The following is a 288,358-nucleotide window of genomic DNA, read 5'->3' as shown; positions in this document are numbered from 1 at the left end:
AATTGACCACAGGTAGATATTTTTACATAGATACCTACCCATTCTTTTCCTGAGGTTTGCCTGCTGGTTCTAATTGTGAATACCTGTGTGGTCAAGAAATGCAAAAAGGCTTGAAATCACTTCCAGATGATGTATCAAAGAAGAAAATGATAATATGGTATCTGTGTTGATTTAAGTGTAATACATAAATCAGATTTTCAGGGTTTTTAGCTAAACCAGCATTGCGAACAAGATATATGAAAGGTGCAGGAAGCAGCAGAACTTAAAATTACAACCTTTCACTGATTCCTGTAGACAGTTGGAATATTTACAGAGATCAGGGAGTATACATCAGTGCAGAATCTGTGACATTTATTCCACAAATAAATTTTGCATACTTGCTGACCTGCTAATGGATTTGTTGGAGCATTGTGGTTGTATTTCAGATGGGGAGCTAGATTGAAGGATAAGACTGGTCAGTTCAATCCTTCAGACAAGTTGACTGTTTGTTACTATCTAATTACATTTTTATGACAATTTTCAAATGAATTATCTAGGGATTTTTCTAAGTAAAGCTTAGAAGCACAGAGAGCCACAATGTTCCCTTTTGACTATATTGCCACTTTGATTTTAATTGTTTCAGCTAACTTGATTATGAGGCTCTGAAGTTTATTGTGAAGATTCTGTAAAAGAAAATAGAATCCACATTCACAATTATCCTTTATCTTTATGCTCCCAGTTCAGTTTGCATCAGTGAACTAATTGGAAATATTGTGACAGTTATGTGATCAGATGCAATTTTATGTTGAGCATGATAGTCTAGCCACAGCAAACTAGTTTTATGTAACAAAATATTTTGTGCTATTTCACAGAGTAAAGTTAAAACTAAGCAGAGAAGGGTGGTCAGAAGAATGAGCAAATATTAGATCAAAGCTTTAAGGTGAATATTCAAGTAGCGATTTTATTGAAAGCAAGGACACTATAATTGAGGTACTGATTAAAAGAGGAAAGAAAGTTATAACTTTCAGACCAAACAATAGCTTTGCATAAAATATTAGAACCAGCTTGGTTCAGATCTGAAGGATGTCTCCTCCAACAGTGGAGGATTTGCTAAACACCCCAGCTGTGGGTCATCTTAAATTACAGAAATGATAACTGTGAGGCACTGATTGAATTCTCTGAGGACATGACAAAGTACATTAATAAAAGTGGAGTGATAGATGTGATGTATATGGATTTTAGTAAGGTGGTTGAAAAGGATCACATTGTAGATCCTTTCAGAAAGTCTAGAGACATGGCATCCAAGGAATCCTAGTTGTGTGAATGAAAAACTGGCTTGCCCATAGAAAGCAGAGGGTGGAATTAGATGGAGGGCATTCTGCCCGGAGATCAGTGAACAGTGGTGTTCCACAGGGACCTGTTCCAGGAACGCTGATCTTTGTGAATTTAATAATTGACTTGAATGAGGAAGTGGAGAGTTGGGTTAGTAGGTTTGCAGATAAAATGAGGATTTGTGGAGTTGTGTATAGTATTTGGAATTAAATTACAACAAGACTTTGGTGGGATCCAGAGCTGGGCTGAGAAATGGCAGATAGAGAAAAACCAGAAAAAAATTGAAGTGATTCAGTTTTGAAGATTTAACTTAAAGGCAGATACAGGGTTAATGGCAGAATTCCATGTCCATAGCCCCTAGTGAATAGCACTGTTATGCAGTCTTGGAGTTTCAGTTGCTGTTTCTATAATTTGTATTACCCCCTCTTGATAATTGGATAACCATCACACACACTTTGTACCAGCAATCCTTGGATGGAAATGATGCATTTTCGCTATAAAGACAGATGTTATGGATGCAATGGGAGGTGAGGACCTCGATACAATAGCTATCACTAAAGAGGTGGTTTTGAACGAACTTGTGGGCCTGAAGATAGAAAGTTCCCCTGTCATGATGGAATGCATCCCAGGGTACTGAAAGAAATGGTAGACCATAATAGAGTCTTTGGTGATAATTTACATAAATTCCCTGGACTGGACGGGTTCCAACAGGTTGGAAGCTGGCGAATGAAACACCACTGTTCAAAAATGTAGGCAAAAGATAGGTAACTATAGGCCAGTTAGTTTAACACCTGTAGTTGGGAAAATGCTTGAAGCTATCATTAAAGATGAAATAGAAAGGCATCTGGAAAGAAATGGATCCATCAGGCAGATGCAGCATGATTTCAACAAAGGCAGGTCCTGCTTGCCAAACTTACTGGAGTTCTTTGAGGATATAACAAGCACAGTGGATAGAGGGGAACAGATGGGTGCTATTTACTTGAATTTCCAGGAGGCATTCAATAAGCTGCCACATAAAAGACTTATCCATTAGATAAGAATGCATAGAGATGGGGCCTGAATAGAGGATTGGTTAACTAATAGAAAGCAGAGAGTTGGAATACATTGGGATTTACTCTGGTTGGCAATCATTGGTGTGCTGCAGGGGTTGGTGCTGGGCCTACAACTGTTCACGATTTACATTAAAGGTCTGGAAGAGGGAACTGAGTGTAATATATCTAAGTTTGCTGATGATACTAAATTGAGGGGAAAAGCAAATTTGCAAAAGCTACAGAGAGTCTGCAGAGAGATATAGCTAGGTTAAGTGAGTGGGCAAGTGTCTGGCAGATGGAGTACAATATAGGTAAATGCTAGGTCATTCACTTTGGAAGAAAAAAAAAGAAGATTATTATTCAACTGGTAAAAGAAAAATTGCAGCATGCTGCTGTGCAGAGGAACTTGGGAATACGTGCATGAACCACAAAAGGCTGGTTTACAGGTGCTGGAGGCTATCAAGAAGGCAAATGGAATGTTGACCTTCACTGCTAGAGGGATTGAACTTAAGAGCAGGGAGGTATGTTCCAACCTTACAGAGTACTGGTGAGGCTGCATCTGGAGTACTATGTGCAGTTCTGATCTCCTAACTTGAGGAGGGATGTCTTGGCTTTGGAGGTGGTGCAGGGGAATTTCATCAGGTTGATTCCAGAGATGGGGTGGGGGGTGGTTAGACTATGAGGAGAGATTAAGTTGCCTGGGGCTGTGCACACAGGAATTCAGAAGAATGAGAGGAGATCTTATAAAAATTTATAAATTGTGAAATGGATAGACAAGATAGGGCAAAAAAGTTGTTTCCGCTGATAGGTGAGACTAGAACCAGGGGACATAGCCTCAAGATTTGAGGGAGTAGATTTAGGATGGAGATAAAAAGGAACTGCTTTTCCCAGAGGGTGGTGAACCTGTGGAATTCTTTGCCTAATGAAGCAGTATAGGCTACCTTAAGAAATAATTTTAAGACAAGGTTGGATAGATTTTTGCCTAGTAAGGAAATTAAGGCATATGGGGAAAAGGCAGGAAAGGTGGAGATGAGTCCATGGTCAGATCAGCCATGATCTTATTGAATGGCGGAACAGGCTCGATGGGCCAGATGGCCTACTCCTGCTCCTACTGCTTATGTTCTTGTGTTCTCATGTTTCTATGTTTTGATGTATATATAACAAATAAAGCTAATCTTACTGATTTTTTTTTTATCTTCTGTCTACAACAACTCATTTCCCTCATGTTATATGTGCTATTATTAGTCCTGTGCTCTTTTGCTTTGTTCATCCTTGAAGTAAAAGAAATAACATGGGGCTTTTAATCAGTCAGATTATCTCAAATATTTTAAGGTAGTGAAGAAATCTTCAAGATATAGTCAATGTTAATGGAAGGGATAGCAATGCAGCAGTCATTTATTACACAGAGTTTTTTACTTTGAAACGAAAATATCACAAATATATTCTTGACCAAACATCATATTAAAGATTCTCACCTTTGAGTCCGTGTTTATGAGTTCAAGTGAAATATGCATTCTGATGCTACAATAAAATAGAGGATTCACACTCACTTACTTAACGCAGGTCTTCACTGGAATACAAAAGAATATTCTTAGAACAGCTCTTTGGACTGAATTTTATAGGAAAATATCTGCACTCAATTGACAAACCACCCGAACAATGGGTTAGACCTGGTGTGGAAATAACATCTCCATTCACTTGTATGGAAGTGAGCAGAGGCAAGATGGAAAATCAAATTTTAGTTTAATTTTTTTGAATTCTAGTTATTTAAGTGCTTACGATGTTTTAGCTGCTTTATGTGGATTCATATTCTTGTCTTTTGTAATCTTAAATGATTTTGAAAATTTTTCATAGCCTGAATATTTCAAATAGTCTTAGATATCTCATTCAGCCATATTCTACTTCCGCTACCATTGACAGCCAATTTAGTCAAGTGTCAAATATTTCTTCATCTATTTTGTCGATAAGTTGTTTATTAACAACAAACCATCATAGTAGATGCACACACAGTCCTCCCATAGCAATGGGCCTTGATAAGAAGGATTGGACAGCTTGTAAGCACAAAGGCTGTTTTTGTTGATCAGCAGCAACTACAGAAAGTCACTGCTGACATAATGTAGCTTAATTGATTTATTTTCATTAATTTCCATTTACTTATATAATTTTCAATAATTCTACCTCAAAATAATTCAAGCAACATCATTTTCATCTCAACTTAGATTTTGTTGATTTATTAACACTTTTCAATATGTTTGATATGCTCACAGGAAAATGAAACACAGGGTTGTATATGGTGACATACATGTACTTTGATAATAAAATTTACTGTGAACTTTGAGTTTTGAACTTTGGCATACATTTTTCTTCACCATTTTTAAAAATATCTTATTTTTATAGTACATTTTTCTATTTTTTAGGTCTCCACATACAGTTATAGAATCTTACAGTGTAAAAAAACAGACGTTTCATGCACATCCACTCCAATCTTTGCACTCATCTATACTAATCCTCTCACACATACTAAGTCCTTGATCCTCTATGCTTTGGAAATTTAAGTGCTTGACTAGATACTTACTAAATGTTGTGAGAGCAAACATATTTACATTGTATATGTTAAATTAATAATCAGAACATTGCATTTCTCCTTAGTCTTAGGTCTTCCACCATTGCAGATTTACTGATAAATTAGTCCTTCAAACAGAACATTTACTGATCCACCTATTAAAGTGTTACATCAAGAAGTGCTCCATTTGAAAATTTCACGGCATTTGATGAAATTTTAAAAAAATAATAATGGACCTGATTTTTAGCTGCCATCTGCCTTTCCTACTGTCTGTATATTGAATCACGTTGTTCCTACCATTCTGCTCCATAGTCTTACATTGGGAGGCAGGGTACAAATGGTAACATTGGCTCTCTTCCAATACTAGGAGGTGACTGTCTGGTTTTGATGAACAGCAATTTCCTTCCCATCAATCCACTGGCCATCCAACGTTTAAATTCAAGAGCTGTGTGTGTCATTGACTTGTCAGAACTTTAAAAAATATTTGAAAAATAAAGAAAAGTTGGGAACGTCAGGAACATTAGGAATGTTTATGTGCAGAGGGATATTGGGGTACAAGTTCATATTTCCTTGAAAATCATGCAGCAGGGTAGTTTAGACCAACTTTGGTAATGCTTGCCAAAATCATGCAGCAGAATTACAGCACTTTTCCACGGTTAACCTAGCAGATGTAAGGATGCACTTCTAAATCTAAAAGCCAGTAAGTTTGTAGAATTTTGCACTGCCTTGTCAAACTCCATGAGAGTGACAAGCCGGCAGTGCAGAAACCCCGAGCATTTGCTATGTATAAAACTGCACCACTATCTCTACTTTGCCTCATAATGACATTATCTACTTGCAAATCCATCATTGAATGGCAGAATATTTGTCCCAACAAGAATAGGGAATACTCTAAACTGCAGGTATCATCTGAAAAAAGAGTAAAGATGGAAATATTGTCAAGGGCAAATAGAGAGACCTTATCAGCTCTTTTTTCCCTCTGCTTAGCTTATTATAAAATGAAGCTAAGATAAGCTCGTAATTAGTGGTTTTACTTTCTGTGATACCTTTCCATTGCTTGTTAATTTTTCCATTAATTTAATGATGTTTAAAAATTATGAACTTATGCTTACCATCAGATCATATAATTCTCTAATATGAAATTAGTTTTTTTTTATCTGAGATGCAAATTCTCTATTTTGTTTCCTCCATAGTTTTATATTCTTGAAAAGGAAACCAGTACTTATCTGCAGGCTATAAATATATAATTGTTTTGCTGATGGTTTATTTCAAAACCTAATGTCTCCTCATTGCAAAACATGTTCTCTAGCCTAGTGGGCACCTACATTCCATTTAACAAATGGAAGATTAAAAAAATAATGTAAGATCTAAATGAAAACTGTTGCTTTAGATTTACCAGTTAATGAGAAGCTGCTCTTTCCTGCTTAGTGAAATGCAATGTTATATGTGGTCAGCAGTATTGTACAGATGTGAACACTAGACCTTGTCAAGTGCAAATGATAAAAAAAAAGATTGAGAGCAATTGAGATGTGTGATTGAAAATTAGATGTACAAGCAGAAAGATTAATGAGACTGTCCCTGAAACAGAACAGAACAGAAATGATGTGGTTTATTGTGATTGGAAAAATATTTGACAGTGTGCACCTTATTAAGGAATCACAAGGACAACAGTTTGTTCAGTTACTGTCCAGAAAAGTTAATAGTGACTATTCAAGAAACTGATGAAAAAAGGAACTTGAACAATTGATGTGATGACAAAGGATCAGAGCAATACTGTAGACAAGCCATCTGTGCAGAACATCAAAAGTGCTGAGCGCATTGAAAAAGCATGAACATAGAAATGCTTTTCCTAATTTATTATCTATCACCATACATATATTAGCTCAGATGATAACATTGTTGCTGGTCAGTTGGAACATTTCAGAGTCAAATGCAAAGATCTGAGCCTAATTTCAAAGCACTTGGAGAAGCACAATTTGAGTAAGTTTACCCAACATGGCTTTGTGAAGAACAGCTCGTGCCTCACGATCTTGATTGAATTTTTCAAGGAACCGACAAAACAAATTGAGGAAAGTAGAGCAATGGATGTGATGCTTATGGATTTTAGTAAGGCTCCTCATGGTAGGCCCATTCAGAAACTCGGGAGTTGAAGTATTTTTGTGCTAGCAAACAATGATTCCTCAAGTGACAACTTTCAGACAGGAAATCTAATTATTTCACTTTTTCTGTACCTTCTGCTTGTTCCTTTGGTCTTGCTTGTCTTATGGCAACTGTTGCAGCCTGTGATGAAGAGTATCAAACTTGATCACAGGATCCAGCGCACTACTGTGTCCTGAGAGTTGTCTAGTGGAGATCAGAAATGGCGGCCGAAAAGGTCCAAGGACACAAGCTGACTCGTGGAAAAGACCAGAGATGAGGCGTGGGGTCATGAATGACTCAGTCTTGAAGCAGTGAAGTAGATTGAAGCATTGAGGTGAATGTGGAGGGGGTCAGTGATAGCTTCCAATAGATATGGTATAGAGACGGATTGGCACAATCGGACTGGGGTCAGCAGTTACCCTTCATGGAAAGATTGAGTTTGTATAGCTGTTCTCATATGTTGTATAGATGTTTCTGATATTCTGAGATTTATATGATTATTGGATGGTACTTCATGTTGGTTTCCTTCAGTTTTTCAGTGTTTTCTTTCTTGAGAACGATTGGCCCGTGGGTGATCTGTTAATTTTTGTGCATAAGAGGGAGTGGGGGTTTGGTGCTATTGACGGTGTTCTTTTCTGTAAGTAAGCGGTCGGAGGTTGTTATATGCAGAGGGCCATTGATTATTATTCTGGCTGTTTATTGCTGTGAGTTTTGTTTCTTTTCATTTTCATATGGGGGGGAGTTGATTTATTTTCTTTCATCAACATCTTCCTGTATTTAGTGGCTATCTGGAATAGACAAATCTCAGAGTTATATTCTACATGCATACTTTGACAATAAAATGAACCTTTGAGGCATAGGATACAGTATTGACTTACCACAGAGAGCTGAGGGTGGTAGTAGATGAAGTGTATTCTATCTGAATGACTGTGGCTGGAGATATTTTGCAGAGAATCATTATAGAACTCTTTCACTCTCTTAGTGATTTTTATAATAAGCCATAGGAGCAGAATTAGGACATTTGACCCATCGAGCATGCTCTGCTATTTCATCATGGCTGATCTACTTCCCTCTCAGCCCAGTTCTCTTACCTTCACCCCATAACCTTTCATGCCATGACTAAACAAGAAGTAATCAACCTCTGACTTAAATGTACCCAATGACTTGGCCTCCTCAACTGCCTGTGGCGATGAATTCAACAGATTTACCATCCTCTGGATAAAGAAAGTCCTTCTAATCTCTGTTCTCAAAGGAAGACCCTCTATTCTGAGGCTGTGAGCTCTGGTCCTAGACTTCCCCAGCAGACCACACATCCTTTCCACATACACTCCATTGAGGCCTTTCAACTTTTGATTAGCTGCAATGAGAATCCCCCTCGATCTTCTGGATTCCAGTGAGTTCATGCTGAGAGCCATCAAAAACTACTTATATGATAAGCCTTTCAATCCTAGAATCATTTTCATGAACTTCCTTTGAACCCTCTTCTGAAGTCAACACATCCTTTCTTAGATAAGGAGCCAAAAATGGCTCACAACACTAACCAGTGCCTCAGTGTTACATCCTTCCTTTCATATTATAATCCTCCCAAAATGAAAACAAACATCACATTTGTCTTCCTTACCACTGACTGAACCTGCAAATTAACATTTAGGGAATTCTGCACAAGGACTTCCAAGTCCCTTTGCACCTCAGAGTTTTGAATTTTCTGCCCATTTAGAAAATAGTCTACACTTTTATTTCTTCTAACAAAGTGCATGATCATAATCTTCCCAACAGTGTATTCCATCTGCCACTTCTTTGCCCATTCTTCCAATCTGTGTAAGTCCTTCTGCAGCCTCCCTGTTTCCTCAGAACTAACTACCCCTCCACCTATCTTTATATCATCCACAAACTTGCCCACAAATCTATCAATTCTCTCATCCAAATCATTGGCATGTAACACAAAAAGAAATGGCCTCAACACCAGCCTCCATGGAATACCCACCACTGGTCACCAACAGCCAACCAGAAAATGCTCCTTTTATTCCCACTCTTTGTCTCCTGTCAATCAGCCAATGCTCTAACAGTTCTAATATCCTTCCTGTGATACCAAGGGATCTTAATTTGTTAAACAGCCTCATGTGTGGCACATTGTCAAAGGCTTTCAGAAAATTCAAGTGCATAACATCCACTGATTCTCCTTTGCCTATCTAGCTTGTTATTTTTCAAACAATCCCAACAGATTTGCCAGGCAAGATTTTCCCTTAAGGAAACCATGCTGACTTCAGCTTATTTTATCATGTGACTCCAAGTACCCTGAAACCACATCCTTAACAATCAAAGCCAATATCTTCCCAACCACAGAGGTCAGTCTAACTGGACTATAATTTCCTTTCTTCTGTTTAAGTTCCTTTTTTGAAGATTGCAGTGACATTTGTAATTTTCCAGACCTCCCAACCATGCCAGAAACCATCAATTCTTGAAAGGTCATTACTAATGCCACCAATCTCTTCAGCCATCTCTTGCAGAACCCTGGCGTGTAGACTCTCTGATCCAGGTGATTCATCTATCTTCAGACCTTTCAATTTCCCAATCTCCTTCTCCCTAGTAGTGGCAATTTAACTCACTTGTGCCCCCTGACACTCTCAAACTTCCAGCGCATTGCTAATGTCTTCCATGGTGAAGACTAATGCAAAAAAATTACTCAGTTCATCTACCCTTTCCTTGTCCCTCATTACTACCTCTCCAGCATCATTTTCCAGTGGTCTGATATCTATTCTTGCCTGTTTATGAATCTGAAGAAATTGTTGGTATCCTATTGGCTAGCTTACCTTTGTAGTCCATCTTTTCATTCTTTATGACTCTTATAGTTGTCTTCTGTTTATTTTTAAAAGCATCCCAATCCTTTAATTTCCTATTCATTTTTGATTTAGTATTTGATCTTCCTTTTGCTTTTTGTTGGCTTTGACTTTCTTTGTCAGACTTAGCTGCATCATTCTGCTTTTAGAATACTACTTCTTCCGAATTGTTCCCAGAAACTCCAACCATTGCTGCTGTGCCATCATCCCTATTAGTGTCCCTTTCCAATCAATTTTGGCTAGCTCCTCTCTCATGCCCCTGTAACTTAATTTACTCCACTGTAAAAGTGAGTGCTACAGTAAATTTAGTTTCCCCTTCTCAAATTGTAGGGTGAATTCTATTATATTTTGATCACTGATCCCTAAGAGTTCCTTAACCCTAAGTTCTCTAATCTATTCTAATTTATTGCACAAGACCCAATCCAGAATAGCTCAAACATGAGGTGCTCCTAAAAGCTATTTTGCAGAGATGCTTTGGATGAGGAAGTGGAGGGATGGACTAGTAAGTTTACAGTTGACAGGGAGGTTTGTCATTTTGTGGATGGTGTGCAAAGCGACGTTTTCAGGATGTAAATCTGGGCTGAGAAGTGGCAGATGGTGTTCAATCTGAAAAAAAGAGAAAGGTGATACACTTTGGAAGGTTGACCATGAATGCAGACTGCAGGTTAATCACAGAATTCTTCATACTGCGAACGAAAAGAGGGATCTTTCAGTCAAAATCCATAGATACCTCTAAGTTCCTGTGCAAGTTCACAGGATGTTTAAGAAGGTGCGTGGTGTTTTGGCCTTCATTGTTTGGGGATTGATTGCAAGGACCATGAGGTAACGTTGCTGCCGTTTAAATCTCTTATTAGACAAGACTTGGAGTGTTTTGTTCAGTTCTGGTCACCTTATTATAGAAAGAATGTTGAACCTTTGATTGCCAGTGATTTGACTACATACTAGAAAATGCTTTTAACAATTATTGCCCAGAAATTCAAATGGTTTTTAATTTAATTAACTGGTAGCTGTTCAAGTCCAGCAAATGTTGGCAAGACAAGGTTGTGCTGCATTTTCTTTTTTGATGTATTGGGGAATAATACCGTCCCATTGATGTGAAAATCCTATCAAAATTGCCAAGGTGACTCATGCCTAAAATGCTTGGTTGAATTTATGAAGTGCTGTGAAATTATTCGGTAATTGTCATGATTATGGTTCGCTTCAGAATAATAATGATTTTCAGTTGAATAATGCTAAATAATAGCAGAACACAACTGCTTTTTTTTGGCCTATATTCTTACAGTTCCTTAGAAATTAATTTATTCTTTTTGGCACTAATGGCAGTGTGGTTTCCAAGACTGAGCTCTGTTTCATGGACTAGGTGAATATGAACTATTTTATAACAAATAATTTTGCTTCAGTGTAAATTCTAGATGAGGTGATGAGGTGTCAGTGATGACATTTTGGGAACTGTAGCCTCTCAAGGTCTGGATATCCAGTCTTGATGTTGTTAACCAGAAGAAACTACAATCTAATCAAGGACAGGAGAAGCAGACAAACCAGTTCTTTTCGTTTCCCTCCATTTTGTGGACTAAGAACTGATTCTTGCTCTTGGATAATGTAATCAGAATGGGGACACAAGAAGATTCTGGTAGTGATCTGCTAAACCTGAGACCATTCTCAAATAAGTAGCTATTTGCTATGTAAAGGGCATGGACTGCACTGATTCTTGATTCTGGGACAATATAATCAAAGCAATAAACCTGTGACCATTCTCAGGGGAGTAGCTATGTATTATGTAAAATGCCAGACCTACCAAAGAAATAATCTGTAATCTCTTTAGACTCCGTCTGGGTTGCCACATTTAACTGGTTTGGACTAATCAGAGTGCAAAGGCATAAATAAAGGCAGAACCATGAAATAATATTGATTGTAGCTTTGGTCAAAGACCAATAGTAAAATGACCCAGGTAGGTCAGGTGACCTTGAGCCAATAGGATGGCGATCTATGGTTCAATTGATGAGAAATAGTTTAAGACTCAAATACACAGGGGCGATAACTCTCCAGCAGCTGGAGACCAACCATCGTGGATAAGGAGGACCCCATGACCATGTGGAGATCAGGACCACGAGGAATGCCTGGCCAGTGTAGACTCCTTTCCTGGGTAATAACTTTTCTCTTTATTGAATGTTAATGGAGTGTCAGCAGTTCCAGTAGGGTAGTAGGGTGCACTCAGGTGGATAGAGTGTGAGCCCACGTATGTATTAGTTGAAATGATAAAAGTTACTTGTCAGTAAATACAGATTCTTTGTGCTTCACTGATCAGTAATATAAAGGGTGATTCTTGTAACAAATATAACTTCAACCATCCCTTTCCCTCTATAGATGTTGTCTGACTTGCTGAGTTCCTCCAGCAGTGTGTTTTTCATGTAGGTTTTTATTTTGCTTCAGTCTTTGGTGTTTGTACCTCTTGTTTTGCCTATTTTATAAAACAATCCTTTGTGTTGACCTGTTTAGCTGGTGTTTTTACTGTTGCAGCTCCCAAGGAAACTTCATCAATGCAGGCCAGGCCCCAGCTTGGCTTTGTGATGCTACGTGTCTTTTAGGTGTTGTTGGATGTCAGACAATTAATAAAGCTATTCTGGACCTCTTTCATGGCAATAAACACAGTTCAACACTTTTAATCTTCTCCTCAACATGTGATTGGTCTTATGCTAACTTGTCTCCTATCCTAAAGCAGAATCTATTCTCACAATCACTTGATTTCCATTTTTTGCAGTATGTTAAAACAGTATATTTGTTCATGAAGGTGTGGAATGTGGGCAAATCATCCATTACTGTTCATCTCATATTGATCTTGACTTGGTGATGAGCTGACTTCTTAACCTTCTGCACCTAACATGGTGGAAATACTATCCCTGAGGAGTTAATATATCTGGAAAGGAGGATCTTTCAGATGATAATACAGAAGCTCACTCTCTGCCTGACTTCCTGCAACTGCAGTATGTATGTGGCAGGTCCTTCATTACTTCAGTTTTAGCATCACCTTCAGATTCATTTACTTTTCACATGTACACTGACAAATACAGTGAAATATATTATTTGCATTAACATAAACACAACCTAAGAATGTGTTAGGGGCAGCCTATAAGTATTACCACAAATTCTGGTGCCAACATAGGATATCTACAATGTTCAGCAGAATAACACAAGCAACAGCAACAACAACAACAGCAACAAAACAACAATCGCAAAGCAAGCCCCCTTCCTCCCTCTCACCTACTCACACACAGAAGGGAGACCATCTCTGGGCTTCATCACAGACTCGCAGGAATTGGGCCTTCGACTTCTGGGCAAGCTGACTTCTGTCTTTGATGTTCAGGCTTCAACCTTTGGTATGAACTCCAGCACTTCAAATCACAGGGCTTTGAATTTAGTGCCCCAAACTCCAGACTCACACGAGCCTACAACCCTCAGGCTCACCTTGCTGGCCTGGACTTGCCAACCTGCAGACACTGGGTCTCCGATTTCTAAACAAGCCAACCCAGTGCTTTCACTCAGACTTTGAGGCAGACAGAACAATAGAACACAGGTCCTGATGAAGGGTGTCAGCCTGAAATGTCAGCGATGTTTGAATAAACAGACGGAGGAGAAACCCCATATCAGAATGTAGTTTAGACTCTGGTTGACAACAGGTGACCTTTGGAATCAGCTCTGAAGCTGGATTTCACACAGTAGGACAGCATGACAACTGGCCTTTCTGCCCCACATCCCTCTGTGCCCTTTTGTCCTTTTGCCCACCACCCCAGGGGTTACACAGGGCAGAACAGAAAGTAGCTGTGGGAACTCTATAGGTCAGGCAACATCCATGGAGGAAAATGGACATACAACATTTTGGGTTGAGACTGAATGAGAGCGGGCAGGCAGTCAGCATAGAGATGTGTTGGGGGGGGGGAAGGAATGGGTTTTTGGGTGGAGCAAGAGATGACAAGTGGTTTTAGGTGAGGAGGGAAATATAGATGTTGTTATTTCGAGCATGTAGTAGCCTCTAAGGCATAATTAATGAAGTTTCCCACTGATTATTGTTGTCTTGTCAGAGATGATCGGTGTCTTACATTTACATGATGCAAGTTTCAGTTACTACATCACACCAACTTAGAATGTTGTTTAAGTCTTATTGTAAGCAGACAAGGTGAGTTTCATTTAATGCAGAGTTGAAAATGCAATTACTTGCTATGTGGGTAGCAGCAAACATCCCTTCCTTTGACAATAATAGTGATCTTATTGTTTAAGGAAGATTTGGAAATGTACTGAGAAACTTAATAGCCTGATATTAGCAATGGACAAGTTGGTTACTGAGGAAAGGTGAAGCAGGCTAGGATGTATTGGCTATATTGACTTGATTGAAGCATATAGGATCTTGATATGCTGTGACTGGGTGAATGTGGGGATGATATCTATTCTGGAAAAGTATAGATCTCTAGGGATCACTATTTAAAAATAAGAGTTCTGCCATTTTAAAACAGAGATGCAACCATGCAGAACATTGGTAAGACCACACCTGGAAAATTGTTTACTGTGTATGTTTGCTTTATGAGGGCTGACTAACCTATATTTCTTAGAATCTAAAAGAATAAAAGATCTCGCTGACATTTACAAAATTCAACTGGCTCATTAGTCTGAAAGGAGGGAAAATGTTAATATTGGCAGATAAGCCTATAAACATGGGTTGCCGTCTCAAAATAAGGAGGAGGTCAATTATAACTGAGAAAAGGAGATATTTCTTCATGTACAGGATGATAAGTCTTTAGAATTTTCTACCCAATTGGTGTGAAGATCTCCTTAGTGAATATCAATAGATTCCTGCATATTAGAGGAGTCAGGGATATGAAGTTATGCAGGAAAATGGTACTGAGTTGCAAACACACACACACACATACACACACAAACAAATGTTGGAGGAACTCAGCAGGTCAGGCAACATCTATATACAGAAACCCCATTTGTCGGGACTGGAATGGAAGGTGAAATAAGTTGGGTGAAGAGGAAGACATGCAAACTGGTGGTTGAAAGCTGAAGCCAGGTGAGCAGCAAGGTAGTTGAGTGGGGAAAGGGGGAATGAAGTAAGAAACAGGGAGGTGATAAGTGAAAAAGATGAGGGCTGTAGAAGAAGGAATCTGATAGGAAAGGAGAGTGGACCATGAGGGAAAGAGTTGGAGAAAGGGCACCAGAGGGAGGTGATAGACAGATGAGTGGAAATGAAGGACAAATGGGGAGCCAGATAGAAGAACAGAAGAGAGAGGCAAAGGAAGAAATTGATGCTCATGCCATCAGGATAGAGACTACCTGAAAGGAATATGAAATGTTTCTCCCTCTGACAGTGACAACATTGTGACAGAGGAAAAGGCTACAGACTGACATGTTGGAATGGGAATGGGGAGTAGAATTAAAATGGTTGGTTTTCAGGAAAATCCATCTTTAGCAGATGGAGCAAAGGTGAAGGGGACACTGAGATGGATAATTATCCATGGTCATGATGAATGGTGAGAGCAGTGTTGAAGAGCCAAATAGCTTAAGACTACTTATGGACTACTTATGTTCTACTTGTGTTCTTATCTCTCAGGATGCAGCTATGAGATTTTATGAAGTGTTGGGAAATATTGAGACAATATTAGTCAAGTGCAGATCAAAGAGTAATTTACAGGTTTTTACAGGCTAACAAAGGAAGAGCATGTTCACCTTAAATATTAGAAAACTTCTTTACTTCTAAAATTAGATATTAATGCAAAACACAATTTCAAAAACAGACAAGACTCTGCAAATGTTTGAAATCCTGAACAACACTCACAAAATGCTGGAGGAAATCAGTATCTATGGAGAGGAATGAATTATCACGACTTGGGACTGAGACCCTACATCAGGACTAGTGATTTGTTTGCTCTCTGTAAGCAGCCTTAGGAGTGTAAGCACTTTAAATCAACAGTTGTCCTAGCACATAGAAAGTGACAGATAAAAGTTATATCCAACTATTTCAAAGATATAAATTTACAAAAGGCCGTGGGGAGGGTCCTCAACTGTGGTCCTTCAAGGCCAACATGCAGAGCTGAATCTAATAATCAAAACCATAAAAAACTATAAAAATACTTGCCAATTATATCAGTTTGTTATTATCCAGACAGGAATGAAGCATTTTAATGTCAAGCATTTGATAGGGATTAAGTAATCCCTAGAATGGAATGTGATTTGAATATTTATCATAATTATAATAGGGATACAAGTGATTAATATACAGCATTACAAAACTACATTCTTTTTCCCCTGCACAATCTTCATCAGAAAATTCTGGATTTTATAATCAAAAAAGAGTCTTCTCTTCATGACATTGTAATGCTAGAGTTTTATTATCAATGACGTTAGACATCCTCTTGAAAATATCACACCATCAAATTGTTCAGCCTCCTCTTACAAGTTTTGTCAGTAGCTAATCATGAAACTTTCAATTATGTTCCAAAATGATACATAGGCTAGACCCAGTGGTTGAAAATTGATTTATCCTTCAGATGATTGGCTGAAAACCACTTAGTTTTCTACCAGAGCTGTCAAATGTTTCGTTTGTGTGATAAAACACTGTAATAAGAACGATAACTCAATACATGGATGTGAAAGAGCACAGAAAATTAGGAGTGCAGCATTGAGATAATAACTGCAGCCAAATTTCATTTAGGCATTATCCTTACCTCAAGTTTACAACCCTATGGATCATACTGTGTTTTCAAAATGTACCATGTTGTTACATTTACATCATTATGGGCTCTGACAAGATTTGATAAGTAGTTTTCACACATTGAAAAAAATTACATCATTAAATGTTACAAGCTACCTACAAATTTTCTCTTCACAATTTTAAATCATTAATGCAGTTAATATATTATTGTATTAAATGTTAATCTGTCAAAAAATGCATTTGCTTTCTCTGTAAAATAGTATGAATAGCATAATTTCAACAAAAATTTATCATGGTATATTAGTGCATACAGAGAACCAAGTCTGGATCATATGAAGGGCTACTGCAGACAGGATAACAGATGCCTAACAGTGAATTGTGAAGCATTAACTTAGTCAAGCAAATCTAAAGATGCCATAAACTAAAAGTGTAAAACGGGAACTAATTATAAATGCAAGAAGAATCCTGATATTGAATTAGTTCTTGAATCAGGCTGAAATATTGTTGTTTATAATAAGCTGTCTAGATTTATTTTTTAATATGCATAACAGATATTATGGGGGGGGGGAATGTAGGGAAAATGCAATTTCACGACCGGCTCTCACGACCAGACTATGTAACAGTTTCTTCCTCCAAGCTATCAGACTCCTCAATACCCAGAGCCTGGACTGACACCAACTTTCTACCCTCTACTGTGCCTATTGTCTTGTTTATTATTTATTGTAATGCCTGCACTGTTTTGTGCACTTTATGCAGTCCTGGGTAGGTCTGTAATCAAGTGTAGTTTTTTTTTCTGTGTTGTTTTTACATAGTTCAGTGTAGTTTTTGTACTGTTTTATGTAGCACCATGGTCCTAAAAAACATTGTCTTGTTTTTACTGTGTACTGTACCAGCAGTTATGGTTGAAATGACAATAAAAAGTGACTTGACTTGAATTTCACCATTTGAACTACGGTGGTCATTCAAATATAATATTTTCTAGTTTGCATAAAATGAGCATATTGTTGTGCTTTGGAGGTTTAGTATTAATGTTTTTGTGAAGTAGAAACTGGAACATGGCCCCTATATCAGTATGTGTTCCGATCTCTGAATACCTACACTTTTTCCTGTACCACACACCACTCATCCTTCCCCAACCCACATCTTTAGCAAAAAACAGATGTATATTCATTTAAACACACACACACACAAACTTTCTACATGAGTGTTATCAATTTTCTCTCTTATACTGCCTAGAAATCATAGATACTATCACAGATAAGTAAAGAAATGCATTCTTTGGACCAGCAGAATTCAAACAGGAGGATTAAGTCATCAAGTAAACAAGTGAGCTCACATTTATTGGCCTGTGGCATTTTTTCAGTCAGTGGTTAATAGTTTTGCAGAAGCATTCTGCAGTGGCTGTCACTTTCTCTACTTCACCAGACCTACAGTATCCACATCATTATCACACAAAAACTTCAGGTGATGGAGGTGATAATTGAAAGTAATGCCTATATGACATGTCCCAGTCTTACATTACTTCATCTGTTCTTGACATCTTCTGATGATTTACCATCTCTCAGTTTGGTAGCAGAATTACAGAATCCAGAAAGGATGCAGTCCAGAAGTGTGCCATTCAGCCCATTGGGGCATTACCAGCTCAATGCAATTGTAATCCAACTAGTTCTCCTCCTCCACTTTGACGCCCAAAGTCTTACAAATTCACTTATTTCAGATACTTATCTAAATTTCTTCTGAATGTTATTCTTGGATCTGCTTCCACTAATAACCCTGGTAATGTGTTCCAGATCCTGTGTGAAAAAAAATAGTTTTGATGCCAGTCACAGTCATTCTGTAATCACCAATTATTTCACCCTGCTTTTAATGAGAACAGTAGGTCTTCATTTATATCTTTCATGATTTCTAATCAGTCTACCTGTTATCATTCACTGTAAAGTGAACAACCATAACATCTCCAGTCTATCCACACAGATAAACTCCCTGAACATTTTACTAAATCTGTTCTGCACATGCCAAGATCTTTTGTTCTAAAGTGTGGCAGCCAGAACTCGGCATAATCTCAATGTGGTCAAAAGTGTTCTTTATGTCTTATATATTCTCACTTTCCCTCCTCTTCCATTGGGCAGAAGATACAATAACCGAAAAGCTCATACCACCAAGCTCATACCTAAATCCGCATGCCCAAATCTAATAATGAATTATATATTAATAAAATCACGAACACCATTCACACTTCAGAGTAACTTTCCAGTTCAAAAGAAGGTCTTCATCTCATTTAATTCTCATGTACAAAGTAATTTTTTATCCATGCTACCCATGAAACATTCAGTTTTGATGCAATGCAATATCTGTTGTTTAAGTTCAAAAACGAAGACCTTCTCAACAGAAACTTCCTGTACCTATAGCTGTTCTGAAATTGCCTCATGCTATAAGATTTGCATTTTTGGGATCATTCCAGTATTTATTCAATTTATTCAACTAACAAAAATAAAATGCTTTAAATAACATTTCTACGAGGCTATGTAATGGTGTACTTAGACTGAGGCAACCTTTTATTTTGAAATTTATTATTATGCAGAATTTATTTCTCTGGAATATATTTTATTATTTGATAATGCATTTGTAATAATATTACTTTATGCATTGAATGTGAGCTATATGTAATATATTGTGCACCTTGGTCTGGAGGAACATTTTTTTCTTTGGAGATATATATGCATATAGTTGGATGACACTAAACCTGAACTAGAGCTTAGTGTTGAGGACAATTTGTACTTACTGGATTTTTGCTGAAATTAAAAGCTTGTTTGCGATCTTCAGTCATTGGAGTCTGTTTCCTATATTCCTTTCACTCAGCAATGAGTCTTAAAAATATATTTTAAAGCACATCTCCTTGACCTAAGCTTTGTTCATCTGCCCTAATATCTACCAATATAGCTTTGAATACTTTTTTGTTTCATCACATTACTCTGAGGTTCATTGGGATAGTCTTAAGGAGGTAAATGCACTCTACAAATTAAATATAACATTTCTTCAGAAAGTTTACCAATAAATGAAATATATTTATGTCATTAAATATACCTTAATCTGTTCTATCATTTAGTTAGCTGTTAGCAGACCTGCACCTCAATCCTGTCCACTGTTCCTTTAATCATAATGCCCCTAATTATTGAATAACTTTCAATTCCACCTTGGAATTTTAATTTGCCCATTATCCTTAGTGTCTCTTCTACATCTATTTTAAATGATCAAACTTAAAACATTATTTAAAAATATACACAGATATACATGATGAAAATAATTCTCATTTGCCAGATGAGGTGTGAAGTATTTGACCACAAACAATGGACAGGAAATTGCAATGTGCTCCAAAAACCTTAAGCTCGAAGAACAAATTCACAAAATAAATCTAAAATTATGTTTATTCCAGATAAAAACACATCAAAAATTGCCAATTTTCTTGGAATGTTATAAACAGGACTCTTTTTATTGCTTATAGTAGCAAAATTAAACTCCTACCAAAAATGTATTTAGAATCTTGTCATATTTATTGTCCACACTAGACAATTCACAATGTAGGGAATTGTAACAGCCATGCATTTTGCTTTAAGGATGCATCATTAAAATTTCAGATACTTTGCACAGACCAATGAACAACAACACTTATTTATGGGTAATTAATAACATACACCCATTAGTAATAGTACTGAAGTGAAAATATGGGTGGCAATGAATGATTTGGAAAATGCCAACTATTAGCCAAATCGTGAAAAAAGCTATTTTTTCCCACATGTTGTATTCCTGTCCAAAGATGCTTCTACAACTTTTGTGAAAGCTGCTAAATGTTCTACTGAAAAGAATGGGTGGGGTGGAGAAGGAGAGTTTTGTTAATAGATAAGCCATGAATTCTACAATTAAATTTATTATTAATTTCATATCACTAGCAAATAGGGCCAGAAAGGAAGTTAAAGGATCGAAGGGGATCAAAATCCAGATTTGCCAACTTGGCATAGCATAGAAATGTTCTAGTGCTGCTTTGGCGTCTGTGCCAGACTGAACTGGCAACATGATCTGCAATTAAAAGTTTTAGTGACTAATTATTCACAGTTGGTTTTGGCTGAGTTCTGACATGAAAAATTGACCAGCCAATAATCTGCAGAACATAAGCCTCTGCTATTCACCTTTCCACATTACCACTACAGTCATTAGACATATTGATTCATTAATGGATGACCAATTAAATTTCATATTGGCATGCAGAATATTTTGGCAGTGCTTGCACATCTACTGTAATTCTTTGAATAGTCTAATTTTCAGTTGAAAATCTTCCAAATCAAGTAAATCTACCAACTTGAGGGGCAGGGAAGCAGCCATATGGAGATGCCAGCACCTGCAGGTTCCAAACTGTCCACATTATGAGCACATGGATTTCCTACAAGTTCAGTCTGTATTGAGATATAAACAACATCAACAATAGATGCCATGCTAAAGTATCACCCCTGCATCCCGCATCTATTGTGGCAAGAATTGAAAGATCAAGAAAACTGCTAATGCTTTAAATCTGAATTAAAAACCAAAATATGCTGAGACTTCTCATCTGGTCAGGCATCGAGATGAAAAAAAAATCAGAGTTAATGTTTTGGTTTGTGACATGGACCTGTAACCATGGCAATACAGCCTTGTTCATGTACTTAAATGCTGTTGTACTAAAGAGCAAGCTCCTAATGCTTAAGTTACTAATGAAGTTCTAACTTTCACTAATTCATGTACAGGAACTCTCTGAGTCCTAACATCATTCTATCTTTCAGCATTTATAAGAAATACTTCATATCTTTTTTCTACAAAAATGGAGGTCTTCACTCATGTAATGACCCATTCATTTAGCTGGTCTATATATCCTAGTGAAACAGGAGGACAATAAGAAATGGAAGCAGAAATAGGCCATTTGGCCTCTTGTGACTACTCTGTCATTCAATAAGGCTGACATTTTACCTTAGTGCTGCTTTCCAGCACTACTCCGTATCCCTTGAAGCTCTTAATAGCCAAAAACCTATCAATCTCTGACACATCTCTACATCCCCTGCACAACTCATATTGCCACTCAAATTTGGATCAACAATATTTTTTATTAATCTTGCTACCTTCATCCAAATCAATGATATAGATCATGAAAAACTAATGATGTCGCACCGCTCTCTATCATCCCTCACTAATTCCTATTTCCCAACCTAAAAATAACCAGTTTATTCCCAGTTTTTTGTTACCATTCCATTCCAATAAATTCACCTTGCAATTTTGTTAAATAATAATCCTACATGTAATATCTGATTGGAGGCTTTCTACATGGTTTATCATTAAGTTCATCATCTACTCTGCTTGTTAAAACTCAAAGAACAGACATGTCCAATATTATTTCCCCTCGGAAGCTCACATTCATCTTGCCCATTCCTAACATTATTTTTTATAAATCAACTATTTTAACTTTTGTAATAACAGATTCCAGCATTGTTAAAACTTATTTCTGATTTTAAATTAACAAACCACAGTTCTGTGTTTCTCTATTTTCTTTCTATCCACTTTCTTTTATATTGTGGTCACATCTGCAGCCTTCCAAACTGTGTGAACCATTCTAAATATAGGGAATTCTTAGAAGTAACAAACAGTGCATCCATTATTTCTACTACCATCTCTTTTTAAATCCTAGAGATCCATGTCATCAAGTTCTAGACATTTATTGCAATTCAAGCCTATCAAATAGTCCTACTCTGCTTTCTATGTTCTCTCCCAGCCTATTATTTATCCCTACTTCCAGCAATTGTTTGTGACTTATTCTACGAAGATAGACATAAATTATTGCTTTAATTTCTTTACTAGCTATTCACTCTCCAAAAGCTTCTTTATGTGTAAAAGCACTCGCATTAAATTTTGTTAATGTTTTCTTTTTCACTAACCTATATATCTGTTTCTTTTTCGGTTTTGATTTAGGTTACTCTTGCATTCAACTTTACTTTTCCCATCAATGCCCTAGTCCTACCTTGCTGAATTATAAAATATTCCCAATTTTACTACTTTTTGTGGCAAAACTACAAGCTTTTTTCTTACATCAAGTATGATTTTTAGCTTATTATATTTTGTTAATTCTCTTGATAGGTTTTGTCATAAAGATATATTTATTAAAGTTATTTAACAATTCTGTTGACAGTGGCCATTGTTAATTTCACATTATATGTCAACTATTAATACAACTTTCCAATGTAGCAGAACCAACAAATGCCTCATTTTTTTTTTGCAGATTAGTTTGTTTAATATCATGATTCTATGTTTTACTTGAACTAGATCACTTTCTGTCTCAAATAAAATTCTATTGAGAAGCACCTTAATTAGAAGTTTAATCAATATTTTTCTTATTGCACAACATTAGATTTACAATTTCCTGTGTTCAAGTAGATAGATCAATATTTTGATCTAAAAAGAAACAAACGTGCATTGGATGAATCACCCTCCACATTATTAATTGTACTCTGATTTGCAAGTCCATAAACAAAAATAAAGTAATTTTGATTGTTTTTTTACTCATTGCATGAACTTCTAATCTTCTGATTTGCAATGCAACCTTATTTACTGCTTCTGTCTGGAGGTGCACTGTTAACTTCCACTAATGTTCTCACCCTTGCTCTTGCTTCATTCCAACCATCATAGTATCTTCTGGGTGTGTCTGGAACAGTGAGAGTTGGGGCTTTCCTAATGCACTTAGAGAAATCATCAAAGGTTGCTCTTTCTTCCAGATGCAGAAATGAGATTGTGATACACTCGATCCTATGTTCAAAAATGAAGCATGCCATTACACATGTAAATAATGAAACAGACTGTGAATCCACATCACTACCATTCTGGAATTTCATGACTGACTGTGTCGAGGGCACAAAACTTTCTTGTGAATGATGAGGTTGTGATCAAATGTCCCCAAAGACAATGGATAACATTTGCATTGTGTAATGCCAATAAAATACAAGCATTAACTTTTACCAATCAGGTAGGTTGTCTTTTGTTCTATTATAACTCCGGCAAAATACTTTCCTTTAATACCAATGGACAATTTTTGAGGTTCCAAGAGACTTGAAATTATTTGTTGCACAATTATATGAGTCCACATAGGCATCATGGTGTCGCAAGGACATAATTGGCTGAATCAAACTGACTGTGGCCTGTGTTACTGAAAGGAACCATCAGCATTTGGCCTCTCACATGTAAACATATACCAACATAATACTCCACTGAAGTCCACAGCAAGCTGCACGATTGAAGTCAAAACATCTGTTACTCCTCTCCTGTCATTGGAATTCATTTTTAGTCTGGCCATGCACCGGAAAATCCACCTCTTTGACCTCATGACAGTCAGACATGGAATAGAATGGGGGACCCAATTACTTCACTATGATTTCAAATCTGGAGATTTGGAGAACTAGGGGGTGTTTGGTTATTTAAGTTTTACAGTTTTCTACTGTATTTATTTATAAGCAATCAATATATATATACATTTTAAGTAATTATCTTGAAATTTTAAAAAGTTACTGGAAACAAATTTAATGGGTGTTGCTGAACAACATTGTGCAAAGCCTCAGAGTATTTTTTTTACAACAGGAGAGGATCTACACCCTGTTGATCAAAATAAGTTGTGTATTCAAAGGCAGGGTCTCACTGGAGCACTGCCAGAGCCTAAACCACCACCGAGACCTCAGCTTACCATGCTGCTGACTCTGAGTCTGGAAAGCCAAAATAATTGGAGTCACTCATGTAAACAAGTTTAGTACTGAGTGCAGTGATAGCTCAAGCATGATTTGGCCCATTGATTGCCATTTCACTGTCTCTTTACATTAAGCTTTGGAACTTGAATTCTATCATGTAAGTCACAGAGCAAGTATGCAAAAACTGCAAAACTCTTTGTATTCTTGATATGTAGCAGTATGGAGGGCATGAGTTTTATGTTAATGTCTGAAACAGTAAGTCTGCAGATGTAAAGTTGGCAGTAGCAAAGATGCAAAGACACAACTGTTTTGTAAAGCTATGCAAAAATATATACATAAATCCCACAAGGTAAAACAGAATACCTTTTCAGGCCCTGTGAACTTATCAAGTTTCTAGTTCAAGTTTATTGTCGACCATACACATGAATAGAGCCAAATGAAACAGTATTCCTATGGAGTCAAGGTGGAAAGCACAATACAAATGTTAACACACTGCACATGGCACATACCCACACTAACTTTCCTCAAGTCAGAAAGCACCTCCTCTTCTGTAATCTGGATTGGGTCCATACCTCACTACTATGCTGCCTCAGTTCTATAAACTCTGTACCTCTCTCTCAAGTAAATACAGATACAAAAAAAAAAATCCATTTATGATCTCCCCCATCTCTTTGGGTTCCATGCCAAGATGACAACACTTATCTTCAAGAAGACCAATTTTGTCACTTATGTTCCTTTTGCTCTTAATAGATCTATGGAGGTAATTAAGATTTTCTTTCATCTTGTCTGCCAGATGTCTTTTACCTCAAGTCTTTTATCCCTCCTGATTTCTCACTTATGTTCTCTTTGAGGCCCTTCTTCATAAACAGGGCCTCAAAATCCTTTGAAGTACAAGATTCCATCATCCTGTTTGTCTTGTGTTTTATTCTGACAGGAACATACAGATTCTATACCTTCAATATTTCACTTTTGAGGGCCTCCACTTACCAAGCATCCCTTTGCTGGAAAACAACCTATCATAATCCGTACATGGCTTATCTCTTCTGATACCAACAAAATTAGCCTTTCTCCAATTTAGAATTACAACTTGAGAATGATTCCTTTTTTTTGAGATTGAGAACCTGTCCTATCTTTCTTCATAATTATCTTGAAACTGAAAGAATTGTGACTACTGGATCCAAAAGTTTCCCAGATACACACTTCTTTTACGAGGGCCATCAGTTTGTTGCTGATGTCGGCCAATGACTTATTCCTTAAGACTTCCTTGAGTCTTATTCCCTAAGAGGAGAATCCAATAACACACCCACCCTACATATTGATTAAGGAAATTTTCCTGAACACTTTATCCCATCCAACCCTTTTACAGTATGGGAGCCCCAGTCAATATGCAGAAAGTTAAAATGATATACTATCATGATATTACTTTTCTTGCAACTGTCTGCTATCTCTCTCTACAAATTTGCTCCTGTAAATCCTATCAAATTTACAAGATGAGCATGAAATATCCCATGACACCACATTGAAAGATTAAGGTGTTTTGTCTAATATCCTAAACAATATTTATCAGGGTCAGAATCAGGTTTAATATAATTGGCATTTATCATGAAATTTGTTAATTATGTGGTAACCGTGCAGTGCAATACATGATAAATATTTTAAAAAGAGTTACAGTAAGTATATATGTATATTAAATAGTTAAATTTTAAAAAGTAGTGCAAAAACTGAAATATTAAAAGTAGTGAGATAGTGTTCATGGGTTTAATGTTGATTTTGAAATTGGATGGTAGAAGGGAAAAAGCTGTTCCTGAATCACTGAGTGCATGCTTTTAGTTTTCTGTGCCTCCTTCCTAATGGTAACAATGAGGATAGGGCATGGCCTGGGTGATGGATGCCACCTTTCTGAGGCACTACTCCTCATAGATATTGTTACAGCTGAGTAATTTATTGCTCTCTGCAGTTTACTTTGATCCTGTGCAATAGCCCTCCAATATCACATGGTGATGCAGCCAGACATACTGCTCTCCATGGTACATCTGTAGAAGTGTTTGAGTGTTTCAGTTGAAATACCAAATCTCCTCAAACTCCTGATAAAATATAGCCGCTGTCATATCTTCTTTGTAACTGCATCGATATGTTGGGATTCGGTTACATCCTCAGAGGTATTGATACTCAGGAACTTGAAATTGCTTACTTTCTCCACTTCTGATCTCTCCATGAAGATAGGTTTGGGTTCATTCCTCTACGCTTTCTGAAGTTCGCAATCAGTTCTTTGCTCTTCTTGACATTGAGTGCAAGGTTGGTGCTGTGACGCCACACATCTTGCTGGTATATCTTGCTCCTTGTCACCATGTGAGATTCTGCAAACAATGGTTGTATTATCAGCAAATTTACAAATGACATTTGAGCAGTGCCTAGACACACAGTCATGAGTATAGAGAGAGCAGAGCAATAGGTTAAGCACACATCCCTGAGGTTCACCTATGTTGATTGTCAGCGAGGTGGGGATGAGATTACCAATCTGCACAGATTGAGGTCTTCCAGTTAGGAAGCCAAGGATCCAATTGCAGAGGGAGGTACAGAGGTCCAGGTTCTGTAGCTTTTTGATTAGCGCTGCAGGAATGATTTTGTTAAATGCTGAGCTGTAGTCAATGAACAGCATCCTGACATACTGCAGGTATTTGCATTGTCCAGGTGATCCATGAGTGATGATTTATCTCTCAAAAATAAATAAAGTATTGTTTAGTCATTTTTCCATTTGTTTATCAAATGAATTACAAAGTTTACTACATTTCAAAATGAATTAGGTTTTAAAAAAATTGATTTGTAAGAAAACTTTATATTCAAGGTCATTGCAGCTACAAGAGGTTATTATTTATATCTAACTTCAAACAGATGAGAAAAAGATGAAGTTGGACATGTCAATGTTTGTCGTAGGTGCTGCATACTACTTTTCCCAGAATGTGAATATGTAATGATAGATGATACTTCAAATAAGTCAGATGAAACGTAAATGAAGATTGTACGACATACTGTCAAGCTGGACAATTTATCCTGTGTGCTATTATAACAGAAAATGAGAGGTTTTCCTCATGGGGAGGCTACAGTTCTTCCAGATCAGTGATAACATTTCCCTCTTCGCTGACTATCAACACAGGCACAACTCAGTGATGTGTGTTTGGTGACTGCTCCACTCCCTCTACACTCAAGACTGTGTGGCTCAAACACCACTATAAATTTACCAATGACATCACTGTATTTGGGAGAATATCAAATTACAACACAGAAGTGTACAGGGGTGAGTTAGGTTGGCTGGTTAAGAGGCGGCACATTAACTACCTTGAACAATGTCAGCAAGATTAAAGAATTAATTATAGATTTCAGGAAGGGGAAGTCCGAAGAACACATAATCCTCATTGAGAGGTCAGTGGCAGAAAAGGTAAACAGTTTTAAATCCCTGGGCATCGATATCTCAGAACATCTATCCTGGACCCATTGTATTAATCGAATTACGATGAAGCCACACCAATGGCTATACTTCAATAGAACTTTGAGGAAATTTGGCATGTCACCAAAAACCTAGCAAATTTCACTAGATGTATGGTGGAGTACATTTTGAGCTTTTGCATCTCCATCTGGTATGGAAGCAGTGATACACAGGATCATAACAGACTTCAGATTGTTGTAGACTCAGCCAGCTCCATCACGGACACAAGCTTCCACACCCCTGAGGACATCTTCAAAATCTGTACCTTATGAAGGCAACACCCAGCATTAAAGGACCCTCTGGGATATGCCTTCTTCTCATTACTGCTATTAGAGAGGAGGTGCAGGAGTCTGAAGGCCTACATTTAGTTTTTTAGGAACAGTTTCTTGTCCTCCACCATCAGATTCCTGAAGGAGACATGGACTACTTTGCTATTTCTGTTTTGCTCTAATTATTTTTTATTATAACTTACAGTAAATTGCTATGGCTTCGTTGTACTGCTCCCACAAATCAACAAATGTCATGACTCATGTCAGTGACAATAAATTTGATTCTGATTATCCACCAGATGTTCTCCTGTAATTCTGTGTATCATAGGAACTGATTGGAATATGCAATGACCAGTGAAGAACACATAATACCTTTAGCAAGCACTTTGAGATATTCTGAAAGAGATATGCAAGGTTTTGTTCAATTGCAGGACCTTCTGCTCTTCAATTTTATTTTACTAATGTCAAAGAGTCCTGGAGTCATAGCAAGATACAACATGAAAACAGGACCTATTGTCCACCAAGATTGCACTGACCATCAAGCACTGTATTTTTCAAACACATATTCAATGCAAATCTATTTTATTCTCCTCACGTTCTCAACAAGTTCCACTAAATTCCATCAAGATGTATGCAGAAGGGGAAATAATTGGCTAATTAACCTCAGAAATCACACATCTTCGAGTTGTCAGAGGAAAAGCTTCTTGTCCTCGGCAAACTAACAAATTGAACTGTTTGCAGACCTAATGGTTCACAAGTTATCAAATCTACTTTGGTTGTTCCTGAACATGTTCTATCTTCTTAAAATTATAGCTGAGATTTGTTGCAGTTCCTGGGCACAGATTGCTGATTTAGTTCTATTCTGCAAAAGCATTGGTGTCATGCCCAAATGTTGTCATTTTCTATTTTTTCATTGACAAAATGTGTCTAGGTCAACATTTGTTGCCTGTCTTTGACATTAAACTCTATAGCTTCCCACACAAAACGTTGGAGGAATTCAGCAGACCAGGCAGTATCTATGTGAAAGAGTAGACAGACAACGTTTTGGGCTAAGACCCTTCTTCATGACTGGACAGGAAGGGGAGAAGAAGAATCAATGCTACCTAGCCAGTTGTGTTCCTACAGCATTTTGTGTGTGTTGCTTTGGATTTCCAGCATCTGCAGATTTTATCATGTTTGTCAATAGCTTCCCAGGCCATATCACACAGTTGTTCACTTTACTGCAAAAGCACTGAAGATATCAAACAAATCTGACAAAGCGTGTAGCATGCTTTGCCATTCCTATTGAGACCTCCCAAACTTCTTTACAGTCAATGAATATTTGAATGATGTTTACTAGTGCAAAGTCAGCCAAGTGTTCAGAAATTTTTTTATTAATCCTGAGGAAAATATTGGACAGTGCAGTATATATGTGCCCTCTTTACATGTCTTTGTCCATTGATCTGAGATGGAGAAGGCCAGGTGTCATGTTAACACTGCATTCGAAAGATGGCATTTACAGAAATGCAGTTTATACCCAACCACATTTGTTTCTACACTGCAACAGACTGTGTAATCATTACTGATATTATTGATTAAATGTTGCTCTTCTTTTGCAAGCTGGCAGAGTTTATTATTTCCCATTATCTTGTTGCAATATATCTGACAATGCAAAATTTCTCATTGTACCGACGTGATTCCATAAGCTATAACCATTGAAACACTCTCTGAAACTACCCCAAAACAGTAGAATCTTCATCTGCCCTCCAGCTGATTCTTGTGTTGGACTTAGAAACCTCAACCGGTAGAAAAGCATGAACAAATTATCTGTTCTTCTATAATTGGTGCATAAGGAGACCAATAAATATTAACACCATCATCTCTATATTATCATTATCAAACCATCATGCAAAGGAATTTTACCAGTGTGAGTAAAATTTAATATGCTCCTCATTACAGCTAACACACAAAGTCACCACCCTTTCATTCATGGTTTCAATAAATTAGTATAGTAAAAAAAAATAGAATTATGCTTCGACATTGCAATTTGGATTACTGACCACTGGAGAAATGCTGAATGTAAATTATGCTACAATTATAAAGGCTGGTTTGAGGAATAGTATAATATAGTTTAGCACAGGCACAGAATAGTTAAATTCCTCAACCTCTGTTCGAGGCTTGGGGAGATATGAATTTGAATCTTGCCATGGCAACTGAGAGATCTAAATTATTGCAATTAATTAATTGTTGAATAAAAAGTGAGAATCTATAACAGAGCAGAAAGCTGCTGGATAAAGAAAGCATCTGGTTCACTGGTGTCATTCTGGGAATTAAATCTATTATTTGTACCCAAATTTCAACCACACAGTAACTTGTCTGAAATGGCTTGGGGAACTACGCAGGTAATGACCATTGGGGTGGCAACAAATGTTGATCTAGCCAGTAATTGCACATACTGTGGATGAAAATAAGAAAACTGAACACTATGGGACTACAGCAACACTTCTGTCTTTATTTTGTCCTTTGTTTTAACTTGACAGGAATCTCAATGACTAAGAGTAAATGAATGCAAAATAATTCAGATTTTTGTAATTGCCTCCAAGCCTTTTTCTAGAATGAAGCATCAACCTTGTTTACAAATTCCTCATGTCTTTCCTTTCCTAGCTTAGAAATTGTTTTTCATTTTTTTTATTGGTGATCTAGACTGGCATTAGAGCACTAATACTCATTGTGTTTCTGAGCAAAAAAAGTAATTAAACTTGCCAAAAAGATGCCTGAAATAACACTTGGTCAACATAAGATGCAGCTCTGCAGGAATACAGTACAATTCCTGAAAGGACCTTACCCAATTTAGTGCAGGTACAGTACCGTGTAAATGTCGTAGGCACAAATACAGAGCCAGTGTACCTGTAGTTTACTTCATACCAATAAGAGTAGGATACAGGTTCTTAACATCACATTCTCATGGGAACTATGTACCAGTAACATTCACTGTACTGCACTGAGGGGAAAGAGATTGCATCAAGGATGGAGGGCATGGCTTAGATTTAGTGAAACAGACTTTAACAATATTATCAAGGAGATCATTGCCAGAAGGGAGGTCCTTTGTATGTTGTGGGCTTAGGTAGGGATGGAAACTACCATAGCAATGGATGGTTCTGGTCTTGAGAATCCCATTCACTTGAGAAATGCAGAAACAAATGTGATTTATCTTAGTGGGCTCATCGTTTGATAGCTTGTCACATAGCTTGTCTGGCACATAGTGTCAGGATTGGACTCCTTTCGGATTAACTGGGCCACAGTATGAACATTCCTGACTCAACCCTTGTTTTTTACAAAGTTGGGTGGCTAGCTCGGCGCTCAACCCGGCACAGATGGAAAGCATGCTAGGTTAGTGAGCTGCCAACTGATTACAATGGAGGTGGTGAGTCAAAGGACATGGATCACGGTTCATTCTTTCACATCAGCACAGATGTTTCTGCAAAAGAGAATGTAAGTGCCTTTTATACAGTATATCATCCATGTCTCTCAGTTGACCACTGGAAAACTATATTGGTCTGAATGATGGGAGTGCTGTCTGTATTGAGGATTTTAAATCTTTAAGCTTCTTATGGGAATTAACATTCCATTAGGAAGTTTCATATTGCTTAGAGAGTAAATGAGCTCCTCTTTCTCTTGGCCAGGAGATGAAGCTGGAGGTTTTCTGCTAGATAGTCTCCAGGAGTTTTTCTTCTGATCCACTTGGTCCTGATGTTCTGCAGCCTGCATCCAGTGGCTCTGGGTTTGCTGTAGCATTTTTTGATTGTCTGTTTGGACAGTCAGAAAACCACTTGGAATGCAAAACAGAGCTCCAACATGATGCAAATTTAACTTACCTCTGTCATAACCATGGACTGCTACAGACTCTGCATGCCCCTGCAGGAAGGCTGCACTGCAGCTTTGGCAATTGTGCATGCAAATATGCGTATTCCAGCTAGTTACAGTTTCATTATAGCAATATTTATCTCCCTGCTTTTCATTGTAGTCTTGTTGAAATTTAAGCAAAGCACAGCAAATTTATACTCTCTGCTAATTATCGTCCTTGTCTGAGAAAGAGGACTACCATTTGGACTGAAACTGGAAACAAGAGGTACAGTATTTGTTTAGTATTTATATATTCTTTCAGATGTGGTGTTGGCACTTTACTTTCAGTTTGAAAACCTTAGTAAACAGGCCTGTTGGCCTAGTATTTATTGTTTGCCTTTCCCATAAAATTCTGCAAAGTTTGTATTAAAGTCTGTGAACTGTTGTCACGCTTCAGTGTCTCTTTCTCTGCACTTGGGCCACATTCGAACATGCTGACAATCTCATCCGCCTGCACATGGTCTATATCCCTCCATTCTTTGCCTGTCCATATGTCTGTCTAAAAGCCTCTTGAGCATTTGTATCATATCTGCTTCTACCACCTCTCCTGGCAATGTATTCCAGATACCTACTACTCCTGAAATTAAAAATAAATACCTTGCATATATCTCCTTTCAACTTTCCTCTTATCAACTTAAAACTATAACTTCTAGGATTTACCCTTTCTACCCTGTCAAAAAGACTGTCTATCTACTTTATCAATGCCTTTCAAGTTTCAAGGCACATTTATTAACAATGTATATAGTATATAACTCTGAGATTTGTCTTTTCCATGAAACATAAAAAAAAAACATAGAAGCTGTTCAACTCCTCCCCACATGCAAAAACAAATCATGCAAATGGCAAGAAGAACATCAAACCCCTCTGCCCACACAAAAGAAGAATAAAATCATGTAAGCAGCAACAAGAAAGAATGGGCAAAAACACAGAATATAAAAAAATAAAACTGAAAGAGTCCAAGTGAATTACAGTCCAATCCATAAATCACAGATCAAGAACTTCCGTTCCATCCTCTGACAGCATCGAGGGAAAGAGAGAAACCATTCAAGTGCAGAGACCTTCCCTTGGGAGCAGCCAGCGAGAGACCCGCACACACAGAGGCCTTTCTCTGGCAGCAGAGGCTGAGGCTGGTCAACAGCACTGACCACTCACTCTCCTTCTTCACTCACCTCAATGTTTTAATCTTCCTTGATGCTTTAATCAGGAAAAGGAGTCAATTATGGGCTCTAAGCTTCTAGGCCTTGAGGGTGCTCTCCTCCAGGAATCTTCTCAGAGGCAGGAAAACCCAAGATCACTCAATCAATCTTCAAATGTACATTATACGCTATAACAGTAGCAGAAACACACCTAAAATAAAAAGAAAATATAAAAGAAGTGAAAGAAAATATGTTGTGGACAAAGAGAAAGGTATAGCCTAAGGTATCATTGTTTGCTGGCACCATCTTGACCAGAAAAAAAGCCAGAACACAGTCTCTCTTCAGACTTCAAAGCACCAGAGAAAACAACACTAGTTTGTCCAACCTCTCCTTATGAGTGATATTCTATGATCTATTCAATGTCCTAGCGAACCTCTATTGCACTATCTGCAACGCCTTCAACCTCATTCTTATAATGGGGCAATCAGAACTGCTATCTTGTGGGCATATACCACAACACATCCAAGAATGACTGAAATACCAAAACCTTTTCGAAATGATGTTTTCTGCACTGCTGGTACTTGAAAGTTCTTGATGACATGGTGTTCAAAGTAACAGCGCTTGGTGACTACCATAGAATAATGAATTAGTATTGGGAGCCAGAAAAAAAGAGAGTAGGTCTTGCCCAACACTCAATCCTTCAAGGCTGGATGTGAAAATTTTTTGGAAATTCTATTTCCCTTAGATGTGTGCACTGGTTTATCATCAAAAAAAATCTTCCGATGATCACTCATCCCTTGAATGTTGATACCCTGGAAACTCATTCCATTGATGAAAAGGTTTGAGTTATTAAGGGGACAGTTTATGGGCTAACAAGTGGGTAACTGTGAGCCTGTTTTCATTGGGACCCAGAAATGCTGACAAATATCAAAATGCCATCAGCACTTCAATGAAATCAAAGTTGATAAAATCATCTCTACATTTCAGCCAGCTCTTCTAATGTCACCTTAATGTCCCTTTAAACAGCAGGAAAAAAAACTATGAAGCAGCTTAGAGTGCTTCTAGTTGTGAATGCTCTTTTAGTATTTGTAGATTCGATCTTAAAACTCTTTGCTGGTTATAGTGAAAGTGAGAGCTGGGCAAAAAGTGACGTCATTTGGCTCACATATTGCAAAAGAGAAATGTCAAACCTACCATTATGAACAGCACAAGCAAATGTCTAGTCATGTTCCCTATGGGTGCAATATCACCTGAAAATAATTGCTAGAGGGATTTATACAAGATTATAACATTTTTTTTCACAATTTTCCATGAAAAATAGGCACCAACCAAACCAATGTCCAGCCATTTATCTCTGTAATCTTCTCCATCCCCAGACCCTTTAAAATATCTGTTCTGCTCCAATTCTGGTTTCTTGAGGATTGATGATTTAATTGCTCTATTAGTTATAGCCATTGCCATGGCTTCATCTGGCAAAGTTTTAGACACTAGAGTGCATGTATCCTCTCCATTTTCCCCCTCCTTTATAGCATACTTTAAAACCCACCACTTTGAAAGAACATCTGTCCTTGTAGTTCCTTTTCTGCTTGAAGTCAAATTTTGCTCCTGTGATTCTTTAAAATGTCTGTATAAATAAAAATGTTGTAATTGTTGAAATGACAATTAAAAATTTGTAATGCTTGGATTTATGTAGCTCTCTATCACCCTGAAATGCTTCAAAATCCTTTCAGTGAAAATGTAGAGATTTCATTTTTCTGTGCACTAAGTGGTGCTCTACACACAATAAGAATAACTGTCATGAGATTATCACATCAGCCAGACACCATATTCTTTGAAAATGTTGCTTAAGTGCTGATGTTACTAGGGGTTTTTTCATGCTAAAACACACTAGGATATTTTTGTTGAAATTCTAGTATGCCCAGCCAGGTGTGTTACTTGACTGTTACTTTTGAATTAAGCTTAAAGGCAGCTAAACCCAACAGATCTCAAAAATTTTCTTTTTGTTTTTACAAAGGAGCAAGTGAAGTTGTTGGCCTAAAAGAGGTCCAGAACTGTACAACTGATGTTGCTCCTCAATCTGCATTTCTGCTTCAGAGTTCAATACTTAGTGAAGAATAATGGATAATTCTTTCCTCTTCCTCTTTCTATCAGGAATGGAACAGGCTCACCCCTACTGTAAAGGAATATGAAAGGATCCTTGATAGGGATCAAATCCTACATCACAAACCTCTTTTAATTAAGTAGTTCACCAGGCCCCTACACAACTTATCCATCCCTGCCTCAGGTGGCAGAACACCCTACAAACTAGACCCAGCAGATTTACCCAATAATTACCTAAACAGCTTCCCACATTCCAACAAATAATTGTTGCATACCATGATCACATTTTCCACTCTCTCTAGGACCTTATAGTAATCGCACCACCCATTCCCATGCTTACCAACAAGTGCCAAAGTGGAGTGCAAATATATATGTCAAATCATTAGTCTTGCCAACCACACATCTTCCCTCAAATTTTTCCACAAAAGGCACCTCCCTGGACTGATGGAAGTAAATTGTAATACCACATCACATCCCACAATTTCTGTCATTTCCCAATCCTAGCTAACCTAATGGAAGATTTGGCTGCATTCTTTCTCATATCGATTATAAGATCTACCTTAGACTTAGTAAGTGCCTACATTGATATAACATCTGTCTTTTCATTACCCAACAGATCCATATGTGTAGGTACCCAATAAAACTGTACAGCTATTCCCACACTCGCCAGAACACTTAGTTTATAATACACTTCCATCAACTGATCAAGTCTCCTTGAACATTTTGTTCCAAACTCTGCAGTATCAAGGCAAAGTCTCAGCAGATTATGGTTCTATTTGGCTTAACTTGTTCAATCCATTGCAGACTAATGATAATGGCCATAAATTCTGCTATATAGGCAGACACCCCACCTATCAACCTTTTCCCCACCTTAACATTAAACCAATGGATACATATCCCTGATCCCACCCTGTTACTAACTAGGTCTTTGGAACCATCTGTAAAGATAGGCAAAAAGGAAAATGCTGATGCTGCTGTAAATGACCAGACAGCTTCTCAGCATCTACAAGACCCTGTCTATCCTCCAGTAGCATCTTAAGTGAGTCAAGTGAAGAGTGAAATGATAAACCTGCTTTCTATGGCAGCTGGTCAAAATTCAAAAGGCTGATTATACTCCAACCAATTACTGCCAGAAAGAAAATTGGTTTAATCACTTCTGTAATTAATTAACATTTTTAAAGCTGATACCTCTTGTGAGATAATCAAATTAGTGTCACCAGGTGATATCCATTCAACTAGTCGAATTATCGACTGCTCTTCTGTAAAATCCAGTGAGCAAAAGTAACACTAAACATGGTATAATCTGAATCACGTGATTCTGCTGGAGAAACTTGTTGCCTTTCCCTGTTAGTTATGAATTTTGCTGATGGCAAAATAAATAATCCAACAATCTTTCTGCTGTATACTATATAGAAAAACAAGACTATATTATGTTCCAAGCATGTAATGTTCAAGGTTGATCTGATATTTGTTGCTGAGCTTACAACATCAAGTTATTCACTCATGCATACTACATCTCACCAAAACAACTTTCTTTTATTGCTTTACAAAAATCATATCAAAATCTGTTTTATCAAATTCTTCAAAGCCACTTTCAAACATATTAATGCACTAACACAGAATAATGAGGGGAAAACTTCAGTTTATATTTTAGTGCAAACATGGTCATTTTTCGAGTGCTTAACATGCTTATATCAAATTCCCCCAGCTGCTGCTTTAACAGAGTCATTAACACACTTGTTTTAATTAATTTATTAGTGACAGTCTTGATAATATGGTAGGTATAATACCAACACAATTAATAACTTCCATGGTTTCTTTTTCCATTTAGAATCATCAAATGTACACTGACATTTATAGAATATGCTGATGCTTGCTGTAAATATACTTTTTTGCATGTCAAACAATATTTGACATTTTTGTAGAGTATGGTACAAAAGTCTTAGGCACATGTAAAAAATTCTGTAAAGCAAAGATGCTTTCAAAGGGAATGAAAATATCTAACACTGAAGACAAAAAAAACTTCACATTCCATGAACATTACATACTGCTAGATAATACAAAAAAAAATTCTTGTTGATTCCCTTAGTACCTGCCTGGACTACTTTTCAGTCAAACTTGGCCACACAGTGAGGAACTTCGAAATGCCACTGAATGAACACATCGAAATCCCCTTTGGAAATTATTATTCCATTGCTTCTTTCAATGCTTCTTCTAAATGACATTCTGCAAGGGGAGCTGATTCAGCATTTATAGGTGCAGAGCAAAAGACTTGACAAGTACTGTGATAATAAGATGAATAGCGTGAACATTTTAAGAGCAATTTAGATTAGTACATGAGGAAGGATGAATAACTGATATGATAGGTCAAAAGGTCATATTTAATGTTATAAAATATTATGTAATTTTTGCTCATTTTTCCTGGAAGGAGATTAATTAATTTGTTGGGCTTTCATGACCAACTGGAAATTCCTCTAATATTTTATAATATTTATTGAAATCAGTTTTGTATACAATATTTTGGTGGTGTATATAGCTCGACAAGGAAAATTTATTTGATTAATACCTGGTAAGTTGGAGGCAATGTCTGATAGGCCAAACTTGCATTCACAAGAATTAAAGAAGTGAGAAGGGGTTGATTGAATCACATAAGTTTTCTAAGGATCTTGGATATAAAGTGGAATTTTCTTTTGTGAGAGAATCTAGAATAATGGGATAAGGCTTCTTTTTCTCTCTCCTGGTGACAAGATTCTATGAAAAATCTTTTCTTAAGGAGTGGTAGCTTTGAATGTATTTTTAGGCAGATGTAGACAATTTACTGACAAGCAAGAGAGTAAAAGGTCAGAATTAAAAAATAGAGATAACACCTTTACCTTTCACCCTGATAAAGATGAAACTAGAGGGAAAAAATTTAATAAAGACGGAGGTCTTACTTTAAGTAAGAGCTGGAATTTGATTGAAAATAAGGTGGGACAGCAGAATACTGATTGGGTGAAGACTGACCAGTCAGGATTGATGGATGATGGGGGTATAAATACACTGGACTAGACGTACCCAAGCATCATCCCTAATGAACACAGCAGAGTTTATCATTGAATCATCAGTTAAAATCAGTACTTGTTCCTAACTGGAAGCCCAAGAACAGTTTATTCATAAAGATAATAAGTTCAAAGTTTCAAAGAACATTTATTATCAACAAATGTATAAATTATACAAACTTGAGATTTGTCTGCTTACAGACAGCCAGAAAGCAAGAAACCCAAAAGATCACCATTTATAAAAGAATAAATAGGAAACCTTGATTTACAAGGGATATTGAAAAGAAAAATTGAAGAGATATTGAACAACAGCAACTAAAAAAGCCATAAGAAAGGACAAGATAAGAGCAAACTAGCCAATAATATAAAGCAGGTTACTACCAAATTTTCCAGGTACGCTAAGATTAAAAGGGAGGTGAGAGTTGATATTGGAGCACTGGAAAATGATGCTGGTGAGGTAGTAATGGATGACAACAAAATGGCAGATGAACTTAATAAGGACTTTGTGTCACTCTTTACTGTGAAAGACACTAGCTGTGCCAGAGGTCCATGAGTGTCAGAGAGCAGGAATGAATGCCATTGCTATTACAAATGAAAAAGCGCTAGTCAAACTGAAAGTTCTTAAAGTGGATAAGTCACCTAGATGAGACAGACTACATCCTGGAGTTCTGAAAGAGGTTGCTGAGGAGATAGCAATAGGTGCATAGGTACATTTAATGTCAGAGAAATGTATATAATATACATCCTGACATTCTTTTTTCTTCTAAACATCCATGAACAGAAAGCACTGCCCCAAAGAATGAATGACAGTTAAATGTTAGAACCCCAAAGCTCCCCCAACTCCCCCCACCCATGCACAAGCAGCAGCAAAGTGACAGCTCACCCCCTCCCCACCAGCAAAAAAGCATCAGTGCCCCCCACTGAGCACTCAAGCATGAAACAAAGCACCAATAAAGACAAAGACCTGCAGTACCCCAAAGACTACTTGTTCACCCAGGCTCTGTTACTCCCTAATAAGGGAAAAAGAGGTGTTCCTGTTTCACAGTGAGAGAGGAGATATAACAGAACAACTCACTTATTTATGATGTTAAAAGTCTGCTTTGTCACTTTTTCCACACTCTGTGCCTCGGGGCACAGAGTCAACAGCAAGTCCACTGCTTCCGATCTCTCTTGTTATCACACAACATATCAGTTGCCGGCAGCGGCACCAGCCTTGAATCAGCCCGCTTCCAGAGCCATGAAAATCGGCCACCCTGAATGCACTAATCTTCTAGGTTGAGTCCTTGGAGTATTGAAAAACAGCCGATCATGAGGCCCTGCGAGTGTATCCCATCCCTGCAAAGAACAGAAGTCAGAGTGTAAGTTCCGGTCAGGGTCTTCAAAAGAAACTTGAAAGGAAAAAAGAAAGGAGACATCAAAGATAAAAATAAAGCTTTTTCTGAAGCTGCAAGCAAAGGAGTCGCCGTTTAGCGCCATCATCACTCAGCTCCGCAGATGCATTGGTTATGATCTCTCAAGAATCACTTGATCCTGGCATGTTTCTGGAAGACTGGAAGATTGTAAATGTCACTCTGCTCTTTAAGAAGAGAGGAAGGCAAAAGAAAGGAAATCATGAGCCAATTAGCCTAACCTCAGTGATTGGGAAAACGTTGGAGTCCATTATTAAGGATGAGGTTTTGGGTATTTGGGGACTAACAATAAAATAAGTCAAAGTCAGCATAGTTTCTGTAATGGTTTATTCAAGGAAGCAACAATCAGGGTGAACAAAGGAGAGATAATGGATGTCATTTGCTTGGATTTTTAGAAGGTATTTGATAAGGTGCCAGAGATCTTGCTTAACAAGATAGGATCCCATGGCATGGATAGCTGAATGACTGACAGGCAGCAGACAGTGGGTGGGCATAGAGGGGGCCTTTTCAAATTGCCAGTGACTAGCGATATTTCTTGGGGGATGGTATTGGGACCACTACTTTTCACATTGTTTGTCAATGATTTTGATAATGGAGTTGATGGTTTTGTGGCAAAGTTTTCAGATGATCGAAGCAAGAGGCAGAGAGGGAAGAGGTAAAAGAAGCTCAGAGAGAAGCTGTTTTTTATTAAACTGATCGGGGCAAAGAGGCTAGACTGTGCAGGCACGTGACATAGCGCGCCAAAGTTTTGAAAGAAAGACCGCCATATACAGCGGCCATCGTCGGAGTGGACTGAGGCAGAGTGGGACAGCTTTGGTTCAATCAGGCTTCAGCGAGAACAGGCAGAGGCAAGGTTGAACCGGGCATGACTGTGTAAGTGCATGAAAGTCAGCTTCTGAGATCAGCGGGGCAATTTAAAAAGTGAGCAGTGGCTGAATACGAGCTTCACTCCAGGTGAGGTAAGGCCAGGTAAGCTCCTTTAATTAATCTAATTAGCTTAGGAGTAGGTAACGAAGGCAGCAGTTAGGGCAGTTGAGTGCTCCGTTTGCAGTGTGTGGGAAGTCAGGGCGAGCACAGCTGTCCCTTATGACTACACCTGCAAAAGGTGCATCTAGCTGCAGCTCCTGACAAACCGTGTTAGGGAACTGGAGCTGGAGCTGGATGAACTTCGGATCATTCAGGAGGCAGAGGCAGAAACAAACAGGAGTTACAGGAAAGTAGTCACCCCCTAAGAATCAGGAGACAGGTAGTTGGGTGACTGTCAGGAGAGGGAAGGGGATTAGACAGAATGCGCAGAGCACCCCTGTGGCCATTCCCATCAATAATAAGTATACCGTTTTGGATACTGTTGGTGGGGATGACCCATCAGGGACAAGTTGCAGTAGTTGCGTCTCTGGTACCGAGACCGGACCCTCAGCTCAGAAGGGAAGGAGGGAAAAGAGGAGAGCAGTAGTGATAGGGGATTCAATAGTTGAGGGGACAGATAGGAGGTTCTGTGGAAGAGATCGAGAATCCCGGATGGTCTGTTGCCTCCCTGGTGCCAGGGTCCGCAATATCTCAGATCGAGTTCTCAGTATTCTCAAGAGGGAGGGTGAGCAGCCAGATGTCATGGTCCATGTAGGGACCAATGACATGGGTAGGAAGAGTGAGGAGGTCCTGAAAGGTGAGTTTAGGGAGCTAGGTGCCAAGTTAAAGGACACAGGACCTTCAGGATAGTAATCTCAGGATTGCTACCAGTGCCACGTGCAGGTGGGTTTAGAAATAGTAAGATAGTGCAGATCAACAAGTGGCTGAAGACATGGTGCAGAAGGGAGAGCATCAGATCTATAGATAATTGGGCAGTTTTCCAGGGAAGGTGGGACCTGTTCCAGCGGGACGGTTTACATCTGAATTGGAGGGGGACAAATGTTCTTGCAGGTAGGTTTGCTGGGGAGGCTCCAGCAGATTTAAACTAGATACGAGGGGGGAGCAGAACCAGAGTATAGGAACAGATGTATGGGAGAAGGAAGAAAAAGAAGACAGTAAAGTTCTTTGTACTGTTAGAGATAAACAAAGAGGAAGAGGTGGAGAATTTCTTAAACGCTTTTATTTTACTGCTAGGAGCATTGTAAGAAAGGTGGATGAGCTTAGAGTATGGATTTATACCTGGAAATATGATATTATACCTATTAGTGAAACATGGTTCTGGAGGGGTGTGATTGGCAACTAAATATTCCTGGATTTCGTTGCTTCAGGTGTGATAGAATCAGAGGGACAAGAGGGGGAAGTGTTGTGTTGCTTGTCAGAGAAAATATTACAGCGGTGCTCTGGCAGGATAGATTAGAGGGTTCATCTAGGGAGACTATTTGGGTGGAATTGAGGAATGAGAAGGGTGTAGTAACACTTATAGGGGTGTATTATAGACCACCTAATGGAGAACAAGAATTGGAGGAACAAATTTGCAAGGAGATAGCAGATATTCATAGTAAGCACAGGGTTGTGATTGTGGGAATTTTTAATTTTCCACACATAGACTGGAAAGCCCATGCTGTAAAAGGGATGGATGGTTGGGAGTTTGTAAAATGTGTACAGGATAGTTTTTTGCAGCAATACATAGAGGTACTGACTAGAGAAGGGGCAGTGTTGGATCTTCTGTTAGGGAATGAAATAGGTCAGGTGACAGAGGTATATGTTGGGGAGCACTTCGGGTCCAGTGATCTCAATGCCAGTAGTTTCAATATAATTATGGAGAATGATTGGACTGGACCCAGAGTTGAGATTTTTGATCAGAGAAAGACTAACTTTCAGGAGATGCTAAAGGATTTAGAAGGAGTGGATTGGGACAATTTGTTTTATGGGAAGGATGTAATAGAGAAATGGAGATAATTTAAAGGTTAAATTTTGAGGGTACATAATCTTTATGTTCCTGTTAGATTGAAAGGAAAGGTTAAAAGTTTGAGAGAGCCATGGTTTTCAAAGGGATATTGGAAACTTGGTTAGGAAAAAGAGAGAGATCTACAATAAATATAGGCAGCATGGAGTAAATGAGATGCTCAAGGAATATAAAGAATGTAAGAAGAATCTTAAGAAAGAGATTAGAAAAGCTAAAAGAAGATATGAGGTTGCTTTGGCAAGTAAGGTGAAAATAAATCCAAAGGGTTTCTACAGTTATATTCTTAGCAAAAGGATAGTGAGGGATAAAATTGGTCTCTTAGAGAATCAAAGTGGACAGCTATGTGTGGAGCCAAAAGAGACGGGGGAGATTTTGAACAATTTCTTTTCTTTGGTATTCACTAAAGAGAAGGATATTGAATAGGGTAAGGTAAGGGAAACAAGTAGGGAAGTTATGGAAACTGTGATGATTAAAGAGGAGAAAGTACTGGTTCTTTTAAGGAATATAAAAGTGGATAAATCTTCAGGTCCTAACAAGCTATTCCCTAGGACCTTGAGGGAAGTTAGTGTAGAAATAGCAGGGGCTCTGACAGAAATATTTCAAATGTCATTAGAAACAGGGATGGTGCTGGAGGATTGGCATATTACTCATGTGGTTCCATTGTTTAAAAAGATTTCTAAGAGTAAACCTAGTAATTATAGGCCTGACAGTTTGACATCAGTGGTGGGTAAACTAATGGACAGTATTCTTAGAGATTGTATATATAATTATCTGGATAGACAGGGTCTGACTAGGAACAGTCAGCATGGATTTGTGTGTGGGAGGTCATGTTTGACAAATCTTATTGAATTTTTTGAAGAGGTTACGAGGAAAGTTGACAGGGGTAAAGCAGTAGATTTTGTTTATATGAACTTCAGTAAGGCTTTTTACAAGGTTCCACATGGAAGGTTAGTTAGGAAGGTTCAATTGTTGGTTATTAGTATTGAAGTAGTAAAATGGATTCAACAGTGGCTGGATGGGAGATGCCAGAGAGTAATGGTGGATAACTGTTTGTCAGGTTGGAGGTTGGTGACTAATGGTATGCCTCAGGGATCTGTACTGGGTCCAGTGTTGTTTGTCATATACATTAATGATCTGGATGATGGGGTGGTAAATTGGATTAGTTAGTATGCAGATGATACTAAAGTAGGTGGTGTTGTGGATAATGAAGTAGGTTTTCAAAGATTGCAGATAGATTTCGGCCAGTTAGAAGAGTGGGCTGAACAACGGCAGATGGAGTTTAATGCTGATAAGTGTGAGGTGCTACATTTTGGTAGGAACAATCCAAATAGGACATAAATGGTAGGGCACTGAAGAATGCAGTAGAACAGAGTGATCTAGGAATAATGGTGCATAGTTCCCTGAAGGTGGAACATGTGGATAGGGTAGTGAAGAAAGCTTTTGGTATGCTGGCCTTTATAAATCAGAGCATTGAGTATAGGAGTTGGGATGCAATGTTAAAATTGTACAAGGCATTGGTAAGGACAAATATGGAGTATTGTGTACAGTTCTGGTCACTGAATTATAGGAAAGATGTCATAGAGAGAGTACAGAGAAGATTTGCTAGAATGTTACCGAGGTTTCAGCACCTAAGTTATAGAAGAAGTTAGGTCTTTATTCTTTGGAGCGTAGAAGGTTGAGGGGGGACTTGATAGGGGTATTTAAAATTATGAGGGGGATAGATAGAGTTGACGTGGATAGACTTTTTCCATTGAGAGTAGGGGAGATTCAAACAATCGAACATGAGTTGAGAGTTAGGGGGCAAAAGTTTAAGGGTAACATGAGGGGGAATTTCTCAGAGAGTGGTAGCTGTGTGGAGTGAGCTTCCAGTAGAAGTGGTAGAGGCAGGTTTGGTATTGTCATTTAAAGTAAAATTGGATAGGTATAAGGGGCAGGAAATGAATGGAGGGTCAGTGGGACTAGGTGAAAGTAAGTGTTCAGCATGGACTAGAAGGACTGAGATGGCCTGTTTCTGTGCTGTAATTTTTATATGGTTATATGATACTAAGATAAGTGAAGGGCGATGTAGTGCTGAGGAAGCAATGCAATTGCAGAAGGTATTAGACAAATTGAAAGAATGGGCAAAAAAGTGGCAGAAGGTGTACAGTGTTGAGAAATGTATGATCATTCATTTTGTTAAAGGAACAATAGTGCAAACTTTTAACTAAATGTGGAGAAAATTCAAACATCAGAGGTGCAAAGGGACTTAGACCTTCTGAAGCAAGACTCCCAGAATGTTAATTTGGAGGTGGAGTCTGTGGTAAAGAAGGCAAATATAGTGTTGGAATTTATTTCAAGGACAACAGAATATAAAAACAAGGAGGTAATACTGAGGTTCCGTAATACACTGGTCAGGCCCCACTAATCTTGTAAGCAGCTTTGCGCTCCATATCACAGAAAGGATGCATTGCCAAGGGAGAGAGTCCAGAAGAGAATCACGAGAATGAAGGGTTAATATATGAGGAGAGTTTGGCAGCTTTGTGCCTTTGCTCACTCGAACTTCGAAGAATGTGGGGGAATCTCATTAAGCTTACTGAATGTTGAAAGGACTAGATAAAGTTGATGTGGAGAGGACGTTTCCTATGGTGGAAGTCTCCAGATATAAAGGGCATAGCCTTTAAATTTAGGGGCGACCCTTTAAATCAGAGGTAAAGAGGAATTTTTTTAATCAGAGAGTACTGAATCTGTGGAATGCTCTGCGCAAACAGCTGTGAGGCCAAGAGCGAGGGTATATTTAAAGTGAAAATTGATAGTTTCCTGATTAGTAATGGCATCAAACATTATGGTGAAAGGCTGGTTGATGAGGTTGAGTGAGATCTGGGATCAGACTTGATGGCATGGTTGAACAGACTCAATGGGCTGAATGGCCTAATTCTACTCCATTGCTTATGGTTTTCTGATCTTATGATCTATATTGAGGCCCTGGTTAAGAAAAAAGGGATGAGTATCGCATGTATAGGCAGGTAGCAACAAATGAGGTGCTTGTGGAGTCTAAGAAATGCAAGAGAATATTTAAGAAAGAAACCAGGAGTGCTGAAAGAAGACATGAGCTTTCCCTAGCAAGCAAGGTGAAGAAACATCCTAAGGGATTCTACAGATATGTTAAGGACAAAAGGATAGCAAGGGACAAAATTAGTCCTCTAGAAAATCAGAATGGTAATCAATGAATGGAGTCAAAAGAAATGAAGATCTTAATTCTTTTTTGCATCTGTATTTACTACAGTCTATAGAGGCAAAGTGGCATCACCTTCATGGACTGTATACAGATTACAGGCAAAGAGGTGTCTGCTGTCCTGAGAGAAATCCCCAGGGCCTGAAAAGTTGTTCTTTCGCACCCTAAGGGAGGGAAGTGCAGAAATTGTTTGGGGCCATAATAGAGATACTGAAATCATCCTTAGCGACAGGAGAAGTACCAGAGGATTGGACAATAGCCAATGTTATTCTGCTGTTTAAGAAAGGCTCTAAAAATAAACCAGAATTGATATGCCGGTGAGTCTGACATCAGTGTTGGGAACATTTTTGGAAGATATCCAAAGGCTATATGAGTATTTGGTTAGACATTGATTGATTGAGGATAGTCCGCATGGGTTTGTGCATGGTAGGTCAGGCCTAACCAATCTTATGGAGTCTTTTGAGGTTGTTATCAGAAAATTTGATGAACCCAATGCAGTGGATGTTATCTACATGGACTTCAGCAACGCACTTGACAAGATCCTATGTGGGAGTTTAGTCAACAATGTTCATTCACCTTGCATTCAAAATGAGTTAGTAAATTAGATTAAAAATTGTCTTCGTGGGAGAAGCCAGAGAGTGGCAGTAAGTGGTTGTATTTTGAATGGGTGCTTGTGAGTAGTGGTATGCCACAGGGATCAGTACTGGGTCCATTGTTGTTTGCCACCTATATCAATGGGTCTGGATAATGAAGTGATAAACTTGACAGGCAAATTTTTGGATGACACCAAGATTGGGGAATAGTGGATAGCGAGGAAGACTGTGGTGGTTTGCAACAGGATCTGGACCAGCTGTAAAAATGGGCTGAAAAATGGCAGATGGAATTGTTTGCAGACAAGTGTGAGTATTACACTTCTGTAGAATCATCCAGAGTAAAGCACTGAGGAATGCGGTAGAAAAAAGGGATCTGGGGATAGTGGTCCATAATTCATTGACAATGGTGTCACAGGTAGATAGGGTCTTAAAGAAACCTTTTGGCCCATTGGACTTCATAAATCCAAGTATTGAGTACAGGAGTTGGGATGGTATGTTGAAGTTGTATAAGACATTGGTAAGGCCTAATGTATAGTATTATGTGCAGTTTTGATCATTCACTTACAAGAAAGATGTAAATATGGTTGAAAGAATACAAAGAAATTTACAAGGATGTTACCAAGTCTGGAAGACCTGATTTATAAAGAAAGATTGAATAGGTTAGAAATTCATTCCATGGAATGTAGAAGATTAACAGGAGATTTGATAAAGAAATACAAAATTATGAGGGTAAATGCAAGCAGGTTTTTTTCCACTAAGGTTGGGTGGGATTACCACTAGATGTCACGGGTTAAGGTGAAAGATAAGAAGTTTAAGGGGAATATGAGGGGAAATTTCTTCACTTAGAGGGTTGTGATAGTGTGGAATGAGCTGCCAGCACAAGTGGAGGATGCAAGCTCGATTTAAACATTTAAGAGTAGTTTGAATAGGTACATGGATAGGAGGGTATGGAGGGCTACGTGCCTGGTGCAGATCAATGTTACTAATCAGTTTAAATGGTTTGACATGGACCAGATGAGTTAAAGGGCCTGTTTCTGTGCTGTACTTTTCTTTTTCTCTGACTCTAAAAGATTACATTCGGTATCCAGGAATGTCCAGTTAAGTTTACGATCAGATCAATCAAGTTAATATGGAGTAGCAAGGAAGGTTTGAGGGGCAGAGTCCTGCTCTTGATTTGAATGTTATATACAAAAACTTCAGGATTAATCACTCCCCTGCCATAATTTTGTGTTCATTCACATGGCCTGCTAACCTGTATTATCTTTGCTTTGATCACATTTTAAGAAAATATTGTTGCCTTGAACTTAAAGTTGGAAAACATGTATTTACCCATAACATTTTATAACATAACCAGATTAAATCAACTGTAGGCTGTTTATTTCTTTCTTATTTATCTATTAAGGGTTTGTTACCCAATCTTTTATGCCCTTGAAATTGTGATGGGGAGTCACCTCTTTTGAGCCACTCTAAAGAAGATGTAGTTAATAGGGTGCTTTCTGTTCAGTATTGTTCCATTAATATATTGAAGTGTTAGTTGTCCTTTATTGATTTGTTGCTACAGCTCATTGCTGCATTAACTAACTTATCAATTTGCCAGTGTCTACCATTCTATGAATTCATTAGTTTATTGCCACTACTGACAAAATTTATCGGTGTGCCATGTTGATATGATAATCTAACCAACGTTGTATTAATTTGTTGATTAGACTGCAATACATAAACAGTACTACCTGATGTAATGCATGAGCCGAGATCCACACTGATGAGTCTTTCATGATGACAAAGCCAAGTGAGAAGACAATTAATCAGAATCAGAATCAGGTTCATTATCACAGATGTATGTCATAAAATTTGTTTTGTGCTAGCAGCGAATTGAAAGACATAGAAAATTGCTATAAGTTGCAATAGAATAAAGAGAGATAGATAGATGAAATGACTGACCAAACGAAAGAATGAATGGTTTAAAAGAGGAATAACAAGGTAATGGCTATGTGTTCATGAACCATTCAGAAATTTGATTGCAGAGGGGATTAAACTTTTCCTAAAACATTGTGTGTGGGTCTTTGCTGCTATACCTCCTCCCAATGGTAGTAATGGGAAAAGAGCATATCCTGGATGATGTGGGTCCACCTTCTGAGGCACCACGTTTTTAAGATGTCTTTGATGGCAAGAGACTTGTGCCTGTGATTGAGCTGAGTCTATTGGCCTATTACCCTCTTTCAGTCTTATGATTGGAGCCTCCATACCAGGCGGTGATGCAACCAGCCGGCATGTCTTCTGCTGTACATCCGAGAAATTTGTTTGAGTCTTTAGTGACATATCAACTCTTCTCTAGCTCCTAACCTGAAGTAGAGCTGGAATTAGAAAGTCAAGGTACTTGGTTTGATAAATAGGAAACTAGAACACCGAAACTCGAGAAACATGTTAAGCTCTGAGGAACCTCTGGTTAGTTCATAACTGGAGAACTGTAGGCAATTCTGGGGGCCAAATATTGGGAAGAGTGTTAAGATAATGACTTTCTAGGGTATTTGGAAAGATTTATAAAGCTAAAATATATCTATTTAGAGTGATGAGGATTAAAGAAGCATACTAGAGCTGCTCAGTTTGAAAGATCAAGGAAGAAGAACCAGTTTGCTCTTGTAGATGGGTCAGTAACAAGCAAATAACATGTAACCTTGTGACCATCGAGTGCTATTCATTATCGTTAAAAAGTGTACTCAGGCATCTATTTGGGTAATGCTAGAATAGTTGTCTGTGCCTTTAACTGGAGATGGTGATGTCATTACGCATGCGTGGGATAGTAGGGAGACCATTTTGATTTCTGCTGAAGAAGCTGGTGGGGCTTTGGAATCGAGTTCCTCCCAGAGATACTGGGCATGGTGAGGAAATGTGAGCATTAATTGATGATATCCATGTGAATTCATTTATGCTTGTTGGCAAACAAACAATATCGATAATTTGACATGATTTACATGTGGATGCTTTAGATTTTCATGAGTAAAGGACTCGATGCTGGATAACGTGGCTTGTGCCAAAATCCTTACCAGCCAAGTAGGTCAGTCTTCCTGTAATTTAACTGTCAGGCAATACCTTGTAAAAGTTGTGCCAAAGTGTACCTTTTGTCTAACTTTATCGTATCATGACTAATTGTGTATGTAACCGCGTAACATGAATGTTTAGTCTCTGTTTGGGAATTCAGTACGTGTGTACTAAAAAGTAGTAGACGTCTCAGATGAGATGTATTCGCTTACATTTTTCGCAGCTATGTATAAGATACAGGGTTGTTGGGATTCTAACGTTGTTTGTATTGTGTTCCTTCAGAATTGACATTACCATGTTAGTCCTGTGTTAGTTTAGTGTGGTTTGCTTTATGTATTTTGATACTGCATACGCAATTCATCGATACAGAAGTGTGTGGATCAAAGGTTAAATGGAGGTTATAATGGCAGGACCTGATTGTAAAGTTGTTCATTTTGTTTTAAGACCCTCTTCTGGCACTTAAACATCTAAAACAGATAAATAAATTAAAACCCAAAAAAGTATTTGTTGTCACGAGTGTGTATTTTTCTGCAGGCTACACTTCAAATAACATAATAGATTTATGTTATTTTCAAGGTGACTACAGGAGAACACATGATAAACTGATCACATGGACGGGTGGTCAGATATGGGATCAATTATCTGTTAGAATAGTGATTTCAATGCTAAAAAGGCATTAGGATATTAACCTGAAGGGCAATAATTTGCAAGGAACAAAACTGGGTGAATGGAATTAAATTGAGCATTTCTTCCAAAGGGCTAGGACCTCCACAATGGGCCAAACAGTTTTCTTCTTTACTTCTCTGATTCTTTGATTTGACTTTCAGTTTAATGAAATTATTCATTCACTGGTGCTCATTTCTCCATTAATTTATAAATTCCAAAGTGCTCACCACTCCATTACTCTATTGATTCATTCATTTGATTTTTTTTGTTTTCCAGTTACTCATTAATTTTCTGCTGTCTATTCATGACATATTTTACTGATTAATTGGTATGGCTGTTACTGTAACATTTCATCGGTATGCCTATTACTATATTAATTTATTAATTAGTTGTTGTCTTCTATTCCGTGTGTTTATTGATTCAACAGTGATAGCTGTACATTAATTAATTCATACTCTGGTGCCTGCTTGGCTGTTCTGTAATGTCCATTCACACTCCGTTATGATGAAGAAATAGCCTGCTATGTGTTACTATTTTGCTACTGGATTATTGTTAATTAACCCTCACATCTGCCTCTTGCATCCTTTGAAATGGTGCTCTTGACTTTAACAAACATTTAAAGAACACAACAGAAATTTTCAGCCTTGACATTTTCTTCATGACATTTTGTGAAAGACTGGGATGCTGAGAGGTAAATGAATTGTACAATCATTTCAGAAGAAAATTCAGGGTTGTCAGTTTGTGGAAGCATTCTCTACAAGGGAGAGAATGTTTATACAGATTATTGAAGCAGTCAAGGGAATATTTACTGTTCCGAAGTTTGACTAAACTAACTCTCCAACTGCCTTATGTTTCCTCAGAAGTACATTATTTTGTTACATAACTGGCTCGGATGCCCAGAACGAGTGATCTTAAAATAATAGTTAGCCCAAGGTCTGGTGACTCTTTGAAATTCTCAATCCAAGAATGCGATTGAAGTTCCATTGTTGAGTATATTCAAGCCAGAATGTACAGCCAAGGGGTCTTGGCCTGAAACATCAACTGTTACTCTTTTCAATTGATGCTGCCTGGCCTGCTGAGTTCCTCCAGCATTTCATGTGTATTGCTTATAATGTATAGTTTTATTCTGAATATGCAGATTATTTCTTTAAAAAAATACCACTTTTCAAAGTGAATCCATGGGAACTTTGTTAAGTATTATTAATGTTTACATAACGTGCAACTGCAAAACTTCACAGTCAAATTGAAAACAATGCAATGCCCATAAAATGCTGGAGGAATTCAGCAGGTTAGGCAACATCTGTTGAAGTGAATAAACAGCCGATGTTTTGGGCCAAGACCCTTCTTCAGGACAGAGGAGGAAGGGCGAAGGCGCAAGTATGAAAGGTGGGAGGAAGGAGAAGGACAGTAGCTGGAAGGTCATAGGTGAAGCCAGGTAGGTGGGAAAGGTCAGGAGCTGGAGAGGAAGGAATCTGATAGGAGAGGAGAGTGGACCATAGGAGAAAGGAAAGGAGGAGGGGACCCACAGGGAAGTGATAGCAGGTGAGAAGAGGAGAAGAGAAGAGCTCAGTGTGGGGAATAGAGGAAGAGGGGAGAGGGGGAATCTTTTTTTTACCTGATAGAGAAATCAATATTCATGCTAACAGGTTGGAGGCTACCCAGATGGATATAAGGTTCATGGATATGGAGGTTGCTCCTCCACCCTGAGGGTGGCACCATCTTGACACAACAGGAGGCCACAAATCGACATGTCAGAATGGAAATGGGAATTGGAATTATAAAGTTTAGCCACTGGGAAGTTCCACTTGTGTGGAGACAGCAGAGGTGCTCAACCAGGTGGTCCCCAACTTGCAACGGGTTTCACAAAGGTAGAGGACGCTGTATCAGGATCACCGGACATAGTAGATGACCCCAGCAGCTTTGCAGATGATGAACTGCCTCACCTGGAAGGACCGATTGGAGCCCAGAATGGAGGTGAGGGTGGAGTGTGTGGGCAGATGCAGCACCAAGGCCATGTACAGGGATGTTCTGGGGGGAGACTAGTGGGAAGGAATGAATGGACAAGGGAATCACGGAGGGAATGATCCCTGTGGCAGGGGGGGAGAGGTAAAGATATGTTTAGTGGTGGGATCTCTTTGGAGATGGCGGAATTTGCGGGGAATGATTTGTCGGGTGTGGTGGTTGATGGGGTGGTAGGTAAGGACAAGGGGAACTCTATCACCCTAAAGACAGCAGGAAGATAAGGTGAGCATAGATGTTTGGAGAATGGAGGAGGTGCAGGAGAGGGCAGCATCAATAATGGATAGAGGGAAGCACCATTCTTTGAAGAAGGGTGACCTTCCTAATGTCCTGGAATGGAAAGCCACATTCTGGGAACAGATGCAGTGGAGGTGATGGAAATGAGAAATGGGAATAGAATTTTTACAGGTGATAGGGTGGCAAGAGAAAACAATGTTTGACATCCTTTCCTCGCAAATATTATACCCTGTCTTCTCAGGAAATGAGTAACAAACAGTGAGTACTAAAGTGCAAGTTGATAAATTGGTAAGTTATTTTATTATTGTTACGTGTACTGAGTTAAAGTGGAAAAACTTGTCTTGCAGATTGTTAAGACAGATCAATGTAATACAACAGTGTGTTGAAGTGGAACAAGGTAAAACAAAGAGTGGAGAATAAAGTGTTACAGTACAGAGAAAGTGCAGTGTAGATGGACAATGTGTAAAATCGAATTTAAGTCAATTGTAAAGACAAAGTCCATCTTTTTGTCATTAATGTTACAGCAGGATAGAAGCTGTTCTTGAACCTGGTGGTGCTTTCAGGGTTTTGTATCATCTGTTAGATGGGAGGAGCTTGAAGAGAGGAATATCTGGGATGGGTGAGATCTTCAATTATGTTGACTGTTATACCAAAGCACAAAGAAGCATAGACAGAGTCCATGAAGGAAAGGTTGGTTTTCGTGCTGTAATGAACTTTGTCCACAACTCTCTGCAGTTTTTTGTAGTCACTATCAGAGCAATTGCCATGCCAAGCTATGATGCATCCAGATAGGATGTTTTCTACAATGCATTAACAAAAAAAAAATTATAGAGGGTTAACAAGGGACAGGTCTAATTTCCATAGCCTCTGAATGACATATAGACTCTGGTGAGTTTTATTGTTCTTGGCAAAAATATGGCTGGACCAGAAGCTATAGGTGATATTCACTCCTAAGAACTTGAAATTCTCAACCCTGTCAATCTTAGCACCATTGATACAAGCTGACCCCTGTGTGCTGATCCCTTCCTGAAGAGAAATGATTAGCTCTTTTGTTTTGTTGACATTGTGGGAATGATTGTTGTCATGATACCACATCACCAGGCTCTCTATCTACTTTCTGTATTCCAAATTCAAGATTCAAGGTTATTTATTCTATTCTTCAAAGGAAAAGTATAAAGAAGAATGAAATGATTGTTACAATTTGATGCAACTTTAAATTCCTCAGGGCTATCATTTCAGAGGATCCTACCTGGATTCCAGTAGGTAAGTGCAATTTCAGACATCCCAGCTCTCCTGGAAGTTCCGGGAGTCTCCTGCATATTGATAGCGGCTCCCTGACGCCCACAATTTATATACAATATCCCAGAAATTGGGAGCGGGAGTGAGAGTAAAAGCAAGCATCCTGATTGGCCTCTCTTTCTGCTAAGGAGACCTATCAGTTTTTTCTGTGGGCATGCTTTACAGTCAACCTTTGTCTTTTTTCATTGTCCATCAGTTCAGTTTAGTGTCCATGGCAGAGTGTTCCAAAAAAAGAAAATATAAAATTTCACCCTGGACTACACAAAAGTTTACCCCTGCCTAAAAGGGGTCAAAAATAATGACAGTGTTGCTTGCTTCACTGTTTGCAACAGTGACTTTTCTATTGCCCATGGTGGGTTAAATGACTGTAAAAGACATGTTGAGGTGAGTTTAATAGTTGTCATTCATTCATTAGCATAGCTAATGTTATTTAATCTACCTGGCTAGCTGCTAAGGAGCTACTCTATTGATGTCCAACGTGATGAAGCCAAACTCCCTGTAAACTTGCTAAAGTTGTAATAGAATAAAAAAACGACTCCATGATAAATAAGTACATATTTTAATGTCACATTTTCTGTATGTACCCAACTTGGTTTACAGGTTAGACAAAATCACTAAACAAAGTATTACATAAGACAATATAATAAGGATACAACTTATTCTTTTATTTCTTTTAGGGACCACAATGTATTAGGGAGGCTAAGCGCAGGGAAGGCTGCTCAAGTATTTCACAGTTCTTTTCAGTGAAAACCAAAGTCTGACAGAGAAGGTCACTAGAGCTGAGGTGTACTTTACATCTTTCATCGTTGAGCATAACCTGCCATTCCAAGTGTGTAAGCATCGAAGAAAGCATAGCAGTACCTCTACTTCCTTAGAAGCTCACGAAGATTCAGCATGACATCTAAAACTTCAACAAAGTTCTGTAGATGTGTGTGGGCTTTGTACTGGAAAACTAATGCCCTTGAATGTAAAATCCTACAAAAGTATTGGATACGGCCCAGATAATTATGGGTAAAGACCTGTTCACCATTGAGAACATTGTCACAGGAAAGTAGCATACATCATCGAGGACTCCCACAGCCCCCCCCTCCCCACCCACCGCCACTTAGTGTATGCTCTCATCTCATTGTTGCCATCAGGAAGAAGGGACAGAGTGAGTATCAGGATCGATACCACCAGCTTCAGGAATGGTTATTACCTCTCAATCATCAGGAGTTTGAACCAGAGGTGATAACTTCACTCGCCCCATCACTAAACTGCACCCACAACCTATGGACACACTTCCAATTCATATTCTCCATATTTATTGTTTTTTTTTCGTTTTGTATTTGCATAGCTTGTAGTCTTTTGCACATTGGTTATTGGTTGTCCTGTTGAGTGGATTCTTTTGTTGTTTCTATTGTGCTCTTGGATTTTCTATGCCTGGAAGAAAACAAATCTCAAGGTTGTATATGCTGATTGATGTATATATCTTGAGTCTTTTGGTCTTGGTATAGATGATGTGTAGCCTTTTCATTGAATGGCGTAGGATGAGCAGTTCATGAATCCTTCATAAGTGACCTTGTTTTCTAGATTTGACAGGGTCATTTGCATGACATGTACATGGACTCCACCTTAACTAGACAATTAGATGGGAAGAATGTATGATTATGGCAATAAAGAGACTGTAGGAAATTTAAGGGAAATGAAAGAGCTGAGATATAAGTAGTAATGTAAAGGCTAGAGTAGTTGTGTGCAGAGTGAAAGAACAGTATACAATATACTGTATGTACTGCAGTTTGCTGTGTTGCCACAGTGACAATTGGACATTGCACGAGCTAAGTTCCTCACATTCATTAACTCACCAGTTACATCTCAGTAGCTCAGGTGTTCTTTCCTTCTCTCTCCCCTATTTACTATATTGGAGAGGCTTTTCTTCAAACCTTCTGCTGCCTGTCCAAGACCAAGAAACAGCATTACTATACAAATTGCTGTGTATTTAATATTTTGGTAATATTTAAGTAATGTTGTAAATATATTGTTTGATTTTTCTTTGTTTGCGTAAGTAATTTATTAATGGTTATACGTAAAAGTACATGAATGGCTTATATCATCATGGCACCAAGTCATACATGCGTGTCTTACTAAAGTAAAAGCAAAACTAATATGTGCATTCCTGGCTTCATGTTTTTTTTACTTTTAATTAGTTTTATGTTTTGGAGTTACAAAATATTACACAGATCTTTGCAACTCCTTTCTGAATCTTACATGTTCCAATGCAGTCCTCTCTTATTTTTTTCTATACTCTTGAATCCATTGACTTAATTCATCTGGGTTATGTTGAAGATGAGTATATTTGTCTCTGTACAGTCATTGAAGCTGCACAAGGTATTCCAGGCATTGTACAACTACAAAAATCTTCTGTACTTGTACTCCAAACTGCTTTTAATGAAGTCCAAAATACAGGTCTGGCTGGCTCCAAAGGTCCCAATATCCAGTAACTTTTCTCCCCAACACGATATGATCTCCAGACACTCAACGTATCCCTCTCCGAAGAAGACTCCACTCACTTAACTTGGGCACAGATCTCCAAGCATCTCTCCCCGGCTCTAATTGCCATCCACATGCCTCATTTGTCCTGATCTCTGAACAGGTTTCCAAGTACTGAAGCAACCATCTTCACTCTCCCATGATCCTTCAGATTCTGCCCCAGTAATTGATGCACCATCAATAACTCTGAGACGTTGGTTAAGGTAGGCTTTTATTGGCTGGAAGAAAGCACAAGCAGCAAGTGACCATCACACAACATCCTGGAGACTGAGGAAGGGACAGTGCCTCCAATCACCTTTATACCGGGGTCTGTGGGAGGAGCCACAGGAGCTGTCAGTGGAGGGGGGGGGGGAGCGTGTCCAGACAGGTATATGTAGTTCACCACAGTAATAATGTCACAGCATTTTCATTCACCATAGGAAGTTCAATTTGCAAATAGTAGCATATATTACCTTTGCCATCAGGCAATATTGAAGATTACAGTGGCTCTAAAGTGATCACAGGGTGCCATGTATGATCATTGTATATCAACACAATCGACTACATATCTTCTGGCTGTGAATATAATGGAACAAGCTGCCTTAAGAACTGCTAGAAGTGGATACAATTACAGTGTTTAAAGAACATTTGGAAAAATTCATGGATAGGATAGATTTAAATGGATAAAGACTAAATATAAGCAGTATGACTAGCTCAGGAAGAAATCTTGGCCAGCATGTATGAGTTGGGCAGAAGGGTCTGTTTCTGTGCTTTTTGTCTCTTTGGCAAAGACTCTTCAAATAAAACAGTTAATTATGATGTAATCATCATCCATGGCAATCCATTCTGAACAGCACAGGAAAAAATGTTGGCTAAATTGCTGTTGCAAAATGTTTGGTGTTGGCAGAATTCTACAACTCTTAAAAGCATCAGTGATTTTATCAATTATATCAATTTTATCAATTATTTTATAGAGAAAGTAGAAAACCTTGTAACCTGGCCTTTAAACCTCAATATGTAAAATTCATTTTGGTATGCAAGTTCACTTAGATGCACTTAACAGTTTACTGTGAATTGCAAAGAAATTGCTTTAAATTATAAATGTAGACTGTCAAACATTAATGCTGTGGTGACATAATTGCCCTTAAAAGGTCATTAAATTGTCTGAATGAAAATTTTTAACAAGCCCTGAAATTCCAGATGGCATCATGCAAATCAGTGTGATTCACTCTCATTGAGGAGGTGCTTTCATCACTTGTTCTTTCATTTAATATAAAGGAAACCTGGCAGTTTCTCAGTTAGCAGAGCAAAGAAGTAATAATAAAGGTTGATTTATAACAAGATGAAATCAAGATTGAGAGTGACCAAAAAAAAGAAAACCACTGCAATGCTGTTATTTTTAAGGTCAGGTCACTATCATTTCCAGATGGCACTGATTTATTATGTAAGGGCAGTGGAAGAATTTTCACTTAGCCTATTTTCATATAAGGTGTGTATACTTGTTCATAACAGATGATAGCTCTGAATGAATAGATATTTATTTTTAAATACTTACAGAAGATTCAATAAATTGTATAATGCACTTTAATTATATATTTACTTCCTATCAAAGTCGGGCTCACAATATATTATTATGAATAGATGGATGGATTGTAACATACTGTAAAAGCATATTGGATTGAATCACATTGAATCCATCTGCACCTCCTACTCGTTGAACTGCGCACCCATCTCCTCCCCTTGCAATACTTGAAACTACACTAACCTTTTAGAAACATAGAAAACCTACAGCACAATACAGGCCCTTTGTCCCACAAAGCTGTGCCGAACATGTCCTTACCTTAGACCTCCCTAGGCTTATCCATGGCCCTCTATTTTTCTAAGCTCCATGTATCCATCCAGGAGTCTCTTAAAACACCCTATCATTTCCGCCTCCACCACCATTGCCGGCAGCCCATTCCACGCATTCACCACTCGCTGCGTAAAAAAACTTAACCCCTGAATTTCCTCTGTACCTGCTTCCAAGCGCCTTAAAACTATGCCCTATCATGCTAGCCGTTTCAGCCCTGTGGAAAAGCCTCTGACTATCCACATGATCAAAGCCTCTCATTATCTTATACACCTCTATCAAGTCACTTCTCATCCTCCGTTGCTCCAAAGAGAAAAGGCCGATTTCACTCAACCTATCTTCATAAGGCATGCTCCCCAATCCAGGCAACATCCTTGTAAATCACCTCTGCAACCTTTCTATCATTTCCACATCCTTCCAGTAAAGAAGGGACCAGAACTGAGCTCAGTACTCCAAGGGGGGTCTGACCAGGGTCCCATATAGCTGCAACATTATTTCTTGGCTCTTAAACTCATTCCCACGATTGCTGAAGGCTAATGCACCACATCCTTCTTAACCACAAAGTCAACTTGCGTAACAGCTTTGAATGTCCTATGGACTTGGACCCCAAGATCCCTCTGATCCTCTAGACTGCCAAGAGTCTTACCATTAATACCATATTCTGCCATCATGTTTCACCTACCAGAATGAACCACCTCACATTTATCTGGTTTGAACTCCATTTGCCTCTTTTCAGCCCAGTGTTGCATTCTATCAATGTCCTGTTGTAACCTCTGACAGTCCTCCACTCTATCCACAACATCCCCAACCTCTGTGTCATCAGCAAATTTACTAATCCATCCCTCCACTTCCTCATCCAGGTAATTTATAAAAATCGCAAAGAGGAAGGGTCCCAGAACAGATCCCTGAGGCACACAACTGGTCACCAGCTTCCATGCAGAATATGACCCATCTACAACCATTCTGCCTTCTGTGGGCAAGTCATTTCTGGATCCACAGAGCAATGTCCCCTTGGATCCCATGCCTCCTTACTTTCTCAATAAGCCTTGCATGGGGTACATTATCAAATGCCTTGCTAAAATCCATATGCACTACATCTACGGCTCTGAGATGCCTTTGTCTTCACAACCATTAGATCAATTATCCACTAACTCCACCTTGGCCTAACTAGCTTCCACATTCTTATCCTCGGTGAAATTAATTGAGAAGTATTCATTGAGTACTTCACCCACATCTCGGACACACACATAGATCTACAACAAAATTTTACGGAAATTTGCATTGAATGAGAATTATTTTTGTTCTTCATTGACTACAGCTTAATATTTAACACTATCATCGCTTTGAAACTAATCAATGCCTGAGCCTCAAAACCTTCCTGTGAAACTGGCTCCAACATCCTCACTTGCAGATCCCAGTCTCTCCCAAAATCATCAGCAACACTGGTGCTCCTCAAGGCTGTGTGTGCTCAGACACATACCCCACTCTACTCACTTTAAACCCATGACTGTATGGATAAGTACAGCTTTAATGCCACGTCTAAGTTTGCTGAAGGAACCACTGTTGATGGCCAAATAAAAGGTGGTGACAAATTACCATATTAAAGGAAGATAGAAAGTTGGATTGAATGGTGCCACAACAACAAACTCAACATCAGCAAAAATTAAGAGTTGAATACTGTCTACAGGGGGAAGAAGCTGGAGGTCCATGAGGCAGTCCTCATTAGCGGATCAGAGACGGAGAGGTACAGTAACATTACATGCCTTGGCATTATCATATCAGAAGATTGGTTCTGGAACCAGCACTCAAGTGTTATCACAAAGAAGACATGATTGTGCCTTTAAATTCTTAGAAGATTGCTTAGATTCAGAATGTCACCTAAAACTATGATAAACTTCTAGAGATGCACAGTGGAGTGTATTCCAGTTGGTTGCATCGCGGCCTGGTATGGAAACACCAATACTCAGAAATGGAAAGGTCTAAGATTGCTGGCTACAGCCCAGCCTATCAAAGGCCGCATCCTCCCCTCTATTGAACACATCTACAAGGAGCGCTGCCAGAGGAAAGCAGCACTCATGATCAACAGCCCCCACCATCCAGATCATCCTTGTTTCTCACTACTACCACTGGGCAGGAGATGCTGGAAACTTCAGTCCCACACGACTAAGTTCAGCAACAGTTATTACCCTACAATAATCAGGCTCTTGAACTGGCATGGATAACTTCAACTTGGAAATGTTACCATAAACTACAGACTCACTTTCCAGAACTCTACAAATCATGTTCTCAGCATTATTATTTATTAATTTTTATTTGTACAATTTGTCTTCTTTTGCACATTCCTTGTCTGGCAATATTTGTTTCTGTATTTTTTGTCATAAATTTGATTGTATTTATTTTCATGCATATGCTTGCAAGAAAATGAACCTAAAGGTAGGATATGGTGGTATATATGTACTCCGATAAGAATATTTTGACTTTGGCTTTGAATTTGACTTTGAATTTGAACATACCCAAGAAAATTAAGCTGTTTATCCTACCCTTCCTTCAGCTGTTTCTATGATTGCAGTAACATCATAATTCCACTCCGTCTCACTGGTAATCAGCACCAATGCACTTCAAGACCAAGTGCTTCCAAGTGTTTATCCCACTGATCTACTCTCTCTACTCCCTTGACTGTGTGGTTAGACACACTCAGTCACAATTGTCTCTGGCAGACTTCCTCATGGTGATGAGGAGATGTAAAGGTGTAAGATAGATTAGCTGGTTGACAGCTGTTGCAGCAACAACCTGGCATTCAACATTAGTAAGACCAAGGGTCTGATTGTGGACTTCAGGGAGGGGAAGTCAACGGAAATCACTTCAGTCTTTTTTGAGAGCTCAGAATGGGGAAGCAGATTTTTTTTTAAATTACGTATTGCTCTGTAGAGCTTCGCAAAATCACAAACCAGATGTTAAACCAGATTCTGATTCTGATGGTTTGCTCTTCCTTTTCTCCTCTAGGAATGGAGAAGTGATGAGTAGAGCAGAAATGGATCCACTCAGGCTCAGCAGCCACTTCACACCAAGCAATGGCCACTAGCAGAACGCAAGTTTTACCTTACCATAGTTTGCTGTGGATTCAGGAGAAACGCGGACACTTCTTGTGATCAATCTCACCACTGCTACTTGAACAGGTATGCAAGAGGTTCTGCAAATGCTAGAAATCTTGAACACACAAAATGGTGTAGGATCTCAGCAAAAGTCACTCAGTGTCAATGAAGGGAAACAAACATCCCATGTTTCAGGTTAAGGCCCTTCATCAGGACTGGACAGGGGTTTTTATTTGCAGCGTTTCAACACACTCAGTGCTAAGTTCAATGTAATAACTATGTATATGACACAAATGTTGTTAAGAACTGATGTAAAGGTTAGGAAGGGGGTTTAAGAATTAATACTATGGCAACATTTCCACACCTTTACACTGTGTTTAAAAAAAACTGGTCTCTTTGTATTGCCATCCCATAGCACACGGTCCACTGGCACTTCTCCGCAAGCATCTTCAAAACATCTCAAAATAGAATGATCTTTTCTGTTATTATAAGCTTGCATATGTTTACCATTACCATCCTTGCTCGATCCATGTTCATCTGTATTATCTTATTCAACTAGCTTCTATACAACTAGCTAATCCCCTCTCAGTCTTTAACAATAATCTACACCAGCACAAGTAAAAGAAAGGCCAGCTAAAAAATAACAGTTAGACTGTGGTGGCAAAAGCAGAATTAGTTTAAAATGAATGAAATAGAGTTTCATAAAATATATATATTATTTAACAATGGGGGAATTTGAATTAGGTAACCTCCAAAAATGAGTCTGGAGATCACTGTGCACAAATTCATTTGGATTAATATTACATATTTATGTCCTTCCATCTGCAGAATTGCTGTGTGAAATCGGTGCTGACTGTAATGATCATTAACTGGATGAACAGCAGTGGTTCCACAACTTAAAGCTAGTTCCGATACTTGAAAGGCTACCAATGGTGTTCACTGATTTTGTTGTTTGGGCTCTAATTTGTCATGCAAAGCCTCCTTTAAGATTTTTGCTCTATGTTGGAAGGCTACACTCTGCCTGAACTTGATTTTGATGGCTTGGCAGTGGAAGTATTCTCCCGTTTTCATTTGTATTATTCATATCCATATATATTCATTTTTTTAGATGTTGCCTGGCCTGCTGAGTTCCTCCAGCATTTTGTGTCTGTTGCTTTGGATTCCCAGCACCTAAAGACTTTCTCATGTTTAAGATATACAGCCTGAGCGATAATTTAAAACACTAATTCCAGTGTTATAATGATTAAGCTACATGAATAGCTTGTAGTTTATAACATGGATGAGGAAAGAGGAATAAATAAGGTACTTGGCATTACATTTGGATTTTGCAATTGAAAGGCAGAAAGAGCTGTAGATTAGCTGGGCACTCTAGTTTGCCACATCAACAGCAGAGTAAATGAATCTTGACCGTTGCCAGTAGATTAGCCTTAAACCTGCATGCAATGAGGTCTGTGGTCATAGCTTAGTTGCACATGGAGGAAGTTGAATTAATTTCAGTCAAGGTAAACTGTATCTTCTCATAAGGCACATATAGTGCAAAGCAACACACACAAAATGCTGGATGAACTCAGCAGGTCAGGCAGCATCCATGGAAATGAAAAAAAACGGCAACATTTTGGGGCGAGACCCTTCTTCACAACTGGAAAAAAAAGGGGAAAGATGTCAGAATCAAATATAATTTGTGTACAATTAATGGAGGCTGAAAACATCACTAAGCAATTACCATCAACAGATCACTTGCAATAATAGAGGAAACAACACACTGGACCATTGTTACATCACCATCAAGATTGCCTACCATGCTATTCCATACCCTCACTTCGGGAAGTCTGATCACCTAGCTGTGCTTCTATTCCCTGAGTATAGGCAGAGACTGAAGACTGCAGCACCAGTAGTGAGCACCAAGAAGGCTTGGACAAGGGAAGCACAGGAGCACCTACAGGACTGCTTTGAATCAGTGAACTGGACTGTATTCGGAGATTTATCTTCAAATCTGGATGAGTATGCTGCAGTTGTTACAAACTTAATTGAAACCATTGTGGATGGGAGTGTGTGCCTACAAAAACTTGCTGTATGTTCCCAAACCAAAAGCTGGATGAACCAGGAAGCACTTCATCTGCTGAAGGCTAGATCTGTGGCATTCAAGGCTGGTGACCCAGATCTGCACCAGAAAACCAGGTATGACTTACAGAGGGCTATTTCAAGGGTGAAGAGCCAATTTTGAATGAGGTAACATCAGATGTATAACAACTCTGGCAGGGTTTACAAGATATTACTTCCTTCAAAGCAAAACCCAATAGCATGAATGGCGGCAATGCTTCACTACCAGATGAACTCAACGCCTTCTATGCCCGTTTTGAAAGGGATGTTATAACTGCAGATGTGAAGATCCCTGCTGCATCTGGTGACTCTGTGATCTCTGTCTTGGAGCCCGATGATAGGCTGTCTTTAAAGAGGGTTAACCCTCGCAAGGCACCAACAGAGTTCCTGGTAAGGCACTGACAAAGTACCTGGTTAGGCTCTGAAAACATGTGCCAACCAACTGGTGGGAGTATTCAAGGACATTTTCAACCTCTCACTGCTATGAGAGGAAGTTCAAAAAGGCAACAATTATACCAGTGCCTAAGAAGAATAATTTAAGCTTCCTTATTGACTATCACCCAGTAGCACTCATATCTACAGTGATAAAATGCTTTGAGAGGTTGGTCATGTCTAGACTGAACTCCTGCCTCAACAAGGACCTGGATCTATTGCAATTTGCTGTTGATACATTGTGTCAATGACAGACACAATCTCAATGGCTCTTCACATGATCTAAGGCCACCTGGACACCTATGTCAGGATGCTGTTCATCGACTATAGCTCAGCATTTCACAATCCACAATCCTCATTGATAAGTTGTAGAACCCGGGCCTGTGTACCTTAAGAAAGGGATCAGAAGTGGAGAGAGTGAGCAGTTTCAAGTTCCTGGGTATCAAGATCCTTGAGGGCCCAACTTGGTCCCAACATATCGATGCAGCTATAAAGATGGCAAGACGGCGATTATACTTCATTTGGAGTTTGAAGAGATTTGGTATATCAACAAAAAAAAGACATCTGACAGGCTGCATTACTGCTTGGTGTGGGGGCAGGGGGCAGCTACTGTACAGGATGGAAAAAGTTGCAGAGGGTCGTAAATTTAGTCGGCTTTATCTTGGGTACTAGCCTGCAAAGCACCCAGGACGCCTTCAGGGACTGGTGTCTCAGAAAGGCAGTGTCCATTATTAATTACCTCCAGCACTGAGGGCATGGCCTTTTCTCACTGTTACCATCAGGTAGGAGGTCCAGAAGCCTGAAGGCACACACTCAGTGATTCAGGAACAGCTTCTTCCCCTCTGCCATCCAATTCCTAACTGGGCATTGAACCCATGAACACTACCTCACTCTTTTAAAGTACATTATTTCTGCTTTGTATGATTTTTAATCTATTAAATATACCTACTGTATATTGTAATTGATTTACTTATTTATTACTTTCATTTCTTCTATATTATGTACTGCATTGAACTGCTGCTGCTAAGTTAACAAATTGCACGTCACATGCTGGTGGTAGTAAATCTGATTCTGATTCTGAATCTTGCATCATTGGAAATCTACAAGTCAGGCATACACTTAGTTCAGGAGAGTAATGAGTATTGACATCGAGAGACCCAGACTATTGATCTGGTGGCATTTCTTCACATCTCACCTTGAAAGTTGAGGAATTTAAGTTGAAGTAAATGGCTGCCTTGAATTAATATGCTAATAAGATTACACTATTATTAATGGATTGTCAAAAAACACCATCTAGTTCCTTCGATTACTTTAGGGAGGAAATTCATGTTTCTAACCTGGTTTGGGTTACTTCTAATCTCAGCAATATGATTGATTCTTAACTCGTCAGCTAATAACTCACCAGGGTTGATTGTGGCCTAAGGTAGAAGGAGATGGGTTATTAACTTCAAACTTTCTGCATAATCACTCAAAGAGTTGAACTGCATGGGCATGTAACGAGAGCAGTATATCTCATCTCCTTCTACCTTAGGCCACAAACCTATCAATCACCCCTGATGTGGACACTTTCAGGAGGTCCAAGATCCGTATGCTCCACGGCCACTGAACTAAGTGTGTAAATGTAGGAGGGGGCTATGTTGTAAAATAAATACGCTAGATTTTCTAAAATTCACTCCTACCTTAGGCCACAAACTTATCAATCACCCCTCGTATGTACTTCATCATTAAAATTTACTTTGACTTTTTAAAACTTTAAATGTCATAAAAACAAATGAGCTTGCTCATTGACTTCAGGAAGGGGAGAGTACATGTGGTTCTGTTCACATCAGTGGTGTAAAGGTTGTAAATTTCAAGATCCAAGGACCAAATGTCACCGATTGTTTGTTCTGGTACAGCCACATTGATGCCACCTTCAAGAAAGTTTACAAGCAACTTAACTTCCTGACGAGGCATATGAAATTTGCCTTTTTTCCTTTGATCCTCAACAGTTTTTTTGCCAATCCACCATAGAAGAAATACATTGCAGCTTGGTATGACACCTATTAGATTTCTTCTTCTTCAGCCCTTTACCTCTTTCACTTATCACCTTCCAGCTTCATTCTTCATCCTGTCTTCCTCTCACCTGCTCTTACTTGTCATCTGCCAGCTTGTCCTCCTTACCCTCCCTTCCCCCACCTCACCTTCTTACTCCGGCTCTCCCCACTTCCTTCCTAGTCCTGATGAAGTGTGTTAGTCCAAACTGTCAACTGTTTATATCCATGCATAGATGCTGTCTGACTTGCTGAATTCCTCCAGCATTTTGGATTTGTTATTCTATCTGACTTTTATGACTGCTGAATGGTTCCCTAACATGATGAGGTGGACTTTTGCCTACATATCCTACCTCATTGTGACTTTGCACTTTTTCTGTCTACCTGTATTGCACTTTGTCTTCACTGTAGCACTTTATTCTGCACACTTTGTTGTTTTACTGTGTACTATTTCAATGCCCTATTGTAGTAAGTTGATCTGTATGGATGGTACACCAAACAAGTTTTTCACTGTACATCAGTACTTGTGTCAATAATAAACCAATTTACCAGTTTTTTTCCATCCACGCACCTGCACTGGGGAAGCTTAGAGAATCTAATTAACCCTTCCGTGCATCTTTATGACATGAAAGGAATTGGGACCACCTAGGTACACCAGAGAGATGCAGAGCAGCTTTGAAAACTCCATACTGTCAGCAGCTAAGGTCAGGACAAGCCATGTCACTGAAGCAGTAGAGCAGTGGCTTTAACTGGAATGTCATTGATCTAGCTTGCCTCTCAGTTGATGGACAATTCTTATCTGTGTCCCCTCATCCATGAACTAATAAAAAGTGTGAGCAGGCAAGAAAGAATGTAGGTAAATCTTCAGAGACTTTTGCAGCATTGTGCTGTAAAGAGAGTGAAACTGCTTATTTCAAAATTCAGAGCTTTCACAAGCAATATGGTCTTTAGTCTGGTCTGAATTTTGGAACAGAAGCAATATCATATTTCAGTTTCAGCATCCTACCTGAAGTACAAGCTGTGGCTAATATTGTACTTCAGGTAAGACAGTTGCTTTCTCAACACCCTCTGCAGAGCTGAGACCATTGTGAATTTTCCTCGTCAATCCTGTATCCCCATTCTTTTCTGCTCTCCATGGTGTTTGTTCATTTCTTCTTTCATACTCAGACCCAAGAAAAAAACCTAGATGAATTATAAATATCTAAAAGTAACTACTTGTTGACAGGATTTTAAACCACCAATGACGTACCTCAACATCAACCAGATGAGTCATTATCCTACTGAAACTTTAAACAATTGTAGAAAAATCATGTGATATAGAAGATGCACAAGAAAGAATTCAATAAATTATCTCTACAAACACATATGCTATTTGAGCTCAAATTTGTCTTTACAGAAATCTGTTACTATTTAAGTAATTAATCTTTCTGCTGATTAATCCTGACTTGCTGGATGCCTAATAGTTTCTGCCTCTTATTTGGAAAATAAAGTAATGCAGGAATTATTGGCTATGTACTCTGTAAAGCTTTGCCAAGGTAAGATATTTATTCCTAGACATTGGAAGATGAAGCTGATTCATGTGGATTTGTTTTTAGGCCTGATCTTGATATCCTTCCTCTCTAAAGCTAGATCTGAAATTAATGTTTTCATATATTAACCCAGATCACATGTTCTGTCACATACACCTAGAATAACTACATTCCTAATGATTTTGGATGACCTTGTGGAATTCACAATGACACATTCAAATGCCAAACCAACCTGCTGAGCTTTGTAATATGGATTATATTCATACCTTTTTTTTTCTATTGGATGAATATACTTTAGTTTCATTAAACTTTGTTTCATCAAAATATCATCAATGAGCATTCCCTGTAAATGGTGATTAGACGTACCAAGCTCAAAGTGTGAATATGCTTATATTTGCTTTAGAAACATGAAAACAAAGTTAGAATTGGAGGTTGATGTGTGGGAGTTGGTGTGCAAATGTAGAGAATTACCGGGCTAGGCTGCAAATAAGATAATCATGAGGTAATGTTGGGAAAGAGGAGAGACAGCAAATATCATTGGAGTGGAGCATTTTGTGGGTAAGTATCGATTGCTGGAAGTGTAATCAGAAGCTGGGGCAAAGGTTGTGGCATTTTCAGACATACTCAATTGAGGTTATGATATTATGTACATATTTGTAGCAGCATCACCTCTTCAGCAGAAACTTATAAATTACTTCTTTCATTCTTATTCTGTTTCCTTTGCTCCAGATACTAAGCAGTGCCTCAAGATTGAGGTCACATATCTCAGGAGAAAGATGGGAGGGGTGAAAGAGTGTGTGTGCAAATTTAGAGAAGGGCTGAGGAAGTGAAGGGATACTGTGTAGATAATTTTCATTGTTAACTTTTGTGTTATCCTTTAAATGTGGGTTATGTAGAAAGAGATCGAGTATTCTTTTTGAACGAATGCTTTGCGTTACATTGAAGATAATAACTTCAATTAAAAATAAAAGTTGTGCAAATGAATCAAGGGGAAAGAAATATCAAGGTAATTCAGGGCTTTTTTACAGTCTTCTCAAGCAGTCTCCACCACGTGGACACATTATTTTGCTCTTATTGTGATTTTCAATGGCAAATAATAAGAGGTACACTCAACTAAGTAGTACAAGTGAAGAACTGAGGATCTGGTGTTAATGCACATTTTCTTACTAATTGTCAGTCAGCAAATATCTTTCAGGAGTTGTTACCTGCCAACTTACATCCAATAACACCACTATCAATGTAATATCAGTAATGATTAATACGCTGATAATCAATTAATGGGTTCGAGTTGTGACTTGCTTGGAGGAAATATTTTCCACTTCTTGGTCATTGCTATGAATGGAGGAAGGAAAGTCAATGTTGCAATGCTTCATGAAATAAATGTTTGAATCTTGATATATAAAATACAGGAGCAGTAAACTGAAGAGTATGGGACAAAAGGAACTCTGTTCTAAAGAAGTTCGGTTTATCAAAGGTTGTTTGTAGATCATGAGCAAGGAAGTACTCTTTGTTTGTCCCAGAGGACCGAATTTTAAGATGGTGCGGTATAATTAAGATAGAATTTAAACAACAGAATGCAGAATAATTTGTAAAACATGATTACAGTGCTGAAGTAAAGCATTGTGCATCTCTATATTAAATGATAAAAATTGATTCTGCTGAATCTTCCCAAATATCATGAAATATCTCCCCTCAAGTAAACAATGTTTCCTGTGCATAACTAAATTTCTGCATGAAGTCAATCCTCAACTGTAAAGCATAAAATATATTGAAAAATTGTCTGAAGATGCTTTATGAAACAAGTTTTAAGTTTTTGAGGGACTTGAAGTACAGCTTATGCCCTTAAGCAGGCTAATAATATCTCCCTACACACATTGCGACTTTCAACTTCAGTTATATAACTTGCAAGGTGCTATTGTTCTCTACCGCAACATTCACTAGTTTAGAGCAAATTCTATGGCATTTCTCAGGAGTCCAAGCATGAAAAGAATTGTTTGCATAACTTAAATTGCTTTGAGAACAGGCAGTACTGTGCCAGCATTTCTTGTCTTTTGATTGTTGTACTCTTTGTTTCTTCTCTGGCCTTACAATTAATAAAACAGTAAAATTGCTATAATCTTATGTCCAGCTGTATAGAAAGTTCAATGATTCAGCATCTAGCACTTTTCAAACTCATCAGGGCCCTAATTCTTGTGCTCTCTTTAAAAATGTTGGGGCTTTGGTTCATGTTCTCTGCTATACACTAGTTACGTAGTTCCTGTATTTACTTTAAAATCAGTTGGGCCCTGATTCCTGCACTTCTTTTAATCAGACATTAAAGTCCCATTTCTCATGTTCATTTAAAACTTACTGGATTCATTGGAAATTTTATTATAGTACTCTGGACATCTAAAAGTAATTAAAATTATGTTGGCATATTAATAGGAATAATGGCCAATGTCTACAACAAATGCTTATCCAACACCATCAAGATTTTGCTCAAGCCAGATTATTGGAGCATTATTGTAGTAAATTAGAATCTTGAGCATTAAGTTTTCCCTGCAGGACAATTCTATTGGCTAAGATTACATTCATTAGCCAGGAGCACGTAGACACCAGAGCAACATACCCCATTGGGTGGAAGATTTCATCCATATATCTTTGGTGCAATCTTCTAATTCAACTCCGCTTAGTGATATTGTAGTACAAACAAAAGTGTTGGACTAGTGTCTCCTCATGCTTATCCATGTTATAATAGTTCATTTACTGAAATACTGCCAGTACTGCAGAAGTCCTGATAAAGAACATTAATAGCACATAGAATCATAGCACATAGAAATCTACAGCACATTACAGGCCCCTCAGCCCACAATGCCATGCCGACCAGGTAATCTACTCTAGAAACTGCCCAGAGTTTCCCTATTGCATAGCCCTCTATTTTTCTAAGCTCCACCTACCTAAGAATAATAAAAGAGCAAACTTCCCTAGTTTTCAATGAAATGTCTTTATTTGAGGTTGATAGATTACCATTACGTGACATTGAACAACATAATACCATTCCCTTTTCTCCTTCTCTGTGCCACAACATTCAAGTACATAAACTGTTTGGGAGGGGGGTTCCCATTCCACTGGTGATCCAATGGGAAAATATATCTTTCAAAATGATTACCAGTGTTATTGTTTCCATTGATACAATCCTAAAATCCTACAATGTAAAATATCGATTTCAAATCTGTAGTTTCCACGATGACACTTATCAAAGAGCTATCTAATAACACCACCGCACTTATCTGCAAGACATGTATTTTATCCCCTTACGTGAAAAGGGAAATCTGAATCTGTATGGTGTGAAATGGTTGTCAAAGAGAGATTTTTAAAAAAACAGATTCTAAGATATAAGGATAGATTAATAATGGTGTGCACTTAAAGAAGTAATTCATAACACAAAAATACAACTGCAGATGCTGTGGATCAAAGAGTACATACACAATGCTGAAAGAACTCAGCAGGTCAGGCAGCATCCATGAGAAAAGAGTAGCCAACGTTTCTGGCTGAGACCCTTCATCAGGAATGAAGGGTCTCGGCCTGAAATGTTGGCTACTCTTTTCTCAAAGAATTAATTCATAACTTACAAATATATATATTTATTTTTGGAGTAAAACCCCAGAGGTAAAGTAAAATCTGGTTCAACCAAGGTTAGTAAGGCATTCAGTTAGAAGAAAATACTTATAAAATGCTTTAAAATAGGTGGGACCCTAAAGCTTGGGCATATTTTAACATTACCAAGGGTTTTTAAAAAGGAAGGGATAAACAAAAAAACAAGAGTAGGTTTAACAAATCTACCAAATATTGGTCCAAGCTTTCAGGACCTCTGCCAGCATCTAGCTGCAGAACTATGAACTAACTTCATATTTTCTTTTCAAACTCAGAAGTCTCAAAGCTGCAGGTATGTATTCCTGGTTTTCCAAATGAGTTGTTATGAAATTCAGGTGTCCCACTGTTTATTGGAAGGCATTTATTTTGAAGCAAAGGGTTTTAAGAATCTAAGGGAAGTATTTGATATTTCAGATTTTGTTGAATTATTTGAATATGTTGAAACAGTTTTGAATGGTTTCAGTTTTTAAATAAAAACATGTATTTTAATAGTAGAATAATGTAGTTTTTTAAAAAATGTATCAACATTCTGAATGTGAGTAAAATTCAGAAGTATTTGTGTATAGCACATGTAGAAAGAATTAGGGTTTTCCTTAATCCTACTTGCCTAGGACTTCTCATGTCCCCTTCTGGCACTCCAAAGAGCCTTCTTAAGTTCTTCCCTGACTGCCTTATCACTTTTAAGAGCACTGTCTGCCCTTTGCTTGCTAAATCTTAAGTATGCTTCTCTCTTCCCCTTGATTCAATTTTCTTTTGTCAACCATTGTTCCTTTCACAGACTCAATGGGATAAAGCTATCTGGAACCCAATGCAAGCATTCCCTAAACAAACTCCATTTTGATGAGAACATCTGTTTCCAATTTACATTCCCAAGTTTCTTCCTAATAACATCATAACTCATCTACATGGTTTGCTCTGTCCTTGTCTAAGGTTATGCAGAAAGTTAACAATTTATGGTTTGTCTGCAAAATGTTTGCCCACAGAGAGATTGATCATCTGACAACATTCATTGCCTGTCACCAGATCCAGCATGGCTGTTCCTCTAGTTGGTCTGTCCACGTGTTGAATCAGGAATCCTTCCAGGACACACCAAATAATTTCTGCATCTTCAAAACTTCTTGCACTGAGGAGGTGCCAATCAACATTGGGGAACTTGAAGGCACACATAACAACAACCCTGTTATTCTTGCAAATGAATAAAACCTTCTTTCTGATCTGCTCTTCAGTATCCCTGTTGTTATTGTGGGCCCTATAGAATTCTTGCAGAAGAATGATTGCCCCCTTGCTGTTTCTGACTTCCACCCACACTGACTCAATAAACAATTCCACCATGGCATCCCCCTTTCGACACCTGTGATACTATCCCTGACTGATAATGCACTCCCTCACCACTTTTAGCTCCCTTCCTTGAAAATTCCAGAACATGCAGCTTCCATTCCTGCCCTTCCCAAATCACTGTAATAGTTTCAAGACAGAATTGTGAAGGAAAGGTGGCCAAGGTGGGAGAAATGCAATGAGAATAAAGACTTAGAAGGCCAGGTTAGGATATTGGATGATGAGTCACGTTTCTATGCTATTGGTGAAATGGATGAGCATGAATTTATGATTGGTCAATTGAATTGATGGACAGAAACAAGTTTTGCAATGTAAACATTGATTTCTCTAACTTCCGTTAATGCCTCTACTCCCCTTCTTACCCCATCCCTTATTCATTTATGTGTTTGTTTGTTTGCTTATTTGTTTATTATTTTTCCCTTTTTTTTTCTTTTTCACTGTCTTTTTTTCTCTTTTTGCCCCTCTCACAATCACATCTTGCCAGCACTCCATCTCCCTCTGGTTCTCCCCTCCCCCTTTCTTTCTCCCTAGGCCTCCCATCCCATGACCCTCTCCCTTCTCCAAGTATGTATCCCTTTTACCAATCAACTTTCCAGCTTTTAGCTTCAACCCTCCCCTTCCTGTCTTCTATCAATTCAGATCTCCCGCTCCCCCTCCCACTTTCAAATCTCTTACTATCTCTTCTTTCAGTTAGTCCTGACGAAGGGTCTCCGCCTGAAATGGCGACTGTACTTCTTCCTATAGATGCTGCCTGGCCTGCTGCGTTCCACCAGCATTTTGTGTATGTTGCTTGAATTTTCAGCATCTGCAAATTTCCTTGTGTTTGCAATGTAAGGGTAAGTTTTTAACTTATAGGTCACTTATGTACAGGTTTTTCCATTTACTGCATTCTGTAGGCTGTGTTTGTACATCAAATGTTATATTCAATAGTTGGCTTTGCAAGAATGGACCATGTTACCTTCTGGCAATGCATTTGCATTGCTTTCAGTGAAGTAGTGTTCAGATTTCATTCTCCACAGTATGGTATGTAGGCTCTTACCACAATTTTCCACAGCCTTGATTAGACTACAGTGTATTGTGTAGAACATTGCTTCCCTTGGGACGTAGAGACTCTCCTTATTAGGAGCAGAATCAGAATCTGGTTTGTTATCATTGACAAAGATGGCATGAAATTTGTGGTTTTGCCGCAGCAGTACAGCGCAAAGACTTAAAAGCAATATAAGTTATAAATAAATAAATAGCTAAGAAATTCATGGGTTTGTGGATTGTTCAGAAATCTGATATAATCATATATCCATATAACAATTACAGCATGAAAACAGACCAACTCCGCCTTTCTAGTCCGTGCCGAACGCTTACTCTCACCTAGTCCCACCAACCTGCACTCAGATGATAATCCTCCACTCCTTTCCTGTCTATATACCTATCCAATTTTTTTTAAAAGACAATATCGAGTCTGCCTCTACCACTTCTATGGGAAGCTTGTTCCACACAGCTTCCACTCTCTGAGTAAATAAGTTCCCCATCGTTTTACCCCTAAACTTTTGCCCCCTAACTCTCAACTCATGTCCTCTTGTTTGAATCTCCCCTACTCTCAATGGAAAAAGCCTATCCACGTCAACTCTATCTATTCTTCTCATAATTTTAAATACCTCTATCAAGTCCCCCCTCAACCTTCTACGCTCCAAAGAATAAAGACCTAACTTGTTCAACCTTTCTCTGTAACTTAGGTGCTGGAGGATGATGGAAGAAGGGAAGACACTGTTTCTGAATTGTTTTGAATTTTTGAATGTGATATTAGTTATGATTGCTAATGCTTTTAATGGTAGTTATGAGAAGAGTGCATTTTCCAGATGGTAAGTGTCCTGAGTGATGGATGCCACCATCTTGAAGTATGTTCTCTTGGTAGGGATGGTTGAGCCTCTGATGGAGTTGGCTGAGTGTTTATGCTTCTGCAGCCTCTTATGATCCTGTGCATCAGAATCTCCACACCAGACTGTGATGAAATCAGTCAGAAAGCTCTCCACCATACATCTTTGGAAATTTGTAAAAGTCTTCTGTGACCTACTGAATCTCCTCAAACTCCCAAGGAAGTAGAACTGCTAGCATGCCTCCTTCATGATTGCGTTGGTGTGCTGGTCCCAGGATAAATCCTCTGAGATGTTGACACACACGCTATTGATCACTAATGCCTCAATGAGGACTGGTACGTTTTCTCCTTAATTACCAACAACCAACTCCTTAGAATAGCTGACGTTGAGTGTGCAGGTGTTGTTGTGACCACACTTAACCAACCAATCAATCTCATTCCTATTTGCCTCCTCATCACCATTGGACAATCTACCAACAGCAGCGGTGATATCAGCAAATTTATGGAAGCTACTGAGCTGTGCTTGGTACACAGTCATGAGTGTGGGCTATACACACATCCCTGAGGTCTGCCTCTGTTGATTGTCAGATGAGGAGATGTTGCTACTGATCAGCACTGTGGTCTCCCAATGAGGAAGTCAAGGATCCATAGGAAGGTTAGAGGTCTGGGTTTTGAAGCCTGGTGTTTCATATTGAGGAAATTATGGAGTTGAACACTGAGCTTTAATCAATAAACATCAGCCTGACATATGCTCTGTGGTTTTCTAGCAAAGTGGAGGGCTGGTGAGATTGTGTCTGCTGTAGACTTGTGGTGGTAGATGAATTACAGCAGATCTAGATACTTGCTCATGCATGAGTTAATTCTAGTCACAACAACCTCAAAAAGCACTTCATTATGATAGGTGTGAGTGTCAGCGGGTGATAACCTTTGAGGGTAGCTCACCCTGCTCTTCGTGGGCACTGGAGTGATTGCTGGCCTTCTCAAGCAGGTGGGAACATCAATCTGCAGTAGTGAGAGGCAGAAGATGTTTTTGAACACTCCAGCCTGTTGGTTAATGCAGTTTCAGTAATTACAACTGAAAGGCAGTTGTGAGCTATTTGTGAAAGGCATGTGAAAAAAATCAAGATCTTTAATTACAAGGTTTACAGAACAGTGATGTACCACAGGTGCCCATGTCTAATGCTGTGTTCTGCTAAATTCAGGGTGCCATTATTTATTGGAAAAGCAAGAACAGGCAGGAAATAATTAGCTTTCTGAAATAACAATAGAAAATGCTGGACATACTCAGCAGTTCAAGCAGAATGTGTTGAACGAGAGAATTAACATTTTAGGTGTATGTGAGGGGAGATCACTGTAAGGAGAATTATGTCTATAATGGTTGTACTTTGAGGAAGTATGCAATGTAATCATGTTTTCCCAGGTACAAGCTTTTAGTATGTCAGATTCAATTTAAGGCACAATATAATACAAACAATTATCCTTCAGATGTTGGAAAGTAATTCAAACAAACAAATGGCTTTTAGAATGATGGAGGAGAAGCAGGAGTGGGAGAGAGGTCACTGTGGTTCAGGGAAGTTGGCTGATGATGAACAGTACCTAAAGGAAACAAGATTTTTTTTTACATGGAAACCACAGAAAATGTCCGAGATTGTAGCCATAGACCTTGATAGGAGCTTTGCTGGGAAATATCTGTAATGATGTGGTTGCAGTTTATAAAACTATAAGACTGTAAAACAGAGGAGCAGGTTTAGGCTAATTGTTCAATCAAGTCTGTTCTGCCATTTCATCATGGCTAATCCATTTCCTTCTCAATCCAATTCTCCTGCCTTCTCCCCTTAAGCTTTCACACCCTGACTAATCAAAAACCTTTAAATGTCTGCCTTAAATGCACCCAGTGACCTGGCCTCTTATGGCAACAAATTCCACAGATTCACTACCCTCTGACCAAAGAAATTCCTCCTCATCTCTGTTCTAAGTGGACATCCCTCAGTTGTGAGGCTGTACCCTTTGGTCCTAGACTCCCCCACCAAAGGAAACATCCCCTTCACATCCACTCCCTCTAGGCCTTTCACCATTCAACAGGTTCCAATAAGATCCCCCCTCATTCTTCTAAATTCCAGTGAGTACAGGCCCACAGCATTCATTACTGCTCATATGATAACTCTTTCATTCCCAGAATCATTCTTGTGAACTTTCTCTGAACTTTTCCCCAATGTCAGCACATCCTTTCTAAAAAAAGGCCCCAAAACCCCTAAGATCAGAGATTAAGGGAGTTAGGGCTTTACTCTTTGGAGAGAAGGAGGATGAGAGGAGACATGATAGAGGTGTAAAAGATATTAAGAGGAATAGACAGAGTGGACAGCCAGTGCCTCTTCCCCAGGGCACCATTGTTCAGTAGAAGAGGAGATGGCTTTAAGATAAGGGGAGGGAAGTTCAAGGGGGATATTAGAGGAGAGGAGATATTACTCAGAGAGTGATATTAGAGGAGAGGAGATATTACTCAGAGAGTGGTTGGTGCGTAGAATGCACTGCCTGAGTCACTGGTGGAGGCAGATACACTAGTGAAATTTAAGAGACTACTAGACAGGTATATGGAGGAATTTAAGGTGGGGGTTTATATGGGAGGCAGTATTTGAGGGTCGGCACAGCATTGTGGGCTGAAGGGCCTGTAATGTGCTGTACTATTCTATGTTCTATGTTAAAACTGCTCACAATACTCCAAGTGAGGCATCACCAGTGCCTTATACAACTTCAGCATTATATCATTGGTTTTAAATTCTAGTCCTTTTGAAATGAATGCTAATATTACAGTTGCATCCTTCACCATTGATTCAACTTGCATCTTAGCTTTTAGGGAATACTGCACAAGGACTTCCAAATCCCTTTGTATCTCAGATGTTTGAATATTTTCCTCATTTAAAAAATAACCTACGCTTTTCTAACTTCTACAAAGGTGAATGACCATACACTTCCTGACACTATATTCTATCTGCTATTTCTTCGCACATTCTCCTAATCTGTCTATAGCCTTCTGCAGCCTCTCTGCTTCCTCAACACAACCTGCCCCTCTACCTATCTTCATATTTTCTACAAACCTGGCCACAAAGACAGCAATTCTGTGATCCAAATCACTGACATTTAACATAAAAAGAAGCAGTCCCAACACCGGCCCCGTGGAACACAACTAGTCACTGGCAGCCAACCAGAGAAGGTGTGTCATGTTCCTCCAAGTATCCTGAAACCATATCCTTAACAATCAACTCTAAAATCTTCCCAAGTACTATACTGAGATCAGGCTAACTAACTTATTATTTTGTTTCTTCTGCCTCTTTCCCTTCTTGAAGAGTGGAGTGACGTTTACAATTTTTCAGTCTTCCAGAACCTTGCCAGAATCCATTGATTCTTGAAGGATCATTATTAATACCTCAAAATTCTCTTCAGCTGCCTCTTTTGGAACCCTGAGGTGTAGTACATCTGCTCCAGGTGACTTATCTACCTTCAGACCTTTCAGTTTCCCAAGCACCATCTTCCTAATAACAGCAATGACATTCACTTCTGCCCCCTTGAACTTCCACAATACTACGTATGTCTTCCACAATGAAGACTGACACAAAATACATATTCAGTTCATCCGCCTTTTCCTTGTTCCCCGTTACTATCTCCCCAGCATCATTTTCCAGTAGTCCAATATCTACTCTAACTCTCTTTTACCCTTCATATATCTGAAAACGCTTTTGGTATCATTTTTAAAATTATTGGCTAGCTTACCTTTTTATTTCATCTGTTCCCCGCTTATGGTTCTTTTTAGTTGTCTTCTGTTGGTTCTTTAAAAAAAATTATAATCCTCTAACTCTTCACTAATTTTATGTGCCCTCTCTTTCGCTTTTTTTGTTGCTTTTGACTTCTCTTGTCAGCCACGGTTGCGTCAATATGCTTTTAGAATATTTCCTGCACCTTGTGTACTGCTTCCAACCATTGCTGCCCTGCCATCATTCCTATCAGTGTCTCCTTCCAATCATCTTTGGCCAGCTCTTCTCTCATGCCTCTACTGTAGTACCAATCAACTGAATTTACCTTCTCCCTCTTAAACTGCAGGGTGGAATCTTTCATATTATGATCACTGTTTCCTAAGTCTTCCTTTACTTTAAGCACCCTAATCATATCCAGTTCATTGCACAACACCCGATCCAGAATTGCTGATCCCCGAGTGAGCACAACCACAAACTGCTCCTAAAAGCCATCTCACAGGCATTCCACACATTCTCTCTCTTGGAATCCAGTATCAGCTTGATTTCCCCAATCTAGATGCATATTGAAATACCCCATGACTAATGTAATATTGCCTTTTCCATCTCCAATTGTGTTTTGTAGAACACATCCTAGCTACTATTTAAAGGTCTGTAAATAACTCCCATCAAAATCTTCTTACCCTTGCAGTTCCTTTACTCTACCCACAAGAATTCTATATTTTCTGATCCACTATCACCTCTTTTACCACTTTTAGCTACCCCTCCTCCTCTGCCTCCCCGCCTGTCGTTTCAATAGAATGTGTTTCCTTGGATATTACGCTCACAACCACAATTATCTTTCAGCTATGACTCCATGATACCAACAGAGTCATACCTGCCAATCTCTAACTGTGTTACAACATCATCTAACTTATTTCATACAGTGTGCATTCAAATATAAGACCTTCAGTCCTCTATTTTTCACCTTTCTCAATTTTGTCCCCCTTTTACACTGCAACCCATCCCAGTGATTGCAGCTTTGCCCTGTCATTCCTGATAGTTTCACTATACACTCCCTGAAAACTTAAACCAGCATCCTTATCTTCAACCCTCTCACTCCAGTTCCCACCCCCTGCCTAAAATTTAAACCCTCCCTAAAATCTCTATAGAACCTGCCCACAAGGGTATTGGTCCACCTCGGGTTTAGATGTACCCTGTCCCTCTATGAACGCTTGAACTTTGGAAAAACCAGCCATGCAATCAAATGCACTTCCCTGCCTGCTGCTGTGGACTGAGGGGAAATCTCTCCTCAAATATTGAATTTAGGTAAAGAACAACGGTCAAGATCAACACCAGCAGCTTGGAATGATCCTGAGAAGAAGATGAGAGCTACTGTGACTTCGATTGTCACAGTCAGTGTAAGAAAAAGTACAAGTAAAAGGTTCTATTTTAGTTTGCAATAGATCAGAAATCACTGTGAGGATGAAGAATGAAGCTTGAGTGTAGTCACTTTTGTGAAAACAGAGTTAGTCAACATTGCATATCATTTCAGGGAGTTTTAATACTGAAAATATAGTGTTAGAACAAATAAAAATCCTCCTGAAATCTCAGGAGTGTAATTTCCTGACAAAGTTAAACACCTATGTCCTTCTCAGTGTTATTCACTTTCTATACAGAGTTTGGATGAGAGACTATCTCATTGAATTATGTAATGATGGCAATACACTCAGCAGGATAGCAGTTGATAGGATGATTCCCCTGCATGGTGAATTTAGAACTAAGGGTCATGGTGTCAGTATTTTTTCTCCAGAGAGTGTGGATGCTCACTACCTGAGCATATTCACAAGACAGAGGCCAAATGGAATTTTGCATAGCAATGGCATCAAATTACATGGGAAGCTGAAGTATATGAGATTACATTGAATGATAGACTGCAAGATCGGTGCTGGTCCTGTTTACTTAAAACCATAATTGGCTCCGATTGATTTACTGTCATTTGTTCAAAAATCCTGCAGCAGTGAATTAATGAATGACAAGAGACTTGAATCTCTTAGACCAGGTTGACACAGGCCTCAATGGATAGCTGGCACCACCATGAAATTCTCCTTCTCTCTATTTCTATGTTACTTTCGGTGAATGACAAAATCACACATCTTTAACTGCAGTCCCTGCCTCTGTGATCCATGTCAGGAAATGTAGAGGAGGCTTGACACAAAGACAGAGCAGAGGAGATAATTTAGCACAGTGATAACATTAATAATACATTGTAAAATAACAAACCATGAGGGGCCACAAAACAAGAGAGTACAGATATTTAACATGACAAGGCCACATGGTGTCTGAAGGCTAGGAGCAACCAGTTAAGGCTGGCTGTATCGATGAGTGAACAACAGCTGTAAATGAGAGTTGGGTTTACATAGGCTGATTTGGACATGAGTAGTAGGCGATTCCTGTAGACTGAATGGAGACTGGGAGGTTCCCGACTGTGAGGCCTGACAGGACCACTCGATTTGGATGGGTCTGGTGAAACTCCTGGATGAATGAGGGATCCAAGATGAAACTGGACAGCACCCAAGATTTTTCCTCTGAACCATAGCATTTCCAGTCAATCAAGTACTGCACAGCCCATCCACGACAATGTGAATCCATCAACCTGAGAACAGTGTACACTGGTCCGCCTTCCACCATCAGAGGTTCCAGAGGAGCAGGTTCAGGTGGGTTGAGCGGTCAATGAACAACAGGCTTGACATGTGGAAGATAGGTGTGATCCTGAGGGATAGTGGCAGCTAGAGACAGTAAGTGACTGGATTAATGTGGTGCAAAATTTTGAAGGGACCAATGAAGGGTGAGAGCTTGTGCAAGTGAAAGCACAAGGGCTGATCTTGAGTGGACAACCAGACATGGACCCCTGGCTGCGTGCCACCAGTGGTTAGCCTGATGACAGTAGATATGGTTGGCGGCCAGGATGGCACCCTGTGCCCTCCTCCAATGGTGAACCAGGTCCTTGTAGACAGGACCTCCACCGTTGATTCCTCTGTTGGGAACCCAAGAGTTGGTAATCAAGAAGCACTTTAAAGGATGACACTCCTGTGGCAGAGGCTATTTGTATATTGTGGGACAGCTCAGTCTAGAGATGATGTTACTTCCATGTTGGGAGATTCGAGATGGTGAAGCTGACTAGCTCTTTCTAACCACTCATTTGTTGTGGATGATAGACACAGGACAAACTCACTAAGGTGCGGAGAAGAGAAAAGAAGGTTTGCCAAAAGCAAGTGACAAATTGTGGGCCCCAGTCCAACGTGGTGTTTTGAGGAGAACCATGGATGTAAACTACATTTTGGAGAACCAGGTCCACCATCTCAGTGGCTGACAGAAGTTTGGAGAGATCAATGAAGTAGGTTACCTTGGAGAACCAGTGCACCATTATCATGATTGCTATGGCCCCATCAGAAATTTGCAAACTTATGATGAAATCCATAGTGATGTGTGACCACATGCATCAAGGGACCAGAAAAATCCCAGAGGATTGCTGGATGAAGGAATTAGACTAGAAACATTGAGGGAAAACAGCAACAAATCAATGTATTTCTGCAATCATGGTGAGCCACCAGAACCAGTGTCAAGAAAACCTAGGTTCTATTGTGCAACTGCATGGCTGGAGGGGAGTAAGGAGTGGCCCATTGAAGTGTTTCAGAGTGCATGGCCACCAGCATGTATACGTGAGTGTCAGGTGTGTCAGCTGCTGCAGGCTTGTACTGTAAAGGTTGGCAGATCTGGTTGTCAAGGTCCCAGATGATTGAAGCAAAGACCTGGGAGGATGGAATGATGGGCTGAAAGTCAATCTTCATTTTATCTGGGTTGAACTGTTGTGACAGTGCATCTCTATTTATGTTCTTGAAGCTCAATCAACAGGAGATGGTAAAGTTGAATTGCTTGAAGAAGAGGGCCCAGTGAGCCTAACATGTGTTGAGTTGGCAGGTCTGTTGAATTGACATGAGTTTGTCATGATCTGTCCTGATCAGTACTTCCCATCAGTCAATGTCTTCTTTCCTCCGAGGCTGATTAGATCATAAGTAGTTTCCTCTTTCCTACTCCATAATGGTGATGCTCAGATTTGAACTTTCACGAGAAGAACGCATAAGGATAAATCTTCCCAACTAGTCCTTGCTGGGAGATGATGATCCCAGCACCCATGTCAGATGCATCCACTCCTACCACAAAAGGTCTTGAAGGGTTGGATTGCAGCAAATAAGAGTGGTGTGAAGCATCTCTTAAGATCCTTGAAAGTGTCATCTGCAGCAGCAAAGCAGGTTATCCATGAGGGAGAAGATTTGGTGAGGGAGGTGAAAGGGGTGGTGATTCGTCTGTTGTTCCTGATGGAATGACAGTAGAAACTGGAAAAGACCAAGAAGTGCTGCAGCTATTTGAAGCGGTATGGTCAGGGCCATTCAATGCAACATGCACTCTCTTTTGTTCCATGGTTATGCTTTAGGATAAGAGGACATAACTCAGGAAGGAAATGACTGGGATGTGGTATTGGTATTTTTCTAACTTGTAATACACCTATTTTTTGTGGAAATGTTGAAGGACTGAATGGATGTGGCACAAGTGATCTTGGAGGTATTTAGTGAAGATGAGCATGTTAATGGTTTATTGGTTCCATTTAATATTGGAGAATGCATACAGTATGCAACCTGAAATTCGTACTCGCTGCAGACATCGATGAAATAAGAAAAACCCCAAAGAATCAATGACATGAAAAATATTAAACCCCAAAGACACCCCCTACCTACCCACATAGCTTGTACAAGCAGCAGCAAAGCATCAATCCTCCCCCCATCCCCCACCTGCCTCAGAAAATGCATCAGCACCCCCACACCCACTACGCAAGAAATAGCAAAGCCATCAAAGAGACCATGATCTAGAGTTTATCAGAAACCACTGTTCACCTAACAGTTCAACATAAGATCATATGACCATAGACCATGAAACGATAAGATACAGGAGCAGAATTAGGCTATTTTGCCTGTTGATTCTGCTCCACCATCTTATCATGTCTGATCCATTTTTCCTCTCAGCCCCAATTTCCTCCCTTCTCTCAGTATTCCTTCATGACTTAACCAATCAAGAACCTATCAACTTCTGCCTTAAATTTACCTGAAGTCTTGGCCTCCACAGCTGCCTGTTGCAAAGAATTCCACAGATTCACCACCTTCTGGCTAGAGAAATTCCTCCTTATTTCTGTTGATGCCCCTCTATTCTGAGGCCGTGCCCTTTGGTCTTAGACTTTCCCACCACAGGAGACATCCTCTCCACATCTACTTTATCAAGGCCTTTCACCATTCGATGTGTTTCAATGAGGTCTCCCATTATTCTTCAGAACTCTAGTGAATACAGGCCCAGAACTATCAAACCCTCTTCATATGTGAAGCACCATCAATAACTCTCAGAGACATGAGGTGAGAGATAGGCTTTTATTAGCTGGAAGAAAGCACTGTCAGCAACAAGAGACCATCACACTACATCCTGGAGACTGAGGGAGGAGCAGTGCCTCCAATCACCTTTATACAGGGGTCTGTGGGAGGAGCCACAGGAGCAGTCAGCAGGGGGCGTATCCAGACAGGTATATGTAGTTCACCACAATATGAAAAGCCATCCAATCTTAGATATTATTTTCATGAACCTCCTTTGAATCCTTTTCAGACCATGCCGCAGGCTCTCTCTTTCGCTAACAGTGGGGAGAGAGAAGTATCACTCCTGCCAATGCAAGAGAGAAAAAAAGTCACTATTTTGATATTACAGTGTGCAGTGTTGCTTATTTCAACAGCATCATACTCTGCTGCCACAATGTTCAAATCTTCCCCAGCGCTTCAGTCAGCGACACTGGCATGGAATCAGTTCATCTACAGCGCCGCACCTCAGAGACGCCTGAAATTCCAGGCCGCTCCCAGAGACAACAAAAATGCTAAGCAGCCCGGTGAGCTCCAAGGGCAGGAACCCACGGCTTTGGAGATACACAGTTTGAGCGCAGCTGTAGATTACAGACTCCGACAGGACCCCAGCCACCTTGGAAAAAAAAGTAGAGACTTTAAAGAGAAAAATTTTAAACTGTTTCACAGATGAACAGAGAGAAGTCGCCCTCTGGTGCCATCTTTATCTCCGCCTCTTCCAAATCCGAATGGCCAGGTGATGTGAGAGTCATGAGCGGAGAGCCTGGGGTAATCCAAGATGTCATTGAGGTAGATGAACATATACCTGCTCTAGATGTGTAGCAGGTTTTATTAATAATGGCTTGAAAAATGACTGGACTGTTAGAAAGTCCAAAAGGCATCATCAAGTATTCATTGTGGTCATTGGGTGTTTGTACGCCACCTTCTATTCGACCCCCTGGCGAAAGAGAATAATGTTATGCATGCTGACCAGTTTAGTGAAGATCTGGACCCTCAGCATGTTTCAAATGCACTGTCTATCAAGGGTAGCTGTTCTTAATGGTGATTTTATTGAATCTACCGTAGTCATTGCAGGGATGTGAACACTCATCTTTCTTTAGACTAAGAAGAATCCTACACTGACTGAGGATTGTGATGGTCATATGGAGCCATGCTATAGCACCTTGGCAATGTAGTCATTCACGGCTTGGGTCTCAGGAGGGAAGAGGAAGAACAGATGACTCTGGGGAGATATGATGCCTGGGCGGAGGTCAGTGCACAGTTGTAGCGTCTGTGAGGAGGCAGGGTCCTAGCCTTCCTTTTACTGAAGACAATGGCTAAGTTGCAGTACTCCTGTGGGAGTTCCCTCTGTCTCCATGAATTTACTGGGCAAAGTCAAATGAAGATGTAGGCAAGTGGATGCTCAATTCAGCAATGAAACGAATGAGAAGGTGAAGTAAGAGTCATGACTGGAGAGCCAGTAACCCAGGTTGAAGTCAGGTGATCAGGAGGAATTAGATAGATGTGCGTTGCTCTCTGATGTTCATGCGCGCAGGCTTATTGCATGCTCTGACCATCCCAGACCCCTATGGCCCCTGATGCAGAGAGATAGGCTCCAAAGGGAGTTGCTTACAGAGCCTGGTCCAAAAAGTTTCCACCCTGGCTGCTGCTCAGTAGGTGCATAAGTTGTTCCTCCACGAACACTCATGCTCTTGGGGCATGAAGGGAGCTCCCCCTAGCTGCCTAGGTTCTAAGGCATGGCTGAGAAGGGTCCTGCAGCTTGAAATAGCTCTGCGAACAGAACAGGGGATCTAGCTGATGATCTGGAGGGTCATTCCATTAAGACATTTGTCAACAGAGAGAGCCAGAGTGATGAGGTTTTTGATATTGGTGGAAATCTCCCAGGTAAACAGCTTATCTTTCAAGCACTTTAAGAGGCCAAGTTGGTAATAAGCCAGGAGCACTTTCACTTTCCAGCTGCACTCTATCATAAGAATCCTGAATTCCATGGTGTAATCCAGCACCGAACATGAGCCTGGATACAGGTGAGGTATCTGATCTGCTGACTCCATACCACTTCCTAATTCATCATGAAATCCTCATATCTGTCACAAATGGAAGTCTTATTGTCCAAGGTAACAATGGCTGATGTTAGAGCTCACCTAGTCAAGAGAGAGATGACAAAGCTAATCTTGGTTCAGTCTGTAAAATACAGATGCCTGAAGGTTGAAGTGCAATCCACACTGAAAAAGGAAGTGGAAGCATTGGGTTGAGAATCTATCCTAGCATTCAGCACCAGAATCCAGGGTTCTGAGGGAGAAGGTTGACTAGTGCGGGGTTGCTGTATCAAGATGGAGAGTTGGTTGAGAATGCCGAGCAGATGGTCAATTGTTTCTTGCTGCTTCTAGATCATCTGTTTATGTTGCTGAATGAGTTTTTTTAGGCAAGCAAACTCTGTTGGATAAATTGCTGGTTCACTCTATCTGTCAGGGAATGTAGAGGAAGCTCAACTCAAATGCAGTGCAGTGGATATGACTTAGTACAGAGAGATAACTTTAATAATAAACTGTAAAACATCAAGCCATGAGCAGCCACAAAACAAGGGAGAACTGATACTTAACACAACAAGGTGACTGAAGGCTAGGAGCAGCTGGTTGAGGCTGGCTAGTTTGATGAGTGAGCAAGGGCTATGGATGAGAGCTAGGTTTAAATAGGCTGCAGGTGATGTGTTGGAAATGAGTGGCAAGAGATTCCTGTTAGCTAGGTGGAGAATGGAAGGTGCCTGCCCATGCAGGCCTGATAATCCATCTGTCAACTAGAGAGTCACCTGGGCACCCTTTTCCAACTGCAAAGATCTGACTGAAAGGCTTTACTTTTACAAATTACCTAGGTAGCCATTGTCAACTATAATTGAAACTTTGTCATTGAACATACACACAGTTTTGGATTCTCCTCTTTCCTGGCTTGAGCAGACAAAGTTTCAGATTGGGCAATATCTCTGTTTTCATTTAATTTAGAAACTGTTATAGGTCAGTCATTCTAGTTTCCAACATTTAGTTGTTCCATCTCCCTGCTCTTATGGATAACATTTCATACCAAAAGTATGCTAAGTTGTTTTTATTGATACCTTTTTTTTTTAAAAGGAGTATTCAAGATTTGATCTCATCTTTGTATGCAGTAGTATTTTGTACCACCATTATCAAAAAGCCTAACCTAAGGTTTAGCCTCCTTATTCTGAATTCTTCTGATGAAGTAAACCTTATCAACTAGATAGATTATTTTTAATCCTTTATTTTATCACATCATAATCTATACCTGGAATTCCTTGGGTACCATGGAAGTTTGCGAAACAGAACTATGAGCATTTGGATGGAGTTGCTGTTTAGGAGGGGTCAGCATGGACGTGCACATGGAAAGTCATGCTTGTTGAACCATTTAGATCTTCTGAAGAGGTAACCAAAAAGTTAATGGAGATAATGTCATGAATGTTGTCTATTGGTCTTCAACAAGAACCAGCATGGTATTCTGGTCTAGATAGTAAGGTCCTGGGGTTTCCAGGGAGAACTTGTTATATGGATTCAAAATTGTCTCGAAGTTAGGAAGCAGAAGGTGGTGGTTTAAGGTTGTTCTTCAGAATGGAGACTGGTGACAAGTAATGTGTTGCAGAAATCAGTATCGAGAACCTTGATATTAGTAATTTATGTAAATTATTTGGATATAAATGCACAAAGATTGATCAGTAAGTTTGCAGATGATACAACATTAGGAGGTTTTTACTGAGACACTCAGAAATAACTTCTTTATACAGTGGGTAATGAATACCAGGAAGTAACTGCCAGAGGAAGTGGTCAAGGCGAGTATAATTGAAATATCTATGAGGCATTTGGATAGGTTTGGAAGGGAGAGATTTGAAATATTATGAGCTAAATGCAAGTAACTTGGACAAACAGGGAAGATCTGCAGCTGACATAGTCCAGATGGACTGAAGGATCTGTTTCCACACTATATTATACTATGGCTCCATAGTCTATATTGATAGTGAGGGAGGATATTGTAGTTTATGAGATCTTCATCAGTTCAGGAAAAGGGCTAAGGAGTAGTAAATTGATGACACAAAGGTTGAGGGAGTTGTGGATAGTGTGGAGGGCTGTCAGAGGTTATAGCAGGACATTGATAGGATGCAAAACTGGGCTGAGAAGTGGCAGATGGAGTTCAACCCAATTAAGTGTGGAGTGGTTCATTTTGGTATGTCAAATATGATGGCAGATTATAGTATTAATGGTAAGACTCTTGGCAGTGTGGAGAATCAGAGGGATCTTGGAGTTCGAGTCCATAGGACTCTCAAAGCTTCTGCGCAGGTTGACTCTGTTGTTAAGAAAGCGTATGGTGTATTGCCCTTCATCCATCATGAGATTGAGTTTAGGAGCTTAGATGTAATATTGCAGCTATATGGGACCCTGGTCAGACCCCACTTGGAATACTGTGCTCAATTCTGGTCGCCTCACTACAGGAAGGATGTGGAAACTATAGAAAGGGTGCAGAGAAGATTTACAAGGAAGTTGCCTGGATTGGGGAGCGTGCCTTATGTGAATAAGTTGAGTGAACTCAGCCTGTTTTCCTTGGAGCAACAGAGGATGAGAGATGACCTGATAGAGATGTATAAGATAATGAGAGGCATTGATTGTGTAGATAGTCAGAGGCTTTTTCCCAGAGCTGAAATGGCTAGCACGAGTGGGCACAGCTTTAAGATGCTTGGAAGAAGGTACAGTGGAGATGTCAGGTGTAAGTTTTTTTACGCAGAGAGTGGTGAGTGTGTGGAATGGGCTGCTGGCGATGGTGGTCAGGGTGGATATGATAGAGTCCTGGACAGGTACATGGAGCTCAGAAAACTAGAGGACTATGGGTAACCCTAGATAACTTCTAAGGTAAGAACATGTTCAGCGCAACTTTGTGGGCTGAAAAGCCTGTATTGTGCTGTAGGTTTTCCATATTTCTGTGAACTTCAATGCAATAAATATGAATTGATCCGTTTTGCAAAATTGAACCATCTATGAAGATTGTGGTACTAGGGAATGAAATAGAACAGGGGGACTTAGACATACAGGTGCATAGTTCATTGAAAGTGGTGTCACAGGCAGAGAGCATGGTGAAGAATCATTTAGCACACTGGTCTTGATCACTCAGGGCTTTGAGTATATTAGTAAGGACAATATGTTGCAGCTGTTTAGGTTCACGGTGATACTGTACCTGGAGTTTTAATTCCTCTGTTAACAGAATGATGTAGTTAAATTGGAAAGCATACAAAGAATATTTACAAGGATTTTGCAAGGACTAGAGGGCATAAGTTATAGGGAGAAGTTGGCCGGGCTAGGCCTTTATTCCTTTGAAAATATTACAGAAATGTTTAAAATTAAGTAAAACATAGGTAAGGTGGTAGTAACAGCCTTTCCCGAAAGTCTAGGGAAGACCAAAATTAGGGGGTATAGATTTAGGGTGAGAGGGTAGATATTTGAAAGGGGCCCAACAGGCAGCTGTTTCATGCAGATGGCATTGAGTATAAGGAAGTAGCTGTTAGAGAACATGTGTTAGGGAGGTAGAATAGTATAGTGAGTGTGTTCTTCTTGGGCCAATCAGCAAGCTGTATTGCTCTATGATTCTGACTCGACTTCATTGATTACAAACCTACACTAAAATTTAGCTGTCCAGCTCCTTTTTGGTCACCTTAAAATTTCTTAGTTTCTTTTAAGAAATAATCTCTAATAGAGGATTCGAAAGGATTTTATCTTCCTTGAAGTTGTACATGTAATTAATCATGTCCTCGAGAGACTAATTATGAAATGTAAATTCCACAGAAAGACGAGTATTGTATGATCTTTTGAGAGGACAGCTTGGACAGCATACTGAAAACTTTTTCTTCCCATTTTTATGTTCTTATGAAGTTGATTTTGTTGCTGATTTGTTTCAATATAGTTGTTGATTCAAAGTGAAATTTGAGTTTATTATCAGATGTACAGAAACATGTATGCACTGATACAATGAAAAGCTGATGCAATGCCAACACAGGCACAAAGCACTAGAGACAGACAATTCACAAGAAAAATATAAAATACGTCAAACATAAATTATACAAAATTATTCCAGTTAACACGATTAGATCAAAGTCCATTATAGTGCAAAGTAGTCAAAGTAGCCAAAATGTTGCTATACTGAGGTAGTGATTAGGGTCCTATCTACTGGTTTTTACAATGGTTCTTCTTTTAAAGAATCTATAAATTCAATCAAATTTTTAACAATGGAAGCTTTATAGAAGATCATGTAGAAAATTTGGCTTGCGGTATCATCTAAGTTTTATTTAGCAAAGTGGTTTACATACATCTCTTTTCATTGAATAACATATTTGTACATTTCTAAATGAATCACTCAACTGTATCAGTGTTCCCTGCACTAGGTGGCAGTCCAGTGGTGACTTCACTGGTAAAATATTAAACAGTACTTACTTGAGCTCATAATCCTGCTTATCGTTCCAATGTTTCCATATATCTTCAATGAAGCTAGTGAAATAAATTTCCCATTTCCAACCAAAACTGAGAAAGGCTTCCAACGGTTTTACAAAGTTAAATTGCAATTGTATAATTATATGTCAAAAAATTCTAGTGTCAAATTTTCCGAATTAGTCAACTAGTGGTTTGATCTTGGGAAAGTATGTCAGCTTAATTTACATTCTATTATAATTAACATGGGATAAGTAGTGACAACATATTTACTGCAAATTAATAAACTAGCGATGGTAATGATATCAATATGGCTGTGCACAATGGAATGGAGACCACATTTCAATTATTTTCAACATTAAAAATAAATGCAATATTGTAAGATATTTGCTTTTTGACACAAGGAGAATGTGGTCAACTAGAAGGGTTCTTCGTTATTTTCAAAGGGTTTGGTTTTGCACAGTTAATGGAAGGATAAGGCAAGAGGCAATGATAACTAATAATGTATTTTTATTAACTCAAACATCATAAATCTTTTTATCACAAAACTGAAGCATGTAATCATATTGCTACAAATGGATAACCTGATAATGAGGTACACTAATTGCATTTTAATTTGAATAAACAAATTGTTAATTAAAAAAAGGCTTCCTATTTCTCAGAAACTGCAATTTTAAATCTTTGTGAAATTGTAACTAGTGTAATTATGACACAATTAGTAAGGCCATGTTAATGGTGAGCTACGAGATTCAATTTACATATGCAAATTAATCAATTGTTTCATTTGAATTCCCCTTGAACTGGAAAATGACAATCCAGCTGTAACCACGCTGAGAATATGCAGATAAAGTGACAATAAAATTAATTTGGAAATTTAGTATAATATATTAGTGGAGGTTGATGTCTATGAGTGGGCTCACACCATATGGTAAATACTAATGTTCCTTGTAGCTCTTCCCCAGTGGCTTTTACTTGGCGTGTACGGCATAGACATAATATAAACTAAAGCATTTTATTACTTGCAGTTAAATAGCCTCCAAGACATTTTGCTTTTTGTATTTATATACCCTTGTAACTAAGCTACTGATTTTCTAGTTCTATTAGCAGTAAAATGCTACACTGGACCCTCAATTTAGGCTAAGAAAATAAAGAGCTTAGATGCAAAATTTTAAAGTAGGTTAGGTCTGAAATGTGGTTACATCAGTCAGAGTAAAGAGCCAACGTCTATAGGTCACTCTATACATCTTCCTTCTCAATCTTTCTTTATATCCTATCCACTGTCTCACACACACACACACACCCACACACACACCACCCCCATTCAAAGGAAGCTATCAACACTGAGCTAAGCCATACAGAACTGATTTTCTTGGTGTGACAAGTACTCATATTTCATTCATTTGACCTTAAATGCTTAATGGCAGCCCTGATACTCACAAATCAGGTAGAACAGCAAAACACAAATCCCATGCTAATACTGCGGATGTAGGCAAAGCAGTAAACAATGGCAACATCAATATAACACTGATTTGATTCCAACCCTGCCAGATCATGTCAGGGTATTGCAATTAATACTCTGTTTAAATTATGAGTAAGCTCTCTTGTGTTAGGTACTGGTACTAGCATTTACAATATATGAAGAAATCCTCAGTGACCTGCATTTTTTTGGAGGTTAGCAGAAGGTGAAGATCTTGGACAGACCTCTGTAGAGTTAGTCAATTATGAAGGTAAACTCTACACTACAGTCAAAAATGCTGTGGGTGAGACTCAGTTGAAATCTCCAGTAAACATGGTTGCTATCAAAAGTGGGACAACATAGAGGTCCAACTACTAGTCCAAGCTGCCAGAGCAAACAGAAAGATAAGGAGGACCCTGGTCTGGGTGTTTTAGAAAAATCTTGTACATGCACTTCTCAAAAGGAGAGTCTTGCATAGGCTCTGAGTCACTTTGAAAGACCAATCTTTCATTGGTCCCATTTCATAACTTAGTTAGCACTATAGTATGTGTTATATTTGCTCTTGGATTTACATCCAGGTTTCCTCAATTCTATTCACTTGGTTAACAAACAAAAAGAAGTTTATCTCATGAATTTAGGCTAAGTTGTAGATTTGAGGGTCGAAGGGGGCATTCTATTCATAATACCATTTTGATTATATAATAAAATCTTTTGCTGTCAAATATCAGAGATAAATATCATCACAGCCATTGCCCAATATGTCCAGAATATTTTACATTGCTAGATACTAAACAATTGAAAGTATTTGGAAATACCCACTAAAGGGAGCAGAATACCAAAGTTCCCAAGTCTGCAGAGTAAAAATGTTATTATGCACATTAATGATCAAGGAATTCTGTGCAGCAGCATTTTGGATTCCATATGTATTTGCAAATCTCTCAAAAAAGCAGGAACCAATCAGCATGATATCTTTTAGCAGCCCTTGAAATTGCAAATCCTGGTGGCAAAAAATTGCTTAAAGCCATGAGTCAGACTCAAAGGAAATATTCATGAGAATGATGTGACAAATATGGATCAGGGCACACTGTTTCTCCCAGGGAGGATTGGTTGCAATGTTAGAGGTGGCCAAAGTGTTTTGGATAAGACTCAGCTGTAACAACCAGAGATCCCTTTCCCAAACCTGTGTTATCTCAACAGCTCTGTGGGCCTGTATCACAGATCAAAGGAGCAGTGATGTACATAAGGACAAGACTAAGCCACAAGAAGCAGAGGAATTAATCAATAGTCAGAACCCAATACATAAGTGAATGCAGAAGGCCCTCCCTGCGTCGTTGGAGATATCTGGTATTTTGGATTAGAACCCATAATAGTGTTCAGGGTAGAGGCCAAAAGAGCTGTCTTTAAATTATGATCCAATGGGCCTTCTGCTTCCTCTTGTAGTCCTAATCCCATTTGAGGTCTTCATGCTATTGCTTATAGTATATGTGCAAAGCTGCCTATCAGACTCTATAAATGATTTTGAACTTTAAATCTATAATAGAGTGCACAAAATCATGATCTGATTAACCTGGGTTGAGAGGATAGAAAATAGCCAAATCTATAAAACACAAAAATATGTTTACAATTCAGACACATTCCTGCAAATTAAAAAATATGTTAGCAATATACTGCCCATTTGTACAAATACCATGACCACAATGATCGTGGGAACACACTTGGATTAAAAAAATTCAAAAGTTGAAAAGAAAAGCTTAAAAAATTTCATAAACTTTAATTTCATATTTCCCCCAAACCTGTTTCCCATAGCCATAAAAAATTATATGAGATGTCAAGATCATTTGCAAGATACTGGCAATTGTAAAGTTAATATTAACCTCCTTTCCTTTTATAAATAAGTTATTTCTACAGTACCTTTCATATCCTCAGGGCGTCCCAAAGTGCTTCACAGTCAATGTTTCTGAAGTGCCATTATGAAGGGAAAACCAGCAGCTGATTTGCACACAGCAAGTTCCCACTAAATAGAAAGGAGATAAAAGAGCAATTAAACTGTTTTGGTGAGATTGCATTGCACATTAACATGTGAGGTGCATGTTGTCTTCAATGAACCATGGCATGTTATAAATGGAAAACAGCTGCTCAACAGAAAGGAAACAATGTAAGTCATTATAGTTCTCCCAAAACTCTTAGATTAAATGATTGTCACTATATCCTGATGCCTCTGCAGCATCTGCCATAGGTTATCTTCAAACAGTGTCTTGAATTTCCACAGACTTCTCTCCTTATTTCCAGGCATGTGGGCCTGTGTAAGAATATTTGGATTCAGGGAGTGTCTATGTCATCAGTGGCACAGGTGACAAATGCACAGAGTAGAGGAGGGAGGGAACAGTATCTGTAGTCAGCTGCTTGTGCTGAATAGTTGAAGACTTGGCTTTTTACCCAGAACAACACTTTGGTAAAAATCTGCTCTGTCTCTGATCATCATTGAATTTACTGGATGTCTTTTTTGGTCAACAGATGAAGATTGCCCACTGCTTCATAGAATCATAGTCATATTGCACAGAACCTTCAGCCACAATATCTTGTTGACCATCAAGTACCATCTCATTTACTAGTGCTTTGTCCAGAGACTACCATGCCTTGTCAATTCCTGTGCTCATCTGAATATGTGCATATTGTGAGATTACCTACTTCCATCACCCCTTAGCAGTACATTCCAGATCTCTTCCTATCCCTTGTCTTAAATCTGTGCTTTCTAGTTTTAAACTCTCCTGCTTCAGGGAAGGCATTTGTAAGATTATTCTATTATGTTTTTCATGATTTGGTGTACCTCAGTCTGGTCCTTTCTCATTATTTGTTGCTATAAGGAAACAGCATAACTTACTGAATGTCATAACTGAAATATTCCGTCCCATGCAATGTTCTGCTGAATGTCTTCTACACTCTGCAGTGCAGTCATTTACCTCCAATGTTGTTGCAGGCTGATTACTCACCCTATTCTAATAGCTATTCAATGTGAGGTGTACCTGTTCTACTCAAATTCATGCAGGCAGAAATCCCCCCAAGCTTCAGCTATGTATATCATTCCACCAAATTAACTTACTGCTTGTTGTCTTTAATAAACAAAAACGCAGGAGCTTCATAGCTTTACCAGGACTTTAACACTGTGTCTTTTTTAGATGCCTCCAGGATCAGTTATACATGCATTATTTGGTATTGATATTGATTTTGGTCTATTATTATCACATGTACCAAAATACAATGAAAAGCTTGTCTTGCCTACTGTTCACACAGGTCTATCATTACACAGTACATTAAGACAGAACAAGGTAAAATAACAGCAATGCAGAATAAAGCTAGAGAGGAAGCGCAGTGCAGATTAATCACGAAGTGCAAGATCATAATGAGGTCGAGTAGATTGAGAGATCAACAATCCATATTATTTACAAAAGGTCCATTCACAAGCCTGAGAGCAGCAGGACAGAAAATGCTTTCAGTCTTTTATATCTTCTGCCTGACAGTAAGCAGAGTCTTTGATTATGGTGGCTACTTTACTGAGGCAGGAAGAAGTATAGAAGAGTCCATGCAGAAGAGCCTATGAATAGAAATATCTATGTTTGGAAATGAGTGTTCATATCTGAGATTGTGTGCACAAGCACAGACCCGAGCTGCTGTGATAAGAGTCTGGAACAAGATTCTTGGAGATCCTGTGGCTTTTATAAGTTACCAAAGATACAGTGTTGAACCTGAGGAGTTTTCAAGAGTATTGATCATTCATATTCCTCATCACCAATCCATGAGTTAGCCAACAGGGTGTAAAATGTTTCACCAGTCTCAATCGATATAAGATACTGCTATGCTTGATAATCTTCTACTGATCCTTCAAGTCTTTGTTATGGACCACAATAAACAAATATATAAATAACATTAAAATAACTTCAGTACATTGAACTTGTTCATTAGCATTAGCTTCTATCAAATCCCATGCTGCCAAATAGAGCATTGATTTGTAATATTTAAGAGGCTGCACTACTTAAGGATAGGTATGGCATAAGAACATAAGACACAGGAGCAGAAATAGTGTACTCAATCCATCAAGTCTCTTCTGCCATTCAATCATGACTGATTTAGTTTCCCTCTCAATCCCATTCTCCTGCCTTGTCCTATAAAACTTACTAATCAAGAACCTATTAACCTCTGCTTTACATATACCCAATGACTTTTCCACAACAGCCATCTAAGGTAATGAATTCTACAGATTCATTACTTTCTGGCTAAAAATAAATTCCTCCTCATCTCTGTTCTACAGGGTGAATTCTGTTCTAAAGGCTGTGTTCTCTGGTCCTAGACTTTCCCACTATTTTAAATATACTCCCACATCTACTCTATGTAGACCTTCACTAGGTTTCAATGAGATCCACCTCATTCTTCTAAGTTCTGGTGAGTACAGGCACAGAGCCATCAAATACTCTTCACATGTTAATCCTTTCATTCCCAGGATCATTGTTGTAAACCTCTTCTGAAACCTCTCCAATACAAGCATATCTTATAATATTTAAGACTAACATATAAAGTGAAAAATAGCAAACACAAAACCAATCTTTGCGGAACACTACTAGTCACCACCAGCCAACCAGAAAAACCCTATTTTATTTCTAACTTTTGCCAAAGCTAGCATCTTTCCTGTAATACCAGGGCTCTTATCTTCTTAAGCAGCCTCATAAGTCGTATCAAGACAAAGGCATTCTGAAAATCCAAATAAACAACTGACTTCCCTGTGCCTATCCTTTCCATTATTTCTTCAAAGAATTCTAAAATATTTGCCAGGCAAGATTTCCCCTTATGGATATCATGCTGACTTCAGCCTATTTTATCATGTGCTTACAAGCACCTCAAAACATCCTTAATAATGGACTCTAACAACTTGTAAACCACTGAAGTCAGGCTAACTGGCCTATAACTTATCAAAAATTTCTCTTTTGAGTCCTCCCACTTTCTACAAACCCATGGCTAGCCACAAGGGCCCCAGCTATGCCTGCCTTTCAATTGGCACTTGGAGCAGTCCATGTTCCATGCCTACACTGGTAACACTCTTACACTTCCTGAATGCATTAGTGCAGGTTTCTGCACTCATGTTGTGATCAACAATTGCATCGACTTTGCCTCCAATTTCCACAGTGCCCTTGAATTTTGTCGCTCTTTGATACTTCTCCCCCTCGTTTTCAGTCTGTCTCCATCCCTGGCGACAGATTATCTGTTGATACCATTTGGTATTCTCTTTTATATTATTGGCCAGCTTACCTTCATATTTCATATGTTCAGTCCACATGCGCTTCAAGAATATTTTCCTGCTGCTCAAATTTCAAAACTATATCCTTTGTAGCAATAAAATGCACACCACAAAAAGATATATGTCTACACAAGATAATATTGAAGACATTTTAGGGCACAACACTTCAGCAAAATCATTTATTTAATGGTACAAATTTGAAGATGCACTCATCACTAATGAAAGATTTCTGCACTGTTGGTGTTTAAAGGAACAATCAACAGTTTGCAGGTCAGTTTGTGACTGATTTCTTTTGGCTGTACCTGACATTCTGCTTTGAAAGTCAACAAACTGTCAATTCTGCAATTCTCAAGTAAAGACAGGAAATACAGCTAGTACTCTGATAGATTAGATTGAATACTATTTATATTATGGGGGGGGCACAGACAGAGTGAGCACATGCAAGCTTTTTGCACTTAAATTGTGTGAGATTAGAACTAGAGTCATAGGTTAATGGGAAATGTTTAAGGGAAATCTGAGAGTGTGCTATGAGGGTGGAACGAGCTGCCACTGGTAGCAATACGTGTGGGTTCAATTACATATAACAGTTAAGAGAATATTGGGTAGGTACATGGATGAGAGAAGTAGGAGGGCAATTTTCCAGGTGCAAGTAGATGGGACTAGATATAAGCTAGCATGGACTAGATGGGCCAAAGGACCTTTTTGGTGCTGTATTGTTCAATGAATTTGCACGCTATGTTCCATTCCAGCTAAGTTGCAGTTTCAATACAGAGTATAGTTTTGGTTCCTACATGATAACAAAGGTAGATTGTCTTGGAATTGGTGGCAGAGAGGTATACAGGAATATTGTCATTTCAGCTACAAAGACATATTTGATAAGTTTGCATTACTTACTTTGAAACAGAGGAAGCTGAAAAGAGATTCAATTTTCAACTATAGAATTATGACAGCCCTGGATAAAGTAAGAAGGACCGAATTCCCTTGGCAGAGTTCAAACACCAGTCAAGATAGAATTACAATATCCTCAATTTTGAGGCATGCTTCGTGAAGCAGATGGAATTTGTGCAGCAAGTTGTTATCTTTACTCATGGCTCTCTCACCCTCAAACACCTGAATGAACACATCTTTGCCAATGCATTGTTGGAATAGAATTTAGGCGATGAATGAGAGGGTAACTCACAATACATGAGACCTTTTGCTGTCAAGAAATTGAAGAGAAAATACCTTTAGACAGACTGACACTATTATCTGTCATAGCAAAGTGAGGATGCAAACATTAGTAGAATCCCCAGAGACACCAGAAGTTGCAGATGATAGCATTTGGAGCAGAAAGCAAAATACTGGAGGAACTCAGCATAGAAGACAATATCCATGGAGAGACAACAGACAGTTGACATTTCAATTCAAGAAGCTTCAAGATTCTGTGAATTCTCCAGCTCCAGCCTGATAGTAGATGGAAGAGGCCACAGTCTCACTGTCCAGAAATAGAGGCAGAAACCCTTCCTCCTCGGGTTCAAAATTTACTTTGCTATATGCCTGAAGAGTTGTGACCTGCACAGCAAAGGACCTGCTTGAAAATGATATTAGATTGAGTAATTCTTCAGCTGGAATAAATATGATAGATAAAATGGTCTCCCTCGACTTTGTAGATGTTCTACGATGCTGGAGTCTGTTATGTCTATCAGCCATAAGTTTTATATTAAAACAGGGCAAAGACTGCATTTCGAGTTGATATCAAAGTTAATACAGCCATGTCTTCTTAAGCAATAAATTGGAGATCGGTTTAAAAATGTTTTGATGTTTTCTATCCATGATTGCCCACAGGTTGTAATAGTTTCTCTGTGTAATGACAGCTGTCCACATTTTATCCTCACTTGAGTCATACAGTTATATAGCACAGAAACAGGCACTTCAGCCAAATGCATCCATGCTGACCAAATCCCCTACCTGAGCTAGTCTCATTTGCCTGCATTTGGTCCATAACCTTTCCTATCCATCGATCTGCCGAAATCTACCTGAGGACTGGGAGAAATTCAGAGACCAGCAGAGGAGGACAAAGGGCTTAACTAGGAAAAGGAAAAAAGATTATGAGAGAAAGCTGGCAGGGAACATAAAAACTGATTGTAAAAGCTTTTATAGGTACATGAAAAGAAAAAGATTGGTCAAGACAAATATAGGTCCTTTACAGTCAGAAACAGGTGAATTGATCATAGGGAACAAAGACATGGCAGACCAATTGAATAACTACTTTGGTTCTGTCTTCACTAAGGAGGACATAAATAATCTTGCAGAAATAGTAAGGGACTGAGGGTCTAGTGAGATGGAGGAACTGAGGGAAATACATGTTAGTAGGGAAGTGGTGTTAGGTAAATTAAAGGGATTAAAGGCAGATAAATCCCCAGGGCCAGATGGTCTGCATCCCAGAGTGCTTAAGGAAGTAGCCCAAGAAATAATGGATGCACTAGTGATAATTTTTCAAAACTCCTTAGATTCTGGATTAGTTCCTGAGGATTGGAGGGTGGCTAATGTAACCCCACTTTTTAAAAAAGGAGGGAGAGAGAAACCGGGGAATTATAGACCAGTTAGTCTGACATCGGTGGTGGGTAAAATGCTAGAGTCGGTTATCAAAGATGTAATAACAGCACATTTGGAAAGAGGTGAAATCATCGGACAAAGTCAGCATGGATTTGTGAAAGGAAAATCATGTCTGACGAATCTTATAGAATTTTTTGAAGATGTAACTAGTAGAGTGGATAGATGAGAGCCAGTGGATGTGGTATATTTCGATTTTCAAAAGGCTTTTGACAAGGTCCCACACAGGAGGTTAGTGTGTAAACTTAAAGCACATGGTATTGGGGATATGGTATTGATGTGGATAGAGAATTGGTTAGCAGACAGGAAGCAAAGAGTGGGAGAAAACAGGACCTTTTCAGAATGGCAGGCAGTGACTAGTGGGGTACCACAAGGCTCAGTGCTGGGACCCCAGTTGTTTACAATATATATTAATGATTTAGAGGAGGGAATTAAATGCAGCATCTCTAAGTTTGCAGATGACACGAAGCTGAGTAGCGGTGTTAGCTGTGAGGAGGATGCTAAGAGGATGCAGGCTGACTTGGATAGGTTAGGTGAATGGGCAAATTCATGGCAGATGCAATTTAATGTGGATAAATGTGAGGTTATCCACTTTGGTTGCAAGAACAGGAAAACAGATTATTATCTGAACGGTGGCCGATTAGGAAAAGGGGAGATGCAATGAGACCTGGGTGTCATTGTACACAAGTCATTGAAGGTGGGCATGCAGGTACAGCAGGCAGTAAAAAAGGTATGTTAGCATTCATAGCAAAAGGACTTGAGTACAGGAGCAGGGAGGTTCTACTGCAGTTGTACAAGGCCTTGGTGAGACCGCACCTAGAATATTGTGTGCAGTTTTGGTCCCCTAATCTGAGGAAAGACATTCTTGCCATAGAGGAAATACAGAGAAGGTTCACCAGATTGATTCCTGGGATGGCAGGACTTTCATATGAAGAAAGACTGGATCGACTAGGCTTATACTCACTGGAATTTAGAAGACTTAAGGGGGATCTTATTGAAACGTATAAAATTCTAAAGGGATTGGACAGGCTAGATGCAGGAAGATTGTTTCCAATGTTGGGGAAGTCCAGAACGAGGGGTCACAGTTTAAGGATAAAGGGGAAGCCTTTTAGGACCGAGATGAGGAAAAACTTCTTCACACAGAGAGTGGTGAATCTGTGGAATTCTCTGCCTCAGGAAACAGTTGAGGCCGGTTCATTGACTATATTTAAGAGGAAGTTAGATATGGCCCTTGTGGCTAATGGGATCGGGGGGTATGGAGAGAAAGCAGGTACAGGGTTCTGAGTTGGATGATCAGCCATGATCATACTGAATGGCGGTGCAGGCTCGAAGGGCCGAATGGCCTAATCCTGCACCTATTTTCTATGTTTCTATGTTTCTAAATGTCTTTTTAACATTTTATTTGTAAATACCTCTATGATTTCCTTTGGCAGCTCATTCCGATTGCACATCACCCTTTGTTTGAAAGATTGGTCCTCATGTCCCCCCTCACCTTAAATCATTGCCCTCTAAGTTTGCATTCGCTACACTAAGAAAAAGTTTCTCACATTTCTTCTTATTTACAGTGTGTTGGTTTGATTTTATATAGTACTTCTATATACCTGACAGCATAACCTGACTGAGTCTGTAGAATTGCCGATTTCGTTAAGAATACAGGAAATGACTGCCAGCAGGCAGGTCACTTCGTGAGCATGTTTACTCTGTCCTATACTGGGTCTTAAAAGGGATTTTACTTCTTTAGGTAGTAAATGCTATAAGTCCATTACTGGTAACTTCACAACATCCTTGATACCTTCATTCTGCTACACTATTGGCTTTTGAGTGATCATGAAAAATCAACGGGCTAGATCATCAACATAAAGACATTTAAGACTAAAGGTGGCTCATGCCATGCTCCTTGATAAAGCAAAGGTTTTTCAATGAGACTGAACAATGGCTCAACTATATCTAAGTGCTGGATCAGCAGTCATTATGTGCAGGTTGTTGTACTAAAATTTTAATTTCTGACTCAGAACTAGTGTTCAGTGATTGAATTCATCAGTCACCTTTCTTCAAAGAGTATGACATTTGAATGATGTAGTGTAAAGGTCGATGTGTTTCCTGGCCCAATTTCACTTTACTGTCTGATTCTGTTTTACATTTGTTAAATTTATGCATTTGCTTAGTTTTGAATTTGAGACATTTCACTCGATTGTGCTTTTTGTCTGCCTTACACATTCTTTCTATGTGACCTTGTCTGTGCAGACTTTTTCTTTGAACCAACAGTCATTTGCATCATGGGAGGATTTGTCATTTTTGGCTTTTTGCACCATTCAGGGACATTCTGTGCATTTCACATTCTAACCTCCTTTTCTTCATTTCTATTGCATCCTTTGCTGCAGTGTCTAACGATATTGCAATAGCCAATGTCCTTTCTAAGTTTAGATCTCTTTCTGCCAGTAGCCTTGTTTAATTGCTTTGACTATGTGTGCCACATGCAAGCCTGTCCCTTAATGCATTAGAAAGTCCATCTCTGAAGTCACAGTACTGGGAAAGTTTGCATAGTTCTGCAATATATTCAGACAGGCTTTCATCTCCTGATTGGCCCCTTTTGTAAAATCTAAATCTCTCAGCTATTACCAGTGGTTTAGGGCTCAAGTAATTTTGTAAAATTGTAACAATTCCATTGAATGCTTGCTGGCTTCTCAGGGATTGCTAAATTGCATAAGAAACTGTACATTCTTGGGCATATTAAGCTAAGAAGTGTACGGGGTTTTCTTTTGCTTCTTCATGTTGTTCGCATTACAATACAGTCCCACCCTCTCGATATAAGACTCCCAGCCTTCATTAGTGCTATCAGATTCAGCAACTTTCCCTACTGAAGCCATCGCCACATTATTTCCAATTTAAATTCAATCCTTCTTTCTCTGTTACTCACGCGTTTGTTAGCATCCATGATGACCTTCTCTGTCCTGTTTAGCTCTCACTGTTTTGTTTCATAATTGTACTGTAACTTTCGGTGTAGCTATTGATATTTTGACTATCAGGTTTGTACTTGTTGCCAATCTGTTGTGTTTGTACACATCAATTAAATAAAAATACGCACAGAGGAGATGGCTTTAACTGGTGTATTCACATTGCTGTGAGAGTCAGGAGGAGTCATTACTCGAACAGAAACAGATCCATACAGTTCAGCCCTCATTAGCTAAGTTTCATGGAAATGGTTAAAAAGCTAATCAAAAGACAAGCTGAGTAACATATTAATGTATTTAAATGAAATGCAGAACAAATTATAACACAACAAATAGTACTACAGTACTATTAAAACTGTGTATTAATTCCTAATGTTACTTGATGGAGGAATTCATCCAGTCTATGTAATGAACAAGATGAACACGGACACCTAGTGCATTTAATGGACTGCCTTCATACAATGCTATCAACGATTCTATCCTCTTAAACCTTTATTTTATTGTAGTATTCAAGATGCCCTCAACCATCAGGCTCTCAAACCCGAGGGAATAACTTCATTCAATCTCACCTACCCCATCACTGAACTATTCCCACAATCTTTGAACTCACTTTCAAGTACTCTTCACTTCATGTTCTCAACATCTATTGCCTAGTGGTTATTATTATTATTATTAGTAGTAGTAGTAATAATAGTAGTAGTTTGGTGGAGTCATTCATTTGTTCTATTATGGTTATTGGATTTATTGAGTATCGTTGCCAGAATCTCAGGGCTGAAAATGGTGATATATGAGTAATTTGATAATAAATTTACTTTGATTTGATTGTTAATATTTTCTAATTCTTCATCATTTATAACTTGTTGAAGTAGTGAAATCATTTAAGTTTTTCATTGCAGGCCATTTTTGGCATCTCCAAGCCTGATTGCTTGAAATTGCAGAGAACAAAGCAGTTCTGAATTGTCTTACTGCTTATTTCTCATCAACTACCGGTGACAGAGGTCACTGCTTTTTAAACATAAACACACCTAACTAATGACATTTAAAAAGTGATCAGTCTAAGCACAGTGTAGTGTCTGACAGCCTCACAATTGCATGCAACTGATGTTAATTAGAATCTGTTTGGCATCAGTCTCTTGTCCCAGTTAAGCAGCATAATGTCCTAATGTCCCAAATAAATAATGGGAATTGCAGCAATGTTCTTGATTAGCTTTTAGTCTTTAAGCGCTATCCCAAGTAAGCAACTGTCTCAATCCACTGCATTGTATGCAGTTCTACATTTGGAAAATAGATTGACTATTCTTGGCATCAATTCCAGGAATAGAATATGCATATTTACTGCGCGTTTTAAGATCCTATCTTTGATTTTAAGTGGTTGCGCCATGGAGTTCAGAAGATAGTATATCTCTTGAGTCCTGCTTAAGTGCTCAGTTACATACTAAACCCAAAGAAATCAATTTTGTTCAATTTGCTGAATTTTCCCACTTCTGACTTCATCCTCCCCTCACTAACACACACACACACACACACACACACACACACACACACACACACACACACACACACACACACACACACACACACACACACACACACACACACACACACAACACACACACACTTCTTGTTTAAATGTGCACATTGGATTCTGAAGATCCAGTGCCAGAAGCTTGCAAAGGCAAACCATTGATCAATGAGTATAAAGAAAAGTTGGGATTTAGGTGAGGTGAGAACAGCCTTTAACAGTACTCCAAAAGAAACATTTACCTCTTATGCCACCTTTCTCCCACTTCTTGCCTTTGTCAATTGTCCAAATGCCTGGGTCTGCAGACAGATTTGTTTTAACGTGGTGGCTGCTGACATTGCATTTTCTCATTACAGAGATGGCCACTTTCTCATTTCAGTCTCGCATCTCATTCGACCTATCAGATGATGCCCAGAAATAAAAATTGCCTTGAGCATATGTTGCCATCCAAATCATTTTGTCTCTCATCCTTTAACAAATATATTTAAAAATTCATTCCTTGTTTGTTGCTGATTCAGCAAGAAGAGGTATTCACAAACAAAGGAGGTACAGTAGATGTGCTAAAGATGTGCTAAAGAAAGAAACAAAATAATGCTTTATGAATCATCTATTTGATGAACTGATCTATACAATGCTGAAGCAAGTCATAGACATCCAACAATCCTTCACGCAGCCTTCTTTCTCTATCCTAGCACTGACCATGACCCAGCTCTAGGGAAGATTTTGATTTACACCTAAAAAGTGTGCTTTTTATCCCTTTCAAAAAAAAAATTACTCTCAAACATTCCCATGGGACAGTACCAGGAGGTCTTTCATCTGCAGAATCATCTTCCCCTTTCCAGAAAAACATGTTGCATCATTATTTACTCTAAAGACTGCAGACTAGTACTCACACTAAGTTCTCAAAACATGGCTGTGGACTGGTTTCTTGTACTTTCATAAAAGAAATCCACACCCCAGACTGATACCATTTTGTCTTACAAACTTACATTTTGTGTTACACATGTATACCAAGGAGGAATCAAATTTAACTTTTTCCTTAAACACGCTGACCTACTGCATGACCTTAAACTGTCCTTGAAATATTCACATACTGACCATTGACAAAATCAAGGTGAGGACATGTAATACATTTTTAAATGACCTATTAATATTTCACATTTAGTTGCATTTGAAATCAAGCTATGCCTTATAATTCAGAGATGCAAAAGTGCAAGAGAAAAATCAGGTGAAACAAGGTACGTAATCGGATATTTGAACATAGAAGAGTACAGGAAGACACTATTTGACCCACAACGTTGTGCCAAACAAGCTAAAAAGTAAAAAAAAACAGAAATTAATCCCAACCTACCTACACAATGTCCATATTCCTCCATCTTCCTCATATCAATGTGCCTATATAAATATCTCTTAAAAGGCTCTAAGGTATTTGCCTCTACCACCACACAAGGCCGTGCATTCCAGACATCCACCACTCCCTGAGTGAAAAACTTACCCCTCACACCCACTTTGCCGTCTTCAATGCCTGCACTCTAGTATTGGATATTGCTACCCTGGAAAAAATATCCCCAGTGTCTACTCTATCTATGCCTGTATTGATAATCATAAAACTTTTGTGCCATGATAAAGCGAGAGGGTTAGCTTTCGTGACATGCTGCAGCAAGAACAAAACAATGCAGTATCAGACTAAAAGGTCACAATATGAATGTTAGAAAGCAAGCACACAAACATTAGAGTGGTAATTGTTTTCATAGTCTGCTTACAAATGCTGAAAGCAAATTAAAAGTGAAGGAAATGATTAATGTCCCACATTGAAATGCAATCAGTAGACAGAGATAGCATTTAAGTGAGTCAGTGCAAGCTTCCTTTTAGATAATGGTCAATCCTCCTTTTACATCTGAATGTGATGGTTATTTTTTAATCATATTTACATCCTAATGTTCTATGTGCAAGATACGTTATGTTAATATCATTTTGGAGCCTCTATGTTTTCCAATCACCTCACTAGCACAGTGTGAATTCATTTTATCTATTCAGAATAATGGTCCACTGGGAAGCAATCCCAGACAGGAGGATACCAGACTCAGTTGCATGTATATAAGCCCTCACATATAGCTTGGTATATGGGTCATCATTTCAAATGTATGTAGTCTCAGGCTCACACACGTGGTCTCAAGCATGGATGCTCTTCTTCATCCCCTCCGAATTACCCCTTGAACACTCTTGGAAGGGCAGGCAGGAAATGAAAAATAAATTGATAGCACTGTCAATATGAGATAAACAAATTACGTAGTAAGGTATAAGCTCTGCTGAGAAGATGTATTTAGATGGAGGTTGAAAACAGCAAGGGAAAAAAGGAATGGGTGGGAGTAGTCAGAAATGTTATAAATCAACAAATAATAAAGAGGATGCAAAAAGAAAAGTGAAATAATAAAGATAGCTGTTAACCTTCATTTACATTGGATTAATCAAGTTGACAGGTAAACTGCAGAAGGATTTAGGGAGATTAGGAAAATGGGCAAGAAAGTGTCAAATGAAATACAATGCTGGAAAATGCATGGTCATGCACTTGGTAGTAGAAAATAAGTGTGGAGTCTATTTTCTAAATGAGGAGAAAATCCAAAAATCTGTGATGCAATGGGACTTGGGAGTCTTTGTGCAAAACATCCTAAAGGCTAGCTTATGGGTTGAGTTAGTGATGAGGAAGGCAAATGCAATGTTAGCTTTCATTTCAAGGTGTCCAAAATACAAGAGCAGGAATGTGATGCTCAGGGTTTATAAGGCATTGGTGAAGATTCAGCTTGAGTATTGTGAACAGTTTTGGACTCCTCATCTAAAAAAAGATGTGCTGCCATTGAAAAGGGTTCAGGGAAGGTTCACAAGGAACAGAGAAATTTCTAAAAACCAGAGGGTGGTGAATTTGTGGAATTTGTTACCTCAGGCTGTTGTGGAGGTCAGGTCATCGGGTTTATTTAAGGAAAAGCTTGATAAGTTGATTAGATACAGCATCAAAGGTTATGGGGAGAAGGCTGGGGAATGCGGCTAAGGAGGGGAAAAAGGATCAGCCATGACTAAATGATGGAGCAGACTTGATGGGCCAAATGGTCTAATTCTGCTCCTATATCTTACGGACATATAAAGAAAGAGAAATTATTGATAGACTGAAAGAATGGTCCAGCATCTATCAGGGAACAGAAAAGAAAGAAATAATAAAGAAGGAGAAATTTAATTATGGGGGCTAATTTCCCTTTCAGGGTTCTTTTGAAGACTCTGACCTGGAGATACACACTGACTTTAGTTCTTTGCGGAAATAGGACCCACTCTTAGGGCTTCATGACTGGCCATTATTCGATATGCCAAGGATGCGGCCTAAGAGATTAGCTCACCTTTGGAGTTCCGATATCTTTGGAGACAGGCAGACTGAAGATCAGTGTCTCTGCAGCAATCCAGTGTATTGTGGGAGATGAAAGATCAAAAGCCAGCTGACTGCTGGCTGTGTGCCCAGAGCCTCGAGTTCTTTGGGCACAGAGCTTGGAAAAGTGACACAACAGACTTTTAACATCATAAATCAGTGAGTTGTTTGTTGTGTCTCCCCTCTCACTGTGAAACAAAGATAACTCTTTCTCCCTTATTAGGGAGAGAGAGAGAGAGAGGGAAAGAGAGAGAGAGAGGGAGAGAGAGAGAGAGCCTGTGGTATGCTGAATATAGAGTGAATGAGTAGTCTTTGGAGTACTGCAAGTCTGTGTCTTTGCTAATGCTTTGCTGCATCCTTGAGTGCTTGGTGGTGGGTGTTGATGCTTTCTTTTGCTGGTGGGGAGGGGGTATTGTTGCTTTGCTGTTGCTTATGATTGGAGGTGGGAGCTGGGTAGGGTTTGGGGTTCTAACATTTAACTGTCATTCATTCCTTGGGGGCACTTCTATGTTTTTGTGGATGTTTGCAGAGAAAAAGCATTTCAGGATGTATATTGTATACTTTTCTCTGACATTAAATGTACCTTTGAAACCAGTTATTCCAAGCCATTCAAATGTGCTTCATTAGAGGTATGGCATTTTAGGATCTCCTAACATGCAAGTCTTTCTTACATGTTTGATCATTCAAAAGATAGACATTATTGAATGATAACGGTCGTTAACCTGGGTTGCTTGAGGGGAGAGAGGTGAGTCAATGAGGCTTTCTTTAGGGCAAGGAGAATCCAATATATCCTTATATCCCAGCTTCTGTGGATGCTGGAAAGCAGAGCACCATACACAAAATGGTGGAGAAACTCAGCAAGTTGATCCACTTCTGTGAAAATAAATAAAAAGTCAATGTTTCAGGCTAAGACCCTTCATTGGGAATGGAAAGGAAGGGGGAGAATGGTAGAATAAAAAGATGTGACGAGGGAATGGAGGACATGCCAGAAAATGATACAATGGGTGAGGCCAGGTGGGAGGGAAAGGTAAAGGACTGGAGATGAAAGAATCTGATAAGAGGCAAGAGTGGACCATGGAAGAATGGGAAGAAGGAGGGGCACTAGAGGGAGTTGATAGTCAGGTGAAGAGAATAGGTAAGGGAAAGGGAGTGGGAAATAGCAAAAGAAGAAAGGGGAGGAGAAAATTAAAAAAGAGAAAATGAAAATACTGGCAGGAAAAATTGATATTCATACCATTAAGTTGGAGGTTACCTAAATAGAATATGAGATGTTACTCTTCCAACATGAGAGTGGCCTCAACATAGCAGAAAAAGAGGCCATAGACCATCAACTTTGCTTCCCTGCCCTTAAATTCACTTGAACAATTTCTGACACCTCTCTTCCTTTATCTAGCTTTCTGTCTCCATCCCTGGAGGGAAACTGTCTACTGTCATCATTTATAAGCCCACAGATATCCTTGGCTTTCTTGACAATGCCTCTTCCCACCCTGTCTCCTGTAAAAATGCTACTCCATTTTCTCAGCTTTTCTTTTGTCTCTGCTGCATCTGTTCCCAACATGAGGATTTTCTTTCCAGAACTTCAGAGATGCCCTCCGTCTTCAAAGAACAGTGTATCCTTTACTCCACCATTCATGCTGTCCTTACCTGTATCTCCTGAATTTCATGATCATCTGCAATCACCACATCTTCTGATGCCTTAACAGGGATGGAGTTCTTGTCCTCACCTACCACCCCATGTGCCTCTACATCCAACACATCATTCTCTGCAGCTTCCATCATCTTCAAAGGGATCCCAGCATCATACACATCTTTACTTCCACATCCCCTCATTCGGCATTCTGCAGGGAACCCTTGATACCCTTGTCCATTCATCATTCCTCATTAGTCTTTCTCCTGGCACATATCCTGCAAGAGAGAGAAATGCTACACATGCCCTAATACCTCCTCCCTAACTGCCATTCAGAGCCCCAAAGTGTCCTTCCAAGTAAGGCAACAATTCGCCTATGTATCTTTTGGGGTTGTTTATTGCACCTGATACTCTTGATGTGGCTTCCTCAATATTTGTTAGACCCAGCATAAGTGGGGGGACCACTATGATAAGCACCTCTATTCCACTGCCAAAAGTGGTGACAAACCACTTAATTCCCATTCTTGTTCTGACGTGTTGGCACATGGCTTTCTCATCCACCACGATGAGGCCATTCTTGAGCTGAAGACACTGCCCTTCATGTTTCATCCAACCTGATGACATAAACATCAATTTCTCCTTCTGGTCTTTTTTTTTCTTTTTTTTCTTTTCCCCTCCCCATTCCCTCATCTTCCCTTCCCTACTCAGGCCTCTTCTTCTCCTCACTAGCCTGTCACTTCCCTTTGGTGCCCCTCCTTCTTCCCTTTCTCCTCTCTTATCAGATTCCTTCTTCTCCACCCCTTTATCTTTCTCTCCCACCTGACTTCACTTATCATCTTTCCACTTCCTACACCTTTTTATTCTGGCATCTTCCCCCTTTCTTTCCAATCTTGATGAAGAATCTCAGCATGAAATATCAATTGTTTATTCATTTCATAGATTCTGCCTGACCTGCTGGATTTCATCCAGCATTTTGTTTGTGTTGCTTTACATACCTTCAGCTATCTGGATCACCTGTGGTAATACGATTCTTTGACCATCTGATCTAATATCCTTTTAAGTGTTTCAGAATGAAATTTGTCTGATAATGCTCCTCTGAAGGGTCTTAAAGTCACTATATAAATACTACTTACTGTACTCTTCATAGTGTAACTGTGACCTGGGCTGTATAAATGGTTCAGGAAAATGCCTTTAGAGAACATATGTGGATCCTCAGAGGAGGTGAATGATAGAAAATATTTTGTAAATTGATTTTTTAAAAGAAATTGAAGCAAACAAATCAACTGGGACATATCTACAAGAAGCACTTCCCATTTCTAGAGCTAACAAATGGTTTAACAGGAATCTGCAGTTTGAAATGTTTGGCTTTTCAGGAATCAATTCCAGTGAGTGTAACTCATACGTTTTGGAATATTGACTCATTTTGTTGAGAATATTCAAATTTCTGATATTTGTTTAGTGAATGATGGTAAAAGTTATATTTTTTTAAATCACATTTTGTACATAGACAATTTTGTTAGATCTGGATTACTCAGTGAAGCTAATTTTTTTAAAAAAGTTAAAAAAAATAATATCACTCTATCAAAAGAGAACCTTCATTTGGGTTGTGAGTTATATTAAGTAAATATTCTGCCTAGATTCCCTCCATTTTCACATATTTAATTTCTCAACTGTATTAACAATCTGCCTCAGTCAGGTAGGAATATGATTTATTTATCTGTTCTATCATGTCAACAGGACTTGACCTTTATGTTAATTGAGATCATTGCCTGATGTCAAAAGAACCCTAGCCACATAACTTTGAAGGATTCTTGAAAGCTTCAGAAAGGGAGTGTTTGCCCCCTGCTTTTGATGTGCTGTTACATTTCTAAACTGATCATGCTGTATGCCTAAGATCCCATACTTCACCAAGCACTGTCTTTTGCAGACTAGTTGTCCATCCTGTTGGGTGCAGTCTTGTATTGACTCTATTGTGGATTTTGGATTTATTGAGTGTGTGTGCGAGAGCAAGTCTAAGGGCTGTATATGATGATGTATACGTAATACATTTTTTGAACTTTGATCTTTAACCTTTGAACTAAATTCCTTCCCATTCTGAAAAGTAAGTTAACTGAAATATCAATAAGTTCTGACCCTTGATCTCAATGGGATCTCCTGCTGCAGTTTTGGGATGGACCAACACCTGTCTAGAATATTGTCCTGCACAGAATAAAATATCCTACCATTGTGATGCTAATGTTTGTTTATTAGGATCATATTTAATGGAGATGCTTTATATCCAATTCCCTCAGTCATCTGCAAAAGACTTCTTGATATATCATGACTGTCCCATATGATTAATTCCTTGACGCCTGCATCACTGATTGATTGCTTTGCTTACTGCTTGAAGCACCATATCAAGCCTCTATCCAAGTATGAGTCTTTTAAAACTCAAGGTGACCTTTAACATAAGCAGTTAACTTCCTTGCATATTGAGTGTTCGATCTTCTTCACCTATTCATGAATTCAATGTGCACATCCACCATCTATTTGATATATATTAATACTTTCCCAGGCATCAATGTTTTCCCTTGAGAGTCAAGACTGTCTTGGAAATCCAGTTTGACTCAAATTTCAAATAAAGATGTTTCTTAGCAGCAGCATTTAGTTTTCCAGCCTTCTGCAAATCGAAAACTTATGTCATTTTGCTAGCACTTTAGCTTTTTCAAAGCCAAAATACTGAGAATTTAGTAATATATAGTTTACACAGATCAATATTACAGGGTCTTGAGATGAGATTGATTTTACTCATATGGGAATCTCACCTTATTTATCAAAAGTATCCTCCCCACATTCCTGGAAATGAGACACTTTGAATAATCTGATCTGTAAAGAAACTACAGTTTTCCTCCCTTATTTACTTCTTTTTTGCAATGCAAGCAACAGATATCGTAACACTCTGTGCAGCCTTAATCCTCATAAAGGGCAAATAGTTCCCAGTGCAATTTTAATTTGAATTAATATTTCCAGCAAATAAAATGCCATAATCAAACTCAAAATCTGGAGTATTTCCAGTGAGTTGATTAGCATTGTAAGAATAGGCTATTCTGACCATTGCTGGGAGTCTATTATGATATTTTCAGAATATAAATGCACTGATTTGGTGTGGAAGACTTGGAATGTGAACATAAAGATTTATTTTCCATTACAGTTGAAGTGGCTGACTGAAAACAAAGCCAAGGTCATGATTTCTCCACTGAATCTTCTGGATATGGTGTCACATTTAGCTACAATATAAAGAATTTATGCTTTCCGAAGCTTTGTAAATGGTTATAATTCACAATATAGTGCCTGTTGAAAGGACTCTGATGCTTGTCATCACTAAGGCAAACCAGCCCTTCCATGCTAACAGCACATTTTGTTGTAACTGAAAGCTTGTTGCAACTACTTAGAATAGAGATTGGACGTTTAGGGGTATAGGCTAGGGAAAGCATTGAGAGACGGACTTTAGCATTTTAAAGGGATTCTGTCTTCACACAAACTTCTTTCAAGTTCATTGTCAAGTTTATTGACATACATGGGGTATGAACACCATGAAAATTATCATTTGTCAGCAGCAGCCCAATACACTACAATACAAAGACTGGCATATGTTAACATAAACATAAGTTAACAAACCTACGCATTTCCCATTCACTTACAAATGATTATGCTCCTTATGTGAAACATGTGTTTCCTCTCTGTGTGAGCCAAGTCATGACTAGTTATTCCTCTTTTCCAGACTTACAAAGGCCTAGATTTTAACTGCCTAGAAGGAGGACAGATGCTGTTAGTCATGGCAATTGAAATTTCATACCTGAAACTGGATTCTCAAGAGAAACACACTGTCTGGTGGCAAGCGATCTATGTGATGGCTGAGAAAGGAAGGAAAATTACACTTGTTATGAACCCCGTAACTGGGTCACTTACCAGCAAAGATGGAGACGTCTGTTGAAGTCTGATGATACTATTTTTAACAGCATTTATTAGTAAAAATACACAAAACTAATATCAATGCAAATATACAGATAATATACATCGTCAATACTAAATCTAAAAGTGTGGGTATAATAATAATCAATAAGAAATAAGCTCTATTGTTGTCTAGGGGATAATGTATTGTCTGATGGAAATATAAAGTTCACTCAGTTCATGCAGGCTGCAGCTGTTGGGGACTGCTGTGTTGCAATGGTTGGAGAGAGAGAGATATTGCCGACTTTCCTTTTATGATTTCCATCCGTCAGGAGTCTCGTTGTTGTGGCTTCTCTTTTAGCTAAACCGTTCTTCCATGGTGAGCCCGCCACCCTGGAAAAGTTCATGCAAATACTAATCTTTATTTTACTTTCAAACTTAACAGTCAATCTTCCATGGGGGTTGTTGTTATTATTCACATGCTTTGTCGAAATCCCTTAAAACCGGATCCTGTTATTTAAAGTGGCATCCCGTCAACCCTCGGTCCTTTTCCAATTAACTCCCACGTGGTTAGCTTGTATACCAGTGCGGAATAGGCTTTTGCATGCTCCTTTCATAGGCGTTATTTTGTCAACAATGTTTTCCAAACGTAGCCCATTGGCTGAATCTCCACACAATTCTTTATTTTTAAGCAAGTCGTTAGTTTTATCTTCAGGACCCTTCATTCTACTGGTTTTCAGTTTAATATCTGCAAGCGATCCCTCTTTGTCCAAAGAACATTTCAAATTCTGCCTCTTCACAGCACACCCTTGAATAACAATAGCGTGAGGGGCACCTTTACATTCCAAATCAACCTGTAATTGATTCGCAGGCACCTTGTTAACAAGCCATTGTCCCTTCAGCCTGGTTACTGCTTCTGACACCAATCCAGACTTTAAATTTTCTTCATTCAATTTAGGAACTACACTTTTCCCTTTTCCTTCAATAATAATATTCACCTCACCACCTTTTATCTCCTCACTAACTTTTAACACACCTTCCAACACAAACAACTGGGAATTCTCACTTCCCACTAGTACCAAGGTTAACCCTTTCTTCACTGAACCAACTCCATCTGACCCACAAGGACTGCATTCCTTTTCAACTGAATCAAATACCTCAGACTTTTTCTGAGTTCCATTACTAGGTTCACTACCACGTGCATTTACATCTTGAACACACTCAAAAAGGACATCTGCCTCTTCCAGGCTTTCAATACCCGTACCCTTTTCAAATTCTAAGTTCCCTTGATCCTCCCAGTTACTGTCTGGGCAACTCCCTTCTGGAGTAAAAAAAAACCCTGCGGGCTGATACAACCGCATCTGCCAACCCAGCAGACTTCTTCAAGGTAATGGCATCCTTTTCATCTAGGACTGCCCTTATTTCATTATCAGGAACACCTTTAACATTTTCAACTTCTTCAAACAGTACTGTCAAGCCAGACAGATCATCCATGTCCAACCCTGGACCTTCTAACAGCCTTATCTGTTTCTCATTTTTACTCCGTGCCTCTATAAATTTCCTCCTGGCTAAGGGCAGGTCTACCTCCTTTCCCTTACTCTCTTTCACCTCCCTATTCTCTGTTTTACCACCCTCTAACCCCTCTTGGTACAGGGTCGGTAAAAATGTCTCAGCCAAATCGATACTGGCCTCTTTCTCAGCTGCCTTTCTCGACATGCTGCGAGTGGTTGCGCATGCGGGATAGATCTTGGAATCTAGGGGCGGGTCCTCAACACTTACAGGCTGGTTTGGCAGCTCCATGGCTGACCAAATTTCACCACCAGCTAAATCGTTACCCAGAAGGATGTCTATGTCAGCTCTCGGGAATTCTGATCGCACCCCTATTTCAACTGGTCCAGGTACCAGCTCACAATTTATAATGATCCTATGCCAAGGCACAGCTTCTGCCCCTTTTCCTATGCCTCTCAAAGCTACCTCTCCAGTCTCAGGACCAAAATCTAGTACCGTAATGCGAATCAATGACAGCTCAGCTCCAGAGTCTCTCCAGATCTGCACTGAAACTGGTGTGTCTCCCTCTTTTACAGACATGGTTCCTTCTGAAATAAATTTCTCAGGCCACTCTCGTATTCTGTCTACCTGGGGCTTTCTCGTCGATTTACTGATCACCACAATACATCCTGTAGGGACTGCTGCTTTCCTTTTTCCTGTCTCCTTCCTCGGAGCAAGGCACTTAGATGCATTATGACCCATCTTTCCACAATTTAAACAGGTCAAGCCAGGACCTCTCCTGCCGTCTTGCCTTTCCTCCTCCTTATTTTTACCACAAGCTCCCGGTTAAATCTCTGCCTCAGCCGACGGGCTTTCTCTACCGTTCCCACAGATTTTCTGGAAACTTTTATTCGAGGAAAACTTTGTCTTGTGGGTCAGGGCATATTCATCTGCGAACTTAGCAAATTCGGATATGGACTTATTCGGCTTCTCGTTCAAATACATCTGGATATCATCCGAAACACAACCTTTAAATTCCTCAATCAGAATTAACTCCCTGAGATGCCAAAAATCATCTTCCACCATTTCTGCTGCACACCAATGATCCAAGAGCACACCCTTCTCATAGGCAAACTCTGCACACGTCTGATTCCACACTTTCTTTAAATTTCAGAACATTTGCCTATAGGCCTCAGGTACCAATTCATTGGTCAGAAGAATGGCCTCCTTTACTTTCTCATAATTCTCAGACTCCTCCTCCTCCATAGACAATGCCGCATATGCCTGTTGTGCCTTCCCTTTTAACACACTTCATAACAACACTGATCTCTGGGCCACTTCTGACTCACTTCTACCTTTTCAAAATGCAAGAAATAACTATCAACATCCGTCTCCTCAAACGGAGGTACTAACGTAAACTCCCTACTAACATTAAATCTCTTCTCTCAGTCTGAGCCTTGAGCTCTTCGCTCTTGCCTTAACTTCTCCAGGTTAATCTCATGTTGCCTCTATTTCTCCTTCTCCCTTTGGTTCTCAGCTCTTTTCCTCTCCTTTTCAGCTCTTTCCTTCTCCTTTTCAGCTGCTTCCAGCTGTTTTAACTTAATTTCATGTTCCAACCTTAATTTCTCCAACTCTAACTGAGCCATCCCACTATCTGGTACCTTTTCAGGGATATTTTCCAATACCTCAGCCAAAAACACATTCTTCACAATATAATACTGAGGTATGGCCCTCCGCACCTCTCGCTTTTTCATTGACAACCTCACCTCTGCGTGATTTAGTCCTATCGCAATATTTACCAAGTCCAACTTTGTGGCAGCCTCTAGCGCCTCCAGAGTCGGGTTTTCTATGAATTCGTCTACGTCCATCTTTGCTGGTTTCCCGTCTGGTTACCCACGCAACCAGATCCAAGTTTGGATTTAAAAGCCCGATTCACTGGCCCTCCAATTTGGTATCAAATCTCGAGACGATGCCCCAGGTTGTTATGAACCCTGTAACTGGGTCACTTACCAGCAAAGATGGAGACATCCGTTGAAGTCTGATGATACTATTTTTAACAGTATTTATTAGTAAAAATACACAAAAACAATATCAATGCAAATATACAAATAATATACGTCATCAATACTAAATCTAAAAGTGCGAGTATAATAATAATCAATAAGAAATAAGCTCTATTGTTGTCTAGGGGATAATGTATTGTCCGATGGAAATATAAAGTTCACTCAGTTCATGCAGGCTGCAGCCGTTGGGGATTGCTGTGTTGCAATGGTTGGAGAGAGAGAGAGATTCGGAGAAAAACTTGCCGACTTTTCTTTTATGATTTCAAACCATCAGGATTCTCTTTGTTGTGGCCTTTCACTTGTGGCCTCTCCTTTAGCTAAACCGTTCTTCCGTGATGAGCCCGCCACCCTGGCAAGGGAGGATGCACATGAGCCACCACCGGCTTTCGCTATCAAATGCTGTCACGAGATTTCTAGCGTTTCTCCTGGTGTGTCTAAAGGGGTTGTTCCCCAGACCCTCTTTTATCCTTACTCACGGGGTCTCAGATGTCAATCAGGTTGGGATGATGCAATCCCTCAACCAGACCACTCTGGTTGTCCCCTGCGGGTTTTTAATGAATAGTACAGTACTCAATACACAATTCCGTCTCCAATAGACAATGGCCGTTATCAGTGGTTCCGTTCCGCTGAGGCCAGGACACATTCCAAACCTTGTGTATCCTGCGTGGCTCCCTCTCATTTCCTGGGTCCCAGATCCGAATTAATAGCGATTTTGCAATTCTCAAAAAGGAGGGGGCGACTTTGTACCCTTCGGCCCCTAAGAGTTGCTTCACATTCATAACACACTTCTATTGATTCTTTTTTCAGTTATGAAGGCCAAGATATCTGGGGGTCAGAAAATAGACTCCTCCACCTAATCGCAGAAGAAGGTCCTACCACTGGATCCCCAAACTAAAGATTTCTGGGATTCCCATGACCTTTCTGTGTAGCTTGTGATTACACTACCAGGCACACCTGTGTACTCCTGCAGTCACATTTACTTGGCCACTATGTTCTCTTCTCCCTTCTAGTACCACTCATATTCAGGCATATAATCTTATTTTGGACATGCACTCAGTGATCGTATGCTGCTGTAGCCCATCCACTTCAAGGTTCGACGTGTTGCGTGTTCAGAGATGGTTTTCTGCACACTGCTGTTGTAACCTGTGGTTATTTGAGTTACTGACACTTTCCTGTCAGTTTGAACCAGTCTGGTAACACTCCTCTGATTTCTGTCATTAACAAGGTATTTTTTGCCATAGGACTGCCATTCACTAGATGTTTCTTTATTTTTCACACCATTTTCTGTAAATTCTAGAGACTGTTGTGCATGAAAATCCCAGGAGATCAACAGTTTCTAACCTGCTCAAACCACTCCATCTGGTTTCAATAATCATTCCCTGGTCAAAGTAATCTAGATCACATTTCTTCCCCAAATAATATTTAGTCTGAACCATAAATGAACCTCTTGACCATGTTGGCATGCTTTTACACATAGAGTTGCTGCCACATGATTGGTTGATTAGATATTTGTATTAATGAGCAAGTGTATAGATATACCTAATGAAGTGACCACTGGATGTATACTGGATCCAGGCTGCATACTGGATGTGCATTACTTTAATGTTCAAGAGTTCAAGTGACCCAGGGCTTACAACAGTGATGTTGCAGATGCAGGAACCTGAAGCAAAAGTAATAAACTGCTGAAAGAACTCAGCACGATAAGTAGCATTTGTAGTGGCAATGGTGCAGTCAAACTTTTGGATCAAGATTCTACATTGGGACAGTAGTTGGAGGAGCAGACCTCTCCTGTATGGGATTCTTGGGCAAGACTACAGTACTGCACAAAAGTCTTAGGCGCATATATGTAGCTATAGTGCCTAAGACTTTTGCGCAGTACTGTAGTAATTCTGTGGTATTGCATAGTATTGCACTTTAGTGAGGCTGCAAAAAATATCATGACGTGTGAGTGATGATAAACTTGATTCTGATATAGATCTCCAATGTGGACTGAGAGTGGGAAGAGGGCAGGGAGAGAGGAATCATTGTTGGGAGAAGAGGAAGGGAGAGGTGAGGAACCAGGAAGATCCAGAGAGACCATTTGTCATGATCAATAAACCAATTTTTTAAAATCAAATGACCTTACTTGTGTCTCGAGTCTGGGTGTATGTAGCACCCATTCTACCCCCCAACCCAGCACTCCTTCTATATTACCTGTCTCACATCCCACCCACGGTGCTCCTGCCTCACCTTTCCCAACATCCTTTGCTCCCACCAGATTTACAAAGTTGCTCTCTACTCCACATTGACAAGCACAGTACTGTACAAAAATCTTGGGCACTCTAGCTGTATAAATGTGCCAATGACTTTTGCACAGAATTACAAGTTGAAGTCAAAATGAAATACAGTGATACTCACAGAATTGCATTAATCCACATGTAAGCATTTTGTTCTTGGAGCTAAACTCAGCCATGTGCAATGTGCAGCACATGAAGGATATCTACTAATGGATGATGAGGAGGGCTGCTTCATGCAGCAGCAAGGTAAGAGATCAGGGATTCAATCCATGTTTTGTGATTGAATGGTTTGGAATCTGAGTTTGATTGAGTCTGCGGACTGGGGTCGATGAGAAGCAGAAGCAGTAGAAGTAGAGATTGCATTAGAGGGCAGGGTTGGATGGATGGTGAAATTGTGGAGGAGAGAACAGGACAGGAATAGAGATGGTTACCAAGACTTTGGAGAGGAAAAGCATCTCTGGGGGGGGGGTTTGTTATTGATAACCAATTTTTGTCTGTGGCTTATGGCAGATGACGATATATATTATCACACAGTCACAAAAAGAGGAGCTAGTTACTTAAAGACTGTCTGACAGTGGATACGCCCAGCTAAGTCTAATTTCTCCTAATGAGAGAATGACATGAATACACATCGATTGTGGAAGATGTATCATGACATGAGTACAATTTGTGACTGGAATTGTCCATTCAAATTTTCAGAATGATGCTATTCAGCTCAGAAATAACCATAATCATGTTCTATTCCAAAAAAAGACATTTATTCACATGAAAGGCCTTAATAAAAGCAGCAATAGGTGTCTGAATTTCAAGGCCATTGTCCTTTTGAGCATGAATAGCACTGCCATTATGTTTCTGAATTTCTTAGCCATTGTCCCTTTAAACATCAAGCATGTTTTTCATTGGTACAACAATGTGACACATCATTGTGATTAAAGTGATTCACATTTGGTCACACTTTTTTCTGTAAATCCAGAAAGTGCATCAGTTCCTTTGTTTTGACCATTCCTTTAGCTAACTCAATAATGCCCATTGAAAATTGCTGCTTTGGAATTTGATTCATTTTGATAGCACAAATTTTCTTGTAAAAGGAATATCTGCCCATAATTACTGTTGACAATTCAATTCACAGAATTTGGAAGCTGTGAGCAATGAAAGAAGTCAGAGTCACTAATGACAGGTAATTACAACACTCTTGGTTGCTTTTTGCCTGATTAATTGGCAGAAACAAAATTGGATTCCTTCATGCCTGAGTGTTTGCTGGATATAATTTTATTCTCTATCATTTAGAGAACAATTTACTCATGGCCAAGAGGTAGGAAAAGTTTTGAATAAATCTCTCAGTTATGTCCCACAATTCCACATGTAATTTTTTTTTATCAAACAGCTCTCTAACCAAGTAACAACAATGGAACTGCCCAATTCAAAATCATTCCCAAGATGTTGTTACTCTTCTTCCTAGCTTGTCTGGAGCCTTCAATAAAATTGATATTGGCTCTCTCCTGCTATTACTCTCCATGACCTTCCGGTAAAAAGGAATCACCTTTATTTAATTTCATTCTTTTCCACTCAGTCTCAGTATGAAAGTCTCTAGTTGAAGAATCTCTTAAATTCCTTCATTCCTATCATGATTTCTTGAGTGTTTCAATAATCTAATCTGGTTTTTCTTCCTAGTTCTCATCTTAAGGTTATCTCTTGGCATAATTTGGGTTACATATATTTGTTGGTGCTGAAAAACTGCACTTCATTAAAGCATTTATTTACCTTTAAAAGCTCTGGACAAGAAATTTCTTAATAGAACTCAATAAAATAAATGTTGGATTAGACTGTATAATTATTATTTTCTCTGCAGTTTAACAATTGATGCCTGCTAGTATTTTATATACCTACCTATATATATGTAACTGTTCAGTATGTTCATTGTATATGCAACTATGTATATGTATGTATATGCAACTATTTCATGGGTCCTCCTATAGTTACAGCTCTCTGTGGGATTCTGGAAGCTTCTTGGTATTGCATTTTTGCATTAGGGGCGATTTGATTAGTAAAACCTTAGCTACAAACGTGAATGGAATGATTCTTATCTATGGGATATGGGAAGGGTGGGACATATTGCTCCTTTTATTCTTTTTCTATTATTTTTCTTAGCTAATAGACTTTTGCCACTGCCCATTTCCAATTTTGTTTATTAGTGCTTAATAAAAAGATCACAAAGCAAAAAATTTTGTACCACTTTCTTAACTACTGAAAGATCCTTGGATCAAAAACATCAGAATTCAACAAGGAGGAGGTTGAAAATCAATTCACCCTGGAGAAAAGGAATTTTGCACACATTTATGTCTACCTTACCACCTGGTGAGAGTTTTGTTTGGAAAAAATTCAACTGCAAAACTTCTTCAAAGAAACAGAAGTGAATCATGCAAACTTAATCTCCAATGAAATTTTTAAACTTACTGAACCTGATACAGAGTGGGTAACACTAAACTCATAATTCACCCACACTATGGAATCTGTGGTTTCCTAAGTATCAAATATAGCCTGACCTACAGTATGTGCTTGGACTCCTTCAGCCATTGAAGTCAAGGTCACAGTCACCTTTAGCTATCTAGACTCAAGTTCTTTCCTGTTGCTACTATTAAAAATGGACAACTATATTTATTATATCTTCAGTCTAGAGAAATAGGCAGAGTGACACAGACATCTTCCTTCATTGCAGTCTTCTTTGAAGCACAGACATCTACCAACTGTACCTCCTACAATATACTATACAAATATTTCTCTGGCACTCTCCACCCAGTAGTGCCTGGTTGTAACCCTGGAGAATCTCCTTGGCTTCCTTGTCCAAAGGACATTCCTTTCGCTACAATTGTTCTCTATAAACCAGTCCAGGTTCCTCTAAACACCACAGGAGCAAATTTCCCCTCCCAGTTATTACAGAATACAATTTTTTCAGCAACAGCACTCCCCAATTTCTGAAGGAGTGTTGCTTACATTGTGGAATATGCTTCATGCACTGACTGCTGAGAACACATAGATCTCAGAGTAGATTTGCACAGTAATGTGTGCTGAAATCTGTGAAATTGCATACCACAGCTTGGTTCTGTGAACTTTGCTAATGTAGAGCAATCCACTCAATTAACATACAGAGCTGTTTTAACAGTGGTGGAATGAAGCAAAGCAATCTCTAGGCCTCTGTGCTCTCAAGCTTTTTGTCTGAGATCCAAACTTGGATAACCCAAAATATTGAGAACAAATCCATTAAACCATTTAGCCCTTGTGACCTCTGCACATGAATCAACGCTTCAATCCAGGTTATATGCTGAGGCTTCATATTCCAAATCAATCATATCAGTCAAGTTTCCTTTACTTTTAAACATTACATCCTCAGTCAAGTTTGCAACATTTCTTGGACTCAGAATTCAGTCTAAATACAAAATGATTGGACATGAAAGTGAAATAAGTTAGAAACACATTCACCAACTATATTGTGAGCTTTAATTGATGGAGAATTTTCTGAAATGTTTCATTCATTGTAGAGGCTGTAAGCTTTTCTTCAAATTAGTGAGTAACTGATTTAGCATTGATCTATAGTGTTGGATAAAATCAAAAATAAAATTAATAGATTGCATGTGTTGATTTTTATGGGGTTGGCTAAGTACATTTCCGAACTTTGTAGTAAGCCAAAGACATCTCAAACTCGATAGCTTGATTCCTGATCACTGCCATTTTTTTTCTGACAAGATGGTAGTTGCAGTGCCACACAAAATAGCCATTTAGTAGATCAGTTAGCAATGTGATGCATCAGCCTGACTTTTGTTTCTCTTTCAGTGATTTATGCTGGAATAAATACGGTATACACTGCAACACTTCAGGTATAGAAATACATTTAACTGTGAAGTCCCTTTCTTTTCTCAAGAGGAACCTTCATATGTCAACAGATTCAACCAATAGTGATTTGGATGCCTCATTTCAGATCACAAAAACACAATTTAGAAAAGGTGGGTAGTTAGCTCCAATTTTGTCTTTCTGGCTGATTATGAAAGTGCTCCATGCCTCCAATGTCCATTGCACAGGCATGTGTATGAAGCATGAGCAAGGTTATAAAAGGGTGAAGTAAACCAAATATACTCATGGCAATAAGGAGTGGCACAAATAAGTTGTATAGGGGAACAAATCCTACTGGTATATTTTAGGTTCATCATTCAATTATAATAAAACATCTTAACTTTCTTAGATAAGAAACATCAAAAACAGGAACTAGTTAAGATGGCAGCCAAATCCAGTTTGGACAGAACCATGGTGCATTGTAACAATAGGCAACCACCCAATGCTTTCTCTCCAGTTGGCAGTTGCATTTAACAGTAATAGATCTGACTGTGAATACAGAAAGAAAAAGACTTGTCCAAACTCATATTAAATGAGTATATATAAAATGCTGCATTTCCTTTATCATATTCCTTTGTAAGTGTAGAATATCTAATGGAGAAAATTTACGTCAAAACTTGATCTCATGTAGTTCAATCAAAGAGGTTAATTACAAGCGTAAACCATAAAATTAAAAGGGAATATTTTTAATAAAAAATGACTATTACCCTTTGTAAGCCATTAGCATGCTGAGACAAATCATAATGAAGGGACAGGAGCTTATTTTAAAGGTATCTAATTAACTTGAATTATTTTATAATGGTGTTTAATACATTTGTTCTTGTCATGTTAGGAGGATATAAAGTAAGTGTAATAAAAAAGAGCACACACATGCAGCTAATATGTAAAATTTACCACTTAACAGCAAGCTTCGTAAAGATTTAATAGAAACCATTAATAAAATCAATTAAATAATTAATTAATTGCATTTTTGTGCCTTTCTTAACAGCAGGACTTTTTTTGGAAATGTGGGTCATCTAATACACAAAAGGCACTAGTCAATCAACAGCCAAACACAGTTATGAATTCTGCAGCATTTATGATGATAAAATAACATCTGAACCATATTGTCATTGCATTTTTTGCTTTATAAAATGTCTTCATAAAATGATCATGTACAAGTAAACCCAAGTAAACAAATGTAGTTTTCTTTTATTAAAATCTTGAAGAAGAATTACTTACAAATTAGGGAAAATCTGCAGATGCTGGAAATCCAAGCAACATACACAAAATGCTGGAGGAAATCAGCAGCCCTCTCCAGTCCTGTATCTCTTTCTCCAATCAATTTCCTAATTCTCTACTTCAATCCCCCCCTCCCAGTTTCACCTATCATGTTGTGTTTCTCTCTCCCCTTCCCCACCTTTTCAATTTACTCATCATCTTCTTTTCTCCTCCCCTGCCAAAGGGTCTTGGCTTTAAAAGCCGACTTCACTGTTTTTCCATAAGTGCCTACTAGCCTGTTGAGTTCCACCAGCATTTTGCTTGAGTTGGTTGGTTAGAAGAATTATTTATTCACTTGATTACTATTCCACCTTGGCTCTTCTAGGGAAAACTAAGTAGAATAATAAGATCATAGACCATATGACATAGGAGCAGAATTAACAATTCGATTTATTGAGTCTGCTCTGCCACTCCAGCAAGGTTGATTTATTATCCCTCTCAATTTCACTTTCCTGTCTTCTCTCTATATCCTTTGATGCCCTTGCTAATCAAGAAGCTAGCAACATCCACTTTAAGTATACTCAATGACTTGGTCTTCACAACTGACTGTGGCAAATAATTCCACTGATGTACCACCCTCTTGCTAAAATTTCCTCCTCATCTCTGTTCTAAAGGGACATTCTTGCATTATGAGGCTGTCCTAGACTCCTGCATTATAGGAAATATCCTCTCCATGTTCATTCTACCTAAGCCTTTCAATATTCAATAGGTTTCAGTTAGATCCCCCCTCCCATTCTTTAAACTTTAGTGAGCACAGGCCTAGAGCTATCAAATGCTTCATATATTTCAACCCTTTCATTCCCAGTATCATTCCTGTGAGCCTCCTTTGGACCTTCTGCAATGACAAAACATCTTTTATTTTATATAAGAGGCCCAAAATACCATGGTCAGTGAGTAGCACCTCAGCACTTCATAATTCCTGATCTAGAACATTATTGTACTTTATAGTAGTTTATAGAGTTGGAAAAGTTTTAAGATAAGTAAAGTTACAAAATAAACTCTAGAGTTTAAGCCCTACTTCCCTTTGTTTCCCCTTCTTCAATATACTTCTTCTCTGTCCTGAAAGGATTGTAAACATTTCTGGAATTGAGTTCAACATGTACCCTGGAATCAGTATGATTTGCCAGTCATTTGCCAGTGAGGTAACATTCTCAATCCTATAGTTTTCCAAGTTCCTTGATTGAGAAAGGAACAGGAACAACAATTTATTTTCTTATATAACTCTGCAAGTCAATTCATAGGCTCTTATTTTTCTTCTGAAGCATGGAACTGAACCTAGATCCTTTGTGTGGCATTATCCCATCCCAATAATGGATTTACCTAGTTGACTATTGGAGTAGGTATAAGTTCAATATTCTATAGGAAATAAAATCATATATTCTCAATATCGGATATATTTGCATATGTCATATGTTTGCAAGTCAAACAATGTTCTTCTGAGTAAAATAATGCCCATTAAGAAGATGGCCCAGGCACTGCATGCATGATTCTCTTTAGTGCACCCAGCATTACTTACATGTCTCTTGATATTATAAGCAACACGGTGCATGTTCCATCCTTTTGGGCAGAAATTGTAAACTTTGTGAGCAATATCACTGCCCAGTCACAGAAGATACAGAGAAAACGTTGTGCACAGAGTGCAATCATGGTACAGCTATAGGGCCCACACTATGACATTGTCTTTCATAGAGTATATGCCTGCCTCAGATTTTAATGGTCAGCATTATGGAAGAATAGTCACTGGTTCTCTCTTCACTGATTACTGCTTCTTTTGTAAATTAATTCTGAACTACATGCAATAGCCATTGCTCACTTATTCAGTTTGCTCCTCACAGCGGCATGGGTCGGACCATCATTTGGACGATGCCAAAGTCCTCAAGAGAATGTTGTTCCTTTATCACCTCTATTGTAGCATTTATGAATCTTACATTGGCAAGTATGGGGAACTCTTTAAACATTGACTTGCTTCTGAATAGTTAATGAGGCAATAATTGTGAGTTTTGCATGTGACTCCTGATGAGCATTTCATTGGTCTCAGTACAGAATGTGAATTTGTGGGCTAAGAACCCATAATGCTGATTTTAATGTACCTTTGCCCTGTTTCACTGATTTTTGCAAGAGGTACAGGTTAGCACCCAAGACAGAGAAAGGTTTGGCACAACAGAAGAATACAATATCTAGTTCTGGGCAATGTTTTTGTTTTCTGTTAATAAACGAACAGTTTTTTTAAAAAGCTTAGAATTCTTTTTTATTAAACTGTGAGAAATTTAATACTTAATTGAACTCAATTTATCCAAAGATCATAACATGTCCAAAAAGCATACTTAGATACTAAGCTGACCTTGTTTTAAAACAGAATCTATTCATTCATAACCCCTGGGGCTTGCATAAGCTTCTTAATAAACAAATAAGAAGTTTTTGTTAAATGAAGTGGAAATATAAAAAGTCAGTTTGAAATTATTTTTCACAGTTAGGGAGCAAGTAATCTGTTTAAGATTAGGATAAGTGTGCTTTTGTGACTCTGTTGTATCATCACATGTCTGTAGGGTCACATCATATGAGGCACCAATGGATTTCATGCATGACTAAGATTTTTTTTATTAACACAGACATTTCTTTGTGGCTCATTGAATTTCTTTCAAATCATTTGATTGCAGTTATTCTAATAATCATTAAATTGTGCATATTTGATGTCATGATGACACACATGGGCAATTATTTTCTTAGCCGTTGTTATATTTCTATTTCTTGTCAAATTTTATCTAGTTGTTACATTAGAAAGCAATTTGTAATGGACTTTCCACAGACCAATGAAAAGTATGGCAGGGAAGAAACTTAATGTAATTGTATTCCCTTCTGACTCAGGCAAAACCAAACTTGACAAATCTTAGAGGCTTTTCTAAGGGTAGTGACATTTTACAAATGGTGGAATATATTGTTCTAGGCAGTTCTGCATTATCTAATAAAATGCCAACTTGTCGTTGAGTAACGGGTTATGAGGGCTTCAATGCCTTATTTGATCTGCACATTAAAAGAGTAGTTAGAATGTAACTGTAGGACAATCCATTGGCTTACATTATAAGTGCCAGAATATTGTCTGCAGCAAAAATGATACCAACATTCTAACTTGTGATTATGTGCTGTGAGGTCATTACCAAATTGGACCTCTTTCATATCTGTATGTATTTGTAAGAGGCTTATCTATTGAAAAATATTTCAGATCTTTGCAAGTGTCAATATTTCAGAAGAATAGTTGATTTTCATGACAAATGTAATATTTACATTTGACTTGTGCCTGATGTTGAATGACACACATAACTTTTGGAATCACAAGAATGGATGCAAAGAAGGAGAATACACAATGCATTGTGCCCATTCCAGTCAAAATTAGGTTTTAGAATCATCCCAATTCCTAGCACTCAGTCCACAACTGCATGAACTGCAATCATATCTTCATCAGTCACCTTTCAAGCTCCAGATGGTCTTGCAGAATACAGGCTCAAGGGGAACATCATCTCAAAGTACGTTCACGGAGAATTCCTTTCATACCAATCTTGTCAGTGTGCAATAACATGCAAATATAATAGATGGAAAAGGAACAGTCCATCTGGCTCTTCAAACCTGTTCTATCACTTAGTAAGATGTTGGCAGTTTTTTTTTAAACTCAACCACTTTTCTGCATTAACCCCTTATCCCCTGATCACTTATTCAAGAGCCTATCAATCTGTAAGTTCAAAAAGTTTGGTAACTGAGTCTCTATGTCATCCTAGGTTTGAGATTATGCACCCAGATTCTGGATGCTCTAACCACAGAAAATATCTTTCTCATATCTACTCTTATATGCTCTATAAATGTTCAATGAGACTGTCCCTCATTCTTCTAAATCTTACACAGTCCTGCTCCAATTTGCTTAATATTTGGTAATGTGGCTTTGCAGCAAAAAAAAAACATACATTGGAAGAACTTGGCAGGTCAAGCAGTATCTCTAAAGTCAAACGATGCATGTCAATGTTTTCAGTCAAGAATCTACACATGTATGTCCTCCATTTTTCATTTGTCTGCACTCAACTAACCTCACTCTCCCTGCCTGCCCCCACCTTCCCAGAGAGATTAGCAATTCTCTTCATTATCATCTTTCAACCATGCATATTTTCATCAACACCCAATTCTCCAGTCTTTCCTTTAATTCCAACATGATCACAGCACCAATTACATCCTTTTCACAACACACTCCCTCCATCCAACTCTTTCTGATTTCCACAGTGACCACACTCTCCTTGACTCATTCATCCCTCTCCATCTTTAGTACTTTGCCCTCCAGCTGTAAGGTCGATAAGATCTGTCAATTCAACTGCTCCCTCACCACTATTCATGGACCTAAACAGCCCTTCAAAGTGAGGTAGAGGCTCAGTTGAACATCTTCCAACCTGACTGACTATACTGGCAGCTCACCATATGGACTCCTCTACACTGGGGTGACCAGTTGGAGATTTGGCAACAATTTGTGATGCAGCTGAGCTTTGCCCACAATGGGAATATCAAGCTTCTGGGTGCATGTCATTTTTACTCTCTTTCACAGTTTCACACTGACCTGTCTGTCCTCAGCCTTCCCCAATGCTATGCAGAGGTCTAAATAGGAATGGAAGAATTATGTTTTTTTATTCCATTTGGTTAGATTATAACCCAGTAGAGTGAACATTGAATTTTGCAATTTTATTTAATTGCCACCCTTAGTGTTTTCCCACACATCCATCTTTTACGGAGATTATGCGCGCGCGCACACACACACACACACACACACACGCACACACACACACACACACACACACACACACACACACACACACACACACACACACATCTTTCTTCTGTCCTTTCAGTACTGATGCAAGTTCTCAATCCAAAGTTTAAACTTACTCCTTTTACCTTCACAGACACTGTGACCCATTGAATTCTAGCATTCTGTTCTTTCGCTCCATATCCAACATCTGAAATCTCTTGTGTGATTACTACCACCCATGCCTCTACCACTCATTTGGGTTAACTATTCTTTCACCTACCTCTTTCCTATGTATGTACAGAGACCAAAGTTGTTGTTTTCTCAGGTAGCTCCTCTCATTCAAGTGACTTTCTTCTTATAGATTCTGAGATGATTGAGGTCAATGTGATTCCTGCAGACTCTCTAAAATATGGGGCAGAGTGCACATGCTGGGATGGGTAGTTGAGTAGTTTGGGAGGTGGTAGGATCACACTGCTATTTACACATTTTCTTTTTTTCTTTTTTTTATTGAAGTTCATCATCAAACAAACGTTTTCATAAGATGTATTTCAGACATTGTTCATATATATCATATAATCATATATATCACAAATCTCCACAAAGTATTTATCTGAAGTATATACTTATAGAAAAGAGTGGAAAGAAAAAACAAGCGAAAGGAAAGAACTATGTACAAGTAGGGAGTGATCTTTTTTTTCCAACAGATTCGTTGATTTGCGAGAATAAAATCAGGCCTATGAGGCATTAAACCATTTTTCCCAGTATTACTCAAATTGTTCCAGCTTATGATTAACAGATGCTGTTATCTTCTCCATTTTGTAAATGTCCATTGTAATTTCCATCCATGCATTTAAAGTTAGGCTCTCATGTGATACCCATTTTCTTGTAAGAGTCTTTTTACCAGCCACAAACAATATATGCATTAAATATTTATCTCTTTTCAACCATTCTTGAGGTACATATACAAAATATATGGTCTTACTCACTAAGGGTATTTCACACTTAATGATGTCTTGTAGGGCGTTGTGTATCTCCCTCCAATAGTTTTTTGATAACAGGGCAGTCCCAAAAAATATGATAATGATTTGCATTTTGATTTCCACAATTTCTCCAGCAAACAGGGAGGTTACTATCATAATGGGATTTCTGAGAGGGTGTAATAAAACATCTTATCAAGTTTTTCCATCCAAACTCCCTCCATTTCTGTGAACTGGTACACTTCCAATGATACCTCCATTTTGTTGTCCATTCTTCCTCAGATACAATTATCCCATCTTTACACATTTTCTATATATTTCTGGTGGATTTACCAGATTAACTTCATATTTTATCTTTTCTCTCCTTATGGCTTTTTTAGGTGCCCTCTATTGTTTTTTCTTAAGCTCCGCAATCGTCAAAAGGACAACCTCAGGTGCCCCTGACAACGACACCTGAAGTACATCCAGCTGCAGCTCCTAATAAACTGCGTTAGGGAACTGGAGCAGGAGCTGGATGACCTCCGGATCATTTGGGAGAATGAGAAGTTTATAGATAGTAGTTTCAAGGAAGTAGTTACGTCAAAGGAGCAGCGCACAGGTAATTGGGTTACCGTCAGGTGACTGAAGGGGAAAGGGCAGGCAGAGCAGGGCTTCCCTGTGGTCATTCACCTCAACAACAAGTATACTGATTTGGATACTATTGGTGGGGGGGGGGGGTATGACTTACCTGGGACAAGCTGTGGAAGCCAGAACTCTGGCACTGAGTCTGGTCCTGCAGTGCAGAAGGGAGGGGGGAAGAAGAGGAGAGTGGTAGTGATAGGGGACTTGATAGTTAGAGGTACAGACAGGAGGTTCTGTGGTCGCAACAGTGACTCCCAGATGGTTTGTTGCCTCCTGAGTGCCAGGGCCAGGGATGTCTCTGATTGCGTGCACAACATTCTGAAATGGTAGGATGAGCAGCCAGAAGTCATGGTACACACTGGTATCAATGACATAGGAAGAAAGAGTGAGGAGGTCCTGAAGAGTGAGTATAGAGAGCTTGGTAGGAAGTTAAAAAGCAGGATCACGTGGGTGGCAATCTCAGGATTGTTACCTGTGCCACATGCCAGTGAGGGTAAGAGTAGGATGTTCTGGAGGATGAACATATGGCTGAGGAACTGGTGTAGAGGACAGGGTTTCAGATTTCAGGATCATTGAGACCTCTTCTGGGGCAGGTTGGACCTGTACAAGAGAGACAGGTTACACCTGAACTATAGAGGGACCAATATCCTTGCAGGGAGGGTTGTTAGTACTATGGGGGGGGGATGGGAACCAGAGTGTCAGAGTAGATAGTAGAGCGGGGGTGAAAATAAATGATTTTGAAGTTTCATACAAAGTCACAAATAGAAGGGTTGTGTGTGGTGATAACAATCTTCTGAGGTGTGTCTATTTCAATGCAAGGAGTATTGTGGGGAAGGCTGATGAGCTGAGGGCATGGATTGACATGTGGAGTTATGACATTGTAGCCATTAGTGAAACTTGACTACAGGAGGGGCAGGATTGGCAGCTTAATATTCCAGGGTTCCAATGTTTCAGACGTGATAGTGGCAGAGGAATGAAGGGTAGGGAGGAAGTGGCATTGCTCATCAGGGAAAATGTTACAGCAGTGCTCAGGCAGTACAGATTAAAGAGCTTCTCTACCGAGGCCATATGGGTGGAGCTGAGAAACAGGACAAGGTATGACCACATTAATAGGGTTGTATTAAAGACCACCCAATAGTCAGCTTGAATTGGAGGAGCAAATCTGCAGAGAGATAGCAGACAATGGCAGGAAACATAAAGTTGAGACAGCAGGGGATTTTAATTTTCCACATATTGATTGGGACTCCAATACTGTTAAAGATCTAGATGGGTTAGAGTTTGTAAAATGTGTTCAGGAAAGTTTTCTAAATCAATATATAGAGGTACCGACTAGAGAGGATGCAATATTAGATCTCCAATTAGGAAACGGATTAGGACAGGTGACAGAAGTGTGTGTAGCGGAACACTCTGGTTCCAGTGATCATAATACCATTAGTTTCAACTTGATCATGGATAAAGATAGATCTGGTCCTCGGGTTGAGGTTCTAAACTGGAAAAACGCCAAATTTGAAGAAATGAGAAAGGATCTAAAAAACATGGATTGGGACAGGTAGTTCTCTGGCAAGGATGTCACTGGTAAGTGGAAGGCCTTCAAAGGAGAAATTTTGAGAGTGCAGAGTTTGTATGTTCCTGTTAGGATTAAAGGCAAAGTGAATAAGGATAAGGAATCATGGTTCTCTAGGATATTGGAACTCTGATAAAGAAGAAGAGAGAGATATATGACATGTATAGGAAGCAGGGAGCAAATAAGGTACTTGAGGAGTATAAAAAGTGCAAAAAAAACTTAAGAAAGAATTCAGGAGGGCTAAAAGAAGACATGAGGTTGCTTTGGCAATCCAGCTGAAGAATAATCCAAAGAACTTCTGCAGGTATATTAAGAGCAAAAGGATTGTAATGGATAAAATTGATCATCTTGAAAATCAGAGTGGTTGCCTATGTATGGAACCAAAAGGAATGGGGGAGATCTTAAATGGGTTTTTTGCATCTGTTTTTACTAAGGAAACTGGCATGGACAAAATGGAAATAAGGGAAACAGGTTGTGAGGTCATGAAACCTATAAAGATTGAAGAGGAAGAGGTGTTTGCTACCTTGAGGCAAATCAGAGTAGATTAATTCCCAGGACCTGACAGGGAATTCCCTTGGACCTTGAAGGAGACTAGTTTTGAAATTGCAGGGGCCCAGGCAGATATATTTAAAATGTTGGTATCTTCAGGTGATCTGCCGGAGGATTGGAGGATAGCTCATGTTGTTCTGTTGTTTAAAAAAGGCTCTAAAAGTAATTCCAGAAATTATAGGCCAGTAAATTTGATGTCAGTAGTAGATAAATTATTGGAAGGAGTACTAAGAGATAGGATCTACAAGTATTTAGATGAACAGAGACTTATTAGGGAGAGTCAACATGGCTTTGTGCATGGTAGGTCATGTTTAACAAATCTATTAGAGTTTTTGGAGGAGGTTACAAGGAAAGTGGATGAAGGGAAGGCAGTGGATGTTGTCTACATGGACTTCAGTAAGGCCTTTGACAAGGTCCCGCATGGGAGTTTAGATAGAAAGATTTGGTCGCTAGGTATACATGGTGAGGTAATAAATTGGATTAGACATTGGCTCAATGGGAGAAGCCAGAGCGTGGTAGTGAAGGATTGCTTCTCTGAGTGGAGTGTGACTAGTGGTGTGCCACAGGGATCAGTGCTGGGTCCATTGTTATTTGTCATCTATATCAATAATTTGGATGATAATGTTGTAAATTGGGTCAGCAAATTTGCTGATGATACAAAGATTGGAGGTGAAGTGGACAGTGACGGAGGTTTTCAAAACTTTCAGAAGGATCTGGACCAGCTAGAAAAATGGGCTGAATGCTCTGCTCTCCGCTCCCTCCGCACCAATCCCAACCTCACTATAAAACCCGCTGATAAGGGGGGAGCTGTTGTAGTCTGGCGTACTGACCTCTACCTTGCCGAGGCACAGCAACAACTCTCTGATACCTCCTCTTATTTACCCTTGATCATGACCCCACTAAGGAACACCAGGCCAGTGTCTCCTATAATATCACCAATCTTATCAGCTCTGGGGATCTCCCATCCACTGCCACCAACCTCATAGTTCCCACACCCCACACTTCACGTTTCTACCTCCTACCCAAGATCCACATACCTGCCTGTCCAGGTAGATCCATTGTCTCAGCTCACTCCTGCCCCACCAAACTCATTTCTGCATACCTTGACACTGTTTTATCCCCGCATGTTCAATCCCTTCCCACCTATGTTCGTGACACTTCTCACGCTTTGAATTTTTTCAATGATTTTAAGTTCCCTGGCCCCCACTGCCTTATTTTCACCATGGACATCCAGTCCCTATATACCTCCATTTGACGGTCTCAAAACTCTTCGCTTCTTTTTGGATTCCAGACCTAACCAATTCCCCTCTACCACCGGTCTCCTCCGTCTAACGGAATTAGTTCTTACTCTCAATAATTTCTCCTTTGGCTCCTCCCACTTCCTCTAAACCAATGGTGTAGCTATGGGCACCTGCATGGGTCCCAGTTATGCCTGCCTTTTAGTTGGCTTTGTGGAACAGTCCATGTTCCAAGTCTATACGGGTATCCATCCCCCTCTTTTCCTTTGCTACATCAATGACTGCATTGGTGCTGCCTCCTGCACACATGCTGAGCTTGTTGACTTCATTAACTTTGCTTCCAACTTTCACTCTGCCCTCAAATTTACCTGGTCCATTTCCGACATCTCCCTCCCCTTTCTTGATCTTTCTGTCTCCATCTCTGGAGACAGCTTATCTACTGATACCTACTATAAGCCTACAGACTCTCACAGCTACCTGGACTATTCCTCTTCCCACCCTGTCTCTTGGAAAAATGCTATCCGCTTCTCACAATTCCTCAGTCTCTGCCGTATCTGCTCTCAGGATGAGGTTTTTCATTCCAGGACAAAGGAGCTGTCTTTCATTTTTAAACAGAGGGGCTTCCCTTCTTACATCATCAACTCTGCTCTCAAATGTATCTCTCCCATTTCCCGCACATCTGCTCTCACCCCTCCTGCCCGCTCTATCCACTCAGGATAGGGCCCCCCTTGTCTTCACCTACCACCCCACCAGCCTCCAGATCCAACGTATTATTCTTCGTAACTTCTGCCACCTCCAACAGGATCCCACTACCAAGCACATCTTTCCCTTCCTCCCCCCCACTTTCTGTTTTCTGCAGGGATCGCTCCCTACGCGACTCCCTTGTCCATTTGTCCCCCCATCCCTTCCCACCAATCACATTCCTGGCTCTTATCCTTATAAGTAGAACAAGTGTTTCACCTGCCCTTACAGTTCCTTCCTCATCACCATTCAGGGCCCCAACAGACCTTCCAGGTGAGGCAACACTTCACCTGTGAGTCGGCTGATGTGGTATACTGTATCCGATGCTCCCGGTGTGGTCTTTTATATATTGGTGAGACCCATCGCAGACTGGGAGACTGTTTCACTGAACACCTTTGCTCTGTCCACTAGAGAAAGCAGGATCTCCCAGTGGCCACACATTTTAATTTCACGTCCCATTCCCATTCTGATATGTCTATCCATGGTCTCCTCTGCTGTCAAGATGAAGCCACACTCAGGTTGGAGAAACAACACCTTATATACTGGGTGGGTAGCCTCCAACCTGATGGCATGAACATTGACTTCTCTAACTTCTGTTAATGCCCCTCCTCCCCGCCATCCCTGATATATTTAGTTTTCTCCACCCTCCTTTTTTTTCTCTCTCACTTTCTGCCCATCACTCTGCCTGTACTCCATCTCGCTCTGGTTCTCCCCTCCCCCTTTCTTTCTCCCTAGGCCTCCCATTCCTATGATCCTTTCCCTTCTCCAGCTCTGTGGCCCTTTTGCCTATCACCTTTCCGGCTCTCAGATTCACCCCACCCACTCCGGTCTTCGCCTATCATTTCGCATTTTCCCTTCCCCCTCCTACTTTCAAATCTCTTACTATCTTTTCTTTCAGTTACTCCTGATGAAGGGTCTCTGCCCGAAACGTCGACAGTCCTTCTCCTTATAGATTCTGCCTGGCCCGTTGCGTTCCACCATCATTTTGTGTGTAATGCTTGAATTTCCAGCATCTGCAGATTTCCTTGTGTTTGCTTTTGAAAAATGAGAGATGGAGTTTAATACAGACAAGTGTGAGGTATTGCACTTTGGAAGGAAAAACCAAGGTACAACATACGTGGTAAATGGTAGGACACTGAGGAGTGCAGAAGAACAGAGGGATCTAGGAATACAGATACAAAATTCCCTAAAAGTGGCGTCACAGGTAGATAGGGTAGTAAAGTGAGCTTTTGATACATTTGCCTTTATAAATCAAAGTATTGTATATAAGAGTTGAAATGTTATGGTAAGGTTGTATAAGGCATTGGTGAAGCCGAATTTGGAGTATTGTGTGCAATTTTGGTCACTGAATTACAGGAAGGATATTAATAAGGTTGAAAGAGTGCAGAGAGGGTTTACAAGGATGTTGCCGGGACTTGAGAAACTGAGTTACAGAGAAAGGTTGAATAGATTAGGACTTTATTCTCTGGAGCGTAGAAGAATGAGGGGAGACTTGATAGAGGTATATAAAATTATGATGGGTATAGATAGAGTGAATGCAAGCAGGCTTTTTCCACTGAGGCTAGGGGAGAAAAAAACCAGAGGACATGGGTTAAGGTTGAAGGGAGAAAAGTTTAAAGGGAACATGTGGGGGGGAGCTCCTTCACACAGAGAGTGTTGGAAATGTGGAATGAGCTGCCAGATGAAGTGGTAAATGTGGGCTCACTTTTAACATTTAAAAAAAACTTGGACAGGTACATGGACGAGAGGTGTATGGAGGGATATGGGCCAGGTGCAGGTCAGTGGGACTCGGCAGGAAAATGGTTCGGCACAGCCCAGAAGGGCCAAAAGGCCTGATTCTGTGCTGTAATGTTCTATGTTTCTATGGTTCTGTGGTTTAACTTCCCACTATTTTTGCAATGGTTTATGCCTTCTCTTTTTTATTAATACTGTCTTTGACTTTCCTTGTCAGCCGCAGTTGGTTCATCCTCAATTTAGAATGCTTCTTTATATTTGAGATCTATAGAATCTATTTTCTGCCTTCCAAATTACCCCCAGAAACTTAGGCCATTACTGTTCTGATGTCATCCCTGATAGTATCTATCTGCAATCATCTTTGGTCAGCTCCTCTCTCATGCACTGTAATTCCTTTTTCTTCACTGTAATACTGATGAGTCCTAACTTTATCTTCATTTTAAACTGAAAGCTGAATTCTATCATATTATTATCACTTTTTTCTACAGATTCCTTTACCTCAAGCTCCCTAATCAAATCTGGTTTGTACATAATCCAGAATTGCCTTTCCCTGAGTGGGTTCACCTACAAGCTGTACTAAAAAGCCATCTCATTAGCGTTCCACAAAACCCCTCTCTTGGGATCCAGCACTAACCTAATTTTCTGAATCTACCTGCACATTGAAATTCCCATCAATATTGTAATATTACCATTTCTTTCTCCCATTTTAATTTGTATCCCACATCCAGGCTATTATTTAGAGCCCTGAATATAACCCCCATCAGGGTCTTTTCAAACTTGCAGTTTATTAACTCTACCCACAAAGGCTCTACACCTACTGATTTAAGATCTATTGTGAAATCTCTGTCCACACAACTGAAGTGAAGATACTGTATGTAGTCAAAGATTCCTGGGAGCATAGAATTTTTTTTGAAAGTAATAGAGCAGAGAGTCTATGATTTTGGCATACACTTCTGATCTTCCTCTAGAACTAGTTTAATGCAGCAGCTAATACTCTTGCAACAGATGTACAGATGAACAAAGATCAGCAATCATAAGGACCTTAAGCAACATGATTTAACCATACTCTTGATTGCTTCTAGTTTACAGTTGGTTGATTTTGTTCTGGTTGATGCTATGATCTTACATGTGCTCTTGTTCTCTCTTGTTTTTTTTTCAAGCTGTAGAAGACAATGGGGAATAGTGTTTTGGATGTTGAACATTTTTTGCTGACTTCAGACATCAGCATTAAGCAGTTTCATGGATAACACTACATGACTGGAAAAAATAAGCAGGGGATGTATACAGCAAGCTAAGGTACTGGAAAACGGAGGAGAAAGAGGAATAGGAATGCCATAATTGTGTAACTATGTTTGACTTGATTATCTATCATGTCGACTCAATAACATTCTTCTATAACCTTCTCCAATGAAACCACAGCAGAGTCCTCTGCTACAGAATAAAAATCCAATGGTGTACCTACACCACCATGTTGCCTTGTTTTTAATGCAAGATATGTTTTCCTCGTATTTCAACCTATAGCAATCAGATATCAAAGTTGCCCACCTTATTTTGTCTCCAGAGAAGATTGTAAGCCTTGGTACTAACCAACAGATCTATAATTAAACTATTCTCAGGGTAGACCAATAAATATCGCATAATGCTGCATCATTGCCACAAAACTTTTCATGGTTTTTTTTTTGTAATGGTGCTCTTTGGCTCAAATAAATTTTCTGTGGGAATGGAGGTAATCTTTGGAGGTGATGGCAGGTTGTTCAACCTACAACAATTACATTTCAGAGTGATTTCACAAACCCTGAGTAGCTGAGCTGCAATTAAAAGATGATACTTGCATTTGTGCATGCTCTGGGGCTAAGGTGTGAGTGCAGACTTATTCACCAAAGTACATGACAGTTTGGGCCTTACATTTGATATCAGCAAGAACAAGTTTCCCAACTAACCTTTCTACCTGCCCTGCAATGACCTCTGACAAAAAAAAGTTCACAGTAAAACCTGAAGTATGTGAATCTCATTCCATATCAGCTCTATCAGCAAACTCAGACTGAAGATGAAATTCACCCTCAACGTACCAGCACAATCTTTCAACAGCTGAGTACAAGGGTCCTCAGACCTGACAGAAAACATGATTTATCAGGTAGCAGTAATCCTTGCCCTCCTATATGATTTTGAGATTTGGACTACCTATAGCATCAGGTCTAGGAACTGGAAAATGTCACTAATAGTCTCTTATAAAACCTCAATTTTTCTGAAAGGAGAAGTGAATCAACACCAGCTCTCTCTCTCAAGCTAAAAACACAGACACTAAGGCAATGGATACTTGCAGTCAGCTACCCTTGTAAGCAATATCATATTCGCGACATATGGTATGCCACTGATATTAAAGCTGATTCTGATTCGGGTATACATGCTTGAGCTCTGTTGTGAAAGAAGATTACCATGTAGTGAGGAGAAAGTGTTAAAGTATGAGTTCACAACTTCCTTGATGAAATGAAGTATACCCACTTACTCCTGTGGACCTCTAAAGATGACTGTTTGCATTTGAAAAGGAAGATTCTGGAGAACTCCTTGCATGCTTTCTATCTGCGCTGTCTTGAGTATAGAGCTAGCAACTCAAACTCGTAAAAAACAAACAAATGCTAAAGGCTGATTTATACTTGTGTGTCACATCTATGCTGTAGGTAATGCGTACCCAACGCCATAGGATGATGAGCACCTCTCCAGAAAAGTTACTTACGCATCACGGTGACGCAGACTGCAACGACTGTGATTGGTCCGCTTGGTAGTATCACATTTCCTCCTACACATTTCTGGTTGCTTCTTCTCTGCCATGTCTGTAGGCTGTGCTTACACCAATGCAAAACAGATGAACCAAATCATCAAATATACCTGCCGACATGCAAAAATGTTTGAAATGCATTTCCTCATCCATGTCTCTCACAAAGAAACTCAACACAGTGGCATAGAAACCCCATTGCCAACTAGTGTTTTGGCGCACACCACCGCATGTTTGCTATGGCGTAGAGCGAGGCAGAAGTGAAAATCAGGGTTATGACATAGGCTGCGGCATAGCCCGTATGCACAAGTATAAATCAGCCATAAAGACACAGCATGGTTGCCTCCCAATGTGCCATAAGAGCAGTAGGAACAACGACAAACATCTTGCATAACACAGAGCAAACAAATCTCACATCAAAATCCTTGTGCTGATGTTAGGGACTTCTGTATTCATCTTCAATTGCTTTTTTGTTGTGATTCTTGTTTTCTCCATTTGAAAGAAATATCCTCACTCAGAAACAGTATGATCTTGCAGCTGGAGTAAAAATGATGTCTGAAGTCATCCAGTTTGAGATTAAGCAGAGTGTCAGTGAATTGATAAATAACAGACTATATATCTGTTGGCTTGAGGCGCTCTTTCCTTTCATTGGTGTCAAATAGTCAGTGATTTGAAACCTGAATTTTGTACCAGCAAACTATGCCCTTGATTGGTCATCTGTGTCACAGTAACATATAAATTATATTAGTGCCTTCTGCAAGCAATGTGGCATACAGAAGCTTGAAGTATAGAGGCATTCATAAAAATTGGATTGATTAATACTTGCTTTGAGGCACCAAATGTACAATAAAAAAGATCTTTTTTGCAGAGCAGTAATCATCTTTGGTAAAATTACAAATATTACAAAATTCACCTCAACTCTTCTGCTCTGGATCCATTGGAACCCTGAGCAATAGAAATGCTTGCACAAGTTCAGCACCACATCTTATACCCATGACTAATGGAACCAAATGCTACTGCTTTGAGAGATCTGCTGTTGTATGGTAGTCACAGAGCAAAGAAGATGCAAGACCTGCTGACTATCCAGAGAGGGGTTAATTTATGGGTCTGAATGAAAAATTAAGCAGACAATGGGACACTGAAATAAAAACACTGAAGACACAAATGCTCAACATGTCAAGGTTCTCTGTTGTTGGAGAATCAGCTTTAAGTCTTAAAGTCAATGCCCAATGAAAAAAGACCAGGGAAGATTGTAAAGCACATTGGCGATAACTTTCGCTGAAAGAGAATGAGAATTGTTAAGGAATCAAAAGCAAATGTATGTCTGGGAAAGAGAAGAAGAATGTTTGAAATGATTGGAACAGGGGGTAAAATGAACATTTGAACCAAGGCACATGTTTGAAATGGCTGATTATCTGAAAATGGTGATTTCCATGTAGCTTTTAAGAACTGGAAATCGTCCAGTGGAAATTGGGATGCTTTTCCTCAAGCTTGTATTTAACTTCTTTGCTGCAATAGATTAGGCTAAAGGTAGAGAGGTTGGAATGAGAGCCTTAAAGAGCCTTAATTCTGATACCAATTTATTGCACTTGCTATCGGTCAGCTTCATGCTGAATCTATCAGCAAACTCACCTCTATGCAATGTGCTGTTCCCTCTGTCCTGCTGATCATATTGAAATATCTAAGTGAGCTGTCACAAGAGAAGATGATTATTCAAGGGAAGGGCTGGCAATACACAAAATATGACTGTATCTTCTCTACCATTGTTCTTCCACCATCTCTGTAGCAACCTTTGATGCAGCAGTCATGGGGAAACCTGCCTTTTAAGGTCTGATATCCTTCCTGTTGATCAATATGGCAATGATGCAATAATTATGAACATTGTTGTAGCTACCATCAGCTTGAAAGTCACTGTTCCTTCAAAATAGAACATTCATTAGTATGCCTTCAAATTATTATCCATCTACTCAATGATATTTTGAGGGGGGAGGGGTTGGAAGCTGAAATGTCAATATTTTAGCATGACTTAATTTCTTGGCATAAATGTCTTAACAAAACTGAATTGAGAACCCTCAGAAAGCTGAAAGAACTCAATGGGTCAGGCAACATCTTTGGAGTAAAATGGACAATCAGTGTTTGGATTGGGACACGTCATCTGGACTGAAAGATAGAGCAAAGGTAATTGGTATAAAAAAGGCAATGGAAAGGGATTAGGGCAAAAGCCAGCAGGAAAAAGTTGAATCCAGATAAGAAAGGATGATATCTAGACAAGGAAGGGAGAGTGGAAATATTGTTAGAACCCGGAAGATGACAGGTGGAAGTGCAAAAGGCGAACAATGGTGAAACTTCAGAATCAGAATCAGGTTTATTATCACTGGCATGTGATGTGAAGTTGTTAACTTAGCAGCAGCAGTTCAATGCAATACATAATACAGAAGAGAAAAATAAATAAATAAATACATAAGTAAATTGCGGTACGCATATATTGAATAGATTTTAACGATGGACAAAAAACAGATATACTGTATATTAAAAAAGTGGGGCAGTGTCCAAGTGTTCAATGTCCATTTAGGAATAAGATGACAAAGGAGAAGAAGAATCGCTGAGTGTGTGCCTTTAGGTTTCTGTACCTCATACCTGATGCTACCAGTGAGAAAAAGGCATGCCCTGGGTGCTGGAAGTCCTTAATAATGGACGTTGCCTTTCTGAAACACCACTCCCAGAAGATGTCTTGGATACTCTGTAGGGTAGTACCCAAGACAGCTGACTAGATTTACAACCCTCTGCAGCTTCTTTCGGCCCTGTGCAGTATCCCCCCACCCCCATACCGGGCAGTGATGCAGCCTTTCAAAATGCTCTCCACATACATCTATAGAAGTTTTTGAGCGTATTTGTTGAAATTCCAAATCTCTTCAAACTCCTAAAGAAGTATAGCAGCTGTCTTGCCTTTTTTATAAATACATTGATATGTTGGGACCAGGTTAGATCCTCAGAGATCTTGACATCCAGGAACTTGAAACTGCTCACTCTCTCCACTTCTGATCCCACGATGAGGATTTGTGTGTGTTCCTTCGTCTTACCCTTCCTGAAGTACACAATCAGCTCTTTCGTTTTACTGGCATTGAGTGCTAGGTTGTTGCTGCGGCACCACTCCACTAGTTGGCATATCTCACTCCTGTACGCCCTCTTGTCACCACCTGAGATCCTACCAACAATGGTTGTATCATCAGCAAATTTATAGATGGTATTTGAGCTATGCCTAGCCACACAGTCATGTGTATATAGAGAGTAGAACAGTGGGCTAAGTACTCACCCCTGAAGTGCACCAGTGCTGATCATCAGCAAGGAGGATACATTATCACCAATCCACACAGTTTGTGGTCTTCTGGTTAGGAAGTCAAGGATCCAATTGCAGAGGGAAGTACAGAGACTCAGGTTGTGTAAATTCTCAAACAGGATTGTGGGAATGATGGTATTAAATGCTGAGCTCTAGTTGATAAACAGCATCCTGATATAGGTGTTTGTGTTGTCCAGGTAATCTAAAGCCATGTGGAGAGCCATTGAGATTGCATCTGCCAATGACCTATTGTGGCAATATGCAAATTGCAATGGGTCCAGATCCTTTCTGAGACAGGAGTTCAGTCTAGTCACGACCAACCTCTCAAAACATTTCATCACTGTCGATGTGAGTGCTGCTGGTCAATAGTCATTAAGGCAGCTCATGTTATTCTTCTTGCGCATTGGTATTATGGTTGCTTTTTTGAAGCAAGTGGGAACTTCCGTCCATAGCAGTGAGAGGTTGAAAATGTCCTTGAATACTCCCATCAGTTGGTTGGCACAAGTTTTCAGAGCCCTACCAGCTCCTCTATTGGGACCTTCTGTCTTGTGAGAGTTCACTCTCTATTAAAGACAGCCTAACATCAGTGAGACAGAGATCACAGGGTCATCAGGTGCAGCAGGGATCTTCACAGCTGTAGTTGTGTTCTTTCTTTCAAAGCATGCATAGAAAGCATTGAGTTTATCTGGTAGTGAAACATTGCTGCCATTCATGCTTTTGGGTCTTGGTTTGTAGGAAGTAATGTCTTGTAAACCCTGCCAGAGTTGCTGTGCATCTGATGTTGCCTCCAACCTCATTCAAAATTGTCTCTTCACCCTTGAAATAGCCAGCCACAAACCATACCTGGTTTTCTGGTACAGACCTGGGTTGCCAGACTTGAATGCCAAAGGTCTAGCCTTCAGTAGATGACATAACTCCTGGTTCATCCATGGCTTTTGGTTTGGGCATGTACAGTAAGTATTTGTCGGCACACACTCATCCACACAGGTTTTAATGAAGTCAGTAACAACTGCAGCATACTCATCCAGGTTCGAAGATGAATCCCTGAATACAGTCCAGTCTACTGATTCAAAGCAGTCCTTTAGGCGCTTCTGTGCTTCCCTTGTCCATACCTTTTTGGTCTTCACTACTGATGCTGCAGTCTTCAGTCTCTGCCTATACTCAGGGAGTAGAAGTACAGCCAGGTGATCAGACTTCCTGAAGTGAGGGCATGGAACAGCATAATAGGCATTCTTGATGATGGTGTAGCAATGGTCCAGTGTGTTGTTTCCTCTGCTATTGCAAATGATCTGTTGATGGTAATTGCTTAGTGATTTTTTTCAGACTGACCTAGTTAAAATCCCCCAAAACGATGGTGTAGGCATTAAGGTGCACTGTTTTGTGCATGCTGATCCCATTGCTAATATCATCTAAAGCCTGCTTGACGTTGGCCTGAGGTGGAACGTATACTGCTACCAAAATGACCCTGGAGAACACCCGTGGTAGGTAAAAAGGATGGCATTTAACTGCTACATATTCCAGGTCTGGTGAGCAGAATTGGGACAGCACCAAGAAGGGTTGATCATGAGGCATACTCCTCCACCTTTGCTTTTGAGAGACTCTATAGATCTATCCTGATGGTGTATAGTAAACCCGGCGATCTGGATCGCTGTATCCGGTACGGAACTTGAAGGTGAAGCACGAAATAGAATGTGAGAGGAAGGTGCAGATGCGTGATGAGAGTAGTTGGGGTGAGGGTCCAGTTGGAAGAGTTTGTGGTGTGGTAATAGGCAAATGGAGCTGGGACGGAAAGGGACAAGTTGATTGAGACTGGATGGATCAGGAGGAGAGAGATCAAAGGCAGAGGGGTGTAGTTTACTGGAAGTTTAAAAATCCAGTGTTCATGAAAACTCTGACATAAATACATTTAAGTTTAAGCTCGATAAACACTACAGGTACAAAAGCAAGAGAACAATACTTTAATGCACTGAGATGAAAAATGTTAGGAGGAAATTTGAAAGAAGCCTATTAGGCTAAATGGCCTTTTCTCATTTGATAAGTTCTGTGCTATTCTATTCAACATAAACCAGAACAGTTCCAGCAGATTCTGTATTCAATGCTGAATGAAATGAGTATTCAGTTCCATAACTCATTATGTGAATTTACTGTATACCTACAGTTGATTCATGATTATCCTGGATAGAAGAGGAGACCATTTTCATAGATAAGGTAAAAATACAGATAATACAAAGAATGTTAAAATACATTAAAAAATCAAATGTGTTCTGCAGTGATTATTACTTTTTTTGTTTATTAAAGTACTCTGTCAACTGTGTGTTTGAGAATTACTTTATCATTTTTCAGCTTCTCAAGTGTTCCAAGTTTCTTTTCCTCCTATCTAAGCTACAGGTTTTCTTTTGCCGACAGTTTTACAGTATTGGCCAAGATACTGTGCTGCTGTGTTAATAATAGTCCATAAGCATGAGAGATTTAATCAGATTTTATGTATCCTTTCCATGCTCTTACTATGGTTATTGAACTACTCATGTACTCTCAGTTTTTGTTAGAATGCTCTGATTGTACTTTAATTTTAGCTAATCCAATTTTACCAAATTCCAAATGCATTCAATGCAACTTTAATGAGCTCTCACTGTAGCTATTGTATTCCCACTTTACTTGCTGTATAGGCCTCTGGATGTGGAATTTTAAGCCTTGATGTGCTCTTAAGCTTCCATTGCCAGTTTCTAAAACATTACTCTGTTAACCTGAATCATTTTATTAGTTAATGAAGTACCCATTGTCATATATAATGGTATCAAAATGTTAAAAGTGATATTGGAAACCAAGTTAATCTTCAATTATTAGCAAGCAATAAATCAATTAACATGTTGCTGATCTGACTGAAAAGGACTGGAGTATTGACAGTAGCGACATGAATCTGAAGCCAATTCACAATCACCACTAACCTACAGAGCCATATAACTGCCATATACCACGTGCACCTTTTCTCTCTTCTAAGCCTGTCCTTTGGGATTTGGGGATGACTTCAAAGTTCAAAGTATGTTCAACATAAAATTTCTTATCAGTCTATATATATGCCACCACATGCAACCCTGAGGTTCTTTTCCCTATAGGTATACTCAGCAAAACTATAGAATAATCACTATAAACGTGATCAATAATAGATTAAATCGAGCATAGAAGTCAACAAATTGTGCAAATGCAAATATAAGTAGATAGCAATAAATAATAAGAGCATGAAATAACAAGATAAAGTGTACGTAAAGTGAGGTGATTTGCTGTGGGAACATCTCAATAGATAGGTATAGTTATCCTCTTTTGTTCAAGAGGTTGGTGGTTGTGGAGTAGTAACTAATCTTGAACCTGGTTGTTCTACCTCATGGCAGCAGCAATAAAAGAACACAGTCAGGGTGGTGAGGAACTTTGATGATGAATGCTGCCTTCCTATGAATTGCTATACATTTCAGTTTTGTGAGTTCTGAGGTGGCTGGTGACAGGTGAGTAAGCTCTTCCATAGACAGCTGACAGGGCAAGGGGGTAGGTGTATATGCTTTCGCAGGAATTCTATGTGGTGCTGATGTATCTCCTTGAGGTTCTCAATACCACCACAAATGTTCCTTCTCCAATCTGAAGGGTCATCAGCCAGAGGTTGTCAGGAATCAATGAGGATATTGCACTTCTCTGAGAAAGTTTGAACTCATTCTTGACTTTTTCTGTTCTGTCTGCCTGATGAACTGTCATGAAGGCAGAAATTGATGATGAAATTCACCACTGCCTTTTATGAGTCAGTACTGCCTTTGGTCAATTGAAGAAAAAGTGTTTGAACATTAGGACATCAGACCTGGCACAAACCTCACTGGCTATCAGGCTGCAGTGATCCCTGCATTTCTATGTGCTTCTGAGATTTAGATCATATAAATCCACTATAAGAATCCTTTACAAAGTACTCCAGATTCATTGGAAGGATAAGTGAACCAACATTATCATCCTTGTCTGGGCATCATCCCAGCATTGACTCCTGGTCAGCTACACTAGGCTGACCGTATCAGTTGTATACCCTACGCCAAGTTCCCAAAATGGATTCCTGCATACCCCATCACCATACACACACACATACAGGTCTTTATTCTTTGGAGTGTAGAAGGTTGAGTGGGGACTTGATAGAGGTATTTAAAATTATGAAGCTGAGACCCGTGGTGGGTCTCATCAGCAGAAACGATGAGTCAGCTTACAGAGAGGAGGTGCAGCGGCTAATGGACTGGTGCAGAGCCAACAACCTGTCTCTTAGTGTGAACAAAACAAAAGAGATGGTTGTTGACTTCAGGAGGGCACAGAGTGACCACTCCCCGCTGAACATCGATGGCTCCTCAATAGAGATCGTAAAGAGCACCAAGTTTCTTGGTGTTCACCTGACGGAGGATCTCACCTGGTCCCTCAACACCAGCTCCATAGCAAAGAAAGCCCAGCAGTGTCTCTACTTTCTGTGAAGGCTGAGCAAAGTCCATCTCCCAACCCCATCCTCATTCTAAAGGGTTGTATTGAGAGCATCCTGAGCAGCTGCATCACTGCCTGGTTCAGAAATTACACCATCTCGGATCGCAAGACCCTGCAGCGGATAGTGAGGTCAGCTGAAAAGATCATCGAGGTCTCTCTTCCTGCCATCATGGACACTAACAATACACACTGCATGCGCAAAGGGAAACGCATTATGAAGGACCCCATGTACCCCTCATACAATCTCTTCTCCCTCTTGCCATCTGGGAAAAGGCTCCAAAGCATTCGGGCTCTCACGTCCAGTCTATGTAACAGTTTATTCCTCCAAGCTATCAGACTCCTCGATACCTGAAGCCTGGACTGACACCTTGCCCTATTGTCCTGTTTATTATGTATTGTAATGCTTGCACTGTTTTTGTGCACTTTATGCAGTCCTGTGTAGGTCTGTAGTCTAGTGTAGCTTTCTCTGTGTTGTTTTTTTTATTACGTAGTTCGGTCTAGTTTTTTGTACTGTGTCATGTAACACCATGGTCCTGAAAAACGTTGTCTCATTTTTACTATGTACTGTACCAGCAGTTATGGTCGAAATGACAATAAAAGTGACTTACTTGACTTGGATAGATAGAGTTGATGTTGATAGGCTTTTTTCCATTGAGAGTAGGGGAGATTCAAACAAGAGACATGAGTTGAGAGTTAGCGGGCAAAGGTCTAGGGGTAACATGGAGGGAATTTCTTTACTCAGGGAGTGGTAGCTGTATGGAATGATCTTCCAGTAGAAGTGGTAGAGGCAGATTTGATATTGTCATTTAAAGTAAAATTGGATAGGTATAAGGACAGGAAAGGAATGGAGGGTTATGGGTTGAGTGCAGGTCGGTGGGACTAGGTGAGAGTAAGTGTTCGGCACGTACTAGAAGGGCTGAGATGGCCTGTTTTTGTGCTGTATTTTCTATGGGATAAAAACTAAATCTAGCAAACTTATTCATTGCACGTATTAATAACTATCATTTGAAGTGTGACTATCCTTCTGAGTCACACATTCTGTAAAGTTGGGTTCTATGCTGAAGATCACAATTTGTGGAGATTCTTGGCAAATAAGGTGATTTTGCTTGTTTCAATCTTTGTTTACTTTCAGCTGAGCATTCAAATGGATGAACATTAACAAAGACAGTAACACACTACTGGAACAGAAAAAAAATAAATTGTTTCCCTACCCTATTCTGAAAGATCTGTAATTGCCGTTATACAATTGTTATTTCATTGTCATTATTGCATTTAAATTTGCTTTCACAACAGGGGGCACTATTATATAATAAAAACTCATATTTTAATGCTGTTAATTTTTGTCTTGAAGACCTGTAAACTGCATAAAAAAGAACTACATATGGATTACGAGCCACATCTAAGATGAGGATATTCAGTGGTCTTATTCTTTGTTAGCAGTGATCATAAATCCATGTGAGTGCAGTTTTTGATGGAGTGTGCTGGAATGCCTCAGGAATTAATGACAGGTAATATTGCTTATGAAGCTATGAACACCTGCTCATTTTTTCAAAGTAGCTAAATGCATTCTAGCTTTGTAACTGATGTTCAAATACTGCAGATGTTGGAAGTGTGAGGTAAAATTCGAAAACACAAAATACTGTAGTTTGGGTTTATCAGCTCAGGTAAAAGGGCTTTAACTTGAAATGCTTGTTTTTTCTCTCTCCATGGATGCTCTCTTATTTGCTGTATAGTCCCAACATATCATGTAGGGATAGTTTCAAAGTTTTGAAGTACATTTATTATCAAAGAATGTATAAGTTGTACAACCTTTGGATTTGTTTGCCTATGGACCACCACAAAGCATGAGGGAGAAGGATGGAACAGATTATTGAATTTGGATGTCCGGTTATGATATTATAAAATGGCAGAACAGATTCAGAGGGCTGAATAGCTTACTTTTACTCCTTTCTCTGTCCCCGCTTTGATTTCTTTGTAATTGACACATGCAATAATTGTCAGCATTGCCTGAGAGCCTCTTATTCAGTCTCTGGGATTCTAGAAAGAAACTATTAGATAGATACTTAATTTATGGAGTGCTTATAGAACAAGTTACCATCCCTGTTGTCAATTTAAAAAAAAACCTTCTGAGACTTCCTGCCATATCCCTATTGCAACAATCATGACCATAGTAAAGGATTTATAACATTGAAGTGATAACTATTATTCATGGACCAACATTATTTATGATATTAATATTAAAACCATCATTCTAAGATGTGAGTTTCTGGTCATTAAATTACTGGTCTGGTCAGACACTTTTATATTCATATTTCATGCTCCAAAAAGTTGAGGGAATTGGCACTTTCAGCTGTCTTCCCTGGACTTTCAGAAATGTGCTGTAAGTGTTGTTTTAAAGATGCACCATTATCTTTCAAGGCCTCTAAATTCAGTATATTCCAGGCATTGCAAGTTTGTAAGCATAATTCAGACTTTGCAGCAAAATAGAGCTGAACTTCTGCTGAATCATTAAAAGGACTGAAAGATTTATTTACCAATGGAACACAAATCCATTACAGATCCAATTTAAAATAAAACTTGCTTCTTGTAATTTTAGGGCATTCCAATCCCGATGCTGAAGGTTAAAGTGGAATGACTAGGTTTTTCTTCAAACTATTTCCATCCTTTACATTTCAAGATTGAAGATTGAAAATTCAAGATTGTTTAATAGAATTCCCAGTACACAAGTGTAAAAGCAGAACAAAATAGTTGTTACTCCAGATCTGATGCAGAACAAAAAATATGATAAAGAACGCAATAACAAAAAAACACAATAAATATAAATAAATAAGATTGCTGATATGCATAGATTGATTACATGTCCAAAATTTGATGCAAAGCACAGGAGTGTCAAGATGTGGGGATATGATAAAGTAGTGGTAAAGGTGTTCATCAGACTTACTGCTTGGAGAAAGTAACTGTTTTTGAGACTGGTGGTCCTGGTGTGGATGTTACATCGTTTCCTCCTTGATGGGAGTGGGACGATCAGTCCATGAACAGGGTGGCTGGAATCCTTCATGACATAGTTAGCCTTTTTTTCTGGTACCTTTCTATATACTATATGTCATTGATAGTGGGTAGGCTGGTGTAGGAGACGCCTTGGGTAGTTTTGACAACCCATCGTAGGACCCACCTGTCTGCTGCAGTGCATTTTCCATACAATGCAGTGATGCAGCTTGTTATAGACCAGGTGTACTTCTGCACCTGCAGAAGAATGTGAGTTTTGACATGCAAGTTCTAGATCTCTTCAACCTCTTCAAAAAGTAGAGGTAATGCTGAGCTATCTTGAATATGTAGGATGTGTTTAGAAGTTGTGTGAGGTGTACGCTCCCAAAAGTTTGAAACTGCTCGCAGTTGGTCACGTGGGTGTCGGGCAAGATGGCTTTATGTTAGTGGAGCTCTGAGAACCCACTATAATATTCTATTAATTAGAGCATATTTATCCTGCCTTATTCAGATACAGCTGTTCCACAGTTAAAAACTGTTATTTGTCCACTAAAAAATAACAACATTGTGAGATAATTTGGTACGATGACAAGACCTTCGAGGAGCACTACAGTGAGCCACGTGGCTACAAGACAGGACCCACAATCCGAAGCTCAAGGCACACTAATGACACAGATGGACCAAGGCTCCAACATGGAGAACTTACTGGCTGAGGTTAGTCATATGAGTTCCGTTCTGCTCGTGGTGGCTACAATTAAGGAGACAACAACGGAGTTGATGAGTTCCATCAATGCCATTCAAGAGAGGCTTATGGAAGCCGAGGGTCACCTCTCCAGTGTGGAGAACATCACTGTGCAACTGGTGGGTGCCAGCGAGCAGAATAATAAACGCTTGGACCTGCTGTGGAACTGTGTCAAGGAGCTTGGGAACAGGAGCAGATTCAACAACGTCAGGCTGATCAGTCTAAAGGAAAGGCCGGAACTGGGCCGTCTGATTAAGCGTGTGAAAAGAACCATGTCCGAGGGATTTGGCATCGAACTGAAAGCAGAGTTTGAGATTGAGAGGGTGCATTGGGTCCCGACTCCGAGGCTGGGCGAGGATCGCCCCCTGGCTGGTCCTAGTACGATTCTTGCGCTCTTCGGCCAGAGAGAAAGTGCTGCAAGCATCCAAAGCAAAAAGAGGAGTTGAGTGGGAAGGATGCAAATTCTCCTTCTTTCCGGATATGTCCAGAGAATTGGCTGAAAAATGGAGCGCATTTACTACGGCTCGGAAAATGCTGCAAAGAATCAACGTGAGGTATACACTCACTTATCCAGCAGTTCTAAGCTTCTTGTGGGAAGGAAAGAACAAGTTCTTTACTGCTGCTGCAGAAGCAGAGAAATTCATTCAGGAAAAGTGCGGCCCTGGGATTGACTGAGAGACAGTAATAGGTGGAGGTAACTTTTAGGTATAGCAGGGTGGGTGGGAAGCTGGATAAAGTGGTCAGTTTAGCACTAGGCTTACCAGCTGGCATAGTACATCGCAGACCATATCATGTGTCTCTTTCTTTTCTGTTTCTTTGTAGAATTTATCCTGCCTATTTGTTTTTATTTGTTAGTTAATCTGGCAGGAATATATTATCGCTATGCTTTGGGTTATGTTGGTTGTTTAATTGTTTGAAAGCACAGTATTTGCAGTGTTTGTTGGTAATAATCGAGCACGGGGATAGAGTTCAGCAAGTTTTTCTTTGGATTGTTTTTTGGAATTACTGCATTCCAGACTCAGTCATCTGGGAAAATGTATATTCTTGCACATGTGTGCGTGAAGTTTAGGACATGAAAATGGTTAATTTCATGTCATGGAACATTAATGGGTGTGGAAACCCAATCAAGAGGAAATAAAATTATTATACCTTAAAGGTAAACAAATTGATGTTGCATTTGTCCAGCAAACACATTTTAAAGATGTTGAAGCACTGAAATTTAGAATAGCTTGGGTGGGTCAGGTATTCTATTCATCATCTAATAGCAAACAAAATGGGACAATGATTGTAGTTAACAAAAAACTTAATTTTGTATTGTTTGGAGAATTTAAAGACAAGGAAGGCAGGATAATCTGTATTGATGCATTTATTAAGTGGGTGAAGGTAGTACTCTGTAACATATATGCACCTAATAAGGAAGACCAAGACTTTCTTAACAAGGTGAACAAAATTTTAGATGCAAAGGAAGGAAAAATAATTTCAGCAAGAGACTTTAACTAAGCAATAGACCCTGTTATTGATAAAAGCAAATTTCAGACATCACCTTTACCTAGGGACAGGGCAGCCTTACATCAACTTATTGAGGATACTTGTCTGGTGGATATACGGCGATTGGCGAATCCATCTGGAAAAGAATATACGTTTTTCTCTCATCGACATAAATCCTACTCTAGAATAGATTTTTTTCTAATATCTGTTACGTATCCCGTAACTGGATAACTTACCAGCAAAGATAGAGAGGTCTGTTGAAGTCTGTTGTCACTATTTTTAAACGTTTTATTCATAAAGGGACACAAAAGTAGGGTTAATACATACATTCAGATAGTACACATCGTCAACACTCAATCTAAAGCGCGGGTATATTAATCATCATCATTATTAAGTGAGATCTGCTGGTGTCTAGGGGTTAATAGATTGTCCGTTGGAAATATAAAAGTCACTCAGAAGGCTGCTGGCCTCAGCCCTTTGAAAGTCACTGGGTTTCACGTGGGACGACCGAGAGAGAGAGAGATTGGGGGGGGGGGGGGGGAGAAGAGAAAGAACTTGCCGAGTCTCGATGAATCTTCCGTGAAATTGGGGGAGCGTTGATTTCCTCTCCCCGATGTTAGTTAAAGCGGTTTTCTGTGATTCCAGCCACAAATTCCAATCCTGGAATCTAACGCACGTGGCTTCCTTCAGAATGGCTTCCCGCTGCTTGCGGGACCACTCTCTCATGTCTTCTGGGTGCATCTGAGGGGCTGTCCCCCTGAGACTCTCCTTTATACTTCCTCACGGGGTCGCAGGTGTCAATCAGGTTGGGATGATGCAATCTCTCTCTCAACCAGTCCACCTTGCACGAAGGCTTTTCACGTGGTCTCCATGAGTCAATAGTCACTGTTGTCTTTATTCTGTATCGCTGGTGGTACCTGCAATTTGGCACGTATCTCTCTCTCTCTCCGACTGGGTCTACTGAACCCCCCCCCCCCTCAACGGGTGCTCTTGCGATTCTCCGGAAGGAGGGGGCTGCTCCCGCTCCTTCGGCCCCTCAGAGCTGTGGTACCTTCATAACATATCCAACTCCATTGTTGAACAGGTGATAGACTGTAAAATTGGCCCAATAGCATTATCAGATCATGCACCGGTTGAAATTCAAATTGATTTAAATACTGAAAGGGAAAGGAAGGGTAGATGGTGAATGAATATTATGCTGTTAAAGGATGAGGATTTCAGTGATAAGCTGGCTGAAGATCTGACTTCATTTTTTGAATTGAACGTAGGGAGCACAGTAAATCTGTCCTCAGTATGGGAGGCATCCAAGGCATATATAAGAGGGAAATTAATAGCACAAACATCTAAAAGGAAGAAATAAATTATGGAGCAAATAAAAAATCTGGAGGCAGAAATAACCACATTGGAAAGGTCTTATCAAGACAATATACCGATGACTTATACAAAGATCTGTGCAGTTTGAAATTCCAGCTAAATAACCTATATAACAAAGAAGCAGAATATGCATTATTTAGATTAAAAACAAATTTCTATGAAGGTGGTGACAAAGCTGGTAAGCTGCTGGCACGATATTTAAGGCAGCAGAGTACGAACAGTGTTATACCTGTAATTAAGAAAGGGGATACATCAGTGACATCATCTAAAGAATTAAATGAAGTCTTTCAGCAGTTCTATGAACATCTATATGCATCACCGTTTAATCATGACCAGGAGGAGCTGAATCAGTTTTTAGCTAAAATTATCCCCACAACAAGCTGAGTCCTTGGATACCCCAATTACTGAGGATGAGGTCAAATGGGCTATTGCGTCTATGAAAGTAGGGTAATCTCCAGGTATGGATGGCTTCCCAGTTAGATATTATAAGAAATTTCTGGACATATTGGCTCCTATTCTAACAGAAATCTATTCAGAAGCATTTAATTTGGAATCTTTACCTAATACATTTAATGAAGCATTAATATCATTGATCCCAAAAAATTCAGGGATGCAATAGATCTTTCCAATTATAGGCCTATAAGCTTAATTAATGTGGATTGTAAGATACTAATTAAAATACTGGCTTCGCGATTAGGATAAGTATTGCCATCTATAATTAACACTGACCAGGTTGGCTTCATTAAAGGCAGATCCCCAACTGACAATTTAAGGAGATTACTGCACTTAACATGGCTGAATTCCCCAAGTGGTATCCCAGTTACTGCCATCTCCCTGGATGCTGAAAAGGCCTTTGACAGGGCTGAGTGGAGATCTTTAACCATGGCCTTGTCATTCTTTGGGTTTGGCTCTATCTCTAAATCATGGATTAGAATTTTGTATAAAAACCCTAAGGCTGCAGTTATTACAAATGGTATCATATCCCCATTTTTCAACATTTCATTGGATACACGCCAAGGCTGCCCCCTCTCCCCAATGTTATTTACAATTTTTTTGGAACCATTGGCAGTCATGATTAGAGCAGATCCAAATACTAGAGGGGTGAAGGGAGGCGGAAAGAAGCATAAGTTGATGCTATATGCTGATGATATTTTATTACTGATTAGTGACCTTCCTAATACCTTACTCCCACTAATGAAAACAATTCAATTATATTCTGAAGTGTCTGGTTATAAAATCAACAGCAGTAAATCTGAGGCTATGCCAATGTCAAAATTGTGTTATTCAAATTCAGTATCTCAGTTTAATTTCAGATGGATGCCAGTTGGAATGAAGTGTCTAGGGGTCAAACTCAGTCAGAATTTGGATGATATAATTACTTTAAATTATGATCCATTATTGAGTAGGATAAGAAATAATCTGGATAAGTGGGGGGCACTGAGACTGTCACCCTGGGGTAAAGTCAATGTAGTTAAAATGGTCATAGCACCTCAGTTTCATTATCTTTCTATGATGCTTCCTTTAAATATTTCCGATTCGATCTACAAGCAATACAACAAAATTATTAGTGACTTTCTATGGGATAAGAAGAAGCCCAGAATTAGAATGAGTAAGATGTGTATGTCCAGGGACATGGGTGGGCTCAGTCTACCGGACATCAGGTCATATAAATTATCCTTTGAAATGACCAAGTTAGCTAAACATTGGGACAGGGCTGATGTTGATTTAGATTGGGTAGTTATAGAACGGAGCTTGGCTGCACCACATTCTCCCCTTAACATTCTCTCACAACATGTGGAAAATAAGACTAATCTAAATCCTATACTATTTCACTCAAGTGTGCAGAGCACAATTCATAAAGCTTGTAAAATACACATTTAAATCAGTTATACTCCTGTATAACCCTATGATATGCATTGGGAAAAGAATGGTGTACTAGAAAGAATGGAAGATTAAAGGTGTAAATACAGTAGGTGATCTCTATGAGAATGGGATTTTTATGTCGTATGTGGACCTGCAGAGGAAATATAACTTTGTAGATCAAGGGAATTTCTGGAAGTATTTACAAATATGACATTGTGTTAGTAGTATATTCAAGAATGGTGGCCCACAAAGTAACCCTTTAACTGAATACTTTACACTACCACAGGAAGTTCATAAAGCATCAGTGTTTTATAAAATGTTCAAGCACTCTGTGGGTGAACCATGTAACAATCTCAAAGCAGTATGACAGAAGGATCTTGGAAGTGATATTGAAGGTGATGAGTGGTCAAATATTTATTCAAATGTGGGTAGACATATTAGTGATGTGAGAGGGAAATTTATTCAATATAAGATAGTACACAGATATTATTGGACACCAACTAGAGTCTACAAAATAGGAATTGTTGATAATAATTTATGCTGGAAATGTAAAAATGAGGTGGGCACATATTTTCACATGATTTGGGAGTGTTCCATGGTTTGTCCATTTTGGTGTAAAGTTCTTGATTTGTTGGGAAATTGGTTGGGTCCTACACTGCCCTTGTGGAGGCTTTGTCTCCTGGGTGATATGACATTGATACCTAATGTAAACAATGACAAATTTACTATTTTAAAGGTGGGTCTCATCACAGCTGCAAGAATTATATTGCAAAACTGGAAAAAAAAAACAGATGTCCCACTATGAGGGAATGGACTGAGGAAATGGTTAAGATTTCATCATATGAACACATGTTGGGATGAATTAACAGTGAGGGAAAAGTACAAGATGCATGGGATCAATTTTGGTTGTATGTTAATTTAAACTTAAATTGAAAGGTTTTTTTCTATTTCTTAGTGTTATATGTTTTCCTGTCATGTGATGGCTGTGTAAATATGCTGTACTGTATTTGCTCTATATGCTGTGCTGCTTTGTAAAATAAGAATAAATAATAATAAAAATTTGAATTAAAAAAAAGAAACTGCTTGCAGTTTCCACTGCTATGCCGCCTATGTTATGAAGGGATGTGAGTGGTGTGAACTCTTGAAGTTGACAGCAATTTCCTTTGTCTTGTTGACATTGAAAAAACAAAGCCTGGCATCAGACCTTGAGCTCTTTCACCTCCTTTCTATAAGCCACCTCATCATTGTTGGTGATTCGCTCTGTTACGTACCCTGTAACTCGGTGTCTTACCAGCAAAAATAGAAGTATCTGTTGGAGTCTGGTACTATTTTCAAAACAGTGTTTATTAGTAAAATATACAAATCAATATCAACAATGCAAAATATACAGATAATACACATTAGCAATACTAAACCTAAAAGTGTGGGTATAATAATAATCAATAATAAACAACCTCTATCGATGTCTAGGGGATAACGAATTGTCATATGTGACTATAAAGTTCAGTTCAGTTCATACAGGCTGAGGTAGTTGTTGGTCGATGTGTTGTAATTGTTGGAGAGAAAGAGAGAGCGATCAAACAGTGACAGCCAGTCAAACCTTCCTTTACGTTCTTGATCTGTCGATGTGTTGTTGTGGCCATTCAGGTATGATCCCTCTGTCCTTTAGCTAGACCGTTCTTCTGTGGTGGACTCGTCACCCCGGCAAGGGTGGACACACACACAAGCCCGCACCGGCCTCGCTACAAACACTGTGAGTTAAAATTGACCGATCCTTCGTTCGGTCTCCAATGCCCCACACTTCCTCATGGGTTCCAACACTTAAGCAGTGCTCACTCGTGTATCTCTTGGTGCATCTGAGGAGTGTCTCCCCAGACCTTACTTTTATCCCTACTCACGGGGTCTCAGGTGTCGATCAGTTTTGAATGGCTTAGCCCATCAAACCGGCCCACTCCGGCTGTCCACTGAGGAATTTTAATGAACAGAATAGTACCAAGTAAACAGCCCACTCCGGAGCCGTGAGTCTTACAGGAGTCATAATATGGTCTCTCTCCCCCGGTGTTATCTCGCCCTTGTCTGAAGCAAATGTTCCAGTCCCAGTATGTTTTGTTCCATCTCTTTCTCTCTCATTAACAGCCTGGCAACAGTAACAGTTTGTAATTCTCCCAGGGGAGGGGGACATGGACAACCTTGCACCCTTCTGCCCATCAGAGCTGTTCATCCTTCGTAACAGCTCTTCCACTGTTGTGTCATCAGTGAACTTGACAATGTGATAACTCGTGTTTCTGGCCATGCAGTCATATGTGAATGCACTGTACAGCAATGGGTTCAGCAAAAAACCCTGGGGAATACCCATGTTGAGGATGATGGGAATGGAGGAATGGTTGTACATACTGACCATTTGAGGACTATAGCTCAGGAAGCCCAACACTGATTTGCACAGTGGTTTATTTAGACTGAGGAGTAGAAATTTGTTCACAGAGGTCTGTGGGAACACAGTGTTGAATGCTGAAATGAAATCAAGAAACAGCATTCTGACATAATGTCCTTATTTTCTAGGTGTGTCATTGCCAGCTGCATGACAGATGCTATGGCATCTGTTGTAGAGCATTTCTTTCTGTAACCATATTGGTGAGGATCCAGTGAGGCCGTCAAAGCATTTTTTGATATGTGCCACTACCAGGCACTCAAAGCACTTCATGATGACTGGCATCAGTGCTACTGGGTGGTAGTCATTTAGTTCTGAAGGTGTAGAGTTCTTACGTACAGGGATGATGACAGTTGATTTAAAGCATGAGAAGAGTGGATTTAAAGCCTGGATGAGTGAAGCGTTGAATATGTCTGTGAAGACATCAGTGAGCTGGTAGTAACAGCTGAATTCTTCAAAGATTCAAATTTGAACTAAAGTGAAGTATCAGCAGAGTTTTATTTGCTGGGATAGGCTCTTAGACTGGGAGTATCCAGGTAATATTATTTTTGAGGGACATCAGTTCTCTACCCTAATTGTCTCTGGATGAACTAGCAGATTTTGTGAGGAACAAGCCAAAATTTAAATTGAGAAAAAGCATTAATGTATTAGACTGATGACAGTACAAGGATAGAACAGAAAAGGATAAATACATAAGGTGCAGTGTATTCACTATTTCAGTAATATTTGACTAATACTGTAAATATATTATTTGACTAAACATTTTTTTGACTACACATAACCCATATTTTGTTATGGGTTATGTGTAAGAGGTACCTGAACAAAATATGACATAATGACACCACATCATTTCTGAGCACCGAACTATACGAGAAATGAGGTACAAAATTATACTGGCTCCTGTGTTTTTCTTTCAATTAACTTCTGGAGTTAAAAAGCATAATGGTGTCAATAAGGAAGCTTAAAATAAAAACTAGAGGTGACTACCTACCCTGTAGAACTGCAGCATATTTTTATTTGGAAGGAGAGAGAGGGCAGAAAATGGTCAAAATTAACTTGCAACAAGTACAGCCTCGGGTTCATAAACAGTGAGTACTGAGTATAATAATAATAGTAAATTTTAAAAAGCAGAAATGGCTGTCAACATTGAAAAGATAGATACATTCAAGTGCACAACAGATAACTGGATGATGTATACTAAAAAAAAAAGAGCAATATTTTCAATCAAATGAAATACCAATGAAAAATAAGTGCAAGGTTGCTGCGTGCAAAATGTGGAAAAGCATACAGCTTGCTTTGAATCTTAACTGCTCCAACAAACCAGCAAAAATGAGCTTTGCAGATATTATGAACATAAAGCAAGAACGATTAGAACTGAAACCATAGTTGATTGCAGAATGCTTTGAAATTCGTAATTCAGATTAAAAAGGAAGAGGAGTCCATTTCAGTTTTTGTGGCTGAATTAAAGAAATTATCTGAACTTTGTCACTTTACTGATGGGATTAATGACACACTGAGAGATTGTTTAGTTTGTAGATTCTTACAAGAAAGCATTCAAAATTGGTTCCTAACTGAAGCACAACTTTCATTTAAAAGAGCAATTAAAATTGCTGCATCAAAGGAATAAGCAATGAGAGATGTAATTGAGTTGTAGTCAGGAATGAAAATAAGCATGAACAAAATTGCAACATCTAAACAGAAACCTGCTCAGCCGATCAAAGTGTGCTACTGTTGTGGCAGGGGTCATATACACCAGACTAATGTAGGTTTAAGTTTGAAACTTGCAGAAAATGCAACAAAGTAGGACACGTATAAAGAGCATGACAAAAATAAATGGACAGAACAGGGAAGAGAAAAAGATTTTTAAAAAGTCTAATTGCAGTTTCTAAATGAGCGCTAATCTGAATGATGTTGATGAAAACTCTGATAATGATGATAGTGACATAGGACAAGATAGTCTTGAGATTTACTATGTGAAAATTAACAACAGACAAGTAATATAGCTTACACCAGAAGTGAATGGCAAATTAATGAAAATGGAATTCTACACTGACTCCGCTGTTTCAGACATTCCACAAAACGAATTTGAATGGCATTTTAAAGATACTGAAATAAAGCCTACAGATATCCAGCTAAGAACGTAGACTGGAGAAAAGATAACTCCTGTGGGAATGACATTTGTTGCAGTGAATTACAACAACCAATGACCCACATTTAGCTTGTGTAACACCTGTATAATACTTGTCTTACCTTGTATGACTGGTTGCTACACACTTTATGAGAATATCTACTTACGTGGCATGACACAAGGTGCTAGAGGCCATCAGAAGTTTTAGGCATTAGAAAGAGGCAGCGAATAGAAAACACACACTTTTGGATGTAAATTTGTTTATAAAAAATAGAAATATATACAAGATATTTATATGAGTAAGAGCAATTCAAAATTCCAACATTCTGTTTAGATTCCAAATCTCAGATATCAAGTGAAAACAAAATTCCTTTTCAGTTTAGAATCAGGGAGATTCAATTATTTCAAGACTGTTGACCATGGAGTTCATTGAGTAGGGATCATTTAGTAGAGTTTTATAAAGCACTGAACCCATAATTTTTTTAAAAAGTCTCCCACTCAATCAATGCCTGCAGCAAATGTTTTTGTACTTCAGCACTGTATTTCCTAAATGCCTAAGATATTTGCTCATCTCCCACTCAATCAACGTGTATCACCTGTGTAGTACTTGCCTTATCTTTTGTGACTCACTGCACTGTTTGTGAGAAAAATCAAATTACATAGGTACTACACAAGGTGCTAGTAGACCATCAGAAGCTCTAGATATTAGAAGGAGGCAGTGAATAGAAAACACATATTTCTGGATGCAAGTTTTGTTTATAAAAAACACAATATATACAAAATATTTACATGAGTAAGAACAGTACATTCTGTTTAAGTTCCAAATTTCAGATATCAAATAAAAACCAAATTCCTGTTTAGTTAGAATCAGTGATATGAATTAAAATAACCTATGTTACTCCAATTTCTCTAATTCATTAGATCTAGTGTTATTCCTTATTTAAGGTTTACAAGCTAACCTTTCCATTTTATTTGTCCCTAGTTATTTAGGAAACTTACTGAATTCCTATTCTTAAGTATTATAGTTAACTTCAGTTTCAGTTCCAGTCAGAATGTCTCCAAATTCAAATTCAACACCAAATATATAGATACAGCTTAACTTCTTTTACAACAATTCTCCAACATCACAACTTTTAAACAAAGTAAATCTCAATCAGCAACTTATCAAAGTCTTTGCCAAAATAATCAGTTTTTCCAGAAAATCAAATAATCAAATCCAGATCCTTCAAGTGAAAAATAAACTTTTACTTCCAACTGTATTGAATCCTCACATCTTGAAACATTTTGTTCCCGCACTGCTTCTTCGATCTCGGGTCGCTCACCAAGCTGTTTCTTGGTCTGTTGGATGAAATAGTTGTTCATCCACAGAGAGTTGATTCACAAATCTTATGCAAACAAAAATTGACCAAATCTCTTGGCATGATTTAACAGAACTGATTCCCAGTTACACGCTAGAGATCTTGGACACTCATCTCTGTTGATGTTGTCTTGCTGTAGCTGCTACTTGTTATTGCCATAGCTCCAATAAATCTTTTATTGATACTGTGTCTCCTCCAAGGGTTTCACCCCAAAGTTTTCACATAAATAGGGTGGAGAAATTCATGACCAATTCCATTTTAACAGTTTATATCTTCAGTTTCTAATAGTTTGCTGCATTTTTCTCCCTTCTCCCTGCCTATGTCAGCCACGCCTTGTTCTCACATAGCTTTTTTCTCAAGTTTTCTTTTTTAGAAAATGCATTAAACCTCTTTTTCATCCTACTATAGTTAGAGCTTTCTAACATTACATTTTTGGGGTTAAGTAACATGGGTTACACCTATATGTGGTAAAAACAGGAGGGCCAAAACTGTGAGGCTGTGATTACCTGAGATAACTACAAGTTGTTTAGAGATCCATCCACCATTAACATGCCACATCCCTTGCAACAGACTCAACTGAAAGCAAATGAAGAAAGGTACTGGATAATACCATAACAGTGTTCAAAGATGGCATTGGAAAACTTAAAAACATATCAAGGGTAAAATAGTATTAAATGAAAATGCTACACTCAAGTTTTACAAAGCTTATTTGATTCCTTATACCATTTGTGATAAAGTAGCCAGTGAGTTAGATTGCATAGAGACTAAGGAATTCTTTCCAAGGTTGAGAAGAGCCAACAGCTAAATGTGACAGTGGGAAAGTGTGTATGGAACAGAGGGAAATAGCAGAGGTACTTAATGAATACTTTACTTCAGTATTCACCACGGAAAAGGAACTTAGTGATTGCCCTGATGACTTACAGCAGACTGAAAAGCTTGAGCATGTAGATATTAAGAAAGAAGATGTGCTGGAGCTTTTGGAAAGCATCAAGTTGGATAAGTCACTGGGACTGGATGAAATGTACCCCAGGCTACAGTGGGAGGTGAGGGAGGAGATTGCTGAGCCTCTGGTAATGATCTTTGCATCATCAATAGGGACGGGAGAGGATCCGGAGGATTGGAGGTTGTTGTTGGAGGATTGGAGGATGCGGATGTTGTTCCTTTATTCCAGAAAGGGAGTAGAGATAGCCCAGTGAGTCTTACCTCAGTGGTGGTTACGTTAATGGAGAAGATCCTGAGAGGCAGGATTTATGAACATTTGGAGAGGTATAATATGATAAGGAGTAGTTAGCATGGCTTTGTAAAGGGCAGGTCATGCCTTATGAGCCTGATTGAATTTTTTGAGGATGTGAGTAAACACATTGATGAAGGAAGAGCAGTAGATGTAGTGTGTGTAGAGATCAGCAAGGCATTTGATATGGTACCCCATGCAGGGCTTATTGAGAAAGTAAGGAGGCATGGGATCCAAGGGGACATTGCATTGTGGATCCAGAACTGGCTTGCCTTCAGAAGGCAAAGAGTGGTTGTAGATGGGTCATATTCTCCATGAAGTTTAGTCACCAGTGGTGTGCCCCAGGGATCTGTTCTGGGACCCTTACTCTTTGTGATTTTTATAAATCACCTGGATGAGGAAGTGGAGGGATGTGTTAGTAAGTTTGCTAATGACACAAAGGTTGGAGGTCTTGTGGATAGTGTTGAGGGTTGTCAGAGGTTACAATAGGACATTGATAGGATGCAAAACTGGGCTGAGAAGTGGCAGATGGAGTTCAACCCAGCTAAGTGTGAAGTGATTCATTTTGGTATGTCAAATATGATGGCGGAATATAGTATTAATGGTAAGACTCTTGGCAGTTTGGAGGATCAGAGGGATCTTGGGGTCCGAGTGCATAGGACGCTCAAAGCAGCTGCGCAGGTTGACTCTGTGGTTAAGAAGGCGTATGGTGTATTGGCCTTCATCAATCGTGGAATTGAATTTAGGAGCCGAGAGGTAATGGTGCAGCTATATAGGACCCTGGTCAGACCCCACTTGGAGTACTGTGCTCAATTCTGGTCGCCTCACTGCAGGAAAAATGTGGAAGCAATAGAAAGGATGCAAGGAGATTTACAAGGATGTTGCCTGGATTGGGGAGCATTCCTTATGTGAATAGGTTGAGTGAACATAGCCTTTTCTCCTTGGAGCAAAGGAAGATGAGAAGTAACCTGATAGAGGTATATAGGATGATGAGAGGCGTTGTTGATAGTCAGAGGCTTTTTCCCAGGGCTGAAATGGCTGCCACACAAGGGCACAGGTTTAAGGTGCTTGGGAGCAGGTACAGAGATGTCAGGGGTAAGATTTTTACTCAGAGAGTGGTGAGTGTGTGGAATGGGCTGCCGGCAATGGTGGTGGAGGCGGATATGATAGGGTCTTTTAAAAGGCTTTTAGATAGGTATATGGAGTTTCATAAAATAGAGGGCTAAAGGGTTCTATAAGCCTAGTAATTTCTAAGGTAGGTACGAGTTCGGCACAATTTTGTGGGCCGAAGTGTCTGTATTTTGCTATAGGTTTTCTATGTGTCTATGTTTCTATCTCCAGTGGTCCCAGTAGCCAAAAGGTTAGGGTCCATAAGGATCTGTGGTGATTTTAAGCTTCCCATCAACCCAGTACTGAAAGTAGGTTAACATCTTCTGCCCAGGATTGAGGATATCTTTACAAGTCTTTCTAGAGGAAAACAGTTCAGAAAAATGGACCTAGCTGAGGCCAGAGGCCTATCTACAGATGGAGATGGAAGAAGAGTCCAAAATGCTTCTCACTTTAAATGTCACAAAGGGCTTTATTGCTATAATAGGCTTATTTTTTGGAATAGTATCTGAACCTGCCCTCTGTCAAAAAGCTATGAACCAGCTGCTGTATGGCTGCCCAGGCACTCACTGTCACCTAGATATGTCATTGTCACTGGAGAGAATGACAAGGAACATCTCCAAAATCTCAAAATATTAAGAAGATTAGAATATTATGGGCTTAGAACATATGCAGAAGTGTACCTTCTATAAACCAAGCGTCACTTACTGTGATCATGCCATTGACGCACAAGCATTACACAAGTGTGCTGACAAGCCTCAAGCAGTGGTGGATGTCCTAACGCTTTCGGACCAGATACTGGTGTGGTCCTTTTAAGGATTTGTCAATTACTACAGCGGGTTCCTGCCAAACCTGGCTCCTGTGCTTCACCCATGATTAGGAAGAAATGACAATAGACAATGCAATGTGAAATGACATTCCAAAAGAAAAAGGAAATGGTGACGTCAAAGCTGAACTCACGTATGACGAAGCGTATCGTCCAATGAAGCTTGCCTGTGTCACCTTGCCTAAGTGACGAAGCGTATCGTCCAATGAAGCTTGCCTGTGTCACCTTGCCTAAGTGCTTTTATGTCACATGTTATGAGTGATGGTAGTGAACATCCCATATCTTTGGCATTATATTCCCTTCCTGCTGTAGAAAAAAAATACACGCAGATTAACAGAAAGGTCTTGAGTCTGGTTTGGAGTATAAAATGTTTCAACCTTCTCTTCTCTTTGGTTGTCTATCGGAATCTGATGATGACGTCCATTGCATTAATGGTGAGATCTTTGATGACTATACAGTCCTATCCTGGACCCTCAAGCTCTATTGCAGGTGGGACATGTATATGTGGTAAAGGTGGTAGTGATGGCAACCATGGCTGCATTTCTCCTGGCTCTCTTCTGCTGCCTTCTGGTTGATATTTTCATCTCCAGAATATGAACCCCTTCCTTACAGAGCTATTGCCAAGTGTTACGGTCAGCAGCAACATCCTCCAGGTCCTCAGGTCTGATCTTGCACTCTCTTAAAGCATTCTTCATCTGATCCTTATAACGCTTATTTGGCCCTCCAACTGAGCATCAACCATGATGTAGCTGGCCGTGTAACACTCTGTGGGGTAGCCAACATGGGGGCATCCTTATCACGTGCCCCAGCCACTGCAACTGACGCTGGGTGATCATGGCCTCAATACTTCTGCAGTTGGTCCTTACAACTATTTCAACCACGGCTCGTATGCAATAGTCTTTATCAGGGATTGACAGTTATTGTACCATCTGAGCTGAGTGCTGAAGTGTTAGAGGAGCTATATGCTGGTCATCTAGGTAACGTCAAAATGAAAGCATTGGTTTGGAGCTTTGTATGGCAATCTGGAGTAGATTAGCAGATCAAGTGGACTGTCACGCACTATTCACAATGCCAGCATGTCCAGAAAATGCCAAAAGCAGCACGTCCCTATCCCTGCGATTGCCCTGGGAGAGGATTCATATGGATTTTGCTGTACTGTTCATGGGACAAATTTCTTGGTGATAGTGGACATATCTACAAAGTGGGCAAAAGTTTTCCCTTACACTACAGCCTCACATGCTATTGATGTATCAAGCTTCTTTTCAAGATCTGGTGTTCCAAAACACTTAGGCAGCAGCAATAGACCACAGTTCATTGTGGAACAGTTTCAGTCATTCCTGAAAATGAATGGAATAAGACATATTACATTTACACCACACCACCAAGTGACAAATGACTTGGAAGGTTTTCCAGAGACGAAAGAATGCATTGCAAACAATTTCAGCAAAACAACTGCACTGACAGTAAATCAACCTTGCCAATTTTCTCCTTGTTTATTGTAATGCAGCACATTCCACAACCAAATATGCTGTTCCTGGGTCATCCTTTTCTCTCGCACTTGGATCTCCTCAATTTTATTTACAGGTGTTCCCCCTTTACAAAGGTAGACCATTCCTATGAAACATTTCTTAAGCCGAAATGGCATAAAGCAAAGGGCCATTAATTTAAATGGTAAAAATTTTCATAAAAGCGAAAATCCTCTCCGTAATGCGAAAACAGGTTACTAATGTAGGTCTTTTGTAAAAGCAAAGTGGTGTAAAGCGAACATTTGTAAAGCGGGGTCACCTGTATATGTAATATTAAAATTATAATGTATAAAATATAAAATTATATATTATAATTTTGTAATAGATATTATATGTGTGTATATATACACACACACACACACACACACACACACACACATATATGTAACATTCAGATGTCATCAGATTGTGTAGGAGAGTGTTGGAGAATTCTGTACTTAATCTTATATATAACATATATAGATCCAAGTTCCTGAGTGACATGTCCCACACTTTGATAAGGCAGTTCCTGGCAGTCTGTAGATGAACACATGCATGCTCTCAATCCGGTTTGTAATTCCACTGATCAAGCACCGGAGGGGCAGAAACTGGCCCTGCATGAACAAGGTGCTACACCATCTCTGGTTTCTCCTCTCCCACCATAAGCAGAGAGGACTGTAATGTATTATATATTTCATTAATATTTGAGTAGTATTGTGAATATGTTAATTGTTTAAGCATTCCTTGTTTGTTTACATAATTCATTATAGATTATATGTAAGATGTATATGAATGGCATATGCCATTCCACCACCATGTCATATGTGAGGGCCTCACAAGAACAGAAACTAAGTACGTAATAATCCTGGCTCCTGTGTTTTTCTTTCAATTACTTTCTGGATTTCTAAAACATAATGTGAGGGAGAAGTAAATAAGGAACAGGAAAAGAGGTGTACATTTTCTCTACCAATTGTCTATAAAAAATCAGGGATGCAATTGGTTTGCAGTTGTTGGGCTCATTACTGAGTCTGAGAACTTGTATGATGACTTATCAGCAGATATCCTTTGAGCCTTTACTTAATTTGGAAGCATTCATGGACAGAGGGGACAACTGAGAAACTGGCAGGGATTTCAAATGTTATGTTATCAAAGACCTGTGGACTGAACAGACATGTTCTGGAAACCAAATGCCAAAATCGTTTTTGGTCTTGTCCCCATGCAAAGCAGATAGTTTTATGAGCACTAACCCGGTATGTTAAAATAAAACAGAAAGGTGTTTAATAAAGGCAAAAAGAGAAGAATGTGTCCAAGTTGAAATGTCACACTACTGGAGAGGTTTATGGATAAGAAGGCTGAAGGTATCATTATGTAATAATAACAATTTTAAATGTGAAATATCAGTAGGTCAATAAATACAAAAACACTAGTTTGATGAGACAACGTGGAATTTCATCAGAAGCAAATGTTTTAAATGGAAGCTCTATGTGCTTCTTCATGATTAATACTTGGTATGAAAGCTTCTATAGCATTGCTTTGGGCAAGCTGAGAGTTACATTGCTAATCACAGTTGTATCTTTACACAAACCATGCAACCCAGTACAGATGAACTGTAACTGACAGTGTAGGAACAAAAGTCATTTCCTCGTCTCCTCCACTTCATCCATCTTCTGACAAAATTTTCTTTCTTCTCCCTGAGGGTGTTTATGGGACAAAATAACTGAACTAATAATGTGGAGAAATTGAATTCTAATCTCACCAGCTACGAAGTTGGTTGCTACTTATCATCAATGTGTGATTTTATTTTCTGTTGACTTCTCCTCTTTAAACTTTTCTTTATTTACTTTTCTTCATTAAGCTTTCCCAGGCTTTATCTTCTCTTTTCCTCTTCTTTCCTAACTTTTCAATATTCCATGAGATATATACAGTATATATCCCACAATGCAGAATATGGTGGCTCGAATCACCTTTCATCTCTTCAATGTGCACTATTCTTTGCATTTGTTAATAACTTATTCTAGAAGGCAACATTTTTTACCCACTGGAACAGAGGATACAGCTAAGCAGCAGCCGGTATCCTTTGTTCCAGTGATTTTCTTCGCTGATATTCAACATTCTTGTTTTCTAAATTCTAATCTCATACGCTTTCCTAATACTACCCTCATTCCATAAGTAAGAGATCTTTCTGGTTTCTGATTATCAGCACATATGTTAAGGTGAAGCTTTCTCTTTCTGCAGGGCTCTGTGGTAGTTTTTGCAAATAAGACCACGTCCATAAGATTCAGGACCAGCATTAGGCCATTCAGCCCATCAAGCCTGCTCTGCATCATGACTGATTGTTATCTCTCTCAACCCCTTTCTCCTGCCTTCTCCATGTATCCATTGATACCTTTAGTAATTAGGGACCTACAAACCTTTGCTTTAAGCATACACAAAGAGTTGGCCTTCATAGCTTTCCATGACAAGGCATTCCACAGATCCACAACTTCACCCCCTGTGGCTAAAGAAACCACAGATCAACACAATTTTGAAGGATGTCCTTCTTTCTGATGGTGTGCTCTCTGGTCCTAGGCTCTGCTACTATAGCAAACATTTTCTCCACATCCACACTAACTAAGCCTTTCAATGTTCAATTGATTTCAATGAGATCTCTCCCCCCTCCCCTCTTCCACATTCCTGGGAAGTCCAGTGAATACAGGACTAAAGCCATCATTTGCTCCTCATATATTTACTCTTTTGTTCCTTGAATCACTTTTGTCAACCTCCTCTGGATGCTGTCCAATGCCAGCATATCTCATTTTAGTTATGTGGTACAAAACAGTTCACGCTACTTTAAGTATGGTCAGGTCAATACCTTAAAATACATTAGCATTATATCCCTTCTCTTTATATTCTACTCCTCTCAAAATGAATGGTACCATTAGATTTGCCTTCCTTGCTCATGACTCAGTAAGACCATAAGATTCAGCCTATTGAATTTGTTCTGCCATTCCATCATGGATAATTTATTATCCCTCTCAATCTCAATCTCCTGCATTTTCCCTATATCTTCTGATGCTCTGGCTAATCAAGAACCTATCAACCTTTGCTTTCAATATACCCAACGACACAGCCTGCGCAGCCATCAGTGGTAATGAATTCCACAGATTTACCATCCCCTGGCTGAAGAAATGTCTCCTTTTCTCTGTTCTAAATGGATGTCCCTCTATCCTGAAGCTGTACCCTCTGGCCTTAGACTCCCCAACAATAGGAAACATTCTCTCCCCATTCACTCTAGTCTACTCTACACTCACTAAATTTCCTTGTGATTACCACCTCATTCTTCTAAATCCCAGTGAAAATAAAGCCCAGATCCATCAAATGTTCTTTATACATTAAACCTTTCTTGTCCAAAGCCATTCTGGTGAACCTTTGTTGAACCCTTTCCAATAGCAGCAAAACTTTGCTTCGATAAGAAAACACAAACCGCTCACAATACTCCAAGTGCTGTCTGACGAATACCTTAGATTGTCCTTGGTTACCTTCGATTAACTTAAAGATTGCCATAGCATTACATCCTTGCTTTTATATGAATGATAACATTGCATTTGCCTTCTTTACCGCTGACTCAACCTGCAAGGTAACTTCCAAGGAATCCTGCAGGAGAACTCCCATGTTTCTTTGTGCCTCAGATTTTTAAATATTCTCCCCATTTAGAAAATAGTCTATGCCTTTATTTCTTCTTCCGAAGTACATGACCACACACTTCCCTACACTATATTTCATCGAACACACACAAAATGCTGGTGGAACACAGCAGGCCAAGCAGCATCTATAGGAAGAGGTGCAGTCGACATTTTGGGTCGAGAACCTTCGTCAGGACTAACGGAAAAAAGAGATAGTAAGAGATTTGAAAGTGGGAGGGGAAGGGGGAGACCCAAAATGATAGGAGAAGACAGGAGGGGGAAGGATGAAGCTAAGAGCTGGGAAGTTGATTGGCAAAAGGGATACAAAGCAGGAGAAGGGAGAGTATCATAGGACAGAAGGCCTTGGAATTTATTTTTTTCTCTCTCTTTCCCTCTCACAATAACTCCTTGTCTGTTCTCCATCTTCCTCTGGTGCTCCCCTCCCCCTTTTTTTCTTCCAAGGCCTTCCGTCCATAATCTCATCCTTATCTATTGACACCAACATCTTCCCAATCACTAAGGTCAGACAGGCTGGTCTATAATTTCCTTTCTTCTACCTTCCCCCTTTCTTAAGGAGTGGAGTGACATTTGCAATCTTCCAGTCCCCTGGCACCATGCCGGAGTCCAATAATTTTTGAAAGATCTTTACTGATGCCTCCACAATCTCAACCACTATTTCTTTCAGAACACTAGGGTACAGTTCATTTGGTCCGGGTGACTTATATACTCTTAGGTCTTTCAGCTTTTTGAGCACCTTCTCCCTTGTAATAGTAACTGTACTCATTTCTTTTCCCTTGCATCCATCAACATCTGGCACACTGTTCCACAGTGAAGACTTATGCAAAATACTTAATTAGTTCATCCACCATTCACTTGTCCTCTGCTATTATTTCTCTGGTCTCATCTTCTAGTAGTCCAATATCCACTCTCACCTCTATTTCATTTTTTACATATTTGTAAAATCTTTTACTATCCACCTTAACATTGTTTGCTAGCTTGCTTTCATACTTCATCTTTTCCCTCCTAATAATCATTATAGTTGCTCTCTGTATAGTTCTAAAAGCTTCACAACCCTACATCTTCCCACTAATTTTTGCTTTGAAATCCCTTGTCAGCCATGGTTGTACCATATTGCCATTTGAGTATTTTTTTGTGTTTGGACTGTATCAATCCAGGCACCTTCCTCATTTTCCCAAAACTCATACCATTGCTGCTCTGCTATCATCTCTGCCAGCATCTTCCTTCAATTTACTTTGGCCAATGCCTCTCTCTTAACAATGTAATTTCCCTTACTTCACTGACATATTGCCATGTCAGACTTTACTTTCTCTCTATCAAGTTTCAAGTTGAACTCAATCATATTGTGATCACTGCCTCCAAAGAGTTATTTTACCTGAAGCTCACTATGCACCTCTGGTTCATTACATAACCCCCAATCTAGTAAAGCTGATCCCATAATAGGCTCAACAACAAACTGCTCTAAAAAGCCATCTAGTAGGTATTCAACAAAAACACTCTCTTGAGATCCATTACCAACGTAATTTCCCCAATCAACCTGCATGTTGAAATCTCCCATGATTATCATAACATTGCCCTTTTGGCTTGCCTTTTCTATTTCCTGTTGCAATCTGTGATCCACATCTCAGCTACTGTTGGGAGGCCCGCATATAATTGCCTACCGTTGCAGTTACTTAACTCAGCCCACAAGGATTCAGCATCTTCCAATCCTATGTCAAATTTTTCTACAGATTTGATGCTATTCTTTACTAGCAGAGCCATGCAACCCCCTCTGCTGACCTTCCTATCCCTCCAATGCAATGTGTAACCTTGGACATTTAGCTGTCAACTACAACCATCCTTCAGTTACAGTGATGGCCGTCATACCTAGCAATCTGTAAAAATGCAACTAGATCATCCACCTTATTTCTTATACTGCAAATTTGCTTCTCATTTAGTCTATGCCTTTATTCCTTCTATGGAAATGCATTACCACACACTTCCTTGCATTGTTTGGCATTTGCTGCTTCTTTGCCCATTCTTCTTATCTGCCTACGTCTTTCTGCAGATTCCCTGATTCATCAAAACCACCTGTCCCTCCACCCTACTCGGTATTATCTGAAAAACTGATAACAAAACTCTCAATTTGTCAACTAGATCATTAACAATTAATGTGAAAATAGGTGGTTCGTTTTGAACCCTGCAAAACACCACTAATCACCAGTATCCAACCAGAAAAAGTCCCCTTTTATTACCCGTTTTTTTTCCCCTTTTCTGCCAGTTGACCTCACTTATTTTATTGGTCATGTGAAAATCTAACCCACCAAGATTTGGTCCTATCAATGGATCCTGCTCTCACACAAATCCAGCTCTCAACATTCCAAAGCGTTTCAGCATGTTTATTTCATTTGAAAAGGATTCTGTATCAGTGCACAGTATTCTTTTTACCCTGCCTCCTCCCAGTGGGTCCATGTTTCCTTCTATATTTTTTAATGTTAGACACTTTATTGTGTTCACAGATCAGAAGCAGAGTAAACCTATGCAAAGTATGAATGCTGCGAAGAATTATTTCTTATAATGCTTCCAGAATTTGCAAGATGAACTGTACAAAGCCATTATATATGAAAAAGCTGGATATTTGAGGGATCACTCAACTGTGTAAAGGACCTTTATTCCTTAAGGATCTTCTATAGATAGTTTTTGGAGTTGTCTCACCAATTCATTGTTGCATTCTTGTACACTTTTTCAGTGTTGGCAGTAGAATTCTTGATAAGTAGTAAGACCTTAACAGTGAGGCAACAAAATTTGAGAGGTTGTCAATGCATATGAAGAGAGGCAGGAAGGTGAGATTATGGAAAGAATCATTTGACATGGGGTAGTTATGGGTGATTGTGATGAGAACCATGAAAGGAACTGCATGGGGAACATGGAGAGAATGTGATGGGAGAGGTGGTACCAGATGGAGATGATGGGATGGAGAAAATTCAGTAAGGATTAACAGGGGATGATTTCTACCTATAACTAAGGAGGTTAAGATTTTATTTATAGGATCTCAAGGAAGTATTTTTGTTCTATCTGGCTTGTGGGAAATGCTGGAAACAAACTAATTTCTACCATCTAGAATTCATCATCTCCCTTCAACCACTAGATCTCCCAGACAGCAAGATGTAAAGGTTGAACAGAGGTAAGAACACTACTTATTTAAATGAGAGATTGTTCTCTGAATGTAGATTTGATTCCTAGTCAACCAGTGCTAATCCCACTTCTGTCAAAGTCAGAAGTATATTGTTCTCAAGAATGATAAATATAGGTTTAAAATTATTTGCATTTTCACTTTCCACCAACTAAGACTTGATTGTTTTTGGTGCAAGATTGTGAATTTAAAATTGATCTTCTTGTATGCCTTTAAGTTCTAATGAAAGTTATTGAGTGCATTTTAGAAAATGAACTTTGAGAATCAATATTATGAAAACCACACACTGGAAGCTTAAAAATGACAAGGTTATTGATGGTTGAGAAGTAAATTATTTCATATGGCAAACACAGAAAAGAAATGAAACCCCAGCAATCAACAGCATTAAACTTCATAAATAATTCCCTACTGCATGAAGAACCTGTCTAAAAAATGCCTTCAATTGTTCTTGAACAACTCTAGCTGGGACTGAAATGAATGCACGTTCAAATAAGGCACTAGATTAAATTTTCTGTGCAGATTGTGGTCACAGGTTTGATGTCTGGTTGGCTGCACTGAACTTGCTGCATTTCGGAGGCAGTGCAGAATGCATAACTATTACAAAATGACGCTTCCGGTACACCTGACTGGTGATGAATTTTAGAGCATTTTTGAGTAATCAATTGGCAAGATTGGCAAGATAGGGCAGCAATTCTTTGAACATTGCTGTTGTAGTTACTTTGAAGATGAACCTCTACGTTTAACTTTTTGGTGACTTTGGTAAAATAGAATCAAATGTACCATTAATGCTAATTCCTTAGCAATTTCACTGGTGGAAGGGGTGTGCCAAATTTCAGACTTAATGGACCATGAAATGACTGATTGTTCCCAACCTGCTGAAATGTCTATGGTTGGAATAGGGTCACTGAATTAATATGGTATCAGGTGGTGAATGGACATGAATCTGTGTAAGCAAGAAGTAAGAAATTTGTCAAGATTCAGCTGTCCAAACAGGGGAAGCAGTATGACTTATTTCCCCTTTATGGAATTACGTAAATGCAGTCACTAAAAACTTCTATTGTCCTCTACATTTTATCATTGTCATTCCTGCTGAGACTCATACTGGGACACACATCACAGATCACAGATAAAAAATGAACCTTAAGAATTCACCTCCTTCAGGGTGTGACCTCCTTGACAAGGGCAATCTTGATTGTGCATGGTCCAGGTCATGGCAAAAGTATCTTCAACTTTTGCTTCTGGATAGAAACAAAAGATAACTTGGTTCCATTTAATATAACTGCTCCTGAAAGGAGTTTACCCACATTATCATCCTCCTGTACTTTCCACACTTTTGCATATCAAGCCAAAAAAATGAAAGATCAGTGATAGGGTCAGAGATTCATGGACTTATACAGCATGGAAAAAGGCACTTCAGCTCAACTCATCTATTGTTAGCAAAGATGGGGACAGTACCAGTTAGCATAATGTTATTACAGTGCCAGCGACTTGGATTCATATCTGCTATAGCTGGATGGAGTTTTTACATGCTTCTTGTGGTCATTTCCTCCTGGTGCCCCAGTTAAATGGTCACATGGGTATGATTGGTTGGTGTGGTTTCATTGGGGCGAAAGGGCCTGTTACCATGATGTATCTCTAAATAAATAAAAATAAAGGTATTTTCCTAAGCCAGTCCAATTTCCCTATATTTGTCCAATATTACTCCATGCTTTTCATGTGCCTTTAAGTCTCTGGAAATTATCTTATTTATACACTCCGTTCGACAGAAAAAGTGGTATCACCCAGTGACCACCCAATTCAATTCTACTTCCCATACCCATTCCAACATGTCATTCCATGATCTCCTCTACCGCCACGATAAGGCCACCTAAGGAGCAAAAGCTAGCAAATACGGATAGTCCCCGAGTTACGAATGCCCGACTTAGAGACAACTCGTACTTACGAATCGAGGAAGGAGAACGCCATCCACTATTTTAAGTCAGATCGCGACGCTGTCTGCCACTTTAAGTCATTGCCATTGACACTGTGTTGAGTGTTTAACTTTGTATTTGGCTTAAATTTTTCTTAGTACGATTCACCCTGACCCCGCTCCCCCCTTCCGGTCAGCTGGTGGCGCAGTCAGATCAGCGCCGGGCTCGAGAATGAAGGCTTCCGAGTTTGATCCAGTGACAGATGCTCCCATGCCAGGTTGATGTCGATCCAGTGATTCCTGTACCATCCATGCTGTTTGATGTTGAGCTCGCAACCGACCTCACCTCGTAAAAAAAAACACTGACACCTCCAGTTTAAATTCCCACGTGGAATATTGTGGAGGATCAAATACCCAAACCCAGCAGAGCCCCCACTTGCCCCATTTAGCCTGTCTCAGTGTGGTGGTAGTTGGGATCCAGAGGACCTCGGGACCTGCCGCCCGCAGTGTTTCTGTTCCATTGACAGGAAGCAATCGCGATTGAAAATAAAGTGGAAATAATGAAGCATTTGGAAAGGGGTGAAATGTCTTTGGTCATTGGAAAAGCATTAGGCTACAGTCAGTCAACGAGCAGAACAATTTTAAAGGATAACAGATAAAGTGAGAATGATGGACCATTAAAGGCCCTGCCCCAATGAGAGCTACAATTACTACCAAGCAACACAGTGGTTTAATAATTGGAATATATACGTTTCTTGTGTTTTCTATGCATAGAAAGGTAAAATATATACTATATACTAAGACAAACATTTGAATTATTGATGCTAAATAATACCGGATGTACTTGTTCCGACTTATGTACAAATCCGACTTAAAGACGGACTCAGGAACGGAACTCGTACATAACCTGGAGACTGCCTATAGCAGACCAAAAGGGATCATTAAACCACCAGTGAGATGGATTGAGAGGGTTGAGTGATGGTAGTGTTTTGCAGGTTTATGAGGAGATAGTATTCTGTTCATTTTCTTTAAAGGGGGAAGATGTGTCATTATATTTGTACGTAATAAAGAACTTTCATTCCCAGTTTGCAATGCTAATGGTTTGGCTGGAACTGGAAGTGAATGTTACTGACACACACTCTTGGTGGGTTGAAGATCCCAAGTAAAATGTGGTCAAGTTGATGCCATTCTGCAAATCAGTGAATAAAATAGTTCTAGCATTTTAACCTACACAAGTTTTTCTTTGTTAGAAATCAAGCATAACGTGGTTAACACGCAAATATACTTTCGGTTTAAGATAGTGCTATTGAAGATGTGCAACAGCTTACTGGTGGTTTGAAAGCAAAGGAATTTGATTAGAAACATTATTAATAATACATTTTTAAAGTAAATTGTGGTAAACTATCAACACAAACAAAGAAGAGATGAGTGAGGGCAAAGTAAACTGGAGAGATGTATGCTTCTGGTGTGCTGCAAAATCAACACACTTGAAGATGGAGCTGTGCTGTTTTGAGTGGAGAATTCAGATGAAAGAAGATGGGACAGAAGAGTTCTGATGCCTGTCCAACTAACCCACATGTGACAGTGGATTGCTTGAAACACCAAGCTGATTTGGAGAGGTCAAGAACAGCTTCTTCAGCAGTGAAATCTAGGTCTGAAGTGAGTTGCTGGATGGCATGTTCCAGGCCTGGAGCAATTCACTGCAGCAATGCACAGGTCCTAATCTGAGGCACAATACGCTGTTTGGACAATCTAAATGCCTGCCCAGATAGACTGGAAAGGCAGGGTGTCGAGAAACAGGCAATGTTGGATTGCTCTAAGTGCCACGCTGATTTGAAGAGGCTGAAATCAACTTTTTGGCAGCAAAATCCAGAATGATCTGTCATGCGGGGCCCAGGTCCTAGTGCAAGGCTCAGACAATTTAAACACTAGCCCAGATAGTCTGGGGGTTCCTCTCTACACAACCTCAAGGCTGTGACTCTGCCTCTGGCTGCTGAGCCTTATGGTTGTGAGCTTTGTAGCAACTTGCCCAGCTAATAAGATGAACTGAATACCGAGGCTTTGGCCTAGTCCGAGCTGCTCCTGGGATTTGGATCAAAGGACCCATTTTGTGTCAGAATGCTGTGTTGTTGCTCACTTCTATTGTTTGCATGATTTGTTTACTCATGGAGGCAGAGCTAAGTAGTTCTGGCACCCAATGACGACTCCTTTGCTTGCATCTTCAAAAACAGTTCTACTTCCATCTTTAATATCTATTTTTTTCCCTTTCAGGGTCCTCTTGAAGACCCTGACCTGGAGTTACATGCTGACTACAGTTCTTTGCAGGAATGGGACCTGCTCTCAGAGTGCCACAATCAGCCGCTATTCAGCATGCCAAAATCTCGGCCTAAGATTTCAGCACGGGTTCAGAAGCCTGGGATCCCAAGGAAATGGAGACGAGTGGATCAAGGGTCAGTGTGACCCCTGGAGATCCGTGTGTCGTTGGGGGAGTCGGAACATCTGCTGTGTCCCTGGGGACCCAGGATCCTTGCAATCTTCAGGCACGGAGCTTGGAAAAAGTGATGTAACAGACCTTTAACATCATAGACCACCGAGTTGTTTGTTATTTCTCCCTGCTCATTGGAAAATGGAGTCACCTCTTTTTCCTTTATTAGCAGAGAGAGAGAGAGCCTGCAGCATGTTGAATTATCGGGTGCCACTTTGCCCATTCTCTTAGTGGGTCTGAGTCCTTCTGCCACTTCTGCTTCCTCAACACTACCAACCCCTCCATCATCTTCATATCATCCTTACAGTAGACCACATAGCTCCATCCAGGCTCGATAAGAGGCTCAGAGACCTCGGCCTTGACCCTGCCTTGTGCAGCTGGATCCTGGACTTCCTGGCAGCTTGCCAGCAGGTGGTAAGAGTGGGCTTTCTCACCTCCAGCCCTCTGACTCTCAACACAGGAGCCACTCAGGGCCGTGTACTAAGTGCCCTTCTTTACTCCCTGTATACCAATGACTGTGTTGCTACACACAGCTCTAATCTGCTAATTAAATTTGCCAATGACACTACATTGATTGGCCTAATCTCAAAAAATAACAAGGTGGCCTACATGGAAGAAGTCATCTCTCTGACACAATGGTGTCAGGAAAACGACCTCTCCCTCAATGTCACAAAAACAAAGGAGCTGGTTGTGGACTACAGGAGGAATGGAGATGGGCTAACCCCTATTGAAATCACTGGATCTGGGGTTGAGAGGGTTAACAGCTTTAAATTCCTCAGCATCCACGTCACCGAGGACCTCATGTGGATTGTAAACACCCGCTGTGTGGTGAAAAAGGCACAACAGAGCCTCTTTCATATCAGGCGGTTGAGGAAGTTTGGTATGGGCCCCCAAATCCTAAGAACTTTCTACAGGGGCACAATTGAGAGCATTCTGACTGGCTGCATCACTGCCTGGTACGGGAACTGTACCTCCCTTAATCACAGGACTCTGCAGAAAGTGGTGCGGACAGCCCAGCACATTTGTAGATGTAAACTTCGAGACATTCAGGATCTTTATAAAGACAGGTGTCTAAAAAGGGGCCGTAGGTTTACTGGGGATCCAAGTCACTCCAACCACAATCTATTCCAGCTGCTACCAACTGAGAGGTGGTACCGCAGCATAAAAGCCAGGACCAACAGTCTCCGGGACAGCTTCTTCCACCAGGCCATCAGACTGATGAACTCACGCTGATTTGAGTGTATTCTATATTCCATTGACTGCTCTATTTATTATAAATTACTATGATTGCACTTTGCAGATTTAGATGGAGATGCAACGTAATGATTTTTACTCCTCATGTATATGAAGGATGTAAGTAATAAAGTCAAGGTCAACTCAATTCCCAGCTCCTTACTTCCCTATCCTGTTGTACATACTACTTATTATAAATTGTATATTGCACATTTAGACGGAGATGCAACGTAAAGATTTTTCCTCCTCATGTGTGTGAAGGATGTGAATAGTTAGGTCAATTCAATTCAATTACTGGTTTCGCCTATCACTTACCTAGTTGTGTTTCTTCCTCCTCTTCCTCACCTTCGTGCTCTGACTTCTCATCTTGTTTCCAGCCCGGATGAAGGGTCTCAGCCCGAAAAGTTGACTGTTTATTTTGTTTCCATAGATGCTGCCTGACCTGCTGAGTTCTCCCATTGTCTTGTGTGTCTTGCCTTAGATTTCTAGCATCTGCAGATTTTCTCATGTCTGTTAGTTATAAACAGCACCAGTTTAGAGTTAGGCCAAGTTATCTATGAAAGAATATACTCCAAGTCTCAGAAACCTGATTGGTAGTCATTCATTTCTCAGCACTATATGTAACAAAAATATTGACCCTTAACAGAGAGTTATTTTCCATTATTTCTTCCTTAATATAATTACTACATTGACAATAATAATTAAAAGATGAAAGTGAATAGGGAGGAAATTAACTAACTATAAAGTAATCCTGAACAATATTGATCAAAATTCTATGTTATTAATACAGCATTAAAAATATTAAGTGTAGTTATTAACAAAGCTTGAAGAAAATCAAATGCTTATGACAATTAATGACCTAAAAACCCATTGTCCACCAGAAGTAAAATTTAACATTTTGGAATAAATGAATGAGATAAAAGGTTGTAATTTTCAATCCATAACTTTGTAAACAAATTAGTACTTTGTGATTTTGATTTTTAACAAAAGCCCTGATTCCTTTGAGCAGGAACTGTTCAGTGTCCTACTGTTCATGTACATACAGTATGACTTTTTATATTGTAAGCAGATACAATGAGATTTGAGATGGTAGGAGGATCAGTTTTCTATTATCTAAAATTCCAGCTTTCCAATAAATTGAGAGATCTGTTATTATACAAGTCTGTAGGTGAAATGTTTATCAAAGGTCAAAATGAATTTTATTATCAAAGTATATATACCTTATATAACCTTCAGATTCATCTCCTTCCAGGCAGCTGCAAAAGAAAGAAACCCAATAGGACTGACTAAAAACAAAATATCAGATTCAGATTCAGATTCAGTTTATTGTCATTTAGAAACCAAAAATGCAATGCAGTTAAAAAATGAGACAACATTCCTCCAGAATGATATCACAAAAGCATATGACAAAACAGACTACACCAGAAAATCCATGTAATGTTTGGCAATCACAAATCCAGAGTCCGGAGAGGCTGCTGCGTATTAATATTGTGCTACCATCTAGCGCATTCCCCGGAAAGGAGCTCCAAATCCATCAGACAAATAAGACCAAAAACTAAAGCTACAAGACCTGCACAAAACCACATCATTACAACATATAGTTACAGCAGTGCAAACAATAGCATAATTGATAAAAAAAAACATGGGCACAGTAAAAATAGTCCAAGATGTTAAAGGACTGTAAGTTCAAAAGAAATCACCAAAGTTTTCACAAGTCCCCAGGGTCCCGACAGACTCGCCATCCCACACCGGCGGCAGAAGGGAATACCCCCGCTATGGACTTCCAAGGCGCCGCCCGACTCAGCCTCGCAGATGCAGCACACAATGAATGCTCCATCAAACCCAGCCTCGCAGACGCAGCACACACCGAAAGCAACCTGAGTTCTGTTGAACCTCCGAGCCGACGACCATCCCCTCCAGCACAGCTTCTCCAAGCACCATCCTCTGCCAAGTGTATTAAGATGGCCCCGCCAACGGATGCCGGCAATGCGACCCTAAGTACTGGGGGCCTGTTCTTCCCAGCAGAGTCCCGGACCTCACAGCAGCAGCAGCAATGAAGAAGGTCTTCCTGGAATTTCCCTATGTTTCTCCATGCTTCCATGTCCGTTTTCAATAGATTATGACTGTGCATGGCACCCCACTTCACAAATAAAAGATAATCAGTTCCAGAGTGGCCGCTGCAAGCTGCGTCACGTCACCATCTTGGATCAAAATATGACCATCAAATAGCCAGTGTGCAGAGAGAAATAGAAACAAAAACAAATGATCCAAACAATAAAGTAAGCAAAAACCATTCAGAACTGAAGTTCACTGCAGCTAATTCAGAAGAGCACTAATCGCAGGCCACTGCCTCACTCCAGCACAGAGTTGATCAATCCCCACGGAGCAGCGAGCTGAATAGGCGCAACTCTTGTCTCTGACCTGTACACTATTTCAATCTGAAATAGTATAGAGGTCAGACTATTCCGACTATTTCAATCTGGCCCAGTGCTTATATCGTCCAAACCCTGGCTCACTCCTTCCTCACAAGCTTGGGCACCATCACCTCGACGCGGCCAGTACCTGACCTTTCCAATTCAGCTCAGCTCTGAAACTGATTAAACCTCAGATCTTTGTTCACTTTGCCTTGTCTTGGCTGCACCACATTGAGTTACCCAAGCTTTTCAATTCAGCTTGGCTCTAAAAACAATCAAACCCTGGATCTTTCCTCACCTCAGCTTCCCTTGTTTCAGATCTGACACATCAAATTGCCTCCAAGTCCACCCAGCAGCTACAGCCTGGACATGCTGCAATCATCCTGTCCCAGCGAGACTCCAGCCACACTGCAAAAAATGCCAGATTGTACAGACGATTCAGCTCAGCCCCGACAGGAAAGCAGTGATTGTTTACCAGAAGAAGTGTGTAAAGCAAAGTATTTAGTTGTTTTTTTTTAATTTTCGGTCACCAGAAAGTTGTTGCTCAAACTAATAAGTAACACCATCATAAACTGGAATTTCATATTTACACAAATTACCCAGTGTAGAAACACCATAACTTCCAGGGAACTTTGTAGATCATGGCTAGAAGCAGTTACTTGATCACATGAGGTGAGGGGTGCCTATATAGAAAGAAATAACAAAATTTAGAATAAGTTAAACAGCAAATGGAAGCTCTGAGTCATTAGCCTTTATTCACTGGCCTTTATATGTAAATAGTGAATTTAGCAAATTGTTTCTCAGTACAGTATTATTTTCTTGCCATGAAAATTGTAATGTAACAATGGAAAAGTGTTGAAACTAATACTGAAAAATATGATCTCATAACTTGCAAATCCCAATGGATGAAAACTTTAATACACTTTTATTTAGACTATTGGATATCAATATCCAAATTTTTTTAAAAAACTTTTATTGAAATCTAGGATTGTTGGCAGCCAGCCAATTTTTGCATGCAGGGTATGACACACAGTAAACTGATCAAAATCTAAAGTTCAATTTTAGTGAGTTGGCTGAGGAATAAATATTGTCTAGAATATTTGGAACTCCTCTACATTACTTTGAAATTCTGACATCTGAGGGACAGTGATTGACCAGCAAGGTGTGCATGCGGACATGAGCAAAACTTAATGTATCACATTGTCAAATTTGATAATGACATGACACTGATGGGGCTCATCACCAACAGTGATGATACAACCTACAGAGAAGAGGTAGTAGAGCTCAAAGCCTAATGGCAGAAAAAAAACTCATCCTCAATGTCAACAAGATAAAGGAGATGGTTATCAACTTCAGGAGTACTCATATCACTCACATCCCTCTTTACGTTGACGGCACAGCAATGGAAACTGAGAGCGGTTTCAAACTCCTGGGAGTGCACATCTCACACTAACTCTCGTGGTCCCAGAATTCAAGCTACACAATTAGAAAGCTAAACAATGCTTCTACTTTCTGAGGAAGCTGAAGAGAGCTGGACTACGCACACCTATACTTACAAAATTCTACAAGTGCGTAGTAGAGGGCATCCTGACATGCTGCATCACTACACAGTACAGAAAATACACTGCGGTGGACAGGAAATCTCTCAATGGGGTGTCTAAATTGCCCACCACATCACCAGCATCAGCCTACCTGCCATTAAGGATATATATACAGAAAGGTGCCAGAAACAGGCAAGTAACATCATGAAGATTCCCATCCATTCTGCTCTTGGAGGGTTTGCCCTTTTCCTAACCAGAAGACCGCAGTCTGTGTGGATTGGTAATAACACCTCCTCCACACTGACGATCAATACTAGTGCACCTCAGGGGTGGGTGCTTAGCCCACTGCTCTACTTTTTAAATACCCATGTCTGTATGGCTAGGCATAGCTCAAATACCACCTATAAATTTGCTGATGACAGAACCACTGTTGGTAGAGTCTCAAATGGAGGTGGGAGAGCATACAGGAGTGAGTTATGCCAACTAGTGGAATGGTGTCACAGCAACAACCTGGCACACAACATCAATAAGAAGAAAGAGCTGATTGTGGATTCTGGAAGCGTACAATCAAGCAAGCCATACCAGTCTTCAAAAAGGGATCAGAAGTGCAGAGAGTGAGCAATTTCTAGTTCATGGGTGTCAAAATCTCTGAGGATCTAACCTGGTCCCAACATATTGATGCAGTATAAAGAAGGCAAGACAACGGCTATACTTTATTACGAGTTTGAAGAGATTTGTATGTCAACAAATGCACTCAAAAACTTCTACAGATGTACCGTGGAGAGCATTCTGAAAGGCTGCATCACTGGTATGGTTGTGGGGGGTGGAGTAGCTACTGCACAGGACCAAAAGAAGCTGCAGAGGGTTGTAAATTTAGTTGGCTCCATTCTGGTTACTAGCCTATAAAGTACCTAGGACATCTTCAAGGAGCAGTGTCTCAGAAAGGCAGTGTCTATTACTAAGGACCTACCAGGGCATGCCCTTTTCTCACTGTTACCATCGGGTAGGAGATACAGAAGCCTGAAGTCACACACTCAGTTATTCTGGAACAGCTTCTTCTCCTCTGCTATCCGATTCCTAAATGGACATTGAATCCTTGGAGACTACATCACTTTTTTAATATATAACATTTCTGTACTTTGCATGATTTTTAGTCTATTCAATGTACGTATACTGTAATTGATTTACTTGTTTATTTTTATTATTATTTTAATTTTTTAAAATTATGTATTGCATTGAACTGCTGCTGCAACAATAACAAATTTCAGGTCACATGCTGCTGATAATAAACCTGATTTTGATTCTGACATAGAATCCACACCAGGACTACCAGAATCAAAAATGTTTACTTTCCCAAAGCAGTCCTTATATATCTATAGAGTTTTTTTTATCATTGGGTTATTTTTCTCATTGTGATTTTCCTCAAGCCGCATTGGATCCAGTCTAACAATTATTTTGTTCTCCTTTACACTTGTGTACTGAAAATCTTGAATCTTGAATATGGAGTAAATTCAAAGCTCCACTTCAATCAATTTATACAGACAGGGAGAAAATAGATTGTCAGCATTCATTCATATGCTAACTTCAAAGCTGTTTTAGTGCATAGGCTTTAAAGTACTGTAGTAGATTGTAAAATTCTTCCAGGTTCCCTGAATAAAACAACTATTTGCAAGGTGATTGCAAACATTTAAAAATAAATGCTGAAAAATTCCACAAACAAATAGATTGCGAGTTTATTTTCTAGTTGATTGGAAGATATGTGTATATATACACACTTGTGTACTCTAAATGACACCACAAAGATGTTTTTATTGTGTACTGTACCAGCAGTTATGGTCGAAATGACAATAAAAAGTGACTTGACTTGACGAGGAATTTGAAGTTCTGAGTAGGAGTTGAAAACTTACTCTCGAGAAAATGCTGTTTTTTGTTTATGAGCATTTTTATTTTAAGAATGACCTGATACATTTGACCAATGAAATTAGATCTTAAGGTATCTCCATATATCTTAATCTTTGAATAAAATCACTAAAGGCTCTACAATGACTTATGGCAAGTGACACAAATACTGGGATAATGGCTTTTGTGCAAATATGATTGCTCTCGTGATGTAATTAGCATATTGAAATATGTGGTGAATTTACTTTGAAAATTTGACATGACACAGATATTTAAACAGTACAAGGAGAAAGGGTTACAGTGTCTTGGGAAAATTAGATAGTGTTTTAAATGACAAAGATACACCTTTGGGAGACTTACCTGATTTTTTTTCTCTATAATTGTGCGAGTTGGAAGGACATATGAGGCACAGAAATGGAAGCAGACCTAAAGTTCAGGTTTATAGTTAAGGGATAAGGAAAAGTTATATCTAGTGATACAACTAAAAAGAAACAATTGCAACCTTGTAAAATCTGAGTTAACATTTTTAAATAAATTGCAATATTTGATGTTACATCTGATGTTAATGAATAAACTCTTCTTGGACTTCCAGCCATTTACAGATATCAATTTTAACCAACCTTTTGATGACAAGCTCTGCCGTCTTCATCTCTGCTTATCTACATGCCCAGGCATCATCGCTGTTGAAGATGGAAGACTTTGTCATCAGAACGTTGGTTAGAATCAATACCTATACCCAACCAGAAGCCCAAAAAGTGTTCATGTGTCATATATGCCAGGAAAGCAATAGATCCTTTATCATCTCATCGTAATCATCGATGGTGTATTTGGTTTTAACGCATGATTGTAGCATTTGTTGTAAAAATAACTACCACTGCTATATATCTGAAATATATTTAGATATGGGAAACACTCATTAGATCAAACAGCATTAATGAAGAAAGAAATAGAATTAGCATTGTAGACTGAAGGCTTTCATTCTTAAACAGACACGATAACTCTGTTTGTCTTTCCACAGATGCTGGCTGCCCATTGCAACATTGTTTTTGCGTACTCACTTGATAGACTGGGTCTTAATGTTAAAATCTGATATCACCAAGGCAGAAGGAACCAAATTTTACTCCACTGAAATTGGGTTTCTGGGCATTTAAACCTCTATGACAAGATTATTGAGCAGATTTCCATAAGGTGTGAAAAGTACCCATCTCAAACACTGTTCTGTTCACTTGATATTGAACATTCATGAAAAAAATAAGCTAGGAAGTATAGGTATCAGCCCAAATCAACTCACAATAGCAAAGAACATGCAGCAACATCAGGAACTGTGTTTGTCCTTGAGCTCACTATGGCCTTTTCACTAGCTCATGAGGATGGAAGTTAATTTGATCAAGTAGGATGAAACTTAGTTGTTGGAGATACACAATTAAACAACACCCTCTGCAACTGGGCAAAAGGGTGATTCTGGTGTGGTTTGTTCAAACCCAAAGGGTGTACAACTGACTTTAATCAACAGGAGGCTATATGTGTATTTGATAGTGCAATCACTATGGGACACTGCTAAGGCTGTCTGTTTTCAAAATAGTATAAACATTGAGGTTTTACAGTAACAATTTGGATATAGTTATCATGATTTTGATTCTTTTATTAACTTTGCATAATAAACTGTGGTTTATTCACTGACTAATAAAGTCAGACATATTAGTGCAGGAGGAAGGTAGCAGAGAGAAAAAATGGAGATGCAGAATCTTCTGCAGGATCTGCTTCCCTTTTGAAGTTGTAATAGGATAAATGCCTGCCTTGTGGTTCTGGGACTAGGGACAATTTTCAGGCTTCCTCAATCTAGCTGTATCTTTGTCACCTGGCACTCTGTGTATCAGCTGAAATCAGATTCACAGCACCTGCTTGGTCTAAATCCTGATAGAAGAAGCCAACCAAACTTTGGGGTGAGTGCCTTTTTGATATGTAGCAATCAAAATCTGCTTTCGTGAAGCAGAACATTTTATTTTGTAGCCTGTGCCTGCTTTGTATAAAATACCAGTAAAACACCAGAGGTTAGAAATATGAAATAAAATCAGCTGAACAGATCAGTTGCTACCCATAGATATAAGATAGATTTATAAAACCATGTAGACATATAGCACAAAAACAAGCTGCTCAGCCAAACAGCTATATCCTGAACCATCAATCATCTGTTTACACCAGTCTTATATTAACCTTACTCTTTTATTCCCTCCACGTGATTAACATTACAGCACAGAAACAAGGCTTTTGGCCCTACTCGGCTGTGCCGAACCATTATTTTGCTTAGTCCCACTGACCTGCACCTGGGCCATATCCCTCAAAACTCCTCTCATCCATATACCTGTCCAAGTTTTTCTTAAATGTCAAAAGTGAACCCACATTCACCACTTCATCTGGCAGCTCATTCCACACTCCCACGACTGTCTGTGTGAAGAAGCCCCCCCTAATGTTCCCTTTAAACTTTTCCCCTTTCACCCTTAACCCATGACCTCTGTTTTTTTCTCCCCTGGCCTCAGTGGAAAAAGCCTGCTTGCATTCACTTTATCTATACCTATCATAATTTTCTACACCTCTATCAAATCACTCCTCATTCTCCTATGCTCCAGGGAATAAAGTCCTAACCTATTCAACCTTTGTAACTCAGTTTCTCAAGTCCCAGCAACCATCCTAGTAAACCTTCTCTGCATTCTTTCAAACTTATTAATATCCTTCCTGTAATTGGTGACCAAAACTGCACACAATACTCCAAATTCGGTCTCACCAATATCTTACAGAACCTCACCATTACATTCCAACTCTTATACTCAATACTTTGATTTATAAAGGCAAATGTACCAAAAGCTCTCTTTACAACCCTATCTACTTGTGATGCCACTTTTAGCGAATTATGTATCTGTACTCCCAGATCTCCCTGTTCTACTGCACTCCTCAGTGTCCTACCATTTACCTTGTATGTTCTACCTTGGTTTGACCTTCTGAAGTGCAATACCTCACACTTGTCTGCATTAAACTCCATCTGCCATTTTTCTGCCCATTCCTCCAACTGGTTCAAATCCCTCTGCAAGCTTTGAAAACCTTCCTCACTGTCCACTACACTTCCAATCTATGTATCATTAGCAAATTTGCTGATCCAATTTGCCACATTATCGTCCAGATCATTGATATAGATGACAAATAACAATGGACCCAGCACTGATCCCTGTGGCACACCACTAGTCACAGGCCTCCACTCAGAGTAGCAATCCTCCACTACCACTCTCTGGCTTCTTCCATTGAGCCAATGTCTAATCCAGTTTACTACCTCACCATGTATACCTAGTGACTGAGTCTTACTAACTAACCTCCCATGCAGGACCTTGTCAAAGGCCTTACTGAAGTCCATGTATACAACATCCACTGCCTTCCCTTCATCCACTTTCCTGGTAACTTCCTTGAAAAACTCTAATAGATTGGTTAAACATGACCAACCACGCACAAAGCCATGCTGACTGTTTCTAATAAGTCCATGTCTATCCAAATACTTGTAGACCCTATCTCTTAGTATTCCTTCCAATAATGTACCTACTACCGATATCCAACTGACCGGCCTATAATTTCCCGGCTTACTTTTTGAGCCTTTTTTAAACAATGGAACTACATGAGCTATCCTCCAATCCTCCGGCACCAGACTCGTGGATATCGACATGTTAAATATTTCTGCCAGGGCCCTTGCTATTCCAACACTAGTCTCCCTCAAGGTCCGAGGGAATACCCTGTCAGGTCCTGGGGATTTATCTACTCTGATTTGCCTCAAGACAGCAAGCACCTCCTCCTCTTTAATCTGTATAATTTCCATGACCTCCCTACTTGTTTGCCTTGTTTCCATAGACTCCATTCAAGTTTCCTTAATAAATTCAGATGCAAAAAACCTATTGAATATCTCTCCCATTTCTTTTAGTTCCATACATAGCCGACCACTCTGATCTTCAAGAGGACCATTTTTATCCCTTACTATCCTTTTGCTATTAACATACCTGTAGAAGCTCTTAGGATTATCCTTCACCCTGACTGCCAAAGCAACCTCATGTCTTCTTTTAGCCCTCCTGATTTCTTTAAGTATTTTCTTACTCTTTTTATACATGTACATGTTATACATCTCTCTCTTCTTCTATATCAGAGTTCCAAAATCCCTTGAGAACCAAGGTTCCTTATTCTTATTCATTTTGCCTTTAACCCTGGCAGATACATTCAAACTCTGCACTCTCAAAATTTCTCCTTTGAAGGCCTCCCACTTACCAATCACATCCTTGCCAGAGAACAACCTGTCCCAATCTACGCTTTTTAGATCCTTTCTAATTTCTTCAAATTTGCCCTTTTTCCAGTTTAGAACTTCAACCCGAGAACCAGATCTATCTTTATCCATGATCGTTGAAACTAATGACGTTATGATCCCTGCGTTACGAATGTGCCATGACTCTGAGGGGCTGAAGGGTACAAAGTAGCCCCCTCCTTTTTGAGAATAGCAAGATTGCTATTAATTTGGGTGTGGGACCCAGGAAATGAGAGAGGATCCACAAGGTTTGGAATGTGTCCTGGCCTCAGCAAAAACAAAACCCCTGCTAATGGCTATTGTCTCTTGGAGACAGAATTGTGTATTGAGTACTGTACTATTCATTGAAGCCCCTCAGGGGATGACCAGAGTGGGCTGGTTGAGGGATTGCATCATCCCAACCTGATTGACATCTGAGACCCCATGGGTAAGGATAAAAGAGGGTCTGGGGAACAACCCCTTTAGACGCACCAGGAGAAATCCTGTGACAGCGTTTAATAGTGACAGCCGGTTGGGGCTCATGTGTGTCCTTCCCTTGCCAGGGTTGGCGGGCTCGCCACGGAAGAATGGCTTAACTAAAGGAGAGGCCACAAGTGAACGGCCACACCAATGGGACTCCTGACAGATCGAAATCATAAAGGTTGGAAAACCCGCAGCAGTAACTGTTCCCATTCTATTCCTATATCTCTCTCTCTCCAACCAAGTGCAACACAGCGACAACCAAAAGATGGCAGCTTGTGGAACTGCAATGAACTGTATATTTCAATTGGACAATTCATTATCCCCTAGACAACGACAGAGCTATTTCTTATCGATTATTATTATACCCGCACTTTTAGATTTAGTATTGACGACGTATATTATCTGTATGTTTGCATTGATATTATTTTTGTGTATTTTTACTAATAAATACTGTTAAAAATCGTATCATCAGGCTTCAACGGACTCTATTTTTGCTGCTAAGTGACCCAGTTACGGGGTTCGTAACACCTGGAACCCAAGTGTTACCCTACACACACTTCCGTCATCTGCCCTAACTCATTTCCTAATAGGAGATCTAATATTGCATCTTCCCTATTTAGTACATCTATGTATTGATTTAGAAAACTTTCCTGAACACATTTCACAAACTCTAACCCATCTAGACCTTTAACAGTATGGGAGTCCCAATCAATTTGTGAAAAATTAAAATCCTCTACAATCACAACTTTCTGTTTCCTGCAGTTGTCCGTTATCTCTCTGCAGATTTGCTCCTCCAATTCTCGCTGACTATTGGATGGTCTATAGTATAACCCTATTAATGTGGTCATTCCTTTCCTGTATCTTCAGCTCCACCCATATGGCCTCAGTAGACAAGCCCTCTAATATTTCCTGCCGAAGCACTGCTGTAATATTTTCCCTGACTAGCAAAGCCACCACCAACCCCCCCCCCCCCCTTCATCCCTCTGCCTCTATCACGTCTGAAACATCAGAACCCTGGAACATTGTGCTGCCAGTCCTGCCCGTCCTGTAGCCAAGTTTCAGTAATGGCTATGATGTCACAATTCCACGTGTCAATCCAGGCCCTCAGCTCATCTGCTTTTCCCACAATACTCCTCGCATTGAAATATACACACTTCAGAAGATTGTTACCATTACACACAACCTTACTATTTATGACTTTGCATGAACTACTAACATCATTTATTTTTACCCCCGTTCCACTATCTACTCTGGCACTCTGGTTCTCATCCCTCTAAAAATCTAGTTTAAACCCTCCTCAATAATACTAGCAAACCTCCCTGCAAGTATATTGGTCCCCTTGTAGTTCAGGTGTAACCCATCTCTCTTGTACAGGTCCCACCTGCCCCAGAAGAGGTCCCAATAATCTAGAAATCTGAAACCCTGCCCCCTACATCAGTTACTCAACCATGTGTTCATCTGCCAGAGCATCCTACTCTTACCCTCACTGGCACGTGGCACAGGCAGCAATCTGGAGATTACTACCCTCGAGGTCCTGTCTTTCACCTTCCTACCAAGCTCTCTGTACTCACTCTTCAGATTCTTCAGACTCACTTAGCATCTAGAACATTTCTAGCAGTGGGAGGAAACTGGAGAATCTAAAGGAAGCCCAAGCATTCACAGGGAGAACTTGCAAACTCCACACTGACAGCATCTAGAGTCAAGGTTAGTCTGTATATCTGGAGATATATAGTATATACTGCAATCTTTGTCCAGCTTTTCTGAATCATATACCCTGAGATGAGATGATAGTTAGTAATATAAACTTCAAATGAGAAAAGAACAGGAGAAGTGCCCATAAGATAAATGGTGCTATGACTGGTCAACTAACAATAGGCTTGAAAGATTAGTGCGCCAACTTTACTAAAGTGTAAATGTAGTATGTTGTTATCTAAATAGTAAATCAATTACAGTAAGTATATATATGAATATTAAATAATCAAATTAAAAACAGTGTAAAACAGAATTAATAAAAGTGAAGTAGTGCTCATGGGTCCAATGTCCATTTAGGAAGTGGATGGCAGCTGGGTAGAAACTCTTCCTGAATTGCTGAGTGTGTATCTTTAGGCTTCAGTATCTCCTTCCTGATGGTAACAATGAGAAGAGGACATGTCCTGGGTGAATGGAGTACTTAATGATGGACACTGCCTTTTTGAGGCACAATCCCTTGAAGATGTCTTTCTTGGACACTACGGAGGCTAGCACACAAATGGAGCTGACTAAATTTGCAACTTTACTTCTTTCGAACTTGTGCATGGCCACCCAACCATACCAGACAATTATGCAGCCTGTCAGAATGCTCTCGACGGTACATCTGTAGAAGTTTTTGAGTGCCTTAGGTGACTCTTTAGACCAAAATTATTCATCAGTTCTGAAAAGGAAGAGGGAAAAAGCCAGAAGCAAGCCTGATTGGCTCTAGTTGGTCCCTTATAACCCTTTTATCACATGTTTTTAGATTATTTTCATATTTTTCTGTACATTTGTTGGCTGACTTTTGTAGTGCTCTATTTTATTCTTGCTTAATTACTTGCTTAATTTGCTCAAAATCATGGCATTCAAAAGAGTGATATGAAAATGTGGGAATCCAAAACTGCTCCATTCACGATCCCTCACAAGGAGTTCCACTGTTCCTTTATCATGGTGGGCTCCCCATTCCAAACCAAGGTATGAACTTTGGTGCTTAAAGGAAATTTTCTCCCCATGGTTACAGCCCATGGCAATATAAATTAGAACAATGCATTATTTCTGGAAGATTCAGGTTGTAGTGATGCCAAGATTGATACCAAGCCTAACTTTGGATAAAAAGAAACCCTTAATCCTCTTTATAGAATAGTGGAAACCGAATGGTTTCTGGTAGATGATATTATTCACCAATTTTCTTCCATCATTTGTGTCCTTGACAATCTAGGCATCGTGTTAATGACCAATGTCATGAAAACACAGTAGATCAGGCTTTAGGTTCAAATACAAAAGGTTTGTGTACACTTAAGTTAAGTGGTTACATGTAGAGAAAAATATTCCATCAATGTTTATCAAGCAAAGTTAAATATTTGTCTGTCTTTGCCAAGGAACTGTCGGGCACAAATGACATCCAAGGAAATGCAAACTGATGCATGAAATGAAATCTTTGGGTGAGTGGCAGAACCGCATTTCATTCCATGCATTGACTGGCAATTTAAATGTGTTGATGTATGAGGATTATATGCGACGTTGCCCTATTTGATACTTTATGCATTCTGTTCAGAAGAAGACTGTGCACCTTGCCTGTTGAAAGTCAGCAGAAAGGCTCATTAGCTTGCAAAATGCATGGGAGCCATCTACTAAGTCCTTCTACTTCTGGGAACATGAAAGAATTCCATGCACTGTCAAGTTGATGGCAACTCTCTGTGGAGAATGTGCTGTTCGTTTTGCCCTTCGCAAGTCAGGTCCCTGTCACTTCTTTGGTACATCTGTGGAGAGCTGATTCTGCATATGTCATTGATGGTGGCTAGGAAGAATCTGTTGCTGTAGATACTTAATATACACTACAGCGACAGTAACATTCCGTACGCTGGGACAGAGTTGTCCTCATAGCACCCATTGTCTGTAAGCTGACCTCCAAAACTGTCTGGAACTATGTAACATCCCCCATTGTGAAGTACTAAAATCAGGTCGCTGATAACACAATCAAGTCATAAGTCCTGGTGAAGGCAATGCATGAATTGTTCTGCCTCTTTAGGAGCATTGGCTGCATTTTGTAAAATAACAAGTAGGATCTACTTGGCGTAATTTAGCATGCTTCCAAATTTTGTTTGCTGCCTGTGCCTCAAGGTTAGGTATGTTATTTACCAAAGGTAATCCTAATTCTTGTGTAAAAAATTAGTCAATCTAATGTCCAATCCATTTAAGTTGCCCAATTGGCCAGACTTCCCTGTAGCAAGGCTTTCAAATGGAGCTTTTTAACCAAGTGAAGTTGTAAAACTGCAAGCTGCCTGTTTCCTGTCATCTAGCATAAACAACAGACCATATTGTAAAGACACTTCTGTGATGAAAGACCCTGATGGAGATCATTAGGAACCAAGTGCTGGAGGATCCAAGGCTGGAACCGAGACATGATACCAGATTTAAACAAGAACTGAGAACTTGAAAAGTCGCTAGATGTTAATAGAGCTTACTATTGAGCTCCGAGGCTCTGTTCAGGTGCTTTTTAAATACTGAATTCTTGGTGTGAAAACATGATTGACAATTATTTAGAAAGTCCTGAATGGCAGTTATCGCTACTCCGGCGAGTTAGTGTGTCTATACCCCAGAAGCTGGCGCAGTTGGGTGCCTCTCATGACAGTTTGATTGAGTTTCAACTGGTCATGCTGGATGAAAGAGCTTTGCTCTGTTCTGTATGTCTCCATGTTTGCAAGTCTTAATGAGGGACGTGATATTTAATCAGATATTAAAGTACAGAGACAGATATACCTCATTAAATAAATAATTTGAAAGACTGAAGGAGGACATGGGATGCTCTATGCTGCTTTATTGCTGGTTTCTATTGGAATAAAAAGCAACACAATGCCCCTGCAAAAGGAGAAGGAAAATGCCACATCACTATTCAAGGAGCTTGTGAACTCAATAAGACTTAGGAAGTAAAATTCAATTATCCCAACACTGCCTGGATCCCAAAATGACAGGAAGCACATGACAACCAGATTGCAATCATCCATCACACTGTGCAATGATGAAAAATGTGGTGTTCTTTACCCCAAGTGAATCAAGTGGTAGCACTTTGCATATGTCAGTGTTGCTTTGGCCCGAGGCAGCCAGCAAAATTATGAACTGCGCTCAGGGAAATCAGACCCTAGAATCACTTGCAACAAAGTTGGATTAGTAACTTAGCTGGATGTAGTTCAGCAGGATGCAGGAACAGTTTCTTAATGACCTGCATTTATATTGCAAACTTTCTTTTGGTTTGAACTGAAATATCTAAGTTGAATGTATCCCCTTGGTATCTGTCTGATTGCATTCATTCACTGTCCGGTATTAAATTACAGTCTCATTCAATATGCTGTGTGATAAGAAATATCAGGAGATACGTAGCCAGCCACTTACACCAGATGATGCCAATTGCTTGATTCATAGACAAATGGAAACCAGAAAGGAGCTCCATGATGAAAAGAAAATTAGGGCAATTAATTCTGACCTGTTTGCAATATCAATTGCCCTGAGAAATCAAAAACGTAATTGAACAAACTGTAAATAGCAGAGCAAATGCAACTTTAAAAGCAGAGGGAAAGAATCAAAACGTCACAAGGCTTTATCTCCAGCTCACTTGAGATTTGACTGTAACTATTGATTACATATTTGTACACAGTTCTTTGTCTCTCAGTGATGGATTGTGATTGTGGCTAGAACAAGTAAAAAATAGATTATTGAAGAAAACTGACCGAGATAAATTGTTTACATATTCTGAACTTGTACTCTTCTTTACTCAGTATTAATAGTTTATTGTGACATTCTCTCATTTTGTTTTCATTCCCTCTCAGATGTGTGCATAACTCCAGGGACCTGTGTTCAATTCTGACTTCAGACACTGTCTATATAGAGTTTGTTCAATCCCCACTGAATGCATAAGTTCTTGCCTGATGTTCCGGTTTTCTCCTATATTCCAGTGATGTGCTGGTAGGTTATTTGGATTCTGTAAATTATTGGGTAGGTTGGTTAATTGGCTAAGAAACAAAAGAAGAGTTGACGAACATGTGAGAGAGAATAAGTTACAGAGTTAGAGAAGAAAATTAGGAGGGGAATGGGGCTGGTGAGATTACCCTCTTCAGAATCAGCAGGGATCCTATGTGTTGAGTGGCCTCTTTCTGTTTCATAATAAGTAACTGAGCAAACATGCTTCTGGATGTGGCAGGCAGATGAAAGCAGGCCTTCTGTTATGGAGGAATTGTCATCCTTCTACGTTTATCTGTTTTCAATTTAATTTTATTCTGTTGTGTAATATACAGCATATTTTAAGCACGGATATTTTGTGATCTTGATGCACCATCAATAACTCTCTCTGAGATGTGAAGGCAAGATATCGGCTTTTATTGACTGGAAGAAAGAACAAGCAGTAGTTGACCACCATACTACATCCTGGAGACTGAGGGCCGGGCTCAGGCCTCAATCGCCTTTATACAGCAGTCAGTGGGCGGGGGGTGGGGGGGGCCTGTCCAGACAGGTATATGTAGTTCACCACATTCACCCCCACTTTGTTTTAAAAGAGAGTCCCCATGGGGCGAAATTTCTTACAAGTATATTTACAGGTTAAGTCTATCAGGTGGTTGAATCTGTTGCTGTGATCTACGTAGCACCAGCTGTGATTGCACAGGTGCCGGTGGTGATTGCACCGGAGATGATGGTTGTGCTGGTTCCGGCCTAACTGGAGATGTCAGCCCACTAGGCGTCAGTGATCCCTCATGCGTGTGCGAGGCGCCTGGTATATGCGCGTATGAGACGCATGGTATAGGAGTGTCGTGAGGAGTCTGTGTAGGGCTCGGTGTGCGCGGTGTCACCTCAGGTACAGGGTTCATAGTTACCATGGAGTGTTCGGGGTAGTGGTCTGCTGCTCCTGCGGGCTCCTGGTCGTGGACGGAGACCGTGTCCTCCCACCCATCAGGTAAGACCACATAAGCATACTGGGGGTTCGCATGCAGAAGGTGAACCCTCTCGACCAGCGGAGAGTATTTATTGCTCCTCACATGTTTCCAGAGCAGCACTGGCCCTGGGGATGTCAGCCAAGCTGGTAGAGTGGTCCCGGTGGCAGACTTCCTGGGAAAAGAGAATAGGCGCTCGTGAGGGGTGGCATTGGTGGACATACATAACAGGGAGTGGATAGAGTGGAGTGCCTCGGGGAGGACCTCCTGCCATCGAGAGACTGGCAACCCTTTTGACTTAAGGGCTAAAAGTGTGGCCTTCCACACTGTGGCATTCTCCCTCTCCACTTGTCCATTTCCCCAGGCATTATAACTCGTGGTCCTATTAGTAGCAATGCCCCTAGCCAGCAGGTACTGGTGCAGCTCATCACTCATAAAGGAGGACCCTCTATCACTGTGGATATAGCAGGGATATCCGAACAGAGTGAAGAGCTGGCGCAGGGCTTTTATGATGGACGTGGTAGTGGTGTTGGGGCAGGGGATGGCAAAGGGGAACTGCGAGTACTCGTCGATAATGTTGAGAAAGTAGACATTGCGGTCGGTGGAGGGAAGGGGGCCCTTAAAGTCAACACTCAGTCTCTCAAAGGGGCGGGTGGCCTTGATAAGTTGCACCTTTTCAGGACGGTAGAAGTGCGGTTTGCACTCAGCGCAGACATGGCAGTCCCTGGTCATCGTCCTGATGTCCTCAAGGGAGTATGGCAGGTTCCGGGCTTTCATGAAATGGTAAAATCGGGTGACCCCCGGGTGGCAAAGATGTGCATGGAAGGTGTATAGCTGGTCGAGCTGTGCACTGGCACACGCTCCCCGGGATACGGCATCAGGGGGCTCATTGAGCCTTCCAAGTCGGTACAGGATATCATAGTTGTAGGTGGCGAGTTCTATTCTCCACCGCAAAATATTGTCATTTTTGATTTTGCCCCGCTGTTGGTTGCTGAACATGAACGCAACCGAGCGCTGGTTGGTCAGCAAGGTGAACCTTTTGCCGGCGAGATAGTGCCTCCAGTGCCTAATAGCTTCCACTATGGCCTGGACTTCTTTCTCCACCGCAGAGTGCTGAATTTCAGAGCCTTGAAGGTTATGAGAAAAGAATGTTACTGGTCTGCCTGCTTGATTGAGGGTAGCAGCAAGCGCAAAATCAAAGGCGTCACTCTCTACTTGGAAGGGAATGGTCTCGTCCACCGCATGCATCGTTGTTTTGGCAATGTCCCCTTTAATGCAGATGAAGGTCGCGCGCGCAGTCCTTGGCAGAGAGGGGAAAAGTGGTAGACTTGACCAGGGGCGGGCCTTGTCTGTGTAATGGGGGACCCACTGGGTGTAATATGAAAAGAAGCCCAGGCACCATCTGAGGGCTTTGAGGGTGGTGGGAAGAGGGAGTTCTAACAGGGGGCACATACGGTCAGGATCAGGGCCAATGACCCCGTTTTCCATGACATACCCAAGGATAGTGAGTCGGGTGGTTCCGAACACACACTTTTCCCTGTTATAAGTAAGGTTCAGGGCTTTGGCCACTTGGAAAAATCGTTGGAGGTTGGCGTTGTGATCCGGCCAGTTGTGACCACAGATGGTGATGTTATCCAGATAGGGAAATGTGGCCTTTAGTTGGCACTGGTCCACCATCCGGTCCACTTCCCTCTGGAAAACCGAGACACCATTTGTGACACCAAATGGGACGCGCAGGAAGTGATAGAGCCTGCCGCCCACCTCGAAGGCAGTGTAGGGGCGGTCCTCTGGGCAGATGGGGAGCTGGTGATAAGCGGATTTCAGATCTATTGTTGAGTACACCTTGTTCTGAGCAATCTGGTTGACCATATCCACGATGCGGGGTAGGGGGTACGTGTCAAGCTGCGTGAACCTATTGATGGTTTGACTATAGTCCACAAGCATTCTAGTTTTCTGCCCAGTCTGAACAACAACCATCTGGGCCATCCAAGGGCTTGTGCTTGGCTCAATGATCCCCTCCCTGAGCAGCCGCTGCACGTCTGACTGAATGATGGCCCTGTCCCCCGCGCTGTACCTCCTGCTTTTAGTTGCCACAGGTTTATAGTCGGGGGTCAGGTTGGTGAACAGCGGTGGGGGAGGGATCTTGAGGGTGGAGAGGCTGCAAGTGGTGTCTGTAGCGCAGCTGTCGGCGTGGTGCTGGGTGGGATGTGTGGGTCAGTGTGTGTGTGGTCAGTAGCGGGGTATATGGCGAAGTCCTACAAAACCGAGGATTCCTGACAGCGAGTGGTGGGAGGAGCCCGTCAAATGCCATAGTCACACTTTCGAGGTGGCTCTGGAAGTCCAGCCCCAATAGCACAGGCCCGCACAGTTGAGGCATGACCAGTCGCGCAAAGTTCCGATATTCTGTGCCCTGCACCACCAATGTCGCTACACAACCCACCTGGATGTCTGTGGAATACGACCCAGAAGTCAAGCTGACCCTCTGGCTTACTGGCCGTGTCATGAGTCCGCAGTGTTGCACGGTGTCCGGGTCAATAAAACTCTCAGTGCTGCCCCTGTCAAACAGGCAGCTAGTCCTGTGACGCTCCACCAGGATGTCCATCATTGACCTTGCAAGCTGGTGTGGGGTGCTTTGGTCGAGGGTTACGGTGGCCGGAGTTGAACTGCCATCTTGGTGCCTGGTAAGCACCGGTGGGTAGGGGGCGGGGCATGTTGGCGCCGACAAAGATGGCCACCCCCATCCGGGCATGCAAGATGGCGGCCCCCATGCCTCACACGCAGCGCTGCCCGACCCCACTCGTGGTTTAGACTTACAGACCTTGGCGAAATGGCATTTCTTCCCGCAGCTGGAGCAGGTCACTTCTCGGGCCGGGCAGCGTTTTCGTGGGTGCTTTTCGAATCCACAGAAGTAACACTGCATGGGCTTGCGACTGGCAACAGCTGTGGTCGGGTTCGGAGAATTCGTGGAATCACGACTGGCAGTGGCGTAGGCGAATTCGCTCGTGGGAACCGCCAGCGGTGGGGTCTGAGGTGTCCATGGAACCGACAGGGGATTGCACGGCTGGACAGCGTCAGCGTTGTGCAGAGCAGCCTCCAGCATGTTGGCTGTCTCGATCGCCGAGCGTAAGGTAAGATCGGCATTTTCCAGCAGCCACTGGCATACGTACACTGACCTGATCCCTGTAACAAAGGCATCTCGTACGAGGAGCTCCGCACGCTGTTCCGCCGAGAGAGTTTTGCAGTCGCAAGTTCGTACGAGTGTCTGTAGGGCTCGGAGAAACTCAGCGCTCGACTCTGCAGGCCGCTGTTGTCGCATAGCTAAGCGATGTCTTGCATAGACGGTATTCACCGGCCGCAGGTACTGTCTTTTGAGGGCGTCCAGTGCCCCTTCGTAGGTCGGCAGGCCTCTGATAAGTGAGTAAGCTTTCGGCGTGACCCTCGCGAGGAGAATTCTGTGCATAACAGTGGGTTCAGTTGCACTAACCTCCTCCAAGTATGAATGGAAGCATGCAAGCCAGAGTTCAAAGGCAAGAGCTGCTTCAGGGGCTAGGGGGTCCAAATCCAATCTTTCCAGACGTAAAACACTTTCCATGTTTTAAAACTTCCAGTCAATAAAATTGATACACCATCAATAACTCTCTCTGAGACGTGAAGGCGAGATGTCGGCTTTTATTGACTGGAAGAAAGAACAAGCAGTAGTTGACCACCATACTACATCCTGGAGACTGAGGGCCGGGCTCAGGCCTCAATCGCCTTTATACAGGGGTCTGTGGGAGGGCCCACAGGAGCAGTCAGCAGGGGCGCGTCCAGACAGGTATATGTAGTTCACCACATATCTATACTGTGCTTCTGATAGGCAGAAGATTTACTTGGTCCATTTGTTTTACAGTAATGTTGCAGTCCGGACCGTCTGCCATCTTAATGCCTCAATATGTAAATAACCATTTTGTGCTTGTTTGCAGTGGTCTAGATATTGACCAGTTAAGGTTGTTATAGCTAAGGGTGGTAATGGGGACAAACTCCATCTTCCTGTTAAATGCTGTTAATGACGTGCACCTTGAATAGCCGCTGAGAACCAAGTCCAGTTCCTGGCCTTCATATGTGGCTTAGCTACTGAGCCTGGCAGAACCACTTCTACTGACATGAGAAGGGGCAAAGGTAAGTTACTGTTGCCTTAAGATCAGTCGCTTTGGGCAGATTAGCCTCATCACCCGTGGTTGGCAGCTCATCTAGTAGAGAAAAACTCTGATCTCATATTGCCTTGCAGCTATACCTACTCTTAGGGAAGGCTTTAGGAGTAAACCGCGAGGGAAAAATCCAGAGCTGGAGTCTCTGTGACAGTCCTACAGTGAGTTCAACACTGACTGGCTACTCCTGAAATGCTGCTGCTACCAAACTGTATCGGTCTCTGCCATTCCTTTGGGTTCATCAGGTGTGTGGAGAGGGGGAGCCTGGTACATGGGCAACAGCTTGCTCTCCATATCGTACTGTTCAGGCTTGCCTATCTAGACCACTAGGACGCAATATCCATGGTCAACTCTGTCTGCTGCAGGCCTCACAGAGACTGAAGAAATCCAGCAAAAGGTGATAAGAGCAGCAAATGTGCCTTGTTTTACATTGTGTCTCCAATGTTTTGGTATTGGTTTTTACAATTCAAACTTCAAAGTAAAATTTATTACAGGTAGTCCCCGAGTTACGAACTTCGACTTACGGACAACTCGTACTTATGAATAGAGGAAGGAGAACACCATCGCCATTTTAAGTCGGATTGCGACGCCGTCTGCCATTTTAAGTCATTGCTATTGACACTGTGTTGAGTGTTTAACTTTGTATTTGGCTTAAATTTTTCTTAGTAAGGTTCACCCTGTCCCTGGCTCCCCCCCCACCCACCGTTCCGGTTGGCTGGTGGCGCAGTGAGATCAGTGCCGTGCTGGAGAACGGAGTTCCCCGAGTTCGATCCAGTGACAGACCTTTCCTGTATCGCGTTGATGTCGAGCTCGCAACTCGACCTCGTAAAAAAATACACTGCCACCTCCAGTTTAAATTCCCACGCAGAATATTGTGGATGATCAAATACCCAAACCCAGCACAGCCTCCACTAGCCCCTTTTAGCCTGTCTCAATGCAGTATTCCTTAGGACTCAGCAGACCTCGGGAGCCGCCGCCAGCAGTGTTTCTGTTCCATTGACGGGACGCGATCGCAATTGAAAATAAATTGGAAATAATAAAGCATTTGGAAAGAAGTGGAACGCCATCGGTCATTGGAAAAGTGTTAGGGTACAGTCAGTCAATGATCAGAACAATTTTAAGGATAACAGATAAAATGAAAATAATGGAGCATCTGAAAGGTGCTGCCCTGATTAAAGCTACAATTATTACTAAGCAACGCAATGGTTTAATTATTGGAATACATACATTTCTTAAGTGTTTTATATGCATAGAAAGGTAAAATATATACTATATACTAAGATAAGCATTTGACTAACTGATGCTAAATAATACCGGATGTGCTTATTCCAACTTCCGTACAAATCCGACTTAAAGACGGACTCAGGAACGGAACTCGTATGTAACCCGGAGACTGCCTGTATAAGAGTTCATACATGCTCAGGCCAGTTGGTGGTGTAGTCGCCAAGGCAGATGATGCTGAGTCCAAACCCAGTCGCGTCCCAACCTGGGCAGCAGCAGTTTCTGCATGGAAGAAATGCCTGACAATCTACTTCCGTATCTTGCCATGAAAACCTCACGGACCCTATGGTCCATGAGGTCACGAAGAGTCAAACTCTACTTACGACTGAACAACAAACATATATCTCACCACATACATCCCTGAGATTCTTTATCTGCGATATACTTATCTATAGAACAGTAACTGTAAACAGGATCTGTAAACTGTAAACAACCTGTGAAAACTGATTCATCATCACTTTTATTATGGCCCACAACAGGAATCAGCAACCGTATGCAGTGTTGGAGTTGTACTTAGCCACACAGTCATAGTTGCAAAGCCAGTAGAGCAGGAGGCTAAGTACACAACCTTGTGGAGCTCCTGTGCTGATGGAGATTGTGGAGAAGATGTTTTTGCCAATCTGAACTGACCGGCATCAACAGATGAGGAAATCCAGGATCCAATTGCACAAGGGGATATTACTGAAATTGGAGAGGCTTTGAGTGGCTCAAAAGACAGAGCAGAAAATAGTTCAACAGCTACAGCTGCTTTGGATTGCTAATTTTCATGGTATCATTTGGGAAGCTATGTGCATCAGTAATAAGGTATGTGGAGATAAGGGTGAAATGCTACCTGAAGGCCAAGCAAATCCTCAATGGGAAGTAAAGGATGGATATTTTGATTGCTATAGATCTGGATGCATCTGGCAGGAGGGTAGCAGAGTTGAGACCTCAGAGACCAGCAGAGCGGAATGTTTGCTCAGTTGTCTGCGTGCCATTGGCGCCATTGGCCAGAAGGTTATGCATAGGACATCTGAGTCAGAGGAGTTGCTGGGGCTTCAAGATTTGGTGCTGGAGGTGGTGATTAGACATAACAGCAGGTAGTGGCCAAATAGCAGTGTTGTTGGGAAGTGGGGTGCAATTCTGTGCAAGGTTGAGTCATGATGGATAGCTGTTAAATGAATCTGCATTTTATGGGAGTCCACTCCTGAGTGCTGTTAATGAAAACACCCATTCTCCACAGGTACTGGTTGATTCCTGAAAAGACAGTCAATTTTCCAGAAAAGAATGGTACACATGAAATTACATCATTGAATCTTCCCAGGTGAAATTTCTAGTCCAGTCTTAACACAAATAATCAGACAGCAGCCACTTTGTAACTAATGAATCCATATTGAATTCCATTGTACTGAAAGAAAGAGTATGAACCCATCTCGTTTCTAGTTCACTGTGTTTGCATGCATTCATGAAAACTAGAATCTAAAGAATCCAAAAACGTGATAAGATTGTAAAACACAAGTGTCTCTGATTGTGGGTAGTGTAATCAGCAAACTAAAGGCCACCAACCTATTTTCCATTGTTAGATATAGGTATCAAGACCTACAAATCTGTGTATGGTTGTGACTCTTTAAATATATAGATATTTTTTCCTTGCAGAGTGAGATTTAAGGTATTGCTATTTTGAGGATTTGGTACAATAAAATAGGGTATTTTCACACTTTTGAATTCTCAGTAGTCAATACAAAGGAATGAATATAGTTCTATATGTATTTTTCTGATTTGTGTGCAAACCATAAAATAACTGGAAATAAAGGTATTCTTTGGTTAATGCACCAAGGTAAAGATCAAAACTCTTGGGGAAAATCAAGCAGAATTGATTGTGTTCTAACTTGTTTAATAAAATGTTAAAAATAGAAAACAATATAACAGAATACTGAAATTTAAAAATGCTATATTTAAAAGTGTACATCTTATTTAGATCTTACTTAATGTAGAAAAAAGGCAGAATGGAATCCCTTGGCCTGAGCAGTGATTGAATGTAGATTCTTCAATTATTTTTGATACTTTGTGAGATGCAGTGGGAAGTAAGGGTGTGCAGCTGCAGAAGAGCAAAAGCATAATAGTATATTTATCAAAAGCAATGTAATGGCAAGAAAGATAAAAAAGTGCAACTCAAAATGTAAAGTTAAGCAAGAGATGAGTAAGCAAACAAGTATTGTACAATTTACAGTCTGTAGCTCTTCCAAGAAAGCTATTCTTCATGTCTCTGTAGTATTCAAATCTTGGAGTGAAACGCTGAGCAAATTAAATATGTTTATTCATTGTCAGATATACAGTACATAGGGAACCAAATTATTGTCTGGGAGCCAAAGACAAAAAAAAACAAAGTGAGGAATGAGAAAAGGCATTTCAGTTCATCATTCAATTCATTAATAGCATTAATTCCCTTGTCAAGACTGCTAATTATATTTTAATTAGCTCCACTCTATATATGTTATTCTATATCATATATCTCTCAGTTCTTAATTTCTTGTTTTTAAATCCTGATATACATTCAAAATTTTCTCAAAATTCTGTAATCTGATGGAACAGAAATTATGCAATATCTACCTATGGTATCCCAGACTGGAAATTGCTTTACTTTATGTTAAAGACATTAAAAGACTTCTGTGGGCAGCCTAATGATGTCTGTGAAAGTCCCATAAAAATTATTATCTTTATTTGAGATTAACACAACAGTTTTACCAGATTTGGAGTGAAGGAGGATAAGTTGTGACTAGTTAGAGATGTAGAAGTTAAGAGGTATAGATTGAGTGGATAATCAAAAAGTTTCTCCCAGGGCAGAAATGGCTAATACAAGAGAACATAATTTTATGGTGATTGGAGAAACATATAGGGGGAATGTCAGATGTAAGTTTTTTGACACAGAGTGTTGTGGTTATGTGGGACGTACAGGCAGGAGTAGTGATAGAGGCAGATACATTAGAGGCAGTTAAGAAACTCTTAGATAGGCACGGGTTATAGAAAAATGGAGGGCTATGAAGGAGGGAAGTGTTAGATTAATCTTAGAATAGGTTAAAGATCAACACAACACTGAGTGCAAAAGTCTTGTACTGTGCTGTAATATTCTATGTTCTATGTTCTGTTATCTGTTCAAGTCTAGGTTCAAACAATTTCAATGGGACTTCCAGCAGAGAATTTGATAGTTTGAACTTAGCAGACATACAAGGACAAACATCAGCATTCTTCTAGCCACATGGTAGTGTTTGTATATTATAATTTCATCTTGTGATAATGTGACGGGAACCGAAGAGATTTTCTGAGGCAACAAGCATTTTCGGGAGCCAGAGTGACCTGGTCAGGTGCTGAAGAATAGTGCTCTCAAGAAAACACGTTCTTTGTACAAGGAGGTCATCGCGACTTTCTTTGCTATAACCAGTCTTTCTTTTCAGGGAGCAACGATACATGAGTAAAGTTCATGAAATTCTGCACTTTGGAGAAACTTGCAGTGCAGGTAAATCCATGAATGATAATATTGATTTGCAGGCATCGGTGACTTCCCTAATAGGGTGATGAGCAGGACAGTGTGAAACATGGCAGAACTCAATCACAACTGCCTGAAATGATCACAAGGCTAAGAATCTGAAAAAACACAGATTCTTGTCTCTGGAGACATTTCAGTCCGGGCACAGGAGGTCACAGATCTCAGTGTGAATAAAGAGTGTGACTTACGAATTTCTCAAGATTCAACAGAAGTATGAGTCTCAGCCTGAAGTATTCCTGAACCTGGTGGTGTAAGTTCTGAGGCTCCTGTACCTTCTTCTTGATGGCTGCAGTGAAGAAAGAACACTTCCTGGGGAGTGGAGAACACTGATAATAGATACTGCTTTCCTGCAATGACACATGATGTAGATGTGCTCAGTGGAGGGAGGGTTTTACCCCTGATGGACTGGGTTGTATCCACTACTCTTTATAGGATTTTCCATTCAAAGGTATTGTTATTTCCTTACCAGGCTATGATGCAGCCAGTCAATATATATTCTCCATTATACATCAATAGAAGTTTGTCAACGTTTTAGATGTCATGCCAAATCTTCGCAAACTCTTAATGAAGTACAGTCATTGCTATGTTTTCTTCGTAATTGCACTCTTGTGCTTGGCCGAGGACAGGTCCTCCGAAATAATAACACAGAGGAAGTTAAAGTTGCTGGCCTTCTCCACCTCCTATCCTCCAATAAGGATTGGCTAAGGACTTCTAGTTTCCTCCTCCTGAAGTCCATAATCAATTCCTTGGTCCTGCTGACATTGAGTAAGAGTTGTTGTTATGGCACCACTCAGCCAAATTTTTTATCTCCCCTCGTCCCTTGTGCTGATCAGGCACCATAATTGATTCTGACAATCAGTAAACTTGAAAATGGCTTTGGAGCTATGTTTAACCTTACAGTCAGAAGTGTAAAGTGAGTAGTGCAGGGGCTAAACCCACAGCCTTATGGTGCAACAGTGCTGATGGAGATTGTGCAGGAGATGCTGTTGTCAATCTGAACTGTCCAGCGTTTTCAAGTGAGGAAATTGCGGATCCAGTTGCACAAAGGTGTATTGATGTCTTGAAGGCTATTGATTAGTTTTGAGGGGTTGATGGTATGAATGCTGAGCTGTGGTCAATAAAGAGCATCCTGATATATCCATTTTTTTTATGTCCAAATGTTCCAGGGTTTGGTGAAGAGTCATTTGAATTGAATTGACTTTATTTCTTACATCCTTCACATACATGAGGAGTAAAAATCCTTATGTTACGTCTCCATCTAAATGTGCAATGTGCAATCATAGTAATTTATAATAATTTATAATAAATAGAACAGTCAATGTAACATAGAAATACACTCAAATCAGCATGAGTTAATCAGTGAGGTAGCATCTCCTGTGGACCTGTTGTTCTGGGAGGCGAATTTGAGTGGATCCAAGTCACTGCTCAGGTATGAGCTGATATGTTTCATCACCATCACAAGCCTCTCAAAACACTTCATCACTGTGGAGTTAAGTGCGACTGGATGGTAGTCATTGAGGTAGATTACCATGTTCCTTATAGGCCCTGGTATAACTGAAGCCTGCTTGAAGCAATTAAGTACCTCAGGCAGCCAAAGTCTGAGGTTAAGGATCTCAATGAAAACTTATGCCAGATGACCAGCACAGGTCTTTAGTACTTGGCCAGATATCCAGTTTGGGCTGGATGCTTTTCGTGGGTTTACCCTCCTGAAGATTACTTGTAACATAGAAATGCACTCAAATCAATGAGTTAATCAATGAAACTGCAGGATCATTGTGAACTTTGGGAGTTTATGATGATGGCTTGCATGTAAGATGGCTTTCTAGAGATTGTATCTGGACCTCTTGTAACTTTCTTGGTAACCAGACTTGAATGCCTCTGATCTGTAGATCTCATTGTTCATCCAGGGCCTCTGGTTGGGGAAGATGCTGAGTGATTTTTAGGGGACACACTTGTTTACAACTGTTTTAGTACAGTCCGTGACAACCCTGGCATTCACTCAGATCCTCAAATGAGCCAGTTCTGAACATGGCCCAGTCCACTGGATTTTTAGAGCAACTTGTGGTTCAGCCCATTCGGGGATCAGCTATTCTTGAATGCATGGTGTGCAGCAAACTGGAATTCATTTGAGAAATTGATCTAAAACTACCCTTAGAGACACATAATTATAATCTGACCAAATTCTCCCCGAAATTTGAAAAGGAGAAGCCAATGTCAGATGTATCAGTATTATAGCAGAGTAAAGGGAATTACAGAGGCATGAGAGAGGAGCTGGCAACAATTGATTGATAAAGAACACTGGCAGGGATGATGGCAGAGTAGCAATGGCTGGCATTTCTGGAAGTAATTTGAAAGGCACAGGATATATACATCTCAAAGAGGAAGAAGTATTCTAATGGCAAGATGATACAACTGGGCTAGCAAGAGAAGTAAAAGCCAATGTAAAAGTAAAAGAAAGGGCATAGAATAGAGCAATAAAATAGTGTGAGGTTAGAGGATTGGGAAGCTTTTACAAACCAACAGACGGCAGCCTAAAAGGTCATTGAAAGGGTAAATATGGAATACAAAGGTAAGCCAGCCAGTAATATTAAAGAGGATGCCAAAAGTTTCTTCAGATACATAAAGCGTAAAAGGGAGGCAAGAGTCGATAACTGTCTGCGGGGAAAATGATGCTGGAGAGGTAGCAATGAGGGACAAGGTCTTGGCGGATGGAGTAAATAAGTTTTTTGTATCAGTCTTCACTGTGGAAGGCACTAGCAATATGGTGGAAGTTCCAGTTGTCAGGGGTCAAAAGTGTGTTAAATTGCCATTAATGGGGAGATGGTTCTTGGAAAACTGCAAAGTCTGAAGGAAGGTAAGTCATATGGACCAGATGGTGTACACCCTCAGATCCTGAAAAAGGAAGCTGAAGAGATTCTTGATTTTTGAAGAATCATTAAATTCTAGAATAGTTCTGGAAGACCGGAAAATTGCAAATGTCACAGCACTATTCAAAAAGGGAGAGAGACAGAAGAAAGGAAATTATAAACAAGTAAAAGTCTGTAGATGTTGGAAATGTAAGCAACACACACACAAAATGCTGGAAGAACTCAGCAGGCCATGCAGCATCGATGGAAAAAGTGCAGTCGATATTTCAGGTCGACACCTTCCAGCAGGACTGAAGAAAAAAAACCTGAGGAGGTAGATTTTAAAGGTGGGGGGAGGGGAAAGAGCATCACCAAGTGCTGGGTGAAATATGGATGGGGAGTGATGAAATAAAGAGCTGGGAAGTTGATTTGTGAGATGAGGTGAGAGAGGGAAAAAGAGATGGGTAATGGAGATGTAGAGGGGGGATGGGGCGGCACTACCAGAAGTTTGTGAAATCGATGTTCGTGCAATCAGATTGGAGGCTATCCAAACAGAATATAAGGTGCTGCTCATCCAGCCGAAGTGTGGCCTCATCACAACAGTGGAGGAGGCCCTGGATGGACATATTGGAATGGGAATGGGAAGTGGAATTAAAATGTGTGGCCATTGGGAGATATTACTTGCTCTGGCGGATGGAGCGTAGGTGCTCAGTGAAATGGTCTCCGAATAGACATCGGTCTCACGGATATACAAGAGGCCACACTGGGAGCACCGAATACAGTATATAACCCCAACAGACTCACTGGTGAGGTGTTGCCTAACATGGAAGAACTGTTTAGGGCCATGGATGGCAGTGAGGGAGGACGTGTAGGGGCAGGTGTAGCATTTGTTCCATTTGCAAGGATAAGTGTCAGGAGAGAGATCAGCGAGGAGGGATGAATGGACAATGGAGTCGCATAGGGATCAATCCATGTGGAAAGCAGAAAGTTGGGGGGGGGGGGGAAACGTGCTTGATAGTGGGATCCGTGTTCAGAGAATTATGTGTTTTACACAGAGTCTGGTAGGGTGGTCAGTGAGGACGAGAGGAACCCAGTCACTAGTATGGTGGCAGGAGGATGGGGTAAGAGCAGGCTTGTGTGAAATGGAAGAGATGCAATTGAGGGCAGCATTGATGGTGGAGGAAGGGAAGCCCCTTTCTTTGAAAACAGAGGCTATCTTCTTCATTCTAGAATGAAAAGCCTCATTCAGAGAGCAGATGCAATGGAGGAGGAGGAATTGAGAGAAGGGATGGCGTTTTTACAGTAGGATGGGACCATGTGTGTTCTAGGTCCATAGGCTTGTAACAAGGTTTCACATGTGAGGCTACTTAATAAACTACGAGCCTATGGTATTACAGGAAAGATTACAGCATGGATATAGCAGTGGCTGATTGGCAGGGTACAGACAGTAGGAATAAAAGGAGCCTTTGCTTGTTGTCTACCAGTGACTAGTGGTATTCCACAGAGTCTGTGTTGGGGCCTCTTCTTTTGACTTTATATGTCAATGGCTTGGTTGATGGAATTAATCGTTTTCTTGTAAATTTTGAGGATGATACGAAAATAGGTGGAGGGGTGGATAGTTTTCAGGAAGTGGAGAGGCTATAGAAGGAAAGACTGATTAAGAGAATTGGCAAAGAAGTGGGAGACAGAATATAGTGTCGGTAAGTGTATAGTCATAGGCTTTGGTAGAAGAAAAAGAGTTGACTATTTTCTAAATGGAGAGAAAATTCAAAAGTTGGATGTGCAATGGGACTTGGGAGTCCTTGTGCATGATTCCCTATAGGTTAATTTTCAAGTTGAGTCAATGGTGAGGAAGGCAAATGTGATGCCAGCATTCTTTTCAAGAAGACTAGAATATAAACTCAAGGATGTAATATTGAGACTTTATAAAGCACTAGTGAGCCCTCACAGAATATTGCAAGCAGCTTTAGGCCCTTTATCTTAGAAAAGATGCACTGCCACTGGAGAGGGTTTAAAGGAGGTTCATGAAAATTATTCCAGGTTTGATGGCTTGTCAAAGGAAAAGTGTTTGATATCGGGAGAGTGAGGGATGACCTAATTGAAATCTATCAAATGTTGAAAGGCTTTGATAGAGTGGATGTGGAGAGGAAGTTTCCAATGGTGGCAGAGCATAAGGCCAGAGGACATAGCCTCAGAATATAGGGGCACCCTTTTAGAACAGATATAAGCAGGGTTTTTTTAGACAGAGAGTAGTGAAACTCATTGCCACAGGTGGCTGTAGAGTTAGAGTCTTTACATATATTTAAGGCAGAGTTTGATAGATTCTTGGTTTGTCAATGCATGAAGGGATACAGAAAGAAGGGAAGAGATTGGGGTTGAGAGAAAGAATGAATCAGCCATGATGAAATGCCGGAGCAGACTTGATGGGCCAAATGGCCTAATTCTGCTCCTATATCTTGTGGTCTTATGCTTTAATAGGATAAGGATAACATCCTTCAAAAGCATGTTCATTCTTTCAAGAAGACATAAGAGACTGCAGATGCTGGAATGCAAAATGAAAAAAAGGACATAATCTGGATGAACTGAATGGGTCAAGCAGCATCTGTAGAGGAAAATGGATGGTTGACATTTCAGGTTGAGAGCCTTCATATGGACTGTAAGACAGAGGACAAATAGCTATTATAAAGACTTGAGAGACAGGGATGGAACAAGAGTTGGCAACAATAGGTAGATCCAAGTGAGGAGGGGTGGAAGAGTGGAGGGAGGAAGGCATGTGCAGATGGTGAAAGGAAGAGTTAACATTTGCTTTAGTGCTCATGAAGCAAACCAACTAACAGGACTATTCATTAAATGAGCTAGGTAATCCAACTCTAAATTCTTGCTAAGGCCAATCCAGGATTAAAAATAAAAACATTATCGTGCCCTGTGAAACATATAGGCAACGATCTGACCTTTTATTAGAATAAATATTTTTTCTTTCTGACAGTTCAGAATTTTAATAGACTGACATAATTTAAAATCAACCAGACAGTCAACAGGTTTGTTTAAGAATTTATAAGTACTCTTTCCTTATATAATTTTAGAGTTGATAATTCAAGTCAGTTTTTACTGTAACAATGAATGCTCTCAGCAATGTTGACCAAAAGAAAGGAGTTATATTCATTCAGTTTGTATTAGGCACTACAAACCTTCATGGACAACCAGTCAAAAACACAGCTTGTGTTTGAGGTTCTAATGAAGATGCATATACAAATGCTTTATTTATGTAAAACTATATCTCAGATATGAGGAGGGGAAAGTGTAAAAGACGCATTTGATAACTGAGTACATGGATGAGAGTTTTAATCATATCAGAGGCAGATTTATATTATTTCCCAAAGTATTTGATCTTGTGCAAATTGCAAGATTTTGATTCTTCTGTTAAAGATGTAAAGAAAGTGACATATTAAACTTCAATTCGTATTGATTTGTTAGATTAAAAACCCATTTGTAGTTGGTTCAATTTATCCACACAGTCATCTGCATGAGTCCCAGCTGACTGATGGACAAAATGGGGCACTTGATATGTAAATGTTTGATTTTTCTGCTAACATTTACATATGAATTTGCCTCTGTCTGAGATATGAATGTTTCATAACTCAGACGGAGGCAAAGGATGTGTAAAAGTGCAAGCACATTTAGGTTTCAAATTCTCTGCCTAGAAACTCTGGACTTGAAAAAGAAAATTTGACAGTTTAGTCTCTGTAAATGGTGCAACTGGGAATAGGTTTTCTAATCATGAAAGAAACTCTAATGACTGTGGTGGTGACGTGAGAAAGAAACACACACCTGCATCCCAGAACAGAGAAGGAATAATAGCTTCATTTGAAATGCCATTATAGATCTACCTAAAAGTTTTTCCATCACAGAAATAAACTATTCAGTTAAAGAAGTCTATATTAGAAATGAAAATAGAAGGAAAACAGCAGTTGCTCAAAATGATAAATAAAAACAGAAAATGTTGGAAACCCTGATTTAGACGTTAACTCTCTTTCTCTCCACTGATGCTGCCTGACGTGCCAAATGCTTCAATCATTTTCTGTTTTTATTTCAGATCTATGCCAGAATTCAGGTTCACTCCTGCCCTCTTACGTATGTCATTCTATCAACATATTACACCATTTCTTTCTCCCTCATGTAGTGCTTCTGTACTGTTTGCCTGGTAACACATGCACATAACATGCACATCCCTTAGCAAAGAGTTTATTCCTGCATTTCTTCTTGTACATTTGTTATATATCTCTTTGTTTATTTGTCCACGAAATATTTAAGGTATGCTAGATGATATACCTTTTATTAAAATCCTAAACTCACATATGACACGTTGAATGTCAATGTTAATAATCACTTGACATCACTGAGTAGGTTTATTAATTTAATAGAAAAAATACAGAATCTTGGTTTATATTATTTTATTAGAAAGGAATTGGCTTGTCTTTGCAGGATCCAGGAGAAAAAAACATAATCATTCTGTAGACTGACTCTTAATTTCTCACTTTGTCTCTCATTCTTTCTTTCTTAGTTTACTATTTTATTGGCACTAAAACAAAAAAAAAAAATCCATGAACTTTGTTCTCCTGATCGCTCTGCACTTAGTACTATGCTGCCTGAAGCATGTTTCCTTCAAACGGCAACTTCATCGTCAATATTTATTACTTCTTAGCCCCTACCCATTCTTAACATGTTCATGATCTCAATACTCTGAGAGTACTTATTTTGTTGAATGAGCATCTTGCAATCTACAGGGTTTTTTAAATCTAAGTTTGCAGTAATGTAACCATTATTTAATGCTTCCTCTCAGATTTTTGTAACTTTTTAAGCTTTGCCAGTCCTTTAAAGGTTGGGTCTTGGCCTTCAAAGATCTTATGTGATTTTAAGGGGGAAAAAAATCACATAGACTATGAGTAGCTGTAACTGATTTAAACATATGTTATCAAAGAGTTACATATTTAGTAACTGTGTGCCCTAAGGTGAGACCCATTCTGTGCTCATGAGTGAAAAAGATTAGTATTGATTATGAATACTGTTTCAGGCCATTTATATATGCTGAAAGAGGAATATCAGTGAAACCCAGTTAAGTAGAACAGAGTAAAAACTTGTATACCAAAATGTAGGACTTATATTTGGCAGTACGAATATTTCTTGTTGTTATACCAGATTCTATTTTTCACCAGGATAATGGAGCCATTTAGCTGTTTATGTTATCTCAGTTAAATATTTATACAATAAGATCACAAACAGTAATTTCTGTGCCGCAGTCATTATTAATGAGAATTTGGTGTGCTCAAAGATATATACAAAATTCTTTGTGAGTTAGACTGTAGTGTAATCAGAAAAATGACCTGATATTACATTGGCACTCAATCTTAGGATGCTCCTGTATGCTTAACTAAGTGTTTATCAGCATAGGAGCTGATGAATGCCAAATATCATCCTGAACTCCATTACTGTTATACTGCATAGTACACTGTTTGGAATAAAAAGCAGAGAAGGCTTGAAGCATTCATTAGCTTAGTCACCATCTGTGAAGAAAGTAGATAAGCAGCAGATAGCAGAACTCTGTCCTTTTCTTAGATTAAAATTTAGTCTTATCTTCAATGAAGCATAGAAAATGGTCAAAATATATAATTTGACTGAACCTTTGGGATCTGGCATGTCCCTCGCAACACTGGAACAAACTGATTTCCAAATGTTTCCGGGATCAAACACACTTTGGATACTTCAGATAACGTTCAGACTACAAAGCCTCTGGATCCATACTTTATAAACAAAATATATATCTTATGCACTCAGTGACAGCCACTATATTTGGCATGATGTATTTCACTTTATAGACTGCAGTAAACATAATACTGACTTCAAATAATCGTTGTTGCTTCAAATCTCTACTTCTCTGAGAATTGTGAAATGTGACTAACTGCTATCTAGATTGTAATAATGTTAATGGAATATTCTGAAAAGACGATGTTTGTTGAGTTATTCAATAAGGAGAGTGGACCTGGCATAGAACATAGAACAGAGCAGCACAGGGCAGGCCTTTCAGCCCAGGATGTCTGTGCTGAACGTGATGTCAAATTAAAATTAAATCTCTTTTGCCTGTACATGATCTATGTCCCTCCATCCCTGCGTATTCATGTGTCTGTCTAAAAGTCTCTTAGATGCCACCGCAGTCACAGCTTCCACCATTACTCCTGCCAAACCATTCCAGGCGCCTTCATATAATTTTGTTCTGAATTCCTCATGCCTCATTTGCATTTTGCTGTGTATTCTGCAAATGCAGCATTTTGGACCATCATCATAGTTTGTCACACCAGACAGCCAGTCACCCTAGTGTTGTTTGGTTGATGTTGAGCAGGTCAGTGTCAGCTAAATTAGGTGAGATTGGGCAGTTGCACAGACCGTGTTCAATGCTCTGCACCCTTTCGCCACACTCACAGAATTTGCTGGTCTTTAAACCCCACTTCACCATATTGTTTCCCATCCTACCAGCTCCCGCTTTCATTCTGTTCAGAGTGCACCACTTCCGTCTGTCAAGCAGTGCCCCGTCTGGCAACATTTCCATGGGATCTTGCCCTGTATTGTTTTGTGGGGTTTTGGCTTCTCTTTCTTGCCAGAAGTCAATCCTGTATGTTTGGGGGACTGTTCCGTGCGGTAATTTCTCCACTGTAGCAAAACTTTTCCTCAATTTTAGGTGGTTGGAAACTGACACCTGATGATGTAGTGGGTGCCGTGGATCTGAGTTCTGTTTACCTTTTTTCAATATTTGTTATAGTGTGTCTTCGGATCTCTGGGGGAGCAATGCCTGTGAGTCTGTAAATGATGTTAGTGGGTGTGGGGCGCAATGTGCCAGTGATTATTCGGCAGGCTTCGTTAAGCAACAGGTCTATTTTCTTTGCATGGGCTGATCTGCCCCACACAGGTACACAGTATTCCGCAGGTGCATAGCAGAGTGCTAGGGCAGTTGATCTAAGTGTGTGAGCATTAACTCCGCATTTCATGCCTGCTAATTTTTTCACGAGAGAATTGTGAGAGCCATCTTTCCCTCGGAGGTTTTGGATGTGGGTGGCAAATGAGAACGTCCTATCCAGTGTCACACCCAGATAAATTGGAGTCAGATGTTGTTCGAGCTCCTTCCCACACCCGAAGATCTTCAGTTTCCGAGCTGCTTCTCGAGTCCTCAGGTGAAATATACACACCTGAGTTTTTAATGGATTTGGGTTCAGAGACCATTTTTCATAATACTGCTTCATTGCTTCAAGGACTGCTGTATGTCATACTTCAGCTTCTTGGAGGGAGTTAGCTTGTGTTGCTATGCATAGGGCGTCTACATAGATAAACCTGCGTGTATTAGGAAAGGTTGGTTGGTCATTTGTGTAAACATTAAATAGTAGAGATGCCAGGACTGAACCCTGTGGTAGTCCATTCTTTGGTGGTCACCACCTACTCTTAATTTCATTCATTTCTACATAAAATCTGTGATTTTCTAGAAGGCTTCTTATTACTTTGACTGTGGTTTTGTTCTTTAACATTTTAGATAATTTCAGTAGAATACCTCTATGATTCACAGTGTTATATGCTGCTGTTAAGTCAATGAATACTGCCCCTGTAATTTGTCACATTTCAAAACCATCCTCAATATATTGGGTTAAGCTCAGGACTTGACCCCAGCAAGAGCAGCCTGGCCTGAACCTGGCTTGGTCTGGTGTTAAAAGATCTTTGACTAAGGGGGATTTTCTTTTCAGTATGAATCTCTTGTGGAGTTTATAGAGGATACAGAGCAAGGAAATCGGTCTGTAATTTTTAGGATTGTCGGGGTCTTTATTGGGTTTTAGGAGAACAATGACTCTGGCTCTTCTCCACTTCTTAGGTATTTTTAATGACCTTAGGCAACAGTTAAAAAGGGACAGAAGCCAGTGGAGTGTTTTAGGTGCAAGATCTTTAAGGAATTCATTAAGAATCCCATCTATGGCAGCAGCTTTGTGGGATTTCAGCTGTGATACTTCATCCTTTAATTCTTCTAGTGTGAGAGGTGGAAAGTTGATATTCCCGTTTGAGAAAGCTGACTCCATCTCCTGATCAGACACGAGGAAATCTGCAGATGCTGGAAATTCAAACAACAACAGACACAAAATGCTGGTGGAACACAGCAGGCCAAGCAGCATCTATAGGGTGAAGCACTGTCGACTCCTGATGAAGGGTCTCGGCCCGAAACGTTGACAGCGCTTCTCCCTATAGATGCTGCCTAGCCTGCTGTGTTCCACCAGCATTTTGTGTCTGTTGTTGTCCATCTCCTGATGCTGCTTTCTCTTTTGCCTCCATTCCTTGTTATTTGGTTGACCATTTAGTATTAGTTGGTGGGCAACCTGATTGGGTGTTATGGCAGCAATTCTCTGTGGTGGTCTATTGTCGGAGTTGAGTTTCTGGACAGTTGTCTGTGCCTTCTTACTGTTCTTGGTCATGTCTGTGTTTTCTATCAGTTTCTGCCAATGCTGTTGTCTCTCTTAGCTCAGTAGGGACAGACTGACTCTCCCATTTCAATTGTGTCTTGACCAAATGGGTCTTGGTCATATAAATTGACATACTCATCATAACTTTGCTTGATATCACTAGTCAATCCCTGAATATATTTGGTTCTACAGCCTCTAGGTATGTTCTGCTGCGCTACTTTCTAGACTAGTTGGACAAATTCATAATGATCAGGTTCTGGTGGTATGGTATCGATAAATTGATCAAAGGATTCCGCAAAAGATGTCCAATTCGCTTTTCTAAGTTTAAGTAGGTACTTTGATGGTACAGTTCTCAGAACTGGAGGAGATTCTACCTGGACTAGATGGTGTTAGGATTTGTTGGAGGACTGTTCGTGTGAAGAGGTTGGAGCTTGCCAAGGTAACAAAGGCAAGGTCTGGGTTGTATCTTTCTCTCCATCTGACACTTGTGAAGGTAGGGGTGTCCTTTGACTCATATAGTAGCTCAAGGCTGTTGTTTAGAGCCCATGATATGACTTCTTCTCCATTTGCATCGTCATCTTCGTATCCCCAGCTGGTGCTGTGGCTATTAAAGTCACCAATAATGAGGTACATTTTGTCCTGGATATCTAGGTTAGGTGGCCACATGAATGGTTCATTAGGGGGTTTGTAGACCGAGCTGATATTTATGTGCTTTGTTTCAACTTTCAGAAGTTCCATTGAGCCAGCTTGGATGTTTACTGTGCTCATTACCATAGATTTATCTTTAACAAAGATTGCACTTCCATAAGTTTGGCTAGGGCTGTCAATAGCCAAGTGGTTTCCTGGCACGTAGTGTTGGTTGTGCAGCCTATGAGTTTCTTGTATGTACAAGATGTCCGGTTTTAAGTTTGCCAGGATTTCTGCTTTACTGTGGCTGTGGATGTTAGGAACCTGTCGAGAAAGCATTTCCTATACAGACATTACCATTTGATCCACAAGTTATTTTAAAGAGAAGAAGTGTCATTTTTGCAGCCCTTGTAATGGCTTGAACTGAGAGTGGATGAAAGAAATGTTTAAATAATTAATTAAATTTATTTTCGCTGTATAGCAACAGGGTCTAATTTATTCATTTAAATGAAGTGACTTCTGTCATATTTGGTTGATTTAAATTTTAACATTTAGCGACCTAAATACCTTCACCGAAAGTTGATCCTACAAGGTAGAAAGATCAGCTAAGATATATTTCATTGAGAGAAATGTATGTGAAAATCATCAGGCACAGACTTATAATATGTCCATCATAGGGGGCTGCTAATGTCATTTATGAAAAACATATTCAACCAAAATCCCCTTTTGTAGAACAGCATGCCAAAACTGCTACTATCTGTCATTAATACTTCCACAACAGTTTCTTCAATATCAATGTCACCATAGAAAGAGTTACGGACAAAATCAAGCAATTCAAAATCACAGTTAGTGTGCATTATATAAAATAGATGATGCAGGCAAAGATAAATGCTGTTATTCAGTTGCAGGAGTGCATATGATAGGCATAAATTATTTGAGCTGCATACTAGCAGTCTTTGACTTCTGATTGCACTGTGGATTTGTGACTCCCTCCACGGTCCCTATTATTCTCTATATTGCTGTCATTTGCGGAAAAAGTGTCCTAATGTTTTATTAGTTATGTATTGCAAAGCGTGCACTGATGCACTGGTATGTGTTCTAAGGTATTCCAGCTTGGCAAATTGATCTTAGTGGTAAAGCATCTTCTCATCATTTGACTTCTTTACAATCTATTGTTCTGTAGATGGTAGCAATATAAACTCTTGATCAAAAACGTGTGCTGTCAACAAAAAAGTTCATACCCAGCAGAATTAGCTTAGATTCTCCTCAAATCAATGTTAGAAATCTAAACAAATACAAAATAGAATAAATTAATAATAAACAAATATTTATTTCCATTGATGCCCTGAGACTGATTTTCCCCCAAGAAAACTTCGCAAAAAACATATCTAAAGATATGGAAGAATATTTTGCATCATTACATTCAGTTTCCTTTTATTCTGAACTTGATCCTTATATGTAATGCAGCACAACAATGCTCCTGGATCTCCCAGGCCTCATGACTGCCAATCAATGAAAGGTCATTGCGCTGTTAAACTTATTGGCAATACTTTTCACGTGATTACTCACATATTTGATCTTATGGGCAAAATAACCTTAATGAATATTATTATTGACATCTTTCCCTGAACCATCATGGTCAATGGTGGAAAATACTTCCATAATTTAAGTCGACTTCTTTTTGGCTGGTACAAAGATAAAAAACATTTCTGTGTTCTAATCATGTTTGAATTACAGAATGATAAGAAGAGTAGATAATAAAACTGATTTATGTGAAACTTGGCTCAGCGATGCACAATGCCCAATATGAGCACACAGCTCTGAAAGCAAAGTACAGTGAAGCAATATTATCAAGTGGTTGGTGCATGTATCCTCAGTAACTTCGAAGCTGCTGCTGCTATTTTGGAAATTCATGCTCTTCCAGAAGCGTATAGATTTAGCTTGAGGAAGGATTACCCTATTACAGTGCCAGCAATCATGAACTGTATTTCAATTCCTGCCAAGGAGTTTGTATGTTCTGCCCATGGCCACGTGCATTTCCCCCAGGTGCTCCGTTGTCCTCCCATGTTCCTAAGACATGCAAGTTAGGGTTAGTAAGTTGTGAGCAGGCAATGTTAATTTGACACAAACAACACATTTCGCTGTATGCTTGGACAGAGATGTAATAAATAAAGATAATCTTATTGCAAAGATCATTTGAACTTTACCCTGTCTGTCTTCATTGGCAGTTCTGTTCAAAGGGATCATAACTACATATGAATTAGTTGCTGTTGACAGTGGCTACTGTTGAAGATGTTGCTTGTGCAAAACATGGTTGCTTCTAGTTTACAGAGAGTTGCTGAAAGGTATTTTCCTAACTTTAAGACTTTTTCGTTCATGCATTGCCTTCTCCGATATCAGTATTTAATATTGACAGCCTCTTACTTTGAAGTGGGAAGAGATGAGCATGTCAAGGTCAAGGAGACAGAAGGTGTTAAGGGCTCTCAGCAGGAGGTCATATCTGTACAATATATAGAGGAGGCAATTCTCCAACGTGAACTTCAGGTAAGTTCAAGTTTAATTATTCTTCAGCCATACATGAAAATCCATGAATACAGCCAAATGAAACAGCATCTCTCTGGAGCCCAGGTGAAAAACACAGTACGAATAGTCATTCACAAAGCAAAGCACATATAGGACACATTAGATAGTAGTAAAGATGCAGATGAATGTAATCCAGTTGGTTTTCCACTGAGTGAACACTGAAGAACAGCTCCAACCCATGGCATGGATGCTATGCCATGCCACCTCCAGGCACTGATTCTGATGCCTTCCCTCTGGGCAACTCCAAACAGGTAACACCGCAGCATAAGGCCTGGTCCTCACTACCACTGAACCAAGGATAGCAGCGCCCTCCCTGCCGTTGTTCCCACCAATAAACCAGTGAACTGCACTGCAGCATTTCACATTCTCAGTGTCTATCAGGGTCTTGTGATCACAAGAAAAATAACTAAGACAGTCACTCACTGTTCAACTGCATACCGACTCTGGCACCTCGCTGCAGCAGGGAGCTCTAGGGTCCACGTCAAGTCCAGCACCTCTGTCATTGAGCAACTTGCTGACAGGGTAGACCTGCAGTAGTTGAAATTCTTAATGTCCAGCAGTACCTTGCAATCATTAAAAAAAACACCTCCTTTGCTTGGCCCCGAAGAGGGTGCTGCATCCGAGCTTGGTGTTGTCTAACTGGAAGAAAATATCACAATCCATATTTATGCTAAATATCGTTTTATGAAGAGATCATCACAAAAATCTACCAAGTGCAGCAGTTTCAACTCTAAATATAGAGTAGGACAATGGCCACAGTCCTGGTTGCTCATCCAGCTTTATCCTTCCTGGTGTTGCAGACAACGGTAATGTCTCACAGTCTTCGCTGCTCTGTTACATATCAGAATCCACTGAAACTCCCTATAAAATAGTTCAATTGTTAACTAAAATTAACATCTTTCTCTGTTTCCACTGCTTTTTCTTTCTTGCTTTTCCAGCAACATCACTAAAATCTGATGTCTGTCTTCTCCTATGCATTTAATTCAAGGTTATATTCAGCTGGAGAATGATTCCCACTCACTGTGTAGTGATAATACAACTCTTCTGTGAAAAGTGGTTACCAGCTTTTAGTATTATAAACCTTCTGTAAGTGGTGCAATTCATTAATGATGTTGACCCTTCACTACAGCTACAATGAATGAGCAGCAGTACTCAGGAATTATTATAATAGGCAGGCAGCAGAAAATTAGGAATGAATCATGTCTGTGATCCTACACATTCATTCCAACAACAATATTCTGATGTTATCCGCTTTAATTGTGACAACTTTATAAAACGTGTGCAGCCACCATTTCCTTAGTCAGGGGTATGGTGGAAGATGAAGCATCCTTACAAACAATGGAGAAATACATGATGCAGTCGATAATCCCGGTACATGACCATTGCTCACTGTGCTTCATGATAACACAACCAGTAACAGACTCCTACAGGAATCAACCCATTGAAATCTTTACAAAGCTTTCTTAGCAGTAACTGTAAGCAATGTTTATGTGGAGTGGCTCATCACAGTCTGAGAGAAGTATAACACGAGGAAATCTGCAGATGCTGGAAATTCACTCCTGATGAAGGGTCTCAGCCCGAAACGTCGACAATGCTTCACCCTACAGATGCTACCTGGCCTGCTGCGTTCCACCAGCATTTTGTGTGTGTTGCTGAGAAAAGTATAGGTAGGAATATCCTGCACTGGTAAATATAGCAAAAGTGAAAAATTATCAACATTTTGCTGAAGAGGGTGTGTCCAAATTATACTGAGGTAGCCACAAACACAATGATTCAATACTAATGAAATGGACACACCATTAATGATATATAGTACCCGTAAGACATCAGGAGGAAATATCACAAATACTTTGGCCATAAAATAGGCAAGAATGACTCAACATTGTGGCATTGAGTCATGCACACCAAAAGTTTCTCAAAAACATTGAATGCTGCATTTGTTTGCAATATATTTATACATCTTTAGTAGTTATCTTAAACACCAATGTAATATGCCAATCGTAGGTCTAATGACAATATAAGAAGTACACTAACTTTGGTCAGAAATTGATAGCATGTATTTTTTGATTCCTTTCATGATTTCTGAAGTAATTCTCAAAGGCTTCCAAATGATGCTATAACATTAAAAATGGAGTACTGGAGAAGAACTTAATTATTACTCATTTATTCTAATACAGAGCTTGTCAAGCAGTCCTTTAACAGATTATCTCAATATTACTCTTAAGTATACCAATGTCCACCTCTGAAAAAAGTTCAAAAGAAAAAAATTAAAGGTCACTAAGTTCTTGAATGCTTCTTAAAGTTGAATGATAATGGAGCCAGAAACTCTTCACTCCAAGTGGCATATTTTCTGCTCCACTTATTGATCTTGGATCAATGAAAAATTGCGTGACCTTGACATTGTTATATGATTTGAAACACTAGTGGAATTAAATTGCCAACTGTTATTTTAGAAAAGATCTTAATTTGTAATAGACTAATGGAGTATGTACAAGACTGCCTCATGCTGGTGTATCTGTATCAGAAATATATTTGAAAGGAAGCTCTCTATGTTATAGTTAGAATCCCACCTTGGATGTTGACAGGCATTTAAGAATGGCATTTAGAAAAAAATCACCAAAACATGTATGAAAATTGGTTATTTACAAATAGTAATTAAGCATCACCCAATCTGTTACATTCTAAACACTTCACTAAGAAGTAGCAGAGAGACTTGGCAATACTTGTAATGAGGCTTTACTTGATGTTGAAAGTGTTACATATTCTTTTTCAATCTATTCTTTCCAACTGCATAAGCTAGCAGTGAAAATGTAACTAGTGCAAGAAAGGTCAAACATGTCTGACTCAGTGATACCATCCAAAGAGAAAATGCATCAACTTGCCTGCTTTCCCTGCTCCATGGATCAAACAGAGTAGGAAAATTGGAGGAACAAACAATACAGCAATTTCCCTTTCAGATTTTGGGAAGTAATGATACTTTGGAAAGTAATGGACCAGTAATGTTTGTACTTAGGTAATTGTTATACAAGTACCTTTTTGATTTAGTCAATTTAATAAATTTTGCATATTAATCTTTTTGTCATATTATTGTATATTTACTTATTTGCATCAGGGATATGAGTGTTGCTGGCAAGAACAGCATAAAATGCTCATCCATAATTGCATTTTGAATATTCAGCAGGAGCTGCCATCTTGAGCTAGTGGGGTTATTGTAATGAATGAAATCCCATGGTATTGTTTGACGGAGAGCTTCAGTATTTTGATTCACCAGTCAATGAGTCAGTGCACCATATTTCCTGTCAGTTTGTTATGTGACTTGTAAATGAATTTGATTTAGGTCATTTCCCCAAGCAGCCCTTTCCCTTCCAGTTGTCTTGCAAATGCCTTACAGTTCCAGCAATCTAGATTCAATTGCAAAATTAGGTACTGTATGTGTAGAATTTGAATAATTTCCTGTGACCATATAGAGTGCTTTAGTTTCATTCCATATCTGCAAATAAATGTACCAGACAGTCAATTATCCCTAGTGATGAAGAACAAAGTGTTGTTGTTGGGCATACAACAGTAAAATAAGAGGGGGTGCAGAACTGATGGGTTTCTGATGGGAACTGTTACAAAGTTAGTGGGCAAAAGGCTTCCTTTTGTGTCGTAAGAAGTATCCGGAAAAGTTAAATGTCTTTTAGTGATTTTAAAGAAGTCTTTGAAAATTGATCATACTTCATCAATAAAGCAAAAAATTAGGTGGAACTGACATGAATGTTCAAGGTGCTGATTGGTTGCAAAATTAAGCAAGCAAAATTTCCAAGGGTACCAAGCCTAATGTGTGCTATTAGAGTACTACTTATCTATACAAATGGTAAATATTTCATCACATTTCTGACTGTGCCTCATGGATAAATGAACATCTTCAATAATCACTCAGAGCAGCTTTTCACTGGGTCTGGCAACAGAGATATCTACAGTATATGGTTAAGTTGTTGACCAATTATGAAACTCAGGATTATAATGGGTAGGAATTTTATGATCTCAATGTTATTAAATGTCAAAGGTACTTGGTTGAACTTGGAAAAGACCAAGATTTTTTTGTTGGTTAATGTGCAAAATTAATTCTTAGATTATCACAAACTCACTGTCCAAGGCATTAAGAGAGGAAGAGGAAGCAATTTTTACTACTATTTAGTGATGGGTACTCTCTGTTATGATTCAAATAAAATAAACTTCAGTTATTTTCTCTGGAGGATTGGAGTCTGAGGAGAGACCTAAGGGAATTTTATAGACTCATAGATGGGGTAGATAATTTCTTTCCTAGCGTAGAAATGTCAAATACCAGAGAGCATAGCTTTAAGGTGAGATGAGAAAAGTTAAACGGAGGCAAGCAGCATGCTCATTTTTTAAACAGAGTAGATGCTGCCTGTTACATGTAGGATGGTGATGGAAGCAGGTAAAATGGTGGTATTTAAGAGGTTTTTGGATAAACATGCCAGTATGAAGGGAATGGAGAGATGATGTGAAGGCAAATAGGATTAGTTTTATCTAACATCATGGTCAGCGCAGACATCATGGGCTGAATGGGGTATTCCTGAGCTATACTGTTCCATGTTCTGTGTCTGTACGCTCAAGAACAAATAATATCAATAACATGTGTATTCACCCTCTCTCACACTGTCCCACTCTCACATAAACATGGTTATGGGTGCCATTTGATAGTTTGTAAATTCAGCAAAGTCCTATCAATTAAAAATATGTTTCTTGACTGTGAATAGGAAGTAGAGAATTAAACTGCTCAATTGCATTAGCAGGTGATATGGAAAATATGAATACAGAGGCTATTTGTCATTTAAATAATCTTCATCTCTTATCCAAGTTCTTTTCCTTATTCAGTTAATATACAAATGGAATCAAAGTATGACATTAATAATGAAATAAATATTGGGATCATGGCAGCTGATGTCAACAAGTTGATATATTTTGTCAAATGAGCACATCTTGATCACTAAAATAAGCATGCTGGCAAACTCCGATGAATAAGCTTTCATGAAACGCCAAGAACCAACTGACAGATTGTTCTGAATGAAATTATAAGCATCAAGCATAAATTGGCACATTTTAGACACAAGTGAACAGGTGGGTGTATTTGAGTAAATTAGCTTCACATAAATCAAATTTTAGCAAGTGAAAATGTAACAGATTTGTACGCATTTTCAGTAGCAGATAAGTGCCAGTTCTCTTTATATTCAATCTTCTCTACTTCAGCTGGGAGGCAATGTTGTTTTACAATAAGTTTTGTTTACCCAAAGCATCTGAATAATAGTGAATGTTAATCACCATTTGGCCAAAGTAAATTTAGTAGCTCCGCTGGGCATTCTTAGTCATCTATTTGGTCTCGATCAACTTTCTCTGAACTTATCCCACTTGTGGATACTGATGACTTTGTCCATTCTATAACTTTGCCCCAATTTATTACAGCTAACATTGTAAAGCTATCCTAATACAGCCACATTCATGCCTTAAGTTTGTGTGTATCCCAATTCTAGCTTCAGTATTAGCCTTCATAGGCCTGGACTGACGTTCTGTATTCTAGCCTGAGTTCACATGAACACAAGAAATTAAAAGAAGGAGTAGACGACTCAAGCCTGCTCCACCATTCACTGTTGTGATAAATATAGACTTCCCATGGCCAGAGAGCCTTTCTTTTTGACAAGCTCATTTTCCTGACTCAAAAACTTACAGAGGTCAAAGGGTTGTTTTTGAGTAAGATGAACTTTCAAATAAAATTCTTTGTGCAGCTTCTTCTCATAAACAGATGGTCTTTAGTTCTTAATGTAAGTGGCAAGCAATAATCAATCTGAAGTTAAAAGGACAGCTTTGCAAACAAACGTACTGTCTATAGAAGACAGAATGTTAGCCCACAGCACCAGGGCTGAATTTTCATGAGGTCCAGTGTAAAACAATGGAATTATTTAATTGGACTTGGTTCAAACCAGACAATATGGCTAAATTATTTAGCTCAAGGAGGCTTGCAGACAAGATTGATACTATCGCTTAGCACATAACCTAACTGATTTGTTAATAGTTGGAAGGTTTGTGTGCTCAGAGAGTAAGCTTCACAGCATTAATTGTGGGAATCTGGGAGTTCTGTCTCCAAAGGCTTTAAGACTGCTTCTGTAAAAGATATTACACAAAATAGCACATACATGTGAAGTCATGCAATGGCAGAAAAGCAGAAAAGAAAGTAAAGAGACGTCATGCTTGTTAGGAGTGGTAGAGAACTTCAAGAAAAATGACAGAAAGGCAGGGGACTAGAATCCATTCCTCTGCCTTCGATTTCCACGACAGATGATTTGTTTGTCTGCAGCTCGGTATGTCTTTTTGACTTATAGAAATTGTAACTGTGTTTTAGAAATTGTTTGTAGTTTGGAAACTTTCTGTGAGCTGGAAAACTTCTATGTGTTTTAAGAATTTTGTCTGGACTTAAATGTGTCACAAAAAATAAATGAAGTGTGTTTAAATTATTTGATAGCTAGAAGTATTTCCTCCTTGGAGAGGAGGAGGTACCTGCTGCTCAAGTAGTGGGGTCTGGCAGCTATATTCATTTTGGAGGATAAATAGGGAAATAAACTAGCTTTTGTGGTTACAGTAGGTAGTTACAGTATAACCTCCTTTTAGTGAGGATACCCTTAGCTATCTACATCGGATAGGGCTTAAGATCTTCAATTAAACGTTGTGGTCAGCAAACCCAGTACTATCACATTATGATCATGACTGAGTTATGTTGATTACAACTCCTCTTCTGCACTAGTTTCCCCAAAACCCTCAATTTCGTGACCTTTCAAATATTTACCCATCTCCACCTTAAACATGCCTAATATTTGACCTCCAGTGCCCTCAAGACAGAAAATTCCAGAGACTCACTACCTCCTGAGAGAAGAAATGGTTTCAGTTTTAAATGGCTGGTCCCTTATTTTGTATCTATGCTCTCTTGACCTTCCACTAATGGAAATATCTAAACATCTCCTCTGTCAATCCCCATATGAACATTGATGTTTGAAAGGGTCACTTCTTCTTCTTCTAAACTTTAAGAAATACTGGTCCAATCTGCCCAGCCTTTCTTGATACTCTGACTTGGTCATTCCGAGAACTACCTCATGTATCAGTTTGGCAAAGCTGCTCTATCCTTTTTTTAATTAAGGGGACTGGAGCTGTAAGCACTATTCCCATTGCAGCTCAGGAGCATTCTGTACAATTGTAACAACCTTCTCAATTCTCAAATTCCAACCCCTAGTAATAAGGGCTAAGATGACTTTTACTTTTCTTGTTATTTGTTGGACCTATTTTACTTCTAATGATTCCACCTATATTTCAATTTATTCCAAACTCATTAATTCCAGCCTCATTTGAAATCTACTTGAAGCATCTATCTTTTTCCCAAACTTCAAAGACATAATTTACACAAAGTTTCAGCTTGTTCCTTCTCACTCTATCACAACTAGTGGACAAGATCTCACATGTACCAAATTCTGTTTCCATAGCAACATGAATGGAGAGGGAAGCCACAATGAAAAGAAACAGGGAATGAAAATCATCTGAAATGAAGAAACACAAACAAGACAAGGAAAGGCAAGAGGGGATAAATAGAGACATGAGACAACAAAGAGAACAACCTTTAGTGACTAGGCTAAGGGCCATGTACTAAAAATGTGATTACTATAAATAGTAATTTGATAGCCAATGTGGACACTGATACCCGAGTAGCTATGTGCTGTACTAATGAATAATTCCACTACTCTTGACCTTAATATAAATACTTCATGATTTTATACATCTCTATAAGGACACCTCTTGGTCTCCTAAACTCCAAAGAATAGAGTTCTAGCCTGCCCGATTTCTCCCTATAACTCAGGTCCTGAAGTCTTGGCAACATTCTCATACAGGGAAGATGTTAAGCTGGAAAAAGCAGAAATCTTCTTTGAGCTCTTTCCAACCCATGACATTTTCCATATAACAGGGTAGGCAAACTATACAGAATACTGCATTCTGTGACCTAACCAACATTTTACACAACTGCAGCACAACATCTTAACTTCTATACCCAATATCCTGACTGTGTCAGAACATTCTGATATGGCCCAAGTATGGAGAGAGAGAGAAACACACACACATAGACGCAAGTCAACATTTTGCAGACTTTAATACAAATTTCACAGAATTTTAAGGGAAAGAAAACCAATAAATGCTAGGCTAACAGGGCCATTAAGTAAAACTCTCAAACTGAAAGTAAAATGCCATGAACACTACAGCTGAAAGCAGTATCTAAGTAGTAAATGAGTACCACTGGTTTCCAGCATCAGTTGAAATGGTAGTCCTCTTTCTCAGACAAGAATGAAGGTAAGCATAGACTGTAATATTTCTGTGCCTTGTTCAAGACTAAACAAGAACACAATGAAAAGAAGGGAGTTTAATACCACAATGATGAACCAGTAATTCGCTGAAATGTGCATATTCACAAACGCAATTGCTGAACACACTGTGCAGCCTACCTGGGGGGTTAGGGGTGTTGGGGGTAGGGTTGCATAGATCGTTCAGCAGAGTCCATGGTTGTGACAAAATAATGTAGACCAGCGTGCCAAATCCCATCTTTACCACCCTTTCTACCTTTTAGGAACTATGTGCTTTCACTCCTAGTCTCCTCTGTTTGATAAAACTCCCCAGAGCCTGACCATTCATTATGAAATTCCCACACTCCTTTGACTTGATAAAAGGCAACACCTCAGATTTATCTGAATTGATTGGCATATGTCATTCCTTGGCACTCCTACCAAACCAACCAAAATCCCCTGTAATTTTTGATAGTGTTCTTCACTCTTTACAATACCATCTATTTTAGTGTTATTTGCAAACTTACTAATCATGCCATCTCATCTTAATTGCTCAGATAAAGAAAAGAAACACCAATGTGCCCACCTTCAAATGTTGTGGTACATGACAATAACAATCTCTAATAATGTATCAATAATGTTAATAATGTGCCTAATTAGTTAGCTCTCCCCAAGTCCCCGTGCAATCTAGGGCTCCATGTTAGTCTTCTATGCTTTGCAAAGGTAGGCTTTGCTGAAGTCCATATGGACTACCCATCCTGTCTTTATCAATCCTCTTTGTTACTTCATCAAGAAATACTAATGGATTTGTGAGATATGATTTTCCAAACACAAAGCCTTTCAATCTCTAAACAGTCCTTGACAATCTACTGAAAGAAGAGGTGAGATGGAAAGGGTGCATTGAACAAATTGAAAACCTGGCAGGGGATGGAAATGAAAGACTGAGAAGCAAGCAGAAAGATAGATTACAGACTGCTGTCTGCAAATTCTAAGGATGTTTTCAGTGGAAGATGGGTAAAACAGAAAGGAAGTTAAAAGCCAAAACATACCATATCTCTAAATGATTCATCAAAGCAATGTGAAGTAATTCAGAAACTTTAGTATTCAAGGTCAATTTTAAAGAAAACTTATGGGTACCAAGCATAAAATTTAATTCAAATTGAAAGCAGATCTCTCATATGCACAGATACGAGGGGTGATTGATAAGTTTGTGGCCTAAGGTAGAAGGAGTCAATTTTAGAAAACCTAGCACATTTATTTTTCAACATAGTCCCCTCCTACATTTACACACTTAGTCCAGCGGTTGTGGAGCATACGGATTTTGGACCTCCAGAAAATGTCCAAAGTGGGATGATTGATAAGCTTGTGGCCTAAGGTAGAAGGAGATGAATTATTAACTTCCAACTTTCTGCATAATTTGTCAAAGAGTTGACCTGCATTTGCATGTAACGTGAGCTGTATAACTCATCTCCTTCTACCAACAATGGAAGTTGTCCATCTCTGGCTTCCTTCATCATATCAGTAGCTCAGTTTTCACTGCAGTCAGTCAAGCAAGTCCCCAGTGAAGACTCAGGAATACCGTTACACTCAGATGTCGAAGGGTTCTTCATTGCTGTTTCCATAATAGTTTTGTTTTACCAGTTTGAGTTGTTAACCCTGATTTGAACCCCAAACCTGGAAGACTAGTGGACTACTCTTTGTCTAGCCTTTACCCTTTGACCTATATGGCATGGGTGACCCTATAAAGAGCCAAAGCATAAAGCCCTGACACCAACCAACATCGCTCTCTGGGTCATTGAGGCATGTAAGCCTTCAACCCCTACATCAAGGTTGTGGTCTTCTTGGGAGATTCAATGAATAATCCATTATGTTTTAGGGAATGTATACAGATGTGTGGGGCTTCTTTTGAAAAAGGTTGAACAATACACATAATCAAACAATAGAGGTAATGTATAAAGGAATAGATCTCACTCTTCAAAAAGCTGTAAAATATATTTCCATGGCAAATGCTGCATAATGGAGTGATTCAAATAATTCATTTTCTTTAACAAAAGTTTTCTTTGGAGCTTAGGTCACTGGGAGACAGATCACTCATTTTTTTAAAATAATGCTTTCTTCAGATTTGCATGAGATCATGATTATTGTATTCACTTTCACACGTTTCAGTGAGGCTACTGCTGATTTAACAGGAACAGTAAAACAGGACTGTCGATTTTGAAGAAAAAAGGTGGTGCAATTCAGCTGTCTGAGTCTATGCTGTGCAACTACAGGAGAACTGGCAAGTCTGCAAGGAAGCAGCTGAATTAACTCTCAATAACAACGGGTTTGAGTGAATAGTAATAATAGGCTCCACATGTGATTTACTGTACTGAGAGAAACAGTGGAGCCAATTGATGAAAGAATAGATGCTGCCCTTCAATTGACACAACAGTATTCTTTCCCCGGAACAAGGCAGAAGGCTGATCTATTGCTATTTTAACTCCTTCCTACCAATAGATCTAATCCATGTTATGTCTAACTGAGAATAATTATGTGACTGTTATAATGGAAGTAGAGGCCTAGACCGATGATTTCAAGAGTGGTTCAAATTCTGTGGAATTTAAATAAAATTAATTTAGTAATCTGGACATTAAATAATCTGTTTCAAAGAATCTACTGGGCTGTCATAGGAATCCACGTTATTCATCAGTGTGATGAGGATCTGCAAAGGGAGTTCAGGGAGTTAGGTGCTAAGTTAAAGGGCAGGACCTCCAGGGTTGTAATCTCAGGATTGCTACCCGTGCCACATGCTAATGAAGCCAGAACTAAGAGGATTATACAGTTTAGTATGTGGCTAAGGAGATGGTGTAGGAGGGAGGGCATAAGATTTTTGGATCTTTGGGCTCTCTTCCAGGGAAGGTGGGAAGTGTACAGAACAGACAGTTTGTCCCTGAACTGGAAGCAGACTAATATCCAAGTGGGAAGACTTGCCAAAGCTACATGGTGGGGTTAAATCTAGAGTTGCAGGAGAATGGGATCAAGAGTGCAAAACAATTAGTGGAGAGGGTGTGGAGACAAATGTTCATAAGACATCAATCAAAGTCAGGAATTATAAAGTTGAGCATGGTGTGACTAGTGTCCTGAGCTGCGTATACTTCAATGCAAGAAGTTTCATAGGAAAGGCGGATGAGCTGAGGGCCTGGATCAACACCTGGAATTATGATGTTGTAGCCATTAATGAGACTTGGTTGCAGGAGGGGCAGCACTGGCATCTCAATATTCCAGGGTTTTATTGTTTTCGATGTGACGGAACAGCAGGGATTAAAGGAGCAGGATTAGCATGACACTGCTGAGTTACGACAGACTTGAGAACTCATCTAGTGAAGTATTATGGGTGGAACTGACAAGTAAGAAAAGTGTAACAATATTAATGGGGCTATATTACAGGCAACCGAACAGTCCACAGGAATTAAAGGAACGTATTTTTAGAGAGATCATGGACTGTTGCAAGAAACATAAGCTTGTTATGGTGTGTGATTTTTAACTTTCAACATATTGACTGGGAATCCCATACTGTAAAAGGACTGGATGGGGTAGAGTTCATCAAATGTATTCAGGAAAGTTTCTTCAATCAGTACGTAGAAGTCCCAATGAAAGAATGTGCGATACTTGATCTGCTATTGGGAAATGAAACAGCGCAGGTGACAGAAACTTGTTTAGGGGAAAATTTTGCTAGTGATCATAATGGAATTTGTTTCAAAGTAAAAGATGCAAGGAAAATATAGAAAAGTTAAGTCTGGTCTGCAGGTTGAGATTCTAAATTGGAGGAAGTCGATTTCGATGGTATCAGAAATGATCTGGCAAGTGTGGATTGGGACAGGCTGTTTTCTGGCAAAGATGTACTTAGTAAGTGTGAGGCCTTCAAAAGTGAAATTTTGAGAGTACAAAGCTTGTATGTGTCTGTTAGAATAAAAGGCAAAGATAACAAATGTAGGGAACACACACAAAATGCAGGTGGAACGCAACATGCCAGGCAACATCTATAGGAAGAAGTACAGTCAACGTTTCGGGCCAAGATCCTTTGTCAGGACGAAGGGTCGCGGCCTGAAACATCAACTGTACTTTTTCCTATAGATGCTGCCTAGCCTGCTGCGTTCCACCAGCATTTTGTGTGTGTTGCTTGAATTTCCAGCATCTGCAGATTTCCAAGTGTAGGGAACCTTGGTTTTCAAGAGATATTGAGGCCCGAGTTAAGAAGAAGAAGGAGTTGCAGAGCAGGCATAGGCAGGTAGGAAAAATGAGATGCATATGGAATATAAGAAATGCAAGAGAACATTTAAGAAAGAAATCAGGAAGGCTAAAAGAAGACATGATTTTGCCTTAGCAGAAAAGGTGAAGAAGAATCCTAAGGGATTCCACAGATATGTTAAGAACAAAAGGATTGTAAGAAACAATACCAGTCCTCCAGAAGATTAAAATGGTTATCCATGTGTGGAGCCAGAAGAGATGGGAGAGATAGTAATTTTTTTTTTTGCATTGTATTTATTCAGGAGACAGGCACAAATTCTATACAAGTGAGGCAATTCAGCATCAACTTCATGGACCCTATCCAGGTTACAGAGGTTGAGGTGTTTGCTATCCTATGGCAAATCAGGGTAAATTAATCCACAGGGCCTGACAAGGAGTTCCTCAGACTCTAAGGGAGGCAAGTCCCGAAATTGCTATGAACTTAGCAGATATTTAAATCATCTTTAGCAATGGGAGAGGTACCAGAGGATTGGAGGATAGCCTATGTTGTTCTGCTGTTTAAGAAAGGCTCTAAACATAAACTAGGAAATCATAGGCTAATGAATTGGATTTCAATAGTGGAAAAGGTACAGGAAGGTATTTCAAGAGACCAGATATCTAAGTATTCTGATAGACGTGGACTAATTAAGGATAGCCAACATGGCTTTGTGCATGGTAGGTCATTCTAATCAACCTTATAGAGTTTTTCAAGGAAGTTACCAAGAAAGTGGATGAAGTCAAGGCAGTGGATATTGTCTACGTGGACTTTAGCAAGGAACTTGACAAGGCCTCACGTGGGAAGGTGGCCATGAATGTTTAGTCATTCGGCATTCAAGATGAGGTAGTAAATTGGATTAGACATTGGCTTTGGGGAAGACCAGCCATGGTAGGCCTTACACAGTAACAGTAGAGCTTTATTCCTTAGAAATATTCAGAAGATAATTTATTATCAAAGTATGCATCTTGAAATTTTTCTTCTCTAGTTAGCCATGAAACCAAGATAGAAAAGAAAGGCATCATGATCATCAACCCTCCTCAAATTACCCCACGCACAAAATAGAACAAGCCCATTGACCCCTAAATCCCCATGCCGGCACAAAAAAAAACAAAAACGGAACAGGCACATTGATCCCCAAATCCCTCCTCCCACACAAGAAGCTGAACAAAGCAGAACAGACACATCAACCTCCTAATCCCTGTCTCCACGCAAAAGAAGACAAACAAAAATGGAGTAGGCACATTGATGCACTATCAATTCCTCCAAAAGACTGGAAGTAGAGTAAATACTGAAAGGCTTTTATGAACAGTAAAATGGATCTATGTCCATGCTGTATGTCTGTCCTGGACTGTGGGAGGAGCAGTGACACAATCGCCTTTATTCAGGGGTCTGTGGGAGAAGCCACAGGAGCAGTCAGCAGAGGGGTGTGTCCAGACAGATAACCCAGTTACAACCTATATACATGGTTTACCACACACATCAACCCTCAGATCCCTCTTCCAGCATAAAAAATGAATAAAACACAACAGACATTTTGTACCCCGCCAAGTCTCTCCTCCTGCACAAGCAAATGAACAAAATGGAACAGACACATTGACCCCCAAATACCCACACCAGAAGAAAAAAAAAACAAGAAAGATCTGGTGAAAAACACAAAATATAAAAAGACACTATAAGACTGAAGAAAAGGTCTATAGCCCAAATCCACATCCAACATGCAGAATAGCTAGACAACACTTTTCGGGCCCAATGGCAGACCGTTCCCCCTCCAAATCAGATTGATCAAAAGACAAACAGCCAACCCACACCCTCTGCACTTGCCTTGATGCTTCATTCACCCCCATCGCTTTTAGTCGGTGAATAATGTAAGCGTTAATGAAATGGAATTGAACAACGGTCTGCACCCCATTCCCCTGTCCTCTCACCATGAAGTTCACACCCGCTGCCTCTGTGTCCCAGAATCTTATCGGTGACTGCAGAGCACTAAAGCATCCAAATGAACTCCAAGCTTCTCCATTTGCCTCGATGTTTCAATCTCCCTCGTTGCTTCAATCTGTGAACAATAGAAGCTTAATTTGGCAAAATTTAGTCAAATGTCAGCTTGCAGCCTGACTGCCATGAGGTTAGTGCATGCTGTCAATGCCTCCCGGAATCCTTTCATAGACTGCAGTGCGCTGCAACATCCAAACAATCTCCAAACAACAAATCACAGGCTCCAACACTTCTAGAATCACATCCAAGATGAAAAACAAATGTAAAAGACATAAAAGAAGTGGAACATATGGTTTCATGATCTATCCAGAAAATGTCAACCAAAGGAAGTTTTGTGTAGCCACCATTTTGATTGGAAGTTTAACGTATAAGATCGAGAAGAGGTTTGGTAGAGGAAAACAAAATTATGGAGGGCATAGATAGGGTAAGTGTAAGCAGGCTATTTCCATTAATGTTGGGTGACACTACAACCATAGGTCATGAGTTAAGGGTGAAAGGTGAAAATTTTAAGAGGAACATGAAGGGAAACTTCTTTACTCAGAGGGTCATGAGAATGTGAAAAGAGCTGCCAACACAAGTGGTGCATATGAGCTCGATTTCAACGTTTAAGCAAAGTTTGGATTGGTACATGGATGGTAGGAGTATTTAGAGCTAAGGTTGATGAGAGTAGGCAGTTTAAATGGTTTTGGCATGAACTTGATGGGCCAAAGTGACTCTATGACTCTATAAACTGCTGAAGGGAGGCAAATTTGCAATCCTGAACAGGTCTTCCCCCAAATGTGAATGTTGCCTATCAAGTGCCATAGCCAACTGCCCAGTTTAAGAGCTTGAAGGGAAAGACAGCAACATGTTGACCTTATCTCTGATATTCACACCTATGAACATGGAATTTACAATAACTGCAAAGGTAGGGTCAACCACAATGATGCTCTAGAACAGTACACTTAACAATACAGTCCAGCTATAGAAACTGCGAGAAAATGGAAGAGAGTGACTGTGCACAAGATACACTAGATATAAAGAGCAATACATACAATAACATTATAAAAGAAAATTAATGCCCCAGGGAATAGATATTTTCTTTTTTGGCATGGTAAGCATATGCAGCATGAAGCAGTAATGCCCAGTTGCATTTCCCCATGGGGACATTGTGAAGTTGCTCAAAACTATGTTAGAAGTAGAGCCACAGTGGTTTGCACCCAGAATCCAGTGATAAAATTGGGGAGCATCTCTGAATGAAAAATCCATTGTGAGTCAATGTATGTGGACTTATCCCTTATACATTGTCAAGGTAATTCTAATTAATGCAGCAGAAAATAACATGATCACAAAAGAGAGGCATTGTAAATCCCACATTTCATTCTTAAAATCCTTCAATTATTTGCAACAGCCATACCAATATTAGAGATGTGTACCAAAGGATACTGCAATCTAGACATAAGTAAAGTCAAGTCAAATTTTATTGTCATTTCGACCTTAACTGCTGGTACAGTACATAGTAAAAATGAGACAACTTTTTCAGGACCATGGTTTACATGACGCAGTACAAAAAACTAGACTGAACTACGTAATAAAAAAAAACACAGAGAAAACTACACTAGACTACAGACCTACACTGGACTGCATAAAGTGCACAAAAAACAGTACCGGCATTACAATAAATAATAGACAGGACAGAAGGGCAAGATGTCAGTCCAGGCTTCGGGTATTGAGGAGTCTGATAGCTTGGGGGAAGAAACTGTTACATAGTCTGGTTGTAAGAGCCCGAATGCTTCGGAGCCTTTTCCCATATGGCAGGAGGGAGAAGAGATTGTATGAGGGGTGCATGGGGTCCTTCATAATGCTGTTTTCTTTGTGGATGCAGCTTGTAGTGTAAATGTCCGTGATGGCGGGAAGAGAGATCCCAAAGATCTTCTCAGCTGACTTCACTATCCGCTACGGGGTCTTGCGATCCGAGATGGTGCAATTTCTGAACCAGGCAGTGATACAGTTTCTCAGGATGCTCTCAATCCAACCCCTGTAGAATGAGGATGGGGTTAGGAGACGGACTTTCCTCAGCCTTCGCAAAAAGTAGAGACGCTGCTGGGTTTCTTTGCTATGGAGCTAATGTTGAGGGACCAGGTGAGATTCTCCGTCAGGTCAACACCAAGAAATTTGGTGCTCTTTACGATCTCTACTGAGAAACTATCAATGTTCAGCGGGGAGTGGTCACTCCGTGCCCTCCTGAAGTCAACAACCATCTCTTTTGTTTTGTTCACATTGAGAGCCATGTTGTTGGCTCTGCACCAGTCCGTTAGCCGCTGCACCACCTCTCTGTAAGCTGACTCGTCGTTCTTGCTGATGAGACACACCACGGTCGTGTCATCAGCGAACTTTATGATGTAGTTCAAGCTGCGTGTTGCAATACAGTCATGGGTCAGCAGAGTGAACAGCAATGGACTGAGCACGCAACCCTGGGGAGCCCCCGTGCTCAGTATGGTGGTGCTGGAGATGCTGCTCCCGATCCAGACTGACTGAGATCTCCCAGTCAGGAAGTCTGGGATCCAGTTGCAGAGGGAGGTGTTCAGGCCCATTAGGCTCTGCTTTCCAATCAGTTTCTGAGGGATGATTGTGTTGAATGCTGAACTAAAGTCTATGAACAGCATCCGAATGTATGTGTCTTTTTTGTCCAGATGGGTTAGGGACAGTTGGAGGTTGGTGGCAATGGCGTCATCTGTTGAGCGGTTAGGACGGTACGCAAACTGCAGGGGGTCCAGTGAGGGGGGCAGCAGGGTCTTGGTATGCATCAAGACGAGCCTCTCGAAACACCATGATGATGGATATAAGTGCATTGGGACGGTAGTCCTTCAGGCAGGAGACTGAAGACTTCTTTGGCACGGGGACGATGGTGGTGGCCTTGAAGCACTTTGGAATGGTGGTGCTGCTCAGGGAGATGTTGAAGATGTCAGTGAGAACATGTGCTAGCTGGTCTGCACATCCTCTGAGCACTCTACTGGGGATGTTGTCTGGTCCAGCAGCCTTTCATGGGTTGACCCTGCACAGGGTTCTTCTCATGTCAGCCATGGAGAGACACAGCACCTGGTCATTTGCAGGAGTGGTGGACTTCCTTGCCACCACATCATTTTCCAAGTCATACATAAGTATTTTGTTCTAATGACAACATGCACAAGAACTGTTTCTCACAATCTGCTGTCCAGGTCATGGTTTTAATGGAACAGCATTTCCTGAACTCACCTCTTGATAATGTGAAAGCAAAGATCTGGGTTTTTGTCTTCTCTGACCAAAATTTAGTTATTTATTTATTGAGATAGCGCACAGAATAGGTCCTTCTGGCCCTTTGAACTGCACTGCCCAGCTTCAGCCTACTTAACCCTAGGCTAATCACAGTCTAATTATCATGCCCAATTAACCTACCAACCAGCAAGTCTGTGGACTGTGGGAGGAAACAGGAGCACTTGAAGGAAACTCATGGGGAGAATATACAAACTCTTTACAGGCAGCAGTGGGAACTAAACCTGGGTCACTGTTATTGTAAACTGTTGTGCTAACCACCACACAACTGTACCACCTTTAAGCATCAGTTGCACAATTTTCTCATTCAATTGAATTCGCCTTCAAGAAAATATGATTTTCTCTTTCATCAATTCATAAGAATTTCAAAATCTCATCTTCCTAAAAATGCAATGGTGAGTGAATGACTGAATATTTGTAGCTTTTGAACAATACCAAGATGTTAAACAGACAACATTTCTGAAATTTAAGCAAACAGTTTTAAAATACGGATTACTTTACATCTATTAAAATAGTTAAATTTGCAAGCAGATAAATTGACCATCACAATGCACTTTGGCTGACAACTGAGTGAAGGACGGATATAGTCCAAGATGTGATAGTTTTTAACCTAAGACGGATATTTGGCCTCTGGTACAGAAATGGACAGCTGGTGTAATATGCCTCAGAGAAAACCAGATCAATGAAACCAAACATCTGAGCATCTGAACAGGATGTGATAACCGTATGAGAAAACTTTAATTGGGGAGCATTTGAATTTTTCATTCTTCCTGCTTTAATGGTTTTGTACCCCAAAGGGATTAATATACTCTATGTGGGATTTCTGAAGTTTGCCAAAATTAAAAGTTGAAGTTCCTTCCAGCTCAAAACAACATAAATGACGGTGCTTATCTTAAGAGAAGGGGAAAGGTCTGGAGCTATCGTAGTAGTTTTGTTTTGTGTGGTACTTTGTGTGGTACAAGTGGGTGGTACTTTGTACAGGAAGCTAGACAAAGTAAGCAAAACCAGGGAAGCTTTTCACAAAAGACTCAAAGCAGTTTTAGGTAAAGGCAGAAGACTCAATCAAAAACATCTGGAGTAATTTGAAGCTGCAGCTGTTTGAAAACTATAGCACTAAAGAAGTAATTGTCAAATGAAAATCTGCAGACTGTGATATGGCTTAACCAAATAAATATGTCAGAGACCTATTGCAGAATGTACTGAATTAAAAACTTTGCTCTGAGAGTAAAAGTTGCTCATGAAGCATACATTTTAAAATGATGTGATCAGAAATGGACATCAATTAAAACTGAAATTAAGAGCATGTTGTTCGAGTAGTCTGAGAAGAAAGGCTATTTTTCCATTTCTTTGTTGCATATTTTGTTTCTTTATAAAACCGTAAGAGAAGAATGTATAAGAGCAGAATTAGGCCATTTGGTCCATCGACATTGCTATGCCATTTCATCATGGCTGATCTATTTAGCCTAATCTTAGCCTTATCTCCTGCCCTTTCCCCACACTCCTTCCTTCTCCCCACACTCCTTCATGCACTGACTAATCCAGAATCCATCAACCTCTGCCTTAAATACATCTAAAGATAGACCTCTACAGACAACTGTGCAACAAATTCCATTAATTCACCACTCACTGACTAAAGAAGTTCCTCATTATCACTGTTCTAAATGGATGACCCTCTATTCTGAGGCTGTGTCCTCTGGTCTGGGACATTCCTAGCATAGGAACCATACTCCCCACATCCACTCAATCGAGGTATTTCAACATTTGATAGGTTTGAATTAGGTCAGCCCTCATTCTTCTGAATTCCAGTGAGTACTAAACTCAAATCTTTTTGGTTAGATGGAACTTGTCAGACTGGGAAGGCAGTACATCTAGGAGAGGGAAAACTCTGATTTCAAACTTTCACTGCCTCTCGACCAAACCCACTCTTGGGAAAGACTTCGAGAGTAAACCCTAAGGACAAATCCGGAGCTGGAGTCCCTAAGGACGTCCGACGTTGCCTTCAACCTCGTTCTGGCAACTCCTGCGATGACACTGGTGCCAAGCTGTATCGGCCCTTGTCCTCCCCTTGGACAACATCGGTGGCATGGAGAGGAGAGACTTGCTGCATGGGCAACAGCCGGTCTTCCATACAACCTTGCCCAGGTCTACGCCCTGGAAACCATTCCAGGCGCAGATCCATGATCTTGCGAGACTAATGGATGCCATACTGAACTCTAACATCATGACAAGCCTTCAATACTGAAATTATTTTTGTGAACCTTCTTTGAACCCTCTGCAATGTCACCATATCTTTTCTTAGATAAGAGGCACAAAACTGTTCACAATTTTCCAAGGGAGACCTCACCAGTGCTTTATAAAGCCTCAACATTGCTCTTATATTCTAGTCCTCTTGAAATGATTACTAGCATTGCACTTTCCTTCCTCAAACCACCTTAACCTGATAATTATCTTTTTGCAAATCCTGCACAAGGACTCCCTTTGCACCTAAGATTTTAGAAATTTCTTTCCATGTAGAAAATAATCAACCATTTTATTTCTTCTATCATATTGCATGACCATCCACTTCCTGATACTATATTCTATCTGCAACTTATTTCCCCATTCTGCTAATCTGTTGACAACCTCCCATAGCCTTTCTAATACCTCAACACTACCTGTTGCTACAATAGCTTTCCTATAATACTATGGGCTCTTAGCTTGTTAAGCAGCTTTATGTATGCCACATTGTCCAAGGCATTCTGAAAATCTAAGTACACAACATCCACCAATTCTCCTTTGTCTATCCTGCTTGTTATTTCTTCAAAGAATTCCAACAGATTTGTCAGGCAAGAATTTTTCTTGAGGAAACCATGCAGACTACTGTCGATTTTACTGTGTGTCTCCAAGAACTCCAAAACAAGGTTGTAAATCTACTCCAACATTTTCCTTACCACTAAGGTCAGACTAACTGGCCTATAATTTCTTTTCTTCTGCTTCCCTCCCTTCTTGAAGAGTGGAGTGACATTTGCAATTTTCCTGCCTTGCAAAACCATTGCATTTCTTGAAAAATGATTATGAATACCTCCACAATCTCTTCAGTCACCTCTTTCAGAAGAGGTGTACACTATCTGTTCCCAATGACTTATCCATCTTCAGACATTTCAGTTTCCCAAGAATCTTCCTTATCCCCCCCATTACTGCCTCTACAACATTGTTTTCCAGTGATCTACTCTCACCTCTCTTTTACACCTTATGCATCTGAAGAAACTTTTGATACCCTCTTTAATATTATTGGCTAGTTTAACATTCCATCTTTTCCTTCTTAATTTTTTTTTAGTTTCCTTCGCTGTGTTTTTAAAAACATTCCAATCCTCCAAGGTCCCACTAGTTTTTACTCTGTTACATGCTCTCTCTTTGGGTTTGGAGAAAGTGATGAGCTGAAGGAGAAATTGCTGAGTGTGAGGACCAGTTCTGTCAGATGGAGAATGGTGATGGTGGAGGGGAACTGATTACATTTGTTGTCCTGAATGAAGTGGAGAACTCTAAATCCATCCTGATAGGGGATAGATGTGTATTAGGACAGGACTTTGGGAAAAGGAGGTGATTAGGGCCAGGGAACTTAAAGTGACAAAGTGATCAAGAACATGTGAAGTGTCATGGATGTAGGTGGGAAAGGATGGAAACAAGGGGGAGAAAATAGAGTTGAGATTTGAGGACACAAGGTTATTGGGACAGGATTAGACAGACACAATGGTCCTATCTGGACTGTCAGGTTAATGAACCTTGGATAGGAGGTAGAAATGAGCAGTATTAGGTAAAGGAACTATTTATTCATAAGATATAGGAGCAGAAGTAGGCCATTCAGTTAATCAAATCTGCTCCTCCACTCAATCATGTGTTGACCCAATTCTTCAAGTTATCTCCACTCCCCTGCTTTCACCTCACACCCTTTGATGCCCTGTCTAATCAAGAACCTATCTGTAACACACTGTAAGGTTTCACTGCTAAGGCTAATGTAATGGCTTCTATGTATTGTTCCACTGTTAAGGTACTGGTTTCTCTGTAGCAGCAATGTTTGGGTTATGACTAGAGATAACGGGACTTTGGAATTCAGTGGCTAGCCAATAAGAGACTGTTTCAGTGCCTTGTGATTCTGGAAGCATTTGTCTGCATGGGCTTTTGCAAGATGGTGAGAAAAAGATGAAGAGAGAAGACGTGAAAGGAGAAATCTGGTAGACCGCTGGACGGGATGGACTCAGAGCAGGGCTCGTAAGGTCGGTGACGCTCGAAGGAGATCGATGGTGGAAGAAGAACTGCTGAACTGAACTAACTTCAACTTTGTGTGCACAGACTGTTTAATAATATCTGGGCCCTTTTTCTTTTATATTTTGTTTCTATACTAACCCTATAGTCAAAGTAAGAGTTATAAAGCTTAATTGTTTAATCACATATTGTGTACTGTTTGTTATTTTGTGGTACTGATTTGTAACAGGGGACACATCATGCAGCATCCACCCAAACAATATTTCTTAAGTTTGGCCGGGCAAGGGGTTATCGCCCCTATATTAAGCCACTAGGTGAAGCGAGTGTTACAATTGTGGGAGCTATGTTCAGGATTGATTCCATTGGATGCTGTGTGATTACAACCAGATAATTGTACTCCAGATGAATTGTTAAGTCCACTGTTAAGTACTGTTAAAGTTGTGAATGTGAGTGGGGGTTTGATAAAATGGTGGGCGCAGCTCTCGTTTTAATGCGGACCAGCGCTGAGGTAGCTGGGAGCAGAGATCTCAAAGACAGGGTTCTATCGTTTCTGAGGAGTGAGGGGAAAGAGTGGTCGGATTTGGAATGTCTAATTAGCCCACGTCCCCTGGTGAAGAGTGAGAATTCTGAGGTAGTATCTGCCCTTACTTCTCTGGTGAATAAATGGAAAAAATCAGGTTCAAAGTCCCAGCCATGGCAGACTCCACCGATTCTCTGGAATGACGCCTTTCCCTAAAGGGGAGGAGGAGTATGAGACGTGGGCGGAACGGACCTCGCAGTTATTAGATAAGTGGCAGTTCTCAAATGATGAAAAGTGACAGAGATTGGTTGAAAGCTTGAATGGGAGGGCCGCTGATTTTGTCAGTACTGTCAGGTTAAATTATCCAGTAGCGACAGCTGTTAATTATCTGCAAGCACTGGACAATGCTTTTGGTCTGGCTGGAAGCCCAAGGAAACTCCTGGTGGGGTTTCAGAACATGTGTCAGGAGAAGGGGGAGAAGCTTTCTGCTTTTATTTTTCGGCTAGCGAGGCAGCTAAATTGCTTTCAGCACAGAGGGGTCATTCAGGCGGCTGAGCTGGATCAGTTAAGAATGGACCAGACAGCCAGGGGTGCCCAGTCCCATGGCAGGATTGCATGGGGTCTCTGACAGTCTCCTAATATGCACCCCCATCTGTCTTTTGTTCAGCTAATCAGACATGTGTGCGAGGAGGAGAACGCATTGGGGCCAAGAGAGGACTCCATCAGCAGGGTACAGTCCTCAGTCGTAGCCCCTTGTAGTGAAGTGACCAGGGCCAGCCCAACCCGGGAAATGGTAAAGGAGATGGAGGCAGAGCTGAGAACTGAGATGCCCCAGGGGTTCACGGTGGATGTGGACCCATCAGTATGAGAGGACTGGTAGAGAGGGCCTCCCTTAAGGGGACGGACTATGCAGAGGGCTGTGGGTGAGAAGCGGAGTGGCCAGTAGCATGTGCTATAACTGTGGGGAAGAGGGACCCTTCTTGCGGGAATGTGAGCGGCAGGAAACCCCTCGGAGAGTGAGCCCCTGGGTATCCAAGCAGGGAGATGTGTCAGGAAACTTAGACGAGACCCAGTGAAGGAACAGTCTGGTGTCTCTGGGGGAGCATATTCCCAGCAATGTACAAAAGACCCTATTCCTGAAGGATTAGTGGGACCAGGTTCCAGTGTATCGCTACAGATAGAGGGAATCTATGCTAAAGCCATACTCAACACCCGGTCGCAGGTCATGTTACTGTACCATTCGTTTTACAACCGGTATCTGAAGCATTTACCCTTAACACCATTCAGTGCGCTGGAGATTTGGGGTATCAGTGCTGGTGATTATCCATACAATGGTTATTTGGCAGTGAAATTGGAGTTCTTGGAGGACAATGTAGGAGTGTCTGAGGTTCTTGAGACATTAGTGCTGGTTTGACTGGACCTTGTTGAGACAGACAGTGTTTCAATTCCAGTGGGGACCAACATCCCTCTTGTGAGGAGGCTCTTGGGGTCCTGCAAGGAGAAGGTGGGTGAGAACTTCTTTGAAACCTTGTCTGTGCACCCAGTGTTTCGAGCTGCTTTTGAAGAAGTGTGTGAATGCACTGGGCTGGATACCGGATTTAAACAAAGGACTGTGTGGTCCACCCAGTCGAAGCCTAGAGTGGTACAGCCCAGGAAAGTAGCGAGAGTGGTGGGGTCCCCCAGATTTCTTGGAGTGCCTGAGGACGCGCCAGAAGACCTTGAGGGGGAGTTGAGATTTCCAGCTGGGGTACTGGTGAGGCCCGAATTGCAGAAGCCCTTGGTTGTACAGGCAAGCAGGATGGCAGTGATTTTCAGGAACACTACGAAGAGGGAGTTCACCTTTAAGCGAGAGATGCCCCTGGCACATTTGTTCCTGGTGACAATAATGTCTAGCGCCCCCATGAGGCACAGAGGGGAGAAACTATTAGAGAAGGGGGAAAAGTTGACCAATGAGTCATTCAACTTCGGGGATTCCCCAGTGCCACTGGGTTGGAAAAGGAGGCTGGTGGAGAAGATGTTGAAGCTGGAAGGTGTCTTTTCCATTGGTGAGTTTGATGTGGGTTGTTCCAAGAGCACTCGCCACACTATCCGGGTGAACGAGGACACCCCGTTTAGAGAGAGGTCACGGCGAATGGCCCCTGCAGACATGGAAGATGAACAGCAGCATTTGTGTAAGTTGAAGGAAGCTGGGATCATCACTGAGTCCCGAAGCTCCTATGTGTCCCCAGTAGTAGCGGCCCAGAAGAAGAACAGGAAGGTGTGCATGTGTGTGGACTATAGGACCCTGAGCAGGCGCACTGTCCCTGACCGGTATATGGTCCCGAGGGTCGAGGAAGCGTTGGCCTGTCTGAGTGGAGCAAAGTGGTTCAATGTGCTGGACTTGAGGAGTGGATATTACCAGATCCCCATGAGTGAGGCCGATAAAGAGAAGATGGCATTTATACATCCCTGGGTATTCTTCCAGTTCGAAAGGATCTTCAAGAGGGTCATGGAGAAGACCGTGGGGTTTATGAACTTGCTTGAGGACTTGGTGTGCTTGGATAACCTTACAATATTTGGATCCACTTTGGAAGAACACAAAGCGAGCCTACTGAAGGGTTAAAACTTTCCCTGGACAAGTGCCAGTTCTGCAGAACGTCTGTTAGCTATGCTCAAGGAATGGAGTAGCTACAGACCCGGCTAAAATAGAAGCAGTGACCACTTGGCCGAGGCCCCAGACTGTGAACGCTGCACTCGTTCCTTGGGTTCTGTGGTTATTATCAGAGATTTGTGAAGGACTACACCAAAGTGAGTCAACCCTTGAATCAGCTTCTGTGTGGTTCCCCTCCCTTGGGGAAGAAAAGGAAAGGAAAAAAAGGACAGGAGGGTGGAGAATATCTAAAGATGTCGGAGGCCTTTGGACAGAGGTGGGATGTAAAATGTGAGGAGGCTTTTCAGTCGCTGAAGGAGTTGCTGACCCAAGTGCCGGTGGTGGCTTTTGCAGACACCTGATTGCTGCATCTACTGCACACAGATGCCAGCTGGGAGGGATTGGGGGCATCCAATATCAGGATCAGGGCACCTGGTTGAGTTCTGAGGCGTTTGTCAGCCGGAGTTTGTCACCCTCCGAGAGAAACTATCCCATGCACAAGTTGGAATTTCTGGCATTGAAATGGGCAGCGGTGGATAAGGTGAGTGACTATCTCTATGGGGCCAAGTTTGAGCGGAGGACAGACAACAATCCCCTAACTTATATCCTGACCTTGGCAAAACTGGATGTCACAGGCCATCGGTGATTGGCAGCATTGTCTGCCTATGATTTCAGCCTGAAGTACCAGCTGGTGAGCTGGAACATTGATGCAGATGCTTTGTCCCGATGGGTGCATGAAAGACTGGAAAGGGGTGAGGAGTGGGAGAGCGTTCCTGCCACTGGGGTGAAGGCCATGTGTCAGTTTGCCATCACCATGCAGGCAGAGAGAGAAAGGAGGGGCAGGATCGAGCGGTGGATCAACTGGGGGCTTCTGATGCCACCCTACCCCCAGTTTACTGCAACCTGACTGCTCTGAAGATGAAGAGCTGCCAGAATTGAGTTCTGGGGAGGTGGCAGCTGTTCAGCGAGATGATCCGGGCATTGGCACTATTTGGCCCGCAGTTGAAAAGGGAGACATGGCTAAGGTGGAGAAGATAAACCATGTTTTGGTGCCTCCATTACTGAAAGAATGACCTCAGTTGGAGTTGAAGAACCAGATCTTATACTGGATCACGTCACCCCCAGACCGATCCCAGCATTGGCCACTGGTTCTGCCCGAGAAGTATCAGAGGATTGCGTTGAAGTCACTTCATGATGATTCTGGACATTTGGGGGTGATAAAGACCTATGGATTGCTCAAAGACTGGTTTTACTGGCCCTGCATGAAGTCGGAGGTTGAAGAATACTGCAAGTTGTGCATTCGCTGCATACGGCGGAAGACACTGCCTACGTGTGCAGCTCCTTTGTCCCACTTGCAGATTGAGGGGCCACTAGAGCTGGTGTGTATGGATTTCTTGTCAATAGAACCCAATGCCAGCGACATGGTGAATGTCTTAGTCATCACGGACCACTACACCAGATATGCTCCGGTTTTCCCTACCAAGGACCAGAGGGTGACTATGGTGGCAAAAGTGTTATGGGAGAAGTATTTTGTTCATTGTGGCCTTTCAGGTAGATACATAGTGACCAAGGACTGGACTTCAACAGCAGACTCATCTATGTGGGACTGGGCATGCTTGGAGCTCAGAAATCAAGGACCACGCCCTATCACCCACAGGGCGTTCCCCAGCCTGAGGGGTTTAATCGGACGTTGCTGGACATGCTCGGGACCCTGGAGATCAGCAAGAAGAGCAGGTGGAGTCAACATATTGGGCATCTGGTTCACTGTTACAACTGCACACAAAATGAAGCTACTGGGTACTCACCGTATTATCTGATGTTTGGGTGCGAGGTCAGGTTACCCATTGACCTTTGTTTTGGGACTGATGAGGGTGATTTACCACCAAAGCCTTATCTGAAGTATGTGTCTGATATGAGGAGAGAATTGAAAAGGGCTTATGAACTGGCTGGAGATGTGGCCGCCAAACAGAATCGAGGAAATAAGAGGAGGATTGATCAGAAAGTGAGGTTCTCCCAACTCCTGCTGGGAGACCAAGTCCTCATGAGGAATTTGGAGCTACCTGGGAAACATAAGTTGGCTGACCGCTGGACGCCACCCACTATGTGGTGGAGAGTCAGATGTCAAACCTACCGGTTTTCCAGGTGAAACCAGAGGAGGGAAATGGGCCTGTCAAGATTCTCCATCAGAACCACCTGTTGCCTTTGGGACAAGAGGTGCAAGTGGACCAAGAGCCTGACTTTGAGTTTACGCCTAGTAAGAGGACTCTGCAGAAATGTGGGGCAACTGCAGGGCCCACAGCGGGAGAGGCTGGGCCAGGCCTGCCCATGAGAGGGATTCTGATCCGGAGGATGATGATCTGGATGTGTGGTACATGCTGCCCTTCGCTAACTCCCTATTGATTGAGGAAGAGACTCCTGGCCCTTCTCCCACTGAGTCAGGTGAAGTAGGGTGGCTATCTGTGGGCAGCCTGGGTTATTGCGGGACCCTGAAGAAGAGGAGGTGTGACCTGGACACGGGACAGGGCACTCCAAGTTGCGGGGGGCCTGAGTGATAGATCGATGGAGGATTCACCAAGCAGACTTAGTAGCGTCTGAGCCTGAAGAGTTAAGTGTGGAGGTACGGAGGTCTTAGAGAATCAGGAGTCCACCAGGGAGTTTGGCATATGTAGCGCCAGTGGAGCAGGGTGTGATCTCTACTATTTTGGGGAGCTGCATCACTGCCTTTTGTACCTGGATTGGAGCTCATGTTTTGCAGGAAGGGTTGGCAAACTATCTCAACGTCATGAGGACATGACTAAATTCGGTGAGGGTAGAGTGTAACACGCTGTAACGTTTCAATGCTAAGGCTAATGTTATGGCTTCTATGTAATGTTCCACTGTTAAGGCAATGGTTTCTCTGTAGTAGCAATGTTTGGGTTATGACTAGAGATAACGGGACTTTGGAATTCAATGGCAAGCCATTAAGAGATCGTTGCTGTGTCTTGTGATTCTGGAGCAGTTGTTTTCACGGGCTTTTGCGAGAGTGTGAGAGAGAGATGAAGAGAGAAGACAAGAATGGAGACATTTGGTAGACCGCTGGACCGGGTGGACTCAGAGAGGGGGTCCTAAGGTCAGCAATGCTCGGAGGAGATCGATGGTAGAGGAAGAACTAATGAACTGCATGAGCTCCAACTTTGTGTGCACAGACTGTTTAATAAGATCTGGGCCCTTTTTCTTTTATATTTTGTTTCCCTACTAACCCTATAGTCAAAATAAGAGTTATAAAGCTTAATTGTTTAATCACATATTGTGCACTGTTTGTTATTTCAGGTTCTGATTTGTAACAGGGGACACATCGCGCAGCATCCACACAAATGAGATTTCTTCAGTTTGGCTGGGCAGGGGGTTATTAAGCTGCTAGGCGAAGTGAGTGTTACATATCTATCTCTGCCTTAAATACATCCAATGAACTGGCCAACACAGACATTCATGGCAACAAATTCCACAAATTTACCATCCTCTGACTAAAGTAATTCCTCTGCATCTCAGTTCTAAAAGGACGTCCTTCAATCCTGAAGTTGTGCCATCTTGTCCTAGAATCACCTACCATGGAAAATAACTTTGCCATATCTAAACTGTTCAGGCCTTTTCACATTCGGAATGTTTCTATGAGATCCCCCATCATTCTCCTGAACTTCAGGGAATACAGTACAAGAGCTGCCAGACATTCCTCATATGGTAACCTTTTCATTCCTGGAATTAACTGAGCACAGATCTCCCTGTTTAATTGTTTTTGCTCCATCTTTGGAATCCATCCTCCTGCAGAATCTATCTGGGAAGACACTGGCAGAACACAACCAATAAATCACACCCACAGGGAGTACTGGAAATTACCAACTCTTGTGTTAAGAATTTTCCATATATTCTCAAAAAACATCTCTGCCAATGTTTCCTAGTTTCTTTGTAACAGGACAATACTCTTTTGCTCAACTTGTGCTAAAAAACTAAAGTATCGCTTTTGTTTCATAAACTGGCTACCTCTGCCCTTTTTATTGATCTAACATTTCTCGAACTTACAGAACATGACTTTTTAGAGTCAATTTTCTTTAATATTTTATTTATTAAATTGAAAGAAAGCAGACCTAATATAGCATAAGCAAGCTGCAGTGCAGCAATTTGCATCTCTGACATTTATCCTGAAAAGGTGTTTATATTGTTTTCCAAGACTCTAGAAGGCAATTATTTTGTAAGATGGACAGTTGCATTTTTGTTCAATGCCCTGATTCATATTTTTATTAACCTTTCAATAACCTGTAACCAAGACAATCAATGGGGAGGATAAGCAGAGTCCCTTTACACACTGTGCAGGAAAGGTCATGGTGCAATAGTTAATGAAGGTCAGTGCGAACGTTGTAGCAGCTTACAGAAATGTATGGAGGAACTCAGCAGGTCAGGCAGCATCTATGAAATGAACAAAGCATAGACTTTTTGGTCTGAGACCCACATTGTTTTGTAAAGTAACTGCTTTTCTAATGTTATGTTGTGATTTCCACATTTGAGATTTGTAAAAACATGTAGATGGAGTTGCCCTCATTTTGGATATTTAATGCATAGTTATACCCACTACAATGGGAAAATTTTGTAAATTACATCTATAACCATATAATCATATAACAATAACAACATGGAAACAAGCCATCTCGGCCCTTCTAGTCCATGCCGAACGTTTACTCTCACCTAGTCCCACCGACCTGCACTCAGCCCATAACCCTCCATTCCTTTCCTGTCCATATACCTATCCAATTTTACTTTAAATGACAATATTGAACCTGCATCTACCATTTCTACTGGAAGCTCGTTCCACACAGCTACCACTCTCTGAGTAAAGAAATTCCCCCTCGTGTTACCCCTAAACTTTTTCCCCTAACTCTTAACTCATGTCCTCTTGTTTGAATCTCCCCTACTCTCATTGGAAAAAGCCTATCAATGTCAACTCTATCTATCCCCCTCATAATTTTAAATGCCTCTATCAAGTCCCCCCTCAACTTACTATGCTCCAAAGAGTAAAGACCTAACTTGTTCAACCTTTCCCTGTAACTTGGGTGCTGAAACCCTAGTTTTACTAACATTCTAGTAAATCTTTTCTGTACTCTCTCTATTTTGCTGACATCTTTCCTATAATTCGGTGACCAGAACTGTACACAATACTCCATATAAAACCATCTGTAAAACAATGAATGCATGTCTGTCAGGTCAAGGCCCACTTAACTCTTTCTGATCTTGTAGCATGTAGGTTTGTTAGTGAGTAATGCCTGTTAATGTCTGTACAATCTCTGTTGATAGCTGGAATTGCTCTTCAGACCTATTGATAACATGTAAACATTAATGTACTTTTTAAACCTGAAAAATGTAAAGAATGACCTTTAAAACATCTATTTGATGTAGGAAGACCTACTGAATGCTTTGTTAAGGAATGCTCAATGTGTTGTTTAGTGTAAACAGGCTGAGTTGACGTAAGATCAGAAAGTGTGCCTGTCTCGTGGTTTCCCTTAAGCTTGAGTTATTTTGTTGTGCTTATATGATTATTGTCACATCTCTTGGACTCTCGAATGGTTGAGACTGATTAATCCTGTCCATTACAAAAGGAGCTATACTCTTTCTGCGGACACAAATTACTCTGCCCACCAAATTGATGTACTCAATAAAAGCTGCATCTGAAATAGTGTTTAATTTCTTTCCCTTTGGCAATGAAGATTTCAGCATCTACTTGAAAGCTCCGCCAAAAGTTGATTTTACATATTCCATATTAGCTATGCTGTAAGGGACCAAAGCAGGTCATAATTGATCAGGAGCATTGGGAGAAATATCACCCAACCTGAACATATTGTAGCAGCAGCATGAATGATCTTCCTATTGTTTGTCATCTCAGACTTTCCTTTTGCTTTTCATCCTGCCTTTGTTATCCTGAAATCTAATCAATACCATACCATATTTTCTCTTGGGAACCTCCATTGTTGCCTTAATCCCTACCTCCATCTCTTTCCTCACAACTTGGCTTGAACTCCCACCCTGTCTTAATTGCCTCACGTTTCTGGTTGTCATTCTATATCTCCTTAAAGAGTTGCTGATGATTGGATAATGTCGATTCTGTGTTCCAAATCTCAAAGTCTTTTAGCTGCATAGTTTCTGGGGTATACCATCAAACAGCCCACTCTGGGCCTACGTAAGACTGGATGTATAGATTTTCATGGCAAGGCATTCACAGGGATAGACTGTGGAATTTAATTCTGCAAACTGGCATCACGACTGCTTCCATCCACATAATTCATCAACAGGCCTCCCTCTTCCCAATCTCCTCTCCACTGTCTAGTTCTGGTTCTATCTGCACTCACCTCTCTCTTAATGGTTCCTTTTATTATTTCCCTTACTTACCAGGTTTCAGTCATGGGTAGCCCTTTGTGTTCCTACTTATCACTCCATCTATGTCATAAGCTTGTTTTATCTTTGTCTGCCTCTAGCTATCCTTCACCTGCCACTGACTCCTCTAACTGTCTCAATCTGTCCATTATCTTTCACTGTTCATTAGTCCACCAATCACCTCAGGCTTCTGTTCCACACCCCATTTCTTCTTTATACTGGCCATCTCCCCTCTCCACTCTCAGTCCTGATGCAGGTTTTTGACTTAAAGTGTCAACGATTCCTTTCTTCTCACATATGCTGCTTGACGTATTAGATCTTCCAGCAGATTGTTTGCTGGATATAAAATTTTCATTGGCATTTGTATTCATTGGCAACTAACTAAATCCAGGATATTTAGCACAAAAACATCTCCTGCTGAAGGATGGTACGTTTGTTTACCACATTGTCCTTTCTTATTATCCTTCAGAGATTTGAGTCCCGCTGGAGCATTTTCTTCTAATTTACTGAATAAGAATTCTTGCAAAAGTTATTCAAGTGCAAGGTGTACACAATCTGGATAAACATCAGAGTGTAATACCTTTCCGGTGATATTTTGCTACAGGAATGAAGAACATGGGTAAGAGCAGGGACTTTAAGATTTGTGCATGACACTTACAAATTTGGCATCTTCTTGCATTAATTTAAACCTGAAATTTCCCAAGGTGTATCACTAAATTGGTTGGATATAACACTAATTTTCAGTTGAGTGATTGCCAAAATATTTTCCCTGTGATGCATTCTGTCTTCTTTGAATGAAAATCATATGTGAGAATTTTAAACAGCCTGAAAAATAAGTGTTGTAATTGACGTGAAAATATGTGAAAGTATGTGTTATGTTGTGTGATAATTACATAATCTGAGAAAAAAGCATTTTAACATGAACCCATTAGTCACATTTTAGTCAAATACCGAGTGAATGTCTTATGAATACATGACTGCGCCACTTGGCCTATATAGTTCATGGACATTCTCTTCTCTTCTCCCCTTGGATAGGAGAGGATCAGCAAACAATCTATATTTAGACGTTTCTGTTATATTTTTCTAGTAATTCTACCAATCTCTCATCGAAGTTGCAGCAGAAGAAAAAGTGATCCTCGTTGAATTTTAGAGAACTGCATATAATTTCCACAGTTATATTCAATGTACCTCTGAACACTGTACCTCTATCTCTACCTCTATCCAGGTAGAACACTGGAGTTTTCTTGGCATTCTGATGAAAAAAATCACTCTCAACCAAAACATTTGTTTAGAAAAAATGGAATGTGAAAATTCTGTCAGTGAGCTCACTTGATTAGGAAGGTTTGGAAGTGTTTTTAAGGGATCTAAAATGACAATTATGACATCTACAAATACCAGTCACAGATTGCAGTGGTCTTCGTATTTTGATAAGTTTAGCATTGTGCACAAATTGCCTATTGGAACTGAGAAGGGTCAATCAGCAGTGTATTTGTCTAGATACACTCTGTTCAGCTGAATTAAGCACAGACACAACTTTATAAGATCATGACTTTTACCATCAACTGTATCAGTAAGACCCAAAAAATAGAAGCAGAATGTTCAATATAAGAGAAAACAGATGAAGAAAAGTTGGATGTGTATCTACAACATTTACTGTAACTTCTCCAGAGGACAGAGCAATGACATTCAATTTTTCCCCAAGGAGTCTCTGAAGAACTCAGCATTAATGATTCCAATAACCAAAACTCCTCTTTCAACAGCAGTCCTATAATTTCTATTTGTTTTGGCACTGACCTTTTCATTCCTTCATAAACACGAGAAAATCTGCAGAGGCTGAAAATCCAAAGTAACACTTATAAAATGCTAGAGGAACTCAGCAGGTTAGGCAGCAAGACACTTCATCAGGGGAAGAGACTAAGTCAGAGTAAGAAATTGGGCAGAAAGAGGAGAAGTACATGCTGGTAGGTGATAGGTGAAACAAGAAGAGGGGAGGTGGGTGAAGTAAAAACCTGAGAAGTTGAAGGAGATACAGGACTGGGGAAGAGGAACTCTGATAGGAGAGGACAGAAGACCATGGAAGAGAGGAAAAGGACAGAGCACCAGAGGGAGATGATGGGCAGGTAAGAAGATAAGATGAGAGAGAGAAATAGAAATGGGGAATGGTGAAGGAGAGTGGGTGGCAATTACCAGAAGTTCAAGATATCAATGCTCATGCCATCAGGTTTGAAGCTACCCAGGAAGAATATAAGGTTTTGCTCCTTGAACCTGAGTGTGGCCTCATCACAGCAGTCGAGGAGGCCATGGACTGACATGTCAGAATGGGAATGGGAAGTAGAACTGAAATTGATGGCCACTGGGAGATCCCACTTTTTCTGGCGAATGGAGCAAATGTATTTGACGAAATGGTCTCTTAACTTATGTTAGCACCCTCATCAATATCTGTTCTCAGGCTGAGCTTTTTTTCCAGAAGTATTAAGATATCCTCCTTCTTCTGAGAAAGGGGCTTCCCTCCACCATCAATGCTCCCCTTACCCACATCTCTCCCATTTTGCACACACCTGCTACCACCTCATTCTCCCACCACCACACTAGGGATAGGGTCCTCCTTGTCCTCATATACCATCTTACTAGCCTCAATGTCCAGCACATATGTACTTCTCCATTACTTCCAACATCCCCAATGGGATCCCACCACCAAGCACATCTTTTCTTCATCTTCCCACCTCCCCCTCCATTCTCTGCTTTCCACAGGAATCCCTTGTCCACTCCTCCCTGCCCACTGATCTCCCTCCTTGCATTTATCCTTACAAGCAGAACAAGTGTCCCTACTCTTCCTCCCTCATTACCATTCCCCAAACAGTTCTTCCAGGTGAGGTGACACTTCACCTGCAAGTCTGTTGAGGTCATCTACTGTATCTGGTGTTCCCGATGTGGCCTCCTGTATATCGGCGAGACTTGACATAGATTGGGAGACTGCTTTGCCGAGCATCTTCACTCCATCTGCATCCATTTCAATTCTACTTCCAATTCCTATTCCCATTCCAACATGTCAGTCTACTGCCATGATGAGGCAACAGCCAGGTTGGAAGAGCAACTCCTTATATTCTCTATAGGTGGCTTCTAATCTGATAGCATGAACATCAATTTCTCAAACTTCCAGTAATTGCCCGCTCCCTCCTTCATCATTCCCCATTCCTGTTTCCCTCTCTCACTTTATCTCCTTCCCTGCCAAAAATCTCCCTCTGGTGCTCCTCCTCTTTCTCCCTCTTCCATGGTCTTCTGCCCTCTCCTATCAGATTCCCCCTACTCCAGCCCTTTATCTCTTTCACCAATCAACTTCCCAACTCTTTACTTCACTCCCTCTTCCTCTCCTGGTTTCACTTATCACCTACCACCTTATACTCCTTCCTCTACCTTCTTACTCTGACATTTTCTTTTCCAGTCCTTAAGAAGAATCTTGCCCAAAATGTCAATTTTTACTTTTTTCCATAGATGCTGACAGGCTTGCTGAGTTCTTCCAGCATTTTGTGTGTATTGCCTGTGCATTTGCTTCTATTTGCCTGTGATTGTCCTGGTGCTTCTCTGTACTAGCATCACAGTGATTGTAGTAAAGCTATGGATGGTGCTAACTTTCAGCAGAAGGACTGTATATGACATTAAGAGATGAATTGTAGCTGTTCTGAAATTATTTCTATCTTGGCCTTGGGCTAGGAATGTCTTCCAATTTGTTTTGGATTCCTCAATTATGAAATGAATGCTTTCAATATAGGTTGATTGATTCACAAGCAGTAACAAATTTACTAATGAAATGGCAGAGCTGGAAAAAGAAAGCTTCAGTCTTCCTAGGAGTGCACAGGACGTTTGGACCCTGTGGACACAGTGCCATGTTAGATGTACCTCAGTGGTTGTCCCTCAGAACTCCGAGTACTGGATTGCAACAGCCTGTAAACCCTTGATGTAAATTACAAGAAAATGCTTCAGCTGGACTCAAATCACAAAGGGTGGTAAGAAAGGAAGAAGGTACCATCACTGTTGTAGAGTCATTGAGCTTATAGCTCTGCATTTATGAGACTTGATTTGTGACACAGATCTCCATGGCGATTTACTGTTTGTTATTTTAGGTATGAGTCTCAATGGCCACTTTGCTTCTTATGGAAACAATTTTATCCATCTCTTTAATCATGGCCTGTAGAACTGGATTTGTCCTCCTTAAGTTTATGTCATTCTTCCTAGGCTTTCTTGCAGAAAAAATGAGCCTGCTATCGAAACTGTGTCAGATCACCCTAAATGTTGGTGATAATCTTTAACTGGTGAAAGCACATTATGACAGTGTACCCAGAAATCCTAACATTGGTCACAAATGGAAATCATTAGAATAAAAGGCAATGTCTATTTAAATGAAATACAATCAATAAGCTTCATGTTTATTGTGCATCATATCACATTCTGATTTCATAGGCAGTCCAACTTAAATTAACTGGTTATTTTTTCATTATTTGTAAGAGGCTACAGTGCACTGATTGGCTATAACATTTCGAGCATTATATTTGTAAATATTCTTTCTTCAGTTTTTCATGACTGAAGATCCATTTTGAGATATTCCAGGGAACTGAGATGTGTAAAATATATGCAGGTTGTTTCTTAAATGGCCAACAAAGTTATGGAGTTGGATCTTGTTTCAAACTACATTGGTGAAGCAAGAAAAGGATTCAGAATCAAAATCAGAATAAGAATCAGAACCAGGTTTAATATCATCAGCGTGTACCATGAATTTTTTTGTCTTTGTGGCAGAGGTAAAACACAATATATAATAATAGAAGAAAAATTAGGTATACGAGTATATACAGTATATCAAATAGTTAAAATAAATAAGTAGTGCAAAATTTAAAATAATTAGAATGTGGTCAGGTAGTGTTCATGGGTTCAATTTCCATTCAGCAATTGGATGGCAAAGGGAAGAATGCTGTTCCTGAATCATTGAGTTTGTGCCTTCAGCCTCCTGTACCTCCATTCTGATGGTAGCAACAAGAACAGGGCATGTCCTTTGTGATGAGGGTCCTTAATGATCAATGTTTCCTTGAAGATGTCCTGGATACTATGGATAGTAATGCCCATATACTAATTGATGCACCATCAATAACTCTCGGAGATGTGAGGCGAGATATAGGCTTTAATTGGCTGGAAGAAAGAACAAGCAGCAATTGACCACCACACTACATCCTGGAAACTGAGGCCGGGGCTGTGTCTCCAATTGCCTTTATACTGGGGTCCATAGAAGGAGCCATGGTCAGTGGGAGCAGCCACAGGAGCAGTCAGCGGTGGGGGGGGGGGGGGAGGCATGTCCAGAGAGGTATATGTAGTTCACCACACTAATGGAGCTAACTGAGTTCAGAACTCTCTGCAGCTTATTTTGCTCCTGTGCAGTAACCTAGGGATCATTTGGAATTGAACAAATTCTAGGATATTTTATTTATAATTGGTCAAAAATATAAATAGTGCCTGATCACGAATACTTGAAGAGAAAAGGATAATTTTGAGAGGTAATTGTATGGCAAGATAGGAATTTTAAATATGATGCTTCATTTTGTCAGTAAATGTCACTGTGCCATCAGTGTCTAAAAGTTTTTCACTGTTGTTGTGAATTGTTGTTAATAAAGGGTTGACATCTTTGTTAAAACAATGATGAATGGAGCAGTGAAAGAGGGTGTACCAATGCTTCTGGGTTTAAACGTAGACCTGTGAACTCTGGTAACTAAATTTGGGGTGACCTACAAAATGTAAGTTTTGCTCATGTGCCTTAACTTAATTCAGGCATTCTAAACTCCTATGCAAAATATTTGCAATTTGACACCAAGTTAGCCACCATTGTGTATATTGAAGATTATTTCAGTTAGAAAAAGTATCAGTAAAATAACTAAGTTTCATTCTTTTGCTCTGGATTGCTGCCAATACTTTGGCAAAAGCCTGGGATTAATTGTACAAATTGCCACTTGTGCAATTTTTTTGAAACATCCATTAATTATGGTAGCTGGTTGTGGAAATATTTCATTAATTTTATATCATGTTTGGAGAAGCCTAGAAGAAATGAAGATCCCTGAAACAGATAACCCACTTCTGGACCAAATAATTTGATCAGAGTAAATTCACCACTAAGTTAAATTTGTCTTGAAATGGTTGCATTAGGGAGAATTTCTGGCACAGTTAAAGATAACTTTAAAAAAGATCTACTTATGCAGAAGCTTGTAATATTGAAGCCTATTAAGCTGCTCCATTCAAAACTATCATATCCTTTTAGCAACCTACGCACTGACAAATCTCTATAAATTACTCATGCAATATTTATGACACAGCTCCAAAACTAACTTGAATGAAGTAATTATGGATTTGAAGAGAGCAGCAGAGTACAAAAGGTTTCCAAAAAATGCAAATAAATGGTTACTTCAGAAATCAGTAATTATTCTTGGGGCAAAGAAAGTTGCAAATAATTTTTAAAGTGGCATATAAGATCTTGATTGCTTTAAACAGGGTAAACAGATTAAAGTTGACCCCATAAATAGTTGTTTCAGGCACTGAGGGACCAAATTAAATTGTTGTCAAAATGGAATAAGGGATACATGAGGTAAAACCCTTTTGCACAAGGAGTTTTTATGATCTGTAACTCACTGCCTATAAAAGTCACTGCCAACGATTCAATGAAAGCTTTCAAAGGGAATACGACAGACATTGAGGGAAAATAATGTCTCGTAATGTATGAGAGAGTTAGTGACATAAAGGATGATGTAAAAAAGGATTCCTTGCCTTATTGAGGGATTTCATCCCTCGAAAGCAGTCCATTTCATAATTATCTGAAGCCAAGCACTTTATTTCCTATTGAATTCCATGCTATGCATAGAGATGCATTCCTACTGAATGCTTTTCCCTCAACAGTGATGCTGGAATAGCAGATGAACGAGGCCACTTTCGACAGTTTCCAAAGCCAGTCTCTTAAGTGGCCAGCAGCTACAGTTGGAGATACAGGAGACTGTAGATGCTGTAATCCGGAGCAAAAAACAAATTGAATGCTGTAAGGCGATGGTGATTGGTAGATATAAAAGAAAGAGGGAAACAATGGCAGAAGGTGTCAGTGGTGGGGAGGAGATAATGAGGTAGCAGGTGGAAATCTCTTGTGTCTCCCCACTACATTCCAACCTTCGGTTTGAATGGAAGCGCACACTTTTGAACATATCTCAAACATAGTTGAGATTGTTTAATGATATAACTCACAACTAACAGCTGGCATATCAAATAACTGAAAGCTTTTCCTTGTACAGTACTTCTTTCTTCTTTCACTAAATCAACATATGCATCAACATCTTGGCCTAAGTTTGAATAGTCTTCATATTTAATGGCACTTTATTTTGCACTGTGCCTTCTATGCCCACGCCTAAGAATTTTTCCATGTTAAGTATTGCTTCACTATAGTAAAAATAGAGTACTGAAGTACTTCAATAATGTTACATTGTGAGGAGTTTGTATTAGTGAATTGCCTGAAACAAGATGTCTTTCAAAGGTTACGGGATAGGAGAAACAAGCATTAATACAAATAAGAATCAGTCTTAAAAAACAAATGGTTGAAATGTAAAATGCAAACTGCGTTCAGTTTTGAAATTAGAATGACATTTATGTAAACACAAAGTGTTTTCTCTGTAGCACAGGCTACTGGTCCACAGCTGACTCCTCAGGATAAATGGTCTGTCAACTGACAGCACCATGAAACATTCTCATGTGCATCAGCTAATCATTACACAATGAGCACTGTTAACTAGCCTACATCAAACCAAGCATCAGGCACCCGCTATGTTATTTTGTCACTTACTACACCAAATATGGTCGTAGACACACTTGCTCTGTCTACCAATAATTGTGATATACAATACCTATACTTAGAGAATCAGCCCTCTCAACTCTTATTTGTGTCTGGCCTTTGTTCTCAGAAGCTTCTTAGCCCATCCATGTGAAATAATTTGTCCCAAGAAAACTGCTTGAACAGTCAGATGTGTCTTAATAGTTATGATGTGTTCCTACTTTAAATATGTATTTCAATAAACCATTTGTCAGACAAACAAAATACTGAATTAACCAATGTCATTGTAGCTATTGAAATTGTACTGAATCACCTGCTATCTTTCAAGAGTATGTTGCATATGAAAAGGAATTAATGTAGTACGAGTTTAGGGAGATTCTACTGTCAATGTCTCCAAGTGAGTATCTGCTTGTCATATTGAATAAAGACCTTCAATATCTGCAAGATTTTCCAATCTCTCCAGGGACTTTGTCACAGTCACAATAGTGCACTTTATTTTGCCTAATATTGCTTAATATTGTCCCTTACCGTTGCCAAAACAGCTGAAGCAACCTTTAGCTATTGCACAAAGCATTTTTTCTCTCCAGCGTCAAACATTTGTAAAATATAAAATTTTTACATCCAGTGAAATATCTTTACATGGTTCTATAGGGTTACAAATTGCATTTAAAGTTGCTAGCCCTGTTTCAGATATCTTGAGGGTAAGTAGAGGGTTACATGGTTCTATAGGGTTATATGTTGCATTTAAACGTGCTAGCCTTGTTTTAGATATGTATCTTGAGGGTAAGCAGAGGCTAAGAGGGATGTTTTCTACAGAATGTGGGATTGTGAAGCAGATTACCTACAACAGCCACCATTAAAAATACCCAGCAAAAGGTGGCTGGGGTTAATATCACCAAGAGTGAAAATCTGAAACTACAGAGCAGAACCTCAGGAAAATTCATACCTTTACTAGGTGAGTTATTTATCAAAATATTTTCAAAAGTTCTTACTTATCAAAATAAAAACACTTTCTTATGCTCTCTCACACTCAAAGCACTCCTCCAGTTACCTGCCAGATCCTCCTCCCTGCTCCTAAACCACTTGCTGCCCTCAGTCCACTATTGACATACTAGCCCTTCCACCAGATTTATGGAGTTCAGGCATCCAAATGGAGGATAATGAGTTTACTCAATATCAACATCGTTTCCAGTCATTCAAAGACAGTGAGAAAGACAAGGGAGTTCACAACACTGATGCTCCTGCATAAGGGCACCATTTCACCTTGACTAACACCTCTCTGACAGCTTGCTTACCTGGCCTGAATGCTAACTAGCTAGAACCCTTGTTCAACTGAAACAGAACCAGCTGGACCCCTTGAGTATTCAAAGATAAAAGGGAGTAGTCTTCTCATAGATGAATAATAGTAGACACCAAAATAAGTCACAGAATAACCAGAAAAAACAGAAACAATTGTTAAAATTCAGACCCATATGATCTTTTAATATTATTTTATATATTGTTATAAATAATGTGGAACATCCAGGCTTACAAACACAAAGTGCAGGAGGTACTCAGCATGTCAGGCAGCATCTATGGAGAAGAATGAACAGCTGACATTTTGGACCTGATGAAAGATCTTGCCGCAAAACATTAATTGTTTATCTCTCTCCATAGATGCTGTCTAACAAGCTTAGTTCTTCAATGCTATGTGTGTGTTATGAAGGATGAACAACTCTGATGGGCAGAATGGTACAAAATCGCCAATGCCCCCCCCCCCCCTTTTGGAGAATCGCTAATCGCTGCTATTTCGATGCTGTTATCAAGGAAGTCAGAGAGACACAGGACAGCTGCCAGGGCAGTTATTGATAAACAGCTCATGTAAGTTAATGAGAGTGAGGCGCAGCTAAGGTGGAATGTCTCCAGCTAACAAAAGTGGAATGGAACCATTGATTACTGCTATTGTCTTTTAGAGAAAGTTTGTGTACTTGGTACTGTTCTATTCATTGAAACCCCTCAGGGGGCAACCAGAGTGGGCTGGTTTGATGGGTTACATCATCTCAACCTGATTGACACCTGAGACCCCGTGAGTGGGGATAAAAGTGAGGTCTGGGGAACACCCCTCAGACGCACCAGGAGAAACACTACGAGACCGGTGGGGGCTGGATGACGAGTCAACCACGGAAGAATGGTCTAGCTAAAGGACGGAGGGGTCATAAGTGAATAGCCACAACAACAATGCATCGATGGATCAAAATCATAAAGGAAAGTTGGCAAGTCAATAGCTGTTACTGTTCTCGCTCTCTCTCTCCAACAATTGAAAAACCGCGACCAACAACAACCGCAGCCTGCATGAACTGAACTGATCTTTATATTTCCATCTGACAATTCATTATCCCCTAGACAACGATAGAGCTTATTTCTTATTGATTATTATTATACCCGCACTTTTAGGTTTAGTATTGATGATGTATATTATCTGTATATTTGCACTGATATTATTTTTGTGTATTTTTACTAATAAATGCTGGTGAAAATAGTATCAGCAGACTCCAACGGACACTCCTATCTTTGTTAGTAAGACACCTAGTTATGGGGTTTGTAACAACTTGGGGCCTCGTCTCGAGATTTGATACCAAATTGGAGGGCCAGTGAATCGGGCTATAAGTCCAGACTTTAATCTGGTTGCGCGGGTAACCAGACAGGAAACCAGCAAAGATGGACGTAGACGAATTTACACAAAACCCGACTTTGAAGGCACTAGAGGAGGCCACAAAGTCGGGCCTGGTAAATACTGTGAAAGGACTAAATCTCGCAGAGGTGAGGTCGTCAATGAAAAAGTGGGAGATGCGGAAGGCCATAACTCAGTATTATATTGAGAAGAATGTGTTTTTGGCTGAGGTATTGGAAAATATCCCTGAAAAGGTACCAGCTATTCGGACAGCTGAGTTAGAGTTGGAAAAATTGAGGCAGGATGCGGAACAGAAGAAAATGGAGTATGAGCTCCAGCTAAAGGAGTTAGAAAGCGCTGAAAGGGAGAAGGAAAGAGCTGAAAAACAGAGGGAGTATGAAGAGAAGGAGAAACAGAGGCAGCTTGAGCTGAACGTGGAGAAGTTAAAGCAAGAGAGAAGGGTCCAAGGGGCAGACCGAGAGGAGAGGATTAATGTTAGTAGGGAGTTTAGGTTAGTACCTCAGTTCAAGGAGACAGATGTTGATAGTTATTTCTTGCATTTTGAAAAGGTGGCAGTGAATCAGAAGTGTCCCAGAGATCAGTGGGTGGCATTGTTACAAAATGTGTTAAAAGGGAAGCACAACGGGCATATGTGGCGTTGTCTGTGGAGGAGTCTGAGAATCACGAGGAAGTAAAACAGGCCATTCTTCGGACCCATGAGTTGGTACCTGAGGCATATAGACAGAAGTTCAGAGATTTAAAGAAAATGTGGAATCAGACGTATGCAGAGTTTGACTATGAGAAGGGTGTGCTCTTGGATCGTTGGTGTGCAGCAGAAAGGGTGGAGTAGGATTTCGATTGTTTCAGGGAGTTAATTCTGATTGAGGAATTTAAAGGTTGTGTTTTGAATGATATCCGGATGTATTTGAACGAGAAGCCGAATAAGTCTATATCAGAATTTGCCAGGTTCGCAGATGAATATGCCCTAACCCACAAGACAAATTTTTCCTCAAATAAGAGTTACCAGAAAGACCATAGGAATGGTAGAGAAAGCCCGTCGGCGGAGGTAGAAATTCAGCCGGGAGCTAGTGGTAAAGGTAAGGAGGAAGAAAGGCAAGACGGCAGGAGGTGTCCTGGCTTGACTTGTTTTAAATGTGGAAAGGTTGGTCATATTACATCTAAGTGCTTTGCTCCGAGGAAGGAGACAGGAAAAGGGAACGCAGCAGTCCCTACAGGGTGTATTGTGTCCATCAGCAAATCGACGATAAAGTCCCAGGTAGATAAAATACGAGAGGGGCGTGAGAAATTTATTTCAGAAGGGATCGTGTCTGTGAAAGAGGGAGAAACACCAGTTCCTGTGTGGATCTGGAGAGATACTGAAGCTGAGCAGGCATTGATTCTCAGTAAGGTACTAGATTTTGGTCCTGAGACTGGAGTGGTAGTTTTGAGAGGTATAGGAAAAGGGACAGAAGCTGTGCCTTTGCATGGGATCATTATAAATTGTGATCTGGTATCTGGACCAGTTGAAATAGGGGTGCAATCAGAACTACCGAGAGCTGGCGTGGACGTCATTCTTGGTAACGATTTAGCAGGTGGTGAGGTGTGTTCAGGCATGAAGCTGACGAGCCAGCCTGTAAGTGTTGAGGACCCGCCCCTAGATTCCAAGATCTATTCCGCATGCACAACCACTCGCAGCATGTCGAGAAAGGCAGCTGAGAAAGAGACCAGTTTAAATGAGTCCTGTGTTGATTTGGCTGAGACGTTTTTATCGACCCTGTACCAAGACAGGTTAGAGGATGGTAAAACGGAGAATAGGGAGGTGAAAGAGAGTAAAGGAGATGAGGTAGACTTACCCTTAGCCAGGAGGGAATGTATAGAGGCACAGAGTAAAGATGAAAAACAGATAAGGCTGTTAGAAGGTCCAGGCTTGGACATGGATGATCTGCCTGGCTTGACAGAACTGTTTGAAGAAGTTGAAAATTTTAAATGTGTTCCCGATAATGAAATGAGGGCAGTCCTAGATGAAAAGGATGCCATTACCTTGAAGGAGTCTGCTGGGTTGGCAGATGAGGTTGTTTTAACAGAAGATGGGCTAAGTTTAACCCTGCTAAGTTTAGCAGGGTTGAGTTTACTCCGGAAGGGAGTTGCCCAGAGATAACTGGGAGGATCAGGGGAACTTAGAATTTAAAAAAGGGATGGGTATTGAAAGTCTGGAAGAGCCAGATGTCCCGTTTGAGTATGTTCAAGATGTGGATGCACATGGTACTGAACCTAGTAATGAAACTCAGGAAAAGTCTGAGGTATCTGATTTAGTTGAAAAGGAATGCATTCCTTTTCGGTCAGATGGACTTGGTTCAGTGAAGAAAGGGTTAACCTTGGTACCAGTGGGAAGTGAGAATTCTCAGTTGTTTGTGTTAGAAGGTATGTTAAAAGTTAGTGAGGAGATGGGAGCTGGCGATGAGAATATTATTATTGAAGGGAAAGGGAAAAGTGTAGTTCCTAAATTGAATAAAGAAAATCTGAAGTCTGGATTGGTTTCAGAAGCAGTAACCAGGCTGAAGGAAGAATGGCTTGTTACCAAGGTGCCTGCGAATCAATTACAGTTTGATTTGGTATGTAAAGTTACCCCACTCGCTAATGTTTTTCAAGGGTGTGCTGTGAAGAGGCAGAATTTGAAATGTTGCTTGGACAAAGAGGGATCACTTGCAGATGTGAAACTGAAAATTAATAGAATGAAGGGTCCTGAAGATAAAATTAATGACTTGCTTAAAAATAAAGAATTATGTGGAAGTTCAGAAGATGGGCTAAGTTTGGAAAACATTGTTGATAAAATAACTCCTATGAAAGGAGTATGCAAAAGCCTATTCCACACTGGTGAGCAAGCTAACCACGTGAGAGTTAAGTGGAAAAGAGACAAAATGCCACTTTAGATAACAGGAACTGGTTTTAAGGGATTTCGACAAAGCATGTAAATAATGAAGACAACACCATGGAAGATTGACTGTTAAATTTAAAAGTAAAATAAAGATTAGTATATGCATAAACTTTTGTAATGTACTACAGAATAATCACACATGTATTGGTTCCATTTTGTAACATATACGTAAGATCACAACTCTTTAGTTTTGTTCTTGCTGAAGAAAAGGAATAAAAATAGGTGGTTATTAAATTGGAGTCTGATGCTACAAGAATTTATTAAGGTACAAGATATTAAGATATTAAAGGAAGTGACAATGTAATCGCTAAATGTTTCGATGCTCAGTTGAATGTATATCTGTATTACCCTGTAGTTAAAAACTCTTTTGTATTGTGTTAGATTCTATAATTCTGTAAGACTCTGTATTAGTTAATTTTCCCCTTTGGTAAAAATTTTTAGAGGGTTGGGGGTGTTACGAAGTATGAACAACTCTGATGGGCAGAAGGGTACAAAATCGCCAATCCCCCCCCCCCTTTTGGAGAATCGCAAATTGCTACTATTTCGATGCTGTTATCAAGGAAGTCAGAGAGACACAGGACAGCTGCCAGGGCAGTTGTTATTGATAAACAGCTCGTGTAAGTTAATGAGAGAGTGGCGCAGCTAAGGTGGAATGTCTCCAGCTAACAAAAGCGGAACGGAGCCATTGATTACTGCTATTGTATTTTGGAGAAGGTTTGTGTACTTGGTACTGTTCTATTCATTGAAACCCCTCAGGGGGCAACCAGAGTGGGCTGGTTTGATGGGTTATATCATCTCATCCTGATTGACACCTGAGACCCCGTGAGTGGGGATAAAAGTGAGCTCTGGGGAACACCCCTCAGACGCACCAGGAGAAATGCTATGAGACCGGTGGGGGCTTGTGTGTGTGTCCACCTTGCCTGCGTGACGAGTCAACCACGGAAGAACGGTCTAGCTAAAGGACAGAGGGGTCATAAGTGAATGGCCACAGCAACAACGCATCGACAGATCAAAATCGTAAAGGAAAGTTGGCAAGATAATAGCTGTTACTGTTCTCTCTCTCCAACAATTGAAACTCTGTGACCAACAACTACTGCAGCCTGCATGAACTGAACTGATCTTTATATTTCCATCTGACAATTCATTATCTCCTAGACAATGATAGAGCTTATTTCTTATTGATTATTATTATACCCACATGTAAAGAGGGTTTCTTCTTTTTGTTAACTAGCAGGAATGCTAATTTACTGATAACGAGAATGGTATTCCTTTGTAAACCAAATGGGGATTAATGTTCTTTCTTCTGAGTCTGTAAGCTTTTGTTGACGGGCTTTTGGGAGATCGGCGCGAGGGGGTCGAGAGAGAGGACGCAATGCTCTAAGCTGGGCGAGGATCGGACCCCAAAGGGGGGTCCGAGGCCGGGAGATTCTCCGAGGAGGGGGGGGGGATGAAGCTAGATGTGCTTGGTTGACCACTCGGAGGGTCCTGAGCTGTTTGGAGAGTCGAGGAGTTCGGAGGGTCCTGAGCTGCGAGTCGAGGAGTTCGGAGGGGAGCGAATGGTGGCCAGAAGACTTCAGTAATTGAGCTCCAACGGCTGTGCATGAAGTGGTTTGGACTTTGATAAGTTTGGCGCCTTTTCTTTAATTTTCTCTTCATATATACTGTATCGTTATTAATCACTTAGTTATAGTAATCTTTATAAATTGTACTCATTTAATCACATATGGTGTACTGTCTGTTTTTGGGCGAGGCGGGGACATCACACAGCATCCACACCAGCTGATTACCCAGTTTGGCGGGGCCGAAGGCTGCTTCCCCTAGACGAGAACGAGCTGAGCGAGCCTGAGGTGACCCAGGGGGTTACATTGTGGGGTGCTCGTCCGGGATTGATTTCTGTGGAAGCTGTGTGATCACCCTCTTTAAATTGTGTCTGCGGCAAAGAGCTGGTGTGCCTTTGTGGGTGTGCGATTGCTGGTTATCGCGGTGTGTGTGTTGGGTGGGGTGGTTGCTGTTGGCTGACGAAATGGTGGTGGGCCCATGGGTTGTCTGTACTGTTTGGAGATTGAGGAGTGACAGGTTGGGATGTTTCAGCAGTGGTGAGTTCCGCCCGGTTATTGGTATAATGTCCAGCCCTAAAGGGGCAGAGGCATGGGCGGAGCGGACCCCTCAGTTGTTGCGTGAGTGGCAGTGCTTGGCTGAGGGAAAGCAACAGGGACGGGTTGAAAGTTTGAGTAGGCAGGCTGGTAACTTTGTTAGATCTGTCGGGCGCAATTACCTCAAAGTGACCGCTGCCAGTTCTGGGAAAGTGTGGGAAAATGCGTGTGGTTCGACTGGAAGTCAAATGCCGCAGCTGGGGGGCTTATCATATCCGTGGCAGGAGATTGGTGGGAAGTTTTTAGGGTATCCCTTTTTGCCTAGGGGGGCAGATAAATTGCTTGTGGTGCCAAGGAGATCTGTCAAGGGGATCAGTTGTTCCGTTGATTCGAGAGGTGTCGGGAAACTTAGAGGAGGCCCAGTGGGGGAACGGCTTGGGGTCTCTGGGGGAGCACGTTCCCAGCAATGTACCAAGGAACTCCCGAAAGGAGCAGACCCTATTCGTGAAGGCTTAGAGGGGCCATGCGCACAGGTGTTGTTACGGATGGATGGAAGTCAAGTTAAAGCCATCCTCAGCACCGGGGCGCCGGTGAAGTTGCTGTACAGTTTGTTTCATAACCGTTATTGGAAGCATTTACCCTTGACAACATTGAGGACACTGGAGATTCGGGGTACCAGTGTCAGTGATTATCCAGACAACGGTTGTTGGTCAGTGAAAATGGAGTTCTTAGAGGCAAATGTGGAGGAGACTGAGGTTCATGAATCATTAATGCTGATGTGTCCGGACCCTGTTGAGACGGGCAGCGTTTCTGTTCTAGAGAGAACCAATATCCTGCTGGTGCACTTGGGGGCCTGCCCAGAGGATGTGGGTGAGCGCTGTTTGGAGGCTTGTCGATGCACCCAGGGTTTCGAGCTGCTTGTGCGGACGTGTGTAGCAGCATTGGGCTGATAACGAATTCAAACAAGAGCCAGTGGTGGTACGGCCTGGGGGAAGTATCTGATGGTGAGACCCTCTTCGTGGACGCTGCAAAATACCACAAGGGAGGGGAGTTGACTGCTGAAGACACCTCGGAGAGAGAGAGGTTGCGGCGACTGGCCCCTACAGCCATGGAAGATGTAGGCAGCGTGTGTATGGATTATATTGCATTGAAGAGGCGCACTGTCAGTGACCAGAATATAGCCCTGAGGGCCTGAGAGGCGATGGCCTGTCTGAGTGGTGTAAAGTGGTTTAAGGTGCTGGATCTGAGGAGTGGATGTTGCCAGATCCCGATGAGTGGGGCCAACAAGGAGAAGACGGCCGTTATAAATTCCCTAGGAGTCTTCGGGTCCGAAAAGATGCCACAGGGCATATCTGGAGCCCTTGCAACCTTCCTGTGGGGCAGGTGAAAGACCATAGGGGATATGGAGGCGTTTGGAGTTTTGGTGTATGTGGATGATCTCTTGGTATTTGGATTTGCCTCAGGAGAATATGAAGTGAGGTCGTTGCAGGAGCAGCTGAGAACTACCGAGTTAAAGTGTTTTCGGGACACGTGCCAGGGCTGGTGAAGGTCGCAGCTCGTGAGAGACTGTCTCTACGGAATCAAGTTTGAAATGAAGACGGAGAGACTGGAGAAAGTGATCTGGAACCATTCGGAAGACTTACAAGTTGGAGAGAATGAAGAAAGTTGTCTGACTGAGGGTAATAGCAAACTGAGAACCCGGAGAGGGGAGTTTGCGGAGGTGAAGAAATTACAGATGAATCTCAGAAGAGAGAAGCGGAAGCTTGAAGGGAACCTGAAGATGACCATCGACAGTTCAAATGAAGTGCAAAACCTGAAAGTTGATCTGGAAGAAGTCATGAGGAAGAAAAAGCTGGAGAGAAGTGCAGTGAATACTGAACAGGAGGCTGAAGAGACTGCGGGAGCAGTGCAGGCCACGTGTTTCCGTTTGGAGAAGATCAAACAGCAGCTACCGATCACAGGAATGAGGAAGAATACAGATTCGATGGATGATGTGCTGGATGTGTGGTACATGCTGCCTTTTGCTGACTTTCCCTCGATTGAGGAAGAGACCTTTGGCCCTTCTCCCATTGAGTCAGGTGTAGCGGGGAGGGTTAGCTGTGTGCAGTGTGGGGCATGAGTGAGAGGTTGAGAGAGGAGTTGGTAGTGGGCCCAAGGTATCCCCAGTTGTGTCCGAGCCTGAAGGGTTTAGGTGAGGGGGTACGGAGGTCTCAGAAGGGTTAGGGAACTCCCAGATAGTTGGCCTAAGTAGCGCCTGAAAAACAGGGCATGAGGGTTACTGTGTGGGGAGGAGATGTCACTGTTTGTGCTTGGGTTACGGTGTGTTGGCAGGAAAGGTGGCGAGTTATTTAGTCGTCTTGAGGACATGACTTTTATTTGGTGGAGGGAGAGTGTAAAGAGGGTTTCTTCTTTTTGTTAACTAGCAGGAATGCTAATTTACTGATAACGAGAATGGTATTCCTTTGTAAACCAAATGGGGATTAATGTTCTTTCTTCTGAGTCTGTAAGCTTTTGTTGACGGGCTTTTGGGCAGATCGGCGCGAGGGGGTCGAGAGAGAGGACGCAATGCTCTAAGCCCGGCGAGGATCGGACCCCAAAGGGGGGTCCAAGGCCGGGAGATTCTCCGAGGAGGGGGGGGGGGATGAAGCTAGATGTGCTTGGTTGACCACTTGGAGGGTCCTGAGCTGTTTGGAGAGTCGAGGAGTTCGGAGGGTCCTGAGCTGCGAGTCGAGGAGTTCGGAGGGGAGCGAATGGTGGCCAGAAGACTTCAGTAATTGAGCTCCAACGGCTGTGCACGAAGTGGTTTGGACTTTGATAAGTTTGGCGCCTTTTCTTTAATTTTCTCTTCATATATACTGTATCGTTATTAATCACTTAGTTATAGTAATCTTTATAAATTGTACCCATTTAATCGCATATGGTGTACTGTCTGTTTTTGGGCGAGGCGGGGACATCACACAGCATCCACACCAGTTGATTACCCAGTTTGGCGGGGCCGAAGGCTGCTCCCTCTAGACGAGAATGAGCTGAGCGAGCCTGAGGTGACCCAGGGGGTTACACACACTTTTAGGTTTAGTATTGATGACGTATATTATCTGTATATTTGCATTGATATTATTTTTGTATATTTTTACTAATAAATACTGTTGAAAATAGTATCACCAGACACTCCTATCTTTGCTGGTAAGACACACAGTTACAGGGTTCGTAACATGTGTCACTCTGGATTTCCAGCCACTGCCGAATTTGAATGTAACATAATTAATAAGTGATCAACTTCATCATGCAGAAATAAGTAACATTGCTGCGGCAGCTGCTGGTAGATCTTTGCATAATAAAGTTTATTCATAGAGCGTTGTTGGCAGTGTCATTATCAAAGGTCCCAGTAATGACCTGTAATAGTCTGTCCGGAAGCATCTATGGAAGGAGAAACTGGTTCAATGTTTGAGATTTCCAGCATCACTATTTTATTATCTGTAGTCAAAATGTTAAATTTAGCCTAGGATTTAAACTTAGTGCCATATATTGGAGCATTGCATATTTCCTGTGAAAAATGCCGTACTGACAATTTCTGTGCTGAATTACACCATTTTGGAAATTCATCTGAGCTTTGTGGTCATGATTCACTCCTGCATGCTTGATGCAACTGATATAATTCCAATTTGGATCATTGCCTGGGAAATTATCTTGCTAATCCGAGAAGCATCTGTTCATGAGGCAACCTTGAATCATGGGCATAGTATCTGAAAGGGTCCTCCAAATTGACTAGCACATTACAAAGATGTGATGCTTGTTTGGTTAATTGGCTACTGTACAATGCTCTGAGTACAGGTGAGTGTAGGAGAATCATAGGTTTGTTGAAGGGCATTGTAAGAGAAAATGTTGCAAGGGAATTATTGAGTTTGCTGTGAGAGCCAGCATATGCTTCAGAGACCAAATAAACTCTCCTTTAACATCATTAGGAAAGAGGAAAGCACAAAATAATTTGGTTTCTGTCTTAGAATAGCTCTGTGATATTTCATATGTCATAAACAGCATTGCTTTGCAATATATTTGGTGTAACTTCCCATATACAGTTTAACTCTTGTCAATAATTTCATGTCCCCACATTTCCAGCAGTTAAAAAGGTAGTATTCCTTGATAGTGTTATTTATTGTATTGTGTTTTATTTAGGATTTCCCAAATATAGATAATCTATGGTATATTCATTTCGTGATATATGATATTGACACACAATCTCCATGGAAGAGTTACCACACCAATGGGTTACAGTTCATATACTATTGTTAACATAATTTCTGCTAGTTGCAAAGCTATGCATATACTCATTTCTAATGCAGCATGCAAATCAATCATGGCAACAGATAATTACATTACTGCAGCATCATCATTTTGAAACTGCGTTAGCATGGCAACTTTGTACACTTAGCTGCAGTGATTTCCTCTGCTGTTGCAGGACATGCTCTGAACAATTTTGCACTCATTTTTTTGTGCAAAGGTAAATTTCATTTAACTGATAGCAGTAATTTTGAAGAATGAGCAATGTGGAGTCATATTATTTCATACATTGATAGTTATTTCAACCGATGATGCAAGCAGCATAAAGATGCTTTTATTTCATGCAGTTTGTTTCATAGCTACAGTAGATGGAAAAACGTGAAAAGTAACTCAAGAGAAAAACAAGGGTTAAATAAATATAAAAAAAAAACCTTTTCTGAGAAGACTGTTCTCAAAATCTCAAAGCACCTGGTGGAAAATACAAACTTAAATTTGTTGCCAAGGAACACAAAGGAATGTAAGTAATAACTAACCCTAAAGTAGTCGGTTTGCAGATGTGTCCTCTTCTGTTAGAAACATAGAGAACCTACTGCACAATAGAGGCCCTTTGGCCCACAAAGCTGTGCCAAACATGTCCTTACCTACAACCACATAGGCTTACCCACAACCCTCTATTTTTCTAAGCGCTATGTACCTATCTCTGAGTCTCTTAAAAGGCCCTATTGTTTTTGCCTCCACCACCACTGCTGGTAGCCCATTCCACACACACACCACTCACTGTGTAAAAAACACCCCTGATATCTCCTCTGTACCTACTTCCAAGCACCTTAAAATATGCCCTTTCATGCTAGCCATTTCATCCCTGGGGAAAAAGCCTCTGACTATCCACACGATCAATGCCTCTCATTATCTTGTACACCTCTATTAGGTCACCTCTCATCCTCCGTCGCTCCAAGGAGAAAAGGCCGAGTTCACTCAACCTATTCTCATAAGGCACACTCCCCAATCCAAGCAACATCCTTGTAAATCTTCTCTGCACCCTTCCTATGGTTTCCACATCCTTCCTGTAGTGAGGCGACCAGAATTCAGCCCAGTACTCCAAGTGGGGATTGAGCAGGGTCCAATATAGCTGCAACATTACCTCTCAGCTTTTAAACTCAATCGCATGATTGATGAAGGCTAATGCATTGTATTCCTTCTTAACCACAGAGTCAACCTGCGCAGCAGCTTTAAGTGTCCCATGGACTTGGACCCCAAGATCTCTCTGACCCTCCAGACTGCCGAAGGTCTTTCCATTAATGCTATATACTGTCATCATAGTTGACCTACCAAAATGAACCACCTCACACTAATCTGGGTTGAACTCCATCTGCTACTTCTCAGCCCAGTTTTGTATCCTATCAATGTCCCATTGTAATCTTTGACAGCCCTCCATACTATCCATAACTATTCCCCCAACCTTTGTGTCATCAACAAATTTACTAACCTAACTCTCCGCTTCCTCATCCAGGTCATTTATAAAAATGACCCCTATACAAAGAGTAGGGGTCCCAGAAGAGATCCCTGAGGCACATCACTGGTCACCTGCCTGCATGCAGAATATGTACTATCTACAAGCACTCTTTGCCTTCTATGGGCAAGCCAGTTCTGGATCCACAAAGCAATATCTCCTTGGATCCCATGCCTCCTTACTTTCTCAATAAGCCTTGCATGGGGTACTTATCAAATGCCTTGCTGAAGTCCATTTACACTACACCTACATATCTATCTTCATCAATGTGTTTGGTCACATCCTCAAAAAATTCAGATAGGCTTATAAGACACAACCTGCCTTTCACAAAGCCATGCTGACTATTTCTAATCATGTTATGCCTCTCCAAATGTTCATAAATCCTGCCTCTCAGGATCTTCTCCATCAACTTAACAACAGCTGAAGTAGGACTCACTGGTCTATAATTTCCCGGGCTTTCTCTACTTTCTTGCATAAGGGAACAACATCAGCAACCCTCCAATGTTCCAGAACCTCTCCCATCCTCATTGATGATGTAAAGTTCATTGCTAGAGGATCAGCAATCTCCTCCCTTGCTTCCCACATTAGCCAGGAGTACATCCTGTCCAGTCCTGGTGACTTATCCAACTTGATGCTTTCCCAAATCTCCACTACATCCTCTTCCTTAATATTTACATGCCCAAGTTTTTCAGTCCACTGCACATCATCCCTACAATCACCAAGATCCTTTTCCATAGTGAATAATGAAGCAAAGTATTCATTAAGTACCTCTGCATCTCCTCCTCTAGTTCCATACACACTTTTCCACTGTCACACTTGATTGGTCCTATTCTTTCATGTCTTATCCTTTTGCTCTTCACATACTTCTAGAATGCCTTAGGGTTTTCCTTAATCCTGCCCACCAAGGAATTCTCATGGCCCCTTCTGGCTCTACTAAATTCATTCTTAAGCTCCTTCCTGCTAGCCTTCTAGATCTCCACCATTACCTAGTTTTTTGAACCTTTTGTAAGCTTTTTTTCCTTCTTGACTGGATTTACAATAGTCTTTGTACCCCACAGTTCCTGTACAATAGAACCATAGAACACTGCAGCACAGTACAGGCCCTTCAGCCCTCCATGTTGTGCTGACCCATATAATCATTTAAAAAAGTACTAAACCCACACTACCCCATAACCCTCCATTTTTCTTTCATCCATGTGCCTGTCCAAGAGGCTTTTAAATACTCCTAATGTTTTAGCCTCTACCACCATCCCTGGTAAGTCATTCCAGGCACTCACAACCCACTGTGTAAAAAAACTTACCCCTGATGACTCTCCTAAACTTCCCTCCCTTAATTTTCTACATATGCCCTCTGGTGTTTGCTGTTGGTGCCCTGGGAAACAGGTACTGACTATCCACCCTACCTATGCCTCTCATAATCTTGTAGACCTCTATCGAATCCCCTCTCATTCTTCTACACTCCAAAGAGGAAAGTCCCAGCTCTGCTAACCTTGCTTCATATGACTTGTTCTCCAAACCAGGCAACATCCTGGTAACTCTCCTCTGCACCCTCTCCATAGCTTCTGCATCCTTCCTATAATGAGGTGACCAGAACTGAACACAATACTCTAAATGCGGTCTCACCAGAGATTTGTAGAGTTGTAACATGACCTCTCTACTCTTGAACTCAATCCCCCTGTTAATGAAGCCTAGCATCCCATAGGCCTTCTTAACTACACTATCAATCTGTACAGCGACCTTGAAGGATGTATGTATTTGAACCCCAAGGTCCCTTTGTTCACCCACACTCTTAAGTAACTGACCATTAATCCTGTACTCAGTCTTCTGGTTTGTCCTTCCAAAATGCATCACCTCACACTTGTCCGGATTGAACTGCATGTGCCATTTTTCTCCCCAACTCTGCAGACTGTCTATATCTACTTGTAACCTTCAACAACCTACAGCTCCATCCACAACTCCTCCAATCTTCGTGTCATCCGCAAACTTACTCACCCATCCTTCCGCCTCTACATCCAGGTCATTTATAAAAATCACAAATAGCAGGGGTCCAAGGACAGATCCCTGCGGCACTCCACTAATCACTGACATCCAGGCAGAATACTTTCCTTCCACAACTACCCTCTGCTTTCTTCCTTTAAGCCAATTTTTTATCCAAATAGCCAAGGTTCCAGCTATCCCATGCCTCATGACTTTCTGGATGAGTCTCACATGAGGGACCTTGTCAAATGCTTTGCTAAAGTCCCTGTAGACCACATCCACTGCCCTACCCTCATCAATTTCTTTTGTAACCTCTTCAAAAAATTCAATACCCTACCATCCTTTCCCTGTCTCATTGGAACAAATATATGCAGAACCCCACACAAATATCCCCTGAACGTTTGTCGCATTCCTTCTGTACCTTTCCCAGAGAACAACTGTTTCCAATTTATGCTTCCAAGTTCCTGCCTGATAGCCCCATATTTCCCCTTACTCCAATTAAACATTTCCCTAATTTGTCTGTTCTTTACAATGCTATTGTAAAAGAGATAGAATTATAATCACTAACTCCAAAATGCTCTTCAACTGAGAGACCTGACACCTGACCAGGTTCACTTCCTGATACCAGATCAAGTAGAGTTTCCGAGCTTACTTCTTTGGCAAGGACTCTCCTACCCCCACCGATGACCTCTTCTCCTGTCTTCAACCCTCCTCCTCCTCATGGACATCCCGCTCTGATCTTCTGCCTGCTCTTGATCTCTTTATTACTAATTGCCGATGGGACATCAACCTTCTCGACCACCACACCCTGTTCCATTTCCAACCTCACTCCTTCCAAATGCTCTGCTCTCCGCTCCCTCCGCACCAATCCCAACCTCACTATAAAACCCGCTGATAAGGGGGGAGCTGTTGTTATCTGGCGTACGGACCTCTACCTGGCCAAGGCACAGCGACAACTCTCTGATACCTCCTCTTATTTACCCTTGATCATGACCCCACTAAGGAGCACCAGGCCACTGTCTCCTATACCATCACCAATCTTATCAGCTCTGGGGATCTTCCATCCACTGCCACCAATCTCATAGATCCAACACCCCACATTTCCCGTTTCTACCTCCTACCCAAGATCCACAATCCTGCTTGTCCAGGTAGACCTATTGTCTCAGCTTGCTCCTGCCCCACCGAACTCATCTCTGCATACCTGGACACTGTTTTATCCCCCCTTGTTCAATCCCTTCCCACCTATGTTCATGACACTTCTCATGCTTTGAATTTTTTCAATGATTTTAAGTTCTTTGGCCCCCACCGCCTTATTTTCACCATGGGCGTCCAGTCCCTATATACCTCCATCCCCCACCTGGACAGTCTCAAAGCTCTTTGCTTCTTTTTGGATTCCAGACCTAACCAATTCCCCTCTACCACCACTCTCCTCCATCTAGCGGAATTAGTTCTTACTCTCAATAATTTCTCCTTTGGCTCCTCCCACTTCCTCTAAACCAAGGGTGTAGCCATGGGCACCCGCATGGGTCTCAGTTATGCCTGCCTTTTTGTTGGCTTTGTGGAACAGTCTATGTTCCAAGTCTATACGGGTATCCATCCCCCTCTTTTCCTTCGCTACATCGACGACTGCATTGGCGCTGCCTCCTGCATGCATGCTGAGCTCGTTGACTTCATTAACTTTGTCTCCAACTTTCACCCTGCCCTCAAATTTACCTGGTCCATTTCCGACATCTCCCTCCCCTTTCTTGATCTTTCTGTCTCCATCTCTGGAGATGGCTTATCTACTGATATTTACTAAAAGCCTACAGACTCTCACAGCTACCTGGACTATTCCTCTTCCCACCCTGTCTCTTGCAAAAATGCTATCCCCTTCTCAAAATTCCTCCATCTCCTCCGCATCTGCTCTCAGGATGAGGCCTTTTATTCCAGGACAAAGGAGATGTCTTCCTTTTTTAAAGAAAGGGGCTTCCCTTCGTCCACCATCAACTCTGCTCTCAAACGCATCTCTCCCATTTCCCAGACATCTGTCCTCACCCCATCCGCCCACCACCCCACTTGGGATAGAGTTCCCCTTGTCCTCACCTACCACCCCACCAGCCCCCAGGTCCAAAGTATAATTCTCTGTAACTTACACCACCTCCAACGGGATCCCACTACCAAACACATCTTTCCCTCCCCCCCTCTTTCTGCTTTCCACAGGGATTGCTCCCTACGCGACTCCCTTGTCCTTTCCCACCGATCTCCCTCCTGGCACTTATCCTTGCAAACTGAACAAGTGCTACACCTGACCTTACACTTCCTCCCTCACCACCATTCAGGGCCCCAGACAGTCCTTCTAGGTGAGGTGACACTTCAACTGTGAGTCGGCTGGCGTGGTATACTGCATTCGGTGCTCCCGGTGTGGCCTTTTATATATTGGTGAGACCCAGCGCAGACTGGGAGTTCGTTTCACTGAACACCTACGCTCGGTCCACCAGAGAAATCAGGATCTCCCAGAGGCCACACATTTTAATTCCACGTCCAATTCCCATTCTGATATGTCTATCCATGGCCTCCTCTACTGTCAAGATGAAACCACACTCAGGTTGGAGGAACAACACCTTATATACCGGCTGGGTAGCCTGCAACCTGATGGCATGAACATTGACTTCTCTAACTTCCGTTAGTGCCTCTCCCCCCCTTCCTACCCCATCCCTGTCATATTTAGTTCTTTGTTTTTTTTTTCTTTCTCTCTCTGCCCATCACCCTGCCTGTTCTCCATCTCCCTCTGGTTCTCCCCCCTCCCCCTTTCTTTGTCCCAAGGCCTCCCGTCCCATGATCCTTTCCCTTCTCCAGCTCTGTATCCCTTTTGCCAATCACCTTTCCAGCTCTTAGATTCATCCCACCCCCTCCGGTCTTCTCCTATCATTTTGCATTTCCCCCTGCCCCCATTACTTTCAAATCTCATACTATCTTTCCTTTCAGTTAGTCCTAACGAAGGGTCTCGGCCCGAAGCATCGACAGTGCTTCTCCTTATAGTTGCTGCCTGGCCTACTGTGTTCTACCAGCATTTTGTGTGTGTTTTTGAATTTCCAGCATCTGCAGATTTCCTCATGTTTGCTCAAGTAGAGCCTCTCCTCTTGTGGGCTTATTTATATATTGTGTCAAGAAACCTTCCTGAACACACCTAACAAACTCCACCCCTTCTAAATCCCTCACTCTAGTGAAATGCCGATCAATATTTTGGAAATTAAAATCTCCCACCACAACAACCCTGTTATTATTACACCTTCCCAGAATCTGTCTCCCTATCTGCTCCTCGATGTCCCTGTTACTACCAGGTGGTCAATAAAATACACCCAGTAGAGTTATTGACCCCTTTCTATTCTTAGCTTCCACCCACAGAGACTCTGTGGACAACCCCTCTATGACTTCTTCCTTTTCTGCAGCCGTGGCACTAATTTCTGATCAACAGTGCCACGCGCCCACCTCTTTTGCCTCCCTCCCTGTCCTTTCTGAAACATTTAAAGCGCAGCAGTTGAAGTAGCCATTCCTGCCCCTGCCCCATCCAAGTCTCTGTAATGGCCACAACATCATAGCTCCAAGTGTTGATCCATACTCTAAGCTCATCCACTTTATTCATAATACTCCTCGCATTAAAATAGACATATTTCAAACCATTGGTCTGAGTGCTTCCCTTTCCTATCACCCGCCTATCCTCCCTTTCGCATTGTCTCCAAACTTGCTCTATTTGTGAGCCAACCTCCCTTTCTTCTATCACTTCAGTTCGGTTCCCACCCCCGCAATTCTAATTTAAACTCTCCCCAATAGCCTTTGCAAACCTTCCAGCCAGGATATTAGTCCCCATGGGATTCAAGTGCAACCCGTCCTTTTTGTATGGGTCACACCTGCCCCAAAAAAAGTCCCAATGTTCCATAAATCTGAATCCCTGCCCCCTGCTCCAATCCTCAGTGATGCATTTATCCTCCACCTCACCTTATTCCTATTCTCACTGTTACATAGCACATGCAGTAATCCTAAGATTATTACCTTAGAGATTCCGAGATTACTACCTTTGTTATGAATGTCTCCAATGATACCACATGAAATCTTAAAGACCAAGTTCATTTTCTGAAGTACCAAGAGTAACTGCTTCCATTTCCAAAGCACCTTTAATTTATCAGCACATAGTCATGTTATCTATTGAAATGTGACATTAAGCGTTGGAAAGAACTGTTATGAGAAATGGTCATACAGTAGATTTTAAGAAATACTTTAACAAAAGACAAAGAGTTAGAATTCTAGTTAAATTATCAGACGTAACCAGAACTATTAATCTGGAGCCGAGTCCCACTACAGGAACCTGAGAAATTTAATCAAATAAAGATTGAATTAAAAAGTCAGTAATGTTCAGCACAAAATTGATGAATTGCCATTAAATGCATAGTGGTTCACTAATGTATACAGGGAAGCAAATCTGCTGCACTTACTCTTTCCTAAATATGACTCCAGACCTAATAATAGTAAAAAAAAGCTGACAATAGTGAGGATACTCACTAGATCAGCAATGTCTGTGGGAAGAGAAACAGAAATTATGTTATAGGTTGGTTACTTGTGAAAATTTGAAAACCAAAAAAGTTATAAATGCTTGTGAAAGATCTTCAACTTGAAATCATACATTTTTCCTCCTGAAGTGGATGACTGACTTGTTGTGCCTTAACAGCATTTGTTAATTTTATTAATTACCTGTAATTGTAACTGGAAAAACAGAAATCCTATTGGAGGGAAGAGTTGAGTTTCTTCAATGTTAGAGTTCATGGAGAGAAAGTAAATTAAGCAGTAATTTGAAAGCTACCATGGAACATGAAGATATATAAAACATGATTCTAACCAATGGTTCTACTAAGCATGCAGTCTCAATGAGGAAATGGATGGCGACAAACCTGAATGCAGAGTAATGTCAGACTGAGACTCAGCAAGATCCCACTAAAAGAAAATCCAAAGGCAAAGCCATAAACAGTGGTACTAGAAATGAAACTCCTACGATTAAGCTTGCACAAGGCCTTTAACTACAGACTTTCCAAGAAGGAATGTGGCAGGCAATAATTGGCATCCAGCGTCTTAGAGACAGGGGCAACTAACAACATCCCGATGAACTGGAGCACCAAAACTTGGATGTCTGCTGCTGTTTATTTGTGTCCATATCAGGACCCTTCCCTCCTACTGCTGGCTCCTGATGGCCCAGAGCAATCCGAATGGTGCTGATGAATGTTGTCTGTCAAGGTAGGTTCCAGGGTGCCACACGAAATAATTCAAATTCTTTCTTCTGGGATATGTCCCGCCCAATGCACAAGGAACCGTGTTTCATCTCGAACAACACAAGTGCCCAAAAATTGGTTGATTGTTTAGGCAGGTTGACGCTCAAGAATTCTGGGAGATGGAGGAGATTTAGGAACCCAAGCCAATGTTCTTGCACTCAAGAGCCTGAGCAGCAGTATGTGAAATGTAGGGTGAATCTGCTTACTACTCTGCAGCTTAATCATTTGCCAACCCAAAAGGCATGACCCACTGTTCCATAAGACCATAAACGTGATGTCATAGAGGCCCAAAGGCCCATATATGTGATGAATGCTGTTTTCCATTTGTCTCCCTGATTGATATGGATTAGGTTGTAGGTGCTGTGGAGGTCCAAGTTGGTAAATATTGTAGCTCTCTGGAGCTTTCTGGAGAATCTCAAAGCTCTGAGAGATGCTATACCACACCATCTTTTCTACCTAAGCGATATTCTAATTTTCTCCCAGTCCACTGAGGAATACATGCAGCACGTCCAACAACGGCTTCTCGAGAATCAACTATTCATCAAGCTTGAGAAGGAGAATTTCTTGTATCCGCAGTCTCCTTCCTTGAATTTCCTATATCTAAAATCAACCTACAAATGAACTTTGATAAGACCTAGGCCATGCGTAATTGGCCACAACTAATCTCTGTGAAACATTTCCAGTAGTTCCCAGGTTTTGCCAACTTTTACAAGCTGTTCATCTGCAGTTTCAGTTTATGGGTGGCGCTGCTCACAAACCTCATCCAAGAAATCTACTAGGTCCTTCTGCTGGACACCAGAGGGAAAGGCTACTTTTGCAGATTTAAAACAAAGACTCACGTCCACACCTATTGTACTGCTATCTTTCATTGCACTCAGACGTGGTGGACATAGAAGTAGGGATCATGTAGTCCCAATGACCTGCCTCGTACCACAATCTGCAATCCCCTGCCTTTTTCTCAAGATGCCTGTCTCCCACAGAGGCAATCTATGACATCAGGTATCAGGAACTGTTGGCTGTAAAACTGGTAATGGAGGAGTGGAAGCACTTGTTAGAGGAGCCTTAAAGGGGTAGCCACAGCTAAGTATACTCTGCGGAATTTGGCTACTGAAACTTGGATTCCAGCAGCTGTTCAATTGGGACCAGGACATAAGGATGGTGTCAAAAAATGCTGTGAAATTACCCCAACATGCTTTTTCAATATTTTTCACTGCATTATTGCTCCTTAACTCCAACACATTTCCCTTAGGAATAGAGCTAATATTCAGAATTAATGAAAAGCTGTTCAACCTATTAGCAGCTGTACTCCAGAACTAAAAATACAGGAATCACTATAGTCAAACTGCAGCACAGAAACAGCAGTTGTTGTTGGGCTCAATTGGAAGCCAAGTCTCAAGACTTTGCTAATTCATTTACCAATCAATAGGATAATCAATATCCACATGGCAGTCCTCTACAAATTTGGCCCCATTGCACTAAACTGCTTTTCAACAATAGGGATTCATGGTAAGACTCTGAAAAGGCTGGACCATTACCCATTTCTTTGGCTTCATACTTCAATAAAGACAGGTGTCAAAGAAGAAATTCACTGTTGCCTTCTGCCTTTGGACAACTGAAGAAAAGGACATGTAAATAACAAGAGATCAGCCATGGCCCAAAATTCATGGCATACTGGGCAGCATTGAGGCTTTTTCCCTTTTGATATGCTTCTGAGACTTAGGCAACAGATAGCAAGCATTCCAGGTCACTAGAAAATACCTCCAAAGCTATTTGCTAAATATTCCAAATTTACTAGAAAGATAAGAAATCTAACATCAGCGTCTTCTCCCAGGCTAACAACAACAGTATAGAATTTTTGGTTACTTTCAGCAGGGAACATCAGGCGCCATAGATCACATGTCCAGCTTTAAACTCTCAGAACAGATACTCTATTCCAATGACTTTCATGGAAAGAATTTATAAACAGACAGGGTAGAAGATTCAAGTATGTAGTCCTTGTAAAGTAACAACATCTCCTCTGATATCTGCAAACCTCTGGCCCATGACCACTTAAAGTGGAGACTGAGTATCCGTGATCATACTGCAAACCCTGAGGCCATGCGCTGAGAGTTCACAGAAGCCCTGTGGCCCTGTGTAAGCATCAAAAGGTGCCGATCATCTTTCTAGATATCTAGCTGCCCACTACCTCATTTGACTCGGTGTTTCCTTCACTGGTCTCGTTAGCTACAGTCAATTCAGAGCATATCATCTGGCCAGGAAAATGAAAAATGATCATTGATTTCAATCATTAACTCTGTTTCTCTTTTTCATGTATGTTGTCTAACTGTTGTGCATTCCCACTGCTTCCATTTACTATCCAGCTCTTGCGGATTTTTTGTTGGCTTTACAGTTAATATCTAATTTATTGCATTTCTCTTCCAGAGTGCAACCCACCAAGGGACTCTGAACACTTACTTTCTATGGGATTTCTATCCCTCTACTTCCGAAGAGAAGTGAATCACCTGAAACAGTTCTTTCTCAACATCTTCAAACATTCATCATTAACGATCCCCACCAACCAGGACATGCCCTCTTCACACTGTTACCATCGCAAAGGAGGTACAAAAGCCTAAAGGCGCATACTCAGTGATTCAGGAACAGCTTCTTCCCCCTGCCATCTAAGTCCTAAAAGGATATTGAACCCTTGAACACTAGCTCACTACTTTTTTTTTATTTCTGTTATTTTGCTCTACCTATTTTAACTTAACAATTACATATATACTTAATGTAACCATTTCTCTCTATATACTTATTTATCATGTATATTATTATACTGCTGCCGTAAAGGTAACAAATTTCACATCATATACCAGTGATATTGAATCTGATTCTGATTCTCAATGAATCTTGCTGGAATTGCTTAGTATACCAGCATTTTTTCTATTATTTCATACTTCGTGCATCAGCAGCTTTCTGCCCACCATTGTAACCATATAACTATATAACAATTACAGCATGGAAAGAGGCCATCTCAGCCCTTCTAGTCCATGCCGAACGCTTACTCTCACCTAGTCCCACTGGCCCACACTCCCAGCCCATAAGCTTCTATTCCTTTCCTTATTTAAAAAATATTATTTATTTATTAAATTTTAGAAATTACAAAGAATAAATGTGGTAATAAAATAGTAAGAAAAATAATATTGACCCTCCCTCCTCCCCTTAACCCACCCCCCCCCCTTAACCCTTATCTAAAGAAAGAAAATAAAAAGAAAAGAAGAGAAGGATTGCCTGGATATCGGAGGATCCCCACATGCTCTATGGAGTTCAAAATAATTTTGATATTTATTTTTACTTTCCCCAATTACCATAATTTTATCTTCAAAGCACCTATGTATTTAATCCTATTTTTTGTAAGTATGGGAACCAAATTTTCAAAAATATATCATATTCATTTCTTAGATTATACGTAATTTTTTCAAGTGGAATATAACTACGTATTTCATTATTCCAACGATCCATAGTTAAATATAGATCAGATTTCCAAGTAACTGCGATCACTTTTTTGGCTACTGCCAATGCAATTTTTATAATTTTTTTCTGATACTTATTCAATTTAAGTTTCGTTATTGTCCCTTCAATATCTCCTAATAAAAATAATAATGGATTATGTGGGAGTTGTACTCCAATAACTTGTTCCAATAAAAGTCTTAAGTTTATCCAAAATGGCTGAATTTTAAAACAAGACCAAATAGAATGTAAAAAAGTACCAATTTCTTGATTACATCGAAAACATTTGTCAGACATATTTGAATTTAATCTATTTATTGTCTGTGGTGTTATATATAATTGATGTAAAAATTATATTGTATTAATCTAAGTTGAACATTTATTGTACTTCTATTGTATTGTATTGTATTCTATTGTATTTCTATCATATTTATTGTAAATATGGACGATGAGATAAAGAAATCTTTATTAGCAAGAAGAACTTTAATTCAAAATAGGCTTATTCCTTTTACAATGGATAATAGACTTTTACATAATTGGTTCCAAAAGGGGATTAAATATATAGGTGATTGTTTTGAAGGAGGTATATTGATGTTGTTTGATCGATTAAAAAATAATTATAAAATAACAAATAACACTCTTTTCTGTTATTTTCAATTAAAAGCCTATTTACAAGAAAAGTTGGGACAAACAATGTTGATGCCAAAACCTAGTGAAATAGAAATATTAATCCAGAAAGGAAAAATTTAAAAATTTACATCTTGTATGTATAATTTGATTCAAAAGCAGACAATTAAATTAGGAATTCATAAATCAAGACAAAAATGAGAATCTGATTTGAATGTTAAAATTGATGGAAAAAACTGGTCAAGATTATGTTCTGATATTATGAGAAATACAATAAATGTTTGACTTAGATTAATTCTATACCTTTCCTGTCCATACACCTATCCAATTTTACTTTAAATGACAATACACCACTTCTACTGGAAGCTCGTTCCACACAGCTACTACTCTCTGAGTAAAGAAATTCCCCCTTGTGTTACCCTTTAACTTTTGCCCCCTAACTCTCAACTCATGTCCTCTTGTTTGAATCTCCCCTACTCTCAATGGAAAAAGCCTATCCACGTCAACTCTATCTATCCCCCTCATGATTTTAAATACCTCTATCAAGTCCCCCCTCAACCTTCTACGCTCCAAAGTATAAAGACCTAACTTGTCCAACCTTTCCCTCTAAATAAGGTGCTGAAACCTAGGTAACTTTCTAGTAAATCTTCTCTGTACTCGCTCTATTTTGTTGACATCTCTCCTACAATTTGGTGACCAGAACTGTACACAATATTCCAAATTCGGCCTTACCAATGTCTTGTACAATTTTAACATTACATCCCAACTTCTGTACTCAATGCTCTGATTTATAAAGGCCAGCATACCAAAAGTGTTGGTAACTGGTACCAACAATGTTGTTGTACAATTGTAGCTAATTCTTACTTCTCTCCTCAATTCAGGGAAAATTAGGAAAAAATATATGATGTTGCCAGTGCTATTACAAGTAAATAAACAGACAGATATACAGACAGACAGATAGATATATAATTAGATATGTAGATAGATAGATGCACATGGCACAGCTATTAGAGCAGCTGCCTCATAACACCAGAGACCAGGTTGAGTCCTCACTTCCAGTACCGTCTTTGTGGATTTTGTACATCTAAAACTGCATGGACATCCTCAGGTTTCCTTATAGATTCCAAATGCATGTGTGTTGGTAGGTTAATTAGTAGTAGTAAGTTGCTCCTAGTGTGCAGGTGAGGAGTAGAATTTAGGAGAATTTGATATGAATGTGAGGAAAAATATAGAGTTAGTGTAAATGCATAGTTGATGGTTCATTGGTGGGCTGAAGGGCTGCTTCTGTGATGTATAACTGTTTACCTCCATGAAAAGAATGTTAATCAGAGTCATTAAGGCAGTACAAACCAGACACTTGAAAGCAAGGCCACCTATGGTAGACAGTCTTGTGATAGCTCTGAGACTACTATTGGTTGTACATGCATTGATCCCAGCTAGAATTCATGTGATCATTGGAATCTCTCCAAAAGTCATTTTTACTTGCTTTGCATAAATAATGGACAATTAAGCAATTGTATGGAATCAGCCCATTTACTATCTGACACTTTGGAGAAGAATTGGGGCATGTGTATGAAAATGCTTTCTTTTGGAATTCAGGAAATCTACTTTCTTGAATTGAAGCCATAGAACTTTCTCATCAATTGTGACATAAAGCACACATTACAGTCTGATATATTTTGTAGATCTAACACAATGGAAATAAATAACATCATTTTTCAGAGTCTCAAGGGTTTTCAGGTGATGTATGGATAACATCTTTCCTAAATAAGAAATTTCAATTGCCAAAGCTTATTTACATCATTATTGTCCTCCAGTAAAATATACTAGGCAGTATATCACGTCGTATTGTGGATCAGATAGGATTGGATTCTGAAGTTGGGATTAATGTTAGCTGGACATTAATTTTGTTGGTTATTTCGTATGCACCAGGAAGTCAAAAGTGGAATAGTTCAGAGAAGAAAATCAATATATCTTGCTGTTCATTTCATTTCCATCACTTTTCTTCCCAGAAAAAAATTCTTAACTGGCATCTGGCTGTGGCTCAATTCAATTAAATTGTAACATCATAGCAGGGACATTTGCTTGCTCTATAAGTTATTCCAATAAACTGTTTGCTGAAAAAAAAACTGATTGAAGACTAACTCGATTCACCCTTCTTTCTATGAAAATGGAGGTCTACTTCAGGGTACATAGGTCTCCCGGACCAGATGAGCTGCACCCTAGAGTTCTGAAGATTGTAGTAGTAGTGATTGTGGAGGGATGAGTAATGATCTTTCAAAAACATTGGACTCTGGCATGATTCCAGAGGACTGGAAAATTGCAAATGTCACTCCACTCTTTAAGAAAGGAGGAATGCAGCAGATATGAAATTATAGACCGGTTAGCCTGACTTCAGTGGTTGGGAAGATGGTTGAGTTAATTGCTAAGAATGAGGTTATGGAGTACTTGGTGACTCAGGAAAAAATAGAGCAAAGTCAACATGGTTTCTTCAAGGGAAGATCTTTCTTGACAAACCTTTTGGAATCCTTTGAGGAGATTACAATTAGGATGGATAAAGGAGATGTAGTGGAGGTTATATATTTGGACTTTCAGAAGGCCTTTGACAAGGTTTCACACATGAGGCTGCTTATCAAGTTAAGAGCCTAATGTATTACAGGAATGTTACTGGCATGATTGGAGCATTGGCTGATTGATAGGAGGCAGTGAGTGGGAATAAAAGGATCCTTTTCTGTATGGCTGCCAGTGACTAGTGGTGTTCCACAGGAGTCGATGTTGGGGCCACTTCTTTTTATGCTGAATATCAATGATTTAGATGATGGAATAGATGTCCCTTTTTTGCCAAGTTTGCTGATGGTTGGAAGATTGGTGGAGTGTTGAGAAAATAAGTAGGCTGCAGAAAGTGGAAAATGAAATACATTATTGGACAATGCATGGGCATGCACTTTTGTAGTAGATATAAATCTACAGACTCTTTTACAAATGGGGAGAAAATCCAAAAATCTGAGATGCAAAGGGACTTGGGAGTCCTTGCGCAGAACACCCTAAAGGTTAACTTGCGGGATTGAGTCAGTGGTAAGATGGCAAATGCAATGTTAGCATTATTTTCAGGAGGTCCAGATTTCTAGAGCAGGGATGTGATGCTGTAGCTTTAAAAGGAACTAGTGAGGCCTCACCTTGAGTATTGTGAACAGTTTTGGTCTCCTTGTATAAAAAAGTGCTGGCATTGGAGAGGCTTCAGAGGGTGTTCACAGGATGATTCCAGTAATGCAAGGTTTATCATATGAGGAATATTTTATGGCTCCGGGTCTATACTCTCTGGAATTTAAAAGTATGAAGGAGAGGGATCTCATTAAAATCTTTTGAATGTTGAAAGTCCTAGATGTGGAAAGGATGTTTCACATGGTGGGGGATTCTAGGACAAGAGAACACAGCCTCAGGATAGAGGGGTGCCCATTTAAAATAGAGATACAGGGAAATTTCTTTAGCCAGAGGGTGGTGAAGTTCTGGAATTTGTTACCACAGGCTGTTGTGGAGGTCAAGTCATTAGGTGTATTTAAGACAGAGTTTGATAGGTTCTTGATTGGACGCAACATCAAAGGTTACAGGTGGAATGCTGGAAAGTGAAGCTGATGAGGAGGGAAAAAGGATCAGCCATGATTGAATGATGGAAAGTCAATGGGCCCAATGGCTTAATTCTGCTCTGTTGTCGTATAGTCTTATTGTTTCAAACATTCAATTTCCAAGCAATATAAAGCAAAGCCCTCGACTTTAAAAAGACATTCACTAGTTCAATGTCATGTGCACCAGATACTGTAACATTTGCATCAGTTTCTTTTTGTGCAATGACCCCCCCCCCACCCCTTAGCACTACGTATTGAAGTGCTGTTGATGTGCTGTTGTTCATGCATGTGCGTTGTTCTCTCTCCCTCCCTCTCTCTGCAATGCAAATTCATCAGTTAAAGCCATGTGTGCCTTTACTTAATTGATATATAGTTGTGGACAGACAAAACGGATACCCAGATTTATTTTTATTGAAAACAGTCTAGCCTTTTCTGCTATAGTTCAGCTGTTATGGCTCGTAAATACTTGTGCCCTTTATTATGATTTCCCTGACCTCTTTATAAGTTGTGACAAAGATTCTATCTCTTTAAATTGTTAAGTTGCTAAGTTAGCTTATTACCTTCACATGTACTAAGGGTACAGTGAACAACTTTGTTTTGGATGCCATCCATACACCTAATTTCATTACAAAAGTGCAATGAGTTAATGCAAGGGAAAGCAATAACAGAATGCTGAATAAAGTTTTACTAATGCAGTGAGCATGCAGTACAAGCAGACAATAAGATGCAAGGCCACAATGTAAGATCAAAAAGCCCATCTTATCACACAAGGGGACAGTTCATTAGTCTTAGAAGAAAAGGATTTAACTATCGTTGTGCCTAATGGTATATGCATCAGATGGTAGTCCCTCAGTTCCCTTTGATAAATCAGTCTTGCTTTTAATTCAGCAACTTTTTTCTCAATGGCCTGGACATCAGCTTGTACTATGCTAAGAAGAGGGACTTGAATTTCTGCTGTTTCAATCTCACGTGCAGGCCAGCTCTCTTACCACATGTCTGGGGTAAAAAAAAGACAGACTAAGAATGACAACTTGATAGTTACATGGACTCATTTGGGATGGTGGTTGTGCCATAGATGGAGACATGTCCACCTCCCTAAGATTGTATGTAGATTGCAATAACAAGATACAGTCACAATATATAGTGTGTAATCAGTAATGAAGTAACAGCATTTTAAAAAAATTTTATGGCCAAGCCATGTATTCCTTCGTGGATTTGAAGTGAATATAATCTACAAAGGAGCCTTCTAAGGCCTGGCCATGGATTAGGCTTTGCAGGGATGAAAATTTGGACCCCAGCCATAGGTAGCTAAGACACCTCTATCCACAGGTCCAATGTTATTAAGATTCACTGATATCACTGGACAACAACGCTTTTGCTTCCTGAATACCTTTGGTTGTATTTTATGGATTTTGGGCTGCTGATCATGAAAAACACCATGAAATATTTTCTATCATGCACCTTTTTCTTGGAATCACCTATATTTGTTATATCAGTTCATAATTCAAGTCAATTAAAATGTTAACCACAAGATTAGCTGAAAAGTTTTCTATTTTGTCCAGGCATGCTTTGAGTTTCTAGTGTGGTAATCTCTACAATGTTTTTTATTGATTCTTCAGTGTTAAGCTTGAAAGCTGTGCTACTACACAAAGGCAATGTCCACCTTTCAATACCAATCAGCTATGAAAGACAGCACAACTTTTGCCAGAAGTGGGAACTTCTGCCCGTAGCAGTGAGAGGTTGAAAATGTTCTTGAATACTCCTGCTAGTTGGTTGGCACAGGTTTTCAGAGCCTTACCAGGTACTCCATCGGGACCTTCC

Source organism: Hypanus sabinus, chromosome 3 (genome assembly GCF_030144855.1).
Source record: "Hypanus sabinus isolate sHypSab1 chromosome 3, sHypSab1.hap1, whole genome shotgun sequence".
Taxonomy (NCBI): domain Eukaryota; kingdom Metazoa; phylum Chordata; class Chondrichthyes; order Myliobatiformes; family Dasyatidae; genus Hypanus; species Hypanus sabinus.
This window is presented reverse-complemented; position numbering follows the sequence as displayed.